The following is a 274,698-nucleotide window of genomic DNA, read 5'->3' on the forward strand; positions in this document are numbered from 1 at the left end:
GGATATTCACCAATATAGAGCGACAGTAATGTGAGATCATTTAGAATAACTTTCCTAAAATAAGGATACAATGAGAAAAGTAAAGAGTAAAGTATAGAAAATACACATTTAGCATAACTTGAAAAACTATGAGATTTTTGAAAACCGTAAAAAGAGAAAACTCCCTGTAGGTTAATCTTGCATCTTGAATTCAACTGGTTCTAAATGCACTCCTCTTCTCTTGCCACAAAACACAATTTAAGTGTAATATACAAAATATGGTAGAATCCCTTCTTTCTGGGCTGGGCCCTTTGTAAAAGAGAGGAAGAATTAGGCACAAAAGAAAAATGGAAATTAAACAATTAAAAACAATTTTATGGTTAGCTTGCAAAAGAGGGAAAGCAACACAGGGACAAATAGGAGAGAAGAAAGGAAGTTTGACATTCTGGATTTACTTTAATATATGTTTTCTATATCAAAAAAGAACTCCATGGTGGGTCGCACAGCTCTGCCAGGAACAAGCTGTGTGGTTCAAAATTTACAGCATGCGCATTTTGCTTTACCACGAGCCGCCCTTTTTCACACATGATGTGGTGGAGTAACATTTGCCATCCTGTCATTACCAAAATAATGTCATCAGAAGTGTTTCAAGGTTTATAGACAAAAACTGCTGGCGCAAGAAAAAGCAATTGAAAAAAATATAATAGACATTTTCACTTTTATTGGCAAGTAAACTCGCAAGAGGAAGGACTTTATCAATTGATATTATTCCACACAAGCCATTATAGTTACAGTGTAATAGCTTTAGAAATATGTATTGATTCACTGATGACTGCAAACTTCTTTGAATGTTAAAATGAGTGTCAGCCTCAGATATTTCCCTAAGACAGACACAGCAGTCAGACCAGACTACTCCGTCTCCACTCTGACCTTTTTGTCCAGACTCTGTCAGGAAGTTGTTGGACCTCACTGCAGTCCCTCCTCATTGTGTGAGGAGTCAGAAAGACGCTAAAAGTAAACAAGCGCGACCAACACAAAATGTCCAAAACTCTAATGTGCACACTATTTTGGTGTGGGCAGGAAGAAGTTGTGCTGTAACAGGAAGTAAGGCTTGTAACAAGCCCTGAATGCTCGCCATGATCATATTGACTGGAAATCACTCTTTGAAAAAGAGGCAAGAATGAATCTGTATGAAACCAAATCAGGAGGAGCATATTCTTTATTTGTGTATGTAGAGAGGTGATATTTGGTATGAGCTCCGGCCTCATCATTATGATTCACCAAGCTCAGCATGGCATCAACTGAGGATTGACCACAACTTCCTACCCCCCAAAAGAAAATTCATTGAACACAGTGTGGCCATCTTTTCATGTGGATCTATGTCTGGGCCAGTGGCAACAGTTGCTATTCAGCTTGAACAGGCACCCGTATTTCAAAGAGTATGTTCATCTGTTGCACTGAGCAGAATCCATTCCTTTATTATTTCCTTTTCACTCACCTCTAATAATACTGTAACTAAATTGCATTTTGCTGATTTTGTAAAGGAACTGCCTAGTGTGAATTTGATAATGATGATTGTGTGGAAAGGGTACAGTCGCTTGTGATTTCTCTCAGCACTGCACTGAAAATCAGTATCCAAAATTCCACAGGGTAAATTGATTACTAAACTGATGTGCATCAGTCCAAGATCCACTTTTCATATTGCCTTTACAAGAGTGGTTGTTGGTGTTTATTTACAGAGCTACAGTGTGTTCAATGTTGTTATTCATAACTACCTTTTAAAACTTTGTTTCATACTGTTTTTCTTTCCAAACAAAGATTCATCCTCTAATATCTACTCTACCATGCAACTACAAGGCAGCTACAGAGACCGAGGTGTTGGACTTTACACTACATACATTACATTACATTACCATATAGGTGTCAAATGGTATATGGTATGATGGACGCTATTTAGGTCAAATATACTCAAAAAATTGCTGGAGAATAGTTTCTCCAGATAAAATGTGACATCTTTGATCGCTATATTAATATCTCTGACCAGACTTTACTAGTGCATGGTACAATTCCATATATTATAGTCCATATAAATGTCTGTTACTGTTAAATGTACCGTATACTTAATTTTGATCTGTACACCATGAGTGAGTGCACACAAGAGTCTTGAGTCATTTCTTGTCTCCAACACATTTACAGACAGAGGTTGTTTTTTTTAATAGTTCATGCCAATGTCAGTATATTTCTATGAAAATGCTCTGTGGAAACGTCTGTCACCCTCATGTTCCCACAAACACAAAGCCTGAAGCCCACCTCATTGTTAAGAAGTGTGAAATAATGAAGCAGCCACCCTGCTTGCATGGAGAATTGGGACAGCGCATTCAACTTAAAGTGACCTTGTCACTTTGAGCTGGACACAAGAAAAGTTGCTGAAAATTTTACAATTTGTTTTGTTCCATTAGGTTGGTCTTGTAATCGCCTACAGCATTTTCTCACATTTTCAATTCTCAAGCCTTAAATAGCTCACACGGGTCTGTATATGTCAGGTCATGTGACGGGGGCGTATCAAACATCGAACGTGTGAATAACAGTGGAACATCATGTCCCTTCATATGTCACTCAGAGTTGCATTTCCTCTTACACAAATTGGATGCTTTTAACAGACACCTTCTGAAACTCAAAATAAAAAGTGATCAAGTTTGAAGCTTTTTTGTTTTGTTTTGTCTCGACCTGGAGCGATTTGCTCAATCTTGACTCAGTCTCAAGCTCAAGTGGACAAACAGTAGACCTTCCCTCACGGAATGGGGAAATACACAAATATATATATATATATATATATATATATATATATATATATATATATATATATATATATATACACACACTTCTTTCCAAATAAAGCTCGTAACTGTTTCCATTGTTACATTGTCTCAGACTGCTGCATTCAGAGGCAAAAGGCATATATATGTCATCGTCATAGTTAACAGAATTCGTGTTAACACCCTGCTTTTGGGAGGATATACCAGCCAGCTGGTCTCTGTAAAACAATGACTTTTCACGAAGTCTAAACTCCTCTTGACCCCCTCTCCATCCTCTTCTCACAGAGTCCAACATAGGGAAAAGAGACAGCCACATATGTGAAGATGGAGATCGAGACATAATATGCGTGTGTGACAAACACTGTTTAGTAATATCACTGTCATGAAAGGAGTTACTTATCACGAACTTCTCTTGGCTGTACCCCCTGACAAACATCTGTAACTGTGTCATCTCTGTGGGTGTTATTCAGAGAGAGTGTGAAACCCCTCCCCAGATCACAGCATGTCACCAAAAGATTCAAAGGGGAGAGGGAGGCAGACACAGAGACAGAAAGAAAGGAGAGGTCCTCGTCTAACGTAAGAGGCCGCTGAGCCCTTCAGTTTTCTATGTATATTTGCTTTATGTGTTTTGGCAACAGCATAAAGCCACTTTTTTTTTCTTTTTTCCTTTTGTTGAGTCACAGTCACTTTGGACAAAGTTGAGAAAGAAAAGAGAAGAGATTTGAACACTTTGACCTAAGAGAGTTCCTCCGTTCATGTTTTGGCTTTTTGAACTTTCCGTAGACTGATCTGGACAGCGATTCCCTTGTTGACCATGGTGGGCAGGTGGATCCTCCTGACGCTCGGTGAGTCAAATCTGTCATCCATTTGCACGTTGTCGTTGAAATGGAAAAGCATCTGCTTTTAAAAACTTCTAAAAATCAACTCAACCAACTGGCTGCAGTATCCTGCAATGTTATGTCTGTGTATCTCTCTGTATTTCATCTATCATGTTACATGACACTTTTAGTATTCAAATATTACATCTATTAACAATAAATAAATACATTTACTATACCTACTAATAGTTGGTCTATTTTAAAATTAAGAAACTCAACTTTCACAGGTCTCTATGTGAAGTTCTCTTAGAGCCTAGGGTGTGGGGAAGAGCCCAAATGAATTAGCAGAAAGGACGGGTAGTAATGCTGAGCACAGCAGCTTTTTGTCTTATAACCCTCCATTTGGGCCCCACTGCACAGAAAACCTCTGTTCCTCTGCCTGGGATTTTGATAGACCATGAGCTCAGCGCTCAGCACCCATATGACCTATTGCCCGATAGTAACCACAGTCACAAGTATCTGCCCTTCGAGGAAGAAACACTATGTGTTGCCAAGCGACAAAGTAACAACACTGCAATTCATTTTATCATGTCATGATTGCAATATTTAGAAGGTGTTTTTTTTTTTTTTAATGTTTTCCTGTCTTGATTTGAAATGGTAAAAGTTTCCACTAACCACAGAGATATTTTGTTCTACATTATGTAAATGTATGCCTTCTTACATTTTTTTAAGTAATGGCCATTTCCCCACAGTCACCAAAAGTGTGCTTTACTTTCCCACTTACCTCTAATATCAACTGTATCAAGTCCAAAAAAAATGTATAGGAAAAAAAAGCTATAGTTGAATAGTGAAAATGTGTTTTGCAAAAAGAGAAGAAAAAAAAACATTCCCATTGTACTAGGCAAGGCAACTTTATTTGTACAGGACATTTCATACACAAAGTGTTGAAAGCAGATGCTCAAGCAGCAAGTGTCTCAAAATATCAACAAACTTGATTAAACATGTAGAACGATGATGCTGAAAAATAATGTGACTGCATTTCCTGTTTTTACATACGTTCACCCATCTGGTGGCATTTAGGAAGCCACAGAGGACTGACTCTGAACTCGCACAGCAGAGGATGTAATGGTATTTTGAGCTTGCCCCAATTGCAGCTGACATTTCCTCACTCAAAGGAAGCAGAGTTCTCCAGATACCTTTTTGCAGTTCATTTTGAAATATGGTACAGATGCTGTTAAAACAATCTCAGGAAATGAGAGAAGAGAATGAGGGTATTTACCTTTTCTGCAGAACCTTTTTAAAACTCTGAACATTCCTGGTGTCATGTATGCTTTAGTTACACAGAAATATTTAAGAAGAAGGTGTAGATTAAGCATGGGTACTAGTGTAGCAGATGTTACATTAATGTTCAGAAGGTGATGAACTGTTGACTGACTGTTGCCTCCTTCCCTTTTCAGCTCTGTACCTCTCTGTTATCGTGGTCCTGTCAAAACCACCTTGTACCAATGGATTTTACCATGTGAAGCAAAACTGCATTGGTATGAAAAACAAACTATTCTTCTCATCATGGAAAAACACATGTGCGTGTAGTGTTCATGGCAATTGTCGCAGATTGCTCATCTTTCGATCAGAAATAAGAAACTTAAAATGTGGTAAATGATTTCTGTGGAAGATTATGTGATCTTTTAATTGAATTTTTTCAGGGACGATTGGAGTATGCTGTGATATTAAAACTGAAAAGCTCCTGACTTACATCTTAAGTGTTTTTATTTCAAACACTTATTTATGTGACACCCATCCTTTTCATGTGCCTGATTCTTTAATTAAGATAATAATGAATGTGCTGTTGACGAGGATTATCCTGATGACATTGGGCCATGTGGAGAAGATTCTCTCTGTATCAACACATTTGGCAGTTTCTACTGCCAATGTAAAGATGGTTTCAGATCATCAACGCATGCTGTGAATTTTTCAGCCGAAACATCTGCAACATGTAAAGGTTAGTCATCTTGCATCGTATTGAATTCAATAATAGTTTGGCTCCTGCAGTCATTATTTAATCATGAAAATTGTGTCCTTATATTTTGCTTGTAGATATCAATGAGTGTTTGGAAGACCCAGACATCTGTGGACGTAATGCCAACTGTTTTAACACAAGTCCATATTATTCCTGCATTTGTGGTGATGGATTCATCTCAACTACTGGAGTGGAAATGTTTCACAATGGCGACAACATTACATGTAGAGGTAGGATGCTCATCAGTTCCCTCACTGTAAAAAATACTGTGGTAATTGTGTATAGGAGGAAAACAGTATCTGTAATTGTTCTTCCTATGAGCTGCGATGACAGGATGTTAGTGTTTTCTGCTCTCAGCTTTTATTAAAAGTATTTTTCCTCCTCATTAGACATTGATGAATGCCAAGAGGACGATGTTTGTGGTCAGCATGCGACATGCGTCAACACACCAGGCAGTTATCATTGTGTCTGCAATGCTGGCTATAAAAAGAAATCCGGCAAATCAGACATCTCTGGGAATCAGGAGCAATGTGAAGGTAAGGGCTATAACATGATGCTGCGCAAAATGATGATGTTGAATAAAATAACTGAACAAGGGTCTTGATGCTTGCATGGTTGTGTGATCTATGTTGTTTCAAGAACATTGTCCCACCAAACTAGAAGTTTGAACTTGGTTTGAAGTTGAACCAAAAGTAAAAATTCTAATTTGATTTTAGTTCTGACTTCTAAGTTTGTTGATCCATAAGACTTAAACATTTAAAGTTCCCTTCAGTATAGTTTGGTTACAATGCAGGTTGGTTTAGTGACTGTTTTGGCTCTCTCGGTCTCCTTTATGCTTTTTATTTGGTAAATTATCTGTAAAAGACTAATAAGTACCATTTTTGATATGAACATTTTGGTGAACCAGGATATTTATTGTTCCATTAGCACTGACTTACACAGCACAACCATTTTCCTCTCCCCGATTTGTTTCCATTTTAGACATTTGTATGATTGATAAGACAATCTGTGGAAATGGAACCTGCCACCGTGGAGCCAGCGGCCATTACTGTGCATGCCACCCAGGGTTCACTAACTATGGCAACAATGGATCTCGCTGCTCTGGTAAGAAAACAGCCGCACTGGACTTTTTCCAACATCCATTTGTGTTTGTTCAGTAAATATATGAGCAGAACATTTTCACGAGAACAGGTATTCTAATAATAAGAATTCTGTGGTCATCAGCAAGCATATCTGATCAGTCAAAATTCCTGTTTCCTCAGCGTTAAACTGCGATGATTTCAATGAAGATATGAACAATCTGACTGAGGTAAGTTCACACGAGAAACAGTTTTATCAGTGTTCCACATACATTTAAACATATTTTCAAAAAGTCTCATACTTGTATCTCATTTTCCCCAAATCACTCTCCAAGAAATTTCCCGCTGCATATAACCTTGTGGTGGAGTTGAAAAAGAGTTTGCTAGAGTTTACAGAGAGTGAGAGTCCAACAGAATTTTATGGAGAAGACCTATTAAAGGTATGTCTGCATTTTATCATCATGTTAATCCAAATGCAATTCCATTAGGCAAAAGCTTCCAGAGCCTCATAACCAGCACAGAAACCGGAAGTTTTGGCTCCTTCAAACTCTGTCACATGGTGTTCATATGTCTGTGCACAACCATGTTTATGTTGACTAGAGGCGCTATGCAGCCTGAAAGTCTGACTCAGTCTCACTGTCTCCTGTTTCCCCCTGCCCATGCTTGTGTTTCTGTCTCTCTCTCTCCTCTCCTGTGGCTATAGAGGCTGTTGTCCTTGATTGACGAGCTCTTGTCCAGTGGACCCTTCAATGATAACAGGAAAGTCTCCACCTTTCTGGACATTGTGGAGAACGCCCTGAGGCTGATAGGACCCTTCATACAGACCCCAGGGACAAATATATCCTCCATTCACACAGGTTAAACTGAAATTCACTCATAGCTCTTTGCTCAGTTACAAAGAGAATGTGTTCCTTCAAGGGGTTTACACTTCTACAGATACAATGTTTGTCTACCTGCAGTACAATATTAACAGGCAAGCAATACATGTTCATAAAAAGTTCATTTTTATATCCTGTTCCAGAGCTGGAGCTGCGGGTACATAAGGGGGCTGACTTACCCCGAGGGGCTGTGACTGTATCATCTAAGCATGCTCGTGTGCACATGCAGTTGGAGACAGCTGCAGGAGAACCCTCCTATTACCCCGGTGATAATCATACCTAATTAACTTATTGGCAATCACTAACACTATCACACAAATTATTTCCTAATGTAATGAATGTCCACTTAGTCCAGTGTTATTCTTTTATCCGTGATTGTAACAGGCTTTACAACACTTTCCTTGCTGAGCTACGGAAACCTGGAAGACTCTGCAGACGGCTTCTTCGGTGAGATGAAACCACCAGAGAATCAAAACTTTAAAATCAACTCCAAAGTGGTGACTGCCACCGTCAGTAACAGAAACACAAGCCACCTCAGCGAGCCCATCAAGCTGACTTTCTACCACCTGACACAGGTAAAGAGGAAAAACGATTCCTCATTTTTAGCTGCTTTGTGATGTGAACCTGTTATTTACCTTTGCAGGATAAATATTACATCTTTAGCCCTGATGCCCTTTATCTCTAATTGAACTGGTGTGTTCATTTCTTTTACAGTTAAATAAAACTACCCACTGTGTGTTCTGGAATTCCTCGGAGGAAGGAGGTGCATGGTCTGCTCGTGGCTGCAGTGTGGTGGAGTCCAACGCTGAATACACTGTGTGTTCCTGCACCCATCTTAGCAGCTTTGCTGTGCTCATGGCACTCTATGAGATGGAGGTTAAAACTCTCAGTTACATACATGACGATACATAGAGTTGAAAGTTTGCAGTAGAAACACCAGTCCATTTCTGTGTAGTGTCAGGTAAAAGTTCTCTCTCTCCCTCCCAACAGGATAAGTTTGAGCTGCAGCTGATCACCTGGTTGGGTCTCTGCCTTTCACTAATCTGCCTGCTCTTCTGCATCCTGACGTTCTCATTTATCCGCTCCATCAAAAGCCCAAGAACCACCATCCACCTGCACTTGTGCATCAACCTCTTCATTGCCATACTTATCTTCCTCGCTGGCATCTCCCGTACGGAGAACCGGGTAAATACTCCAAATACAGCTTGCGTTGTCAAAATAAATAAATACTCAGCACACCACGACTACTGAATGATTTATGTGGGTGCTGAAGATTTACTGTATAAACAACAATCCAGCAAGTAGTTTCTTCCTAATTCTTTCTCCCCATTTCCCAGCATTCTTTGTCCTTTTTTCCCTGCTGTCATCCGCCTCTCTCTCCCTAATGCATTAGGTTGGCTGTGCAGTGGTCGCAGGGCTGCTGCATTTCTTCTACCTGGCAGCATTTTGCTGGATGTGTCTGGAGGGCATCCAACTCTTCAGGATGGTGGTCCTGGTCTTTAACACCAACTTCAGAACCTTGTACATGCTGGCAGGTGGCTATGGAGTCCCAGCTGTTATTGTCGCCATCTCTGCCTTAGCTAATCCCAAAGGATATGGCACTGAAAGATAGTAAGTTTCCTCCTCTGATGCTGATCGTGTCAGATTTTTAATTCAAGCTTATATGGTCTGCTCAATAAACTCTCATTATGCATTGCAGTTGTTGGTTAAACCTGAAATTCATCTGGAGTTTCCTGGGCCCCGCCTGTTTCATCATCATTGTAAGTACCTAAATGTTTATTGAGTCGAAAGAAAAACCCCAGTGCTTTTTAATAACTAATCTCTGTTTCCTTTCAGGTAAACATCTTCTTCTTTCTGATCACAGTCTGGAAATTGGCACAGAAGCTCTCGAGTTTAAACCCTGACCTGGACAATTTGCAGAAAATAAAGTAAGCCAGCAATTTCCCACGAGCCACTTCTTTATGTGTGTAGGGACGAGGGTGCATGCATCTAATAAGTGACTTGTGTATTTGCTATGTGGGAGTCCACATTTTCTATGCTATTGTCTCTCCCACCAAAGAAAAGGAAATTAAAACCCTAATTCTCAAAAAGCAGCTACTTTCCTGTGACTGAGTTATGATGTGCCTCAGATTTGACTATAGGATTTTCTTTATATGTATCTTTGTTGCCTCCTGCAGGACATTCACCATCACTGCAGTGGCTCAGATGTGTGTGTTGGGCACCATGTGGATCTTTGGATGTTTCCAGTTTGAGGAGCACACTATAGCCATGTCTTACCTATTCACCATCCTTGGCAGCCTTCAGGGGGTTCTGCTCTTCATCATGCACTGTTTGTTTTCCAAACAGGTTGGTTGTGCTCATCTCCAAAATAAAGAACAAATGCTCTGCAGTTCTTTTCTAGTGTCAAAACTAATGTTTCACTTTGTATTATACTTTCAGGTTAGGGAAGAATATGGAAACATCCTCTCTAGATGTTGCGCACCTCAGAAGAAAAGCTACTCAGAGTTCAGCTACTCCAACTCCAGCAAAGCACATGTAAGTAGTTATTTATATTTCACAGTAATGGGATAATGAGGATTATTATTCAATAACTGCAATGTGTGCTGAAATTAATGTGATAAAGTATAGAACTGTTACTAGTTTTCTATTTGGTTTTTAAATAACATTGTATTTTCTCATGGTGAGATATGAGAGGCCTCCGTTGCTAACCAAGCAACAATGAAGTTGGATTAACATTTAATATGCATTTGGACATATCTTCTATCATCCTCAGGCATCCAAGAGCACCCAGGACACAGGAGAGTCTCACATCTGAGGAGCAACACAATGACTCAGGAGCAAAGTCTGACTTTTTTTCTACACTGTCATTAGTGGCCGATGCACAAGTTCGCTTTACTGTCAAATGCTGTAAATAGTGTCCTTCTTTAACACGAGCTGGCCTTTGTATTTTTGACCTATGAAACAATTGATTGTTATCAGCTAAAACCTATGAAAGATTCCCTTTTAAAAAAGTACGTGTTGGTGTGTTTTACCACAGATTATTTGGTCATCAACTGAATATCTCCAAATGTTTAAATTTCTCATGGAGGGAAAAAATGATGATTTATCAGATACATTTTGTTGTGTCATCCATGTACTTTATTCAACCCACAGAGATAATCTTAAAGATATTTTAAGAGGCAAGCACTTTCTTTCATCCACATTATGTATTTAAAATTCTCACGTGACTGAAAAAGGACAATTATGATACAGAGATGGATTTTAAATGTATGTTTGTGTATATTGCTGGGTAAATCAATATGTATTAATATTTGACTGCATTACCTCTCCATTCAACATGCTGTATTGTACCTGAACATTTGATTTTAAAACTTTTTATTATTTACTATGCTCAAATAAGTTTCAAAACTTGAATTTTCTTATTGAAAAAAATACTTAATGTCGCAATCTCACAATTTATATTTGCTGTATTTTTATATTCTCTCTCTCTCTGTGCGTGTGTTCATATTTTTCAAAGTAAAAGCTTTAAACAAAAAAAAATATTCTGATGCTCCTCTTAAATTATTTTGGATTTTGAATTATTACTGTTGATCATGCTTTTCTTAAAAGATCATTGTGGCAGATCCCATATTAAGCAGGAATGGCACAATTTTTAAAAAAAAAGCACAAACAGAAAGTAACTGCCAAACAAAGCTATATTTTCTTCTTTACACCATCATATTGGTGGGACACTACTGGGACACATTAATTGCTGGGATTACTTCTGGGACACATTAAGCTGGTTTATATAAAAAAAACAGAAACTGTTAAACCTACTGAGGAAATGGACGTTTCTCCTCTTCCTTCCTGTTTATGGCAGATCACAAGCATGATGGCCTCAAAAAGCTAACAGACCTTAAGTAACTGTAAACAAATGTACTGTATATTATATCAGTGAAAATGAGTGCAATATTACCTCTTTACACATTTACAAACTTTGGGAGTGTTAGTGTTGATGCATTGTTTGGTTTATACCCATATGTTAAAACACAGGTGTTTTTTGTATCTAAAATATTCAGAAGAATATCTGTTAGGATGATGTTCAGTTAGCATGTGATCCAAGTGTGACATTCTTCTACACAGGATACCACAAGTACACAGGAAACCATTTAAACATATAATAATCTTCATGCTCTTCCAAATCCTCTGATGTATGTCTCTCTTCTGTTCTTATGTTTATGTGACTGACAGTCACACAAACACAAACATATCACGGCCCCTGTTGAATGACTCAGATCTCTGCCTGTATTGAGGGATGCATTATTAGTATTACTACTATTATTAAGCAATTGACAAAGTGAATTGCAAAATATTAGCTCACCCTTCATGTGGCATTCAGCTAACACGGAATCAGTGTTACAAAATGAAAATGACAGCTGGGATCACCTCTGGCTCAAAGTATCAGCAGAGGAGATGAATCGATAGGAGGAACTAAGAGAAGGCAGGAGGATGGAAAAGACAAGTCCAGCACACAGACATAGAATAGCTGCAAAGCCTGTGGACAGAAAGAGAGAGAGAGACTGACCTAGGAGAGGGAGAGACTGTCCGAGAGTCCTGGGGAAACAGAGGGAGGAGAACAAGAGTAAATGTGAATGTGGCAAATCAGGCAGCTCAGCAGACAGGAGAAACACATTTGTCTGTTTTCATTTCTTCTGAGGCCTCCCAAGCAATCCAGGGTTAATCCAGAGTCATCCGACGGTAAGTTTCATTTAAAATGAATTTATTATTCCTATAAAATATATGGCACATTCCTATCAGGTAGCACATTGGTCTAATTGAAGTTAAGATATATGCAAAAATATAAGAAATAGGATCTCTTGGAAAACTGGGATTTCTTATTTATGTCATCGATGTGATCCACTTTCATTATGAATAAGAAACGTGAGGAGAAAGAACGATAAGACATGGATAATGAAATGGGAGAGCTGCACCGGGATGAATAGGATGGTCCTTATTACATCTGAGTTATAGATGTGAGAAATATTTTTGATTTTGTTTTTTAAGAAACCCTTGATATTTGAGAAAAGATAGTGTGCCCAGCATCTGCCCGAAGAATTTCCATGTAGATGATGTTATTAAAGAAAACTTTGTTGCTGATCTTCTCAATTCTGAATAGGCAGTTCCTCTGTAATTTTCACACACTGTGACAGGGTAAGAGATACTGTAAATAAGCATGGTAGGTATATGACAAGTGAGAGTTCTTTTGAGTCAAAACAAATTTGTAAAAGAAAAAGAAGAACATTTTGTGAAACAGCTAACATACAATTTGTTCTCTGATCGTCTGTTGCCAAATAACACCAGAATAACTGACATATTTTCCCCACTATTCCATACAAAATTATCTGTAAAAGTTTGGTTATCCTCTCATCAGGACATCCACTTTTCTTAAAAGCCTCCACAGTTTTTTCTGGAGTTTGACAAATTTGTACTTAATGACACGGAGTATAGGCTCACGTATCTTTGACTTACTTTTCTTCTTCTACGCCATCCGTCCTCCACCAGAACATGAATATCAACTCCACTGAACAGCCAAGTCCGTGGCTGAACAGCAGCACCTGGCCATCGGTCAGATCTTCAGGCATCGGGATGTCCTGCTTCACTATGACATTTGGTGCTGTCTCCAACCTCACCGCTCTGGGCATCCTGGCTAAGTCCCACATCCGATTCCAGCGCCAATCAAAAGCACACTTTCTGCTACTAACAGTGGCTTTGCTACTCGCTGACCTGGGAGGTCATGTGATCCCAGGGGCCTTTGCTCTGTATTTGCACATGGATCCGGGGTATAAAATGCAAGCTGAGACGCCCACCATATTCTGTCAAATCTTTGGGGCGAGTATGGTCTTTTTTGGCCTATGCCCTTTGCTGTTTGGTTGTGTGATGGCAATGGAGCGCTGTGTGGCCGTCACACAGCCATTTTTCCATGCTGCTATGATTACAGTGACTCATGTGCGACGAGTTGTGTTATTTCTGTCTTCTCTTGCTTTCATGCTGGCGGTTCTACCTTTATTTGCCATGGGGACTTATACTACCCAGTTTCCCGGCACATGGTGTTTCTTGCCTATCCATAGATCACTGTCTACAGCTGACACCTATCTGGCCCTGGCCTTCTCATGCCTGGGCCTCACAGCGCTCACTCTTTCCCTGTTCTCCAATATCCTGACTGGTCTGGCATTGCTGCAGGCCAGAATGAAGCTCAAAAATGCTAAAACAAAATCAGCTACTCACTGCACACGTCGTCCATCTTCCGCATCAACTTCCTCCTTGTTTTGCTCATTGGATGTGGAGATGATGACGCAACTGGCAGTGATCACTGTGGTTTCCTGTGTGTGCTGGAGCCCCTTTCTGGTGAGTATTACTTATTTAGATCGCAGAATTTGTTCCAGAACCATCTTCACCTGTAGTAGTCAGGCATTTTTTTAAGTATTGTAGATCAACTTATAGCTGGATACACCTCATCATCAGAGTGATTCTGTGTTTATCCTACATTATAGATCCACATTCTTGTGATGCAGATCAACCAAAGCCTGAGATTTTCAAATGATGGGCAGGATGGGTTCACTCTGCTGAGCTTACGGATGGCGTCCTGGAATCAGATCTTGGACCCTTGGGTTTACATATTACTGAGGAGAGTAGTGCTTTTCCGAGTTTGCTGTTCTTTCAAAACACAGAGGCCATTAGTGACAACAAATAGTTCCTGTGCAGACACACAAAGGCAGATCTTCAGTCTGCAGTGACCACGTTGCTCTTCTCTTATGGACTAAAATAAATAATTTATATTATATATGTCTCGACAAATGAAAGAATGTAAACTCTGCTGTGTTATTTGCAGATGGGCTTGCTGAGGTCCTGATTCAGTTAGCCAAGAGTGTTCAATGCAGCAGTGTGAATAAGGGATGGAAACATTATGTTAAAAGTCCCCGTCCTCCTCCTCCTCCTCCTCCTCCTCCACTTGTTCTTGTTCTTCTTCTTTGGGTTTATTGTCTTCCGGGTGCTTTACCGCCACCCACTGATCTGGAGTGTGCACTAAAGATCTACTATCTCTAATAATTATACCAAACAAAGAATTACAATTAAAGCAGTAAACTGTCATAAATAATCAAAGAAGGAAGAAGTTGGCAGTCTGACCAGAGAGTCTGACTGGGCCGGTGTTAACTATGAATTGCAGCCACCAGCGAATCGGGTGGCTGGGCAATTGGGCGGGGTTAATATTGTCCAATCAGAATCGGGGGAAAAGGCCCGACGAGCGCCGAGTTTAACAAATGGCCGAGCCGCTGGAGGGGCGATGGGCGGTCCTTCTTCAGCAGGGGCTCTGTTCAATATGGAGTAGAGAAAATCGCCTGATTCACACTGCACTTGGCTGCTCGCCTCTCATTCGCATTCTCGGCCAGTTCTGCCACTCGAGCACAAATTATGAACTGTCCCCCACAAGTAGCAGCCTGTACGACTCTCCCGTGTAGGTACGACACATCTCTGAATATATCGTGTGTGTAAAACGGTGTGTACTACTACTACGACAACAACAGCCGGGGCTGATTAGCAGCGAACTGTTCGAACTGCTCTAACTCTTTAAACAACCACAACAACAACCACAACAACAACCACCACCGTGTGGCCTGGAGGCGTTTCATCACCGGGGCTGTTGCTCTCACGAGGCTCAGGAGCCGCGGGACCTTGTCGACACTCGGCGGTTTCGGCGAAAATAACCAGAAGTAACAAGTGGCGACGAGGTCAGTGGGTGAAGGGTGACATCGCCTCGGTCCGTCGACCCCGAGGTAAGTGGAGTGTTTTTGCGGTGGGATGGCGTCTGTCTGTGTGGGCACTGCTCAGTTCAATGATATGCAACAACTCTGCTGATAACTAACTAACTCGTGGATTTTGATATATAGTTGACTAACCACAATAGTACAAATAGTTCAAACTAAACATTACACAATAATGTGTATGTACATGCGTGTACCAGTCTGCACCACAGTAATTCAATGTCCTGACTCAGACTTATTATGCCTGTTCTTTCCCTAAAAGCGTTTCTCTCCCCCTTCTCCTTCATGACTAGAATGCACAATGCAGCGAGTGTCTCGGCCTCCCTGGGGTCCATAGGACTGCTGCGTCTCTTCGGGGTGTCCTGGACCTGGAGCCTGGCAGCAGGACTTGGGGTTTATCTGGGCACCAGAAGCTGGAAATACTTCTACGTCGCAGCGCGCACCGCCAGGAGAGACCTCAAGTAGGATGAATATGTCAGCGTAAGTTCTCTGACGCTTGTGATGCGTGCCCCACTCACCTTGTGTCTCCCCCCCGTCCTCTTCCTCTGACCCCAACCAGTGGCCTGTATGTGCTGCTGAGGGTGAAGCTGGCCCTCTGGCGATACATGCGAAGTGGAACCAACATTCCTTCCATCTTCGCACAGACCGCGAAACGTCACCCGAACAAACCGGCACTGATCTATGAGGCCACGGGGGAAACGTGGACCTTCGCCCAGCTGGATGAGCTGTCTAACGCCGTGGCCCACTGGGCAAGAGGTCAGGGGTGGGTCTCCGGGGACGTGGTGGCCGTCTTCATGGAAAGCCGGCCGTTGCAGGTGGCTCTTTGGCTGGGCCTGGCCAAGGTTGGGGTGGAAGCTGCACTCATCAACTTCAACCTCCGACACGACTCCCTCCTGCACTGTGTTGGGGTATCGGGGTCACGCGCGATCGTGTTTGGAGCCGAGCTTGCTGATGGTAAGAATGTGTTAATGCAGAAAAAGATGTTCAGTAGATTTGTATTTAGGTTTTAATTATTCAGTGGCAGGATTTGAAAAATGCTTAACTGGATGTAGAGTTTAAGATTTAAAGCGACTGTTTTTTTCTTAATCTCCACAAAGCTCACTGACTCCTCTTGTCACGAAAATGTAGCACACAAAAAGAATCAACATAAAATGCTGCCGTTTATATCGGTCAAAACATACACGGTCAGAAATCAAATCAAATTAATTTAAAAGACAGATGATTATACTGCTGTCACAAGCCAAAATAAAACATTGATTGGCCTCGGCAACTAATGTCATGTTTTGTCTGTGAGAGCATGTGAGCTTTTCAGCTTCTTTGTGTGGTGTCACACATACTCAGTCTCTGTGTGGACCATAAACTGTGATAATTACTGTCTCTTACAAGTCATGTGGTCAGAACATGCTATTAATGATCACATTGCTCATAACACTTTGTACCATTTTGCAAAGTTAGTTAATGTTGCTTCAACTTTGATGCTCTGTGACAACACAAACACTTTGCCTCTTTGTCTTTGTGATCTCTATATGAATAGGTGTTATGGTCTGGACTTCAGATATCAAAGGATAATTGGTTTACAGTGGGTTCTATTGCAAACTAGAGCACTTGAACTGACCTGGCCGATGTTCTTTCTCTCTCTCTCTCATCTCCCACTGTCAGCCATGTCGGAAGTCAGTTCCTCCATCACCCAGTCTATGGTTCGTTTTTGTACCGGAGACCTCAGTGCAGAACATATGGCCTCTCTGGCTGCTCTACCTCTGGACCCAATCTTAGCCTCTGCATCTAGACATCCTACTTCCCCTTGTGTTCCCCCCAAAGGCATGAACGGTGAGTACCTTATCTTCTTACTCTTTATGTTGATGAGGAGTTTCATTTTACATAACCCTCTTAAGACTATTTTCCTTACACAGTGTTTGGTTGATAACCTCTGGGGGGTTTTTTCCCGCTCCATTCCAAATTCCCAAATGATATGCTTCCCAGTAATTATTTAACTCAAACCTGGGAAGTTCAATGCTTGGCTGTGCAGAACTTTGAGAGATATGAGTCATTTTGAATTCAAGACTTCTCTGGATAGGCAAAAGGTGCCTGGAGGAGGATATGAAGGACTGGTTAAGATGTGTACTGTCAGAATAACAAACTGTAACAATGGTAAATCTGTCTTAGATCAATGAACATTGAAGGTGTGACTCTGAGGTATAGATTCAACATAAGAGTTTAGAGGCCTTAGTTGCCCAGGAAAACAAAAGGCTGAATGAACACAGGGACTTCAGTATTTTTTCTGTTTGGTGTTTCTTTGGATTTCATAATGGAATTCCAACAGTGAATGAAATGCTGTGAAGATACATGTTTGTTAATGTAATGCTCCATTGCATTTTTTTCTGCAGACCGTCTCTTCTATATTTACACCTCTGGCACTACAGGACTGCCGAAGGCTGCTATTGTTGTTCACAGTCGGTAAGCTTTCTTGAACGACGACTCACACAAAAAAAAGCATCAACCTCCAGAGTTGAAGCGACAGATGCTTGAGAATTTCCCCTTTGTTCTATTGACAGTTACTACAGAATCGCTGCCTTTGGGTATTTTGCCTTCCGCATGCGTTCCGATGACATCATCTATGACTGCCTGCCGCTCTATCACTCAGCAGGTACAGTATGTGACGACAGCCTTCACCTCTTGGTGAATACAGTTTTTCCCCTTTAGGTTTGCTTAACTGCAGTGTGAGCTTTCTCTTTTTTCCCAGGTAATATAATGGGAGTTGGGCAGTGTCTGATCCATGGCCTCACTGTGGTGGTGAAGAAGAAATTCTCTGCCAGTCGTTTCTGGGAAGACTGCATTAAGTACAACTGCACTGTAAGAGCTTCTGCTCAGAAAACATTGAGAATTGACAGATTTTATGAGATCAATTACCATAAAATGTAAATTTTTAACTTGTGCTGCCACAATAACAAGACTGCTTTGTAGGTGGTTCAGTATATCGGGGAAATCTGCCGCTATCTCCTGTCTCAGCCAGTGCGGCCATCAGAAAAGGGCCACAAAGTTAGGCTGGCAGTGGGAAATGGGCTGCGTCCCAGTGTGTGGGAGGCCTTCACAGAACGTTTTCGGGTGGCGCAGATTGGCGAGTTCTATGGAGCGACTGAGTGCAACTGCAGCATTGCCAACATGGATGGCAAGGTCAGCAGTCACAGCGTTTACTCGCATCTTCACTGATAAAATGTGCATTGGATCAGCGTTTAATAAATTCTGCTCTGCCAGGTGGGAGCTTGTGGATTCAACAGTCGCATTCTCCCTAATGTGTACCCCATCCGTCTGGTGAGGGTGGACGAGGACAGCATGGAGCTAATTCGCGACAGCCGGGGCCTTTGTGTGCCTTGCCGCCCTGGTAACTGATGCAACAACGACTTATCTCGATGTAGCATGTGATTGTTAGCCGAGAGTTCATCTCCTGAGAACACGTGGTCTTGTCTTGCAGGGGAGCCAGGGCTTCTGGTGGGTCGTATTAACCAGCAGGACCCATTGCGGCGATTTGACGGTTACGCCAATCAGGATGCTACAAGGAAGAAGATAGCACACAATGTCTTCAAGCAAAATGACTCTGCATATTTATCAGGTTGCCATTCCTTTGTATTCCTCAAAATGCACATTTATTTTCCAATTATATTTTGTACTGTATGTACACTTGGACTAAACATTAATGTTTTTCCAACTGTCCTCTTCAGGTGACGTACTGGTGATGGATGAACTGGGCTACATGTACTTCCGGGATCGTAGCGGAGACACATTCCGCTGGCGAGGAGAGAATGTCTCCACCACGGAGGTGGAAGGCACGCTCAGCAGTCTCCTGGGTCAGACTGATGTAGCAGTTTATGGTGTGGCAGTGCCAGGTGATTGTTAACTTTGTGCTTTTATTGTCATATTGGGAACACAATTTTTATTTCCCTTTTAATGTATATTGGTTTTGACTGTGTACATTTACTGATAAGCATTTGTCTCCATGTCTCTTCTCAGATGTGGAAGGTAAGGCAGGCATGGCTGCAATCGCAGACGCCACAGGGAGTTTTGATTGCAATGGTTTCTTGCAGAAAGTCCAGCGAGCTCTCCCTCCGTATGCTCGACCAGTGTTCCTGCGAATCTCTCCAAATGTAGACACCACAGGTAAACTGTCGCAACATCCCACCTTGGGAGTTCATAAAAATTTCAACCATCACTTGTGATTTCATATCGATGAATCATAACCTATTTTCTGTATCTCCACATTCCTGCATAGGTACATTTAAAATTCAAAAAACCAGGCTGCAGAGGGAGGGATACGACCCACGGCTCACAACAGACCAGATCTACTTTTTGAACACTAGATCTGCGCGTTATGAGGCGATAGATGAGGAGCTGTACAATGCTATAGCGGAGGGAAGAATGTCTCTATGACATGGAGGCCAATGCAAGGCGGTCAAGGTGCCTCAGTGAGACAGATCGGGTAGAGAGAGAGGATAACAGGCATATGCTGATGCTGGGATCAGTCTTGGTTCACCACCTGTCTGGATTTTAACTGTTCAAAGAACAGAGTTGAGAGAACTACTTATATAGAGAGTGCACTGTTACAGATGATATTTTAACACTGTATGAGTAACACACCAGGACACAATGTGAGGGCATTTATTTTCTTTAATATCTCCTTTTTATATATTAAAAGAACACCTCAAAATGTCCCACAACCCACTTGACATAGGAGCCTGTTACAATAATGTGGTAAGGACAGCACGGGTGGTATCAAGTCAAACTTTGTTACAGGGTATTTTACCCATAAATGAAATATGCTGCAAGATTTATTTTGTGTAGGTTTAGGCAATTCTTGAGTGTGAAGGTATGGAGTTGCTGCCATGTGTTTGGATGAAACTCCGGTTGAAGACCAGACGTCAACATGCTGTACACTCGGATACTACATTAAACGCTAACCATAGTGTTTTTACTGCAAAGGAAAACTAATCTCACATGTCATACTTGAGCCTCTGAAAAACACTGGCACGGGTTTGCAAAATACACATGCTGTATGTGCCTTATATGAAACATGACAAAAGTTTCATTTTTTTACTTTTATCTTGGAAAAGAGTTCGAAGGAAATTGGAAATCACAGCAGTGATTGTGTGCCATGCAAACCTGAGTCACACATAGTCACTGTTATTTTATGTAATAAATCTTATCAGTGTAGTAATATATGGGGTTTTAAAAGGTTGTGAAGTTGTTTGCAATTTCGAATCTTTCAGACTACATTTGTTTTAACGCAAATTAAATATTTAAATACATGTCTTTGTTTCAGTCATTCATTTAAAGAGAAATCATGCATGTGCTGTAATTTGGCCCTGCTTTCCCACAATCATCTTTTGCAATTTGTGTCACAGGTGAATTAATGGTCTGTTGACAAGGATATCCTTGTGGGTAGGATTCTCAGTGGGTGCTCTTTGCAGGCAGTGCAAAAGTAGGGAAAGGCTCTGGGTGTGATGACCTCCATGAAGGTGTAGAGAGGCGCTCTCTCGCCGGGGTCATAAAAGGTCACCTTGCCTCGGTCCATGTCTAAAACCACTCTCACCACTTCCGGCTTCTTAGTCATGTTCAGCGGCTCCCATGGAGCGGTGCAGGCCTTATGCTCTCCATTGCGAAACCGAATAGTCCAGAAGCCCTCTGCTGGTGTCAGCACGTGCTTCCCCTTCCTGTTGATGGAGTCGCTGGCTACTCCCACCACCCAGTAGGTGTTGTCCTTCACCTCCACATCCCAGCTGTTTCGTCCAGAGGTATAGCCCTCAGCAGCCAGCATCTCGGCACTGATGTCAAAGCGTTCAGGGTTGTCTGGCACCTTGAAAATCTGGGTTGAGTTCTGCACCACTGTGAGGTCCTCTGAGAGGATGAAGCAGCTCGCTGCTGTGTTGGGATCCATAATCACAGGATCTCAAGAAAGAGGAAAAGAAGGAAATGAAGTTAATATTATAGCAGGAGCTAACTAATAAAATGTGTCTATTTATGGTTTGAGGAACTCACTATATCTAACTATACTCTTCATCTTCTCCCACACTTTATATTTCAGTGAGCCCAAGTGCTTGGCCACATTAATCAGAGCGCCAGGAATCATTTGTGGATCAGGAGAAGTTCGCCAGGTTCTGAAAAAAAATTAAGAAGTTAGTTGTTGAGAATTGTGTATGTAAAGCTGAACTGAAAAATAAGTTTAACTTGATCCTAGATGTGATAATAACACTTACTTCCGTATTGTTTCCTTGTAATTCTGAAAACAAAATTGAGAACAACATTCACCAATTTTTAAATCACTACCTGGTTAAAAAAAATTATAATAAGCATATGTTTTATTTACCTTAAGAAATGGGATATCATGAGATTTCATCTCCTGCTCTACTAATTTAATGGTGTTGGAGAGAGATGTCATTTCAGTGTTCATCTCCTCAATTCTCTGGTTAATCATCAGATTCTTCTGATCCTCTTCAGCCTTTAAAGAGGAAAGTCTCGCAGCCTCCTGTTCTTTCAGGAAACGGTGAAGAGCCTCAAATTCTTCTTTGATGTGTGCTTCAGTATGTCCAGCTTGGTTCTGGAAAGAGACATGATTGAATCCTTGCCTCCACACCAAGGCGATTTGGGGTCCTCAAAGTAACATTTGGTACTGATGGGACGGACAATACCTTAACATGTTCTGCCATTTCCTCACAGACCACTTTCGCCTTCTCGTACAGCTGCAACTTCTCTTTCAAAGGCAGCAGTGCACTCTTCAGTTCCTCCTATAAAGTCAGTGACATGACATCAACACTTAAAAACAAGGTCAGTGTGGCAGGTGGCCAAGCTGTCAGCACAATGGGGGATTTTCAGCTGCTACATACTCTTCCATGACAGCATTCCGTGTAAATTCAAAGCTGTACAATACAGCAGCATCAAAGTTAAGGGACACATTTATGGATAATGTTCGAATGCCCAAATAAGATAAATTAAGCTCGTCCAGGAAGGGGCACAATATGGCAATGTTTACTCAAGGTTTCCTGATTTTGAGAGAAGGCAGAGGAAGGAAGGAGTAGAATGAATGTAGCATCACAGAAACCTTGTGGGAGTCGAGTTTCAGTCCTATCGAGACCCCAACAGCAACGGCAAACCAAAAATATGAATCTATTATTAGACTGTTAATGAACCCTGCCAAACACCTTCACACAGGTCAGCATATCAGGCTTGGAGAAACACAAAGGTAGTGAAAAACACCAAAAAAACACAATACCTTTAATAATATGGGCATTCTGTAAATTAACATATTGTCCGAGTACAACCTGACAGCTGTATTCATGCAATGATGAGTTGCCCCAAAGATTTTATTCATAAATTTGCATACAAAAAGAAAGTAAAAAAAAAAACAGTTTGGCAAATTAACCCTGCTATGTTTGAACCTATGTATTAATCTTTAAAGACATTTCAAATTCAGCAATATGACAGATATTTCTTTCATATTTTGTCATCATTCATTCCAGCAGCAATCATCAGTAGGAAAACAAAAGAATAAGGGTTAGGTAATGCAAGTTTCCCCAATGTGAAGTAGTGGGCTGACCAACCCTGTGACCTAAAATGCCTACCTTACAGTCATGGGCACCTTCCCCAATGGGATAAAGCCTGTGTCCAGTGTGTGCAGCTGCTTTCACACACACACCACAGATTGGTTCCAAGTCCTCCAAACAGAACATTGTGAGCTTTTCTCCATGTTCTTGACAAGCCTCTGGGTCATTCTTACTTCTGTCTTCCTTGAATGAATCGCAGGCCTTCTGCAGCACACTGCTCACCACTATTTGATCCATGGAGCAACGGCGCCAGCACAGAGGACAGTAGTGTGAATCCCTACCCCCTTGTGTGTCCCAGCTGTCTTTCAGACAGGCTTTACAGAATCTATGTCTGCAGTTGAGCACCACTGGCTGGCTGAGAATATGTCCACAAATCGGACAGGAAAGGTCATCCTCTAGATGAACACGTCTGGCAGCCATTCTTCTTCACAAGGCTTTGATGCCAAGGCAGGATCCCAGGCCCCTCCCATGGCTCTGGACGGCTACCTCGTCTTACCGTCAGAAATAAGTGTTAATGCCTAAGCTCCTAAAGGCATATCCCATGTTATGTTGTTGTGTTGAGCATGCACATTGCACAATTCTCAAATTAGCACTACAGCTCAGGATAAAACAAATTGGCTTCACATTTAATAGACTGTCTGTATCTCTGAATATCAGAGGAAATAGGAGCCTTAATAACCCAAACATGACAGAAGAGTATGGTGACAGTGGAATATTTGCACTCAGGAAGGCCTTTGGATTAGAGTTATACTGTGTATCCTCCAAGTTATTTGAGAAGACTGTTGAAACAACCTGTCAAAGTGTAATGAAAAGTTTACAGAGAAACGGTGTCCAAAATAAGAGTGAGGGTGGAGATATAAATAGACATATGCAACCAATTTGGATTGAAGTTATGTGGGTAAAGAAATATCTGCATGCTGACCAATGGAACATTGTTTTTCATGGTCAAGTTTAGCTTGAGCAATAGCTTTTTAAGAGCTGACACATGGTTATTTTTAAAATATCAGTCAAACTATCTAACTACAGCTCACATTACTCAACCAGCACACCATTGACGAACAGAGGGTTTTCAAACCAAGATGTGTAAACAGTAGCACCGTGAAGAATAATTGTTTTATTTCAAGTATTTAACAGTAAGCTGACCTTGTTTGTACTGTAATCCAATAGTTTGTTGTGGGAGTCAGATTACTAGAATCACTGCTGCGCCAGATATAGGCCACGAGCATAGATAGAGAAAATAACCCTGGGGAATAGAATCCTGCCACAAAAAAACACTATGTCAGTCCATGCTGCTTTAACTCTAGTGTATAGTGCACTGTATGTTTACTCTTATGTCTCACACATGCTATGTAAGGATTCACTGTCAGCTTTAAATCATGGAGTCAGGAGTGTTATTGCAGTGTGCTGTATCATACATAAATTAGCTACTTGAGGCTTCATCCCATATATTTATTTATATTACTTTGTAAATTATTATGCTGGAATGCTAAGTCCCTCTGAAATATATATAACATGCAATATGCCAAAATTATGGATATTACAGGTGAAGATAACTGTAAGGGTAATTTGGTCTTGAATGCATGCTTTGTAATCAACATATGCACACTTCAGCCATGCCAAGTTTGTGGTGGCTCTGCATCCAGTCACTGAAAAGATAACAAATATTTATTTTAATATGATTTTATTCAATCTAAAGACATGAATTGTAGTTTAAAAAAACATTGTTGTGGTTCAAGTGGATGAATGGCAGTTTTATTTTGATATTTATTTTTCATACATGATTTGTTGAAAAACAGATTAAATGAACTTGTTTACACGTGTGTGTGTGTGTGTGTGTGTGTGTGTGCATGCGTGCCTGCCTGCGTGGCACGGGCATCTGAGTGAGACACAGTGGTAAACTGAGGTAATGAGGAACTGACAATCAAATGTCTGCAGTGTATACATTACAGATCCCATGGGAAAGAGCAGAGAGACTTTGTGAAACAGAAGTTTTCTGTTCATTGCAAGTGTCTTATTTTCAATTTCCAACCATTTTTGTTCATAATGGCAGACTAAGAGTAATCATTGTCCATTTTAAAGTAATTCTTCATATTGAAAATTAATAATCCCACAGCTACTACTGTAAACATTAACCATATCCTTTGTTCTGATATTGTGAAATAAAAAGAGCCACATGCTATCATAAAATATGCTCCAGGCTTTTTCACAGTGAGAAAGAAAGAAAGATTAAACCTTATTATAGGTTTCATTCAGTTTAGTGAGAAAGAAAGAAAGATTAAACCTTATTAGTTTTCATTCAGCTTACCTTACAATCCAGAACACCTCCTCAATGGGATACAAGTTGTGATTCGCATCAGGAGAAGCAAAAAAAACCCCAAAAGCACATGGAAAGAAACAGTGTCTTTCCATGTGCTTCAGATTATTTATGTGGAAGTCCAAGGCTCTCTTCAAAGCAGACAGGACACTCTTCAGCACCATGTAACTCGTGTTATAAATGCTACAAAAGCCACCGATGCAGCAGAGGATCTCTGGACCTTGGGTCTCCACCCAAGACATATGTTGCCCATGCATGTACAGTATGTACTATGGGTGTTCATCTACTGTACATATAGGCCAGCAGCAGATGAGAGAGGGAGAGAGAGAGACCCAGCTCCTCTAGTTTCACCTCAGCTCCGGTTCAGACATACAGCTGGAGAAGACACACAAAACGTCTTGTCCAGGTATTGTAGAAAGAGATATGTGTTATACAGTAATAATGAGCTACTTTAATTTGCAGCAATTTACAACATTCATACATGTCAAGGTGGATAGTCTGTATGACTTTATGACGTTGCATAAAGAGTTCAGTTTTCAAAGGTCTAACAAAAATGTATTTTTGTTCTAAGGATTGGGAAGCATTTAAACAGATACTTATCAAGTACAAGCCATATTCTTAAATACCACTCCTTAAAAGTGATCATCAATCAAACACAAATTGATTGAACAGTCCACAATTCAAACCTGATGTATAATGAGCCAAATTATATTGAGAGCAAAATATTGATTAGACCATTTTCAAAAGGCTTCAGGAAATGCATTATGTTAGAGGAAAAACAGGTCATTAATAGTAGCATTACAGAGTCAGCTGTTTTTTTCTCCTCCTCCCCTCACATACTTAAAGTTAATTTGTAATTACATAGGTTTTGTGTAGATGGATATGAAAAAAGAAGTATGTTTTCAATCACGTGTTCCACTTTATTCATTTTTCACACAGGAATGACAAAATTGCAATTTTTTAGATTTTTTTTTTTGGAATGCAAACAGACACTGCACAAACACAGGAAGTAGAAATACAAATTCGCTGAATAATATATTAGAGTTTGGAAGTGTGTTAACTCAAGTTTATGACATGGTAAAGTGTAATATCTACCCTAGAATTTATGCCAGTGATCAGTCAACCACTGCTTACAGAGTTCACCTCAGATGAGCTGATGGATTTCTGGCTGTCATGAGATTAAGGCAACGAGGAGAGCATGCTGCTCAGAGGGATACACAACGTGATAATACTGTGGCTCACGTGAACATCAAATGACAAAAAGTGTGATATAACACTGAGATGCATGTCAGTTCCAGTTGAAATATTGTGATCATATCATCTAGCTGGAAATAACCACAACTGCTGACAGGGCTTGATTAAAACACCACCACTAGTTATGACGTAAGCGATTTTATATACATTCTTTAAATCATCACATTAAGTAAAATCTGAAATGTATTAATTCTGTTTCACGTTTAAAATTAATTTTCTCATGTTACATCAACTTTTCCCTCATTATTAGAAAAGAAATTTACCAGCAGAGTTGTTTATTAACAACTTCACTGAAAGGACAGGTTTTAAATCATACTCCCATAATACTTTTTGGCTTCGACAGCATCTTCATAACCTCTTCCAGTTATACACATATATATATTTATGTATCTTTAAACATCATTTCCTTCACCCTTCTCTTGCTGTTCTCAATGACCTGAGGTCACTATGGCACAATGACTTCACATCAGCTTCCTGTCGGGGTGATCAGAGGCACGTCCAGAGCGCTGGTGTCGGACCTCCAGATGTTTGCTCTGAACGCGGTCAAAATGCTGGAGCAGCTCGTTGTAATCCATCTGAGTGTGAGAAGCACGTTTGGAGGCCACTTGCTGTTTAGAGTCCATGTACCTGGACTCATCCACAGTCCTCATGAGCTCTGGGTTAGGGACACACCGCAAGCGGTGGGAGAGCAGCTGGAAGGCCTGGCTCTGTGGCAGCAGCATCAGCAGACCATACAGTGCCTTAATCAGGTAAGGGTTGTTCTCCACATCCAGGAGCTGCAGGCGCAGGTAGGTGAAAATGGGGCTTTCTATGAGCTGTACCAGTTTGTCTACCTCCATCAGGAAGTCTACTGTCACTTCTAGATCTCCAAACTTCTGGATGAGATCATAGGCGTGTTTATAGTTCTGCGTGAGAAAACAGAGCGACACGGTGGCCACAGGGTTGTGGCACCAGGAACGATACAGGCAGCAAAACAAATCACAGCTTTCCGGAGTACGTAGGTCTTTCAGCTGATTGCGTAGCTGGAAGAGCTCGGCAGAGGTGAGCAGGATGGTGTTGAGCGTCTGAACCATAGTGGAGGCAAACTTGAGGTCCTCCTCCTTCAACAAGATGTCAGCCATGGAGTGGAAGATGTTCTCTGCATGAAGCAACAAACACAGCTGCCTGATGATGAAAGCTCCTCTGTTCTCCAGCAGCTTCCTCTCCAGACTCAGGCGTTTCAGCAAGTTGATCATGAACTTGTAAAAATAGGAGTTCATACTGGGAGTGGAGGGGGATGAGTCCGCTGCCTTTGAGCCTGTGCTATGTTGCTGTCCCACCTTGGTACCTTCTGGGACCTTGAGCTCCAGTTTGTTGTCGGTGCCGTCGCAGGAGCCAGCTTGGTCTGTTTGACCAGCAGGAGATGATGCAATCTCAGCCAACACCTCCAGGTCTTTCAGTATAACCTCATCAGACTCATCAGACAGCGTTTTGAGCAGCATGGGAAACAAGCTGTCTGTGTGGCGGAACATTTTGCGAGGCGTCTTGATGTAGAGGTGGTAGAGCCATTTGAGCACAGCTATACGGGTCATCATGCCAGTGGAGGAGTCGTGGAGGTGACGGTCCAACACCTGAACAATACCATCCAGGTCCAGAGTTACCTGAGGCCTGTCTGCAATCGCTGGAGTAAAGAAGCTGATATTACTGAAACCAACAGATTCTTGTGATGCATTCAGCATATCATTGCCGTCTACCTCCGTCTTGGGCTGGCCGTCTTCCTTGGCCGGCGACACCTTGCTCCCACCTCTCTCCTCCTCTTCATCCTCATCATCCTCAGGAGTCACCAGCTTCATCAGACTGTGGTTGCAGGCACTTGCTGCTTCTTTGGTGTTTTTCTTTCTGTCGTCATAGGAAAGGCAAGGCAGCACTGCAGTGAGGATGCCAGAGGAGTAGGGGAGCACCACTCTGCCTGCCAGCTGGATAAACTCTCTCATCCAGGTCATAGACGTCAGCTGGATCAGGTCATTTGTGAGTTTGGTCTCATCTGCAACCTGGCAGTGGATGACCAAAATGTTGGCCATCTCAGCAAATTTCACGCTGGAGGGAGTCTTTTTGATTTCCTTCAGAAACTCTCCTAACACCACCTCGCAAGTCCTACGGATCTCCTTGCTGTTGTCTCCCAGGATCTGGAAGAGCCCATCCAAGATTTCAGGGAGGTAGTCTAACAGATTTATGTCTGGCACAGTCTCCAGAACGTGGATCCAAGATATGATGAACTGCCTGGCATACTGGTTATTGGAGTAGATCCTCTCCCTCAGCAAGGGGACAAATGCCACTAAGTCAAACTTGTTACTTTCGGTCACAATGTCCTTCAGCAGTCTGTCCAGGAGCTCAGATCCACTTTTAACATTGGGATCCGGATCTGCCGCAAGCTTGCTGAGACCATCAAAGAGCAGGTTGAAGTGGGGCAGCACAGCTCCCCTCGCCACTTTGACTATATTATAGAGGGCCTCACATGCATAGTAGCGCAAACGGCTGTCTGAGTCATTGAAACACGTGAGTACAGGCTCAATAAGCTCCTTCAGATACAGACCCGAGTCCTTGCCGAGGGCGATGGAGCAGGCTGCCAGTCCAATGAGACCCCCCTTGCGACTGTGGGGGTGCTGGGAGAGGGCAAACTCCGATGCTAGGATCTGGATGACGTGCCTGATCTGAGTGGAGTTGTTCTGAGCCACAAACTCCCGCACCAGTTTCTCGATCTCTAGAGCGGCGACTTTCCTCTTCTCGTACAGTTTGTCGTTCAGAGCCCGGACGATGTTGGGCGTCAGCGGCGAAAAGTCCTTCTCCGTGTTCATGTCGGCGGCTGCAGTAGTGCCGAGTCCCGTCTACTGAAACCTGCGTTGAAGCCTAAGAAAGATGTTCACGAGCATTCAATCGAGAAACGACATCTGCTTCTTTGGCGAAACCAGGAAGCCTTGTAATACAACACAGCTGACCGGTTACATCCGCCGGAAGTACGTCAAGGTTGCTACATGTATTTACGTCCCACTTGGTACCGTTAGCTCAGGCTAGCTTCGGTAGCAACCGATTCGACAAATGTGTCTTTACGTTTATATTGAAGTCGGTACGTTATTATTGTAATCATTAATTCTTACGCATTACCGTCAGCCAGTGAAGAGGGTCGTTGCAGCCAGAAGCAAAACAAAAATGGCGAGCCGCGTCTCTCTCCACTCGCAGCTCTCCTCCATCATGGACACGATGACCAAGTCCGCGCTGAGTCAGATCAGCGGCCTGGTGGATGAAGACTCGGCGGAGCTGCGACTCGAGTTGTCTCGGCTGTTGCTCGCCAATTCGGCCCTGGCGGACAAAGTGGAGAGTCTGGAGTGCGAGCTGACCATTGTGAGGAGCGACGTGCCTAACTTGTTAAAACGCTCTCGCACCGTGGGAGTTCAAACTGTCTGCTACAGAGGCGGGGATCCTCATGGTGCCTTGTCTTTCAGATTGACAGCAGCATTGGCGTTTCAAACTGGAGTCGTCGGCATTGCTTCTGATCAAACTGGTGTGTACTTCTTTGTCTTGTGTTTTTAGTGCCTGGCTCTCCCGCCATAGAAGGGATCTTTGGAAGAGACTGGTGTATGAATCTGTGGGAAGACGGGGACCCATATCCTCCGGAGAGAGTCCCAGTGCCACCACAGCCTTCTGATCAGGTGAGAGGAGCAGAGACATTCCGTGTTTACTAGCATTTATGGCTGAGATTAATAAACAATCTGTTTAAAAGAAATATACAGGCTCATGTATCTATGTTCTTCCCATGGGAAAGCAAGTGTATGTGAACAACACTGTATAGATGACCTGATACAACCAGCATATTTGAGGTTTGTTATCATATATTACAGTAATAGTCTAATTTGTCAGCTAAAAGCAACACACGTGTGAATAACAATGGAGGGTTGTTATACATCTCATCACAACACAAATGTCACATTGAGTACAGCATCTTCAGCAAATATGTTCATTTTTTTGTCCAGTTTTTTGGACTAATTAATTAAAAATTAGAAATCTACTTTTTTTATTCTATACAGTAAACAACAACATTTTCAAATTGTGTGTTTTGTTTTCCAACCAAAAAGATATTTAAAACGTTATCATAAAGAGACAGGCATCGCATCTGGGACCAGAACAGATTTGACATTTTTCCTTAACTATTTAGTTAAACAGTAAATAAATGTTGACTGACGAGTCATTTCAGCTCTTGTACCAGAACAGGATGGTGTATTGAACAATAGTTCAACATCTGGACTTTTTATTTTACAGTCTGTGACTACACTATCCGACTACATTACTGTGAATGAGATCAGAGAGGAGAGTGGCGACAGCTGCCAGGAGGAAACACTCCAAGGTGAGAGTGTGACGGAGAAAACCGACTGCAGATTTAGCAGCTTTTATATAATTTGTCAGTGGTTGTTTTGTGTATGTGTATGCAACAGAACATGAAGAAAGTGCATCTGTGGAGCCAGAGCAGGTGTCAGTCGGTTACTCGGCTAATGGCAGCACTTGCAGCCTGTCATTGGATCAGGAAGGAGAACTGGTTGAGTCTGCAGCTGCTACTGAAGAACCATCCGGTCAGCTGATATCCATCAATGACACAGAGGAAGCCTTCAGTACTCATATCATTCCCATCGAAGAGGAAGAGGAGGAGGAGGAGGAGGAGGATGATGATGTCCAGTTTGTGGAAGAAAGTCAGCAGGAGCCTCCTATGAATGCCGCAGGTGGGCCAAGCAATGAGCAGCAGACATCACTAGCTGACAACACTGACAACAGTACTGCTCTTGACAAAGATTCACAAAACTTTATTATGCTCAATATGGCAACTGTCAGAGATCTTAACAAAGACAAATTCACATGCCAAATATGTAGCAGGACATTTTACCACAAGGGCACGCTAACGCACCACATGAGGTCACACAAGTCAAACTTCTGTAACATTTGTAAGCAGCATTTCCCTCACAGGTACAAGTTAAACTCGCACACCTGCGTGTCCCCAGTTCCTTCTCAAAGAGTCAGTAGATCTTGTGAGCTGTGCGGGAAGACGTTTGCAAACCAATCGGCTCTGAGCATCCACTATGTGGTGCACACGGGAGAGAAGCCCTACAGGTGCAGCTTTTGTGGGAAAGGGTTCACCCAGAAAGGCAATCTGAAATGTCACCTACGCATCCATACTGGCGAGAGACCGTTCCACTGTGTTAAATGTGGGAAGACTTTCACGCAAAAGGTGAACCTCAACCATCATTTAATGGCACACAGAAATCGTGAGGCTGTGGGACACAAGCCTAATGATTAAACCTGTCAGCGAACAATTACAATGCAAGATGAGTAGCTTTATTAATCTGAATACCTAATACAGTACTGCTCAAATTGATGTAAGGGTAGTTAATGTCATGTTTGTAATGACTGTCTGTAGTAGCACAGGAAATCTGGAGTGTGGAGCAAAATGTCCTGTTAGTTTTTATTTAATCTTTTAGCAGTTCAGTGTCTTAATTGTTGTTTCTTAACAATAAAGAACAGTGATGACTTTTTACTTTGAGATTCAATTTTTTATTAATAGATAATTTAAAAGAGTTCTATTTTTTTTATATATATGTTGCCTTGAACATTACATTCAACTTTGGCAATCTTGAAGGCTTTGTAAGGGGCATGCAGGTTTGACTGAAAAACAAAACAACAGCACAAGTTTTCCCTCTTGGCTTTAAGAATTAGTTTAGTGACGTCAGCATTGTGTTACTCATACCCAAGTCCTTTGTACAGTTAATAGCGCTGTTGAGGGGTTGACAGTTCTGAAAAAAGATTTACTGACAAAGTACAGAATAAATATAATTTCTTAAACAAACGGTGAACAATTTGGAGGGGAAAAAAGTTTGGATTTTGGCTTGACTGCACATTAACACCACCACTTGCTTTTGTACAATAATGACACAGCCATACAAATACATTTTAGAACAGTAACACCATTCAGACCTGAACAATTTCTGTAAATCATTTGATTATTATGTGACCAACACACGTCAACATTTCTTTAAAACGATCATGTTATTCAAAGAGAGGCTTACCCACTGTCTCCACAGTTAAATGCCAGTAAAGGAAGCAATGCATGTGGTAAATACAAACCAGACGTGAGCAACATGGGAAATTAAGCAAACAGAGCGAGTTGATTTACTCCAACTTTGTTGTGAAGAGGTAGTTTTGAAGGTTTATGCTACGTGTGCACTCAACTATAGCACTTGCTCAGAGTCCTTTTGGTATTATTTGACACAGCCCTTTTTTCGGCCTGATATATAGTATAACACTGAGGTATATGAAACACATTTCCGCTAGCCATATGACAACATGCATGGATACAATGGGTATTAAGTATTTTTTGTCATAGTTTGGATAAGAAAATGTTTAATGTGAGCTATGATGCTTTCCTTAATAAACATAATGTGAAATTTACTTTAAAGGATTGATGAGGGAATCCTACAATTTGGAAAGGACCCCCTGACCGATCAAGTAAACCAAATCCCACCCAATCAAATAGAACAAATATTTTCTATAACATCATTTTGTTGCTGCAGCATTTCTCATATCGATACTAAAACTAAAAACACACCGAACAAGCTATGATTTTGCTGCAGCAACTGTATGGGCTTTTTCATTTAGATGGGGCATTTCAAGTCTCCTATATATAGTCCTATATACACATTGGCACATGCTGAACTACTGTGAGCTCAACCGAAAGCACTTCTCACCATAGTTACACTTCTGACCAATAATCAGGTTCTCCGTGTTGTGCTTTGACTGGTCAAGTGAAACATTGGTGATGATTTAAACCATACTTATATGCATAACACTTCCCACAATCAACACAACTATAAGGCTTTTCACCGGTGTGTGTCCGGAGATGTATGTTAAGAGAGCTTTTCTGAGAAAAACTTTTGCCACAGTTTGGACAGCTGTACGGCTTCTCCCCCGAGTGCACACGCTGGTGCAGTTTCAGGTACGTTTTCTGAGCAAATCGCTTCCCGCAAACCGAGCAGCTGAACGGCTTCTCACCGGAGTGTCGCCTGATGTGGACTTTTAAACTGCTTAAATAGTTGAACATTTTCCCACAGAATAAGCACTCGAACCGTTTTGTTGGCTTCCCAAGTTTCGGCTGAAAAGTGAGTTCTTTAGTTGCATTCATTTGGACATCATTCGTGTAGTCAGAGTATTCGCCGTTGGCTGTAGGAGGATGTGTGTGGTCAGCCAGAGTGCTCATTGTTGCATCATCTATTAACTTGTCCATAATTGTTGGCTGTGTTCGTTGTAGTGTCTGACTGTCAGCCGCCATGGGAAAGTTGTTTAATTCCCCTGAGTGAAGCTGCAGCTCATCAACAGATCTATGAAGCATGTTGTCCTCCTCAAAAATTCCAACAACTGTTAAATGAGAATAAATGTAGTTATATCACAGAGACTATAAGAATTACAATTATTATTATTTATTTATTTTTCATCCAAACTTACTTTTTCTGCTATCTGTGAAACCCATCTGCTGGCCAATAGGATGATCATCATATGCCTCCTCCTTGACAAAAATGGTATCAGGATCTCTCTCCGTCAAGTCTATTGCCTGCCAACAAGAGAGGTGACAAACAGCTTTGAACATAAAAGTAATTCTGTCATCACAGTTCTCCAAGGAAACGATTGCATTGAAAGAGCAAAACCAGTTGCAAAGTAAACTGACCTGTACTCCCATGCTTGACATAGCAGCGGCCTCCATTGTTTCTTTTCTGTGAGAGGGGACTTTCTCATCTCTCCAAAAGTCCATACACCAGTCCTTTCCGAAAACTCCATCGATGGCTGGAGCAGCTTGCTGCTGTTCTGAAAGAAGAAGCAGACATGAAAATGTGGGTTCCTATAGAAGGCAATCATGGTGGAAACATGTACAATACACATAAATCAAATGAAACTTCAGAACAGCGTTATTGTTTTTCAGAGACTGAAAGTGAACGTGGTTGCACACTCAGTTGGCAGTTTATTAGGAACACCAAGCTAATAATTTATTATTATTATTATTATGAATACATATCCAGTCTAATACATCAGCTCTACAGTAAATCCTTCCTTAGTACAGGTTTTAGAGAGGTTTGGATTCAACTCTGTGGTCATTTAGGAAGTCGCAGCTTGTGATGCTGTTAGTTTAACTGCATTGCATTTTGACCAATGATTTTTTTTTAAATATAAATTTGTCATCCATACCAGGGGAAGAAAGTCAACACGATGGCATCAGCAAACTTTAATTTTCCCTACATGAATCGTATTCGACTTCTTTGGCACCATGTTCCCCTGGTCATCCACGCCCCCCTGCAATGGCTCAATGCCCCACTCCCTATTTTGAGAACCACTGGCATGAAGCAATACAGCTCAACACACCGACGACATCGTACACAATGACCACACAGGACAATCAACAAACACTGACTATTATAATGGCTGTGAATGGAGGATTGGTAGGTCTGCTGCATTAGACTCCATTAGACTCAGCCACAGGACGATTGAGTCCACATTAGCTAGCTGGTCTCTGTTCTCCGACCATGCTGACCTGCGGGGAGCCTGCGGCCGACGCTGTTCACATGCACGGGGAAGCCCTGCGCCTCCCGCGCAGCTCTCAGCTGCACCTCGAGCGAATAACACCGTTTCTTCAGCGCCTCGTTCTCCGTCTTGTGCAGGGAGATCTCCGTGTGAAGGACGGAGGAGCACTCGTCAGCCAGGCTGCTTATTTCCACCAAGGCCGCCTTGGTCAGTTTGTCCAGGACGGCGGCCAACTGCGTCCGAAAACTCCGGTTTGTCGTGTCGCACATCATTTCGACGGAGAGGCTGGATATTTCGAAATTTTGGCGAAATTCCCAGCGTAGCAACGTCGTTCCCAGGTCGAATATGGGAGTGTGTCTGTGCCGCAAGGGATTGTGGGAAAATGTTACGCTTGCGTATCATTATTTACGAGGAGTATTTGAAGGCAGCACAGTGTGAAGACCGACCACAGACTGTACACGAGACACAATCGACACTATGAAACATAAAGATTTTTACACTGCTTATCATTTTATATGTATTTACATTATATAAAAAATATATATATATTCATTACTAATCACAATCTGTGAATCATTGAAATCCATGGCAAGAAAGGCGTGTAGCTTTTGATACCACCGGGGCAGTGCTTTCCCACATCATACTTTCACACTAAATATTGTTGGAGGATTAAATGCTTTTGATAATCAATCACTCTTCTGGCCTTTAGAATATTGCAGCTAAGATTGTTTTTTATATGTGCTGTACAAGAGTGATTTATTTATTTGTTCAACTCAGTTCACAAAAAGTGTTTTCAGACTGTAAAGTGTATGGTTGTATACTGTACAACAATATAAGGTTTGAATTAGCTTGAAAGGGGATGGGTTGAAAATTAGAGCTATAGGAAAGCAGAAAAAAACATGCACTTGAACATTTATTTCACAATAGAGCAGGTGATACATAAAACATAAAGATAACTTTATTATAAATATTTATTTCAATCACATTTGTTATATTTGACAGACCGTTTTAAGTGGTTCCATTAATCAATGTCGCACTGAATGTGGCTGCACCAGACGCACTTCCATACATGTTCAAACTAGGATCGAAATGCACTGCAAGGTGCTTTTTCAGGTTACAGTTCTTTGTAAAACCCTTGCCACATTTGATACAAACAAAAGGTTTTTCTCCCGTGTGTGTACGCTGATGCATATCAAGAGTGCATTTCTGAATGAAGCCCTTTCCGCAAATCGGACAGCGATATGGCTTCTCCCCAGTGTGTGTGCGCTGGTGTGTATACAGGTGCCCTTTTTGTGCGTATCTCTTTCCACACAGCGTGCACCTGAACGGTTTCTCTCCCGTGTGGCTCCTCTGGTGTATTTCAAGCTGACTGAAGCACCTAAAGCTCTTGCCGCACTGCAAGCAGCCGAACCTCTTCGCAGCCGAGTTCCTCAAATTGTGAATCTTCATGTTTCTGAGCACACTTAAGCTTTGAGAGGCAACATTTTGAGCTACGCCTTTCCCAGCCTCTGGATTTGTGTTTGCAGGTGCAAGTTGTTGACTCCACTGTGTTTCCCTCCTCCCTGGTCCTGCGATAGATGATTGGGTGCTCAGGGTCACAAAGTTTTCAGTGAAGATGGGCAGCTGCCGTTCTGCGACTGGTTTAGGACGCTGCATCACATTGGAAGTCCTCTGAGCGACTGTGACTGCTTCCCTTCCTGTTGAAATCATACGAGTATTATTAAAATGTATAACATGACTGACCTCAACCTGAATGCACTGGTATTATAATAAAGATATTCTTCATAATACAAGTGTTGGTGGAGTATTTTTGTGTTTGAAGGTAGCTTCAAAAATCTTAATCCACTTATGGTCTCTCATCATTTTATGATGCACAAATGTGTTCTCATGAGTCAGAATCTGCACATACTTCTTTAAAACATTGCTATGAAACCAAACTTTAATCCAATACTCACTGTTTTCACTTGTCCTATCTTGTTCAGTGTCTCGAGTGTCCACCTCTGTGGGCTCTTCCTTAACCACAATAAGATCAGGCTGCTCTTTCGGTGGATTTGGAAGCTATGCAGAAAAACATTGTGTGAATTGCGCCTGTTATAAATGAAGAACTCAGTATTGCAATGTGACGGCATTGCATCCTCTTTATGTCTGACTATAGAGTCGACTTGACTTGAGTTACCTCAGCTGCAGCTTGCTCTTCGCCGTGATGCAACCTGCTCATCTCAGTGGAGGAACCTATGCTTTCCCATGGGATCTCACTAGGATGCAACGAAACTTTGATTAATAAACCGGGCAGGTTGGAGTTGTCAGCAAAGGACATGATGGCAACAGACACTAGTTCGCCAGGCTACACACAGGAATCTGCCAACCCTACCTTTTTATGGCAGGTCTCATCCTGTCAGGCTCCAGTGTTATGTTTGCAGAGCAGGCTCCCGCTGCGTCCCGTCTGCCCCCCTGTGCGATGTACAGCAGTTTCTCCATCAGCTGCAGTTTCTCAGCGAGGGAGGCGATTTCGTTCCGCCCTCGAGTTATCTCTATTTTCAGCATCTTCGACTCAATCTCCACCAGTTTGCTTATTTCCATCACTGCTGTTTTGGACAAGGCGTCCATGATGGAGACGAGCTGTGTCTGGAACGAGAAGACTGTCGACATGGTTGTTAAGGTTTGTGTGGCACACGAGACTCGCGCGGACAAGATGTTTACGCCAGAAGGTGTTTAATATTCAATGTTAAAATGCAAGTTAGCACGAGAAGTGGCGGTTTCAATGCCCGCAAGGTACGAGTGACTGTGTCTACACAACTCAAGTAGTCGGTTCACTAATGCACTGTTTCCATCTGCCGGGCGGGAGGAACCATAGCAACCATTTACAAAAAACGAAAATATGTGTCTTTATTATTGAATCGACTTCTTTATTGGCTAAAGCATCAGTCTATGTTGTGTAACACCTCTTAAAAAATGTTGAGGTGTTTAGAAAATTGTAAATTTTATTAGCGCGTTAGTGGAAACGCCTTTTATTTAGAGTGTGTGTGTCGGAAAAGCTAACTTAGACTCAATTGACCAGAAGGCAGTGCGGTCAGAACACAGAAGGTGATTGGCTGCTGAAAACTCCTTTTCAGGAAGTGGTGCGTCGAATTACATTTGCCGACTGAAAATCCTCCTCATGACTAAAAGCTGCACCTGAGCTCCTCAGTAGGTAAGAAGACTTCTTCTGAATGAAAGAACTGTTGAGTTTGCGGTCACACGTCAGTTTTTTTTTTAACATGTAAAGAAATTAGCGTTTCTTCCTGCCGATAATAGATAGAGCAATATCCTGTTCGTTGCTTCATCTCCAGTCCCCAGTTTGCACAGCCCCAGCGGCAACAGAGTATAGATGGTGTAAAAGTAGGTGTTTAACATACCAACACAAGCAGTTTATGTAGTGCATTATCAAATTATGTACAGACAAATGGTGATGACTTGCAAAACTTGTTTGGTTAAACTTATATTGCTCAGGATCAGTTATTTTCCTCACCCTGTCTTCCTTCTTCTCAGTCATTTTCATTCAGACAGTGTTCTCATGGCCGGCAGAAGAATCGTGGTCTTCCCCTCCTCGGTGGAGCTTGGTCCGGTGCTGGCCCGTCTGGTGACATCTCGGGCTGAGAAGGCCATCGCCTCTCATGGCCGGTTCACCCTGGGGCTCTCTGGGGGAAGCCTCGTGTCCATGCTCGGCAAAGAGCTGCCTGCCCTACCAGAGCTGGACTGCAGCAAGTGGGTGGTTGGCTTCTGTGACGAGCGACTGGTTTCCTTCGACGATCCTGAGAGCACCTATGGGCTTTACAAGGTATCTCTTCTGGAATGAGTTTGCGTGCCTACGTGGTTACATTTATTCATGTTCTTTTACCACTTCAGAGTTTTTCTTCTTTGCTTCCAGAGTAAATTGTTTTCCAAGGTCAACATCCCCGACAGTGGGATCTTAACCATTGATTCCTCTCTGCCAGTGAGCGAGTGTGCTGAGGATTATACCCGTAAACTGAAGGAGGTACGCACATCTCTTATGGAGCACTGTGAAAAGGCTTTAGGCAATTATGGAATAAAAATGCTTTCCCTTTGAATCAGCACCAATTCACATAGAAATACTTGGGCAAATTTGGACATCTTGCCAGAGTTATATATTGTTTTATTCTTTGAATCGTATTGTCTTTCTGTCTATTGATGTAAACCCAGACAGACTTATTATTTAATAAATTAAAACTTGAATGAATAATAGATTATTCCCAGTGGGAAATTTGCCCTGACAATCACAGCATCTGTCTCTTTGTGACATTGTTTTGGGTTGTTGTCATGCAGCAGAATGATAGTACTTCTAGATTTTTTTTAAAACTATAGTGCCTAAAACTTTTGCAGAGTGCTGTATGGTTACATTTCAATAATCAGTTCTGGCTCCAAATTCTGACAGGCATGTTGTCTCAGGCTTTAATGATTTTGCAGTATTGTTTTGCTACTTTCAAACACAGGCCTTCCCAGATGACCACTTCCCTGTGTTTGACTTGTTGCTCCTGGGTATGGGGCCTGACGGACACACCTGCTCTCTCTTCCCGGACCACCCTCTCTTGGAGGTGAGGGCCGTACTTAAGTAAATCTGCCACATGTACATATAGTCATTGCAAGGTTTTGATTTAGGCGCTACTTGTAGTCCTCACTGTCATGCCTGGTTACATGTCTGTGAGGCAGCCAAGCTCATGTTACATCCATCTTGCATTTGACTGTTACAGTACAGTCTTGGGTTCTGGTTCTCGCAATGGCACTTTAAGTTGACTGTACACATTACACATGATGGATGATTGGGTTTGGGTGTACTTCATATTCAGGAAACCACGAAGATTGTGGCCCCCATCAGTGACTCTCCCAAACCACCGCCCCAGCGTGTAACTATGACTCTTCCAGTGGTGAACGCTGCACGCTGTGTGGCTTTTGTATCAACAGGAGGAAGCAAAGCACCCATTTTGAAGGTAACATTTAGAGACTTTTATTGAATACACATCTCAAATTCAGAATCTTAGAACCTGCTATTTCCACGACAAGACATATTATCTTAAACTAGCTTGAGACACAAGCTGTTAAATATGAGATGGAGATATGATACAACAAAGCAAAAAAAAGTAACCAGTTGCTGCTGGTTCAATTACAGGAATCACAAGTTACAGTTGAGATTGTATGGGACTAAGAGAAAAGAATGAGGAAAAATATGAATATGTAACGTATGTTTGGTTTCAACCGATGCCTACTAAAACTGCAAAAGAAATGAATGGATCAGCACTTTTATGGCCCACAGGCCCAGCAGAAACATTGTTCATACTATTGAATTAATTGCTGTTGCATTGTAACGCAGTGACCATCTTCTTGCAGGAAGTGCTGGAGGGCAGAGAGGGTCCAGAGTTTCCAGCAGCCCGTGTTGTCCTGACCAACGGCGAGCTGTTCTGGCTTGTTGATGACCCTGCAGCTGCCTCCCTAACTACCCAGGTAGAGAGGCTGAGCTCAGGGGCCAAACTGTAGAGCTTTTTTCAACACTGACACGAAAACCTGAATGAAGAGACTGGAAAATAGTTCAGAACATTTAACAGGAAAGCAAAACTGGTTTACGCAGTGGAGATAGTGACATAGGATGTGGAGATGAATAATAATTTCCATCTTAAGATTTAGCACTTACTGTGTGTGTGTGTGTGTGTGTGTGTGTGTGTGTGTGTGTGTGTGTGTGTGTGTGTGTGTGTGTGTGTGTGTGTGTGTGTGTGTGTGTGTGTGTGTGTGTGTGTGTGTGTGTGTGTGTGTGTGTGTGTGTGTGAGTGAGAGAGAGTCAGTCAGTCAGTCAGAGGGTTAGATATATTCTAACTTGCAGATATGCTTGCAGTGCACTTTCACTCAGAATTAACTTTTCAGCAAAGTGGGACACATCTTGCATCCAGCAATTAAACTTTTGAAATAAAATGACTGATGTGCAATCTGTGGGTAAAAAAATCACATCAAATAAAAGTATGCAGAGTATTTCTGGATCTTCATAATAGTAAACTGTACATATACAGTACTGTCAACACACACAAAAAAACTTGTTCTGCTCATTGGCTCTGAGTTGCATTCACACCCCTTCAAAATATAACTTTGCACCTTTGACACTGAAAATCAGCACTTATCTGCAGCTTTCGGCGCGCCTTGCAACTATCCATGGCATTTTCAGCAACATTTCAAATGAATAAAATGCCAATTAAACATTTGCCCTTTGTCTTCCCTGCGCATTCACGCTCAGTGGTCCATCCCCTTTAAGACCACAGCACATCCCACCCCCTTTAAAAGTCAACTTCGCAGCGCCGTCGCACCAGGAGCGGCTTCGCGCGGGTGTCTGCGTCTCTCTGTTATGACCACGAAACGTAAAGGGGCGAGTTTTAGCCAGAGTTCCATGCACCGAGCCGTAGCCGCCACCAACACACCTACATCGTCCTTATTCTTCACAATATCCCTGCGCCTGGTGTCGCGATGCGCGGCGCGAACTTCGCCCGCCTGTGCGCCGCGGTGCTCCTGCTGCTGCTGCTGACCGGCGACGCTCCGGTCCGGGGATATTTCGCGGAGGAGCGCTGGAGCCCCGAGTCTCCGCTTCTGGCCCCGCGGGTGCTGCTCGCCCTCATCTGCAGGAACTCGGAGCACTCGCTGCCCTACTTCCTCGGCACCGTCGAGCGCCTCAACTATCCCAAGGACCGAATGGCGCTGTGGTAAGTTTTATCCACGGACTTTTTCTTTTTTTTTTTTTTTTTTAACTTTTCAGCAGCGAAGAAGTAAACAGCAACAGTCCCCGTGTCCAAAGAAGTCTCAGAGTTTGGGCTTTTTTGTTTGTTTGTTCATCTTTAAAAATGACTTGTTGAAATGAATTCGTATGGCCGATTGAAGGGCTGAGGTTTGGAGAAGGGGTGGTCCCACTGTGGCCGAGTTGCGTTGAGTTGATGAAATAAAACAACAATATTTATTCCACGAATCTCAACAAGCGGGAGAACAGACGCTGCGACCAGTCGACGGATGTTCACCTTCAGAGAGCCACGGCGTGTCGGACAGAGGTGAACACATCTGTCCGACACGGGAGCCACGCACCGATGTGTAGACGTGGAGGGGAGGGGACCGGTGTGGCCACGAGGGGAGCTGTCGGATGTCACGTCACAAGTGGGATAGTGTTGTCTCGGCACTGTCCATTTGAACACAGGCGAACCTTTGAGGCCACTTCCCAGGCTCCCAGCACATGCATGGTCGTGGGGAGAGCCATGTGTCACAGCTGCAGCCTCAGGGAACCCCCCCCCCCCGAAGAACTTGGCATAACTGTTTGTGGAACTGGAATCTGTGGAGCATTTATAACTGAAATATGTTCTCCTTATATCAACTATAATGAGCAACTAAGTAACTACCTTAGCCACATTCTGCAGCACGTTGTGTGTAACTCATGTTCATCCGTCAAAATAGTTTGGAGGAAATGGGGGCACTGGACAAATTTGTTTGACTTTGACTTGGGACAGGAGTTTACCTGAAGTTGTGTTATGGCTAATTATGGAATTGAAAAGGTTTTTAATCAATCCATTTTTCCACATCTAACGCGACTGCACCCTCACCGCCATTTACATGTCGCATACGTTCAAAACTTAACTGTCTACGGCAATTGCTCAGTGGTTTGTGCCAATTGATGTGTTAAACCGTTTAATGTGTGTCTACCATGCTCGGGCCAAAAGCCGAGGCAAGTGAAAGGGAGGTGTTTCTCACATAATAACTAAACAACATGCTCCGACAGCCCGCCCATGCTTATACCCTCGGAGCTCTAAGCACTTTCCAGTGCTGCCTGGAGGGCTCAGTGAAGTATGCGTTTCACTCACCAACCCCATGAACACAGTTCACTCATTTAAGGGTGTTTAGGTGAAATTGTTTAATTTATCCTTTTTGGTTTAGTGGTGAGAATGACTCCTCTGTAAATATTTTGAAGGTAAGGGCAGTTGTGTTTTGACATGTTCCGCAAACACATGAAGCTACATCTGGAAAATGCAAACAGCGGTATGATGTTGATGAACACGTGCATGTTGCCTTCATTCACGCTGAAGCCTTTTGCAGCTGCTTGTAAACACGCCAAAGCCTCAGAAGCACAATTGGCCAGACTGTCATGTAAATCTTTGGGGTCTGCATTTAGCCCAGCATCTCCGCTTCACTAGAGCAACGATAGGGCGAATGTGAACCACCACATGCAGATGCATGTTAACACCAGTACGGTGCACGGTTCCAAAATATGCCTTGAACAAATATTTGAGTAGAACTTGAGATGGACGAGTTGGTGTAATTCAGAGTTTGAGGATTAGGAAGGGTGGACACCGGCAGTGAGGGAAGAAAATGTTTAGCATGGAGCTGATGTGTTCTCACAGATCCACGTGAAATCTTTCAAGAGAATCCCCCCCGGCTGTCACCCACATGGTCAAAATCCAAACTTGGCTGAGTTTAGTGCCGATGTTCTGTTTACTTACAATGCACTGCATGGCTAAAGAGAGGAACACCGTGGATAATGTGGCACAACTTCACATTCCTAATGGAGTGACTTGGGCAGATGGAATAACCCACTTTCGGTTTGATCCAATTCTTTGCAGAATTAGATTAGTTATGCACAGTGTCTGCCTCAAATTCATCTTCCCCACACGTTTCGTCGACCAATTCAAATTCTTCCTCATCTGTTCTAATTCTGTTTCCATAATATTTCCTTAATGAAATGTTCCTCAAAATGTATAATCTACTGTAAAATAATATCAACAAATATACAGTGTTTGTTTTTTGTGATGTCGTATCATTATCACTTGTGTCAGTTCCCACGGCTGCAGACAATGAGCTTACATAAAGTGAACACAGAGCTATTGTCACTTGTGTCTTCGTATCGTCTTTCAACTCTTGTCTCAGCTTGAATCCAGGTCTGCCCTGGTGCTACATTCAGCTGTAACTGTTTTACTTTTCCGGGCCTTCATTCATTCATTTACATTTGTTGTATATTTACAGGGTAGCAACTGATCATAACGAGGACAACACCACAGTCATCCTGCGTGACTGGCTCGTCAAGGTGCAGAACCTTTACCATAATGTGGAATGGAGGCCAAAAGAGGTGCCCAGGTTGGTCATTTTCTGTTGAGCGGTTGTGTTGCAGCAAAGGTTCACGTGGGCAATAATTTAAGTCTTAACTATCCAAATGTCACTTCCAGCCGTTACGCAGATGACAGCGGTCCAAAACAGTGGACAGACCTCCGCTATGAGCATGTTATGAAGCTTCGGCAAGTAGCACTGGAGTCAGCTCGTGAGATGTGGGCGGACTACTTTATGGTAGGCCAACAAAACTGCTCTTTACAGGCACAAAAAAAGCACAGTAACCAGTAATACTGAAATTTTCCCATTTTTAGAACCGAGCCCAGGCTTCTTCCCAGACTATCTTTATTGCTCAATAATAGCAGCAGCTGGATAAGTACAGAGTTAAGTCCAAGGCACCAAAACATTTGTAATTTAAGCTCTGGGAATAGTGTTGCAAATGTACCTGCTTGTTTTTTTCCGTCACTTGTGGTTAAAGATGAACCAGTCTGGTTCATCTGGATCCATACTCTGACACAAGGCTTGACTCAACATTTATTATATTTTTAAAATGTATTGCTGTGCACATTTCTATTTGTATTCCCCAGCCCAGCCCACTTTTTCTTCATTCGTTGTGTATAATTTTGAAACAAAATACATTCAGAATTGCAATGATTTTATGCTACACATTTTGGGAAACTCATCTCAAAGCATTCTCCCTTAGAATAGAAGTCTATGGTTTTTATTGCCTCATATAACCTTATTAACCTTCTTCTGATGTCTGAGGCAGAGTATGCCACACATACACTATTCACACACACATCTGACAGTTTATCTTCTCTTCCTTGTGTAGTTGGCGGACTGTGATAACCTCCTCACCAATCCAGATGTGCTCTGGAAGCTCATGAATGAAAATAAGACTATCATCGCGCCAATGCTTGAGTCCCGTGCAGCCTATTCAAACTTCTGGTGTGGAATGACTTCGCAGGTACTTTGGTGATGGTAATTTCCAAGAGCTTGGTTGCTGCAACGAATACTCTCAAATCCTCCCTGAACTTAACGGTTTATCAACTGTGCTTATTCAGGGTTACTATAAGCGCACCCCTGCCTACATGCCCATGAGGAAGCAGGTGCGTAAGGGCTGTTTTGCTGTACCTATGGTCCACTCCACCTTCCTGATAGACCTCAGGAAAGAGGCCACCAGGCAGCTGGCCTTTCACCCACCACACCCAGAATACAGCTGGTCATTTGATGATATCATTGTGTTTGCCTATTCTGCTCGGATGGCAGGTATTATAGCCTTCACTGCTTAAACCCAGAGATGTTACATATTCCTCTTCAACCTTTTCATTGAAATGTAGCTTTAGATTGAGAAAACCTTTTCATTTACTGCTCTCCACAGATGTTCAAATGTTTGTATGTAACAAAGAGAGCTATGGATACTTCCCTGTGCCCCTTCGGTCCCATAATACTTTGAAAGACGAAGTTGACAGCTTCTTGCACTCCCTACTGGAGGTTAATGGTGAGTAGTTTATATTCAGAATGAGAGTTTTTATTTTGATCCAGCTCCCCTTTTCTCTTCCACTTGCTTTAAATCTTAATTCTATTTTTCTGATGCTTCATCTCATTCATACCATTTCTGCATCCATCTTCCCTCTCGCAATGTAGTGAGAAATTCCCCAGTGAAGCCTTCCAAATACATACCTGTTCCTAGAAAACAGCCTGACAAACTGGGATTTGATGAGGTGAGTAAAGAGTGGTGTGAAGATGGAATCTGCAAAAAATGGCCCTCTATCCACTTCAGTGCTCAATGCCCCCCCTCCTGTTAGAAATCTGTAATTACATTGGCTGGTTCCACTGTTGCCCGGCATGTAGGTGTTCATGATAAACCTACAGAGGCGGACTGACCGCCGAGACCGAATGCTGAGGTCGTTGTACGAGCAGGGGATTGCTTGTAAGGTCATTGCAGCTGTAGATGGAAAGTAAGTTCATTCTGTTTAATGAATGTTTTACACTTATTCAATACCTGTTAATCAATCTTGCCTGTGCTTTCTCGTTATAATTTTGTGACATTTCTCACTCTCTCTTTTCAGGGCGATGAATATCAGTGAAATTCATACTATGGGCATCCATATGCTCCCTGGATACAGTGACCCCTATCACGGTCGCCCACTGACAAAAGGAGAGCTAGGATGCTTCCTTTCCCACTATAAAATCTGGAAAGAGGTAAACCCCAGAAGCCAAGCATTTGAACATTTGGGAAACCGACAGACAAGTGATTTATTGCTAAACCTTTTTCTGGCCTTAGGTTGTGGAGCGACGCCTTCCCACCTCTCTGGTGATTGAAGACGACCTGCGCTTTGAGGTCTTCTTCAAACGTCGCTTAATGAACTTGATGAGTGAAGTGCGGGATGAAGGACTGGACTGGGATCTCATGTGAGTTTGCGCTTCCTTCACAATCTTGTATTCTACTGACATTCCACTAAGTTTCCAGTTGTTTCTCACTTGTCTTTTCTATTTTTGTCTCACAGTTATATCGGTCGGAAGAGAATGCAAGTGGATCATCCAGAGAAAGCAGTGCCCAATATACACAACTTAGTGGAAGCAGACTACTCATATTGGACATTAGGTTATATGATATCATTACAAGGTGCTGAGAAGCTTTTGAAAGCAGAACCTCTAAAGAGGATTTTGCCAGTGGATGAGTTTCTTCCTATCATGTTCAATAAACACCCTGTGTAAGTACACACACATAACATGTACTTCTGCTTTGGAGATTTGCTTGATTTTGGTTTGCTTGACATTTGCCTTCATCTGTCTCCACAGATCTGACTATATGGAACAGTTTGAAACCAGGGACCTGAAGGCATTTTCCGCAGAGCCTCTTCTAGTGTATCCAACACACTACACGGGCGACCCAGGCTACATCAGTGACACTGAGACCTCCACAGTGTGGGACAACGATAAGGTCCGTACAGACTGGGACAGAGCACGCTCAGGGAAAACTGGGGAGCAAGCTGAGATCAGCTCTGAGGCCCAGAACTCGGATGTGCTACAGTCTCCTTTGGACAGTACAGCACGGGACGAGCTATGAGAGGAACTGAATGACACCCTTGGAAAAATGCATTCATTTTTTAAACATTTTTCATCTTTGATACTTTTGATTTTGCATCACAGCAGGGATGTGACATCAGAGTTTGTAAAAAGATTTAATTTATCCAGATGTGACAAGTTAACGATGGATGTTGTCCGTTGGTAGGTTTTTTTTAGTTTTCTTTATTAAGGCACTAGACTTGCCATTTGGAGTGGCATTTGCAGTACCCAGCTTCTGTCTGTCATACAGAAATTAAACTATATATTAGCAAATAATGTAATTGGACTGTTACATTTCAGTCAATGGGCAGTTAACTTTGACCCTAATTTGACATTATACTGTGAAATGCATTTACAAATTAAATAGGCATTAACCATACTGTGTGTCACTGAGCAAAGATTCATGGAAGCGTTCATGTCTACAATCAACCAGTATAATTCTAAATTCATTGGTTTATGCTGTCAAAAGTCCAAGATAAGAAACGTCTGCATGTCTTTTTTTTCATGTTTAGTATTTTCTCTTTACAGTATACATTTTATATTGCTGTGTTTTGTCATTAGCAAACACTCTAGATGTGTACATCAGATCTTTACCAAAGCAATGAAACACACAAGCAACGCTTGCTGTCAACTCAGAAGCAACTTCTGAATAGATTAACAGAACTACTTCTAACTATATGCCAATGCAAGTCATTGTGCCTGTGTCAACAATTTTTAGATCATTTCCAGACTTATGTCATCAACTAGCTGTTGACATATCGGTGGAACGAACCACTGTGCACTTTTCCGACTTGATGGTTTATGGTTCCCTCAGAAAGAACCCACCCAACCACATCCTAACACACGTCAGCTTTTCCACGTCTTTATCACTCTCTTTTAAATCTTTCTTTTACATACTGCCTTGCATGGCTACACTAGATATTTCTGTAAGGTATTTACGGGAGATGTCCACCCAATGATTTAGCACCGAAATGTTAGTGGCACTCCTATCAAAAATAAAATGTTCTATTTTTAAAAGAAAAGTTCAATTCGTCATTCTTGTTATATAGGGAATATTAAATCAGAGTAAGACATTTACATTTTTTGCAGTTTGGGATAAAGTGTCAAATGTCTAACATGAAGTTGAAATTCTATTTTGTGAATAAGGTCGAAATGTTGAGAATTTCCGTTTGCACCAATGCGGTCACCTCTTCCAGAGTGTGTGGTTTTTCCTTCTGAACAGATGCAGTTTAACACAATCTCTTCAAAGTCCTAATACTGATTACCACATTGTGTTTATGCGCAAAATGATAAATAATTTCCTTGTTATAAAAACTGGTTTTGAAGTACGATTATGGGGCCATTACACTTAATGAAAAGATCCATAGGATTTTCAAATGAAGCAAAAGGGGGGAAGCTTAATTTGACACATCAGTAATTCCTTTTGAAGTCACCTGAAGCCAAGTACAAAATTAAATAGGTGGGACAATGAGAAACGAACATAGTAGTTCACACTCTTTCTTAAAGAGTTTATTAAATTATGTAATTGGATGTTGTTTAGTATCAGCTGTCGTGTTACATCAATACCTGCCAATATAAAGGTGAAACATCTGCAGATGTCAAAATACATACCATCCAAAATGCGCTTGGACGTGACCTACAACAAGCCTTTGAGATCAGATATCTTTTTAACTGGGACAATAAGATCAAAAACACAGTGGCACCTTTACACTGTGTATAAAGTGATAGTGTAGGCGGGGTCACCAGTGACAAAAAGATACACTTCCTCTTCTCATGGTGGTGAAAATATTGGCCAACCTCCAAGCTACGAAAGGGGGAATCATTGTGAGAGCACAAACGGCTGCAAGCTCAGAGCTGCATGCTTATAATATATCATAAGTGTGTCGGTGGATGTACCAAGTGCAGTGCAGATTTCCTGCCACCTCACCCACACGGTTTCTCATTGTGTAGTGTAGTGTGTCGCAAAAGGGTAGATGATGTATGAGCGGTCTTGGTAGGGTGTTGCAGTTGTGGTAATAGTGTAGAAATGGAAGAAGATCAAGTGCCAAACCAGGTTTCCTCTCAAGCCACAGGTGAGCATGAACACTGTGATGTTTTAAAGTATTTTTTGATGATGTCTCTCTTCATGTATAGAATGTGTTGCCCCTCATGCACATTAAAACCCTTTAAAAGAGATGTACATTTCTTATCTTGTTAGATTGTTCTTTAATTGATGAATAGTAAGCTGTAGTGACTTATGACATGGATATGGCATGTGGTTGTGCTTGGATATTCTATGTTAATATGTCTATCGGGAGGTTTGTGGTGCGGTGTGCATCCTCAGAGTCAAAGGGGTGAATGGTAAACTTCCTGAACTATTTCTCCATTTTGAGACATTCTTGTTCTGTCTTTTTTTGTGTGACTTCTGTATTCTTATTTTACAGGAAATGCATGTCTGTAATCTTTACAAAAAGCAAAGAATATATGATTTGAATTCATGAATATAAAATAGTTTGTGGCCATTACAAATATTTCCATTGTACAACAAACAACATGACACGGGCTTGCCTCAGATTAAGGGCGATTTGTCTTTGTGTACGGTATCCTGTATCTACCGTTGCTCAAACATTGTACGTCGCAATTCTCATTCTTACACTGCTGGTGTGAAAAACAAGGACTTTATGTTCATCAAATGGGACGTCACACAAATTGTAAGCAGGATGTGGTTGACCAAAATGGAGACCTCTCTGACAGAGAGAGAGACATTGCTTTTTCTCATTTGTTGCATCTGTTGTAAATCATCAGGTTTGAAAGTTTGGTATATGCCCCGAGACATCCGAAACAGCCTTTGAATAGTGGGACAACAGTAGGTTGAGGTTTTGTTATCAAAATGTATCACGTTGTTCCTCGTATTTTAGTTCACATTCAATCAAAGCACAATTTGTCTCAGAAATGTAAAGGAAATGCTCTTAGATTTGACAGCAGGAGAGGAACTTAAATTTGATTTATTCATCAAATGTCAGTTTTTTAAAATCTTGAATCATATTTTTATGCTATTCCCTTAAAGTGTTTTTTATATTGTAGTGCAGTGATAAAATATTGTAATCTTCAATAATCACATCTCCAACATGTTAAGTGGCCTCTATAAAGCAGGACGTGTAAAGTAAGGGACCTGCAAACCTTTAACAGATACAATTTAATGCTGCTGTTCTTTCTTCACATCTTTTCAGACACTATGTTGACCTTGAATTTCATCCACTTGTTGCCAGGCATATCTGTGTGATCTGTGTTTGGTGGCGAGGATCATATTTCAGGATCTTAAATCTACAATTGTATTTCATCGGACATACTTTAAATGTTAAGAGTGTCTTATTATTTTATTCATCTTAGCTTTTCCTTTTCTTATTTCAGATGTGAAAAAGGTCCCATACAAATCTGAAACCAAGCGATACAGTGAGATCTTCAGAGATTTTGATAATCTTGATTTATCTTTAGTCTCGTCGTAAGTATTTTGCATTTCTCCATAGTGCTACCACGTGTTTGTCTCGTCTCCTGCATCACTCTGCTTGTTCATTTTGTTCTGAAAACACAGTGGTTTGTGAGGTGTCATTCAAATATGCTGTAAGCTTTGCTGATTATAGGAAACCGTACAGGATGAAACTGTTGAGATATATTTGTCAACTCAAAGCCATAATCCAGAAGCTGAACCCCGTCAGCTATGCATGATCTCAGTAAAGATTACTTGATGGGAGCAACCACTGAAGTAGAGGTGCAGTCTAGAAAATTGTCAAATGTGTATAAATGAATGTACTGCACCTTAAAACTTACTTAAGAAGTAATCAAGTGACACTGATTCGCCCAACAACATGTGCAATTAGTATGATTGTTCCCGGACAAACACAGCCTTGTTAGGTATTACTCTTTGACTGTACATGTTTTTTTCTTCTGTCTCCAGTGCAGAGGAGGATCTACTGGCAGACATTGAATCGCAGTCCATCTCAGAATCCATCACTCCAGAACATGCAGAGCTCAGAGACCAACATGACGTGTCTGTAAGGGTTCAATACCTAGTTTTTAAAATCCACATATAGAGAATTCCGTGTGTCTGTTGCTTATGTTGTTGTTCATCTCAGAACATGTTGCTAAAATTGCTGATCTCCATGACACCACAAAAGATTAGTTTCTCAGAAACTGCTTACTGAATGTTGTTGGTGTGTTAGAGAGGATTAGTGAGACTTTTATCAAGTAAGAGTCTGGTTTCTTTCCAACAGAGTGAAGATGCCTTTTGTCCGCAGAGTCGCTCCGAAGCCAGTGAACAAGATGGAAACCCATCAGGTATGATTTCTGTTTGAGAGAGCGAGATGGCGTGTATAGGTGTTCAGAGCCTGTCCTGTGTGTGTCAGTATTGGTCCAGTTGATTTAACATAGACTTGTTGGTATGATTGAAATCTCACGTGCTTAAGTAAACATTGACTATGCTGTGACTGACGCCCAAGCAGATCCACAGAAATGATGTGCAGGAAACGGTGTCAGTCTGTGACACTTCTTCAATCTTTACTTGTTTTCTTATAATTAGCCATGAGTTGTAATTGCCCGGGCTGTAACAAGATTAAGATAAAGGGTGAGGATTAAAGCAGGAGGCAGCTGCTCTCTGCTTTTACCTTAGACCCAGGGGGAAGACAGGGGGGTCTTAAGAAAGAGGGGGTATCAGTATTATGCAGGCTGAGGCAGTAAATATAGGGAAGTGGAGAAAGAGGCTAGAATTACTCAAAATACTTTGACCTCAGTGTAACTCAAACTATTGGTCACAGCACACGGTGGTTCGATTAGGAATTACTGACACCAGTGATTTTGAATATGGGTATCTACATTTTATGTCATTTTAATCCAACATGCTCTTTTGCGATCTGCTTGCATGTGCCCTCATTGGGTGGGTTTGGATACCAGCTTCCGAAACCCGCCCCTCCCTGCTCCGTCACACACCAGGAGGTAAACCTCACTCGCTGCTCCTCTAAAGCCTGTCACTCCACAATCTGGATCTGACTAGGATAATCCCCAATCCGTGTGCTTGCGGCCATGGCCATGAGGCAGTGCAGATTCTGCTTGGAGGCTGGTTTATGAAAGTGCTCAGAGCTCTCGCTATAACTGAGAGTGGAGGGGCTAAGAGAGGTCAACCTTGGCACACAATCTGGCCAAAAAACCATCATTCTTCTGGAATTGCCTGTTCTTTTTTGTGGATTTTTCGCTTGAACACCGAGAAGAAATCCTGTTTGGATTTTTTTTTACCACTCTAACTGCATTTGGCATCTGTGTAAAATGGACAGACCAGAATAACATCTGCATGTCTTGAGAGAGGAATTCGATAGAGAAGTTGATGGAATGTTTCTGACAAAGTGTGCTTGCTCAGTTAAAAACGTAGCTGAATACTCAGAACTGCACTGTGGCCCATTTGAAGAAGTGAAAGTACCTGAATTGAATCAGTGCTCTAACCTTTGGCTACATGTGTTTTGCTAGAGGTGTAATATGTATTCGCAAAATTGTGCTTGAAGGGGAGCAGGCGCAACATTTGAGAGACCATGTGATTGTCTGACATACGTCATCTGCCCTGAGTTGGTGTGAGTCACAGGGGAAGAACGAGAATGGTTGTCATATCAACACGCGGTCTGCCTCACCACAGCTGCGACATGGCGGCCTCTGATACGGCACACCGGCATTGAGCGGTGTTCGTAACTCTGCTTTCACAACACCGCTTGTCTCTTTGTAGCTGACTAGAAGTGAACAGGTGTGAGAGGGAGTGGCCAGGCGGAGAGAGGAAGAGGGGTTAGGAGGGAAGTTATTTAGCCAAAGCCGTTAGTCTTTGGGACATAGAAACCCTCCTCTCTCAGGTCACATCCCCATTTGGGTCATCTGGGAGACTTAGGACTGATAAATAGAGATTTTACTCTCACGCAAGAGATATGTACACGGTCCTGAGACCTACTGGAAACCACAAGACCTTAATTCCGAGGAGCAGCTATGACTTTCCATATTCAGTCATTGTTTCCTGTTTTGGGTTTGTGTAAACCTTTCTCTTTTTGTGACTTTTGATTATCGTCATCTTGTCTGGTAAAGTCTGGGAGCTGGGGGATGTCACTCTATCGAGGATAGATGTTTCCTTGAGGCTCTGGGCTGTTTGAATCCTCCAGGAGAGTTGGGTTTAGCCCAATCGCCATTGTGTGATTCCTGGGTACATCTCCAAGCGTGTGGAGCCTGCAGTGATGCTGATGTACTCCCTCTCAGCCCAGGACGCAGACCTGGCCCTCTGTCGCTGTGAGGATGGCGTGGAGACGGCCTTGCAGTACGCCAAGATGTGGTGCCGCTATGCCAAAGACATACTTGCTTGGATGGAGAAGAGAATCACTTTAGGTAAGTGCACATGCAGCTAAACAAAGGAAATAGTAGTGTAACATGCCGAAGCTGTGGCTCAGGATGTAGAGCAGGTTGTCCACGAATCAGAAGGTCAGTGGTTCGGTGTCCTAGTACGAGTAGACTTTAAGTTGAAGCAGTGAATTTATAAGACCAGTACATGCAAATTATTGTCATGACATGCCTGTTCTGTATCTAGAAACACATCCGTGCTTACCATGCTAGTGCATTGAAAATATAAACTGCACTCAAAAGCAGAGAAATATGGGCTGTTAATTGAGTCAGAAACATGTCACACATTTCTAGAAAAGTTATACTTAGCCATATGAGCACCATGTTGTATCCTGACATAACATGGCCTGTTTTATTTCACTCAGCGAGGATGTCTGTGGGTGGTGCAGTCACCCCAGTGAGCTACACACTGCACAAACACACAGAGGATGGATTAGAGGGCAGATTAGCCGTCTAGGGGAGGGAAATAAAGACGATGGGAGGCCTTCGGAGTATATGGACTATGGTTACCCTGGTATCAGCCTGTGCAGGTGACCAGTGTCCGGACTGGGATGCCAAGCGTGCAAGTCTACTGGCTCTAGTCAAAATATAGAGGAGGGTCCTGAGCTCAGCTGTGTAAGGAGCAGTGTGACTGTAGGTAACAGCGACAGATGAGTGGTGCTGGTTGGAGCTCAGCCCAAAACTACTGTGGCTAACATAGTGAAGCAGCAATGGGTAATGCCTAATAGTGAAAGTAGCCTGTCCATTCTGGATCAAGAACCATTGTCAGAGTGCTTGAATCAGGTTATGATCTAAAATCCTGAAGCACGGCCAGAAATGGAGCTCCAAGTATCATATTGAGGCTACACACTAATAGTAATAATCAGTATTGTGGTTTCAGTCGGTCCACTGTCCAATACTGCTTTTGTTTAAGTTGAAGAAAAACTCAACAAGGATTTTTCTTGACAGAACAAGAATTTGCAAAAAATGTCATAAAGACAGCCGAAGGAGCAAAAGCCAATGTGACACAGCAGGTAAGACTTTGTTTACTGAATGTGTTCCACAGGACATTGTAGTAATTATACTAGTACGTGTTACTGGAATTGATTCTTACAGAAGAGTTGTGTTTATGACTTTGATCTTCCTTGGCTGTAATTACCATGTAAAACCTGTCTAAAGTTGTTTTTGCCTGCGTAGGAGATGATGCCTTTGCAGTATATCTACACCATGGCGCTAGAGCAAGACGTCAAGAACAGTGTGAACTCGAAAAAGACTTCTGAACTGCTACATAACCGCTGTTACCAAGTATGTAAATCCACAAACATACATGTACTTGAGAGGCAAGAATGTTCCTATGACATTGTGTTTAATCCACTATCTCTGACCCAAAGGCCTTGGCTGCCAAGAAGAATGAGATCGACAAGTGGCGCAGAGAGTTTAAGGAGCAGTGGACAAAAGAACAGAGGAGGATGGTGAGTGAACTTAGATTCTTGTTTGTGACTGTAGTTAAGATCAGCATTTCTGAAAAAAGCATCTACAGTAAAATATCAACATCTGTGATATAAGGACCTGTTTGTAATGACCTTGTTAATATCTGTACTTTCAGAACGAAGCAGTGACGGCTTTTAAAAAGGCTCGGCTTCTGTACTTCCAACGCTGTGATGAGCTAGAAAAGGCTAAAGCTGTCAAGGCTAAAGCTGTGGACGACACTGTTGGAATCAAAACACTGGATAAGAGGAGGAAGTCTAAAGATGAAGCTCAGACTAAGGTGAATTTCTCCTTAGTGCACTGCATTAGTATAACCTGTAAAAATGCAGAATATCATATTGCATATAGGTTTTCCCGTTTTGTATTCATGATGTTTAGAAAAATAATACAATATTTTTTTTTATGAAGGATGCATATTTGAGATTGTAAAGTGTCTCACAGGTCTTTCCTCTTGTCTCCAGGTGTTTGAGGCAGAGCTTCTGTACAGACAGTGTGCAAGTGATGCCCAGATCCACCAAGATGAGTTGGTGAGGGTCAAAGAGAGAATCATTTCTCACATTCGCAAGCTCATCTGTCAGGGAGACACTGTGCTCAAGGAGGTTTGTATGACATCAAGGAAACTAAACATTTGATAGTCCTATATACTTTCCTATGTACTAAGCTAATGCAACCTTAACTTAACGACTGGTATATTAGATGACACATTCATGCATACCTGTGACTGGAAGAGAATAAAGCATGTCTTTATCTCGACTCATCTCCACAAATAAATGCACGTCTTTGTTTGAAAATACGAATTTACTTTAGCAGTGCTTGTAACTTTGCTTACGTAATGGGACAAAAAGAAACGGATTACTTTCCGAAAAATGTCAACACATCTGCCATGTTTTACTATATTAAAAAACAGCAAAATCCCTACATTGACTCCACATCTCCTCCCCTCTCTGCATCAGGCCACAGTCAACATGTTTTACTACCAGCGGCAGCAGACGGAGCCTGTTCCCCTCGGCTACCACAACCTGGAGCTCACCTGCAGGTCCCTGGAGCCTGGCGAGCCCTACATGCTCTACATCCTCAGCAAGCGCCGTCTCGAGCAACCTCTGCAAGTCTTTACCTTTCAGGAGTATGTTCCTCAGGGCAAAGGGTATGTTAATCTGTTCTCCTACTCTTAGTCAATTCAATCAGTTCAAATGGGATAAATGTAGGAAAGTAGTGTGATGCATTTTATGTACTTATGCTTAAACTTTATTCCTTAAAGGAACAAACGAAAAACCAGCAATCCTCTCAGTTCCCTGCTGGACTCTTCACCTGTGACAGATGACAGCTCTTACAGAAGATACAGTGATGGCAGTAAAGACTCCTCATGATTGTTTAAATGACTATATAAACAAACAAAAATCTCCACTTCGATTTAATTTGAGTTTTCTTATGTATTTTGGTGCACTTTAGGGAAATCGGGGTACAGTGACAGTGAGAGTTTTGGGGGTAGTTTGGAATCCCTGTCCAGCCCTGGTAAGCTTTCATTTGTTTCCATAACTTTTTATTCACATATGAAAACCTTGCATTTGTAAACATTTTTCATTTCCACTCTACTGTGTCTCTGCTCTACGGGAATGCAAAACGGAAGCTCACAGTAATAGGAGGCTACCGAAAACCGCATCCACCTTAACGGTGTCATCGGACGACCTGGACGAGCGGGATATGGCATCAGAATCAGGTCTGTTACAACCTGTTACTTTTATAGCTCTATAAATGAACTACTTCTCAAGAGTACTGAACCTAAAGAACTACACAGTGGCAATTAAACTGCAGGATTCAATCCCCTCTCTTTCCCTACAGAGTACATTGATGTGCAACAAGTCAAAGTGCGCACGCTTTCGCGAGCTGCACTGACACACCGACTCAGGAAGATGAAGAGCAAGATGGTCAAATGCAAGCAGTGTGACAACTACATTGTTGTCACTGGGGTTGAATGTGAGGAGGTAAGAGGCCAAATGTTGGAGATTTACAGAAACAGGCAATTTGGGGAAGAACGATGTTATGCAATGTAATGTAATCTTTCCTGTTCCTTCACTGCACCTTCAGTGCGGGGTGGCTTTGCACAGGAAGTGCATGGAGGTGTGCCAGCTAGAGTGTGAGCACAGGAAAGGGACTGTGTTCGGAGTGGACCTCTCTCTGCTGCCACGTGACAGGCCAGATGAGGTGCCCTTCGTGGTGCTGCACTGCACATCTGAGATCGAGAGCCGTGCTCTCACGGTCCAGGTAATTTGTTCTCCAGATACCACAGTTACTAACGTGTAGAGGCTATCAAGTGTTAGCTGCGGGTTAATAACTGTTTTCTGATTATTTACTTTTCCTCCAAGGGGGTGTACCGTGTGAGTGGATCCAAGCCTCGCATCCTGAAGCTCTGTCAAGCCTTTGAGACGCAAAAGGAGCAGGTGGACCTCTCTGACCTCTCACCTCATGACATCACCTCCATCCTTAAGCACTTCTTCAAGGAGGTATGAAGTAACTGCCACTTGGACTTCACTGACTTAGGAGTTAATGTTGACTAAAGATCAGAAAAACATCACTGAATATTCGCACTATTTTTCTTCCAGCTCCCGGAGCCCTTACTAACCTTTGACCTGTACAATGACTTCATTGCTGTGGGAAAGACAATTCAGCACCTGAGTGAAACGGAGCAGGCACCAGACACTAATGATATAAACAGCATCATTCACAACCTCCAGATGCTACTACAGAAACTTCCCCCATATTGTTACAGCACTTTGCAGCATGTGATGTCCCACCTTCATACGTGAGCTTGCAGCTGGGTTACAAAACTATAATTTTTCCAAGAGATTTGAATACATTTACTTAATTGTCATGCATGCATTGGCTTGAATATCAAATTGTCCCTTAGCTCTCATTGAATTTGTCTCTTCCATGTCTTCACAGAGTTTCAGAAAACTACGAGAACAAGATGTCGCCTGGCAATCTTGGTATTGTGTTCGGCCCAACACTATTGCGCCCTCTTGTGTCTACAGACGTGTCAATGATTGCCCTGCAGGAGACCAGTTACCAGGCGGTGCTTGTTGAGTTTCTCATCACACACCATGACACCATTTTTGGCCTTCAGCAGAGGCCCAGTACGCCCCCTCCCCCAGTCCCCACTGCGCCTCTTCCAGTCACCCCTCCAAGAGCTTCCTGTCCCCTGGTTGGAGACGTTTACAGCAGCCCAGAACATGAACATGAAAACTCCTCCAGAGAGCGGCCACACTCACTCGAAGTAAGTACAGAAGTAAGAAATCATGCAGGATTTTGTAGTAGCCATAGTAAGTTACTTCACATACGTGTAGGGCAGAGAGAGTTTGCACTTGAGGTACCTTTCCTGATTAATTTACCTGTTATTTTAAGAGCCTTAGCACCTGGCACCAAAGGTGCAACACCTCACGCTTATTCCGTCAGGATTAACGTCCTGGACAGCTGCTGCATTTTCTACTGCTCTGCCTGTTTGGACCTGCTTGAACTTTTTTCAAGCCCAACCATGTGGGCATTTCACTTCTATTGCTTATAAACAAAAAGAAAAATTTAAAAAATACAGTGGCTACACAGATGGCTTAGAGGCACAAAAGTAAAATGAGCTCTTCCTCAGACGGGGTTTAAAAAAGAGGGTTGATATTAAGAACTTTGTTATCTGACAGGTAGAAATATAAAAAAAACAAAATAGGTTAACATTTCAGGTCTAGATGTAGTGTGTTAATTTAGAAATATAGAAACCCACCACTCAATTTGTGTCATTCCAACAGAGTCGAACAATCAAGAGAGAGTCAAGCGAGGGTTATATATCTGACAAGTCTTCATCCAATGAGGCAGTGGACCAGCTCAGCGCTGAAGCCAATGAGAGAGCAGGTAGGCGGGGAGTAGCTGTAGAGCAGTAACTCCTGAGTAGAATAACTGAACAAAATAATGATGAATAGGATTTAAATTAATTGGTTGTGTGTAAGGTAGTTCTTAATGTGTATGATGGGGTTTTTAATTGCTTGTATAATGAGTTATGGATTATTATTTTGGCTTCAACCTTTGCTGCTTTAGGGAACGATTCCTGTTGGAGATCTGGACATTTCCTAAGTTGTTAACTTGTTATAGTTTACCTTTACTTGATATCTTCCTGGGGACCAGATACTTGTAGACGCAGAGTCTCAGGCAGTCAATTGCAGTTCCTTTTTCTTTTTTTAATATGTTTCCGTCGGCTATTTTTAGAAATGAGACTTCCTTCCATTTTTGTTTCACTGATGCCATCTAGTTGCATTCATCTGTAAAGTTATGTCTGTCAGATTGTTTTGATGTTGTCAGGGTTTTTATTAAATTAATTAGACAATTGATTTCAAATTAATTAAACTACCATTTTGATAATTTGATAATTTCCCTTTCATTAGAGACTATGGTGGTACCTTTGAGTCTTGGTTACATTTTGACAACAAACTTACAAAATACGGACAGTTTATTTTTGCTGCTCTCTGGGGTTTCATCTCTTCTCTTACTGCCTTTATTCCTGCTGTAGTTCTGAGGTGTTCTCTTCTTTGTGGCTACAACAGCATGCAGCTTCTAATCACAACAAAACCCATGAATATATCAACTTTGACGAGGAAGTAATAGAATTACTTTAAACTTCTTCAGACTCTCTGTAGACCTTCCAAAAGAACTCTTTTCATTTGAGCTACTGCTCAATATTTAGGTTCTGTATTTGCTTAATATACAGGTGAAGCCAGGTTTATTGAAATTGGTAACCTGTATTTCTACTACTTTTATGAATGAACCACTTGCTCTGCTCTTCTGCCCCAGTCCTGGCTATAAGAGGGGGCTCGACTTGTTATCAGAGTGAGCCGGTGGGAGAACCAGACTCTGATTTGGGGGCCCAGCAATGCTATCGCTTCACAAGGCAACCTGTGAAGTATTACCGGCACCATAACCCAGGAACACGACTCTCCAACCCTGGGGGTCGTGCAGCCAGACAACCTGCAGCCCCAGTGAGGAGTGATCCAGGAAGTGCTGACAGCAGCCCCAGCTCTTCTCCAGAGCATGCCCCACAGAGACTTCCCCGAAAGGTCCACTTTGAGAACACTCTCCTTCCCCTCCACTCCACCATGGACGCAGAGAGTAAAGTGGATGTCCCGCTAAGCCCCCGCGAGGTTGCGCAGTACATGTTGGGACTGGACTCAACATTTTCATCAACTGTAACGGTGACATCACTTGGTACAACACAGGCGGCCTCTCAGGAGGAAGCAGCAGAGTGTCAAGCTGATCTGAATACAAATCTGTCCAATAACAGACAGAGCGCTGCACAGAGTCAGGCTCGGTGTCACTCACCACCAAAGACACCTCTTACTGAGTACAACCTGACTGCACCAGCCCAGAAGATCCTGTCCGGTTTGAAGCTGAGACGCTGCCACTCGGGAAAAGATGAGCAGCTCTTTGTCTGAGGAAAAATAGAAAATCTACAGACAGTTCCCATGCATACTGGAGATCCGTAATATCACTGTTGTTGTGTGTAATGACTTTTACTCGCATCAAAATTCATGCATTTATCAAGAATAAATTGCTCCTACATTTAACGCACAAATATCTGAAGTTTAACTGTCTACAGAAAGTTACCAAACTCACATTTGGGTCACTGGAACCCAGTTGAAAAGTTCAGGTATGATGCTCACCGGGATGCCACAACCTTATTCCCATCAACCCTCTATAAGATTTTGATCTGTTGACCATCCAGCTGTCTAAAACCCACAAGGACACAAGATGCAAACTGGCACATATGTTTCTAGATCTTCCTGGTTTTGTCCCAAACACACAACAATGTAAATCTGCAAAATCCAAATACCATCAAGTGTTTGTGTTCTATTTTTTACGGTTATTTTTTTTTATCTACTTGAGCTTTTAAATGTTTTATGGGCTCCATATGAACATTTTTTATAGGGCGTAAACAAAGATATACTGAGTGTTTCATAATAGTCAAGTTATCTTTACATTTTTTTGTTTTGTTTTATGCACCTTTCCTGTTTCAGCACAAGGGGGCACACTTCTCCCAGTGTGAGGAGAAAATATGCCTAACACAAGAGCCGAGGAGCAATAAACCATTTATTTTTAATTACAAGCACAGTGTTTTGAGATGTCACGTCTCCCATCACATCCGCCTTCCTAGATCTTCCTCTTCATCCCTGGGTGAAGACCATCCCTGGATATAATGGTACAAAGCGAGTGAGAATTTTTCTGAAAGATTAAATTGTGGTTAACTAACTATTATCTTCAAATACCTTTGTTGTTCTTTTGATACTATTTCTCCAAAACCAGGCAGTTCGGGCATACAGTAAAATAAATAAGGGCCGTGACAGATTGTTTTCCATGTAGAAGCGGATCAAAAATATTCCTTAAAAGTGCACAAATGTGAAATCCTCCCCATCTGAGCAATCAATAGGCTGCCTCATCGCTCATCTTCCCCTCATCATCTCCCGCACCTTCTCCCTCCCACCATGTCTGTCCATCTCCTCCCTCTGCGCTTCTTTGCGCACAGAACAAGTCGGGAGCGCACACGACCGGCGGAGAGGGAAACAGCGGAGAGACAATAGGCTTTAGTCTGGGTCATCATGGTATTTGGATTTCTATCGTAGGCACCATGCGCGCCGGACTGTGAGGTACACAGGTGAACAGTCAGTGAACGCGTCTGTTCATTTACCGGTCGAAACTTTCTCCACGTTTTTTTAATGTTGCCAACCGAGATTTCGGCAGGAGTGTGTTTCACCTCAAGGTAGGACAGGTTGTCAGCGGAGGTGGACTTGTGATTTTCCACACAGTTGTTTTTGCTTGTTGATGATAATGTGGTTTTTTTTCCCCCTCATTACCGCAGCAGGTTTCAAACGCTATTCGGCATGTGTGTTTGTTTTTTTTCTTTCATTTTTAATGCTCATGTTAGAGGAACAATAAAAGGTGAAGTCACAGTGACCTTGCAGCCCGATAGATAAACCATGGTCTTTGATTTGGTCTGGTAACACAAGACACATAGCCCGAGATAACGTGGAACAGATCCAGTTCTATTACACGTTTGGGTTCGGTTGATGTGCACGTTACTTTTTGGAGATGGAGACTGTGCGACGCGGATCGTGTTGCTGATTATTTTACAGTCGTTTCATGGGCGCAGTGTTCATATTGATGGTGTCGGACCAAAGCGGCATGACAATTCAACCTCGGCAGGGGTTTTTCTTTCTAACTCTTAATTTTTAATTTTGATGGCACGAGGACAATCGTGTCTTTTGACAGCGTTTAACTTTTAAACAAACACATTTTTCTCTGCTCGTTGTAATATTAATTCCTGAGAACAAAACGATTGGTCATCACTGTCAAACCGAGAGAATCTTCTTACTTTTTCTCTGGATGTCAATCTTTACAGTGGACTTTGAAGTTATTGATCCTCATTTTTAATATGACGGTATATATCCTTTAGGCAGATTGCAGCTCTAGGTCCTGAAGGGAAATTGATTCCTTTTTTTCAACATTTTTATTCCGGTCATCATTGTCAGGGGTATCAGGATCGTTAGTCTCAACATCTAATTATCGTTGTATCACAATTGTGTCAGTAATGTATTCAACCCGCAATTAGGGAAAATGCCATATCAGATTAGTTGTATTTACATAATGTATTTGTTTTATTTGATTCATTCATTGTCTGTGTCAATGCAGCAGGCAATAAAATGAAATAAAAATAAAACTCAATAGCCCATTTTATATTTACTGGATTTTACAAGCTCACTCCACAGGCCTCCCAAATGTGTTAGTAAAAATCTGATGGAACTTCTATACCAAAACAAAATTAAAAAATTAAAAAATTAGGCTATAATTTATTTGGAAAATATAAATTATAAATATTGTGATATTAAGGTAGGTAGCCTTAAAAAAACAAAAAAAATGGTGGAGCCATCAAAAACAATCTTAAGTCGTAGTTCCTGTACTGTAGGAGAATCTGTTTTTCAAAAATGTTTTCTCAGTCCCAAAAAATTTTTTTTCTGGATTTTATGATTTTCATAAAAAACAAATCTAGCAGGATATACAATGCCGTGAGCGTCTATAATGCGCAAGTCGGTTTTTGCTAAAAGTCTGTTATGTTTGAATTAAACAGTTATGGAATAACTACAATGGATGCTCTATCATTCAATTATTTAGTACATTTTTAGAAGAAGCTTTGGAATGTTACAACCAACTTTCATAATAATTATAGGCTACATCAAAATGTGTAGAGTTATAGGCTTATTTTTAGATATAGATAAACCGTTTATTATTGTATTATATTTATAATAAGAAAATAGGCCTAATAATTTTTATATTGTGTTTTAATAACAGTTTTTTTCACCGATCTTTGACTAATTATGTCGAGTAATATTTTGTGATAACTGACAATTGCAAAATAACAGCTGACAGGTGACTTTATTAAGGGTTAGACCTTGATCCTCGTGTGTGTATGTGTGTGTGTGTGTGTGTGTGTGTGTGTGTGTGTATGTTTATCGATTTAAATGATATGAACTTCAACTGTTGCCCAAAACGTGATAGACTATATATTTTTATATATTATTATATATAATATATAATTTAGGCGTGCACCGTCCAAATCTTGTCCTACTAGTTGGTCATTCTGTTTTGAAAACTTTTCTGTTGTGTTTAGACTGAAATTAGGTCTTTTCTTGTCTTTCTGTAAAGCGATCACACTGAGGGAAGGAGAGAAGTGATGAAAACAGAGGAGACCCAGCAGTCCTGTCTGCAGCAGCCTCCGTCCTCAACGCCGTTTGGTGAGTGTGTGATCTGAACAATTTGTTGTATAAAGCCCAGACGAAATAAACTCACACGAGACATCAGACATAACCTCCATGACGCAAAATAAATCCCTGTAGGAATATTGTGTGTATATTTGGAGAAAATATTGCCGTAATAAGTATGACAAAACAAAACGCAAACCAATCATGGGAATAGTAGAGTGACACCATAAAAGATGTAAAAAAAAACAAAAGTCCCGTTTGCTGTGTTTGATATTAAAGAATTTAAAACAATAACAATGTAATCATAGAACATTTACCGAGTGCAATAGGAATGAAAAACAACACATTTAAAGGATGTAGCCTCTTGTAGAATTTTTCTTTTTAGAGAAATTTAGGAATGCCGTAAAGAAACATTCTAGGGTTTTTTAATATCTTGATTTTAGAAATTAGAATCCAATAATGGGGCCTAATAAGGATAACCGACACAAGGTGGGTGGTTGAGGTGATAACGATGCCGTCACTTTTCCTCCAGTCTGCGCACAGTTGTTGTTCTTTGCCAGGTAAAACACATTTGTGTCATATCATTAAAACAAGCGACACACGATGCTGATGTTGGTGGAGGGCAATCTGAAAGTCACAGTCTTAGTTCGGGGGCGGTGTTGTGTTTTGGTAGACCTGAAGTCTGAACATTCTGGTTTGGGCTCTGTCTGCCCGGTTCCCCCTGCAGGTCCGGAGTACAGGCGGGGGGGAGAGGTGTGCGCGGGCTGCGAGTCCCCCATCGCCGACCGCTTCCTGCTGCGCGTGAACGAGCGCTCCTGGCACGAGACTTGCGTCAAGTGCACCGTGTGTTTGAGCGCGCTCACCGGGACCTGTTACTGCAAGGACCGGCAGCTGTACTGCAAGCACGACTATGAAAAGTAAGAGCAAACACACATACACACACACACACACACACACACACACACACGCGCGCGCGCAGACACAGGGAATAAGGAGGGCTCGCGTCTGTCGTTTGGAGTCTATGGTGCAGCGGTGGAAGAAATACGCGCACGATCATCATAGAGCAGCGACGCGTTAAAAAGTAGAAGTACTCAGACGGGCTCTTAAAATACAACATGCTCATCTACAGGCTGAGAGAAGTTTACTGCATGTTCACAAATAACACACCTCTCCATCAGACCGCTCATTCATTTTGGAGAAGCATTTCCCCCTCAATTGTCTGGGTTTATCTCATGTTGAAAGTAAAATCTTAATCTGGAAAGAAACGTGAACTAGACTTTTTAAAAATCGTCCCACAGTTAAAGAAAAACTCTCAGTGTCTGAAAAATGTAGTACGTTTATTTCAAAAGTTGAAGTGATGTCAATCAACCTCCTTATATCCATGTTTGCCACGAAGCTCAATTAACACACTATAAATTGAACACAAACTTGTGTTTTCAAGGCATGGCTCTTTGTACAGCATTCTATTTTTTCTCTGTTTTTGCATAGCTGCAAATTTGAAATGAAATTGATAGAAATATGATCACTTTTTACAAGGTTATATGCTAATAAGGTCAGTTTGTACTTGTAATATTAGGAAATTGGACCCACTCCTTACTAAATAATGATTTCCCTTTATCAGTCAAGTAAAACGTAAAGTAAAGTAAATCTATCACTATATCACTGTAGAGAAATTTACAACGCCCCCATAGAACAAAAACTGCTTCATATTGGAAATTTCTGTTTGACCCCTCATACCGATCACTACAAACAAGGGAGGTGTGGACGAGAGCTTTGTTCAAACCTACTTCAGGATCCCCAAAGTTTGAAAATGAATAGTGTGTCTTGACAGTTGTTGTGTGGACAAACTTAGGAGACCCTTTTTCTCCCTGCAAAGATTTTTTGGAGACAAGAATTTGTAGCGTTTTTTCTGCTCATAGGTTTGTTTAAAACTCTATTTATGAATTTCAATTTATAGAACCACTTCCAGTGTGTGATTATTATCACAACCTCACTTGAATTAATACCACTTTATGCCACAGTTCCATGCCATATAGAAATGGAACATACAGCATGTGGACATAATGAGACATTATTAAAACATAGCGTGTATGTGTGTGTGTGTGTGTCGTGGTCAGAGGGTGTGCCTGTGATGGGAGCTCCAGGGGTGGACGGCTGAAGGACGAGCCTGCAGCTTGTTATCAGTGTTTTGAAAAGTGTCAGACGGCATCCAGCAGCACAGACTCTCCCACTGTACCTGACATCTGGAGGAGAGAGAGCAAGTAAAAGAGAGAGAGAGGAGGGGGGGGGGGGGGGGGGGGGGGGGGGTGATGAAAGTCCCATTGTGTGACGCTTTTGTGGAAAAATGAGTGGGAAACATGGAGACGATAGCTTATCATAAATGAAGCTCGGGGTTCATTTTCAGTGATGGAATGAAAAAGCTTATTTACTCTCCTCGTGTAATGGCTGTAATGTGGACCCAAATTAATAGTCAGCGCTTCATTCACTATGGTGTTGATTTAGTCCCCTATACATTGCATATGGATAGTTGCCTTGTTGTGTTGAGTCCGTGCCAGACTTGGCACAGAACACTGCCTGTGACCTTCAGCAGATCAGCAACAATGTCTCCTTGTTTTCCCTGCAGTCTGTCCATCAGCGTTTTACGCCGCACACTCCTCCCTCCCGCCCAGAGCAGGTGTGTGCACTGTGACAGATAACCATGTCCAAGAATTTGGAATGTGCGTAAGAATCTGTTCAATTATTAGGGGATAATTATTGGTCTATTAACCCTCTTCTTGAAGTTTGGCTTCATTTTAGTGGTTGGTTCAAAGAGGTAGGGACAGATCAAGTGGCTGCTGTCTGAATGCATTAATATGAGTTTTTTTGGATGTAAGGCATAAAAGTAATCAAATTACTGATGAGGATTGTGTTTACAAAATAGATATGTGGTAACATAGAAATTCTTCAGACTTTTGAGCTCATACTGGGCCATTTTCCATGTCTCCTTCATGGAGTGTCTCTGGCTTATCCAAATATTTTTTATTCATCCTTTGCTTTGAATTACATCACCCAGCACACAGACAGGGAGACTTCTCCTCCCTGACTCTTTCTCAGCATAGGCAGCGAGCCACGCTGCTGCTGCCCTGCTCAACTGTTCACATGCGCTCGTTTTTTGTTTTTAGCGATAAAAGAAAACGGTCAAATATAAATGAACGCAAATTGTGTTTTGGGGTGGTATCTGTGATTTTCTTTTTAATTAAACAATTCTAAGGAGGTGAAAAAATGCATGTAGATGTCTCTGAATTCAAATGAGCAAACAAATCTAATTTGAATTGTGACCCATCCCCCACCCTGATTCATCTGGGCTAAACTGCCTGCGAGGCAAAAGTTTTTTTTATTCAACATTTGCATTTTTAATGTTTTCAAAGGATACTTTGCTTCAAAATGATTCTAAACTTATTTGTCTGATGCCCAAGAAACCAATGTTAGGTTTCAACATATCAAGTGAATTTTTTAAAATTAAGAACATAATCCTAATCCAAATGTGCAACCAATCTGTTTAACTACGGTGAATATAGGTTTGGTTCTGAGTCACATTCAAGTTCATTCCCTGAAGCTTTGGGTTAGGAATAAGCAAACACCCTACTGCCAGTCATTATATTATGAAAAAAACAAAACAAAAAGAGGAGGTATGCGAGCAGGTTCAAGTTTTCCTCAAGTCTCAATCTTTTATGGAAATTAGTGGATTTTCACACGTTAAACTCAAGTGCATCATGTGGATTTTACTCGTGGATTCATTTTTGTTTTGAAACCTCGAAAAATTCTCTGGAACTCCATCCTGTTATTGAGCAGATGTTCAGAATAAGGCTTTGGAATCAATTTGAGGCAAGACTTTCCTCCACGTTCCCATCAGGGTATATTTAGGTATCACTTAAAAATGTGGATGGAAAATATTCACTTCAGTAGAAATAGGAAGTCTAAGTAGGAATTTGATTTGTTTTTTCGATATGGTAATGCAATATGGTAGAAATTACGGATTTTTAGAAAAAGAAAATCAAATTCTAACCTTAAGGCGGACATGCACAAATAATGTGCACCCTCAGTATCCTACACTTTACACACAGTAAATTTCTTGTTCTCGCAGGCTTGACATTATAGTTCCTTGCCAAGCTGAGAAGTATAGGGCCAGTGGTCCTGGTCCGCAGTGCTGAGCCCAGACAGAATGGAGGGTGGCCTGGCTGTGCAGAGCCTGCGAGCTCCCTTGTAAGCCTAAAGGCAGTTTCAGCCCTGTGAAAAGCAGGTCACCAGGGTGGATATTCACTAAACCTTGGGTTTAATACCTCCCTCTGTGGGGTGGAGGGCACCGAGACGACATCTAGGTTTACAGACCCTCTCGCTGCAGACAGGGAGAGGGAGCCCCCACCGACGCAGCTATGGAATCCCCCTCTGCTAACTGGGTAGCTGTGAGTCAAATGCTGATGGCCTGGCAGCGTATCCTCTAAGGTTACAGTGCATTGATGGTGATGAACCTCTTAGTCTTGTTGCTTTAAAATACTGTGACCAAGGATAAAAACTTTAACTTCTACCCGTCTTCTCCCTTCTACACCCCCAACCTAGCTACCATTTCTCTCCCTCTCTCTATCCGTCACCTCGTTCATCACTGTCTGCTTTGTAATAATATTTCTCTATTCCAAACCTCATTTCCTACTCGTTGAGATTGATAGCAGCGATGACACCAAACAGTTTATCTCCCCGTTTATTCCTTGTTTTCTCTTAATCGCCCCCCCTCGGCACCTCTTTGTGTCTCTGGATGGCAACGGGAGGAGGTGGTGGGGAGGTTGATTGGGTACAGTGCTAATTACCCAGCACACTGGGGCTGTCCTGTGATGACAGGTCTGACACTGGGCTGCAGGGAAATACTGTTAAAGAGAATTATGCAATGACATGTCAAAGAGACGATAAACCCTTACTCCAATCAACTAGCACTTTAACTCATAGTCATAAATCTCTGCCATATTAATTAATTACTTCTAATAGAATAACCTGAATACTGAAAGTATAACAATTCTAAAAGAGATGTGCAACCAAATTATAAAAAAATAAAAAAAATCCTCACTTAAACATAGTTTGGATTTTATTTGCTCAAGATCTGAGCTGTTCACCTCTGAGATTAGTGAGAAGATGGAGGATTTTGTTTGTGGTGCGCAGCTCACAGCAATTAGATGGCATACTGAAAAATGATCCTACGTTCAAAAGCACAGGATTTTGCCTTTAACAAACAGAATCATTGTTGCATTTGTGGAAATGGAACAAAACTATCTAAATGACTAGAAAGTAAAAAATGCGTGTTCTTTAAAAAAAACAAAAAAACATCTCCGCCTCAATAAAACATCTGTAAGTGAAGTAAAGTTTGTGGTCAGGTTTGGCATAGCATGACTCATGCCTTAACTGACATCTAATAACTGTATAGTGGTTCTGAAAATATTCAAACATTCCTCCCTTACCCAGAAGTCTTGTTAGCTAAACCTTCAGCTCAACAGATGATGGTTGGAGTTGTGCCAGAGAAAGTGGTGATGGAGATGTTTTTTTGTTATGAAGGTGCGCTGTTGAAGAATGATCAGATTTTATGGTATAAATGAAAGAACATCAGGGCGAAGTCTCAGTTATGGAAAAGGGAAATGGGATAAAGAAGGTAAATCTGAGGTGTTTTAGGAAGGGAACAGCAGCAGGGTGGGCTGATTTTTGTCTGGGTGCATGTATGTGTGTGTGTGTGGGGGGGCGGGGTGATATTGCCACTGTTTTTGCATAATGTGAGATGAGACCCCATCATCTTTCCTCCCCCACAACAATTTTATAACAGACAGCTAATAAATGTTTCATGGCAGAACAAGCTGCTCGCCTCGGCTTTATTAAATCTGAGATAATAAAAGCAGAGAGGGAGAAAAAAAAGAGAGAGAATAGGGGGTCACACCAGAGAGAGGGAGAGATGGGAAGATCGGTGTAGTCTTTTCTCAAATCGACTGGCTGTATCTCCTGTTTCTGGGGCAACGGGTCCCGCTGTCCCCCGCCACCCCCTCCCCACTGCTTCCCGCTCCGCCAGAGACAGACAGGAAATGAGAAACGGGCAGACAGGATATTGCGTTCTGGTGGCCTGGGGATTAACTGTGTTATCTAAACTAACACACACGCGCGCGCCCACTCACTCACGCACACAAACACACATCCATAGCCTCACACATAGCATTCATTCTTCGTAGCATCAGGTGTAGATCGCACACATCCCGAGACATATCTTGTGGACCATGCACGTCATGCAGGTTTTTATTTGTTACTTTACACAGGTACATTGCATTAAGACTTGAATATTACATGCTTCAGTGCTGCTCTCATGTAGAGCTGGTCTTATTACTAGTGTGAACAATTTACACTGAGAGTCATGACATGTTACTGTATAACTGTGAGACTAAGAGTGTTTGTGCAGAAATGGGAAGATTTCTGAAGATGTAATCCGTGCACTGCAGGCCCTCATGGTCATTACATAGCTGTTACACATTTTGGGGGGCATTTGATGAGCAAGAGACTGTTTATGTTTATGATGTTAGTGTATTGATGCATGGATGGATACGGTGCACAAATGACAGCATCTGTCAGTGTTTTATTGATGTACCAAGACGCCTTATCTGTGTTTACACAAACTGTGCATATTTGTGTATATATTTGTGCGTGCATGTGACTTTATATATACACGTGTGTGTGTGAGTGTGTATGTGTGTGTGTTTCCTATTATATATATATATATATATATATATATATATATATATATATTTGTGTGTGTGTGTGTGTGTGTGTGTGTGTGTGTGTGTGTGTGTGGTGGCAGGGGTAGCGAGTATTGTGGGGAATGCTGGGAGATTTTAATAACACAGAAGCAGTGCAGGGAGATTTAATAAAAGGAGATGATGTGATTACTGAACCCTGGCTCTGAGCCATTTTGCTTCACAGAGCAATATCCGCTGAAAGTGCACGCACACACATCCACACACACCCTTACACACACATCTAGGAAGTGGATACTGAACAGAATACAACTTTAAAGTAAGGTTGTTGCATATCATTTTTTCTTTTTGCATCTATCACATGAATCTTTGGGTGAACTTTTATTTTCAGGTGATGTGAACCACAACCAATACATGGATACCTCAACATGTTAAGAGACAAAAAATATATTTTAAAATCAAGAATCAAAATGAGTGATCTTAGATGAGCCACAGTACCAGAGTGAAGCCAAAATCTGTCCAAGTTTGGTTCTTCTTGCCTCTCTCACATTAAACTCTTCCAAACCTGGAGTTAGTGTAAGCAAACCGGTACCTGTATAAATATTCATCAATTATAGAAGCAAGCACAACAACTGTAATCACTCTGAGACACATACATATTTATGGAATGATTGTGTTGTGGTCCAGAAAATGTCGGGCTTGTCAGAGCTCACAGGCAAAAACAATGCCACATGACACAGCTTAGGGAGATGAGGAAGATTCTGTTATTCTGTTTGTATGCCTAGGATCTACAATAAAGCAAGCAAGCAAGAGCTGATTATACCCACCCAATACTTAGAAAACATTACCTTTCTCCGCCTCTCTACATTTGATCTCATAATCAGTGTGTTTGTAATTAGTTGTGGCCCCAACCCCTCCGAAATCCATGGCACTGAACATGAAGTTGAACGCAGCCAAGGATCCCGATGCTCTGTACATCACAAGCTCTCAAAGTTGAGTCTTCTGTCTGCACTTATATCTCTGATCTTTGTAATTCTTTATATATCTTGTACATTACATCACTACATTAATGGAAAGGAAAAGGAAATCCAAAGCAAAGTTCTCCTTACAAATTTTTTTTCATATACACAATGGTTTGTGATAAAAAGAAAAAAACCTGTAAGTCACTATGAAGAGAAACATGTTCTCTTTTTTTCTATATTAAAACAATTCTCAGAATTGAAGTTTCTCTAGGAAATCTTTCAAAAATTATGTGAAATAAAGAAATTATTATGTATGCAGATATGCTGTCAAAGATCCAAGAAAGCAAAACAGAAGTTGCGGGCATCATTGACAAGATTGTATAAATTTGGTGTAAAAGCAGAGGCTAAATTTATTTAATTCATGTTGCTGGTCTTTAACTACTATGTCCATAGTGATTTATTGGAAGCTACACTCTGGTCAGGGCCGGTGTGAATGATACTTCTATTAGAGGGATTAGACTGATCTACTTACAGACCCCCCTCTGTGGCAGTTGCCCCAAGTTGCCTTCATTTGCCATGTTGAGTAAATTCCTACCGTGCTGTGTACACCCCGATTAGAGAGTGTGGGACTTAACCAGCAATATCATCAGTCTTATGCAAGCAACCCTGTGAGAATTCTGTTGTGTTGTATTTTGTTCACAATAAAAAGAGGCATTCAAGTTGTTGAAGCTTGTGTTTGGATAGAGACTGAGGCTACACAGTCTGAGCAGAGTGGTGATTGTTCTCCTTTATGAAATTTGTATTAAGTGTCAGATATTATGATTAAAATGAAATTATTATTTATTTTTTTTACAGTAGAAGCATCACTCTAACGTTCAATGTAGGGTTTTTATAAGAAAATGGGCTGAGCAACATTTAGGTTCTGTCAGAACAGATTGGTGTAAGGCTGCTTTTGGGGACACTTGTGTTTGCATTATGATGTTACGTTAGCGATACTGTCATTTGGGGAATTTTGGGAGCGTTTGGCAGATGGATTGAGAAAGATTAGCCGTAGCAGCTGTGTTTGGGACAGAATCACAGATTAGGAGCACTAATGTGCAGACCTGGCTCCTTCTTTACACTCCAGATTTGGGCAGCAACACCTTCCTATCACTCAGTCAGGGAGCTCCAACACTTCTGCCTTCGTCCCTTCCTCCACCTGCCCCCCACTTCCCACCCCCCTCTCATCCTCCTATCTTCCTTATTCACCTTTGTGTTTTGTTCTGGTGCTGGTTCTGTTCTCTCCACTTTTTAGACCGGTGCTCTGGCTACCTGCTAGCTCTTCCTGTTGAAGTGATATTCTTGTGATCCAGTATTTGTATACTTTTTTCTTGATTTCAGCTGTGGTCGCACCACCAGTATGATGATGGGTTATAAATGGTGCAATGAATTTGGGTAACTAGCCAAATTTTAAACCAGGTAGACTGATACTATGAGTGGGTATGTGCATGCCTGCGCGTGCACATGTACGAGTCAATGTTTGTGTGTATATGTGTTTTAGTGTGCATAAGTGAGAGGAGAGAGATTAACCCCATGCTATCCCCAATCCCTGGTTATGAGTTTACAGCGTCTGTCTGGCCATCGCACTGTTTAAACAACAATCTAATTAATCCTGTCTTTATTAGTTTCAGTGAACTGGGGAGGCAGGCTGGGAGGGCACGAGGGAGAACTGGGAATGCTGGCAGAAAATACTCAGGAGGGAGGGGGAGGAAACCAAGTGCGAGAGCAGGGATTTGAGAGGAATTTAATGGCATAGACTTAGGCCTTGTGAATGGAAATAGGGACGTGAAGAGATGCCGAGGCAGGAAAGAAACCAAGGGGTTATAACATCTCGCAGGAGGAAAGATGAGGGGGGAAAAAAAGAAGGAAAGTTCTGATGGAGAAAAGCAATGAACCCGAGAAATAAGCTTTATTCATAATGTTAAATCAGCCCTGTAAGATTGTGGGTGGGATATTAAAAGACAGACGTTCACCCCATCAAACAGATCTCAACATTTAAAGAATTAAAAAGAGAAAAACTCACAACAGGCAGCTCTATTATCACAAGCTATCTACTGCCACCTACTGTCATGAGAGTGAAAAGAAAATACATTATAAAAATGCAGACTACTCTAATTCCTCTCAGCAGATGTTCACCTTGTTGCTCTGTGAATTGGGTAATGTTTATACGACCTTTAATTAAGAGACTATGTTAATCTCCAGAATCATTGGAGCAGAGTATAAATGTGTCAGAGCTCCTTGTCTGTGCCACCATCTTTAATTACCTTTCTATTTCTGCACTCCTTGACTCCCATAATAGCATGTTATACAGTTTATAGATTTATTTTTTTTCACATGTAACATCGCTCTGTGTGCCTCCAGGCTGTTCGTAAGGAAGTGCAGCGCCTGCCTGCAGGTGATTGGACGTTCAGAGTTGATAATGCGCGTGTTGGGCCAGGTGTACCACCTGGGCTGCTTTAGCTGCTGTGAGTGTGAACGCCGTCTGCAGAGAGGTGATGAGTTTGTGCTGAAAGAAGGCCAACTGCTCTGCCGCATGGACTATGAGAAGGAGAGGGAAATGTTGGCTGCTATCAGTCCCACACCAACAGAATCAGGTACAGTTGCTTTATTACAAGTTACTTTGTCTGAACAAAATTAAATTTCAACTCGAAAGCTGCCTGGTGTTTCTTCATACATCTCAGGGAAACATTTTACCTTTTTCTACTTTAATACATGCAACATATTTTTTGGCCAATCTAAGTCACATTCCACCATGGCAAACCAGTGAGCAGCCCCTGAGGGGCAATTAAGGGTTTTGGGAGTTAAGTCTCAAGCTGCTCCTTTGTTCAGGAGGTATGATATTCATATACAGTGAGTTGGTTACAGACTCAGAGACCACTGGGATACTGAGTCAGTGACGTACAACACAACTGCTTGACACAACAGCACATAATAACTGCAAAAAGTCTTGAAAAGTAAATTATACAATATGCATAACATATGTAGCCATTGTATTTTTTTTTATTTGTTATGTCGTATTTCATTGTAAATTTTTTTTACAAACACAAGTTTAAGTAGCAGAAGTCAGTTGTCTTCTGGTCACTGACAATAGTCTGACAATGGTGGTCACTGGTTTTATCTGAGCCTTCAGTGCACTGGAAGGAATTGGCATTGAACACTGAAGAAACTATGTTTTTCATTTAAGGGAGAGTGAAAATTTACCTTCTCACTGTTTGTTGTCTGCTTACCTTGCTCAGTGAAAAGTGAGGATGAGGACGGCGGAGGAGGCTCTGGTGGGGGGAAAGGTGGTGATGAAGGCAAAGAGCACAAGCGCTCAAAACGACCACGGACCATCTTGACCACACAACAGCGCCGTGCTTTCAAGGCCTCCTTTGAAGTGTCTGCTAAGCCTTGCCGCAAGGTGGGTGGACCAGCTTGTGTTATCAATGGAAATGAATGCCTTCTAAAGAAACAATACTCTCATTGTTCTTGAGTGTCTTTATCTGTGTGTATAGCATTAATCACAAGCTGCGTTTGACACCGTTAAGTTTGTGTTTTGAAAACAATTTTTTTTTTTAAATCCTCCCCTCCTCCTCTTCAGGTGAGAGAGACACTGGCTGCTGAGACTGGACTGACAGTGAGAGTTGTGCAGGTGTGGTTTCAAAACCAGAGAGCCAAGGTTGGATTTACTTTTTTGTTGAAGACATGTTCTATGTCACACATTAACACAAATGGAAAATTCATTACAACACCGTGTGATTTTGTGTCTCAGATGAAAAAGATTGCTCGTCGACAGCAGCAACAGCAGCAGCAGCAACAGGAACAAGAGCAGCTGGGAGGAACCAGGAGAGGACAAAGTAGAGGGGGCCGTCAGAGCAATGACGACAGTGAGGGTACAAGCTTTAAGTTTCAATGCAGCATTAATAAGCAAAGAAAAATAAATGACAAAAGAGCAGATATAAAAAAATACACTTACTGTATGACTAAGGGGATTTTCATCTTCTCACAGATGGATCCAGTACTCATGGCATGGATGGAATATTGGGATATCCATCTCTGCCACGTCAGCAACTACTTGCACTGGACCCCAACATCTATGGTGGAGAGCCCTTTCGACATGGGCTTACTCCGCCTCAGCTGAACAGCGAGCAGCTCCACGCTTATGGTAAGACAGGAGATGAAAGCTGCAAGTTTAAAAAGAGAGCCTCCCCTCAAAATCAACATTTGTCACCTACCACACCATTGTGATGGCCAAAACAGTAATTCAATGGCATGAGGTCATACAGCAAGTTAGACTTTGAAGGTACAGTACATATCTACCATCTTCCAAACTAATGATTTTAACGGATCATTTTAAACTACAGTCAATTAATTGTACTGCTGAATGTTTTTTTCTGTATGTCCTTAAAATATATGCAGCAGAAAAAAATGAGGCAAGAAATGAAGCACTTGTTTCATTTGCTGATTGGAGAATGTTGGAAGGACATTTTATGATCTTTTCCAATTGTAAAGGGAACAGGTGATAGGAAACTGCCTAAATAAAACTCTGCTTTTTAAAGTTTGGGTTTACAAATTGTTATGTTCTATGTTACTGGCTATAAAGACAGCTCCACTTCAGCTATGCACACTCTCACTCTTTTTCACTGCAGACTCAGAGACAGTGTTCCACGACCTGGACAGCGATGGAAGCCTCGGTCACCTTGGTGACTGCCTCTTAGCAACAGGGGACGGCAGTCTTCTGCCAGGGCGAGTGGGAAACCCCATTGATCGTCTCTACTCCATGCAGAACTCCTACTTCACCTCCTGACCTTTATAAACTCTCACCCTTTCCCCTCCCAGTCCACCTTTCACCTCAGAGATGCAGCTAATGGAGTCAGTCCATCAACATGCCTGTTGGACCATTCTCCATTAAATAGCCTTCACCCAAACACACTTCTGAGCTTTTATCACAGGCAAAGATTATCACAAGTCAGGCATAGTCATAATGTCACTTTGCAGCAGATTTGCATAAAGTTCCCACCATTGTTTCTAGATAAGAATCACATGCTGGAAATACAAACACTGTAAATGTCCAAAATATGTTAAAGGACCTCAATTTCTCTTGTTGTATTTATGTGTTCAATGAAATGCAATTTATTGCACTTCCAACGAAAAACTGAAAAACGAATGACACCTATCAAACATATTAATATGTATATCATGAATTACAGGCAAAAAGTTGGTTGTTGAGAGTGAATACATTGATCAAGTTACATGTATTTAGGAGTTTTGCAGGTCTTACGAGCAGCTAAGGGTCAAAATTAAATTAGCACATCGCATAACTTCTTTTTTTGACAGGACTAGTGATTAATTATTGTGCGTGAAAGACTGCAGCATATACAATACTGTATATGGATTGGCATACAATTATGCTCTCAGGTTAGTGTGTATGTTTATGTAACCTGAGCCATAACTCAGGATATTGTGTTTGATAGAATTACAATTTAAGTTGCCCAATGATTTCAAGAACATAGATTGTATAGAAGAAAATCTCAATGTAAAATAATCATTCAAACCATTCGTTTTTGATAATGCATGACCGGTATAATAGGGACCAAAAAAAAAATTCCAATTTTTTTTTAAGCATCTACAGGGTCACTTTAAGAGCCTTATGCGGAAACAGGGTGGTGCAAATTGTTGCTTTAGCTGTCCCCTTTATTTTATCATGTAATCAATAAGAAGCAGTGCAGCAAATGATAACCAATAGATCTATAATGCCCAAAACTTAGGACACTGGATACATGACATACATGTACTCCAAATGTAAATGTGAGTAATGTCATTGTTGTAGTCTTTTTCTGTTTAATTTCTTTCTCAAACAAAATTAGATGTTGCTAGGAAGATATTTTGTACATTTTTCTGTGATGATCGGCAAATATTTAAACTGTAGCATGATATGTTTGTGTCTCAAAGTAGGTCTAAAGAAATAGCTTCCAAACTTAAATTGAATAGCAGACTCACAACGAGGTACGGAATAAAATAGGATTAGGGTCGTGCCTGTTTCATTAAAGTGCTACAGCTTGTGACATTACTCTGATCACCGACTCATGGTATTTTTAAAGTGATATTTTTGTGAATGTAACTTATTTGTGCGGTATTAAGCAAGATGTTTTACATTTTTGTTCAGTGACTGCCAGGTGATGTGCTTTGAATGTAATGTTGCCGTATCTTCAATACAATATGCGGTTTCATCTTTGAAGTGCGCTTGCTTTATTTGTCCTCACTGTGATAAATGAAGATACACTGATCACTTGCTCATCCGATATGAGCCAAAGATGCTCATTACACTTGAAAAGAATGAATGTTTTCTCCCTCCACGACCCCCTTCAGTGCTTTAATAACTGAACCAGAAAAGGCCTGTTCTGCTTAGTGGTCACAGGGCTCTTAACTCAACATCCTCCCTCTGTCTCTCTCAGTAGTCCTGCTGATTAGAGGTGGACACCCTCCTCCTTCTCCTTTCTTCCCAGACTCCCTATTTCTCAGTCATTGAGTAGTCAGGAGAGTTTGTGTGGGAGTGATACATTCCAGTTTAATATTTGACTCTGACTCAGACCTGGAGAGGGCAAGGGTGGGAGGGACAGACATTAGCAACAGAAAACAACAGAGGATGACCACACCATATGAGTAATATAAGTCTGATGTCAATTTTAATGACATTTTTCAATAAAACCAACACACCAGACGTCCTCACTTATAGGAAAGTATAAATGTTATTTTCACATGAACACAACATTTACAAGCAGTAAAAGGATACAGTAATTAAATATACTCCAATACCCATCTAACTCACAGTGCTGTAGCAATCCCCAATTTGTAATTGTTGAGGACAAATACACACATTAACTCACACAGAGGGAAATGTACCAACAGTCAGTGCACATTCAATAACATGGCTGGGACATGTGATGCCAGCCCATATGTGTTACTGTGATGAGGTGTTATCTGAAGTTGGTCCAATGCTGGTGTCTCAGTGCTATGATGTCTGACCTGGTGGATTTGTAGCTGGAAAAGAAGATAAATGGAATTGTATGTTAACCAAAACAAGATACAGTATTAGTCCCCTTCCGCATTATAACAACATATTTGTGTTTATATTTCATCTAAATTCTCATGATGTCCCGGGCACCCTTACGCATGTGAAATATTCCAGCATTCACAAAACATGCAGTGTCATAAAATACACCCCTGCCTCTTGAAGAGACAAGTCAGGAGGAAACATAATGTGCCAACTATACACACACGTTTTAATCACTAGAATTCACAACTGTCCATATTTGTGACATGGAGTTGTGCGCGGTCAACTTCAAGGATATCAAGGACTTACCCACTTCACTGAGATCGACTTTCTCGGCACAGCCCAGAAAGCGAGCCACGTGTGGTGAGCAGGAGGTAAGTTGGTCCTGGTTTTCTCTCAGGCAGCGCTCAAACTCCACAAACTCCTTGGAACAGTCTTGTCTGATTTTCTGGATCACAGGGCTATCAAAACAAATGCAGGGTTTAGATGCAAATTTGCTTTCATAGTGTGTGTGTGTGTGTGTGTGTGTGTGTGTGTGTGTGTGTGTCTCACAGTCACATGAGTGGGATTACGTTTTGCCTTACTGTGATGATGTGCACTGTGCGACCTTCATCTTCAGTTCATGACACTTGTGCTGCCATGTTGATGGGTTGGAGGCCACACATGACCCATATTCCTCCATTTCTTTGTGGCAATACTTTGCCGTGATATCCATAGCAGCCTGCCTGAAAGGTGACAAATGAATGGAAGTGTGAAGCCATCAACCATTAACATATATAACAAGCATTTGGCAATAACGTCTTCGTGTGTAGGATTCAGCCTGGTTCACTGCAAGTCCTATGTATTTTCCTAACTAAACTATGGGCCATGATAAATGCAGAAATGAAATAAGCCGTATTAAAGATTCTTACATGTTGCTCTTTTAAGATTGTGTCCAACGAAGAGGCTGATCAATTAAGGTTACAGCATTCGGTCTATGGTCACAGCAGCGGCATTTCAGCATGTGGCGCCATGTCTGTTCGGCGACTTCACCGTACACACCTACTACTATTTGATTGGATATAAATACACATTTATGAAATGGTTCTGTTTTGTTATTGGTTAAAGTTTCTGTCAATCTTTCTACGTGACCACGCCCCTTTGATGACGACACATTTCTTAAAAGGGTAGCCGCTTAGAAGCACAATTAAAGCTTTCAATAAAAATTAAGTTAAGAGATTTTTTGACCTTTTGCTAAAGTAACTTCTTCATTTATCAGCTATAGGACGTTAAACCCCTAAACAACCTCGTTCAACTGTGTGGAAGACAATAGTTTTGCTTTTCGTGGTTCAATCACTCTGATTACGTGACTTTGCGTGTTTACGTATGCGGAAGCCACGGAAAGGGAACGAGCGATTCAGGAAAACGGTCAACGGAGGCTGGACCGAGCACCGTTCCGTGCACAATCGTATTTTTACCGGTTACAGCACGACGGGGTGGTGGTGGGTGATAGCGGGGGCCAGAGGAGTCAGCGAACTAGAGTGAACGACGGCGTGAAAGAGGGGGAGTATGGTTGCAGACGGGACCCGGAGACCGGGTGAGCAGCAAATGGCTCCCTCTGTGAACCACAACCAGCATGACAACGGCACCGGCGACGAGCTGGTGAGCTCGGTGACGCTGTACAAGCGAAGGCCCCGGCTGCTACACGGCACCGTCCTCCCGTTCCTGGCTGTTCTCTACCCGGGCTGGCTGTATGTGTGGTTGGGGGTGTACGGCGCTTCAGAGTATCCGGAGCCAGGCCTCCTGGCGCTGGCTGCTATCGGGATCGCGCACGTCCTCACAGCTCTCTCTGGCTATTGGTCCGTGCATGCGCATTGTTGGCTCACTTGCTCTAAGGTAAACATCAGTAACAACAACAACAGTACGTTTATTTATATAGTTTACCTATCCCCGTTTACATAGGGGTCAGGGACTGCATGAAGCCGGGAGCAGAGACGTATGATGATGATTCACAAGAACAGGGCAGGTGTTGTGCGTGAACTATGGTTGATGGCTTGTAGTGATGCCCTTTTAATTCAAAGCATTGACTTCAAACCCACAAATTATCAAACTTTCACTTTTCTTTCATTTAAAGGGCACAAATCTCTGGGACCTCTTATAGCCTTGATGTTTTGAATTAAAACACTCGCATGGATCATGGGAGATGTTTATCTATACTTTCAGCCAAGCAGAGTGTGAAAAGCTGTGTGACTTTGACATTACACTTTCTCCAAGTTAGAGTAAAGTTGATATAGAAACATAATATGTAATGTGCAAATCTAAATACCGATTACTAATTGATATAAACAGACGTGTGGAAAATTCCCTGCTCAGTGTATACCTGTGATTAATGTCATAGTGAAACAGAAACTTTCATTATCAACTTGCAGTATTTCATCAAAACCTTACTAGCAGTATTTGATTTGCACTGGCAATCTACCAAAGTTAAACAGAATTGTAAACATTACAAGTAAGTAGTAACAGTATGATTAGCATGTGTTCAACATATAGATCCCTCAAAAACATTATAATAGATTTGTATCAACAGTATATTCAGCCACAGGTACAATTTCTGCATTCACATGTAAAAGTTATGTGCCTAGACATCATAGTGATCAAGCGGCCATATGTCAGGCATGCCATATAGCTGCTTGATCACTATGATGATCTAATTTGAGAGGGACAAAGCAGCAGAGGCACATGGCTGTACCAAAAATAACAGTCACCTGCCACAGTGTGTGAAATTGTTTCTCCATATTGTTCATACAGGAACCAGACCCAAACAAGGCTACGCTGGCAAAGGTTGTACCGACCCCCAACAACGGCTCTGCTGAGCTTGTGGCACTACAGAGGGACCAGGTTAGTTCATAAATTCATTCTCAGGATGCTCCAAGTTTAAAATTATGTTCTGTTATCATTTGTGATTAGACTTGTCCAAAGAGGATATTATCTTCATGCATTCCTCTCTCAGCTACCATGAAACACACTTATATGTGTCACATCTTATATGAGGAAGTGGTTAGGTTAGGTTACTAACTGTATTATATTTTGATTTGTTCAAAGTATTAATGGTCTGTAAAAATAATAGTTTATTTTTCTTGAATTAATGAATTATTTTTATACTTTTTGTTGTGTTGACCAACAGGATGAGAATGGGGAGGAGACTCTATCTTTTGAGTTTCAAAAGATCCGCTACATGTTTGATCACCAAGAGAAGAAATGTTTCCTTCCCATTGCGTTTCCCCTCGACCACCCAATGGGCCACTTTCAGTCCTGTCGTGGCTACCAGGAGGAGGTTGAACTCAGAGCTGCGGAAAAGCGATATGGCACCAATCGTGCCGAGATGGTGGTGCCAGATTTCCTTGAGCTTTTTAGGGAGAGGGCCACAGCTCCCTTTTTTGTTTTCCAGGTATGTCAGTGTTTCTTTTACTGGTTTTATTATAAAAATTGTAAAACTGTTGGACCTGGTAATTGTGTCTCTATCCATGTAAAGTTATCTATCCTCTGATATCCATCAGGTGTTCTGCGTGGGGCTGTGGTGTCTGGACGAGTACTGGTACTACAGCGTTTTCACACTGTTCATGCTGGTGGCGTTCGAGGCGTCCCTGGTCCAGCAGCAAATGAGGAATATGTCTGAGATCCGCCGCATGGGAAACAAGCCCTACATGATTCAGGTAGGCTTTGTCAAATGTAAAATTTACTATTTTTAATGTTAAAGCTATAATCACACTTTTTGTCTTCCAAAACGTTCTCTTCACAGTATACAGTATGTCTTAAAAATCTCAAAATTTTACATTATGTATTTTGTGCCAGGTATATCGCAACAGGAAGTGGAGACCAATTTCAAGTGATGAGCTTGTTCCTGGTGACATCGTCTCAATAGGTACGTTTTATGTCAAAGTTTTTATTCTCACAAAAACATCGGATGCACACTGTTAAGGTGTGTTTCATATGTGTACTCTCTGCTGCATAGGACGTTCACCCCAGGACAACTTGGTACCTTGCGATGTGTTGCTACTCAGGGGTCGCTGCATTGTGGATGAGGCCATGTTGACTGGAGAGTCTGTGCCCCAGATGAAGGTTGGAGGCAAACTTATATATATAAACATGATATATATACACTTTACAGAGCGGTTTTTTGGAGTGTGATTGGATTGTTAGCTTAATGGCATGGGATTATTGTGGGGCACCGTAATAACTGCTGATAACATGGGTTGTGCAGGAGCCAGTCGAGGACTTGGACCCAGAGCGAGTCCTGGACCTTCAGACAGACTCTCGACTCCACATCATCTCTGGTGGGACAAAAGTGGTGCAACATAGCCCTCCTCTAAAGGCTAGTGCTGGACTCAAATGTAAGTGCTAATTCCTACCAAATATACTGGAATCCAGTTGCCAAGCTTTATCATCAAATCAAGGTGCAAGCTGTTAAACCTTTTCCTTTGTGTGCAGCTGTAGACAATGGTTGTGTGGCATATGTTCTGAGAACAGGATTCTACACCTCTCAGGTGAGGAAGTTGCTTAGTATGTCTATATTACTGCACTCCCTTTTTTTCTTTGCCTGTATTTAATTCTAGTTTTGACAACATTTGAGTGGAAGGCATGTTGAGTCAGCTGTGAAAATGTACTGACTGTATGTGCGAACTTTCCACCAGGGTAAACTATTACGAACCATCCTCTTTGGTGTGAAGAGAGTGACAGCAAACAACCTGGAGACTTTCATCTTCATCCTCTTCCTTCTTGTGTTCGCCATTGCTGCAGCTGTGTATGTGTGGGTAGAAGGTGAGATGCACATGAGATTTTAAGATGTAATTCTTATTCATCACTGACATTATGATAGTCAATGTGATAACTAAAAGTTGGAGTTGAGAGCGTAAATAATATCAAAATGCTACCTTTGCACTTTGTATTACTCTCTCAGGGACCAAAGATGCCAGCAGGAATCGCTACAAGCTGTTTCTGGAGTGCACGCTAATCCTCACTTCGGTGGTTCCACCAGAACTCCCTATAGAGCTTTCTCTGGCGGTCAACACATCTCTTATTGCTCTGGCTAAACTTTGTAAGCCTGTTTGTGCTCCTGTCGTGTGTGTATACAACAAGATACCTGGAAAAAGCAGCTTATAATGCTAAGCTTGTAACAGCTGTGGTTGAATTGTGTTTTCTTTTTCTGCTCTGCCAAGATGTATTCTGTACAGAGCCCTTCAGGATACCATTTGCCGGTAAAGTGGAGGTTTGCTGTTTTGACAAAACAGGAACACTGACCAGTGACAGTCTGGTGGTACGAGGAGTAGCGGGCCTTAGGTAAACTCTGCCCACCATTCTCAGTGTTTTACTTTAAACAAAATCATTTATACATCACAAACACAAAGCATACTATACTTTGGTTTAAGTGAGATAACACGTACATAATGAGTGATGTTTTTGTTCATGACAGGGAAGGAAAGGAGGTCATGCCTGTATCTGAGATCCCAGTTGAGACACATCGGGTGGTGGCCACCTGTCACTCACTGGTCACTCTGGATGATGGACAGCTGGTTGGCGACCCACTAGAGAAGGCCATGCTGACCGCTGCTGACTGGATCCTCACTAAAGGTACAGCGATTAGACCTCCTCACACCTCCCAAATGCACAGTGGGTGGTGGCAGGTGTGTGAGAGAACATGTCTACTCTCATGTTTTTGTTTGGCACATACAACAATGCTGCCCTCTCAAATTTAAGTAGTGTGGTCCTGATTTGGAGTACAAACCTTCCTGTTGCTTTTTTTATATAATGTAACCAGTCTGTCATTCAAATGCATTTACATTTTTGATCTTCTGTAGTAAATGTTGTGCTTCACTTAAAAATTTGGGATCATAATACATTTGGGTACCCTATGTTCCCTTTGTCTTCATTCTTAAAAGTTTGTCTTGTTGACTTGTGTTTTTGACCAGACGAAAAGGTGTTCCCACGAGGTATCAAAACCCAGGGACTTAAGATCCACCAACGTTTCCACTTTGCCAGTGCTCTAAAGAGGATGTCAGTCCTGGCCTCCTATGAGAAAATGGGCTCCACTGAACTCTGCTACATCTCAGCTGTGAAAGGAGCTCCGGAGACACTCAGACGAATGGTATGTACACCATCCTTTATACATACTGTTGTCTTCTTGCCTGATCAACAGGATTAACAGTGTTCTCATGTGTTTGTAGTTTTCAGCATGTCCGCCGAGTTATGACAAAGTCCACAGGGAAATGTCTCGGGAAGGGGCCAGAGTGCTGGCCTTGGGTTATAGAGAGATAGGACACCTCAGTCATCAGCAGGTTCATATATAATTTTTGTCAAAAATATCAGATATTGTGTGACATCTTTGAGTAGATTTTGAACTGAGCTTGGTATTTCTGGGTCACATAGGTCCGGGAGATGAGTCGCGATGCACTGGAGTGCGACTTGCATTTCGCTGGGTTCATGGTTGTGTCCTGCCCCCTCAAGAGTGACAGCAAAGCTGTCATCAGAGAGATCCAGGAAGCATCTCATCGTGTAAAGAAGCTGACAACGCTCAATTATGCACCAGTACACAAAAAGCATGGTTTTAAGATGCATGTTTTAAGATGGATCTCTGGATCTCTCTCTGTTTTCAGGTGGTGATGATCACAGGCGACAACCCTCTAACAGCGTGCCATGTAGCGAGAGAGCTTCACTTCATTCAGAGAGAACACACACTGATATTGCAGCCAAGTGCCGATCAGAGTAAGACAGGTTGTCACAGAATTACATGTAATTCTCAATTAGGCCAGTAAAAGACTCAATATTCTTGTAATAATCTTTTTTTTTTGGACTAGGGACAAAGACAAAGTGCGGAATCTGATGTTATTTTGTTTTACAGGTGAATGGCAGTGGGAATCTATTGATGGCAGCGTGCGTGTACCAGTGCCCCCTCCCTCTGTTTCTTCATTCGTGCAGCAGTTTGACTTGTGTGTAACAGGGGAGGGGCTGGCCAGACTGAGCTGTGACCCCCGGCTACTCCACGCCCTCTTGCCTCACGTACAAGTGTTTGCCCGTGTCAGTCCAAAACAGAAGGTAAGTCCTAAAAAAGCAGCAACTAGAAGTATTTTGTTCCCTTTAACAAAATGCCAGTTCTTTAACAGAGCTGAAAGATCCACGTTACATTTTAGATGGATGGTAATCTGTTTAAGTATGAAAAATTTACAATGCTAAATGTTACAATGTTAACGTCTCTAAGGCCAAGCTTAAAGGATGTTTTGGTTTAGGAAGTGATGGGGTATAAAGATGGTTGTCTGTTGTTTTTTCAGGAATTTGTCATCACCAGTCTTAAGGGGCTGGGTTATGTTACACTGATGTGTGGTGATGGCACAAATGATGTTGGAGCTCTCAAACACGCCCACATAGGTAAGGTTACCGTTATAGACCACAGAGACCCACAGCCTTTTTGTGTATGAATGACCCAAACTTTAAGCTGTGATGATAATTATTTTTCCTCAGGTGTTGCTCTGCTAGCCAATGCCCCAGAGCGCATGCCGGAAAAAAGGAAACGGGGGAGAGAGAAGGAGGCGCCCCCAGTAGAACCCAGACCCTTACCACCTATCAGTTCAGGAGGCAAACTGAGCTCCAGGGCAGCCAGGCAGAGGCTGATGGCACAGAGAGAAGAGCAGCTTGCAGCACAAAAGGTACTTGTCATCAGAAAGTTGTTGATTCTATCCTTCTTTTTTTTCTCCATTTGACAGCTGAAACTAATTTAAGTTCATAAGACCACTGAATGCAGCATGCCAGGCTGCATTCCCATTTTAGCCACTTACTTAACCAACATTGAGAAAACTATTTATTTATAGCTCAATATAACGAATAAATCTGCCTTTTATTGATAAACAGAATTGTAGTGTACTGGTCTTAACATTAGGGTTAATTCTGTAACAGGAGAGGATCAGTCAAGTCTTACGGGAACTTGAAGAGGATCAGATACAAGTAGTAAAGCTGGGTGATGCCTCCATCGCTGCCCCTTTCACTTCCAAGCTCTCGTCCATACAGTGCAGTAAGTGACACCTGTTTTTTCAACGTGCAGCTCTTAACATAGTTGGCAAAATTTCAAAAATTAAGTCACTACACATCTGAAACTCGTGACTTTGTCTTTGTCCCCAGTCTGCCATGTAATTAAGCAAGGCCGTTGCACTCTTGTGACAACTCTCCAGATGTTTAAAATCCTTGCCCTCAATGCCCTGGTACTGGCCTACAGCCAGTCTGTACTCTACCTCGAGGGGGTCAAGTTCAGTGATTTTCAGGCGACCCTGCAGGGCCTGTTGTTGGCCGGATGCTTCCTCTTCATCTCTAGATCAAAGGTGAAAATTTATGTCACATAAAACAGGCTCTGTATGTTCTGATTGAGGGCCATCCTAGAAAGATGATCTTTACTGAATGTTTTTCTTTTAACATGACATATGTCTACTGTTTTTGATAACAACAAAATTACAAATGTTTTTTTCTCTGATGTACACAGCCACTGAAGACATTGTCTCGAGAGCGGCCCTTACCAAACATCTTCAATCTTTATACCGTGTTGACTGTGCTGCTACAGTTTGCTGTTCACTTCTGTAGTCTGGTGTACCTTTACAAAGAGGCACAGAGCAGAAGTCCACCCAGGTAAATCAGAAAGAGCAAGAATGATAGTCTAAATGGAAATTCTGCTTTACATGTTAGATATTAATACATAATAATAATAATAATAATAATAATAATACACTTGTCGTTTCTCTCTTGCAGAGAGCAGCAGTTTGCAGATCTATACAAAGAATTTGAACCCAGTCTAATTAACAGCACTGTGTATATAATGTCCATGGCCATGCAGATGGCCACCTTCGCCATTAATTACAAGGTACTTTTTCCCTAATCCCATTTAAATGTGTTAACTCTGCATACATTATAATATAATAGATTCACAGCATTTCTTGTTGGGTCTCACAGGGTCACCCCTTCATGGAGTCTCTCAGCGAGAATCGACCACTACTATGGAGTATCGCTCTGTCAGGTTTAGCAATTGTGGGACTTCTCTCTGGTTCCTCACCAGAATTCAATGAACAGTTTGCTCTTGTAGATATTCCAACTGAGGTGAGCTGACGTTATTTTACCATGTACTGTTTTGTCCTAATGTACTTGTAGTAATTAATTACCCCATGAAGTAATGTACCTCCCGTCTACTTCCTTGCAGTTCAAAATGATCATTGCTCAGGTTCTGGTGGTGGACTTTGTTGCTGCTCTGCTGGTGGACCGTATCCTGCAGTTACTGCTGGGCAAAGGAACACTTAGGCTGCCTTCTTGAACTCTGTGCCAACAGTGGCCGCTGCCCTTACCAACCAAACTGTAAAGGGAGAGAAGACCTGGATGAAGAAGACAATTAAAGCTGTTGTGACATACACAAAACAGTTGAGACAGTCGTGGCGAGCAGTACACTCCACCTACCCATTCCTTCATCCTACTCTACTGTTTCTATCTGTTTCTGTATTTTCAGCTCTGTTTAAATTGTCTTTGTTTTATTCATAACTCCTTGTTTTCTCTCTCTCTCTCTCTCTCTCTCTCTCTCTCTCTCTCTCTCTCTCTCTCTCTCTCTCTCTCTCTCTCTCTCTCTTTCTTTCTTCACCTGTTCCTCCCTGCTGCTACAAAGGGCCATGAAGACAGCAGTATTGAGTGGAGTGCTAGACTGTGTGCCAGCCAGAGTGAAACACAGGCACACAAATGGGCATTCTCTAAGAGAATTGCAGAAGTGTTTTTGATTCCTCTCCTTGATTTTGTAAAAAGTGAAAAACATCTCTAACAGACTTATAAAGACATACTGATATAAATTATGACGTCAAAGTGTTTTTCAAGTACAACTGCTGGTGTGTCTGCACCAGTCTGCACATGGAAAGGATGGGCGTGTCCTGCTGGTCATGAACTATTCTAGTCCCTGAAATATGGTAAGTAAGGAATGATGAGCGTATAAGAATACAGTGTAACTGTACAAAGAAAGACATTCCCTAAAGTAAACCTTTTATCTCATGGGACACATGACACTGGATGGTTAGTGAGCAGTGAAGCTGATGGAAAAAAAGAGGAGCTTGGACAAATTGCCTTTCCCCGAAGAATCTAGTCCCTTTGCATTATAGACCGATTACTATACAGAGCATTCAACAAGTATGGAGCTGTTGAAGGGCCTTGACATCAAAAATGTTAATAATTCTGACTTCCTCTCAGTGTTGTAATCCCTCAGATTGTACCTCTTGACTCCAAGCATATATTCAATAGGCTACCATTGCTGAGCTTGGTTGAATGTATACTTCATAGTCTCTTAACCTATTTTCAAAAGATCATTTTAATTTTTAACTTTTTGAAGCCTGCTTTTGCTGCTACCACATACAATGTCTTACATTTCTACAACATTGGTGCACTAAGGCAACACTAGAATAAGCTTTATGGTGGTATGGCTATAAACACATTTCAATCAGGACACAATGACCAACATAAGTGACAAAGAGTGGCATGATTAATTGATTTTAAACAAGCTTTTTCCAGACACTTCAAAAAGGCACAACCATTCAGTTTTACCAGGACAAGAATACAAATATTTACTTTATATCTTGTATGTCAATTATAACATATCCTATTCAGAGGTAAGGACTTAACTATAACTCAGTTTAGGAAAGCACTAGTGTTGTTAATCAAGAGCCGTGCAAAGAGTAACCACGGCAACTGAAATGACAGAAACACAAGAAAAAATATGACATTGGTACCCAGAACATGTCATTGATATGGAGGTAGTACTGGACCGAGGGAGCTGTACTTTAGTGTTATTGTCGTTGGTAAAAAGAAATGGTTATAAAATTAAACAGTGGTGGTGAAATACCTTGAAGAAGCTCAAAGCTGTCATGCCATTAAATGCATAACATACAATTAAATTATCCAACATTTATGGTCTTCTATTTCTAATCTTTCAAATTATTTTTGTCTTCTATTCCTATTGTAAAAATTATGTAATTTAAAAAGTCACACAGGGCAAGAGCAGGTTACATAAGCAAATCTGTAGATATCAGGGAACATCTATCGATGACTGCCATATCTGTTGCCATAACTGCCATCTGCGTTTCTCAGAAACCATAAACATGATAAAAATGTTCCATTAATATCTTAAGCAAACTGCTGCTGCCCTGTTAGTAATACAGCAAGATATTTTCATTAAGACATAACATTTATTTTTGCCTAAAAACAGTCAATTCTTTTGTACTCATGCTGGGACTACATTTCCCATGGTTCTCAGCTTCGTAGAGGGGCGTGGCTTGTAGGGCGCGCGGTGCGGAGAAAACTATTTGAAAGAAAAATGGCGGAAAAACATTTGGAAGCAGAACAAGGCGGGTTTGTATCTTCCTATTTTTATTTTTTTTTAAACCGTTATGACAACCTGTTTCACACTTAACATTTGCGATGTATTGAGCCAAGTAAATAATCTGCGGCTAAATAGTTTTATACGTCTGAGGTTTTCCCAGAGCAAAGTGCAGCTCCTCCCGAACATAGATGCGTCAGCGAACGCCCACGGTGACCTAACAAATACTTGCTTTGTAAAAGTAATTTACTTATACTTTATAAATGTAACGTTGGATTGTCAATTCACGTGTTGTTGCAGTTGCGGAAGTGACACCGTTGCTGGAAATCAGAGCGAAGTAAGAGATCTTGTACTGACATTTAAGATAGCTAGCTAACCAACAACATCCGATTATCATATACGCTTGAGCCGATCCTTCAACTGGGGTTCACTTCGGCTTTGTTCTCTGTTCAGTCTCTGAAGACCGAGGTCAACTCGCCGACACCGTCATCGAAAAGATGCTCCTCCACAAGCCCCAGCAGCACAGCCCCCACGCACAAATCTCCCCGCCTCGACCCGCCGTCGCCCACCATACAGGCGACGGATGCTGGAGAAGCACAGCCAGAGACAGACAAACAACTAATGCAGATAGAAAACACGGAGGCGCCTTCAAGTTCCTCGGTCAGCCCCACTGCACGGAGGAAGTCCTGGAGGAGAGCCACCATTACCCGACGCTCCTTACCTGCACTGCCCAACCCGTACCAAGGTGAGGTGTCTGTCTGTGCCCCCCCCCCCCCCATGCAATCAGTACAGAATAGTCATAGTATTTTTGCTGTATTAATACATATCTTTCGTGTCCACTGTAGTTTTGTGCAGGAGCATAAGTACATCCTTGTCTCCGCAAGAGAGGCTCGAGAAATTGATGGAAGCTTCTATGAAGGTGAGTTTGGAAGGATTTAGGTGTAAAATATTTTTTCTTGAACTGTACTGAAGATATGTGATAACGATCTTGTTTCAAATGACTGATATATTTGGAAAGACAGTGGGTTGAATGAAGGGAACAAAGTTGTCTAACGAATAAACAAATAAATGGGCATTGGGTCAGGTACTGACAAAAATCAAACATTTAATTAGCTCACACTTTAGTAATAGCTAGATATTTTTTCATTGTATTGTTACAAGAACATCGTGTGAAATTTACTGAAATTTGAATTCAGAACTTTTGAGACCTCAAATGGTTTTAATTACTAACTACCCGCTGTACATAAGATATCTCAAAGACGTTGTCAAGGAGGGTACTTGTCTTAATGAGTAGACCGTGGGGGTCTTGTTTTGCATCAGGTTATCGGTACAGTTACTTTTTTAAACACAATCAAATCAAATCACTTTTGCTTTGTCTCTAGCTGGCAGTTGAACGAACTCAAAATTCGCTCCAGTCAGTGCCAAACACCTCACTGGAGTGTTTTCAAAAACAAGGTTAGTACTTGCACTGCTCCATTTGGTATGCCACATATTTCAGGGAAATAATATAAGTAATATCAAGCTCAAGATTTTTTTTGTCCATGTTCTGTGTTTTCTATGGTACAGTTGAGCACATTCAAAAAGAGTGGGGTTATCTGGCCAAAAGTCTTCACATTGAACCACAGGGACATCAAATCCCTGCCGGTTCAGCCAGGTATTCTAGCATTTTTTTTTTATTCACAGTGTTGCATGAATTTTATTCATTAATTTAATTCAACAGACTGATATTTTACATTGCTTTTATGCCTTATTTATTTTCTTACAGTTCTAGTGATCTCGCAGTTCAAAAAGCTATGGAAAAAGTCCAGAAAACCATCAACAGGCATGTACTTAATATCAATCTGACACACACACACAAGTATTCATAAAAACCAACCACACATTCAAATTTAATTGAAAAACATTGTCGGTGTGATTTGAGATTCCGTTTTTTTGTTTCACTGGTTTGTGTTCTGTTTAAGGCTCCAGGCTGAAAGTGAATCTTGGGAGGCCCTGTTGAACAAACACCGGAGTAAAGCCGAGGAATTGCAAAGGTGAGCATCTGTAGTGTCACTGAGTATAACAGTAGCAATGCTGTGATAGTGTGTAAGTATTGACTTTCTCAGTTTTGTGTCAATAACGCTGTTCTTATTTTGTTTTAGGAAAATGGAACATGGTCAGGAGAGAGGCGTATCATTAGACTCTACATGTGTGGCCCAGTCCTCTCAGTACCTTTTCATACAGAACAAACCCGATTACCACGGTCTTCTCTGCAGACAACAGCCCAAGCTTAACACTATAGCAATGATTGTACGTTTTTTTTCACTACTAAAAATACTAGGAATGGTTGATTAGCATTTTTTTTTAGCTTTTCAGTAAAAGCCAAATTCTGTAGTGTTTGAATTAAAACATTGTTATATACCATCTTTGTGGTGGCATATGCTGAAGTACTAAAGTTGGGATGAAAGAGATGGAGGAAGAGCTACTTGGCTGTGAGAGTGATGAAACACAAAGCAGATGCTACTATATGATCAGCTTGAGTGCTGAACACAAGTAGTCAGAAGCCATTCTCTTTCCTTTACATTTCAGAAATGTTTATAACGTTTTTGCTCTCAACTGTTGTGGATTACAGTGCCACTATAGAAAATAATAAATTCATATTAAGCTTGTCCGATCATATTCACTTAACTAGAGAAGTGAATCCGTCTTTTGCTATAAGTGATAGTATCCTACTTAAACAGTATTTTCTGCTAAAACAGCTTTATTTGCTTGCTAGAGATGTTTTTTCATATATATATATATATATATATATATATATATATATATATATATATATATATATAATTTACCCATGCTTTCATTGTTCCTTCTTTGGCATAAATATTTGTGTATAAGAGTTCAAAGTACACTGGCTATTATTACATGGAATATGAAGTCATCAGATCGTTAACATCGTTTTATTCCTTTCTTAAAATCTGTAGATGGACACTCAGTGTAAGATGGTTAGAGAGCTTCTGTCCATCAAGGAGCAGTCGCAGTTGCTGGTGAAGGAGACCAGTGGCCGATTGGGTAATGACTGCATTTGTCTTTCATCTTTTCCGTAGTATAATTTTGGTACTTTCATCAATGATCAATTTAACATTTAATCTGGTTACTTTTTCCCAACCAGCGGCTGGTGCAGGATTCCAGGATCTTTCTCCTGACCCAATCAGAAACCTTATGGGAGCACCTTTATCTTCTGCAACATAATAAGCACTCTGACAGGAGGCAAACAAAAGCTGTCATCAACGTACTATGGCTCTTTATGATTTGTGTATGAGCTTATAAGTGTGTAGTTTTGCTATTGGGGTTTGGGAACAACTTTTCTTTTGCTTAGTCTTTGTTTTGGGTTTTTTTTTGTAATAAAGTTAACTCTTCTTTTCTGTGTCAAAGAAAACCATTTCATTCAGCGGCATGACTGGTTATATAGATCATTCAGGTACTCCATGTGTTTGACCAGCAGGTGGCAGTGGTTGGCTTTATAAATTTATTATGACAAGCTTGGTCGGTGGCTAGTGATTTTTTTTCTTTTGTTTTTTGTTAAACCTGGCTTAACTGCATTTACACCCGTCAAACCTGATAGTAAGGCTAGACTGCCAGCAACATTATTATTGGTCTTTTTATCTTCATAAAATAAAGACTGATTCTTATATTTATTTCGCGGTTGTGGGACGAATAAAGGAATATCTTATAACCATTCCAAAGTGATATTTTTTTCTTGAAATATTCAAATATAATTACTAACAGAAACCAAAACTGATTTTGTATCTAAAAATTGATATTTAAAGAACTTTAAATTCATAAGGTGTGTTTAGAGGTGTCATTATGAGAGGGTGATTGCTACTATTACATAGATGTTTTATCAATATGCAAAGGGTATACATGATGTCATTTGCCAAAAAGTTACATTTATTGGGAAATTTGCCAATTTTTGAATTGGAATGTACAAAAGGAAAGCAAGAGAGTTTGATGAGGCTGCTCTGTAGTTTGCCTGCAGTCTTTCTGTTTTACATGCTCATCCTCAGTCACATTTACTCTCTTTTTGGTGCTGCATCTATTTCACTTCATCTGTGTCCCCTGACCATTCCTTAAGAGGCCCCTCCCCCACAGTGACTCACCCCCATCTCTTGCATTTGGCTCGGTCACTGATGCAGAACGAAGCTTTGACATTGTACCAGTCAGTCAAAGCTTTGTTCACTATCACTTTTATCTCTTAGACCCATTCACTCATTAATGTTCATACTTAATTCTTTTGTCTGGTGGTTGCAAAAGGAAGAAAATCCTCTTCTTGCACTGCCAACAGAGTCAATGGATGTGCTCTGCATTTATACTCTTCAATATGGAGCATTGGCGAATTTTTCCTTATGATTATATACATGGGAGTACTATAGAGCACAAGGAAAAGGAAAGAGAAGACAAGTGGGGTTGTGACCATGAGAGTTGTGAATAAGGGAGGTAGGATGGTGCACAGCAGGAGAGATCGATTCTTATTTAGATGAAAATGAGGCTTGATGCTTGTGGGGTGAGAGGAGGGCAGCTTTTGCATCCAAATGAATAGAGGTTTCACAGAAATGATTCTAAATGAATCACCAACAATAAAACGAAGAAGTTTACAAAGCCACTGACACACTTTTTACTTTCAAGGAAGGTCTCTCTTGACAATGATAGACACTGACTTTGAGGTTAGATGGTAATCCCTGCTGCTGCTCACTTAAATTTGTATGATTAAGTGTGGTTTCAATGGCCCCAGTAAATTGTGTGTTAGAAGTTATTCTTTAAGTGTTTAATTTGAATGCTAAGGATTATTGGGTGTGACATGTTTCTTCCTTGTTTGTAGACAATTAGAAAGAAAGGGAGATTTATTTTCCCCAATTATGTATGTGAATATTTAGTTTTTCTATTCGAGCCCTAAAGTTTTTAAGATTGGAGAGTTAGCTGTGGTGAAAACAACTTCAGAAGGGGTTAAAAACCACAGCTTGGCATAAAAACCAAAATGCCTGTAGTGTAGCTTGTACTATATGCACATTAAAAGAGCAATTACTGTTTAGGTTTACTGTATTCTCCATTCTTGTTGTCTGTAACTTTAGATTGATTAGCCACAGATTGTACTAGATGGATGTGTGGAGAGTCAGCATAAACCACTGCCAGTTTGGTCCTACTCCCTCATGCACACCCATCATCTCTCCTCGGTACAGCAAGACTGGCTGCAGCGTTCCTCTACATCCATTCAGCCAGTCATTCGTCTTGGAAAGCTGTCTCTCTGATCTGAGTGATAAACTACAGCAGAATTGCCCAGTTTGCAAAAAACAAGGACACTTGTTTTCAATCTGTGCTGTCAACATTTTCATACTGAAAACTGATGGGATGTTTCATTCATCAGGGTCGTAAGACAGAACGATATTCTGAGGTTGGACTGTTCTGCTTTGAGGTTGAATATTGCTCTTGGTATTGCCATAATGTGCCCACACTGATTGATATTCGTGCTTTTACTTACTAACCAGCAGAAATTGAGAAGCTTTGCAATTGCTCAAACAAATCTTCAAAATACATGTGCATAATATCTGGCAGAGGCTCGATCATATAGTATTTGTACACAATATTTTCCGATGTCAATCTTGTTATAATCTGCAATAGCGTACCATCCCGGTCCTTCAGATCTCTACATGCATTCACTTCAAAGTTTCCTTTACAAATGCGATCCCTCCTTATTATCATATTATATGTAAAAAACAAACAAACATAAAAACAACCTTTACCCAATAATAATAGGACAAGCAATGGTGATGACGTAAGGGGCTTTCCATTTGTAAAGGCCGTACACGAGGAGGATATTGTCACCTGGAGACGTGATGCAGCTACAGTGATTTAAAAAAAAAAAAACCCCAACAACAACCAGAACAACAACAACTCAATACGCTGTTGCCACCATTACACCCGCTAATGTGAGATTGCATGGAGCCGGGCAGATGTGTCCTCCCTGTCGTGCTGGTGGACCAACCCGCGCTCTCGCGCTGCGCTGTTGTGAGTTCGATGGTCATCGAGACGCAGCGCGCTCGCGCAGCCCCAGAACATCCCACATACTCGCGCGACAGCAACAACAATGGCAAACCGTACAGTGTTTCGGTAGGCGGGTTCTGATTGGAGCTGGAAGGCGATCGGGAAGCTGCGTCGCTGGCATCCGCGCATTATTTCTTTCCTTCCTTTTTTTTTAATTTAAAATTAGTATTCGCGAGCGATTGCGTCGAGTCAAGGGAGCTCGTCTATTGTTACAGTTTTCATTTTGACCTTTTTTTTTTCTCCCCTTTTTTCTTCTTCTTCTCGAAAATGTGCGAGGCGCTGTTGGCGAGCTCCCACCGTCTGTGCATGTGTGTCCCTGCTGCTCTTCTGCTGGGCTACAGCTACTGACCTAGCCGCGCTTCACTCGGTGGCGAGCTAACGAGTTAGCCTGGCCGCGGTTATTGACCGGAGCGGGGAACAAAACGCAGGCGAACGCAACGCGTGTCCGCGCGATCTGTTTTATGAGAAACGAGCCGTAGCCAGTCGCGAATCGTCGCCGTCGGGTAGGAGTGCGAATTGTTGTATGATTGGTCGCGGAAGATACTTTGCTGGCTAGCTAACAGGCTAGCTATTTGTGTGTGTGTGTGTGTGTGTGTGTGTGTTCTTCGACCGGGGAAAAACGGCGAGTTTTCTTTGAAAGTATGGATGATCAGACCAGGATGCTGACGGGTCTCGCCGGACTCGGTGGACTAGCACAAGCCGACGTCGGCGACCCGGACTCGGTCAGGAAACAGCAGTCGCTCGGTCAGCCTCAACAAGACATAGGGGATATCCTACAGCAGATAATGGCCATCACCGACGAGAGCCTGGACGAGGCGCAGGCCAGGTGAGACAGGCGAAGAGCCATTTTCCACTCGTGATAGCTAAGCTACACTGCGCGGCGTGTGTCGCCACTTTTTGCTCCGGGGCTCGGACGTTTAAATGTGATATTCAGATTCAAGGTAATTGCGACACGATGCGACTCAACGGCACATTCGCATTTGCTGCAAAGCCAATAACAATAAGGCGTGTATGTGCAGGAGAACTTGGAGCACACGCAGCACAGGGCTGTTGTGCCTCGAGAGGAGGTTCTTTGTTAATTCCAGCCTCGCTTCCTTTGCAAACCGTGATTGATGACATGCTCATTTGGCTGAAATACGGCGACAGCGTGGTTCTTAATTGGTTTATTAATGAATTGCCACGTTGAAAAGTTTAAACTCTCCTGCGGGTCTGTGGGAATGGCGGCCGTGTGAAATGCACAGAGCCACTTCGCCAACATTGAACGTTACCTGATGCTGGTTTGACCGAAGAGTTTCGTTAACCCCTGCATCAGGAAAAACAGACCTGGGGTATTCCGAGGCAGTTTGGGCTCATGGGACAATGTGAAGTTAGGGACGCCAGTTTCCCTTGTGCACTAATTATCAAAACTATCAAGAAGTATGTCAACAAGCTGAAAAAAAAAGGAGGAAAAAAAAGAAGCTTTGTGAAGGTAGTGCGTGTTATGCAAGTTGCCAGAGTCGCAACTATCTGAGTGGGATTAGCTCCTCTGGTCGCGTTGCCAAAGCTTTCTCATGTGACCAATCGGACAATGCCATATTAGATTTGCCTAATTATAACAGCATGCATGTGATGTGGCGCTCTACACCAATGAGTGTCGATAACATTAGTCATGGAAATGCAAATGAGTGGGTACATTAAGGTAAGGGTGAGGACTACTCAATTTGTCCAACGCATCTGCCCAGTGCTGGTTGTGATGACAAGCGATCGGTCATTCGTATGGCCCGTCACTTAATGTTCCTGTCCGAGGTGTTGGTACCAATGGTTATTATAGGGGTTATATGCACCGCAGTGAGCGAATGACTCGCACTCATTTGCCATGTGGCTCGAGGAGCATAAGGTCAGTTTCAGATGGAGCGTCAGTATTTTAACAATAGACAACCGTCCACTGCAAGACTGTGGCCACAGTGTGATGTGTCATTAGCTAGTGATTTTCCACCCAACATTTGACCACCTGGTTCTCTTAATTAATTCACTCCTCTTTCACTCCCTCCCTCCCTGGTGTTCATCCTTTTCATTGTGTGCTGGGTGCAATCAATTCTCCTATAATGTGTACGCGAGTGCAGCTGTCCGCAAATCGAGTTTCTATTAATGAGATGGTGGTGAGGGGGAGGGATGATGCTACACCAGCAGCCTATGAACACTGGAATATTACATTTTCCACACTACAAGTTTGAGGACTTAATCAGGCCTCGCTTCATGGAAAAATGCATATAGTTTTTCTTTTTAATATTTCATGTAGTCCATAATTAATTTTCTTCTTCCAGTCTTTTTACGTTGCCTTATGATTTGTGCTGACCATTTACAAAAAAATGGTTAATCAAACTATGTCGACGGAAACATTTGGATTTTAAAGGGACCGTTATGTTGTTGGAAATCAGATGTGTCATTAGTAGATGTTAACAGACTATTATGTAAAACGTATAATGTTTTTAAAGGTGTGGCTGCTTTGGAAGTGACAGAGATGTCCTTGCTTTATGCTATTATTGATCTAAACTCCCATCTCAGAGCATGTCCTCTTCATGCTATATGTATGTGTGCAAGTTTAATACCAAAACAAAAGCAGTCTACTGTAGGCCCCTGGACTTGTCTGGTATGCACAGTTTAAGTCCTTGATGGGGATGATCATACCATCAATAAAGGCATTTTATTAAAAAATCTTCATTTAGAATTTGCTTCTTAGGATTACTTCAGGTAAAAGGTTAAAACATAACTGGATTCATGACAACATTCAGTCTGTTGTTATAAATAGGTGTGCTAACACACAGCAGCTGGTATGACCTAAATTGTACAATCTCTATCGATATCATACTTAACTCTGATCAGGTTTGTCACCTACACATCAATCTTCCCCACCGTTCGTGAACTACAAATTAATGTGTGAGGTGGTTCACATGTGAGCATGACGCCCTTGTGATGTAGGGTGGCAGTGTGTTGGGATGGGGAGTGGTCAGGGCAGCGCAAGAACTCGGTGTTGCAGAGTACACTTCCTGCGCACCATCCGCCCTCATCCTCTCACCCTGTCGCCATATGTTCAGATGCTGGCCAGAGGATTCGCCGGCGCATTGGGGTGGATCAGACGACCCCACAGAGGGAGGGAGAGCAGGGGGGGGCATGGCAGGGGGTGGCCTGCCACTCAACTTCCAGCACAGGTCAGTACAGGACCGCATGAGCACCTCCTTCTCCCCCTCCTGCTCATACCCTCCATGCTGAAGGCAGCCCTCCCCCAACTCATATCCAGCAGTGACAGAATTAGTGGACAAAATTACATATTTAATGCTAGACACACATCTTTACAACATACTGCCTCAATTATCTGACAGAAAGGCTGTTATTTGTGGCATATACAGTAGGCGCACGATTTGCTAGTTCACCCTAGTCCCCTTATTAATACTCCAGAGGACATTCACAACTGGAATTGTTGTTGAGGTCAGGTGTAGCCAAATCATATTCATCTGTGGTTGTGTTGATGTGTTGTTGTTTGGAAAATAAATGCTTTAGTTCAGGGTGATCATCAGGTTTTTCCTTGTTTCATCTTTTCCATGTTCATCAGAAATGGGGGATTCATCCTGGTTTTGTTTTTCACCTAAACATTATCTGTGTTGCACTTTTACAATTTCTTATCAAGATTGTTGTATTTATGTGTTATCTGAAAAAGAAATGCTTTATTTCTGGCTGATCGTCTGGTTTTTCTTGTTTCGTCATTTTTAGTTTACGTTCATCATAATTTGAGGCGTCATTCTAGTTTTGGTTTTGTTTTTCACCTAAACTTTATCTGTGTTGTACTTTTCCAATTGCATATCGTTACATATTGTTTCCAGTGAAACAATTTTAACTATAAACAATATTTGTAGTGATTTGTAAAAGTATCAATAGAACACATCCAAACGCTTGTTTGGTTTATCTGTAGGTCTTTTCATTGAAATTACAGGGGTGTTCCAAATAACAAAAACCTTTTACAACATAATGCAATAATACAACAGCACTGCAAACTATAGATATAGTAACTATAGTGTTTCAAAGCACCTCTCTTTTAGAGCTACAGGGGGTAGTATAATGTTTTGCATGTTTAGTTAGATATTTTTGTTGTGTGCATTTCATTGTTTTTTAAATGTGGTAAAAAAAATGCAGACTTTTAAATTGCAATTCCATATGTACCCAGCTTCTTGTTCACTTCTCTCTGTGATGAAATGGGTTTGTATTGACAATACAGTTGTTAACATTAGAGACAACAGTGTTAAGTAATTTAGGGTCGTATTTCGGTTCAGGCTTTGCCACAGTATACCTCAGTCTTAAGTTTTAATAAACTGTAAGTTGTGCTGCTGTGTGTGGATGCATGGATTAGTGTTAGCAGTAAACTTTGTAGTGATTTGATTACGGTGAACTGTAGTTCAAGTTCTGTAGTTTTTCCTTTTCTCCTTTAATTGCTATTAGCCTGTTTGGCAATAAAGAGAATGCCTCTGATTAAATTAAAATTGCAACTTAATACTAATCCTCTCTATCAACTTACAGCCTGTTTTTATGGAACAAGTTTTCCTGTAAGAGGTAGAAATTAGATAATTGTATTAACTCTGGAATCTGGTGCTCAGAATTGATGACCTTGAGGTTTGGCATCATTACTTGTCCCACAGTGCAAAGCATCCAAATGACAAGATCACTCTTGCTGGTTCAGTATAAAGGATGTTTATGCACTTACAAAGGCATTTGGTTATTGAAAATGCCTTTAAACAACATAGCTCTGTCCTGCTGTGTTGCATTACACTCTTGAAATTCTCTGTATGCATAATACATTCAGCTCCACTACCTGTTTATAGGGGAGGGCATGGTATGACTTGAGATGGAGGTCTGTTTATCGTAATACTCCTTGCTCTCTCCCTCTCTTATTCCCTCTTCTCTCTTACAGGAAGCATGCCCTGAACTGTCACAGAATGAAGCCAGCCCTCTTCAGCGTTCTCTGTGAGATCAAAGAGAAGACGGGTGAGTTTCTACTTCACTCGTTCTTTGTGTTCTCCAGTCTGCACAGGTTGTAACTTACTGTTGACATATAGTGTGTCTTTGCGTCAGTTTTCCTGGCACCAAGATACTATTTATCGGCGTCTTGGAGAATGCTATAGATTGAATATTGATTGTATTTGTTGTAGAACTGATTTAGCTGAATGAAGGGTGTATGCATTGGTTCAAGATCATTCTAAATGTGTACTAGAGCTAGTTGTTTTTTTTCCCTTTAATTATATATTTTATAAATGCCTTTGGCTGCTGTCCAGACTTCCCACTGACCAGCTGAAACTTATCATCGTGGATCTGGCCCTTTGAAACTCGAGTCAGACAGCAGCATTTGCCTCAGAACCTTCTTACAACTCTTTCACATGAGAATATATAATAGTGTACAATTTGGTTTTCCTTTTTATCTGAAGAATCTGAATTGAGAAATATACTGGTTGTTTTAACATTGTTGAATTTTCTCATCAATTTACATCACAAATGAAGGACAGTAATTTTACAGAGTGTGAATGGTGTAAACAACAGCCTCTTACAGTTGGGTTGAATTTCACAGCAATATTAACTATATTGTGGCGGGGTAATAAAAAATTAACACTACAACTACTATTATTTCCAACCATGATATCCAAATTATTAGATTAAATAATCAAACATGATCCCAAAAGTTATGCAGAGTTAGTGTACAGCAGGGAGATATGAAAAACTCCAGAGGGGTTATTGCTTTACTGTCTCACTGTTATGCTATATAAAAATTTCAGCCACACCACATAAGGTAATTTGTTTATTGCAAATACATTTCTTTGCATATCAATACAATACCTTAATCTATGACAACATGCAAAAAAAAGAAAGTATTCTGACATTGTCTTAACAAATGATATTGGTTTTTCAGCAACATGTGACCTTATGGAAATGAATACCTATGTAAAAGCATCATCTCAGGTTTACTTTTATTTATGAAATTATTCAAAGTAAACATGCTGCTTATTGTAATCATGTTAGCTATTCAAGTCAGCTCTCTGACAGATTCTAGAGGGTTCAAAGGAGGAAGCCTGGGATGGATGGCAGATTGATGGTTATGTTATTGTGAATGGGGTGTTTTATTTTTTTAATTCTATCCCTCTGCCAGTCTCTCTGTGTTCTTGACTATCTGTGTGCTTTACTCTCTTTCATTTGCCCTGTGTATCTTCTTACATCAAATCTCTCTTGTTCAAATACAATTTGAAAATGCGGCACTGCTGCCTGTTGTGGCCCTCTGTCAATAATGTATTATTGCTCTCCAGTGATGGGAGAAAAGTAAAGGCTAGGCTTGAGTGAGTGGGGCAGGGTACACTGTTTCCCAGGCAACCAGTGGTCTTATTTACCCTAATGCCATTCACTTTGATTTTCACATTTAGTCTCCCAGCAAACTGGAGAGGGGGTCTGTGAGCTCTTGTACAGTAAGCTGAACAGAAAAAAAAAACAGTTGGTCGCATGGAGACACTGTAGGTTAGGAACAGATCCATGGTTGAGTTGAATATGCCAACCATGCGATATAGAGATCTTTGGCTTTGCCTGTATTCTGCTGGCCATCTGCCACACGTACCCTCCTAACTGCACTGTGTACCTGCTTTGGCATTTCGGCTCCTCCGTCAGACCCCCTGCAGGCCCCATTATGTGCCTCTGGAATGTGAATTGACTTCTCTTCAGTGCAGCTTGTGGAAGATCCAATCAGTAGTCCCCTAGTATCTCCACAGATTTTCTGCAGTATTTTTTTCTCGCTTACAAACATGCACTTGTGTTGGAACACCCACATACACACTCTATTTCTCTTGCACACATAGGCACACACACCAAACAGGGATGAAAGCACACTCGGTCTTGGGTCTACTCTTACTGCCTTGGTCTTGTCCTCTCCCCCTCCCTCCCTCTGCCTAGCTCCCTTTCTTGAAAGAGAAGACTTGCTCTGAACTCAGGGCTTTGATATGGTAATGTAATGGTGGTGGAGGAGGAGGAGGGGGAGGTGGGGTGTGGGGGATGGGAGGTGAATTCCTCTGAGTGCTGCAGTTGGTTAGATTGTTTTCATTGTAAAGGAAATGTTCTGCACAAATGCCAGTACTCCCACACCACCTCCACCACCACCACCACCACCAGCCCAAAACACCCCCTTTTTACACTAGGTCCTGTGTTGACCTGAGCTCTGACGTTAAACATGACATCTGTATGAAATGCTATAGCTTTTTAATACTTTATCAAAGATATTTAAAGAAACAAAAAGAAAAAAGAAATTAAAGCATTCAGAGGAGATAGGAAATGATCAAAGTTGAGAGCTAGTGGCTTTGCTTTAACTCGGTTCTGTTGTCCCTCTCATGGGTATTTGCTGTAAAAATAGCTCTTGGTGCAATGGGACAGCTTATGCCAAAATCTCTCACGAGCCAATGCAGTTACTCAGAAGTTTTTCATTTAGTTTGGCTATGTTTGAGGCATTTCTCCTTACTTTTAAGCATTCCTTGTGCTTCACAGGACAGTGAATCTGTCACTCACTCTGTTCTGTCACTCTGCTCAAGTCTCTCTTTTTCAAGCCTGAACATTCCCAGTTGCATATTGTTGGACAGGGTTTAAATGGTTTTTCAATTGGAATAAAATAATAAAAAAAATTTATGCTTTGAGACATCAAATTGAATGAAGAGTGCCCCCTCCCCCTGCCTATCTTGGACAAGTTCACACCCCAACTCTTGCCACTCATCTTGATTAGCTGTCTGATAAACAAGTCTGCGGGATAATGATAATGCCACTAGTTGGCTGTGTTGAAATGGTGGCAAACTGGCTAGCAGCCTACCAAACGTAGGGTGAAATGGCTGGCCCTGTGTCACCTCTCATACAACAATGGTGACAACGACAGTAACCACAAGGACACCCTGATGGCCTGTAGCCAGTGTGATCTTATCTTGAGGCAGATGATGGCTCTGTTAGGTGCCCATTTAAGCCAATGTCCTCACAATGTATCTGGACACTGGTTATTATTATTGCCGCCTGCCAATCTGGGTAGATAACGACCCACCCACAAAGATAAAATCACTTGGTTTTTAACTTGGGTAAATCATTATATTAGAACACCTTATTCCATGCCTTTAAAACAAATAATTTTTGGCCACACAACCGAGTTGAATGCACTGCAGTAACTGAGTGGGGACTAGAGGCCTCTCTTTCCACAACAACCTAGCCCTCACCACTAGCTGCCCTCAATTCCTACCGATAGCTTGCATGTGATACGTTTAGGGGAAGAAGAAGAGAAGATAACCCAGGTTACCCTTTCTCCATATAAACTGAATACTGTAAGTCTGCATGCACAGCAGGCATATGCCATGCCAACTTCCACCACAAGTACTTTTTTTTACACCACAAAAAAATCCTCAACTTGTTGGAAAAACTGCAAATACATTGCCTGATTCTTCAAATAATTATTTATTTATTTGTAATGTTTTGTTTTTTAATTTGACATATATTCCTCCGTTGGATGGAAGTTTATTATTTTTGTGACCACCTAAAAGCACAAAAATCTCACAGTTGATGCCCACCAACAGAGCCAGCAGCACTTAGCTACTATGCTGCATAGCATCTAGCTGACAACCCATCATCACATCCTATTAATGTTTTTAGAAGATGAATGAATGGTGAGATTTATTAAACTCACTTAACCCCCTCTCTGTTTTCTCCATGCTACTTCTCTCTACATTTAATGGAAAAGTTTCCCCCGTTTAGTCATTATGGCTTGTCAGTGAATACAAAATGTCCTGTTTCAACTGATTTTTTACAATTTTATTTTAAGTTCTAAATTTCACATATATTTAGATTGAATGTTTTCTTTGTTCTTCGATGGATTTGTTACTTTTTAATTATGCTATCTGTTAAAAGAAAAGTATGGCTTCTGTTTTTACTCCCCAAAAGCAGAATAAAACACCATTGGCATTTAATTAACCTTCAAAGTGGATTATATTTAATCTATTTTGTAACCTGTAGCAACATACCCACACCAGGCCTTTGTGTTTCTTTGTAGACTAACATATTTATGAATGGATCCTTATATTATCTTCTGTTAGCCTCTTGGCTCTTTCAGACGGTGACTAAATTCTCTATTCAAATGTATTCATTGCACTCAGGTTCCCATTACTATAACATTTCAGCAACCAAATGGCCCAAATTACATGTTAATTGAATTACAGCATGATTGTAGTTGTAAAAACATTTAAACAATGCAACACTATTAAAGGTCACACATAGTTGCCACATGTTTATTCACAGCCAGATAAACCCTTTTTTTGTCTTTAGCAATCTAATTTTAATTTGTATAACTTTGTTATTGAGGTCATGCATGGAGCTTAACAACAAAGCCAACCATTCATTTGGTGGCAATTAAAAGGAAAATCCCTTTCAACATTACATGATTGATTTAGATTGGTATTCCACCAACTTTGATAGACTACAGTACATGAAGTCTAGTGACTTACATGCTTCATTAAAGCAACTTAATTATTATTCATTTTCAAAGAGCCCAATTTGGAACAGAGCCATAAAATTTCATGACTTGGTAGGAACCTGTGGGGAGACTTTTATTATATCTTTATGATGGAAAGCATAAAGTGCATTTTAAGCTAAAGCCGTAACAAGATAAAATAGTTTGTGGCAGAAATACTACTCATGTGATGGTACCAAATCTGCATTTTTACTATCACTCTGGTCTAAAATGAGAATAGGACATCCACCTTGTCAAATCCCCATATTTTACATTTTAAATAGTCCATTTTTTTATTTACTCTCCCTATGCAGTGGTGCAGGATTGACTTTTCAGAAATCTCAGTTTTGTTTTGTGGTGTCCTGCCACTCAATCTGGTCCCCTTTTTTGTCTCTTTCTCTCTCTCCCTGCTTCTTTGCAGAAGAGAATGAAAAAAAGATAGTGTGTTGGGGGGTGCAGGAGCAATACAGGGAGATTGATGAGGCAGTAAGAGCAGGAGTAATTACTTGGTGTCCATTCCCCAAGCCAGATTGGCAGACGGCTAATATCACACAGACCCCTGGCCTTGACAGACACACCACCACCCACCCACCCCAACTCAAACTGGGGAGGCAGAGCAACCCAACCTTCAGCTTAGGCCAAATGGTGTGTGGGCCCACTGATTTCCCCATGTGGTATTATTCCTGTAGGAACTGGGCTTCTGTATATTGACAAGGGGAACTGCTGTGTGGAGTGTGTTGTAGGAAGGGAAAAGCTCAGTGGAATTGTTCACCTTTAAGACTGCTGTAGTATGATTTTGGCCACAAATCATGAAGGGCAGTGATTTGACTGTGCTGTCACTCAGTTGTTGTCCATATTCACCCACCTTACCTCACTAAAATACTGAGTTTTAATCGGCGATAAGCATCAACAAGGTTGATTGTGTAACTGAATTGCATAGTTGGATTAGATAATGTGATCAAATTTTGACAAACAGGTTTATTGGGAAGAGCTCAGAACATAGGGTAAAATATTACCAGATGAGGTTTGTCTATATGATAATGTATTATGTTCTGGTACTCAAACCTGTGTTACTCATCTAGAATTTAGTGACGGGATCTTAAAATAATGAACCAAAGGAGTCAAGTCAATTTAATTTATTAATTGCATTTGATTGAATGTACTTACTAAATCAAAGGGCAGCAAATAAAACTCAAAAGTGAGGAAGTGGGCATGCACTGGTGACACTGTTGAAAATGTATTCATCAGAGTGACATTATAGGCAAGGCACCATGTTTTTTACCTGCTTTGTCTTTGAATCCAACAAAAAGTAACAAGGAAATGCTGAGTGACCCACCAGTACTGATTGGTCGAGGATCCCTCTCTCAACACACACACACACCCCACCCCGCCTTTAACATTTATGCTTCTCACACTATTTTTAGGCTTTGCTCTTAAAGGGAGCTAGCATCTCTTTAATTAAAGATATGTAAATGTGGTCTCAGCTGGATTGCTTTAGTTTGGTGGCAGTGGGGTGGGAGTGTGTCAGGGCCTAGCTCCTAATCCTGACTAATTAAGGATTAATTACAATTGATGGGAGTCTTCCACCCCTTTGCAGTAGTACACATTGCTGTCCCATACGGTATGTTTGTATATTTCACACCATGTCATAAATGCAGGGGAGAGATGGAAACATCAGGGCTGATGGAGGGAGGGAGTTATACCACTCACCCTAAGATTAGCAGTATTTATTGGGTTATTACAGATACTGGGAAGGCCATGCTCCTTGTAAGCTTGCGGTGCTCTTTATAAATCTAAATGGATGCACTTAACTAGATTGAGGGCTTATTTTGGGAGGTTGATTAGTTTTTGTTTCAGTATCTTTTTAATGTGTGGTACATGTATTACAGAGTCGGTGTGTATCCTCCTGTAAAACCACTGGTAAATTGTAATCCTGACCAGCCATACATATTGTAGGCACCGTTATTTTTATTCCTCACTAAACTGGTACATCGGACCTGTGCAGACTAACCATGTACCCTCGGCTCTCTGTGGCACCATCTGACTGTGTCATAATGCTTGTTCACTTGTTATAAATGGGCACTGCTCTTCTGATCTATCGCTTAATTGCCACCTAATTTGCATAACAGTGCAAATTAACGACCTCTCAAATGAGTGTTCATTTTTCACAAAGTCTTTAGGAGCTCCTTAAGAGTCTGTGCTAATGAGCACAGGAGGCAGCTGGCCTGATGAGAGTTGACTGGGGGAAGATCCTAGCAGTGCTATAACAAGCCTCCTGCTTAGGTGCTCTTCGTCATCCTCCTTCCTCCTGTGACATTTCAAATTCTATTCTTCCATGTCTCCCTGTCTTTATATGTTGCAGAACTGTACGGGACTAGGGATATTATATTAGAGATTTAGTCACAGTTTAAACATCACTCATTTTAGCACGTATGCCATATTGAAGCATAAATATTTTCTTTACAAAATCGAACTATTGCTTGAAATAAAAAAAACATTAGTTTGTTGTCCGTTTCTAGTTAATATTTAGTTATACTGGTAGTATGTTCCAAAAAGAACCATGTTTTCTTAGATGACTGTTGAACACAAACTGCAATCAATTGCCTGCACATTCACTGCCCTTAGAGGTTCATTCACTGCCCCACAAGTTAAAGTGGGAACAGAGATTATAGGAAAGTAGGAAAGTACATATATCACATAACACAGTATATACTTTGTTGATGTTATGGTAGTAAACAAGGCTGATTAAAATTCCACCACATCAGGTGGTCAGTCTGCCAGCACTTCAGTGACTTGGGTTAAATGTTTTGGTCGTTATCGGTCATAAGTGCGTTGTTTTATCCATGCGAACACAAAGTGTGACATTAGTTTGCGTATACAGTTATATATTGTTAATTTTACTTTTTATTTTGACATTGTTAGAGTGACTTGGCTCACACGTGATTTCTATTTTCTAGAAGTCAATATTAAACTATTTTGTAAAGTTTTAAATTGAAATTGACTCAAAACTTATTTTATAACTTAATTATAATCACATGAGCAACAATTTGCTGCTTCTGATGGTGTCCATCTTGTGGTTTCATTTGAATTCTGTTGCTTCTATTATTGCAAACTATATATGGTTCGACAACTGATGGTACAACAGTCAAGGGCCAGGAAAAGTTTCAGGGAAGCTAAGAAGACCGCCGCTCGTCTTTAAAAACAGAGTGGACATATCACTAATGTGATATATGGAAGGTAAACTAAAGTTCACAACTACTGTAAATCTTCATTACTATACTATTATTACCTTTTCATGATAGTGTTTAAACCCAACTGTTGTTGAGGGTGTAATCTCATATAACAGTCTATCATAAGCCCTATTATTAGACACTTCACTGGTGTAATTGTGGCTAGCTAGCCATGTAGCTAGCTACAGTAAGCTAAACGGCTATGTAACTTCTGAGGCTGTTTAAAATTTACTGTCCTGTACATACCTTGATATAAATATCTGAAAATACTGACATGATCATACAATTACTTTTTCTCTCAACAAAAAAGACTAATATCTAAATTATAAATTGCTTATCTCCTGTTCTATTATCTTTTTCCCCTACACAGACGTATCTGGTTCAGCTCCTCATACTAACGCTAGCTATTGTGATTTTCTTTGAGCAAGCCATCGTTTCTTATGCAAGTAGATACAAAACAAGTTATAACATTACATAGTGTTGCGTTTTTTGGTCAGACATCACTAAGAGCAGTCTAAGTAAGTAATCTGATTGCTATCAGATGCCAGTGTTGTTGGCTACTTTGTAAACAAGCCCCTTTTACACAGAGTGTATCTGTAACGCTGAGTTCCGCATGCCTGTCGTGGGAACGCACGCAGCTAAAGCGTAAACTACCAGTGTTATGCTGAGTTGTGCCTTTTGGTGACTGTAAAACATATTTTTTTTGACGGTGCACCATGCCACCTTTATGGCAGGATTCCTCCCGGTACTTCTTATGGCAAGTCCGACTATGACAGATGGGTCTGTTGTTAGTGTGTTTATGAGAGAGAGAGAGAGCAACAGTGGGACAATGGGGGCTGGACATGTCAGAAGATGCTATTAACTAATTTTCATTCGTGATAATTGTATTTCCTCTGTGGAAGAAGAACATGTTACACTAGCTTTCAGAAACTCCTGCAGGTAAAACTGGAATAACCAAACACCTTTCAGTCTGCGTATCTCAAATACACTTGCTAGCCTAGCAGAATTAATGCTGCAATTCCCCCATAATGCACAGTGTGTGTAACAGGCCATAGTTACACTTGTACTTGTCCTATTCATAGAGAATATCTGTTGTAATGAATGAACACAATTGTTTAACCCTAAAAAAAGAAGTATTTTTAGATGAAAGATTCAGAAAAAATGTCTTCCATTGGGTGTTTACAGTATAATTTCTCTCCAGAGTAATAAAGATCATAGGATGTTTTCCCCCTGTTCATTCAGTATAGGTGCTGTGTAAAAAAAGGGTTTTACAATGTTAGGAAAAATCCTGTAGATATTTACCTAACGTAATGTGTTTTCCCATAAGTACTGCATTATTGGGCCACTATAATTATTACATTTTCATTTCTGCTGGGCCTGTTAAAAATATACTGGCAACACTGTTCCACTGGAAAATGGGGAAAATATAACATAAGATTTAAAAAATTTAGATTTCTACCTTTACTCTTGACCTTTAAAAAAAGTCTGGTATGGCCATCAGGGAAATGTCTTTAAAAAAAATTGCTGAACTCTTCATATAATTGATGGGCATAGGGAAAATACATTGTAGATTCTTTATTTGCTTCTATCTGTGAAGATTAAGTGACAACACAGATTGATCCCTTATTAGTGTTTGTGTGTGTGTGTTTGTATGACAGTGTGTTTGTGTGTGACCATTCAAGGGCGGTAAACGTAGTCATCGCTTGAGTGTCCAAGCCTCTCCCTTTAGTTAATTAAGGGCTGATTGATGATGTGTTGAACTGAAGTGTTGTGTTTGCCCAAGGTGTGAGTTCTCCAATTCACACCTTAATCAGACCACTCTGTGTTTACTCTGAAATACTTACCCCTATGTGTGTATGTGTGCGCGCGTGTGTGTGCGCATCAGACTGGGGGGCTGCGTGCAACAGGACTCTGGTGAACTCCCCAAACAGATGCTGATTAGCGTGAGCTGCTTAAAGTAGGTAAGGACATATGGATTGGGCTCATTAAGTTCGCTGTACTTTTCTAAAAAAAAATCCTTTTAGAAGAATGGGGTAGAAGAAATACACCTTTCCCAATATCCATTTGGCAAAAAGCCCTATCAGTGAAATTATTCAATTTTAATGCTGGTTCTTCAGTTTTAATGCCACATTCTACAACTTGCCTAAGGCAACATTTTATTCACCCAAGCCCTTTTTCTGAGCAACCCATATTCTACTGAAATGGCATGGTAAATCAAAACCCTATGCACAGAAGAAATTGTTTGTGAAATTTGATTTGATTAATCAACTGTTTAAAAAACGGAAAAAGGTGTGATTGGCATCAAGGCACTTATTCAAATTGCTGAAGAAAACTAGTTGTGAAATCAGATTCGTGAAATTGCATTTGCAGACCTTCCCGGGTGACTAAGTGTACATAATGACAGCGACGTTTGTATTTCACTGGATGGATTTAAAGGTCAAGGACTTTGAAGAAACCCCTTCTCTGGTCTCTATTTCCACTCATCTCTGTTTTCTGCATAGTGGATTTCAAACTGATCCATCATGAAAATTAGTGGAAAAATACACGTCAGGTCTGCTTTGGGTTTTGTCAAAGTTCTACTGAAGGAACATTTCTTTCTAAAAAATTGTCTTGACTATAGCCATGGTTCATGAAATATGGAAACCAAATTCAACCTGATTGGTTTTCAGCAACTGTTCAGGAAGAAGTTTGGTCGCCATCTGTTTTTCCAAGCTTTTTTTGTTTGCAACTGTGAAATGTCTCTGACAAAACAGTGCAGAGTCGTTTAATGTAGGCAGACTGGTCCCAGTTCTTATTTTCCCTAGCTGCATTTGCATTCCCCAGATGATAATTTATATGTGGCAAACAGTTTTAGTTCTTTTACGTACTTTATACGTTGCCTAGGTGCAGTTGAGATTTATTTTTGTTGTTTTTGTGAGGTAAATTTGCATATTCATGTAGTATAATTCTATTGTGAAAACCATCTTTCTGTGGCCTATTCTCAATCTGAATTCTTTGTCTGTAATGAAAGGGAAAACCGATGTTTTCACAGTCCTATCTTTTCTCTCTTTCTGGCTGTTTCGCTCTCTGGCACGTCTGTACTGTGGATTCTGTATATTCCTGTAGACTCTCTCTCCTCGCTCTCTCTCGCTCTCTCTCTCTCTCTGTCTCTTACTCTCTTGCACACGTATCTTCTCCTGTGACTCCTTTTTTCAATTCTCCTTGGTTCTCCTTCTACCCTCTCTCTTCTTACCTTTTTTTCCCCCTTTTTTCCTTCTCTATGCTTCTCTCTCTCCCGCTCCCTTGCTCTCTCCCAGTGAAAGGCTGAGAATACCCAAGGGAGCTGATGCAATTAAAATGCTAATCCTGTCTGTCTACAGAGAGAGGGAGAGGGGGGGCTGACAGCATGAGGGATTGCGGCTCACATGGAGAACTCGACTGAAATGGAGAACAGAGGGAGGGGGGCACTGGGGGAGGTGGGTGGGGGTGTGCTGAAAGGGAGAGGGGGGAGGGGATGTGTGTTGGGGGAGACAGAGTGAAAAGGGGGATGCTAGCGAGGGAAAAGACAGACAAGGATAAAGCTTGTGCTGTGAGCTGAGCAATGATATACTGACTGCGTTTAAGTCTTATCTATTTCAATGTGTGGAAGGCAATACAGTTAATGTACAGCACTACACTAGTGGTTAGGTTGTTCACCCTTACCTGCACCACCTCATATACTGCCTGTTGTGTCTGTACAGCACACCGTTTCTACATTGGCTGTGCAGAAATGAGAATGATTATGTATGCAGTGAAAGCCCAGCTGGATACCCTGAATATTTCATAGTATGTGTTGCTCGCTCGGTCTCTCAATGGCACACAGCTCAGCTAGGGTGGTAACGTGTGCATAATAGTGTGATTTCTAAGAGCTGTGGATGCAGGCTGCAGGCCTTAAGATGTCTTCCCTATTAAAAAAAGAGAGAGGAAAAGGAATTCATGTATTATTACTTGCAGAACTGTGAGTTTTAGTTGATCAGTGATTGAACCAGCTCAGTGGTAATGCCGGGAGCCAGTTGATCAAAATGAAACCATGCATTCTCAGAGCTCTATGTTCCATCTAATTGTTAGCTGTATTATTCTGGGGTCTCATTGAAGGTTTGTGAGGGGAAGACTCCTTTTTTCGTGCGTCCATGTCATATGGTCTTTTTCTGTGCAGTATTTTAACTCATCTCAACAGCTGCTATAATACCACTAGGCCACTAGACTGAGCATGAGTGCAACTGTGGGTAATCACAGCTTAATTGGAGTAATTAGGGGAATGTAGGGGCATTAGGCTACAGCTGGGGGCCATAATGAGGAGTGGGGGCAAAATGGAGGGGGAGAGGTGAGAAGCTTCAAGAGCCACAGTTGCCCTCTTCACTGTAGGTCAGTTGTACTTCTTGGTAAATGGACAGTAAAGATCAACCACACACTCACGACTACATACTGTCAGGACAAAACAAATACTTCTTTCCTTTATCGCTAAATTACCTATAGGTTATCTGGTGGAGGGATCATATGTGTATGGCTGTAAAGAAAGAAAAATTGGAGGGAAAGAGATGGGCGAATCAGGGTCATTAGTTCAGGCGGCTGGGTCTGCTGCATTCCTGAGCCCTGAGATGGGGGAGCAGCAGAGCTGGAATGTGCCTTGGAGAGAGAAGAGACCTAAGCAGAGGGAAAGAAACAGGCAAGAAGGAACAAGAAAAAAAGGGGCAAAGAGGGAAAGTTGGACACTTTGTTATGTGAGGCCTTAAATGGTGGAACAGACTCATTTATCAAATGAAGTTTGAAAAAGAAAAAAACTGCCTTCCCCTGTAGCACTTGGAAACTTTTAAGCAAAACTGTTTTTGTCCTCATTTCTTCCACATCTGTTAGCCCTACACTAAAGTCCTACTAATTTGTTAGCTCTGACTGCGCCATGGCTGAAACCTTTTTTCAGCGTGACTCTCTACAGGGAAACTTTGACTGCAACATAAAGACTACTTTTGAAAGTTTTGCCAACAAGAAAGGCTTTGAATTAACAAATCTGTGCACCCCGTAACCTTTGATGATGAGCTTTGATTAAGCGCCTAACGCAACCCAGTTTCCACTTGGATTAATCTTGTCAACCATATTGTTAGCGTCTGTCTCCTTCAGAATCCTGTCTGGTTTCACTGCTCTCTAAATTGGCTTTTACATTGTTGCTTTCGTCTCCAGTTTTAAAGATTAGCATAAATATGGACACAATATTGTATTTTATTGAACCATTATTTCACAATTGTAACACATTTGAACCTTTTTGCTCTGGTCTCCCTATTCATTTACACATTACAACGACAACTTCCTCACTTTCCTAATGCATATATACAGTAAAATGTATTAATTCTACAATTTTACACAAACTTCCTTGTTATATTTCTACCCTCCAAGCAGATGTGTTTTAGGGCACCAACTAAAAATTAACATAAATATCAAATTAGCTGACTATTTTCTAGAGTAATCAACAAACACTTCGAACTGAAACCAGTTCATATTATTTGTTCATTAATGTGTTGTTGTTGTTTTTTTGCTTGAGTTTTAGCTTGTTGCTAAATAAATGTTGCCTATTTTCTAGATCATAACAAAAATCAAATCAGTTTTGAATAAATAAAGTGTTGCTAAGCCACTTTACTGTGGATTTTTCCCTCTACAATTATTTTATTTTTATTTTACATGCAGGTGAATTGATATCATAATAGCCATGTATCATTCATTCTACTCTTTTGACTAACTAAATTGACTGTTGTCAAATAATGTGTCAAGTTTCTTGTCTCATGTTCTGAAGTAGAATGATCGAGAAGCAAAAGGGGCAAGAGAAAAAATAGTTGCGGGTTAAAAGCTTTAGGCTCTGAAGAAAAGATGGTTGTCTGTACTTAAAACTTTTCAGTAACAAAGTGGTGTGTGTGTGTGTGTGTGTGTGTGTGTGTGTGTGTGTGTGTGTGTGTGTGTGTGTGTGTGTGTGTGTGTGTGTGTGTGTGTGTGTGTGTGTGTGTGTGTGTGTGTGTGTGTGTGTGTGTGTGTGTGTGTGTGTGTGTGTGTGTGTGTGTGTGTGTGTGTGAGAGAGAGTAAGAAAGAGAGAGAGAGAGATGAGAGCATGGCTGCAGGCTGACAGAGGTCCTGGTATAATACAGTGGTGGAGAGCAGCGACTGATAACTATACTTATGGCCACTGGGGCTCATAGTGACAGCACATGCACTCCCATTACTGGTCCCATGCCTCATGCCCTTATCTCTGGCAGGTTGCCACTGAGGGGCCACACTGCCCTCTGCTGTTGATTTAGAAGAAGTTCAGGCTCATTGTGAATTCAGCCAGGCGCTTGTTGCAATGGCTCAGGGGAGAAACTTCACTGGTTTTGACAGGAATGCACTTCTTCTGAATTTTAGCAGTGATAAAATGTTGCCCTCTGCACCCCAGAACCCACACTATTAGCCTTTTTCCCCTTGAGATTAAATGTGTGGTCTCTCTGTTTTAAAAACAAACAAAACTTCTTAACCAACACGTTTTCTTAGACATAGAAACCTGTTGCTTGGGCAGACTAACAAAAACAGGTTTCCTTTTTTTCAAACTAACTTTGCCCGCCTAACTCCTACTCTTCCTCTCTTCTCCTGTCCAGTGCTGAGTATACGAGGTGTGCAGGAGGAGGACCCCCCAGATCCCCAGATCATGCGGTTGGACAACATGCTGTTAGCAGAAGGTGTGTCGGGACCAGAGAAGGGAGGCGGATCGGCTGCAGCAGCTGCAGCTGCAGCAGCAGCAGGGGGCTCACCAACCGACAGTAGCATAGAACACTCCGACTACAGAGCCAAACTCGCCCAGATCCGCCAGATATATCATTCTGAACTGGAGAAGTATGAGCAGGTGTGTGCTGAGCCGACCAAAAAGCTTGAACATATTCTGTTTTCCACAAATATTATAATTTCTCTGTACCTGGGTTCCCCTTGTCTGGAAACAATAATTATGTGCCAAATAAAAAACAAACAACTGTTATACTGTTAGAAAATGACCAGAATGGTTTCAATCCAACTAATCAACATCACAAGACTGACCTCTGTTTTTGTATTGTAATAATTATTAAGTTGATACACCTTTTATTCAACCTGATTTCAACCAGGGAGTCCTCGTAGTCTATTCTTCAGTACTCTAGGCGAGTGTGCTTTACTCTGATTTTAACGGCTTCATTCAGTGGATAAAGATGGTGGCTTCATATTTAGGAATGAAAATTATTTTTGACAACAGAACATTTTATAACACATAATACGCTCAAATTTGGCACGAACAGAAATTTAGATAATGTTTTGTCCAAGATCACATGGCTTTTGGTGTTTGGCTTTGCACATTCTTGGCTGTTTATGGCTCCGGTCCACCCATTCCTGGTGTTTCACTGATTTAAAAACCTGTTTGATGACCACAACTTTAGGCTCTTTTTATGGTTTAAATCCTACCGGTAACTCACAATGTATTTTAATATTAGTCTATTTTTCTTTAGAAAAGACAGCTTATCAACAAAGAAGTCATAAAGCCAAGGCCTACATGTTATTACCTTGTTATGGCACTGAATAGAATCTGTACGTGGACTATCTCTTTTCAAAAGCATTCATCTCCTCTCTCTCTCTCTCTCGGTCCAGGCTTGCAGTGAGTTCACCAACCATGTAATGAACCTGCTGAGAGAGCAGTCTCGCACACGGCCCATCTCTCCCAAGGAGATTGAGCGCATGGTGGCCATCATCCACCGCAAGTTCAGCTCCATTCAGATGCAGCTCAAACAGAGCACCTGCGAGGCCGTCATGATTCTGCGCTCACGTTTCCTGGACGCCAGGTCTGTGTTTGTGTTTATGGCTGTTATTTTCTGTGTGTCTGTCTGTGTGTCTGTTACCATGTTCAATCGAAAACAAAAAATGGTGCTTTTGGCCAAATAGTTAATGCATCTGCCTCCCATACCCGAGGCTGCGGGTTCAAGCCACAACCAGTGCAGTAAAATCATCAACAACAACAAAGAGAGAACCAAGCTAGGTTAGGTTTTTTCTTTGGTTTGGCTGTCGACTAATCAAACCATACCCCTAACCTTAAGTACGACATCAGAAATTATGTTTTGCCTCATTAGGACTGGGCTGGATGGCAGCCAATGCTATTTCTTAACAATAACTGTGTGCGTGCGTGCGTGCGTGCTAAATGGCTGGTTATTTCTCGAGGGCTGAAGTGATCCAAGTGCATTGACTTTGTTGTGACATGTACATTCCAAGCACTTGTGTCATTATTTCTTCTCTCTGTGTGTGTCAGACGTAAGAGGCGCAATTTCAACAAGCAAGCTACAGAGGTGCTGAACGAGTATTTCTACTCCCACCTTTCCAATCCTTACCCAAGTGAGGAAGCCAAGGAGGAACTGGCCAAAAAGTGTGGGATCACTGTGTCTCAGGTGAATTGATAACTGCTATTATTCAGGACAGCAAAAGGACATTTTAGCTGTTTAAATGTGATTTTTGTTACTTTCAGTACATACCTTACATACCCATAATCTACTTTTAAAAAGGCTGCAATCTTTTTTATTTGTTTTGTGCTATTATTGCAAGTAAAACAAAGTGATGGTTAAAGCTAACAATTCTTTTTCCTGATTTATTTTCCTTATTTAACATATCATTAGCTCAGTGTGGCTACAACAGTTCAATGAGTGCAAAGGAAACACTGCATTGGATTATGTGACATCCATCTGTCATTCAGGTCTCTAACTGGTTTGGCAACAAGAGAATACGCTACAAGAAGAACATTGGTAAGTTCCAGGAGGAAGCGAACCTCTACGCAGTTAAAACGGCGGTGGATGCTGCCAATGTGTCGGCGCAGGCTAGCCAGGCTAACTCTCCAGCAACGCCCAACTCAGGTACCGAAAATCCACAAGCCCTGCCACTTCTCATTTACAGAGTTCAGTTCCTCAACATCCAGTTGTTTTCAAACACAACCCGATTGAAGCACACAATGAGTGTCACTTGATTGTAAAAGCGTAACCTACACTGCACAGTAAATGTGCTTTTCAGATACCACACACACAATCTGCAGCCAACAAATAATATAATTTACCTGTATACAACCAGAAAGCTATAAAGAGTCATTTCTCACCTGGTACTGCTTCAGCAGCCCAACTCTTGGATGCCTACTTTTACATTCTGGCTACATACACTCACTAAGCACTTTATTAGGAACACCATACTAATACTGGGTAACTGTTTCTCAGCTCAGATGGTTTTCTGCTCACCACAGTTTTAAAGGGTGGTTATCTGGGTTAATGGAGACTTTTAGATCGTTTGAACCAGTGTGGCCATGCGCCTCTGACCTTTCATCAACAAGGCATTTCTGTCCACAGAGCTGTTGTTGTTTTGTGTTTTGTTGTTGATACAACCCTAGAGATTTTTGTGCACGAAAAAGTGATTGGCAGTTTCACAAATACTCAGACCCGCCTGTCTGGCACCAACAATAATGCCACAGTCAAACTCATATTTCTTCCCCATTATGATGTTTGATGTGAAGATAAACTGAATCTCCTGACCTGTATCTTCATCTTTATATTTCATTGCACTGCTGCCACATTATTGGCTGATTGAATAATTACATGAATAAGCAGGTCTGTACAAGTGTTCCAAACAAAGTTCTCTGTGAGTGTAAATTGGCCTTTCAAACATGACATCAAATAAAGGATTCTAAATCTAACAAGGAAACAATCAAAGACTGATCAAAATGAGGAGCTTATCTCCATTATTTTACTAGAAAGCAACTGACTATAGTATTTCCCCAGACATGTTTCACTTCAACTTCATCCCCATCAGTAAAAAGTCACTAATGTCTTTTAAAATGTTTAACTGCTAATTGCTCATTCATCATTTCTAACATCCCATGTTTTTATAACTATGAAGTGCAACCCGGAACCGTTGTGATTCTCTGACCTAATGTAAACTTCAAATACTCTTTGTCCATCTTTCATATTGTCTTTGTATCTATGTAGTTCTTATTAATGGAAAATTTGAACAATTGTGTAACACAGCGCATAGTAATAATATATAGTTTTCCCACTTAGATAAGGAAGCTGAAGGGTGCTTGTTCAGCTGTTTTTATTCCCCTCTTATGACTCAAGTGTTGTCAAAATAAATGGTGACAACTGTGGACGGCAGGGTTGTTCAAGCCTTTTAAAGGTAGCCAAAATTAAAAGCACAATATGTAATTTTTGGATGCCAGGGGTCTCTTAATCAAAACAATACAAAAAGACAGAGTTTGGTGATGTCCTAATGTAATATGGGATCATGGGAATTTCCTTCACCACCATTACCATTATTGCAAGCAGCTTCTCCCAGTTAGGAATCCTTCAGCGTTATTAAAATGTTGTGCTACTAGTCAATGTCCATGACCAGTGGTGACCTCTTGAACCCATGGCACTGTGGTGCAACTGATTGGATATTGGGTATATATATTGCCTACAGGGTCACCAGGGTCATACAGTTTCTCACACACAGGCGACGCCTACCTCGGCCTGCGTTCACTCAACGGGGAGGGTCTCAACATCGCCCCCTCTCTACAGCTGCAGGTATACACTGAGGACAGCTGCAGAGCTGACCTCAATGCCGTAAAACCCAGCCACCCAGAATCCTTGGATACCCACCTCTGCGTAGCTCCCGTAGACCTTGACCTCTCCCCAGATCCCAACCCCTACTTTACCTTTGACCCCATTAATCCTTTCCCCAACATAAGCACAAACAAAATGACCCTCTGCACAATGAGCACTGAAGAGCTTACAGCTTCCCTCAAGAGGAATAATGTCAGTTAGTTTAAGGCTCTAAATTTTTTTAAATGTTGCAAATCCTTCTATAGACACGTGTACATATGTAAATCTTAAGAGAGCACAGGTCCACAAATCGGGTTTGGCGATTGAGTCTGCAAACCCTCTACTTAATCATCAGTTTGTCAAGCTATAGGTTTTCATGCACCTTCCAACCCTTCTAAACATTCCTTTATCCCATATCTTTATACTTTCACCCTCTCACCTGTGTAGCCTGAGAAATTTCCTTGTGATTGAGATCTTGACATATGCTGTTTTAATGTTCTGGGGGATCCACAGATTTCTGCTGTTAAGTGCTTTATAATCTAGAAATTTAACAATTTAGTTAAGTACCTGCCTTTTGGCATCATTTGCTGTCTTTCATTTCATTTGACGCCTATGTGATTTAATGGAGAGTCATTAAGTTGATGGGTATAATGTTATACCTATATTGTTTGAATTAAGTGACTAAATGGGGGGTGGGGGGGGACTCGAGATAAAAAGCAATCATGAGTAATACAGACTGGTTCTGATGCATGCAGTAGAGGTTTGTGGATGCCGTGACTCCTCTGCTCAGCTTGTGGTTGTCTAGTTAAAAAAAAAACAGCAGCTGGTCGCATCAAGATTTCAGTCTTAGTGTTGAAGTTTGTGTTGAAACTTGTGGGTTTGTTTTGTCTCTGACAGGTGGATACCCTGCACCGTGCTACACACCTGACGGGCGGCTATGAGGAGCTGTCGGGTAGTGGCCTCTACACCCCTCATCGCCTGGATGTGAGTAACTTAAAGTCCATCTTGTGCACATTGAATTGCTGTTGATATAGTTACAGTTGTAACCTAGACATCCCAAAAAAACGTGGCTATAATTTTTAATAACAAATTTAAATACAAAATTTTAGGCCTTGACGTCATGAAAATCACCAAATGGATGCTCACTGGGATGTGAGATAAATCAATCGTGGCTTCTTGCTGGGGAATAAGTTGTTGGGAAAGAGTTCAACATCAGGAATTTATAACTTCAGACTAATGACAAGTTTGTTTGACATGAGCCAGGTCTCGCTCTGACGTCATGGAAATGTAGTTCACGATAAGCTCACGAGATCAAGGCGGCTGCAGTGTTTGGAGCCAGGCCCTGCGATACTTCTGAGCATGATTGGAAACCCCAAATCTTCCCGACCTTTGAGCTGATTCGTTTAGATGTCGTATCACAACATGACTTTCCTTTGACATATTTTGTTTATTTTTGCTTTTATTTGTCAGATTTTGCACTATATCAAAGTTTTCTCTTCTTCTGTTAACTGAATAAATGTTGCGGTTGATTGTCATTTTCATCCATCAGAGAGGCTCTGCTTATATTACATTTCAATCTGATGGTTTTTTAGTCTATGATGGGAATATTAGTTAACTCCTGAAATAACATCTGATTTTAAACCTAGACAGTCTAAATTAAGATTGCTAAGATTACCTCTATAGCATTTTAAAAGGCCGCCTGTCATGTTGACTGCTATTAAAACAATTATTGAAGACTGAATACAGGATGAATAGATCTTATATGCAGCCCTGACTGCAGCTTTTTGACACTGCCTCCTGCTGCCACCGCCTTCTCTCGTCCATTAACTAGGCGAGGCGCCGTTCATCTTGTACGAGTCAGTCAATCAGGAAGCTGCCAACTTGTCTTACTGTACAGGTAGTTCTCAGAATGAACACAGCATGTCTGCTTCCAGTAAGCTATGTTAAGGTGGCATCATTTGGCTTGTAAGCAGACATACTTGATTTAGACTGCTGATTGTTAAATGTCCTCTTTATGTGCAACACTCATATCCCTGTCTTTTTGCAGGCTAACAGCTGGCAGGACACCACCAACCCCCCCTCGGTCACCTCCCCTCCCGGTCCTCCTGGCAGCGTCCACTCCGACACCTCCAACTGATCCGGCGGCTCTCCCTGCCATCACTCCATTCCCACTGTGGTCTGCTCTGACTACCATCTTCTATCCCCATTCTTCAATATTCCCTTGTCTCTCAACTGAACAGCCGCACAGAGCTGTTTTTTGCATTTCATAAACACACACTGTGCTGGAACACAGGACAGCCGAACAGTAGTTGGGAGGAACTCTCCCTCCACCCCACAGCTCCACATCAACGCTCGAAGCTCCATAACTCTGAAGAATGAAAGAGGGATGGAGTTTTACCGATACCGAGACATAGAAATCATCTTTACTATTATGGACTTTTTGAAAACCACTGACCCAGCTGTGTAGATGATCATGATGTCTGTACATTATGTGTATATGCACGTTAACTTCACACAGTACTCACACAGCTTGTCCATGTGCTGTCGACCTCTGCACTTGATCCTTTGCTTTGGAAAACTGTGTGTGATTGCCTGTATCTCTTGAAGCCTTGGCATTTGCAGCCAAACTGTTGATACAGATCACCAGGGAGCTCTGCTCACCTTGCTCGTACCAAAGTGCTGCCCCAGTAGTTGTCAACACATCTGTTCCTCCAAGATCACCCTCTGCCAACTCGACACAAGACGCTGCATCTCCCAGTCCTTATAGGTTGATATTTCATTCTGTTGGAGATTTCAAAGTGAATAACCGAAACATGCGCAAAGGTGCATGCTACCCCCTCTTCATAAAACACACCCAACAACGTTTCAGTTGTTTTCAGAGTAAGCTGACATAAAAGATGTGTCAAGCGCAAAAGTTAGCATCCTTGTTATGAGTGTCTCTACCTGTAAAAAGGTAGTTAAGGGGATCACTGTTTCTAAACCAGGCAGGACAGGTGATAATAGGGCTGGCGAGAGGAGGATGAAAGGGCAGAGTGAGGAGAATATCTTTGGTTGAGTGGATGTAACTAATAGCCCTTTTTTGTTGCTAACCAATAGAGGGTGTTGGTAGATGGCTTGTAGACTTTACTTCTTGCTTTCTGTCCACTAGTTTATTTGATTGTAGGCTATTTTCTAATGCTGTTTCACCAAGAATGCACCAGCCACCACCAAAAATGAGCTCAATAAAGCATCTAAAAGACGTTAGGTGAAGGGGTGGAAAGATTGTGGGGCATTGATGTGTTATTGGGACAAACGTGACATGAATTTAGAAACGTGACTGTCTTCCATGCATGTAGGACTTCTAGGCGTGATATTATTTTCATTTAACCTTCCGAGTTTTTAGCTTCGTTTTTATTAACAAAAAAAAAATTTAAAGGGTATAATTATTACAGTCAGACCAAAAAGGAAAAAGTGCATCATGTATTGCTATGATGTGTGTGTCTCTGTGTGGGCGTGTGTACAGTCTTCTTGGGATGTTTTTGTCAAACTGGCTGGTGCCCTCTGACCTTTGTGAGCATTATAGAGACTGGGTGCTTCCACCAGCCAATGACAACACCAGGTGGGGCTCAACTGAGATCTCCTCCCCATCTCGAAACACGTGAGCTCTTGAGCCCGAGGCAACACGCTACGACCTTCTGTTGTACCAAAAACCAAAAATACCACGTTCAGCAATGTAATAATGCTACTCTGTCTCTCTCTAAAGTTGGTGCACAGCCACCTCTGCAGTTCGAGGCGAGGAGGGAATTATATTTGTATCTGTGTCTCTGTGTGGTGTTGTCATGCCTCAAGTTGATTTGATTTTGTTTTTTGGGGGGAGGGAGGGGGGGGGGGGGGGGGGGGGGGGGGTGGGTCATTGGAGTGAAAACTGTCATATCAGACCTGTAATTTGATTGTGAGCATAGGAGGCATCTTCTCCCCTTTACCCATCTTTTAATATCTTCTGGTAAAAAAAACAACTTTTCTGTTTTTTAGTTCTATGGCCAATTGGGCAAGGGCTTCTCTCTCCTCTGTTACCAAAAAAAGAGGCAGCACTGGGTGTAGTAAAACTCTTAACTGGTGTTTAAGACAAACCTGCAGCATTTTTGGGGGATTTTTCATTATTTGGAACTATTTTATACATTAAATGTTATGTGAATAACAAAGCATTTTGATAGTAAGGTAAAAGCCTTATGAATATTTAAGTGTCAGTCAAGACTTTGTTGAACTATATGTTACAGAACAAAACTTGAGCTTATAAGCTGGTCACACGTGATATCCCACATTTAATTACTTGTTTTGTTACTCATCGCAGTTCATACGACTGTATCTTATGAATAACGTTATCACCACACCAAATTGTCATGCCCCCTCCTCACCCTCCTTTTTCTACCTGTTGTAATGGATGTCACTGTACAGTTTGTGTAATGTTTCAGTATTTCTTTTCTTTTCTTTTATAAACTTTTGATGTTTGGTTGCGATGCCAGTTTTATTTGGCCTTTGTGTCACGGATTCACAATAACTCTGTATCAACTTTTGAATATTATTTAGGTCTTTTGTTACATAACCGAGTGGCAATGTAAGGTTTAGGTGTCACGTTTGGTGCTGTGGAAAGATTGTTGAGTCTGTTGAGGTTCTGCAATTGACATTGTCTAGTGTATTTTGCCCTTCTCATCCGATTCCACTGCCATTTCTTAACATTTTCCACACTCCCTCAGATATACAGTCACTTCCTTAAAGTTTTCCCCTACTTTGGTCTAATTTAGTCCTAAATCTTCTTTCAAAACCGCTCCAAAAATGACATCAAATCAGATATTTCTGTTTATGTAGTGATAAAAGGGAGTTTTTAAAACAAAGTTACACAGATACTGTTAAATTTGAGCTTTGGATCCTTTACATTTATAAGCCATTGATAACCAAATGTAGAAGGTGCAGATGTCTGTATTGTGGCAAGTGAATCAGATTAATTTTGACAACTAAACAGTTTATCTTAAATTGTTCAATTCATGTTACAACCTGAAACAAGAAAAAGAGGTAGACTTTCACAATAAGTGCATGGTTTGCACTTGGCTCCAGTCGTCATGCACCACTCCTGTACTCACTCTGCTTGAAAATAATGACTACAGCAAAAACACTTACATTAGTGTACACCGTATGTGCTCCCCTGTAGTTTTGCAAAAGATCTGCAATTCTAAAATACAGAACTTTGAGTTCACTTTCTATTGACCATTATGTTTAAATCTGCTTGGCTTCTGCAAGTGACTAAATGACTTCCACAGCATCAAACATCTTCTTAAACCTTTTTTGATTTCTGTTTTTATTAGTATATTTGTATCTCCCCTCTTTCCCTTGTATTTACCCCTCTCTCTACCTCTGTCTTTCCATTTCTCTTGTATATACCCCCACTGTTTTCAGACTTGTGAGTCTGTATGAACTCCTTTTATACCTCAACTTTAGAATTGTTCTAGAAAGAGTAAAACAAAAGGAAGAATATGACAAATTGTAGTGTTCTTATTAGAAAATTAATAAAAATGATTTAGTGTGATTTTTTTTCTCCCAGTATTTGTTTTCAGATTTTAAGAGTGTTTCATTTTATAATTTGTCACAAATGCTCTTGTGATAGTCAAATGTAATAAAAGGAGAGATGGCACCATCTGATGATGTGAATAAGTCAGTCCTCATGGAGACTCCGGACAACATCATCCTGAGAAATGACAGCATTGTGGATGTTATCCTTTTCAGGTTTTTAGCTGATGCATCTTTATACATTTTTAAATCCATTAACAATTGCAAAGCTTTACAAGAGGTAGTTTGGCAGAATCAAAACAATTTACACAACGTGTCCTGGTTCGATGACAGTAAAATCAAAGTCCATGCAGGCCTAGAGCTCATACCCGTGCATTGTCCAACTGTCTTCTTTATTGTTGGTGTCTTGATGCATACACAAAGCCGGGTCCTCTGGCTTCTGGGCACTGCCAACAGTTTCCTATGGACAAAACATAATTTACCGAGTGCAAAGGACAACTAGGGACAACAACAAAAAAATCAAGTTACAGTCGAACTAATTTAAAGCCCCCATTTTCTAAGACTAACTTTGAAAAATGTTTACATTTAATACCCCAATGCTCTGGGTTCCCTCCAGACACCAGTAGAGATTTTTGAGATTTTTACAAAATGAAAAGGAATCAAGAGGAGGAATCTTCTGGTTCCAACTTGCACAAGGTAGCAGGCAAAATGTTTTGCTTCCAGCCTGATATGTTAAATTGGAAACCAGCATGTGCAATTGTGCGCTAAGCGAAAAGCTGCATGAGTCACTGAGGGAGAATGTGATAAGACAAAAACCCTTTGTCCCGATCTGAATCTTTTCCAGTTGATCTAGATTACAGGTACTGATGCAGCGAATAAAACATGTTTTAAAGCGTGGGAGTTTAAATGTGCAGATTTCACATGTTGCATCTTGTGGTTTCCTGATAAATAACCATCTGTATCAATAGGAATTGCAATAAAGGTACCTCAGGTAAAGGTGAGTCAATCTCAACAGGTGAAGGCTCCCGCTGCTGAGCATCACCTGTCCGACACAGGCAACACAGGATCCGCCTGAACGTCTTCCGCATATCCTCGTCTCGCAGGGAATAGATGATTGGATTGACCAGAGAGTTGCACTCAGCTATCACCAAGCAGAACTTCTCATAGTCATTGGCGTGGCTGTTTTTACCCAGGAGCCCGTCCAGCAACAGAGTAATGAGGCCTGGTGTCCAGCAGATTACAAAGGCGCCTGCAGAGATGAGGGGCCGGAGGAGTCGGCAACAATAAACTCAAATTTTCCACAACATCAGCAGTGTAATATGACACCGGTCTCAAAGTGCAGCTGTAAGATATCCGCTTTGATTGCTTATTATTACGGTTAATTGGGCGCAGGAGATGAGTCACCAGAGAAATGTGATTTCAATTTTACTGTGACACACTGGAAATTCCTAAGAACCTCTGCAACTAGCATACCCACAGGAGGCAGACACGGTCAATAGAAACAAACAAGACTGAGCTGTGAAACTGGTTTGTGGGCGGGGGAAGTGGAAGCTGCAGGTCCACAGCGAACACCCACAGGTCTCTGAACTAGTGCACATCTTAAATGTTTCAGTTTCTCTCCACATGAAGTGGAGAGGTGAATTCAGGCAAATGGACTATATTTATATAGCTTATTGACCACTCAGAGTGCTTGACAGGGCAAGTCACAAAACTCATTCACATTCACACAGTGCTGCGATGTGGACCGGGGGAAGCTGGGATCGAATCGCCTACCTTCGGGTTAGAGTATGACCGACTACCTCCTGAGCCACTAAACATGACTTTCTGAGGAAAATGTAAAGGAGACATCTTTAACATTTAGTTACATGTTAAGAATTCATGCAAAAGTAGCTTCAAATTAAGGGTGGGCGGTATCGCGAATATATTCTATGTATCGCTGCTAGGTGTACATGAGATGTATGAAATGACAATATCACTAATAAATTTGTGGCATTTGTGTTCCCTCGCTCTCTCGCTCTCAGTCACACACACACAGACAAAAAGAGAGCGCCATGGACAAAGTGAAAGTGAACGTGAGTCGGTGCTGGACTTTCTCACCCAAAACCATGGAGATAGTTTTCATCAGATTGAAGACAGTCTGGTTTTGCTGCATCTCTGAGGTGTGCTGAGACACGTACCGGCTTTGGTATCTTACGTAGACGAAGATACGAGTGTATATGGCAGCCATGATGAAGAAGGTGAGCAGGTTCAGAGCTGCCCAGAAGATGAGGAAGCGGCGACTGTAAAGCGGAGCGACGGTGGAGCAGTCCTCCAGGTGGCACTCGCAGTTCCAGAGCATCGAGGGCACCAGGCCCATGATGATGCCCACGGCCCAGATGCAAACTATGAGCAGCACCACCCGCCGCTTGCTCATTTTGCTGTGCAGCTGCATGGTGAGAATGGTCTGGTGGCGCTCCACGGCGACGGCCAGCAGGTTGGCCACAGAGGCCGTCAGGCTGATGTCAATCAGGGCCCCGCGGATGTACCACTGCTCCTTGGTGAGCGTGCTGGTCCAGGGGCCCGTGTTCAACATCAGGTTGGCATAGGCGACGCCAGCAAACAGGTCAGCTGCCGCCATGTTGCCAAGGAGATAGTAGATGGGGAAGTGGAAGCGGCGGTTCATGAAGATCGCGACCATCACCATCAGATTAGCCAGAACTACAATGAGACACACCGTCAGGCCCAGTACGAGCACCACAAAGTCTCGCGTCGTCCACACCGTGCTGATCTTCTTGCCCACCCAGTCGTAGAAGAAAGTAACATTGTGGCTGTAGTTGCAGGAGTTCGACATACTGCTCTCCATGGCCCTGACTGCAGACACAAAACAGAAAGTCAATCATATTTACCTGCTTTACCCACAGGAGGTGCAACACGAAGCAATGTTCAACACTGTATCCATTCAGTAGAAGATTTCCATTCAGTTAATAATCAATATTCACCATGCGAGAGTGTTTCAGCCACATCAATCAAATATTATGATTAGAGCTGCAACAGTTAATCGATAAATCAATAAGTACTCGATTACTAAATTAATCGTCAGTAGTTTTTATGGAAAAATTCAAAGTTCTCTGATTTCTGCTTCTTAAATGTGAATTTTCTTGGTTTCTCTGCTCCTCTGTGACAGTGAACAAAATATATTGGTGTGTAGACAAAACAAAACATCATCTTGTGGTTTGGGGAAACACAATCATCATTTTTCACTATTTTATGACATTTTATGGCCCAAACAACAAATTGATTTATTGAGAAAATAATCAACAGATGAATCAATTATGAAGATAATCATCAGTTGCAGGCCTAATTATGATTTTACAAAGTGGATCTACTAAAAACTTAAGAATAGGAACAGAAGACAGCCACAGACTCGACTTGTACCCTTTTGTAATGACGACGCATTTGATTGTGACACTACAATATCATGCTGACCTCTGGATTCTGTGGGTCAGGACTACACATAACGGGCTAACTTCACCAGTGGGATCAAGGGGCTGCACAGATACTCCTGGATGGCAGAGAAGAAGATACATTCAATGGATGTGTTACTGTATGAATCACCACTGTACATGTGATGATATGACCAGAGAAGCATAAAGGGAAATAAACTTGTGTTCATCCCAATTTTCATTGACAAAAAGTCAGAGCACAAAGGTCCCTCAGTGTGTCACAGACATTGAAGCTGATGTCCTCACGTTGCTTGTTTTGTCCAATTTACAGTGATAGTTGGTTGGACACTAAAACAAGTTTGTTTTTCCGTCTGGGGCATAACTTTCAGAACACAAATCGTGTTTTGTTGCCTGATACCACGTTTCCGCTCTCGTCAGTTATAAGGAAACTCGCTGATTTAAATTGACTTTTTTTTTTTTTTTTTTGCAAAAGAAAAGAAACGACTGCACTTTGAAAACCTACTGTCGTTTCAGAGTCTCCTCCATCCAGACGGGTCCGACATGGAACCGTTGCTCCTCGCTGCCATCAGCGGAGACCGAGAGTCTTCGAGCTGCTCTGTGTCGTCAGGTGGAGCCTGTGAATCATTTTCACTCAGAGCAGCTGGACCCCGACGGACAGGTTACCGGTGGTGCCTCCACGCACAGCCTGGAATATCGGAAAAAACCAAACACGTTGTCCAGGTCTTGTCATGTCGCGCTTATGAGAGCAGATTTTTAGGTGATTTTTTAAATTATTTTTTAGCCAAAGTATTGGTATTGCTCAGACAACTTCAGCTCTAACCGTCTGTTTGTGTTTGTAACACTGTTAGTGCATTATCACCGAAGACTCGCAGCTACAAGTGAAGCAAACAGTTGACATGCCAATTGGTCGTGATGCCAAAAACTGTAAAAAAAAATAAAATAAATAAATAAATGAATTAATAAAATAAAAAATAATAAAAAAGTTATAAAAAAAATAATAAGACGAAGTAAAAAAAAGCCCTGAGAAGTTTAACAGACCTAGTTTAATCAGTGCAATTTAGGAGAAGAAATCATTATATACAGAACATATAAACCTACATTTCCAGGGGCAATAAAACTGACATTGACGGTAATAATAATAATACTTACTATTTCGAGGTATCAAAAAGGACACTCAGTTGCAGTATCATTTCAGATATACTACTACTGTTGGTAGGCTACTCGAAAACCAAATAAAAAGATACTTTTCGGAAGACCGACTATCGGTAGCTTCTGATTGTCTTATTTTGAAAGTATTCACCGGAAGATTTGGATCAGTCTTGATAACTTGACTATATTTGGAATCACGAGTGTTCACTGTCCTCCAGTGGCCAAAGTGAAAACTGTCACACTAAAATAAATTGTTTCACAAATGAAAGTATCGTCTGTATTTGAAATAACTGGACTGATTAATCTCGATTAAAACCTTATTTGATAACACATTTCTAGTATGATAACTTTAACCCACAGGTGATGTTCAACAAGACTTAAACCACAAAAAAACTTCAGAACTGAAGCAAGAACAGCAACGTATTAATCATTGTGGGTGGTACAGAACATAACAGTCATTATTCATATGTTAGTTGTGTATTTGACCAGGTGTTTGTATTACTAATGTAACAGTTGTCATCTAAATTTAAACAGAATAAATGTACGATGTAATTTACTGAATTTTATGAATGTTACCTATATGAGTTTTGTATGTGTGCTGCCCTCTGGTGGCCACAGCGGGGTACTGCAACATTAAATGTGTCAATGAATGACAATGCACACATAACACAACACGAGCACTTCCCGTGGTTGCTTTCGAAATAAAGTAACAACAACGACGACCAGAAACACACACACGTATCGTGAAATAACCTCCAACCCCCAATTGATTCAACTACTTATAACAATTATCGGGCCTCTTTTATTTATTTATCACATTTTACCGTGTTTGATGGCGGCAGCATGTAGTAATCACTGGCAGACGCCTCAGTGTAGCTAGTTAGCATGAAGAGCCAACAAGTCAGACGACTGGACGGCATCTTCCACATCGTTACTGTTAACCCACGCGTTTAAGGTGTCCACTGGGTTACATTGAAAATACATTAACACAGTTTTGTTTTTGTTTTTTTAACCTGGCTGTAAACACTACAGCGAGTTAAGGAGGGAAAATAAGTTACTAAAGAACTAAGCTCCACCTGTAAAAACCCATTATCACTGCCCTCCAGTGGCCACATAGAGGAACTATTCAAATCAATATTTAATTCGCGGCTGAAAGAGTGCCTGTATAATAATCAACAAAACTGATATTTCATGTTTATGCCATGAAATGAATGTCATGTCATACTAAAATGTCATGTCATAATAGAATTATTAGTATTATTAGTCATATGGGTATCTCTTTTACTAATGTAAACGTCATCATCAAAGTTCATACTGAATGGATGCACAGTTCATTCCCATTGTGAATTACCTCCGTGAATTTTGCTGTATTCAAACTGCAACAGGAAATGTGACAGTTTCTTGTCAAAGTACACATAATATTATAGCACCACTTCCGGTAAAAAAAAAGAGAAAAAAAAGAGAAAAAAAAGTAACAAATACCTTCCTTTTTTTGCCGGGTTAATTCCAAACCGCAATAATGCAAATATTTATAACATTTATTATTCTGATTTTATTTTTTGAGTAAAGATGACCGTGTTTGATGGTGCCAGGGAGCCTGGGTATAGATGGCTAACATGGAGAGCCGACAGACCTTTAATTTGTAATTTTTTTAGCGAATATTGCTAACCCAGCTTGACAGCTCGCTCTCGACAGTTTCAATGCATCTACCATACATGCCAGAATACAGGAGCACTTCAAATTTAGATTCGGCTGGTTTAACCACGGATGAAACAAAGACGGATGGTTTGACCGTCTGCAGTCAATGGTCACGGGGAGAAAAGAACGAAATGTAATTCTGGGCACGTTATCCGTATGGTTATGAACAAAACGGATGTTATCATCAATTATCACATGGTTTGAATGTGTTTTGATATTTTGCGCTTGGTTTTGTGACTAAGTTTGAACACATCATTTTGAAACTACTTACCGGAAGTCTTTGTATGCTGCATTACCGTACACTTGACTGATTTAATGTAGTGTAGTTTCTAATTGTGGCCGCAAGGGGGCAGTCATATCACCCCTTGATTGTAAAGAACACAGGTCACAGTTGAACTGTAATAAATTATCGCCAATATTGTTATTTCTGGTATTGACTATGTACTAGTGAATTGCTCGTACTAACAACTGAACGGGTAACACGTATCATACATATGCTGTCTGTAGTTTGTTCTTGTGCAGAAACCCCCCCAACACAGTTCACTTCGGTCTCTAAGCATCAAGTCAAACATAATACCAAAATAATAATAATAAAAACTTACGGCTACTGCCTTCAAAATAAAACTATCAAGAGGCAATATCATTTCTAAAATTCTTGTGTATTATGTACATAGAGGTTGACGAAACATTTATTGACTATTTACCGAACATAATTCCTGTCTTTCTTTTGCCGGTTGCCTCAATTTGGTCAGTTTATGCAAGGGAAACTATGCAACTAAATAGTGCATGTGTCGAAACTGCTCAAGTTGTTAGTTATTGAATTGTAGCGCCTGTTAATTTTCTTTAAGACAAGTTTTCATGTGTAAAAGAAATTCTATTTAATTTAAAAAAGAGCTTTAAAAAAGAGCTGCTCCCTCTTGAGACTAAGAGGGTTGCATCTCCAAGAGGCATCAAATTAAAAGGAGACAACATTTTGTTTATTTTTTATTTTCTATAAAAGAAATGAGTTTATTCAATGATCATAACAGACCTAATCAGAGACCTTGATAGACCACTCACATACCAAACAATAATCGAGGAAAATGTTTGAACAAAACCCCCAGAACAGAACACATGTAACACAAAATAAAATACCTGAATAAAGCAAACTCTGGGCTGAGCTGCGGGTCAGCACATTCTTGGTAGAACTTATGGCACATTACGTCCGACAGTTATTGTGAAAAGAAAAAAAAAAGGCTAAAAAGGAATGAAGTTTTTTTTTTTTTTTTTTACCTTTTCAAAAACCAGTCTAATAATAAAAATTATATATTCATATATGGTGGACTTCATGGAAATTAAAAAGGTGACATAAGCACAAAATCAAATTTTCCTTAAGTCCTGTTATCTGTTTTTTCTCCCCCTCAATAGAATGCTTATCTACATTGCAGTACATGCCTCCTTGAACCACACGCACGCGCACACACACAAAAATTAACAATCACACAGTCGTCCAAATTTACAGTCACACTCACAGACCGGACTCAAACGCTTGTGTGGCAATGCTGAAACATCTCTACCTAAAATCTGCTGATTGAACAAAATGATAAAGTAGTTGTCAGGTGTGTACACGCATAGAAGTCCAGCTAAAACTAAATTTAAAACCCGAATATTGACAACGGGTAAAATATAAAATGCTGTCTTTTTCCTTTTTTTTAAATTTAATTTTATTATTTTTTACACAAACTCTTTCAAAAATCTCCCTCCCCCTTTCAAATATTACACCACCCACTCCTGACTCGCCCCCTTCTAAACCCCCTCAAAGTGTAATATAAGCCAACGAGAATTGCAATACAATACAGGCACTGGAGAAAAAACACCATAAGAGACGAGTGGAGAGGATGAGATGCATTTGGATTTCAGCCCATCCGCGGTCCAAACAATGTCACCAAGAACAGAATTATAACTCACAATCCACTATTATCGAACAAGAACAAATATAGAAATCAAAAGTTTTTTCAGCGTTTTTCAGATTCGTGACTTTTGTTAATCGTTTGTCTCTTTATTTCGTATTGTTGACAATGTGCCCTCGGTGATGACTTGCATGCTAACACTAACCAGGAGCTCCTTCCAATCCCTTCAGCTAATTTTTTTACTAACCTGGTTCAAGTGACGGCTACAAAAAGGTGGCAAGCGTTTTGTTTTATTCCTCGATCGTCCCCTTCCTGCCCCCAACACTCTGCTTGTTGACGTTCGATCAAAAGCTCTTGGTACGACCGAAGCGCACAGAGGGAGCAGCAAGGGTTCTCCTCGTCTCCTCACTTCCCGACTGATCCAATAGTGACTGCTGCGAACAGGCCAATGATATGAAACATTTCCAACATTATATCTAAAAGTGTAATACAAAGGTGCAACACCGGTAGTGAAATTATATTCCAACTAAAGCTCAGAAACCGCCGGACCTTTCCATTCTCCGAACAATCTCCTGTTTCAGCTTTAAATGAAAAATACAAGGCAGGATAAAAACTTCAAAGGATTCTGTTTTTGATAAAATACTTGCTGGATCTATGATTAATGCATATATGTAGCCCCCCTCCCCCCGCCCCCACCACCAACTACCTTTCATGTTTTAGGACAAGTACTTGAGCATAAAAGAGAATGGGTTGTTTGGCATAGACGTAAGTCGCAGAGTGTGTTGGTGTGAAAATTCAAAGTTATAGAGAGAAAAAAAGAAAGAAAGATCCAAAATAAAGTTATTGTAGTATAAGAAAATACTTTTTTACAGTAGATCCTAGATGATGAAAAAGGTCTGCGCTGCTCCGACTCCTGGCTGTTACTGTTATTGGTTTTGTCTAAGTTTGCAGGTCACAGAACAGAATGGCCTGTTTAGGAAAGAGGTGTAAGGCAAAGTGTACCTTCTCTGCTGAGAAATATACATGATTTACAGTATGGAAGTTGTTGCCCCCCCGCCCCCCCGCCCAAACCCCCACCCCAACCATTTCATGTGTTCACTTACAACAAACAAAACAAAAAGAGAACGTAAAAGACCAGTCCTCTTCATCACCTCAGACATCTGGCAGTTTTCGAAACGCCGCTGCGCAGTCTGTCAGTACATTATCAGAGCATTTTCATAGTTACGGGGACGTCTTCACTCCCTTCGTTTTCCCGTTGTGAGATATCAGGCCGACGGTGCCAGATTCCTGTGAAATTACATCCAAAACAACAAGACTATCCTCATGTTTTGTGTGTGTTTGTTCAGTCCACAGGGGCAAAGCGGGCTGTGACCTTTTCCGTCCAGCGCCCGGGTGCCTGTCATGTCCACGTACAGTCCACGACCCTCCATGGTGCGCGCTCATTAAATCTCACTTTAGAGGAAGTGTATATCATCCGAGTATCTTTTTCTCTTTTCTTTTTAGGTGTTTTGTTCTCTCTTTTTTTGCAGTTACGTTTCAGTTGCTCCTGTCCTCAAAAAAGATTCTCCTCAAAGATAGCCATTAAGTCACTTTGGAAATTCATGTCAATAGTCGCTGCCATCTGCAGAGAAAGAAAGAACAACTTAGCATTTCCTTTATATTCATTACTTCTTAAGTGTTCTCCTACAGCTACCTATGTACATTTAAACATAAAACATAAACAAAAGAATGCTTAACATAATCATCTCACCGCTTCTCGTCGTCTCCTCTCCTGCTCCCGGCGGCGTGCTAGCTCCCTCTGTTGGTCTAGTGGGTTCTGTGTGGTCGGCTGAGGCGGTGTGGGGGGTTGAGGAGGCTGCTGAATGGCAGTCGGCTGCGGCTGCGGCTCCTGCTGCTGCTGCTGCTGCTGCTGCTGCTGCTGCTGTTGCTGTTGTTGTGAAGGGGCTTGGATGTGCTGCTGCTCCAGACGCCTGCGTGGCTCCTCGTGCACCCTCCTGGTCGGCTCCGTGACATCGTCTTCATCCCGACCTCTGGAAAACATTCAGGACCAATAATTTACACCAGGTGAAATCAGATACTTTTCACATAGCTGTCGGGGGGGAGATATCCTTAAAGCTACATCTGGTGCCGTGCTGGAGGAAAATATATAACTAACTGATTTACTCTTGTACTCAAAAAGAAAAAATCTAAAAACATTGCAGATTGCTATGTATCATGTCCCCAGTTTTCTTCTCGACATTCTTACCGTAGCTTGTCCTGCTCTCTGCGTAGCCTGTCTTTTTCTGCCTGCTCAGCTTGGGCCTTCAGGGCTTTCTCTCTCTCCTCTTTCTCCCGGGCTACGCGACGGAACTGCTCAAAGCTGTCGCTCGATGATTTTACTGCAGATAAGGGCGTAGATGTGGACTTTTGTGCCAGACTGGCCCACGATCCCATGTTCTTTACTTTCACATCCTGAGAAAGCGCACACACACACACACACACACAGAAAGGAAGGTCGGTCGCATTAATTATCATTCAAGTCAAACGTCGGGAAAGATGCAACCCCATGAAGTTTATAGAGAAAGAACTAAATAAGCAAAATTAAATATCTATGAAAAGTGTCTCTCACACCCACCTGTACTTTTTTAGGGGCAATGGGCACTTTGGACTCCTGCTTGAACTTGTCTTTATCTTGCAGAGGGGGGGGCGGCCCACTGGGCTCAGAGGAGCGGATGACAGGTCGCGAGCTGTCCATGGATTTCACATCTGCTTAACACAAGAATACACACAAGCGTGTCATCAATATCTTTGAGCAGCTTCATCATTCAACATGTTGAAATGCATCAAGTCAGAGGAGAGGAAGAGGTCCTGGTGCTCACTCTGTTGGACGTGGCCTAGTTGAGAGGGCTTATTATCGGGGTGTTTGTGATGGTCTGGTCTCATTGCAGGGTTAAAGGGCTCTGCTCTCATCACTGGTGATGGAGGAAGTTTCTCTTCCTTTAGCCCACCTTGGCTCCCAGGGCCCCTCTGCTGCATTGCAAGAAATGGAGACACAATATTAGTCCTGCATTAAACCTCCCCCCAAAAATACTCTGTCCCACCAGTGAAGGTTACTCACCTTTTTGGGCTGCATGTTGTGAGGTGGAGACTGGTGAGACACAGGAGGAAACTGGGGAAGTTGTGGGGAATGCATCATAAGTGGGGATGGGTTGTCCCTCATGTGACCTGTCAGCAGAAGGGAGGCACATCCTATTTTAAATACATACTTAATTTGTATCGCAAGTTTTTGCCCCTCTCGCCAGTTGAACAATAGATTTTTATTGTGTCTTCTCAGACTCACCTGTGTTGTATGGGTCAGCCTTGGTCGGGCGAGGGGAGGGTTGTTCTTGCTGCTGCTGGATGATCTGCTGTGCTTTGTTGGTGGGCATGGATACCTTGTGTTGTGATCCCAGGGACTGACCAGCTAGTCCAGGACCCTGCTGATAGTTCTGTTGCTGCTGCTGAGCGTGCTGCATGTGGCGGGCCTGGTGGAGAGGCAGCTGTTGGGCTGGGGCCTGATGTAATGGAGTTGGCTGAGCTTGGGACTGAACAGAGAGCTGAGGAGGAGGCAGCGTAGTCTGAGGTGGGAGTTGAGATTGTCCCTGAACAGACTGCAAGAGAGTCTGTCCTGGTTGTTGCTGCTGCTGCTGCTGACGAGCCTGCGCCTGGAGCGACTGCATGGACTGTTGGGGCTGACGAGGTTGCTGGAACTGCTGTAGATATAACTGTACTTGGTTCAGAGGCGTAGTAGAACCCGGTTCTTCATCGTCCTCCAGCAGCATCTGGGGAGGCTGGGAAGACAGCAAGCCCTGGGGTGTGAGTGTTGGGGGAGACATGGGCCTCTGGTGCAGAGGCTGAGGAGAGTGGAGGATCTGAGAGGACAGCTGATGCTGTGGTAGCACTGCTGCCTGCAGCTGCTGCTGCTGTTGTTGTTGTTGTTGTTGTTGTTGTTGTTGTTGTAGTTGCTGCTGCTGTTGCTGTTGCTGTAACTGCTGCTGCTGCTGCTGCTGCTGTTGCTGCTGTTGCTGCTGCTGCTGCTGCTGCTGCTGCTGCTGCTGCTGCTGCTGCTGCTGCTGCAGGGTTGACTGCTGCTGCTGCTGAGGAGGAGGAGGAGGTGCTGGTTGCTGCTGAGGAGGTTTGGGATGAAGAGGCGCTGCCTTGTGACTTGGTCGAGACGGCTGCTGAGGCATGGAACTGTGCAAGGCTAGGGTGACAGTGCAAAGGAAAGAAGAGGAAACACAATGGCTCATTCATATATTGTGATCCTTGACTTTAAAAAAAACCCACAACAGCATAGTTGGCAAAAATGTTAACGTTACTTTGCAGATTTTTGGGAACAAGTGTGAAAATGCACCAACTAAGACTAATTCCCTCAAGGCATTACTGGGATATCATGTTCACGAGAAGAGTAGAGACATATTCTTGCAAACAATTTTTGAAGCTGGCATGGTGGACTTTGTGGGAGCCAGAGGGACAGCAGTTACACATTCAGAAACAATGATTATCTAATATCTGCCCTTACTTGTGGACTTGTCAAAAGTGCAACAGCCTTACCTGGAGATGGGAGGATGGGATGCTGATTGAGGAATGGATGGGTCTCAGGGGACACAGGCCCAGCTGAATGAGCGTTGAGGTGCGGAGGTGGAGGCGAGGAGGAGTTGCCTGTGTGGTGAGACAGATGCATGAGGGGCTGGCCGAAAGGCGGCAGGGACTCAAAGCTGGTCTCCAGTAACTGGGAAGACTCCAGAGCAGCTACAGGGGGAGCCATGAAGCCTGCAGGAGATGGCTGATGCTGTGGCTGATGGGGCTTCATGTGAAGGCCTGCAGGTTGGGAATGAAGCACAGGCAGAGCAGGGCCACTCTGAACGTGAGGATGTAACTTCTTCCCCTCCTTCACAGAATGGCCCTTCTTTTTCTGCTGTTTTATTATTCCTGGAAAAAAAGCAAAATCAAGATTAAACACTACATTTTGTGTTTTTGATGAGGGTTGTTTGAGTGATAAAATTTGCAACAGGTTACCTGTTGCCTCAGGTTCGCTCTCTGAGCTGGAGCCACTGCTCTCTGAAGAAGATCCAGTCTTTTTGGAGGTGGCCATGGACTCCACAGTCTTCTCAACTGCAAAACAAGAACTACGTGTTCATACAGTTCTAAAATGAAGCACCACATTTCAAATGATTTACCCAAAGTAATTATATATACTTTAGTGTGACCAGCTCCCCTTGGTGATTTACTGTAGTGGCTCACCTGAAACCCTTTTCTTTTTGCGGAGGCAGGAAGAAACATATCTCTCCAGCTCACGCAGCGTGGAAGGCTTGAGTGTCTCAAAGTCAATCTCGATCTCGTCAGGGTTTGAGTTTTTAAGTGAAGGCTCTCTGGACTGGATAATATGCACTACACGTCCAAGCTTGTCACCAGGAAGCTTGTTGATGTCCAGGCTCAACTGCCTTTTCTCCTCATATGACATAGGCTTGCACTTTTCCCCTGTAGCTGATGACCCAGCAGCCCCAAGGTCATCTTCCAGGATGGGAACTGGCAGCAGGTTGGAGGGATGGTTGCTTTTCATCCCCTCCTTTTTACTACAGAGGCAAAACACAAATGTGTAACTTACAGCTAAATAGCACTTTTAGTTATCAGATAACTTTCTAAAAGCTCAAATTGCTATACAACAACAAAAAATAACCATCAGCTTTTTGGATTACGATGTCCTCAGATTACCAAACCTCCTGAATTTAATCTAAACTGTGGCCACAATAACACAGTCAGAGCATAAAGGCATTATAAGATAGCTAAATAAACGACTATCTCTCTAGCTCTAACTAACCGCCTAACATGGAGAAAGTTTAATGTTCACCTGAGTTTCTTCTTGGGAACAACCTCTTTGCTGTTATTGTTACTGGTCTTGGTTTTCTTAGAGATCTGTGGAACAGGTGTAGCATCCTGGATTTCATCCACAAGGGCAGACATGTTTCCTTTCTTCTTATGCTTCTCTTTTTTCTTCTCCTTTTCCTTTTCCTTTTCTTTTTCCTTCTCCTTCTCCTTCTCCTTCTTTTCCTTCTCTTTTCTCTTTGGTTTACTGGCTTGTGGTTGAGACAGGGCAGCCAGCTGCTCGTGGACAGCTTTCAACTGTATCAAGGGAAGAGACCGGCTCTCATCAAAAGGGTAACAAGGGGTGGACAACAAATGTGCAGCCACTCGGAACCTTCTCTAATTACTGACCTGTTCCTGGAGCTCTGCCAACCTCTGGGCTCTCTCCTCTTCAGAGTCATCTGTGGAAGACTCGGACTCAGAAGACGAGTCACTGGAACTGTCTGAGGATGAGGCGACGTGGGCCAAAGGAGGCGGGGGCTTAACGGGGGCAGGATGGTGAAGTGTCGGAGCTGGGACAGAAACCAGAGGCTTGCTCTCAGGTTCATCTGGCATCTTGGCAAAGCGCATCTCAAAGACATCCTGGAAAATGAAAATAAACAAATTACACAAAATGTATATGTATGTTTGAAGATATAGACTCAAAAAAACTAAATGTTTGACTTGTTTTCTTTTAAGATAAATCCGCCTTTGTGTAAGGACTTAGTTGGCCAGCTATGGACTAGTCCCAATTATAGATCCTTATGTATTGTAATTCGAATTACTTGTATTTCTGGATTGTTTTGTTATTAGGTGAATTGTCTGTGTGCTTTGTTAGTGGACATGCTGCCTCAAATTGCCCATTGAGGGAAAAATATAGTTTCTGGAATTGAATAACAATCATTAAGACAGAAATTGGAAGGATGTGACAGACCAGTGCTGTGAAAACAAAATGGAACAAACGTCTGGCTCAGCAGATAAATTCCTCAACAGAAAACTTAACAATAAAAAGATAAATAAATACATGTGTTTGTGTCGTAGAGTGAACAATTTTTGACATCAATGTTTTTTCGTTTTTTCTTAAACACGGTTAAGCACACAATTAATCCAGAATAGAATTTTTTTGAAACCACAATTTATACAGTAATGGAGACTGGCCAATCTTCTCTCCAAGTGAATGCTTTGAGATTAATAAAAACGTTCTGCCCTTTCTTGTTATTTTTGCAAAGTAACACTGTGTGCAGGTTGGACTATATTTACCTGTAGTTTGCGTGCCATAGCTACCACCTCATGGTCTGGTGGATTATATTTGTAACAGTTGGAAAACATTAATCGTACATCTGCAGCAAACTCCTGGGGTTCCCGGTATTGCCTGTTCTCCAGCTTGGCCTATTGAAACACATCAAGGATATGAAATACTTGCAATGCCACAAGTCCTCTTTAATATGTTAGGGTACACTTGACCAACTACGCTTTCTGCAACACACCTTGATGGTGCTGAGGTCCATGGGATGTTTGATGATATCGTGATAATCATGTAGTCCAAGTGCAGCCACATCAACAGGTTTGTAAAATGGCCAGGCGTAAGCAGCATGTTTCTTTGACAGCATATCCCGAACCAAACTTGCACAATATCCCAGCTGATCTTGTGGTTTGGGGCTATGACCGCCACTTGGCCCGCTAAGTCCGATACCCATGCCTATGTGATGCTGAGAGTCTGGGGCCTCCTTCTTTATCAGTTTTGTGGGTCTGGTACTCTCTCGCCTGGGTAGTGTCTTCCCAGATTTGGACTCGGCTGGTGAAGATTCACTGAGTTGGTCATTTGCCGTGGGCGTTGTAGTGTCTGCTTTCCTTTTCTGGCTCTTTCTTTGCTAGATATCAGGAAATATACAGAAAACACAGAAATGGGGGGATGGACATAAATGATTAGTGATGTCAAAACATGAACATACCTGTCTAATGATCCCAAGCATAATCAAAACAGTGTTGATTTTGTCATCGAAAACTATGACTAGCCATCTTTGTCAATGACCTTTTTTTCATTGAATAAAGACTGACTTAAAACAGTGGGTAGACTAAATATGAAAAAAGTAACACGGACTTTTATCTCAGGGGCTAAGTGTAAATCTAAAATTATCTAACGAAAAGAACACTAGTGAAATTTGAAACCCCTCCCCGAGCAAATTTTTTTATGTCAGTCATACTCACTTTGGTCATGGTTATAGGGTTCTGCAGCATGGTGGCAGTGCTCTGGATGGATGTTGGAGGAAGGGGGGTCTGAGCAAGGGGAGGCACAGAAGTCATTATGGGAACTTGAGGAGCACAGTCGGATTGGCCCAGGGAGTAGGGAGCTCCGAGCTGTGGAGCATGGCTAGGTAACGTTGGGGGCACGTGGGCCTGCATCAAAGGCTGGGGAGGTAGCAAAGGTGGGCCCTGCACAGGTCCTCTGGTCTGTGGTGCTGTTGATAGGTTTAACAGACCACGGGTTTGAGGAGTCGTGGACGAAGGGTCAATGATCGCCCCTGGTTTCAAGTTCAGGCCTTGATAAGAGAACAAACATTAATAGCCAATCTCACAACATGAGTTGACAAAATATGCTTGTATCAAGGGGTACATACTTCCTTCTCTTCGGCCCCGCCCACGTCCTTTCCCCATCATGACAACAATCTCAGTTTCTTCTTGTGGCATTTCTGTAACCTTCTGAAGGAACACCTTCTCTAGAGCCTCAGCCATTAAGACTATGTCATCTCCAGGCTGCAGGGGGAGACAAACACTCTTAGCAAAAGTGGAGGCAAACCAAAATCTTTAGCACTTTGACATAATAAAGGCTTGAGTGTACAACTATGTTACCTTGTTGTATATGTAGCAGTTGGTAAACATTGTGTTGAAGTCTTGGATACATTCTTGGGCATTCCAGTAGTAACTGTTCTCAAGCCTTTTCTTGATTGTTCCCATGTCCATAGGAATTTTGATTATTGTGTAGTAGTCCTGAAAAGGATGCATACTAGTATGTCAGAATACAATGTATTGTATGTCAAAATACAATAAAACAAAATACCTTACTTTTTATTCAATAATATGACATTTTGATGATGAGGCATGATGAAAGTGCTGCAATTGGATTTGAAGTTAGCTTAAAAAATTATATTAAAAGTAAAAAGGTGCCTCAGTGTGACCAATTTTTGCCTCGTTACATAGTTTTTCCTTATTCAAATTAGGATCTAAGGGTAGAGGGTGTTGTATGCTGTACAGATTGTTGTGTCTGACTTGTGTTATATACTTGTACATAAAAATAAAATTGTCTTGAATGACTAAGCAGAACACAAGATAATTACAATGCATGCCTGTGAAATTTGCACACCCTCTTACTGCCTAAATTTGATTTATCAATAAGCTTAGAATAAAATAAAAACCACAGGTATATCAGGACATGCTGAAATTAAAACACTCAGCAATAATGAATTAAAAGACACGTGTGTAAAAGTTTTTAGGCTTTTTTAATTGAACAAGAATCAATGTTACTATTTGACTAATTCTGAAAGGAGGAAAAATACGCCCTGATATCTTCAACAATTCAGGAGAGAGTTGTTCTGCACACAGCAATAAATACAAATCAACAAATATGAAAGATGTACAGCTGGAATGTGTAGATGCCGTGAACCTGGTGGCAATTTCTATCTGATCGCTACTGTGTTTTGAGGTATGAGGCATCATGCACGTAGGGACAAATCTAATACTCACAGGCAGGTTAAGTTTGACTGCATCCACTGGTGCATAAAAGGGCCAGGCAAACTGGTGCTTCCACAGGGACTTCACCACCACCTTAAGCAGAAACTGCAGCTGATTGGTCTGGCGTTTTGGCCTGTCGGGATTGATGCGATCTGGGACTGGGGGATTGCCCATTGACTGGGCCTGCCCCTGACTGCTGCTGCTGCCCGACATTTGCGCTGCGTCCAGGCCGTCCCCCATTCGAACAGGGTTGGGCATGGGCCCGGGCCCCAGAGTGGGAGCTGGAGCAGGGGCAGGGGTAGTGGTGTTGGCAGGACACCAGTTCAGTCTTGGCCCCGGCACAGACTCCACTGACAGAGCACCACTGATCCCATTGCACTCCTCGCTGGACTCTCTTAAGAGAGAAAATAAGACACAACGTTAGCAGGACTATAAACAGTCTTTAGTAAGATTTCACTTTATTATGTCAGTCACAGTCACAAACCAACTTGTATTGACATAAATAACCAAAGCATAGCTAAGTAGACCTGTGACTACTTAATTTGTTGCATAAAATTCATCAAACACCGATTGCCCGAAAATGTAGTGTTTCTTTTTCCATTTAAGCACCAATTGTAGCATCGTGTCCACGTTTCTCTATTTGGTGACCAGTATGCTCAAGTACGAGCGAGGGTCCCAAGATAGACCAAAAGCCACATTTCTATGATTGGTTAGGGGATTAGAAAAAATTTACAAAATCAGATTAACTGCTCTAGTTTATTTACATATCAGTTTAAATTAAACAATTCCAAAATGTGTCTTCAGTCACAAAAATCCCCATGACATCAGCATTTTGTTAACACTTTAATGTTTAATGGTTGGATTTAAGCATACAAGACATGTTGAAAACAGTTTATGCCTTGGCCATAATTTCTAATGGGCTGACAATCAATTTAAAATCTTAATAATGAACACTGAAAATTGATTTTTTAAATAAATGTACTGATTTACTATTGTAAATCATTAGACAAGGTATATTAAACTACATTTACAGTTGAAGCACATCTGCTCTCATTTGTCCCACAGAGCTAACCTTGCTTTGATTGCAGTTTCTCAGTTTGCCTATGCTAAATGGCCAGACATGCACTGACAGTGGAGCATGTCGGGAGGTCAAACGAAATCTTTCACATTGTTCACAACTACTTCACACGCTCAATGGTCAGATTTGCAGAGGTTCAAAATTATCCCTCAAGCTCTTTTTTTCATTATTTAACAGATGCAGCGAAAGCTCACAATCATAGGCAGTCAATAATGAAATAAAATACAAAGGTTGGTATCATCTTACTACTGATATTCATTAAAAATCTGCTGGGTATTCAAAAGAGGCCTGGGGTAGTTTAGGTTTAGGTCGAGCATGCTTGTGCTTTTCCTGGATCTTTGTCATCCCATTCTGTCTCAGGACCTGGGAGTGTTTAGGGATGTGGGCGGACAAGGGTGGAGAGGGGAACGAGGGGGGTTGGTTAGCGTCATCTGGCAGCTGAGGGACTGTGTTCCACTACGCAGCACTCAGTCCAACATTATGTCCTCTCCCAGGCAGTCAGGGACATCATATTCAAGATTCAGGCAAAGGCTGTTAAGACAACAACAAGGCCTAATAATAATCTAGAAATAATTGACTAAATAAGCGTAAGGAACAACAATGTAATGGAAAAAAATAATTGATAAGAGTTGTACGTTCAAGTCTCTATTAGAAACATAGTCCTCCAGTCTCACACACACTGAAATCCACCCCACAAAAGACCCTCAAAGAAAAATAACCTCCACTTTATAGATCTGTAATTAATCACATTGATGTTGAGTCACTTTCTGAGAGGAGGGAAGCAGTTTGTACACCACATGATTGTTGCCCCAAGGCACATAAATACAAATACAGAGGAAATTTTTACACTCATAATTTTTTCATAGGACTTCAGTGTACTTGTCTTGTCTGACAAACAGTCTGGAAACTCTAGATATATAACTTAGTGTCATATATGATGAAAGGGTTAGGGTTAAACTGCGACAGAATTAATGAAAAAAAGTAATCAATTATAAAAGGTAGTTGCCAAATTAAATTTTGTCCACTGAGTTCAATTAATCAACTAATCACTGTCACCAGCTTCAGTCTATTGACTTTCAGCCTAACCAGCCACTCCTATCGTATGTTAACCCACATGCATCGTGCCCACGTCACAGCTGTGATGCTGGGAAAAAGAACAAAACCTGTTTGGGATGTACCAGGCATAAGAGCAGTGCAAACACCATTTTAGAGAGATTTGCTTAACTGTAATTTGCTCTAACCACTTTCGTATGCCACTGCAGTTGATTCAATTGGGTGAAATGTGTTTACTCAGTAATGAACTAATGAAGTTTCCTTTTAATAAGGGCCATGAAGATTAAAGGTATAATGAAATGGAATGTTGCAGGTGCCTTATTCCCAAGCTATCACTCATTTGCACTAGGTGTTCATATTATTACGTCTACCCCCATTATTTTAGAGATCACATTAGTTCAGCAGGTGGTGTTTCTACCAGCCTTCATTGACAGGGCTAGGACAACTGATCACATGGTTGTAAAGTTTTTAAAACACTTGTAGAATGAAACACAAATGCTCTTTCCAACTCGCCACGTCATTTGCAGGAACGTTTGGCTCTTAAAAGCAAAGTGAGGGAACCATGGGATTAAACTGTACAAGCACCAGAGTGATGGACTTCCTAGAGAGGTTTGTACGCACTCTCTACTTGCTGTTTTTCCATCATGTGACAGACATGCACTACAAGAAACTGTCCTTGGTAAACAAAAATGAGACAAGACAGATTTTTTTAGGGTAAGGCAAAACAAAAATACTTGCCCTAGGCAAACTAGAATAACAACATAATGAGTTATAAGGAAGTCTGACATAAGACGAACTTCAATAACCTTCCCTCATTGCTAACATGACAAGCTTACAACCAGGAGCCTGAAATACTTTGAAAGAACTAATGCCTTTACTAAAAATAGGAGGTGGATACCTATCTGGCCATCTCTCAGAGCATACAGTTAAAATACCAAGGTAGCCGAATATGAGTACGTTGTTTTCCCGCCAAAGGTGTGGAGGATAAGACTGGGGTTGAATAATTTAATGATTACTAATAAAATCCACATCTCTACACATTAACATGAGTCAAAACATTTATGGCAATTCGAAGATCAAATGAATAACAATTATCTCGTAACAATGGAACACGTCATTGTCTGGGATTTATTAGATGATAGGTGAGCAGTTGGCTCTTGTAGTCAATTTGTTGGAATCAGGAGAATTTGGAAAGAGTGAGTGACTTTGACAGGGCCAAATCATGGAGCCCAGACGACTGGGTCGCAGAATCTCCGAAAGAGATTTGTGGGTTACTCACGAGCAGCAGCCGTTTTAGTCAGAAATAATTTATAGTCTTTCTTACATGTTGCTACTCCATGTGTATGAAAGGTAACAAGATATTGAAACTAATAAAGTACAGCCTCAAAAAACTGTGATCTGATTTAGCTCACATAATGCAAATACAGTAGGTGTAATACACAATATATGGTAGTCTCTATACTGGTTTCTTAGTATAGACTGCCATTATAAAAGTGTCCCTGTTTCAGTTATACAAATGAGGCAGCTACATTGGATCTTGTGTTAAATTTAATTGTGAATGAGAAGGATACTGCTGGGGGTCAAAATAATAATGATACACAAAGTATTTGTTCTGCTGAGACATTGGAGCAAGTAAATACAGGACCTCCAATTCTTCTATTCAGTAATATTTCTGAGCAGTTTTTGAATCAAATATGATGTCTCCAATGAGCAGTTTTAATCTGTACAAAAATCGTAAAAGGATGCTGGCACAGGCTGGAGGGGAGATGATGAGTCTAGAAGGGACGCCATTCTAACGTGAGACAGCATTCACACAAACACAGGCAGGTAGAGTCCAGATGGCTACGGGCACGAGACAGATGGCATCAACAGATCTGGAGCAAGCACTATAGGAAGTCTTCTACAAGGGCAAAGTCAAAAAATGTAGCCACAATATCAGCCTATTCCAGCTGGCGTCCAGGGCCGCGTGGAGCAAAGTCTCATAATGTATACGCACACAAATAGTGCCAGATGGTCTTCAGCAGCTCATTAACATCAGACAGACGGTGACATTGCAGCAATGCAACCACGACAAGTGTAAACAAACAGGTGCAATGAATCTGAAGTCAGACAACTATAGTTTAGGCATATATCTAAAATGTTGCCTATCTCGTGCTGCTGAAAGTAATTTGGCCTGTTGGTGCCTTTTGTTCCTCAATTCCGTCTTTCTCACGAACACATGAAAGCTCTGGTCCAACTCAAAGTTTGGGATTCATGTTGCACACATTTTTATGTTTCACTATAAATCTGATATTCTTGTGTCTCTGTATGACATGCCCAGAAAAGCCATTTGGGAAAAAAGACAATCCAACATTGCCTGTCATGAAACAGGAGATGTCTTCCAGCTATTAGATTACACACTTCAATCGGCTTGCAAAATATTAACTTCAAGGGCGTGTGTTACAACAATGATAAATTCTTAATGATGGCACTTGTTAATCCTGGGTCTGCTAGGTTCACTTGACATACCATTTTGTTGCTCAAACACAAAAAAAAGCCATCCATTATCTTTATTCAAAACCATAATAATGACGAACAAGACGTTTTCATTAATGTTGCATATTTAGCTATATCGACTACCATCTAAATTCCAATGAAAACACATGTATCGTTTTATACTGAAACAATATTGAAACACAAAACCTAAACCAAACATTCTTAGGAAGTTACAGGCGGTTTGATTATGAATGAGGATTCCAACGTAGTTTTTGGTTTGTAATAGGAAAACAAACAAGGACAAGATTGAAGTAATGATTGTTGGTCTTTTAAATTTCACTATGAACAATGAAAAGGGAACCCGCTGAGCCTTTCTAGTTCCCTTTAATGATGATAGACGTATCAAATAAAGCAGTGTCATTTTCATTTGTCCCCATCTCTCTTTTTGTAATGATAGTTGATTACACATCTGTCATCAAACATATGTACAAATATGGATCTTTATTTTTTTCAATTGATTCATTATTTCAGGAGCAACTGATGAGCAACTGATGCGGGTGTAGTCAAGACCCTTCTTAAATGTCACAATTTCAGTAGTATGTCAGCTTTAAGCTAAATAATCAAATGCATAGATCTCCAAATCAGTTAAGATTACACTCCAATGCTGTCTCTCTGCATTACTAGATGTTGACGTCAATAGTGACATCCCATTCAACCAGTCTATATGAGAAATTAGTATTAGCCAGTCTCAATGACCTGCTGTCCTGCTACAGGAGCAATGCTGGCATGTGAGACTAATCAAGTCAGAAGAAGCCCCCAACAGAGGTCAATCAAGAGGTCCACTTCCTGCTGCTGCATGTCCTACGTCGTTCTCAGATCTGGAATAACAGTTGACCTTTGACCTGGACATACATCACGGCAGACTGCTGTGGAATGTTTTCTCAGGAGGAAGTGGATCTGGTTACCAGGGTGGGGGATGCACTTCTCACACCGGGAAATCTATGCTGTGTCTCAAATCAGATACTTCAGTCAGAACACTGGCATGGTGCCTCAATTCCGACAAGGTAGTGCTGTCCCAAATCAAACAAGGCTTCTCACCGGAAATGATATTTGCAACACGTAACCAAGATTGCTACCTGCCTAAAATATTGTTCGGGTGGTTCCTTCACTTATGAACGTTTTATTGCGTGTGTACTTGGCGCTGACAACTTGTCCTCCTTCTTTAGCCACCGTTTTCTCAAATTTAAAGATATGTTTCTGCTACAAGGCCAAGATATTGAGGGTGAGAAGTGTCCATCATTTTAGACTCAACTTTTTGACAGTTTTGTGTTTACCATCTGTACTTACAGTGCATAGCATGTTTACATACTTGTATATAGCAAGTATGAGCATGGAAGTACGCAAATTGAGACACTGCAGCAGTCCTGTGTGCATCCTTCCAGTGACCATCTTATATTAGGAGGAAACAAAATAGCGAGATGTCTGCATCTCCATTAAAGTAAACTACTAATCATTCATGTATGTTGGGAGAAGGAGGGGGTCAATTTCGAGAAAAAATGTAGGCCTTCTGATTCCCTTGAGGCCCTTAGTAAGTGCCAGTGTGTTGTTTTTGCCTGAGAGCAAAGGAATAAATATTTATTGGACCACAATGACAAGGCCAAGAACAACACTGCTTACCTATTCACCAGTTTTCACCCCTCATAATACCGCCTTCAACCCTACACCAGAGAGCAGCTCCGCTCGATTGCTGACGTCTGCCATTACACCACAATGTATCGCTTACACTGATGCCCTTTTATTTGAGTTTTTTTTCTCTCCTGAGGAGTGCCATTGAGGTGAATACAGATGAAAGTCATATCTCCCACTGACTTAAACTTAGGTGTAAATGTATGTGATAATAAATTACATAAAACACAAAATAAAGTTCCCCTTAGATAAGGTTAAAAGATCATGGAAACATTCAATTCCGCACTGACAGTGTGCAAATTTGGTGCACAATAACAAGAGCTAGCTCCACTAAGCCACACCATAAACAACTGTGATCTGAACCTGTGATGAGGACACACTACCGCGTATTTTTCATGTGACTGGAACATCAAGTTATGTAGTGGTGTTTTGATATGATGTTGCAATGGCAGCCAGTGGCCTTCTAACTGTGAAAAAAAAAAGAATTGGCACAGGTGAGAAAATCACAAGACGCTGCACTGATCTATGAAGTCATAGATTTTCTTGGATTCAATCCAGTAAGAGAGTTGCCTCCACTGCTGATTCAACAAGCTAACTCTCATACAGCAGCCAATAGAGCTTAACTAGTTCTACCACCCACTATCAACACCACCAAAAATGATGGGCAATGATCAGGGACAGACTTTCAACTATAACCCAGTGGCATCTGAAGGCCAGATATCGACTGAAGTTAGCAAGAGCCTTGGGTGATAACGCTCGTAAACTCCCTAGAAATATACTTATTATTTTATTTTTAAATGGCAATGATTTCTAAAGATGCGTTCACATGGATATGTCTGTGAAAGGCTAACATTATCAAACAACTGACGTCAGCTGTATCAGTCAGTCTTTCCCTACCTATAAAACTTGGCTTCTAGATCAACCAAATGTTGCCATGGTTTTTATGGTAATACTCCCAACACTTCTTGGCCATTGCACTGAATTTCTATTCTTAATGGTAGTTTTAGATGCTTATCATGCATTGTTTACCTATGCTACTTCTCGTGTGTCTCTAGACATTGAAACATATCACACAACAGGGGTCTTTGTTAACTTTTGTGTTAAAGGTATCACTATAAACAATCATTTTACGAAAGGTTGCTAACCTAAATAAAGTTCTCCTTACAGATAACAAGCACTTATTATATGAGTCAGTGCATGAGCACACAAACTGACTCATATGGTCTAACCATGAGTCAGGGACATTATTACAGGAAAAGGCAAGACTCATGGCAGCTCTTTCAGGTTAAACTTCCAGCTGTGTAGGATAAGCAAGCCAAACCCTACCAGGAATAAGGAGACATTTCTACAACTGCCACACACAAAATCCCCTTCTTCCCCTTCCCCCACACCCCCCTCTATTATCACCAGGAGGTAGGTTCATGGCTTCTGGCTGAAATCTGGATAACAATACTATTTGCAACACTAAACAGAAGACATGCATCTAAACAGGATTGTTGAGCTGGGCGACGTAAAACTAGAGATAGTGCTAATCATAAGATAATCCTAAAAAACACAACTCCAATTGACAGTATTTTCTATATAGAAGTGATTGTAAAGATCATTTTAAAGATGTCAGTTACTCTGTTAAGTATTTGAAAACTTTGTAGGAAAGTCTACCACACGGATAACATTACCTTTTCACAGAGACTGAATGTGCAATTTTTTCCAGAAGGGCGTCCAGTTTTTGAAAATCCAGTAAATCGTTTGACTTGGCGTGCATCTTGTAATCCATTTATGAACTCCACTACACAGAAACAGAAACCAAAAAACAAAAACAAGGACTCGAAAGAATTACACAGGAGTTTGTTTTTCCTTCTCTCTCATCCAAAACACAGAAGAGATTTATTCTTCAGGCTCCAGTATGTATACTAAAATCCCACAGAACATGGTGAGTAATCCTTAGCGTAGTCCAAGCGGAGTTTGAGGGTGGCTGTTCCAGGAAAAAGGCCCCAGCCTGGAAACACTTGGTCCAGGAGGGGAGGAGAGGCTGTGGAAGCCTACAGCCAGCAGGCTGTTAGCTGTGTGAACCGGTCCTCTCTCTACCCCATCCCCCTCTCAGCAGTACAACGGCCCAGTTGCCACAGGCTCTTCTCTCCATTGTGTGTCCTCTCCAGGGCCTCCCCGACTTAAATGGACACAAGCAGCAAGCAGGCAGTGTACAAGGAGAGAGGAAGGCGAGAGAGGGGAGAACGCTCCGGTAAGATCCCGGAGGAGCACTTTGTTCCCCTTGCTCGTTCTCTCACCCTCTCTCTAGCACAAGCACACCAGCATGCAGTTACTCAACAGTAAAAATGGCTCTGCTGCTTCCTCATTCAGCAGAGCCTCAGCCCACACACACCCCTCCCTCCTCCGCGCTTGCTCATTCCACCCCTCCCCTCGTTACCCATCAATAGCTTGAGGTCCTTGCTCACTCCTCTTGCTCCCTCTGTTACACCTTTAACACCCCACCCCCTTCTTGTCTTTTCCTCCGTCCATTTCATCATGCCCATCCCCCACTCACTCTCTTGGAGTGATCTTGCACATGCCTTCCCCCACCAATTTAAGGGCTCCCATATCTGCACTGCACCTCTACTCATATATGACATTTCATATTGGGGTTGGATTAACCAAATACAAAAGATGTTTTTCATTCTTAAAACTATTGAGGAGAAATAATCTGATATTGGGACAGATCTGTTAAACAGAGTGATCCCAGAAGTGACCACTTCAGCAAATCTATTGGAAGACCAATGCATGTTACAGCACTGGTCAACAAATTCAAATGACTTTAGATATTTCTACAAGCTGTCCAATTTTGAAACAACCCTTTTTGTGAAACACACACCAGGTCAAATAATAATGGCGGGTTAAATCATGAATAATCTGGATATAAAGTAGGCCAGTGTAACGAAAACTGATGTGATCACAGAGTATGAGTGTGACAGAAAGATTTCAAAACAGTGAGACCACCCACTGTGCCTTCCTGTAGCAGAGCAGTCTCCAGTAATTACGTTCATGACAGTGCAGTGAACGCAGTTCCATTGGCGGCATAAAGTACAGAACTCTTTTAATCAGATGAACTGGTTTATTTCCAATTTCAATGTGTATTGCTTCACTGTCTAGACAAATTTAACATTGTATAGGACTTGGGCAATGAGTTTGGCTCAGTCAATTCCTATCAGGAAATATGAAAGATTAATTCACCAAACAAAAAATTAAGTTCCTGGTTGGCCAGTTAAACACAAGTTAAATGTTACACCAAAAGTGCCAAAATACAAATGTGCTGGTACATGCTGACTCATAATACAATGCATGCCTAATGCCTATCAAAAGGACCAAAGAAAAAGGATTTCTCTGTGTAGTTATGGTAGAATCAGGGAACATATGTTAGCATAGCTGCTAGCCAGAAATCACAACTCAAGCTACAACCTAAAGAGCCAGATGTCACATAAGCTGTATTCAGATATGAACCCAGGGGAAATGTTCGGGTCCAATTTTCCACAATATTCAGGCAAGCGGTGGCGTCTGGATAGAGCACCCACTCGCCCGCCATGAATCTTCCTGAGATTTTCCTGCTGTATTCTAACATGGGCTCACACATGGGCGCATGTGACTAAAGAGCTGGCAGGAAAAGTGATAGAAAAGTCTGGAGCAACATTTGCATTCTCACATACAGCCCCTCCGGAAAGGTTCAGCAAATGTCTCTAGACTTCAGTGGGTGTCTGAAAGCAGCTATACAGGAACCTTTTTTACTTGATACCAGTTCTCCAAGCTACCTGACGAAACTGCCTCTCAACGCTGCTAAAGTAACAACAACCACCCTGTTCTTCACTCTCTAAAATCATCGGGTAAGGGAGAGGCAAAAGTTGATGGTGAGTGGATATTGCTGACATTTTACAACTTAAGCTCCTTATAATATAATATATAGTATACAACGCTTGTCAGGTGGCAGGTGTTTGAAATTCACAATGTCTGTATTCCCAAATGAATGAAGCAGCAGCTACTCTGTGCTGCAGCCAGACACTGATGGTGTTCTCACAGACCCACTTCCCATATGCACCATTCCCAGAGACAATACAGCAGCTGCCAGAGTGACAAAGCTCTGACCTACAGCAATTCAAAGTCAACCAAACCGATGGCCCTGTCACTGGAAGGGTGGGGGGAGATGGTTTTCAGACACCGAGAAGGAGGGAGGAGGGATGATAGTGTGAGGAAGGGGGAAAGGGAAGGAGAAAGTTGGATTTAGACTGGGGGTTGGGTCAGAGGAAGTGGCACCAGTGCACATAGATGAGACTGCGAGAAAATCTGAGGGCGCTTCCATTAATCATCAGAGCAGCTGGAATCTACAGGGACCAGGAGTGGGGGAAATAGGTAACAGGCAATGCACTTCTGTATTTCCAGTTATGTTCTGCACAACAACAGAAAGGGCGGTTAAAGAGGTCCTTAGTTAAAATAATAACCAAAGCCTTTTATGTTAAAGAATGCTTCTGTAGTTACACTCAGAAAACCCCTTAACAATCAATTAGCTGGAAATCATAATTTGAGCACATCTCAAACCTTGCTTTAAGTACTGCAATAGTTATGTATTGACTGGACTTAATCAAGCACAAAATGCTAGTCTGCCTTCTTTTTCAATTAAGATGAAATCTGTAGCAGTTGTGCCTCGTCGCTAACAATCATAACGGCGACTGCAAAGAAAAGTAGATGTGGAATGTGGTGCCTTCTAAAAGAAATGGGACACTTATTTTTTCTTCATTGAAGAAGACAATCCAGTGTGTTTAGTTTGTGGAGTCACACTCTCAAAAATGGCAATCTCGAGCATCATTGTAGTTGCAAACATGCGGCTGAACTGGATGAGTATGCACTTGGATTAAGTACACGCTATTGGGCGGCTGGGGACTTAAGTGTCCAACAAGCAACTTTCACAACACTGCACTCTGACAGAGACAATGTAATGCAGGCAACTTTTGTGGTGAGTGGGCTAATAGCTACGAAGCTTAAACCTCACTCAGAAGGAGAATTTGTGAAGTAGTGACTTGTTTCTATTGTGAAGCTGCTATATCCAGACAAAGTAACATTGTGCATTGTGTGCAGCCTGCTATAAAATTTTAATATGCTAGTGAATGTACAACACCCCTGGAGTCATTTGGCGTGAGGTATCATACATAAAAAGTAAGCAAAAAGACCTAAATATATTTGTTAATCCATTAAATATGGAACCAGCTAATGGGCTGACAACCTAGAACATGAAATCATAGAGCTGCAAAGCAATGACAAGATGCAAACTAGATAACATACAACATAAATCCTCCCTCCATAAGATTTCCCATTCTAAAGTGACACACACTGAAGTTTGCAGATCTGTTTGGGACAGTGAGCAGTGCTTTTTCGTAACTGACACTTGAAAAGACTCAGTTTCACTCAAGACTGACCAAAACTTGCTAAAACAGGTGATAGTTGCATTATTCATCACCACCAATTGAAACCAGACACATCCCCAAAGATAAGCAGCTCCAGCCACCGCAAGAGAGGTTAGTGTCAGTGAAAAAAAAAATTAAGTGTGGCCTTCGAAAAATGTGCCTCTAGAGGGAGTTTTCTTAAGCCAGATAACATGAATCATCTAAAACTTGACTCTTAAAATTTTGAGCAGAAAGTATGATATAACCGAGAACCATATGACCTTTTCTGAGATAAATAAACAGCACCACAACAACCAAGTCTTCATATAAAGATATGGTTGTTGTTTTTAAATAGTCTATATTAGTGTTTGATTTTAGTTTTATGGACTAACTGTGATGTAGTTTTGGTTTTGGTTTACTCTTCAAACATGACATCCTCCTCCAAAATGAATCCATACATATTGAGCAGCCAACTCTTTTGGACCTTCTCTAGGGGATCCTATATGCTGGAATCTGCATTGCCACCCATTTCATCCAACTTAAGGCAAAAGATCGCTCATCTTTTTGCCCTCTTCAAAGTACTGCTTGGTGACTGCTAAAAAGGCTGTTGTATCAGTCACCAAGCACAATTGCAACAGAATAAATTGCCTCACTGTGCCTGTTGAAGCTATCACTGGCAGCTTTCAATAGGGTAATCAGCAACATATGCAACTAGTGCCCCCATCTGCTCAACAAAGCTTTGCATCATATAAAATGTCAGATTCCCTCTGGTTGCGACATCTTATTGAAGTCTTTTGATTGGCATCCTGAGCTCCTTCTGTACATCTTGTCAGCGACTGCATGAAATGCCTCACTAATCTCCTTCCGACAGCCGCAACATGTTCTGTGCATTGTTAGTAAATGAGCAACTGTTTGCCATATCAACTTAAAGGTAATACTCTCCAACAGACAGGATGAACAGCCGCAATTCTTCATGAAATGGATTCCAAAAGATGTAGGAAACATTCCTTTGAGATTCTGTTCCATGTTGACATAATTGCATCAGAATATTTCTGCAAATTTGACCATGCTGTCTTCTAGTTTTAAAACGGCATCTCTCAATAATTTTGGTCTCTACTCTCCTTTTGTAAAATTCTCCAACATTTTCAGATTGCTGTTTTCATATAAATTGTTACTATCAGAGATTCTCTTTAGTCTAGTTAATTGACTAACGGGTCGGCTACATTGGAAACTACATGCAGGAGTGCATTGTGATATGTAGATTTTGTGTACAGACAGTATGTCGACTACTGTAAAATGATGAAGAACGGGAACCAAAGATGGGCATTAGACTGGCGGCTTTTAATATCATTAAATTTAAAATGAAATTAAAATATACATTTAAACTAAAAAAGGCAATAGAAATGATTACCATGATCAAGAGGCATTGCCTGTATTGACTATTACATCCCTATATACCACTGTTTTACAACAATGCTGCTTTAATATGGATGAAGAGACACCAGAAATCCCATGCTCTACACATGTTTAGCAGTAGCAGCATTACAGTGTTTGTAGTGAGTCTCAACGTGACACTCCTGCCAATGATTCAAATGATAAATGAAGCACATAAACCCATACACACTATTACAGATTTTGCTTGCACAATCATTTGTTACCAGACCACACTATTCTTTTCATTCAGAGGTCATACACAAATAGGCCAAGGATGGTGTTACTATGGCAACGAAACCAGAGCGAACAGAACCAAAAGAGGAATTTTAAAAATAACAAGAAAAAAACAACAAGGGACAGAAAATCATCTCTCAGCACAGGCCATGACAATGACCAAAATCACAGCCAGGCGTGAACCCAGATCCAAAGCTTTCCATAAGCGCCGCCTGCCAGTCCAACAGCTGACTAATCATTGAAGTCAAGAGAGCTGCTATATCGTATTAATTTTCTATTCTAAATTCTATATTTAAAGAAAGGCCATGCATATATGTACACTCTGTTAGTGTTTCTATTTAGCAGTAAGTGTATTTGGAGAGTTGTTTTCTATCTATTTAAATGATGTGATTCAAAGCTGACTGCTAGCCTGTAATATTATGATTTGTGTTCTGCCATCTACAGTTATGTGCATGTTAAGTGTATTTTACTTACATTTCACTATTTGTGTTGTTTATGCCCATCTTGTATACCAAATTCTTGAAAATTGTTTATTAAAACTCTATCACACAATCCCTGTTGAGCCAATAATCAAAGGATCATAGGCACACCCACTCCTGTGATCTGTGATCTCATCACACATAACAGGCAGTGAATCCTCCCAGAATCCCATCTTTTAAATTATAGCAGACACAGAGGCAAGAAATCCCATTTGAAAATACAAAACCAGACTGATGCCACCACCTGGAAAGACAAGCACAATTTCTGAGAAACCACTTACAGATACCTAAAGGAATAATAAAGGAACTCTTCATCACAACAAGGCCTGGTTATTGGAAACATTCTCTGTAAAGGCAAATCCAGGTCTTACCGGACTCTCCACAGCGATTCAAACTATCCAACCAGATCACAACTCGTGCACTATTTTTCACTTAAATGTTATGGGTAGTTGATGAGTTTCAAATTGAAAAACTAAAATCAACATTTATTTTGAGGTTGACATAACTATGGTTCCATTTTCAACATTTCCAACCTACATTACATTTGGTATCTATGAGAACTCAAAAAGTATTTACAAACTCATGGAGTAGTTGTTCACTTTAACCTAGGAACATTAATTTGGAGTAGTGAGATTAAAGACGTTTGTAACCAGTAGCGGTATGCCCAGAGCTTTACATTGCTTCAGTCTTCTTATGTGACTACAGGTATGCTAGTGTCATTAGATAAGCGTATATGTTGTTGTGTATGGGGCGTCCAGCTGTTATAGCAATGGCCAAACACTATAATAATATTAAAAAAACATGTTTCACGATTGTAAAATTTTGTTTTTTTCTTTAAAGGAAAACAGCAGGGACAAAATGCTAAGTAACGGGCCGCTGCATGAGTAATCTGTTTAAACACACCAGTCGGCGGAATGCCACTGCTTTGTGTCTGTAATACCCAGCTACATTAGTCACACACACTCACAGACAAACACTCACACACCACCCAAAACACATCTGTCTGCGACAGGGATCATTACCAGATGTGATGAATAAAACGATGAATTGCAAAGTAACGACTGCTGGCGAGCGACCATCGTCGAGCAGCCAAGATCCTAACGTTAGGCCACAGGGCATAGATTATTGCCTTGGTTTCGTAATGGACGTCCGTGCTGTGCACAGAACTGGACGAGTGCGAAGGTAGAGGTCTTTTTGTTTCCAATATCGTGCTTGCTAGCTATGGAAAATGAACATTGGAATTCAATTTTCGTAATCTGCTCCATTGACTTGATTCTCAGATAATAGCCCCAGTCTGAGTGTGCGCCATCATCACCGTGACGGCGTCACCGTCTCCCACAACACAAGACAGTCGACGAGCAAACTAGCGATAGATGCCCAACACGGTGGTCGTAGCAGCATGTATTGGGCTACTTCTAACGTATTTGTGGCCAGCGGTGGGTGAGACAGACAAGGGGTGTCAGCCAGACACACAATGGAGGTGCGGTTATTGTGTCTTTGGATAGACAACTGCCAACTAGCTTTGGCTAGCAAGCTAGCTAGGCAGAACAGGCCGCCGTGCAAGTGAACGCTCTCTGTGGGCGCCGGACATCGGCGCTTTAAGCCTTGACGCCACTGTTACCGTGTTTCTTGCTGTCTACTCCTTCGGTTTACTGTGACAACGTGACGGGCAGAATAATGTTTGAAACAACGGCGTTTACCTGGGTTTATCAGGTTGCCAGGGCGCGCGGGATCTTTCTCTCCGAGGATCCTGAACACCTCTCGTTGTCCGTGACGTCACGCGTAGGTCTTTCGTTGGGGACGTAAAGACCGCGTCACGCCGTCGGCAACTTTAGCGGCAACCGAGAGGAGATATTTTTTATCTTTACAGTGAATGCACCGTAATAAATGTTGAAATACTCTGACTCACCACGCCAAGAAATTTACAGATGGAGTGACAGAAGAGGGTATATGTGAGCTTTTAAAAGTTTCCTCACTTAACTTTCTATTTGAGTCGAATCAATCTGCTTTTAGTACATCTTTACGTTAACAAATAAATCATAACTAATTCACACACACACACACACACACACACACACACACACATATATATATATATATATATATATATATATATATATATATACCGGCGAAATTTTAACGAAACCCATTTTCCCCTAGGGATCAATAATATATTATATTGATTCTCTGTGTGTGCATCATCCCAGGTGTTTTGGACCTGGATCTAAGGTGCCCAAGCCTCCATCCACGTCTGTCCTTCCCTATTGTGAGGTTGTTTCTTTCTGCTTAACACGTAAATGATGTGCTTGGTTTTGCCACTTGTATGCTGGTGTAGTCTTTTCTTCTTTCCAGTTCTCCGTGGTGGAGAGGAGGTCTAGATGCTCAGGTCCTTTCTGTTGGTGGCACCTGGAAATGTCCTCCCAGATCATATTCTTCGTTAATGTTTCAATCAATGTTGTTGTCCTGATTGTACACAATTTAAATGTACATTGTTGCTAAATTTTGTATAGACGACCTCTATTGTATATCTGCTTAGCATGATTTATTTACAAATGTAGTGGTTTGCGGCGCCCCTCAGTGGACAGTCACTGCTCCAAATGCTTTTATAAAACCGAAAGTCGATCCAAAATTAAGCTTCAGATTTTGAGATTTCCATTTTTTTGTTATACATGGGGGGGTTATCAAAATCATATGCCATTTGACTGTCAATTTTTTATGTCTGCTAAAAAATATTCATTTCTGACAACTCTGGCGCATGCGTCGTGGATTCCCAGGGATTGGACCTCGAAACCCGGAACTACTGTGTGAAGGTCTTCGGCAATGTTTGGGGCTTAGATAACAGTTTTTCGTTGTAGGTCCAAAGTTGGTGTGAAAATGGGTGTGAAAATAGAGATTTTCAGAGTAAGTAGCAAACGTTTTAGAACAACGTGTGTGGCCATTGATATAGTAAGGTTTAAAGTCGTACGAATGCGTTGATCAAGCTAGTCACTATCACGAGGCTAACCGTGGCCATGATGTAATGCTGTTTTACTGCGACTCCATTAGCTAGTCTGTTTGTTTTTGTTGTGAACAGATGATGCTGTATCTATCATTTCCTGTGACCATGTTCTGGATCTCTAATCAAGCAGAATACTTTGAGGAATACGTAGTAAAGAGAAAGGTCAGTAAAGCTCTTTCATTTTTATGCATACACTCAGACACCAGTCCACTCCTGCTTGGTGTCCATGTAGTAACAGATGTATCTTCTCTTTACTCCCATGGCACCTTGTGTGGTATCCAGAGGGAGATCTTCCCCCCTAACGAGGCACTGCATGTAAGTGTAATACACAGAGCTCATGTGCTTATAATGTTTGTTGTACTGACTGCACACTCATAGCTCCCCACCATGAGCTTTTTTGATTTAAAAACCATGTGGTCCATATTATTATTTTCCCGTTACATCATCAAGCTAAATGACACAGACACGGACACAATAATCCTTTTTCTCCAAATTTTCTATCACGATTTAACCCTGAAACATTGTGCTACATTTGTTTTCAGAGGAAAGAGTTGGAGGACTTTAAAGAGCGAATGCGCGTTCGCAAGGAGAAAAGATTATTAAAAAATATTTCTGCGGAATCTGAGAATTGAGGATTATATGTTGGAAAAATGAACGAGTTCCCAGCACCAATACAGGATTTTTCGGAACTGTCTTTTGAGCAAACGAAAACTGATTGGACTGGAGTAAGACCGCATCACATTGGAAGTCTCTGTGAAGTTAACAGTGCTGGAGGGTTTCCAGGAAGTAGTTATACCTACTAAGCTTAATGTTTTGTTTAATAAATGTTCAAGTGACAGAATTCTTGTATTTAAATGCCTGATCAGTTGAGTTGCTCCGATTGTGTCATAATAAAATACTTTTTTGAATAACATACCCAGGAGGATGCTAGCAATTGTCATGATTTATTTTGAGAGGTGTGGTGCCTATTAAACATGTTTTTTCAGTTAAGAGTTTTACAACATTTTATCATTGGATTACACCATTGGACACTGACCCACACACACTTTAATAGAGCTAAACGTAAAACCAATATTCCATAAACTGGTCTAAACCGAGCACCAACATAAAAACAAAGTAGCTGTTTGATTGTATTCAATTCAGAGGCAGTAAATGTTCCCACAAGTTCAGATACAGGATTGCAGCAGGTTTTTGCCTGATCAGTTTCTGATTGGATGGTTGTTGTTGTACTTGGCAACTCCAAGGTGTAAGTTGCCTTTATTTACCATGGCGTAAATAAAGAATTTGTTCAAAAGCAGTTACTTGTATTTCAAATTCAGGAATACAAACACAAAAATTGTAAGCTAATGCATGTTTAAAGAGGTGACACTGGTTTTGACATGCTTAAAAGTACCTGTTCACAAATCATTTTGAATATGACATTGGTATCCTCAAACCAGCACAACTATTTGTGATCCCCCAAGTATGAATACAGTATATGAGCAGACTGCTTGGCTTGTCCATACAATCTTAGGTGTTGGATGTTTCCTGACAACAATCATGCATAACAAATTAACTTGTCATCCATCTTGATAAAGAGATGACTTGACTTCCCCAAGGCCCATCAGATGATGCTATCAAATTTATTTGACAATTAAAAGTGGGCAGTTGGATGTTTTACAGTCTGTGAGACATTGCCAAGAGAGAGTATGTATTTCTGTCTTGCAGCTGTTTCTTTTCCACAGCCGCCACTCATTGTGAAAGTCACATTCAAAATATGGTATTATAATATTTGGATGATGATGATCATCCAAGTACTGATGATTTATTTACTCGTGGATGGATCAGCCCCGGGATGATGGGTCTAAGATGCCAGAACTCTTCAAGTCAAGCATGCAACTACAAACACACACAAAACTAAAACAAACAAACAAAATAGATGGACTCGTATGTATGACTCGACACAAAGTGATGAAAGGGAGATGCAAATTATTCAAAAAATGACTACAAGGGAGATGCAAAATCACAAACATAATGAGTTCATGCAAAACGTTCAACAAAGAGACATAGTGATTAAAAAGAGACAAAACAAATGAGAAAAGACACTCAAGAACACGAGAAACAAAATAAACAAGCACAAAGAGATTCAAAATGACCTGTGTCCTGTCTGTGCCATAAAAACTCTCTTAACTCATCCTGTATTCTATTGGATCCACCCCCTAAAACAACTATAATGGCACAGATTACAGTGAACCTTCAGAAAAAGGTCAGGGACTGTAGATGCTTTAAAAAAAGGTAGGGGGCAGTATTTCGCCGTCATAACCTGCGTGCACAGACCAAACAGGCTTTGACGAGGAAGTGACCGACCAACCTGCTGTCAAGATGGCACCGAGTGGACTGAAGGCGGTAGTGGGAGAAAGTAAGTGACACAGTTTTCGTACCGTGTCTGCTTTCGTTTATTACATCCGAATAGACACAGGCAGTTGACTAGAAACCGAACCCCGTAGCGGCTTGATTGACGGAAGTTTGACGTTGAACACAAAACATTGCAGGTGACGCGCGCCAACCAAAGGTTTTTCCTCTGCCAACATTGCCGAGATAAATGACGTGCGTCACGGATGAAAAGAGGAGAGTTGTTTTGTCGCGGGTGTTGTGAACGAGGTCCTCGGTCGGTAGACGGTGGCTTGTTGTTGTGACATTCGGCGGACGAAGGGGTCGACGAGCGTGGCGAGTGTTAATGTTGTGACAGTCCGAAGTTTTATGCTAACGCTAGCGAGCTAACCGAGAAGGAAGTTCCTTCACTGCGCCCATGATGGAGCCGGGACATTGGTGCTGTGAGCCACACATCGACAATGATCTCAATAAAGATGAAGGTCCAATATTTTAAGAGTGGAAATGAAGTTATTAACAGGTGCGTGGACTCACCCTCAGTCAGAACTGCCGAAATCTTTAGGTGTGTACTGGTTATACAAGTAGCTCAGGAAGCAGAGATCGAACCAATAACTTCAGTCACAAAACCTGTCATAATGTTGTGATTACAGTGATAGTAAAGAGAAGGTGAAGGGCAATAATGTGTATCTTCCACGATCAACCGCTGAGTTGAATTTGAACCACTATAACTAGCTAACTATCTTGTCAATAAGCAAAGAACTGGTGTGCATACTGCACACAATGAGTCATATGTTTTAGGAAGTCCCTGCTGTGTTAATGATGAGGTTGAACAAGGAAGTTGAGCGAAGACATATCACATCACTGTAGTTCTTCACCTTTATCTCTTTTTGTTCTTATGTGTAAGAAAGTCCCTTTGGAGATGGCATCTCTCTCGGCCCACGTCCCATCCTTCCACCAGATTTCGTCCAAATCCATTCAGTAGTTTTTGCGTAATCCTGCTGACAAACAAACAAAATGACGGGAAAATGTTACCTTCTTCGTCGTGTGTCTCGTGTAAACTGCAGGCAATCTTTGTTGTTGTTTTTTTAAACTCTTTAGCCAGTGATTCACAGTAGATTAAATTCCCCACTGTTACAATGAGGAGAGTTATTTGCACAAAATTTGAAATTGTTGTGTTTTGAGAATTTTGAGAATTATAGCTACCAAAAGACACCATTTGTATTGTCTGTTGGAGTCTACAAGTATTGGAGTTACAACTCTCAATACTTTCACCTGCTTTACATTTTTTTACATTTGTAATGTTTCCTGAGATTTTATTGTAATCTTATATGGATATTTTTCTTCTCTCCTACAGAAATCCTGAATGGTGTCATTAAGAGTGTGAGGAAGGATGGAGAATGGAAGGTAACAATTTCCCAATGAGAACAAAAAAAAAAAACAGCTTTTTTTTTAATGCTGAATTTACATGCCTTGTTCATCTCTTTTTTCTTCAGGTTCTTATTGTGGACCACATGAGCATGAGAATTTTGTCCTCTTGCTGCAAGATGTCAGATATTTTGGCAGAGGGGGTGACCAGTAAGTGTGCACAGGATAGCTTCCTATGGATTAGTTTGGATATACACAATATAAAACTTTACACAGCTAACAGATACACAAGTGTTGCTTTACTTTCACATTTGAGATGTGTTGTCCTGAACAGATATAAAAGGCTCAACCTCTTCCCTACAATGCATCTGGATAGAAGTAATCCTTTCTATTTAGAAAATGCCCAAGGGTAACATTTTCACTGACTGATTTGAATAAAATGAAAGCGATTCAGTTCATACCACTGCGTCCATACCACATTTGTGAAAGTACTTTCTGCCAGCTTTTTAAAAGCAGTTACCAGTTGGTTGAGTTTCCCATGGAATATTGGTCTTGTGCCCTTCTACATACACACACACACCATAAACTATTTCCAGCACTATCACTGAATGTGATATGGATCAAGTTAAACTATAAAACATTTAAGCATTATTCTTGTTTTTCCTGCTTTTCAGTTGTGGAAGACATCAACAAACGTAGAGAGCCCATCTCTAGTTTGGAGGCCATTTATTTGATTTCTCCAGTGGAGAAGGTTAGAGTTTGCCTATTTCCGTAGAGTTCCCTCTATGATGTTATTTTTCTCATATTCATAATCTGTTAAAAAAAAAATGTTTTTTTTCAATTACAGTCCGTTCGTGCTCTCATCAGTGACTTCAAAGATACTACCTTTACTTACAAAGCAGTACACATCTTCTTTACCGACAGTAAGATTCTCTCTGTTTGTATGTACAGTATACTGTGTATATTTGCATAATAATTTCATAGTTGAATTTCATGAATAACGGTGTTGAAACCTATAGGAAAGGTCTTTATAAGTTATTCTCAAAATGAACAGTTTTAAAATGTATTCTTCCACAGCTTGTCCAGATGGTCTCTTTGCTGAGATCGGGAGATCCAGAGTTGCCAAGGTTGTGAAGACATTAAAAGAGATCAATGTTGCTTTCCTGCCGTATGAGTCTCAGGTATGAAACAATCTGCCCCTTGACCAATTAGATTTTATTGGCCACACTGTTCCCATGCACTTTGATTGTACGTGTAATTTGGTTTACAACACCAGTTGAGAACATAATCTCTTAACTCTAGCTACTAAAATTCTCAACTATGTTCAACAGTTACTCACTAGGTTTGTCTGTGTGGCGTTGGGTGCTGGTCATGTAGTGGGTTTACCCAAAACAAATCACTGTAACCCATGCCTGCTGCATCTAGAAATAAAAATGATGAGAGCATAACGAGTGAAACACATCAGTAAAGGTTTTCTCTTTAAACCAAAACAGCCATCTGAAAGATGCTAAATGCTCCATTGAGCTGAGAGGAGTGGGATCATAGATCTCTTTGAATTTATGCCACACTATCACATTACACAGTCATTTTTTCGTTATCAGTGTACTATAAAAATATTGAATAGTGTAGTTTGGTTGTTGCAAAGCTAATATGAATAATTCCTCTCATACCTGCAGGTATTCTCCCTGGATGACCCAGCCTCCTTGCACTTTTTCTATAGTTCTAAGCCCAATGAAGAAAAAGATAAAATGATGGAAAATCTGGCCGAGCAGATTGCCACCCTATGTGACACACTTAAGGAGTACCCTGCAATCCGTTACCGCAAGTATGAAAGCCTTGCGTACACCGAAATGAGTTTGTTACTGAACTTATATGCTGATTCTGTGGTATTACATGCTTTTTCCTAGAGGATCAGAGGAGACTGCTAGGCTGGCTGATGAGGTTCACCAGCGCCTCATTGCTCACAAAGCTGACAACCCAAGCATGGGAGAGGTGAGGAACCAAGTCTAACCACCATCTACACCAATCCTTAACTGCCTTATTGTATTAATACAATTCTTTCTCAAAACTTGGTGAACTGAATTTTTAAGGTGTTTTCACACCTATAGTTCATCTGCTCCTTTCCAAGTCACTAAATTAATCTGTAAATTTGGAGTTTTCCCTTTGGGTCAGTGTCTTTTCACACAAAGACAAATCCATGCCAACCACATGAGAATGTTCACTTTGCCTAGTGGACAGATGTGCCTCGGGTGAGAGCCATAAAGTAAAATACAGTACTGTTTTTGGACTACTGTGTATTTCTGTGAGAGAAACATGGAATTTAACATGTAGCTGTAAGTAACAGAAAGGTGCTCAACAACAGACTACATCTGACTCCTACAGCAGTGTTCACACTGAAAATGAACCACAGTCTGATTTAACCAGACTTAAAAGGTGTGAAAACAGCCATGAACTGCTATTTTCCCCCTGCTTAATATTTTTTTCCGTATATGAGAATATACAATATTTTGGGATTCAGCTGCTCTTTACCTTCACACATTGTGGTTACCCCTTGTTTCTTTCTTTAATTTCATGTTGATTATTTTTTTCATGCTTTTCTGGATCTTTCCCTACTTCTTTTCTGTCTTTCCTAGCTGACCTTTCCTTGCTCCTGAGATGAGTCTTAACAGGCATGTATTACTGGTTCCATCCCCCCCTCACATCTGAGGTGCATCAATAAGCAGCACTGTTCAAGTATTTTCTCTATTATTATTTTTTAACTTAAGTTGAAATTTAAAGTTTCCTGAAGTGCTGCCTCATGCTGCATCAGGCAGTGATATCAAATTTGATAGATAAAAGCTAATAAGACTTTCTTGTCATGACAAATTAAGAATAAGAAAGAAATATATATGTATATAGACACCTTACTCCTTAATTATGCATTTGTGATGTAAATTTTATCTTTCAGTTGTATCAGATGATATTCCTTTTATTCTTTGCTTTTTAGGGTGCAGATAAGGCACGATCACAGCTACTGATTGTTGACCGTGGGTTTGATCCCATCTCACCTATTCTACATGAGCTGACCTTCCAGGCAATGGCCCATGACTTACTAGATATCAAACAGGACATCTATACGTGAGTGAACATCTTATCACACACCTGATTGGGATGGGGGGTAGGACAGTGTCAATAACACTTCTCCATACTAATATGTGTTGCATGAATGTGCTTGTTTCATTTCTTTCAGTTATCAGACAACCGGCATTGGGGATTCAAAAGAGCGAGAAGTGTTATTGGATGAAGACGATGACCTCTGGGTACAGCTCAGACATATGCACATCGCAGATGTCACTAAGTAAGTCTGTCACTACTACCTGAGGACATATCTGTCTTATCTCCCCATGGTTTGGTTTCACTGTCATCTTTCCCAACATGGTCATTGTTTTCACCTAGTTTCATGTTTAAAAATAAAAAATATTTTATGGTTACTTCGGTTTCTCAACTTGTATAACTCAGTTATATTATAAAGGTTACTAATCAATTGTGTTCCTGCATAAGATGACTAATCATTTTCCAAACCCACTGTTGCAGGAAAGTGACGGAGCTTCTTCGCACCTTTTGTGAGAGCAAGAGAATGTGCACTGATAATGTAAGGGGTGATGTGCAATACTCATTTTGGTTCAGTTATTCCAGGATGCTCATAATATAACACAAATACTTTTTTTAAAGTGATTGTGCAATTTTGATCAAATGTTTTGCATTTCAGGCCAACATCAAAGATCTGTCTCAGATGTTAAAGAAAATGCCTCAGTATCAGAAAGAGCTGAGCATGGTGAGTGGGATGAAGCATCAACATCACATGATTTAATTTCTTTATTGTAAAAGGAGTACTCTCCCAACTGTTTATGATGAGAACCAACAAATCAAACAAAAGAGATGTACAAATTCATAAAAAACGGTAATAATCTTGATGTATTTTCATTCACAGTACTCCACTCACTTGCACCTAGCTGAAGCTTGTATGAAGAAATTCCAGGCCTCTCTTGATAAGCTCTGTGAAGTGGAACAGGTCAGTACTCCATGTGCAAATGAAGTTAGTAACATTTTGACTCCAAGCAAGTAGGACACAAAGAGCATTGTCATCATAGCAACAAACAGTGCGGACAGTTGGAAAAAAACATATTTGCCCTTCTTTTAATTATACTGAGGAAATCCACTTAATTTAGTTTCACAGTTATACGGCCTTCTGTACATCTATAACCGGAGGTATAAAGAGTTATCCTATCCCTGAAGAGAAAGGTGCCCATAGAGGCCCACTGGGCCATTAAACTTAGTATTCTTGGAATTTGTCATCTCATACATTGTTTACAAAGCAGCCTGTCAGTCTGTGGTTTTTATATTACAAGAGATCAACATCATATAGATGCCCCACTGTGTTAATCACTGATAGCAAGTATCTTGGAGAGAAAATCTGTCATAGGAATTACTCATCCCACTCACTCCACACACTAAGTGACCTCAATGTGATGGCGTCTTTATTTATAGATTCTCTGGGGTATGTTCGAATGCCACTGGCACGCTCTAGTGATTTATTTATTTAAAAAAAAAAATTCTTTAATGGAGAATCATAATCGTAATATTGCATAAGAAGCTTGGGACCGGACATAAACATCACTATATCCACAGAAATGCAGAAGAAGCTGTTATGTCATATCTGAGTGTAAAGGCATTTATAAAAACGCATATATGTGCTACGTGGTAATGTAGAAATCCTTCCATCAACATGAGCCTGGGATAAATCCACGGCTCAGAATAGTGCCAAGTCCCAGTGTGTCATTTGGATGCGCCAGACATGCTTTGTATCCTTGACGGAATGTACGCTGCTCCATTTAGTCCCGTAACAGATGAGTCACAAGCACACAGGAAGTGATGCATGGTTGTGGCATTATCAAATGCAAGTGTTAATATTTTGTACGAGTGAATCACTTGACTGCACTAATGGATTGTCAACATGTCTGAAAGCTGCCTCTTTAATCCAGTAGACATTTTTTGGCTCTTAGATAAATGGTGTGATCCAAACAACAACAGCTCTCTGTCAGCTGTCATTTGTTTAAGTGTTCCACATTGTTTGGGCAACCTGATACAAATGTATGTGTGTAGCTTTATTGACAGAATGACGTGCTGTATTTTTAAGTGCCTCTCTTGCCACACTCTAGATTCAGCTGCTCACAAAAAACACTGTTGCTGATTGGCCCTAACAAGGCAAATTTATTATTAAGCTCAGCAAGAGTTTTTAGAGAGGTCACACGGTGCCCAGGGTTGCACTAAAGAGAAGTCCTAAAGCTAGATGTAAGTAGAAAAGCCCAAGTTATGGGGCCAACATTTTTCCATTATTTTTGATATAGTTAATAGATTACACAACCCAGGAAGTTTACTGTGCAATTAAGGATGTTTTTTTTTTGTCTGTTTAGCGAAAAAAAATAATACAGAGATTATTATAAAGAGCTGTTTACAGTGCATGTACTGCCTGTATTAACCTTTTAAGTAGTTCAGTGAAAGAGTAATACTACTATTGCTGTATCTTGTTGACAAAAGGGGAAGTGGAAGTGGTAAAAAATAGAATGCTGTTGAGAGGCAAATAATCCTGTGAGTTGGCAGTCAGCTGACTTGATTCTTAAGTGCTTTTTCCCATTCTAACAGCAGTTAATAGTTAACCATGGCTGTCTTTTACAGGACCTGGCAATGGGAGCAAATGCAGAGGGAGAACCACTGAAAGATGCCATGAAGAGCATTGTGCCTGTGCTTCTCAACAAAGAAATTGAGACATATGACAAAATCCGCATCATACTGCTGTACATATTCCACAAGAAAAAAGGTGTGCCCCTTGTCACCACCCTTTCTGTTTCAGCATCACATTGTTTTGTTCACAGAAGGATACTTGCTAATCAGAAAGGTTATCATGTTAGGAAGCTTTGATATGGAGTGAATAGCAGATAATCTAGTGTTATCGTTGCCTTCAACATTTCAGCTCGACCATGGCCCAGCCTGCCCAACAAACATAAATGTCCGTTACTGGTTGAGTGAGTGACAAAGTTACTGGCTGAGTGTTGGACTTTTTCCATTGGCTGTTGCATTTTCATAATGATTAAGCGAGTTACTATTACATTCTCGGCTCCAATGTCAGGTGTTTGCAGAGTTCTGCCTGCCGACCATTGCATGCCTGGTGGGAACCTGCACTGCTAAAACAGCAACTACCAGTATTATGCTTTGTTAAGACTGGCTGACAATGCTGTCAGCAACCTGGCAAGACAGACAGTCCATGGTGCGTTAGAATTTCATAACTGAGCTATCACCAAGATGCCAACATATATGTCTATATGGAAAAAAAGAAACAAACAGTTGAATCTTTGATTTCTCATGCCTGTACACAGTCAAGCCATACACTACATTTTTATGTAGTCTTGTTTAATAAAGAGTCTGGTTATCCATGTAGGCATTGGGGAGGAGAACCTTACAAAGCTCATCCAGCATGCTAACATACAGGCGGACAGCAACATCATCACCAATCTGCAGAACCTGGGCTGTAACATCATAGCTGGGGTAATTTTCCTGAGTACAGTTTGGCTACAATCTCAATTTGTTTCACTTTAAATTTAATTCCTTCAGTACTTTTTACATAAGTGTTGTCTATTAGGGTCGTAATGCTGGAAAAACGCTGCCAGATCGGAAGGAGCGCAAAGAAAGCACATACCAGCTCTCTCGATGGACACCCATCATTAAAGATGTCATGGAGGTATTAAAGCCAAAATTATGTTTCAGGTTCCAGTTTGCTTTCAACATTTGACAACATCTGTGTTTCTGTATTACAGAATGCCATAGATGACAAACTGGACAGAAAGCAATGGCCATTCATCTCTGATCCTGCTCCCATCAATACAACTCAGACAGCAGTCAGGTGAGTGCTGGAAACAGAAAAGAAAAAATATGATCACATATGAGCTTCACATTGTTAAGTTTATCAGAGTTCAAGATATATGAAGTAATAAATGGTTAACGGTTAATTAACAATGTTTAAAATGAAGAACATTAAAACCTAATCATTTTCTAATGTTTCAAGGAAATTGTTTTTTTTTATCAAAAAAAGTTATCTGGGGGCACAGACAGATAAATGTTGTCAAATCAAAGCTTTTATCCCAGTTATTTGAAACTAATTTTTTGGCAAAGCTGGTTGAAGGTGAAAAGTTGAAATTAAACCAGTTTTGCTTTAAATAGGGATATAATCCCTCAGGGAATACCCACCATGATTATGGTGCTTATGCACCACACTGATGGACCTGGGTTCAGTCATAATCTGCGTAATGCACAATGCTCGTCTCCTTGCTTTTAGCAAAGTGCAGAATTAAAGCTGAGTAGTCATTACTATTAACACTAGAATGTTGCCTAGCTACAGTATATATGACTGGCCATATAAAACCGGATATGGCCATCGGTTGTAAGTAAATCCTTACGTTTACCTCCAGGCTGGAAAAAGCCGTTGCTTTCTTTTGTTTTGGATGCATTTCACCAAAACTAATTATTGTAGGATTTTCAAATTCAGGTATATTCATCAGGGTCATTATTTAAAAAAATACTTTATCATTATAGCAGTTGCTGTAATTAGATCTGATTAATCATGGATCACAGACAGGCTTTAGTTTTAGTAATAGTTACTCGTTGCTTAATTATTGTTTTTATTCTTTTTACAGCAGTGCACGTTTCGGACACTGGCACAAAAATAAGTCTCCAACAGAATATCGCTCTGGCCCTCGGCTTATTATATTTGTGATTGGTGGGGTGTCACAGTCGGAGATGCGTTCCGCCTATGAAGTCACTCGAGCCACTGAAGGGAAATGGGAAGTGCTGATTGGTAAGCAATCATTGTTGAAAACACAAAGCTCCTTGCACCTGCTTCTCCAGGAAATGTTTTTTACTTTCTTTTCTTTTTCAAATATAATGATCCCTTCTCCTTGACAGGGTCGTCTCACATCCTGACTCCAACCAGCTTCCTTAATGACCTGAAGAGTCTGGACCAAGTTCCTAATCCTGATTGTTAGACAGTAAGACCCTGAACAGGGTGGGGCACACTGGAACATAGGGTGTAACGTCTTTTATATGCGATACCTCTGTCACAGAATCTCTGACAGCTGATGTGAGAATGAAGAGAATTTTTAAATCTAGCCATGGAGGGAAACATTTGTGATTCATAATTTTATTTTAGAGTGTTATTTTTATTGTTTTGTCATTTGGGATCTATATGCTGCTGTGATTTACATTATATTAAACTATTTAATAAGATATTGATGATATTTTGATTATTGTACTGTACTGTTCTGATTCATTTTCTTATTTTTGTTACTGTATTTTTGATTTGCCTAATTTTATATCCAAAAATTGCATAGTTTTCACAAAAGTGGATCATCTCACACCAAGAAATGTAGGTATATGGAAGATGTACATAGGTCAGTAGACATTTGCATTGTAAATGTAGTGTGTGAAATCTTTTCCCCCCTCCTCAAGGAAATTTAATCTCAGACAAAATGTCTCAACTGCTGTTTTATGATCTTGCACATTTATCATATATGCTAATATATTGCTGGGAGCAAGTGTGGTGGGTGTTTGTTTCTTTGTTGTTAATAAGGAGTAATTAAAGAAACATAAGTTACACATTAAACTCTGTCTTGTGTGTAGTATTCCATAGGACTTTGAATGGGAATAAAAAGTTGTTTTAAATGTGTAACAAAAAAAAATCAACTCATGGTTCATTTACAAGCTTTGGTACACATGCTGAGCCCAGGTCAAGAATTAACGTCCATGCTCAAAATTATTTTGAATTATTGTATATCTTTTGACTTTGATAGCCAACTTAACTACCTTTTAATATCTCTTAATATCCTTGCCTATTTTACACATTCATTGTTTTTTTTATAATTACCTTGCTTCATCATCTGCTATGAACCCACAGTACAAGTGTAAAAATATCGACCTGGGTATATTCCTTCTTTCAACATTTAATGAGAGCACGGTAGCTTCAAATAAAAAACAACTTTAAGTAAAATGTTGGGCCATAAGGCAGAACATGTTTACCTACCAGTGAAAAAGATGATCCCTCTCCATGCTGAGGATTATGTTTTCATCTGGGATTACACATGGTAATATTAACAGCCGGGCACTGGATGGGGTCTTAATGGCAATGGGTTAATACTCAGCACTTAGCTCTATTTAAAAGCCTCTCACCAAGCCATGTCCAGTCCACATTCGGACTAGCATCGATTGGGATCATCATTTCCAGTGTACAAACAGTAGTTCCTTTTCAAGACATATTGAATGGATTTTCCACTGATTACAGGAAGTACTTGTGTGTAACTTTCTGTACTGTTTTTCAGTTTATGTAGTTTTCAGTTTGGGACCTTCTCCCTTTTTTAGGGCCCGAACCAGCACTGCTGGTTTTTCATAATAGCAGCTGCTGAAATGGACTCAAAATCAGGAGCTACCGACTCTGTGCTGGTAGGTCTTCTCTAACATAACATACATTTTTAGCCTTGATGTGTGGTTCTTATTTTTGTATAGTTATAAGTTGTGTATTTTTGTAATGTTTTATACAGAATTGTATCAAAATTTTAAAAGAAAGTGCTCAATGATTTACTTTGTATTTATGCTTCTCCCTACTATATATTTCATCACAATTTGTTGACAATGTAATATATTGTAAATGCTTATATTTTGATGAACATTCATATTTTACACTGATACCCATATAGGTTCCACAAGTTCTGCTGTAATAGAGAAATTTTTGTCAAGATTTACATTGGGCGATAATGAATTGTGATAGATATACATATACAGTACATTATTTAAGTATGGCTAAATCTCTTGTCCAATGTTCAACAGGATTCTCCTGAACAGCAGCAGATCTTCAACATGATGAGTTTATCTCAGCGTGGACGAATGGATGAACAGCGTTGCACCTTGAGTCCTGCCAGAACTGCAAAAATCAAAGCTACACCTACTGGTTGGGACAGTAGACACATATACACCATCTGCCTTGTATGTTCTTCTGTAGAATGAGTGTTGACATTTTCACCCCTGTTCTCACAGGTTCAAACTGTGAGGAGTTCTCTCATACCCAGGACAGCAAGCAGGGACAAAGCCTTAATGACTTGAAGGTGTCATTGCCAGGATTGAACTACCAGGTACTAGGCTCTAGGTTAAAAAGTGCTGACTCCATACACCTGCACAGGTGGCGAGATGAATACATGACTGAACTCCAAAATATGACTTGTTTTCTCAGAAACCTATAAGTGATAACCATCACGGCTCTGCCCCTCACATCTCCGTGACGGAAAGCACTCCAGATCTAAACAGGAAACTCGTGTCACCAGCCAACCAATTACAGGTGCCCTCTCAGCGTGACCACTCCAATTCCATACATGTCTGTTATATCCTATTATGTCATTCATACTGCTTTAATCACTACTGATGTCTTCTTCTCAATTGGTTATGTTATGCCGTTCATCCACATTTTGTCTTATCGTTTTCTCACTGTTTTTGTCCATTAGTCAGAATCACCTGATGAACAACTTAACTTCATGAATATGATCAGCAATGGACAGCGTGGGCGCATGGATGACCAGTCCTGTTCCTTGGATCCTAGCAAGAGTGCTCCCTGCACACCCAAACCCACAGACAGAAAGCTTGCTGCAGGTTCAACAAACACAGCTAAATGATAACTAAAACATATTGTATTCAAAATCTCTGTCTCAGCAAAGAAGTGTGTTGAAATGTTTTGTAATTGCCTCTAACTAACCATTCTCCCCAACAGATCCAAGTAGCATTTGCATCTTTAAAGTTCATAATTTACATAGTTACTTAACTGTATTTCATCTTTCCATGTCTAGATCCTGAAATGTTCTTCAAACTCTTGTCCAACACCCAGAGCAAACGGCTTGATGACCAGCGAGCGACTCTTCCATCATTACCAGGGCCACAGAAAGAAAATGCCACATCGACTGCTGGAGGAGATTCAAGCTACTTGTGTTACATGGTTTCTAAAGTCCAGGTGAGAACAATTTTTTTTTTTTTCCAACAAAAAAAATATTTTACATTCTTAATAGCAAGTGATTAAGGCACCAAAATACTGAAGTGACATAACCTGTGACTTTAAATGTTACTCAAATCTGACACTGGAATCTGAACAAAAATATTTTTATTATAATTTGAAGGATGCTACAAAAAGCCACTACTTTAAACCGCCATAACTTTACAGTTTTATCGGTGTGGCTTCGATGTACATTGCTTCAAACTGCTTTTCATGGAAACATATTATTAAAACGTCATTATCTTAAGAACTGTTCACATGGGTATGTTTTTTTAAAGTTATGACCTTTGTATGAAACCATAATTTACTAATTGCTATTTTTTAAGTGCTTCCTTATCAAAAATGTAAACAAATGCTGATGTAATGCATTTTCTAGGGCTCCAGAATGGAGGACCAAAGGTGCTCACTACCTCAAATCAAGGATAAGTCTGTGTCTGGTTCAGGCCCCCCACGCTCAGCCTCTTTCAGCCCCGGCTCAGACATAGGTCGATCCAAGAGTAACGATAAAGAATCTCAAAAACAGGTATATGCTCAAGTCAATGCAATTTTTAAATTTAAATGAAATCATCCATGTTTTAAAACAATGATATTGAAGTTTTGCAGTCTGAATGTTCATTCGTCTTTTTTTGCTTCACGCTTCACATCTAGGTCTTGAGTGCAGCTGAACAGGAAGATTTTTTTTCCTTAATGAGTAATTCCCGGCGTGGTCGAATGGATGAGCAGCGATGTGTCTTAGGTGTTAGTCCACAGTCCACACCCAAACACAAGCCCAGTCAGAGCACCTTGCCCAAAGGTAAGAATACAAACATGTTTGCCTTCCAGTTTTTTTTTGTCTTGCATTTAATGTTGTTACAGTGATAATGTCATTGCACTTTCATGTTAAACTCTGTTAATTGTTCACATGTTTGGTCATGTAACCTTTTCACCTTCCCAGATCCAGATTCTGAAAAGTTTTTCACCCTGCTGTCCAACACTCAAGACCGACGGCTTGATGATCAGCGAGCATCTCTTCTTCCATTGCCAGGGATACAAAATGGCGGTGGCACATCAGCATCAGGTGCTGCAGGGATGGATACAAACCACTTGTGTTACATGGTCTCCAAAGTCCAGGTTGGCCCCATTCTTTATGGGATGTGAAAATGGGACATGTTCTTTATATGATATTGCAGCTATAGAATATGTTTAGAAATAAGTCCAACCACTTCGATTCATGTTGCAATTTACCGTCACAGGGATCAAGGATGGATGAACAGAGATGCTCTGCACCCCAAATCTTACAGAATCTCGGTTCCCCATCTGCTCAGCACAAAGAACATCCCAATTCAGACAACCGTGCCAAAACTGACCAACATCAGCAGGTGAGGTGTCATTCTGCTTGATACACGGCTTATAGTTTTGAATGCCTCTACTGTCATGATCCTGTGTTCTTTTAACAAACTTTTTTACCAACTTTTCTTTTGCTTCATTTGCACCTGGCATCCACACAACTCTGGAGTTTTTGAGCCCATAAAACAGAGACTTTTGAAAACCACTGCTGGCCCTGTTTTAGTTTTTAGACCTGGGTTGTGTGTTAGTATAGACGAGCAGTTAATGAGAGTTTAGGAAATTATGATGCAGATATCAACGTTCACTTCCTGACTATTATTATTTGGACTGGTAGCCTCTTTTGGGCAACATGTTTGTGAGTTGTCCCACTTCTAACTGCTTTTCTTTCTTCAAAATCTTCTAGGAGGCATCTCCAGCTGAGCAGGATAAGTTTCTCAAAATGATGAGTCATGCACAACGTGGACGTATGGACGAGCAACGTTGCTCTTTACAGCCGAGCAGAAGTACACCTGCCACACCCACACACAATGGAAGTGCTTTAAAAAATGTACCAACAGGTCAGAAAAACACATGAGGCGCATCGGTCAAATATGTCTTTTCTGCCACCAACACATCACAACAACTCTTGGCTCTGTGTAACAGGTGCAGATGCGGATGCATTCTTCAAAATCATTTCCTCCAGTCAGGGACGACGGCTAGATAATCAGCGTGTTTCACTTCCCACTCTGCCAGGGATAAGTGGGAAGTCTGAACGAAAAGAAAATACAAAGGCTCGACCCCCAGTAAGTTATACAAAGTTTAATTATTGTGGTGTGGAAGTAAAAAATATTGCCAGACGTTGCTAAATAGAGTTTTATTTTTATGTCACAGTCTTGGTATGCAGGTCATGATGTGTGTTGTGTCAGTGTGCAGGCACATTCTTTTGACTACAATAATCTAACTCATGGTGGAAACATCATACAGTACTTCGCCACAGATTACACCTATAGAATAGCTCAGCAGGAGATTGTTGTTTTTTTGCAGCACCTTTACTGCTCAAAATAACATATGGGTCTCAACTCTAGGACTATGGACACATTTGTACCATCTGTATTTTCTGTAGCGAACAAAAGTGTGTTAACATAATATTTGGCTAATAATCAGTCTCATACCCACAAAAGCTGTGATTTAATCAGTCATAGCTATCATGTTGCAATACTTGGCAACTCAAATGCTTTTTCTTCTGCAAGGCTTGTCCCCCACTTATCATTGTGGCTGAAAGTACACCAACAACACCCAGGAAGGACCATTCCAGACGTACCTCTCAACCCCAAATGGCCAATGCAGCATATGGCTCCCCCAGAGCCTTTCCCAAATCTGCTTCATTTACCCCTGAGACTGAATATCTGAAGAATCTGAATTCCCCAGGACAGGTAAGTTTTCACTTTGTACAACTTACTGATTTTGTGTGTGTGTGTGTGTGTGGGGGGGGGGGGGGACATCTTACTATGAATGTGAAACTGAACATTGCAAACAAATTTTTTGACAGGTAACAGTGAGGGTGTCTATGAATTTCACACCACAGCAGGTAAGCTGTACTGCAATGCTGTAAACTGTGCAGATATCAAGGTAATTGTTCAAAGTTATTTTCTTGATAAATGCTTGTCTGACCCTTTATCCATCAAAGGGACAGGAGAATGCTGAACCACTTACATTCCCAGAGGTCTTCCTCACTCTAGGAGCCCCCGGAGATAACTTTGTGATTCCTCTGAGCCCAGGACCTGGCAGACCCCTGTCTTTAAACTTAAACCTTGTCCCAAAAGATTATGTGAAGTCCGGGCACCGCTCTCCAAGTCGTGCAAGTCCCAGGAAAGCCCGCTCAAGACCGTCATCTCCTAACCCAGGTGCAACCAGCAAAGCTCATCCTGTGTGGCAATGTGAACGGGGGGAGCTTGTGACCTTCCCCATCAGCCCAGATGAAGACTGCTTCTCTCTGATTGAGAAGATTCACACGGCCCACCTGCAGAAGGGGATGGCTCAAGGAGGACAAAAATGTAAAGGAGATCCTGGAAAGGGACAGGGGGTTGGAAAGAGAGATAGAAAGGATGGCGGCAATAAACAATAATCGAAAGAAGATTCTTCTGCTTTATTTAGTTAAGTTATTTATTTGAGGCGTTTTTTCTCTGCCATTTGAAAGTTATTTGTGTATGTGTTTGTGTGTTTGTGTATGTATATGTACAAACTTTGTGTAGGTGAGAACTTGATGCTTTGCTTTTTTCAAATGTAAAAGCAATATATGCGGTTAAAGATTATTTTGCTTTGGCTGCTCATCCAAAGAGAGAAAGTGTAGAAATTTAACCAACAACCATAATTTGTGAAACTGAATGGGGGGAAAACTGAGTAACAGATACAGAAAAACCTTAATTAAACGTGATTACCTTTGAAAAGAAAACAGAACACTTGAAAAGTTATTAACACATATTGTAGATTTACAGAAGGAAATTCTTAAGTGCTCATATTGTTTGAACTTTGTTGAAAGGCCTCAGCTTAACCTTGCATCTTTTATTCGGCAGAATCACTTCCCTGAAAGTAAGAGAGAGACAATAAGTATTTGGAGGCAATGTTTGCAAGGATATTTTGTAGCAGGAATACAGTAACCTGCATTTTGTACTGGTGGAAAATGCATTTTATGGAATGACAAAATTAGAGGTAAAGCTATTTTCTGCAATGTGGCTTATGGAATAGCACAATGCACATGATTCACATTCGAGTCATTCGTTGCAATGTAAAAATGATGATTATATACTGTAGGTGATGTAAATCTGGTCAGTACATGATGCTGTCAACAAGAAAGAAAAAGTTACCTTTCCAACATCACGACTCTTGGCTCTCAGGTTGTTGACCTGGGTCTCAGAAATGTCAGCGCGCTCCTGAGCTTCTTCCAGTTCATGCTGAACCTTCCTGAGCCTGGACATGTGAGTGTTGGCCTGCTCCTCCTGTGAAGGATTTAGTTTTATTAATTTATTATTATTATTATCATTATTTATTAATGGTGGTATGATTATTAATTCAACTGATGTGAATGTTTGGTCATATAAATAAAGTTAACTTACAGCCTCCTCAGCCTGTCTCTTTTAAGCCTTGACTTTGAGCTGCAGCTTGTCCACCAGATCCTGAAGTCTGGTCACATTCTTCTTGTCTTCCTCAGTCTAAACCGATTAAGGATTGTAAGTGAAGGAGAATAGACACTTCAAAGTGCTGTGGGTTTTGAAAAAAAAAAAAAAAAAAGAGTCAATTTCCTTACCTGGTAGGTAAGCTCCTTCACTCTCCTTTCATATTTGTGAACTCCTTTAATGGCATCAGCTCCACGTCTCTGTTCAGCTTCAACTTCAGTCTCCAACTCGCGCACCTGTAACGAGAATATAAAAGAAATTCAAAGTTGTGTAAATGCAGATAAACAGAGGCAGAGTTTGTTTGATGCATTAGGCTTAGAAAAAATCTTAAACTAATGTAGTATTTATGAGTAGTGCATACCCTGGACTCCAGTTTCTGGAGTTGCTTCTTGCCACCCTTCATGGCGAGGTTCTCAGCCTCATCCAGACGGTGCTGCAGGTCCTTGACTGTGACCTCCATGTTCTTCTTCATCCTCTCCAGGTGAGCACTGGTGTCCTGCTCCTTCTTCAGCTCCTCCGCCATCATGGCAGCCTGAAATGGTAAATGGTCTCTAATTCATTCATAATCATTAGTAAACTTAAATCATGAGTGTGTGGAGTAGACCTAAAAAAAAATAATTAGAGATTAAAACTCACATCAGTGATAGCCTTTTTAGCTTTCTTTTCAGCATTTCGTGCTTCCTGAACAGCATCATCCGCCTCACCTTGAATCTGCGAAAAGTCCCCCTCCAGCTTCTTCTTGGTGTTCAGAAGACTGGTGTTCTAGATGTTTGAGAAAATTTGTTTTTAATATAATAAATACATAATGTATCTTCCAGATTCTACTTTCTTTTGAATGAATGTAAACCAACCTAGGAGTTAAGCAGGCCGACACGCTCACTAGCATCAACCAGCTCCTGCTCAGCCACTTTGCGTCCTCTCTCAGTCTCACATCGATCATGAGGTCCTCCACCTCACCCTGCAGCCTCTGCTTAGTCTTCTCCAAAGAGGCACATTTGGAGTTCACAGCCTCAATGCATTCTTCAGCGTCCTGCAGACGCTGGGCAAGCTTTTTCCTGTAGAAGAAGAATAAGTGTTTGTGTTTAATTGTGCTAAATAAAGGTATAAAAATGCGTTCATTTGTTAAGTAAATATGATTCATACTTGGCCTCCTCCAGCTCCTCAGTGCACTGGATAGCATCAGTCTCATACTTGGTTCTCCACTGAGCCACCTCACTGTTGGCCTTGGACATTCCCCGCTGCAGCTCGGCCTTGGCCTCCTGCTCCTCTTCAAACTGCTCTCTGAGCAGATCGCAGTCATGGCGGGATGACTGAATGGCGTGGGCCAGGGCATTCTTGGCCATAAGCGACATGAAAGTGTTAATTAATACTGTCAACATACTGTATGATACACAGTTACATTTACTGTTGTTACAATAACAAAGTCAGTTTGTCTGTACTTGTACAGGCACTTAACTTTTTTTTTTATCAGTCTCAGTCTTGAAGTATCAAATTCAGTTTACAATAAGTTAGTAGTAAGTTTTTAACATTGGTCTACATAGTATAGCTCGAAATGTAATCAAAGCTTGGTTAATATCTAATTAGCCATCCCTGAGATATCACTTGAGATATCATACCTGATGAACAGTCACGAAAGACAATACAAATATAAGATCTTGTACCTTTATTTCCTCCTCAATGTGTCTCTTAATCTCTTCAATCTGCCGAGTGTAAGCCTGTTTGCCTCTGGGGAGCTGGGAAATAAGAGCTTCCTTCTCCTCCATCTGGCGATTAAATTCACCTGAATGAACAAGTAAGAACAGGATTTAAGTGCCTTTTTTTTCACACTTGAAAAGTCCTTTTATTTCATTGTCATAAGGGCCAGACAGACATATAGGATGTTTCGCCTTAGCAGTGGTATGTGCTCCACAGACTGCCATTCCTGTCAATATAGAATATAAATATATGAATATTTTGCATCCTCGAAAACACACCGTTCTCTGTTTGCAGTCTTGCCCTCTGTGCGCTCAAGTCATTGAGCTGGCGAACGTTCTCGTCATTTTTTGATTTTATTTCACTTAATTGATCAAATCAGTGACAAATAAATAATCAAAAAAATGAATAGGTATACAACTTTGCATTATACACCCTTCAAAAGATCTCAGTTTGTTAACCCTGCATGTGTAAAGAATAATTAATCAAGGACATGTGATTAAATTTGCACTTATGTAAAATATTACATTTTTTCACAGAAATCTTTTGTCAGGGTAAATCTTTTATCATGGTAAGAACCCTAAAACCTGGCCCTGAGTTTTTCTGACCTTTATTGTGAGCCAGGATTCATTTGGGATAAGCACTGTGTCAGTCAGCACTGTGTTTATGAATGAGCTGTGTTGGCAACCGGTTCTCATCATAAATTTAGAGCACTGTTGGGCTTCCTATTAATTTATACTGACTGTCACCTCTCTGAACAATCAGAGAACCGGGCACACTAGCCAGTACAGTAAGTAGTGGCAGGGGAGTACTTGAATTCCTGCAATGGTTTTGAGCTTTCATTTAGCCAATTGTAATTCCATAACAGTGAGTGCCTCACTGTCACAAGTCTCTTGGACTCTCTGTTAAGTCCTAACACAATCCCAGACAGCTTTGTGTCAGTGGTGTTAGTTTTACATTCTTTTAAGTGATTTGTGTTAGCTTAATTTACGGGCAGGCTGTTTCAATCCATCCGGGCCTATTCTTACGTACGACCTATGCTAATGAGTAAAACAGCATAGCATTGTTTTGAGTAAATAAATGCCACCGAATCAAAATAAATATCATTTGAATGTACATTTATTTCTCAGATGCTTTAAAAATTGTAATATTGTTTCTGGAAAAAGCTGGACCTGTAATATATAAATATAAAAGATTTATTTAAAGATTGTATTTCAGTTGGCCCACTTTATGACAGGCAGCTGTGTCTGTTTCATTTTGATATCACAACCAGCACTGAGCTGGAGAAGTGTGAGAGTGTCACTGGTGTATAGTTGCAAGATACACATGTCTCAAATATACAGGTTTCAAACTGCACACTGCTTCCTGGAAATAAGAAGAGTTGCTCACTCAGATGAGACCACAAATAACAACCACACAAACTGGTTAGGTTAAGGTGGCTTTTTTTTTTTTTTTTTACCAATGAAGAATAGTTAGATTTTGGGGAGTTGCAGATGATATGATTACTTAGGTTAGTTAAAAGTGGTTCGTATGGTTAGTTTAAGTATGGGATCATTTACCACTATCCGTTTTGACAACATAATTGTCAACATAGTTGTCAAAACGTGGCTTTTTGTTAAAAATACTACCAACAGATTAGAAGGTATTTGGTCAAAAAAAAAAGGTTAATTGAGGGAGTAGAGATTCCAGTTTGGCAGAGGGAGTGAGGGAAATATTTATCAGACACATCCAGATATGTTGGCAACAGCAAAATTATATTTTTGTGAGTATATATTTCTATGTAGTGCATACAGAGGTGAATATTTCGGTCCAAAATAAAGCAAAAGGAAAACATTTCCAGTCACATAAAATTTGGGTTAGTGTTTAACCCCACCGAACCTAGATTAGATCTAAGTATAATGTATTATATTAGTAAATATAAAAGCAATACTATCTATATTATATCTCTAATACTATCTTTTTTACTGAATTTACTGATTAGAGTTGACATATATGGTGGTACAATGTAATATATGTTGTGTAATATATGAACAACTCAATTTGGTCAGGAATACTTGACACTTTGTTGCTTGATACTAATAGGTTGAGTTCATATAATATAATGTGTATGCATATAAGTTGTTAAGCATTTTTCTTAACTTTTTATATACATTTCATGATAATTTATTACCAATGTATGTCCTCAACATACTCAATCTAGACAGTGTGACAAATGATTTGAAGTTGAGACACTTTATAGAAAACATCTGTCACCTCATCATTTTGAAATTGCCACCAGTAATGAGTTTTAAAATTGGAGAAGCATTGAAATGCCACTGGTGTATAATTAAAGGACATTCATTTCTCAGATATCTTGAATAAAATTCAGGTTGATGGTCTTTCCATTACCACTGGCCAAGTGTTATATATCTCCTGGAAGCAAATTTTAAAAGGACTGCCAACTCAGATCATTTAACTCCATAAATATTTTCATAAAAAATACTGTTTTTGTTTTTTTTTGAATGAAGAATAAGGCAACTTTTGAGGAGTATATTTGTATAACTGACTGATTGACAAATTATTTAATGACGGGAAAGTCTGGGACCATATCCTGGGTCAACTTTCATTAACAAGTTTTGCACGGACTTGACTTATTATTTGCCATCTTACCAGCAGATCACAAGGTGTTACGATGATCAAAAATAAATCAGGCTAAGGGAGGAACCAGATTTCGTATTAGGCTTAGAGAGAAAGATATAATCATAGGACAGATTTAGATGTGTTGATAACACCATATCCCAAGTTTAAGGAGATGGATTTTATTTTATTTAACAGTCTACAGTATTTGTACTGTAATTAATTCTTATAAAAAAGTATAATGTCTGTGTAAGTAAGGTAAGGCAATTGGCAGGTATTTATTCAATATATGCAATATATCGTATCATTTTGTCTTTTTAAATATGAATGTATCATTCTACAGTCCCCGCAATCAGGTGGTTATTTTCAAGCTGCAACCTTTATCAATGGTCACTGATTGATCAGAGTGGACTGACAGAGCTCAGGTTTTCCTCACAGTGTGAAAGTGTTTAAATTGAACTGTCAAATGTACAATGCACAATATAGATTTCTTTATTCTAATTGAATTATAACATAATTACATTTTTGGTCTCGGCTTTACAAATTTCATCCAGATATATAGAAGATATTCTGTATATATATAAAAAAAAATATAATGTGTGTGTGTATATAAGAATATTTTCAGTTCTTTAGGTCAGAGATTCATTAAAGGCATTTTTTATCCATAAATTAATGAGATATTGTGGTATCTCTATTGAACAGTGTGCACTAAGGTGTGACTGCAATTGATAAAACATAACAGTAAATAATACAGGAATCAATTTATTGAATTAATACACTGACAATTCAACAGCTAGTTCATATTTTATGAACACCGTCAAATGGTTCCAAAGGGATGTTGTTTCTTACTCAGCAGTGTCAGACTGAAAAGAAGGAACAAAAAAAGGTACAATTATTAAATTATTACCAACATTTATGATCTCATGTCATTTTGCAATTTAATTGTATGTTATATGTGGTATTAATTAAATTAAAGAACATAAATTAGGTACCACATTGTAATCTTCTATTAAATATGATCACATGACATACCTTTCCAACATCACGGCTCCTGACTCGTAGCTTGTTGACCTGGGACTCAGCAATGTCAGCGCGCTCCTGAGACTCTTCCATCTCATTCTGAACCTTTCTGAGCCTGGACATGTGTGTGTTGGCCTGCTCCTCCTGTGAATGGATTGAAAATACATTTACTTGGTTATGAGATGGATAATGGTGGTATTGTTTATTCCAATTAAATGACTGGTCATATAGTTAACTTACAGCCTCCTCAGCCTGTCTCTTGTAAGACTTGACTTTGAGCTGGAGCTTGTCCACCAGATCCTGAAGTCTGTTCACATTCTTCTTGTCCTCCTCAGTCTACAGACCAATGATAATACAGTAAGTTATGAGGAAGAGAGAAATAAAGGAAAGTAAAGGTATTTTTTCAGTGTGAATTACCTGGTAGATCAACTCCTTCACTCTCCTCTCATACTTGCGGACGCCTTTAACAGCATCAGCTCCACGTCTCTGCTCAGTCTCAACTTCAGTTTCCAGCTCACGTACCTGTAAAGGTATGATACATTTATTTCACACATGGAAGTGTGATGTGCCTCCAAAAATCAGGTTTGAGTTTTTTTTAGTGCATACCCTGGACTCCAGTTTCTGGAGTTGCTTCTTGCCACCCTTCATGGCGAGGTTCTCAGCCTCATCCAGACGGTGCTGCAGGTCCTTGACTGTGACCTCCAGGTTCTTCTTCATCCTCTCCAGGTGAGCACTGGTGTCCTGCTCCTTCTTCAGCTCCTCCGCCATCATGGCAGCCTGAAATAATAAATGGTCTCCAATTCTTATTTCATTTAGAAAAAAAACCTTTACACAGTTAATAGAACACATCCAAGGAGAACACATTCATCCACCCTGCAGTCAAAACTCACATCAGTGATAGCCTTTTTGGCCTTATCCTCAGCATTCCTTGCTTCCTGAACAGCATCATCCACTTCACCCTGAACCTGAACAAGGTCAGACTCCAGCTTCTTCTTGGTGTTCAGAAGACTGGTGTTCTAAATTTTGGAGAGATGAACATTTTTAGTATATTTTATAGAAAATGTATTGTTCCCAAACACTACTTTCTTTTGAATGAATGTAAACCAACCTGGGAGTGAAGCAGGGCGACACGCTCACTAGCATCAACCAGCTCCTGCTCAGCCACTTTGCGTCCTCTCTCAGTCTGCTCCAGAGCGACTCTCAGCTCCTCAATCTCGGCCATCATCAGACCGTTTCTGCGCTCCACCATGGCAACCTGCTCCTTCATATCCTCCTGTCCTCTGAGAGCATCATCAAGGTGCAATTGTGCATCCTGAAAAAGAAAAGTGGAAAAAAGGGTTGAACATTCTTTCCTAATTACAATTCTTTTTTCATTGAACAATCAAACAAAACCCACCTTGAGCTGTCCCTGGACATTCCTCAGTTGTTTCTGGGCCTCAGCAGCCTGCCTGTTGGCATGGCTCAGCTGAATCTCCATCTCATTCAGGTCTCCCTCCATCTTCTTCTTGACTCTCAGGGCATCATTCCTGCTCCTGACCTCAGCATCAAGTGTGCTCTGCATGGATTCAATCACCCTCTGGCTGTTCCTCTTGATCTGCTCCATCTCCTCATCCTTCTCTGCCAGCTTCCTGTCAACCTCACTTTTGATCTGGTTGAGCTCAAGTTGAACACGGAGAATCTTGGCCTCCTCATGCTCCAGTGTGCCCTTTAAATGAGTAGAAACAAGTACTGTATGTTAATAAAAGTAGCTTGAATGACAACTGAAATACACAGGCATGATTGAAATGGACATATTCCATTTCATTCAAAAAAATTTAGAAAAATATATATATTACCTCAGCTTCCTCCAGCGCCGACTGAATCTCAGCCTTCTCAGTCTCCAGAGTCTTCTTGGATTTCTCCAACTCATGGATGCACTTTCCAGTCTCGCCAAGCTGTTCAGTCAGGTCGGAGATCTCCTCTGAAGAGCAACAGAAACAAAATAATTAGATAACGTCTATGCAATATACATTATATCTAGAAAATGGTCTGTGTCAAGGTTTTTACTATGCCAAAAGCTCAAACTACTACTGGAGGTCAAACTAAATATAGTGAGATTGACACACGCTGCAGGTTCTTGTTTTCTCTCTTCATGGTTTCCAGATGATCCAAAGCCTCTTCATAAGAGTTCTTCATCTTGAACAGTTCAGTGCTGAGAGAGCGAGCTTCCTTCTGGGCGCCTTCCAGCTCAGACTGGCATTCCTCATACTTTTGTTTCCATTCTGCCAGGACCTAGAAAAATGCAGTGGGTGAAAATGACATGTATCATTTGAATAAATCTTGGTTTGCTTTTTAAATTCATATCCTTTAAGTACCTTATCAAAGTTCCTCTGCTTCTTATCAAGGTTTGCGGCCAGAGCATTTGCCCTCTCCACATCGATCATGAGGTCCTCCACCTCACCCTGCAGCCTCTGCTTGGTCTTCTCCAAAGAGGCACATTTGGAGTTCACAGCCTCAATGGATTCTTCAGCATCCTGCAGACGCTGGGCAAGCTTTTTCCTATCATGAAGAATCATTTTTAACTGGTTCAAATCAAACAATTGAAATGAAAACAAAATGAAGAAAAATGTAAAAGTTAGTGTCTTACTTGGATTCCTCCAGCTCCTCAGTGCGCTGGATAGCATCAGTCTCATACTTGGTTCTCCACTGAGCCACCTCACTGTTGGCCTTGGACATTCCCCGCTGCAGCTCGGCCTTGGCCTCCTGCTCCTCCTCAAACTGCTCTCTGAGCAGATCGCAGTCATGGCGGGATGACTGAACGGCGTGGGCCAGGGCATTCTTGGCCTGTTGAACATGACAAAACATTTTAAATTCACCAATGAAACAAAACAAGACCTGAATATGTAAGAGATTCATCAAGGTGAAAAATGTTGACATTGGTTTTTGCTGCTTTGTGTACCAGCAATAAATGTTTCCTGCTGCTTTTTGCTGTTTGTTTCATCATTTTTAGATTCATGTTATTATGTATTTGGAGAGAAGGGTTTTTGAAATACCTTCACTTCCTCTTCAATGTGCCTCTTGAGCTCCTCAATCTGCTGAGTGAAGGCCTGCTTAGCCCTGCTCAGCTGGGAAACAAGAGCTTCTTTCTCCTCAAGCTGTCGTGAAAACTCACCTGACGGACAAAATATAAATGATTTTGTAAAAATTAATTAACCCCCCTTCATTTTTTTTTATAAAAGTGACCTACCATTCTCTGTCTGCAGTCTTGCCTTCTGTGTATTAATGTCATTCAACTGGCGAACATTCTCATCATTTTTGGATTTGAGTTCACCCAGCTGGTCCTCAAGAGTTCTGCACATTTTCTCCAAGTTGCCCTGTCAACAATACATGGGTTATATTTGAATAACATTTAGTTTGATGACAAAAATGTATTCATCATCAAAAGTAGCTTTTGTTACACAGCTATATTTTTTTATTATCCTTACCAAAATACCATACTAATCTAAAGATAGTATATAATACTGTGTATTAATATTATACAATTATAATGTAAAATATAACATTATAAAAACCAAAAACATGGAGAGGTAAAACCTTTACTTAAACACAAGCCACAAACCTTTGCTTTGGCAACTGACTCCATGTTGCTGGAGAGGTCATCAATCTCCATCTTGTACTCGCTCTTCTCCTTCTCCAGCTTCTGCTTGACACGCTGGAGGTTGTCGATCTGCTCGCCCAACTCGGCAACACTGTCCGCCTGCTTCTTGCGAAGAGCTGCAGCGGTAGATTCATGCTGCAGGGTTGACTCTTCAAGGTCACGACGCAGCTTCTGGAACTCAGCCTCTCGCTTCTTGTTCATCTCAATCTGAACGGCTGTTGCTCCACCAGCTTCCTCAAGCCTCTCACTGATCTCCTCAAGCTCCCTGGAGAGGTCAGCCCTCTGCTTCTCAACCTTCGACCGAGCAGCTCTCTCAGCTTCAATCTCTTCTTCCAGCTCCTCAATACGAGCCTAGATTTGATGATAGTGACATTAAAAAGACTTATCAAGAGAAATGCAGTATGTTTTTTTTAATGATTAACTGGGTCTAATATTTAAATAAAATGTGATACCTGAAGTTCCTTGATCTTCTTATGAAGTTGAGCACCAAGGGACTGTTCATCCTCAATCTTGCTGAGGTACTGGCTTATCTCAAAGTCCTTCCTGTAATAGGAAAGCAAAATCATATTTTGTGTTATGATTCTGATACCATCAGTTCTGGTACCATTAGTACTTGTGAATCATTAAGTCTTAATGAGAAGTGTAGGTCTGCTGTTTGATACAAAAATAATTTATGTATTTGTTGTTACTCAAAACGTTATTGTTCTGACTCTGATTGTGGTGCCTTGTCGTCAAAGTACAAAAATAAAGGCCATTAACCTAATGAGTGTACAGCCAGACTCACACAGTTTGTAATCCAGCACACATTTGCTGTTTAAGTTCAATATGTTAACTTACTATTTTGCTATTTTAGCAATCAAAAGTTTGGCAGGTATGTGGTCCTAAACCATACTATGACAAAAATTCTGAAAAATGACAATTTTTGGAAAGTTGATAGATCACCAAAGTTATTACAAATCATCCCTGAATGAACATGATTGTCAATGCCAAAGGTCATAGCAATCAGTCTGTATTGACTGATGAATCACAACTTCTGCTGTTCTTGGAGTGCAATTTGTGAGATATTGAAAAGATGGCTAACAAGCTAAAACAAACAAAAACCTACTTCTTAATTTTCTCATCTGACTGCTGTTTGTCATTCTCCAGATCCATTATGGATTCCTGGGCCAGTTTTAGATCTCCCTCAAGCTTCCTCTTGGCTCTCTCAAGATCCATGCGGAGCTTCTTCTCTTGCTCCAGTGAACCTTCAAGCTATGAAAGACAGAATATTAATATCAAGACTCTTATCATTACAAGGAAAAACCTCAAAGTCAAAGCAACTGTTTACTCACATCATCCACTTGCTGTTCCAGCTTGGTCTTGGCCTTGGTCAGAGAGTTGACTTTGTCTTCCTCTGCCTGGAGGTCATCCAGTGTTTGCTGGTGGGCCTCTTGGAGGGCTTTCTTCTCCTTTGTTAACTTCGCAATAGACTCATCTTGAGATGCCATTTCCTCTGTCAAGTTTTTTACCTGATGGTTTGAAAAAGTTTGACATTTCCCCCCAAAAGGTTGATAAATCAAAAAAGGCTTAACGTAACATGTCTAAGTTTTCTTATGTGAAAGACAGTCAAAGTAAATTGAACCTTGTTTTCTGTAGCATGTTTCTCTTTCTCCACTTTAGCCAAGGTGAGCTCCAAGTCGTCAATGTCCTTCTTCAGCTCAGAACATTCATCCTCCAGCTTCCTCTTCTTGGCAGTCAGCTCAGCATTGACTTCCTCTTCATCCTCCAGTCTCTCAGTCGTCTCTTTGAGTTTGGCCTCAAACTGGATCTTGCTCTTAATGAGCCCTTCACACCTTTCCTCTGCATCAGAGAGGTTCTCACCTTCCTATAGTATATTTTGAACATGCAATAGGATAATTTGCGTGTTATTTTAAATATTAAATTATTCACTGCTAATTATTCATGTAACATATATTACACTTACCGAAGCCACTTGCAGTTGCAGGTCATTCTTTTCCTGCAGCAGGGAAACCATCTTCTCCTCCAGTTCCTTTTTCTTGGCCAGGGCAGTAGACAGGTCTGATTGCATCTTCTCATAGTTCTCCTTCATCTGTTGAAGCTCCTTCTCAGTCTCAGCACTCTTCAGGAGAGGTTTGATCTTGAAGTACAGTTTCAGCCATGGCCAATTTTTCACGTTCATGAATGAACGAATGTTGTACTGGAGGGTGAAGATGGCATCTCTACGAAAATTACATTTATTGTATAATTATTGTTTTTGATTAACATCACACATTGGAAATTTTAAGGGAAATTCAGCATAGTCTAATCCTACCTCCTTTCCATCATCTTAACAAACTCCTTCCTCATGACATATCCTCTGCAGAGGCCCTGAGTCATGGTCACCAGCTTAGCCAGTTTGTCATCTCTCATCTCCTCCAGGGTACCCAGCAGACCAGCTTTGAAGAAGACCTATGTTGTCAAGTCAGCAAAATCAGTCATCAGTCCACATGGATACTGCTGGACATGTAAAATCTAATAGCTTTTAATACTGTCCATAGAATTGTACCTTCGTGTGCCCAAACTTGTACTGAGTGTGGTCCACATCAATAGAGCCCAGCAGCTTCTCTGAAGCTTTCTTGTTGTCAATGAACTGTCCCTCAGGGATTACACTGGCATTCAGTACTTTGTATCTACAAGAGATAGCTTTGTTTTTACTTAGCTGTATTTCTGTTTGCAGTGTGAGATTTTTTTAATGGCAATGTGTCAAGTAAAATCAACAAATTTTTTAAGCTTTAACTGAAGATTACCACCTCTGCTTGAAGTCACCGTAGAGGATTCTGCTGGGGAAGCCCTTTCTGCAGATTCTGATGCCCTCCAGCACACCGTTACACCTCAGCTGGTGGATGACCAAAAAGTTCTCCATAAGACCTGGAAAGTGGAAAAAGGTTTTGATTAAAATATTTACTTCTGTGACCACTACCTGAAAAAAGTTGAATCACAAAACGTCTTACCTGGGGTCTTTGTTTCATTCGGAATCAGGCAACGGACAAAATGAGGGTGAGTGCTTCTCAAATTGGACATCAGCTTACCCAAGTTCTCCTGTGGATCAGTAACACATTGGTCAACAATATTTCAATATTTGGTTTATTAAGGTAATATCTACTGTATCTTTTATACATACTCTGAAAAGAGCAGACACAGTCTGGAAGGAACCACCCTTCTTTTTTCCAGCCTTCTTGGCACCAGCAGAATCTGTTTTTCAAAAGAAGTTACAACAATACCACTTAATCATTGAATTGGTTTTATTGGCCCCAGGTTTATATCCACATGGAAACTATATTTTTAAACTAACAAACATAAATAAACAGATTATCAGTTTTGACTGGTCAGTTTCTCACCATCCGAAGAATGAGATGCATACAGATGAGCAAGCAGTTTGTTTGAAGATTTCTGGTAGAGAAGAACAACTGAGTCATTCAGGGGGTCCTTGTTCTTGTCCAGCCAGCCAGTGATGTTGTAGTCCACTGTACCGGCATAGTGAACCAGGGAGAAGTGAGCCTCTGCCTTGCCCTTTCCAGGCTTTGGCTTCTCAAATGCCTTAGTCTTGCCAAGATGCTGATCATGCAGTTTGTTCTTGAAAGTTGTGTCAGAGGCCTTGGGGAACATGCACTCCTCTTCAAGAATGGAGAAGATGCCCATTGGCTGAGAGGAATTTACATTTCATGTTAAAAATTAACCTACAGAAGCAATCATTTACACATTAAAAAGAAAGAATCATGTCTACCCAGGTGGCAACTTACCTTCTCAATTAGCTCAATGCAGGCAGCCAAGTCCATACCGAAATCAATGAACTCCCATTCAATGCCTTCTTTCTTGTACTCCTCTTGCTCCAGGACAAACATGTGGTGGTTGAAGAACTGTTGCAATTTCTCATTGGTAAAGTTGATGCAGAGTTGCTCCAAGCTGTTGTACTGTAATCATGGAAAGGTGCTCAATTTCATTGCAAGGATTGTGTAGAACTCTCAAAGTGATGAAATACATACAACTACTCACATCAAAGATCTCGAATCCAGCGATATCCAACACTCCAATATAGAAATTTCTCGCCTGCTTTGTGTCCAACATCTCATTGATACGGACAACCATCCACAAGAACATTTTCTCATAGACAGACTTGCACAAAGCTGAGACAGAATTGTTGACCTATAAATAGAGATTTTAGGTTTCAAATTTGACAGGGAAATATATTGATGTCAAAATGCCAAAATTCTTTCCAGATTTTCTATGCATTACCTGTGGAACAGTCTGACCTTTGGTGACCATCTCATTTCCGACCTTGACTCTTGGGTAGCACAGACATTTCAACATATCAGCTGAGTTCAGCCCCAGGAGGTAGGCGATTTTATCAGCCACTGATGGAAAGAGATAATGCGTGATAATGGTGTACATGCTATTTTCTCACCAGAGAACTTGCATGACAATGGTCTTCTTAAGGTAATTACCCTCATTGCCATCAGGTTCAGCCTGCTCCTCACGCTGCTTCTGCTTGAATTTCATGTTGCCATGATGTACAACAGCACCAGTGAGCTTGTAGATGCCTGCCTTCTCATCAGCAGTGAATCCCAAGATGTCAATTGCAGTCTGCGTTGTGAATGAAGGAAAGTTATCAGTAATTGCAACATTTCCGTGCGAATACTGTCCATTACGCTAAATTGTCATCTTACATCTGTTGCAATGAACTCCTCCACATCATCAATGCTTTTGACTGTTATTTCACCGTGACTGATCATTGGATAGTCATAGGGGTTGGTGGTGATCAGAAGAGCCTCTACAAGAACAGAAACCCAACTCTTGAGATTTCCTCCTGACAATCTTTTGTCATGCTGTCAAAGTTTTAGGTTAAAGATATATGTCAACATACCCAGGAGCTCTGGCTTGTGGCCAGTCATCAGCTGATAGAAAATATGGTAGCTCCTCTCAGCAGACAACTGGAAAGTGACACGTGACTTCTCCAGCAGATCTACAACACATTAAGTTTAGGCAATGCATTGCATAACATCACACAACAAATGGCAACATAACCAAGTGTAAATACAGACAATCGAAATATATAAGATGACTTGCATGTTTCAATGTCTGCTGAGCTGAGCTTGCCGCTGGTTCCAAAGTGAATTCTGATGAATTTACCCTAAACATATTAGACTTATGTTAGCATGATTCTTGATATGCAGCTCATATTTATTTAGCTTATTCATACTCACAAAACGAGAGGAGTTGTCATTCCTGATAGTCTTAGCATTACCATAAGCCTCCAGCAGAGGGTTGGCTGCAATGATTTGATCTTCCAGTGAACCCTACAAAAAGACATAGATTATTTAAAATCCATTAACTTTTCATTTTCTGATCATTATTTTCAGTAAAAGCAAACATTTTACCTTCATCTTGCTAGCTGATGCATCAGCCTTTTTGGATCCAGTCATTGCAATTATTGCAAAATACTGGATGACACGCTTGGTGTTGACAGTCTTTCCAGCACCAGATTCTCCGCTGGTGTAGAAGGGGCACATTGTCAAGATTTAGCTTCATTATTATAAAGTCTATTAGTTCTCAATAGACTTTATTATATATCAACATAAAGTCTATAGAGAATTAATATGTCAGTTTGTGTAATACTCACGTAATCAGGACAGACTGGTTCTCACGATCTGAAATACAAACATATATACTTAGCATGAGTTCCATTTTCATTACTCCTTCAGTAAGGGTATGTTTAAGATGAATTCTACTATACACACTTAAACAATTGTAACTTGATATTACCAGTGAGCATGGCCTGATAGGCATTGTCAGAGATGGAGAAGATGTGGGGTGGTGCCTCAATCCTCTTCTTGCCTCTGTATCCTTGTACAACTATAGTATCATACACAGGAAGCCACTTGTAGGGATTCACGACAACACAAAACAACCCAGAGTAGGTCTGTAAAAGCAAAGAGCAGTTACTGTTTTAACATTTAGGTACACACATATATATTCTATGTTTACATATGTTTAATTTTAAACTATGTCTATACCATGTGCTGTATTAGTTAGAATTATGGTTGAACCTGTTGATTATTGAATGCTGTTTGAGTTTGAAGTGCCCATCCTAAAATGGAAACTCACGTAGATCATCCATGATGCATAACGCTCTTTGAGATTATACAACACGCAAGGCTCATTGAGGTGGGTCATCATGGCCATGTCCTCAATCTTGTCAAACTTTGGAGGGTTCCTGGGATGGATGTCATCCTCTTTTACAGTAACTGTCTGAATAGGAAATACAGTAAAACATGTTTTTACTGATAAATGTTTACTGATTTTCAGTGTTAGTTTGAATTTAAAAGTGACAGACTGAATTAAAAAAAACGTTTTGTCAGTTAGATGAAATCAATTGATATGAAATGAAAAAGATGGACAAAAATATATTTACCTTTCCAGTATCTGTTTCAACTGTGGCTTTGCCACCTTCTTTCTTTACAAGTTTACCCTTCAGATACATCTCATCAGTATCCACCACAAAGTAAGCAGTTTTGGCATCAAAAGGAGTGTTTTGTGCCTCAATCCTGTCTCTCTCTGTTTTCCGGAGGTAGATGGCCGCCGGGCCATACTGCTCCATCTCCGCGTCTGTGCTCATGGTGGCACTTTAGATGAGACTAAAAAGGTGAGAGAATAGTGTTAGATGAATTTGGTAGTTTAAGTATTTCATTTTATTTCATTTTATGATAGATTGTGTTATGCAACATGGCTTACTTCAGTGTATCCCTACTGAGTGGCACAGATCTGTTGCTGTCCAAGGATGCCTTTAAAGAGAGTGAGATGGTCATTGAAGATCTTTTTGGGTACAAATAAAAATGTTTATACTGCCTTTTGCCTACAACAACTTAGATTTTTCACTTTTTTCCCCAACCCATCATGGTTCAACAAAACTTCACATTTAACTCAGATCTATGCAATTCAAAGTATTTTTTTTTCACAGATTCCCTGTAAAACTTATTTATATTAGCTATTACGAGTAGTTGCAAATTGTATTTTAACATTGTTATAAGTATTATCTTTAAATAATGATTAGCGAACGATTTTCCTGTTACTTCATTACATGACATTAAAAAACATGATATGTGACATTAGTGTAATTAGCAAAAAGAAAATTAAGTGAGCACAAACACACAAAGCACTAACCTGTGTGGGATGCCTGTCAGTTCTCAGAGGAGTCTGAAGCTGCTGCTTTTATAGCGGCTGGAACTGCCTGGTCAGCAACAGCCTGCCACTAGATTTGGTCAAGCATCCCTGTTATCTTAAGACCCATTTAGCTTTTTTGTGTCTAGGATATAACATTGGGTACAGTAGGAATAGTACTTATAGCACATATAAATATATATATTTATATACATTTTGTATGAAATATATTAAGAAAAAAAGAATTCTTATATGACAAAGAAATATTAAAATAATCTGTTAAGTGGGTTGTTATTGAACCCATAAACTCGTTTGCTCCTGTATAGACTTAAATGTCATTGGTATTGAGTGTAAGCATGTCAGCTTGCCCACATTTCCAACCTTTAAAATACAGTAAAACAGAATCATGGACTTTTTTTGTATATCACCAATATCAGTAAAATAACACTGAACGTTATAAGTTAATATCCCTCATGCACCAGACATTCATTTTGAAGAGAATATGTAGTATTGGTAATATCATGTAAAATATTTTACAGAGAAGTACTGGGCTTAACTTTCTTTCTGCTCATAAAACATACGATGGCAATGTCTAAAGTATATCCCAAAATAAACGTTGTGCAATACATACCAATGTTTTTGAATCAGTAATTTGCTCAGATAAACAATTAACTCATATTAATTTAGATTGTGACTTGCTTGAGAAGAATTTCATTACTTTATAATGAGAAATCTCTATTTACCCTTCCAATTAAACATGTCCATAGCCAGGAATGGAACTTCATTTTGGAGAAGCACCCAAGTGGCACTGGTATACAGTTGCAGGACATTGGCACATCTCATGTTCGTCTAATAAAATCGAATGTAAGGCCCTTTCCATAAAGTTCAAGTGATATTACACCTTGCCTTAAAAGGCCTAGAAATGTGTTTGCCAACAGGCTGAGATAAGACCTATATTAAGTCCCACTCAGATATCAAAGATCTTTATCCTCGGACTGCATTTCTAAGGATGTTGTTGCTGTTGTGGAAACGCAGTGTCCTTGAAAAACTATGCGATCTAGTTTTCAGACATTGCTGGCATTAGTTCCAAAATAAATTCACATACATAATCCTACTTAAACAGCTGTCAACCAGTCCTTGTGCCTATCAGAAGTATTAACATTTAATTAAACAAATATAGATTTCCATTCAACCTTATATCTGTAAACCTGACTGTAGTATTTATTTAAAATTTTCATATTCCTTTCACTCACACAAGTTTTGTTGTCTGTGTCTAGAAGCCACTATTAACCATACCAACATGTCAAGATTTTTTGAAGTGCATTGTCATTGTTAATGACGATTGAGTTGATATATTCAGTTTTATGGAAAAAAAAATAATAAAGTGAAAACTGGTGTGTCAAACACGAGGGACTAGGTTGTTGTGCTAAATTAAAAGTTTTGTTTAAAATATTGTGAGATAATTTATTAGAAAAAATGGGCCTCCAATATTCAATGCATGTTGTTCTCTGGTTTTGTGTTCATGCAGGCTTTGGAAAATGTACGGTCAAAATTATTGTTTCCAAGTGGTAATTACAAAGTGTATTTTGTTGTCCTTTCAAGTTCATGAAGTGTTATTGTGGCTCAAATACAGTGGCTGTCATTTGAGCCATAATTATTACTTGCATCTTAGTTTTACAATGTGCAACATTTCAGCCAACCTACTCTCCCTGAGTGACAGGTTAATCTTGCCTATTGCAAAGTGACAAACCTTGATTTGAATGAGACATTGTCAGACAAAGCACAAGCTAAACATTCGATACAAGATCCATATTTTGTGTGCACACGGCACCGTATTACAAAATTTCAGGCTATTCATACAGAGCTTCACTTTCGGACTACAAACGTTCTAGGATTTGTAGTTTTTGACTGGTATTACGAAGTCGCACACCCTATGACGACACCGGAAGTAGTCGTGTGAAATACACGCTTTGAAAGGTCCGCCACCGAGTGTTAGCTAAAGTTTGCATTACTTTCATTTCTGGAACGGGCGTTTTACTCTTCTCTTCACTCCATCGGAACGAAGACATGCCTTCGTTAAACGGAAATTCGGATGTTGTGTTTGTAAGTTTTAGCATAAATATACATTGCATTGCATCTGTTAGCGGTTGCCGAGAACGAGCGTTAGCTAGCTAACGTCTACTGGCTGCTCGTTTAGCTGTTGGAAGTTGTTGTAGTTCGTCAGCTAGGAACCAAAGAGATTTGTGGTTAGACTTGCATTGTGTTATGTGTACAGAAAATAACTAACGTTCGTTCTTAATGAAATGTGTAAACGTTATAGCAACGTTACGTCCTCGCGCTAATATTAGCTTTAGCACACGCCATGTTAACTCTTCATGCGTCTTGTGCTGTGACTTCTGGTTGTGTTAGGAGGACGATGACCTGCCCTACGAAGAGGAGATCATCAGGAACCCGTACTCGGTCAAGTGCTGGATGCGTTACATCGAATTCAAACAGAATGGACATAAATCCACCCTGAACATGATATATGAGCGGGCTCTTAAAGAGCTGCCTGGCAGGTATGTAACGCACACACACGGCAAATCCACGGGTTACTACAGCAACATCAGTACACGCAAGTGTTTTGGTGATGTGTCGGGCTTTCTCGCAGATTTGCATTGTTGAAGGAAGGAAATAAGTAATGACATATGATGAGGTGATAGTGTCGAAAACTATTTGCTTATGGTCTAACACGTTTGATAACAATTGTCCCCTTATTTACAGCTATAAGCTGTGGTACAGTTATCTGAGAGAGAGAAGGAAACAAGTCAAGGGGAAATGTATCACTGAACCGGCCTACGAAGAGGTCAACAATTGCCACGAAAGAGCACTGGTGTTCATGCATAAGGTAATACTTCCTATCAAAATTCCATGCTTAATATCTTGATAGTAAAAACAGCATTGTTGTATGGTCTGTGGAAGTTGTGTTTGAAACTGAATCATCTGTCTTTCCTTAACCTAGATGCCTAGAATATGGCTAGATTACTGCCAGTTCCTTGTATCTCAATGCAAGATCACAAGAAGCCGGCGATCATTTGACCGTGCACTCCGAGCTCTTCCTGTTACTCAGCATCCACGCATCTGGCCTCTGTATCTCCGCTTTGTCCGCAACCTGCCCCTGCCTGAGACTGCTATCCGGGTGTATCGCAGGTATCTCAAGGTGAGAGCATGGCAAAACATAATGACAAATTATGGAAATTCATGTGCTGTGGTATATCGTGGGGATGCTATGATAGGCCAGAATGTATGATTTAAATACTTTCTGGAAATATCTGAAGATTCTCAGCTGAGTGAAAGGCCACTGGGTTTCCTGTTTAATTCGGCCCACACCCCCCAAAAAAAAATACCTGGGATTCATCACCCCTTGGAAATTACTATTGAAAAGGAAAGCTGCTTATAAAGGTTTTCTCCTTAAATTACAATGTTCTCAAAAGGTGTTGTCTGCTCTATTTATTGTTTAGCTTTCTCCAGAGAATACAGAGGAATACATCGACTACTTACGGTCTGTTGACCGCTTGGATGAAGCGGCTGTGCGACTAGCAGCTGTTGTTAATGACGAAAGTTTTGTGTCCAAAGAGGGCAAGTCTAACTATCAAGTAAGATTTTACTCTCCTTCCCAAGCACCTCCCAAAATGCCTTTTTTTGCTTTTGATTCAAAACAAGAAACTTGATAATTATTTTTTTCCCACTTGGACAGCTTTGGCATGAGCTGTGCGACCTGATCTCCCAGAACCCCAATAAGGTGACCTCCCTGAATGTCGGAGCCATCATCCGAGGAGGCCTCACTCGCTTCACAGATCAACTTGGAAAACTTTGGTGCTCTTTAGCTGACTATTACATCAGGAGTGGCCACTTTGAGAAAGTATGTTACACCTGAACAACTTCTACTTCTATTCATATCATAAAGCATTTGATGATATGATATTGCCTTAATGTTGATGCAACTTTTTCAGTTGCATTAACATACATTGAATTTGTGCGGGTATGACTCACTGTCTGTGACTTTACTTTGTCAGGCCCGTGATGTGTATGAGGAGGCCATCCTGACAGTCGTAACAGTAAGAGATTTTACACAAGTGTTTGATAGCTACGCCCAGTTTGAGGAGAGCATGATTGCTGCCAAGATGGAGACCACTGCTGAGATTGGGCAGGATGAAGATGGTTTGTGTGGATTCATTATTATTAATATGTACAGTATGTGTACACTCCTCACTTTCACTTCTCTTCTCATGCATGCTGTTCTCTTTGTCCCTCTCCTCCTAGATGATGTAGACCTTGAGCTTAGACTGGCCCGCTTTGAGCAACTGATAGCCCGGCGACCCCTCCTCTTGAACAGTGTCCTACTGAGGCAGAACCCCCATAATGTGCATGAGTGGCACAAGCGGGTGAAATTGTATGAGGGCAATCCACGGCAGGTGAGTTTAGGGTCCTTAGCTACATAATGTTTGGACAGGGATGGTTCACACAGTTTATATTGGTAACACACACCACTGTTTCTGTGTCGTACGTTGCTGATGAATCCATGCCCACTGTGTTCTTTGCAGATTATCAACACGTATACTGAGGCAGTACAGACGGTGGATCCGATGAAGGCCACAGGGAAACCTCACTCTCTCTGGGTTTCCTTTGCTAAATTCTATGAGGAAAATGAGCAGCTGGATGATGTAAGTCATGGAGGTCTTTCCATGGCAATTTTTCAAACCATCTGGTGTTAAGATTAGATGTGTTTCTGTACTCTTGATAAGTTTCATATTGAACTCACTCTCACTCAGGCCAGAACAATCTTCGAGAAGGCTACCAAGGTGAACTACAAGCAGGTGGATGACCTTGCTGCAGTGTGGTGTGAATATGGAGAGATGGAGCTTCGTCACGAGAACTATGAACAGGCACTGCGCATACTAAGGGTGAGACATTTGTGACACATCTGCAGGCATTATTAAAGGTTCAGTCAGTAAAATGATAGCAGCATTTATCCTAGATGGTTAGTAACATCTAGTGGCAGGACTGAGAAACTACAACAACATCAGCCATTGTCTTTAAATGTTTTTTGAAAGCAAACATATCTGCAAAGTTAATACCAAGTTACTGTTAGAGTTGACCATAGATAATACTTGATCCTGTATATCATTATTTTCTTTGGTGTAAAAGTTTGCCAATAAGGCTGCTTGGCCTTTAGCACTCATATGTTTGTGTATAACTGCTTTGGGGATATAATTGTAAGACATTTGTTTCTTCATTATTTTGAATACAGAAAGCTACAGCCATTCCATCTAAGAAAGCAGAGTACTTTGATGTGTCTGAGCCAGTCCAAAACAGGGTGTACAAGTCCCTGAAGGTCTGGTCTATGCTGGCAGACTTGGAGGAGAGTCTTGGCACGTTCCAGGTATGTTTACTACATTTCATCGAGTCTCCAGTGTATTATACAAGCCAAGAAAATGCATTAGGTTTTAATTGTATGGCAGATAAACTCTGTGATATATAATGTTGGTCTTAAAACCTTTATATTTGTTAGTTGCAGATGTTAAATCTAACTCTTTCAATTTCCTTTTATTCCCTTCAGTCTACGAAAGCAGTGTATGACCGCATTATTGACCTCCGCATTGCAACGCCTCAGATCATCATTAATTATGCCATGTTTCTTGAAGAGCACAACTACTTCGAGGAAAGCTTCAAGGTAATAACATACCACTAATTAACTAAATGCACATTTATTTTCAGTTTTTCAGTGTTCAGTATTCGTGCCTAGCAACCCATTTTAAGATTTCTTAATTCTGTTTTTTCCACACCCATTTTAGGCATATGAGCGTGGTATCGCTCTCTTTAGGTGGCCAAATGTTTATGACATTTGGAACACTTACCTTACCAAGTTCATCGACCGTTATGGGGGCAAGAAGCTGGAGAGAGCTAGAGATTTATTTGAACAAGCCCTGGATGGCTGCCCCGCCAAGTTTGCCAAGAGTAAGTAGCTTTGTTAAAATGACATTGACCATTTAAAAAAAAACAACATTTTTTCAGAAATTAAACTGTACTACTATTCCTTGCTTTTTAGCCATTTACCTGTTGTATGCGAAGTTGGAGGAGGAGTATGGCTTGGCAAGACATGCTATGGCTGTATATGAAAGAGCAACACAGGCAGTAGATACTCAGGAGAGACATCACATGTTCAATATCTACATCAAGAGAGCAGCTGAAATCTACGGGGTTACCTATACCAGAGCAATTTATCAGAAAGCTATTGAGGTATGGACACATTTTCCTTGTTCTTAACGATTTAATTAAATACCTATTGTCTACTTTAAAGATCTTAATTTTCTGCTAAATTGACAAACATATGTTATGTTAAATTAATCTATTCATTACTGAAATAACAAAAATTAATTGTACTTTTTATATTTAACCAGGTTCTTCCTGATGAGCATGCAAGGGACATGTGTCAGCGATTTGCTGACATGGAGAGTAAACTGGGTGAGATTGATCGGGCCAGAGCAATCTATTCCTACTGCTCCCAGATCTGTGACCCAAGGGTGAGCTAAACCACTTCTACTTCTTCTGAATTATATATCCCATTTTGATCAATGATGATACAAATTTCATAATTCTTCTTTACTTACTTCTGAGCTTGATCTTTCAGGTGACCGCTAATTTCTGGCAGGCCTGGAAAGAATTTGAGATCCGCCATGGAAATGAGGACACCATAAGAGAAATGCTGAGGATCAAACGCAGTGTCCAGGCAACATACAACACTCAGGTCAACTTTATGTCCTCTCAGATGATGAAGGCCATAACAAGTGCCACAGGCACTGGTGAGTGACCTTGCAAGTTTCTGTTTATGAGCTGGTACCATGAATGCACTGTTACAACCCTAAAGCTGTCTAGGAGGAAGGGATGGGATATGGGAATGGGCTAGATGGGATAAAAGGGTAGCCACACATGCTGCATTTTTCCTCCAAAATTCTTAGGTCACCCCTAGGGTTGGGTATCGTTAGATTTGTTTCTGATACCGGTGCAGTGTTGAGCAGTAGCGAACGCGTGGGTTAGGGCGAGTTGGCGCCCGTCTCAGCCCTGTGCTCACCGAACTGCAGCTGGGCACGCGGAGTGGAAATGCTCCCTCCCTAGTATGCCTTTCTTCTCAAGAATAGTGTTCCATACACTCGTATCATATGCGCCTGCATGGTTTTTTATGTGCACAAATTTTGAGACTAAACGGCATACATCCCTCTGCTTCAAATGTATCCCGTATGTCGCCAGGTGCCTCGTTAAGCTTGACGTGTCCTCACTTTACACGCAATTGTTACCAAACAGTTGCTACACGTCCTGGTGTCGCAATCCTTTCAATCACCTTGTGATTTGGTATTTGCTGGACATGTAGGGGCAGATCCCCAACTACATCAAGAATTTATGGACTGGTAAATATTTTTTCTCATGTCTCTGTGTTTGTCCAACCACTTTGTGCTCATGTTTCCAGTGTCAGATCTTGCTCCTGGCCAGATGGGAATTGATGACATGAAGATGTTGGAGCAGAAGGCACAACAGATTGCTGCAGAAGCGGAGCAGGACAAACCCAAGCCCAAAGAGAAGATTCTCTTTGTCAGGTTTGTTACTCCCTTTGTTTAATGCTATTCAAAATGTGTGTGCCTTTCACAAGATCTTCCAAAGAAAAAAGAGACACCACAGTCATATTCTCCTCTTGTGCTTGTGCAGGAGTGACACGTCTCGGAGTGAGTTGGCTGAGCTTGCCAAACAAGCCAATCCTGATGAGATCGACATTGATGATGAGGATGAGGGCGACGATGAAGACCAAGGACCAGAGGGTGAGTGACGCACGCATCTCATAAGCAAACTTAAAAAAATCTGGTGCTTGTTTGATTGCGGACATGAAATGCATGTACTTAATGGCCTCTCCTCTTGTCCTTCACAGAGGTGCAGCTTGAACAAAAGACTGTCCCCACAGCTGTGTTTGGAGGACTTAAAGAGGATTGAAACATTCCTGTGCTCACTGAATTTTGCAATGATGCACTCTTCTGATTTCTCTTGTAGTCATTGAATAGGCTCAATTTTTAAATTGACTGTAAATGTTCAATTGTATTCACTTTATTTTGACAGACTGATGAGTGAAAGAGATCAGTATCGAAGAAAAAAACTGTTAGTTTTGGCCACAAGGTGTCAGTCTTTGTCGGGTATAGTGGCTCAAGATAATTGTGCAACTGAGTAGTTTTCTATCATGAAATACTTTTGCAGTTACATGTTAACTGTCATTGAACGCTGATGTTGTTTGACTTTGTTACAGAACAACATATGTAAAAGAATTTACAGTGAAAACTTTTGTATTCATAATAAATGCCGAGACCTTTCTCTGACAGGAAGCTCTGCCCTAGAAAACAGGGGAGGAGCATAGTTTCTTCAACAGGGAGCATTCATTTGAAAGTGGAGCTGAGCATTCAAGTTTCACATTGTTGGCTTGAGGATCTCTAGTAGGTGTGTCTTGCTATGCCCACTATTTCTGAAAAGATTTCTTAACTGGTATACCGATATCTCTATCCAAATATTGATTTCATGCCATTGTTGTAAACTTAGTATTGTACACTCGAACAGTTTGTACTGCTAATTGAATTATAGGAGGGCTGTATAAAAAAGTTATTCATAATTCACTAAACATGCAGGAAATAAAGTTTCAGGTGTACTTGGGTAATTACAGTGATACCATCATGGCCTTTGATAAACTTTTTTTGAACGTGTTCAAAATTTCCATTGTTTGTGAAGTATGCAGCAGCAATTATAGTTGTGTCAAGTCGGTCTCTCTGAGTCTCTAAAACTTTCTTTACAATGTCTTGAAAATCCAGCTCCAAATAAAATGGATTTATGTATGTAAGATACAGTAACTGGTATATGCCAGAGGAAAGTGTGCTTCAGAAGGTGTTGAAACATTTAAAGGAAACAGGTGCCAGTCTCACATTGTGGACGTCTTGCAAACTTTATTTAGACATGGCTATAGATTCAAATTGTGCACAAAACATGCTTCCTGGAAGCTGCAGATCTACTTAAGTGTTTGATGAGAAAGGCCTTCTGCATTTCATTTTTGCCACCCTATTATGAGAGATACGTTTTATGGAAGTGGAAAAAGCACCAGTTTTTTTTCATAATTAGATTAAAATAGCTGAGAGGTAATCCTCCTACAAAGTAACTGCAGTGAGGCGCCTGGGGAGTTCTTGGAACTTGGTGCAACATCATGTGATGAATTACTCCTGAGATTTCTGTTTTCCAGTGTGGGTGGTGCTACTTGAAACAACTCCAAAAACAATGGAAAGAAAATGTCTATATAAACAACTGCATATCTGCAGGTGTTTGATTTCACTGCTGTTTAAAACCGTAAGTAACTCAGTGAATATTTAATCAGGAATTAATTTTTATAGTTCAAGCTAATCATGATAGCTGTCACTAACATGGGTGTTGGAAATGTGAAAAATTAGTACAGGGTCTTTGAACTACCCAACAGTAAATAAAAGGGCATGATATTTCTCAAGCTAAGTATGTTAAAATACTGTTTGGATTTGTACAGATCCATAATAGTAATTCAGCTCTCGGAAGTGGGACACTTTGATTAATTAAAATATCAAAAACAATGTTCAATTTATTCTCTATTTGGGGTAGTATTTTTTTAAGTTGTGGTTACGGATCTGAATACTTCTTCCACTACTAGTCATTGTTTACACACAAAGGAGCACAACTTTAATATTTGCTCTGCGGTAACATTTCTATCACTTGGCCACCTTTAGCTGGTTGACCTTCCCAGTCTAAAAAAGCGCCCCTCCAGGCGTTCACCTGTGTGCCAGCGGAACTGTGCACCTGTAGCAGGAATCCTACCACACCTCTACTGCTGCCTGCGTTCACACACGATGGTCCCGCCCTCGTTGACCTAATCTCAATTTCTATTGGACGGCGGGACGGAGTGCGTGATGTCTGTGTGGAGCACCTGGTCGTCAGTCACCGGCGGGTCTCTCGGCGAAGCTCCGCACAGTGAGCTGGGCGCACACAGCAATGCGGACGAAGAAGGGCAAAAAGAAGAGGAATAGTCCGGCTTTCTGCGCTCACCCGGCGGGTCGGGGCTTTGCCTGGTCGTACGGCACAGTTTAACCGGGATTTATTTTCCCCCCAAAATCGCACAGAGGAGGACTTTAACTGGCCTGAAAGCAGCTGCCGGGACGGATATTTTCCCGACAAAACCCCGTCTCCACATCCGTAATCCAAGCCCCGGTCGTGTGGAGCACAGCGCTGAGAGAATGATTGCTTGAATATTTTTATACTGTCTTGTAGCCTGTTTTGTTCCCCCCCCCTTCTTTTTGCCAGCTCCGCTTCCCAATTTTTCGCCATGGTGGACTCTCCTACCATGAGGAAGACTTCTGCGGTCCCGGAGATAAAGCCCTTGGACTCGTACGATTGTACTAGAGCGAAAATCTGCGCAAGTGTCGGCTGGCTGCTGGCGAAGTCGTACGGCTCTGCAGGTAGGTTCGAGGTGGAGGCTACAGGCCCGGCGTCCCCTTCTCCTCCCCTGTGCTCCCGGTCTGTGTTTATATTCTGTTCAGCAGGGTAAAGCACATGCACGTAGGGGGAACTGCAGTGTGTGTGTGTGTGTGTGTGTGTGTGTGTGTGTGTATAGCTCAGCGATTTTCATCACAAAGAGCAGCATATGCCCATGAGCTGTGTGCGTTGTGTTTTTGTGACATGTCATTTGTTCTCTCACTCAATGGGTGGTCACATTTTATAGGTGTGTGTGTGTGTGTGTGTGTGTGTGTTGCAGAGGAACAGGCCTCCTCCCCGGGCCTTATCACGCATTACCCAGTTTGTCGTAGTTCTGTCCGCCGGGGGCTTCAGGCTGCTGGGGATGTTGTTCATCTTGTTGTTTCCGATACGCAACATGGGGCGTAGATGCTTTTCTTGTGGCGGAATTGACAGTCCCCGGTGTGAAGCACCGGTCCTCAGCAAATTCTCGATGGGGATCGAATGTGCACAGGGTGGCTCAAACGCGCGCACTGTTTTATGTGCCGTTGCAGTTTACCAGGGGTTCTCCTCCAATGTCCCCGGGCAGCACACCTCAAGAGGCGGGTGTGAGAAACCATTCGAGCCCCCCCCCCCCCCCCACCAGGGTCATTTGGTTGACTTGGGCACACCTATCACAGGACAGACGGAGCTGGTTGGTGTGTTGAGAGAAGTGCGAGTTGGAGAGCGTCAGCTCGGAGCCTGAGGTGATAACAAGTCTCTTTGCTTCAGAGCCCTAGATGAGATGTCACAAAGAAGACACCAGATCAGTCCTGTTCGAATTAGGCTCCATGACATGCTCCTTTTCCTTAAATGTTTGACTTTCAAAGGAGTTGTGCATGTAAATGAATGTCCACTGTCTTGTTAATGTTGTAAACACAGACTTCCCCCTGTTTGACTTAAACAAAATGACAAAAAAACAGGTTACACAATCCTCAGGCCCCAGGCTGCTGTCTGTGCTCTGTGAAGCACCTCAACCACGCCCTCTGGGCAAAGTCACACTCCACGCCAAGCTCCAGCAATATGAAGACCAAGGCTGTGTAGATGTGCAGTTTTTATCGTAATCAACTCAGTGGCCTTACTGATAGTTTCCTGCAAAGTCAAGATGACATCATCAAGTCCCTTCCCAGATACTCAGATGGACAACAGGAGCCAGACTAGGTCATCTGGTCCCCAGCTCTTCCAGGTCAATTAACCCAAGGATGACAAGAGGCACAGTTTTTACTCTCAGTCTTTGCAACACAAAATGGTCTTTCAAATGGTTCACATACTTTATACATCTCAGCTCTTTAGTCGAGGAATGTTAAAGGCAAGGGACTAAATTACATTATTAAAAAAGGCTCTAGGCTACACTCAAATTAACTTAAACTTGGCCTGATATACTATTGTTAATCTAAAAATATTGCAAAGCTTGTACAACAGAGAACAAAGACAGAAGCTGTTACCATCATCTTCAACACAGCCAAACCCATAATGTTAACTTAACCTTCTTTAATTGTTGCCCGAGTATAACAGTTGCAAACATAATGCTTTGACCATGACAGATTCTTTAAATGCTCAAGTATAAGACCTGCAACAATCATTCCAGCGTTTATCCAAGGAAACTCTGAACTATCCTTTTTGAACCATCCACACACCTGCTTGCTTTAGCACTACACTGCACACAAAGTAGGCGTCCCCTATAGACTCTGTTTCATCCGTCCATCCATCCAGTGACAGTATGCTTGGAGCTTCATCATAACAGTGTTAAGAAGCAGTATAAAATGTCCTAATTAAATATTCTCATTTACTAGAAATTAGCTTTACTGTTTTCCCTCCCTCTCACTCCTACATTTTTTGGATTTTGGCTACATGTGTTGTAAGACTTCCATTGTGAACATGTGGCTGCTCAGTATCAAAACGCCATCTAAAGATCTTTTTCTAATGCCATGACATATAATTGAAGTATAGTTTTTTCCACTCAGCGCAAAGAAAAAGTTGTTAGGCAAGTTGTAATTGATGATCTGCCCTTGTAGTTGCTGTGACAGATGACACATCATTTGAGGGTGGGTCAAACTAGTTTGTGCTTCTTCACCGGAATGAGACCAGAAACTCCTGATTTACCCGTTTGTAGGCTTGGAAGAAACATACTCTTATGAAATGACATGCTCATAAATAGGATTACTGCTAATTTAGTTTTTCAGTTTTCCCTTTTAGTCCACAATTCAGTTTGCGTGCCTCTGTGTCCATCTGTAAACAGCTTAATTACCACTTACAAATACAGCGTATGGCCCATCTAAAAAGTCCGTTTTGGTCATAGGTGTCTTCTGATTTTTTTCTTCTTCTCGCAATTAAACCAAACCACCTTGAACCTGCATGTTCCAAACACTGTGCTTCCTTAGCGTGTTAGCCCCATCTAGCTAGAAAGCTGCTTGGATTGTACTGAAATCCTATTGGAATGATTAGTCATCCACTCCCAATCATTTTAACCATGGTGAGTCAACAAGGGACAAGGACACAAGGAGGATGTTTTCTTGCAATTAGTGTTTACTCAAGAGGTAGGAAGTCATATTGATGTACTGTATGCTCCTCCAAGGTTAACCCCTTTTATACAGTAACTGAGTTGCAAAGTGTCTTTTAAGATAGTGACACCGTGAGAAGTCACTTTCCACATCACACATGGAGGTCAAAGTTCAGGGTAAGCTACAGAACATAAACAGATATGCTTGGAAGTTGGTGTCTACATTTAGGACAGTTCCGCAAGACGAATGCATACGTTGTTACTCTGTTATCCAGTGTTGTTCTGTTAGTCTATTAAAGCACCTATAATATAGTCATACTGTCCATAGGATGTGGTTGTGTGTACACTGACCCTGTAATGCAATTTATGTCTGCTGTGCTTAAATCATACTAGAGTGCTGGCTGTGGTGATGATTTACAGGGCACATACGTACGGCTGCTAGGGACGCTGCAAGTGGACCTGTTAATGTATAGGGAAATGGAGCAGCACAGTCTTGACATGTAGAGAGATCCAATGTCAATCTCTTCGGGTCTTGTCCATGTTGTCCAAAGCTGTAGTTTAGCATTTATGTTCGCATCAGCATTTTTCTCTGAACTTGTTGGTCACATGAAAGCTAGGGTGTTAGCATAGACCCTCTCACCAATGTTAGATTTTGGGGCAACAATATAGTGCCTGCTTTGTTCTTAAAAAGGGAGCGGATAATCATCTGTGTTTGATCCCTTCCACCGCATGTTGAGAATGTTTATACCTCAGTTTTCCTGTGAGAGAGATTTTGAAGTTACAGGCAATAGCAGAGTTATTTATTCTGCTAAATGTTCCCTTTAATTGACTTTTAAAAAATTGTCAAAAGACTAAATTTTTAATTGGGCAAGTATGAACCAATGCCTAAACACGACATGGGGGTGGAACCAGTTCAAATCCTGTCATTTGAACTTCCTGCTCATATATACTTTGAGCCCTTGTGAAATATTTGATATTAGCCAGGGTCCCAGTAAGCAGCCTGACAGGTAAGATTGTCAAATACTGAGAGATTTGCAAACTGCTGCGTCATGTTATTATAGAGAGCTACTTGATGCTCAGCGTTATTGTGACAAACCTTCTTGACATCAAATGATTACTGTTTCAGGGGGTGGATCCTGGGGTCTAATGATTTGCTCTCACAGGAGCCGGGTTGGTTTAAACTGTGGCTGTATTCAGCCAATCTTTGTTTGGATGTGTTTGTTCTGTTCCTTCTGATTACTGTCACACACACATGTAGTAATGTCTGTGACCCAACCAGCGTGCTAGCTCAATCAGTCAGTGACGTAGAAGGACACACATGGCTTCTATTTATCAGCAGGCTATCAAGCTATGCTGGTCAGTACAGACAGCAGCTAACACATCTGAACTCACTGCAGCCACGATTGGCAAGAGCAAAGCTAATTTATATAGAATATTGTGCATAATGGTCCATCATAACAATAATGTGGCACTGCTGTAGAAACAAAAGTCTGTTTGCTTACTGCTGACCTCTTACCACACAAGAAGATAAGAGGTCAGGGACGGCTTCAGCGCGGCACTCCCGCTGGTGGTTGGGATTAAATCTCTGGGTCACAATCTCCTTGGTAGACGGGAAATGCTTATTTTAACTTACTAGAAGAGGAATCAGCCTGCATAGCCAGTATAATAATGTGGTAGCGTTAATAATCTTTGCACACATTTGACTTTTACCTTTCTACTCAGCCCAGTAGATAAGCACTGACCCATGAACCGCAGAGGTGACAGAGAGGGTGTTGCTAGAGTTTATGCAAACACAAAAGCTTGTGTTTTCAATCTAAATATTCCCCTGGAGATGTAGTGATGACAGAATTATGGAGGCCTCACTCTACTTTTTGCTTGGGCTTAGTTCCACTTAAGGCCATCTTGACATTCTTTTTATTGCCTCTTGTTCTTTTTTTATTTATTCCTTTTTTTCTTAGTTGTGCCATCTAATCTTTTGGTGTCCAGGTGTATACTTTTGGAAAATTGTGTATAGATTTGCAGCTACAAATTTGTAGGTTTTTCCATGTGATATACTGTATATGACACACTAAGTCACTATTCATGGCCCGACTGTCCCTTAGGGAAATCATGCTCATATCGATCTCTCTCATTTCACTGAGTTGTAGCATTTGCATTCTCCTTTGCCTTTTTGCCTTTTCCTTTTTCGTTCTACAACGTAATCGTTGGAACCTGGAAGATTCGTTTTGTATCATGTAGCTTTATGAACCTAAGACATGTGGCATCAGTATAGTGTGCTTTTGTAGTCTTGGTACACAGTGATAAAGTGGACCATGGAGCGTGACTGACAATTTCTTTTAGTATCTAGAGAGACGGAAACAAGGCATTGTCTCACCTCTGAAGCTCTATGTTTTGCTGTCTGATGTCAGCAAATCTATTTCATCAGTTTCTAATAATGATGCAACAACATAGTGACACCTCCCTTGTAGTAACCCCTCCGTTTCTTTGTTGGAACAGTTTTAGACACTCATAAACACACAGTACCATTACATTTGTCCTTTCTCTTTTCAGGCAAACTGCTGGTATTTACTTTTTCCTGAAGGCCTTTAAAATAGTGAGAAGCTTATTCCATTACGTTTACACTGAGGCATAGGCTATTGTGCTCCTTCTGGTTTGATCTCTTTTGCAGACAAACCTGTTTCCTGGAGGGTGTGTCAAGTGTGTGTTTTTAGGATAATTTTTTAGGCTCTGTCTGCCATTCTCTAACAGATTATTTAGCAATCTTTTATCTACTTATTGTGTGACATAGCCTTACTACACTTTCTCAGAGTTGAAACAGACTTAGTTTTCTTATTTGATTTTTGAAAGTTTTGAGGTTATAGATTTTAATCAGGTTACTGATGTCTGATTCTGATGTTTACATATCTCTGTCAAGATCTGAAACTTTCACTGAAGCTTAAGTACAAAAATGAGAGAAGAAGTAAGTGGCAGATAATCTTGTAATCTGCAGGTGTTGGCATCTGATCTGATAACATGACCCACTGACCTTACTGCTACTTCTCAATCATATGATTATACACTGAGGTTATATACCATCTGTCTTCATCCCGCATTGAACCTGGCATTCTGAACTTAACCTTATTCATACATCTCGCTCAACAAATGGGTAAATTCTGCACCAGTTTCTCTAGTAGCACCACTGCTCTGGAAATATTTCAAACACTGTGTGTATGTTTTGTTTTTTTCTCTTGGTAGAGAATGTCCCCGCAGAGCTGCGTGAACCCTTCTACTGTGACCAGTATGAGCAGGAGCACCTTAAACCGCCAGTCACCCGCCTTCTGCAGTCCTCCGAACTCTACTGCCGCACCTACAGCCTATTACTGGGGGGCACCGGAGCTGAGGCGCAGCCCAAAGACAACATTGCCCTGCTGGAGCTCCTCACTCAGAAAGGCATAGTCTCCAAAGACAAGGACACACTAGTGACTGATGCAGACCTCCGTCATAAACCCATCAAAATGGTAATATCATGGTGCCTATGTAGTGACTAACCAATTTTCATAGGTAATGTGAACAGTGAACACAACGGTGATGATGCTGCACTGGCCTGGCAAGAAGTTTTGTGGCCCGTGGCCTGCATGAATGGATTCAAGACCATGTCAGAAACTGCTTCAAATTTGTCTATCATGCTAGGAAGTGAATGTCACCTCCCAGTGAAACCAGATGCTCTACTATCCAGGAGCCTGCCTGAGAATTAGTTCTGTGGGTTTGGTTGCTTTGCTTTGATTCGAGGGATTAAAGAACATCAAAAAGACCCCCACTCATTCAGCCCCACCCCCATCCTCCTTTGCTGCCCCAGCTGATCTGAGAGGATGAGTGGATCCAGCTGCTGGTACTAGGGCAGTAATGGTGACACAAGGGAGGGAGAATTTAGATACAATAGATGGTCCAGACCAGAACAATGGCTAAACAGTTCTGGCGGAACATTAGATACTGGTTTGAGAGAATACTGTGAGCTGGCTTAGTGAGTAAAGTCAAGAGAAACCGGTTTGTCCTCTTAGCACTTCACAAAGGATCTCTCTCTCTCTCGCTCTCTCGCTCTCTCGCTCTCGCTCTCGCTCTCTCTCTCTCTCTCTCTCTCTCTCTCTCTCTCTCTCTCTCTCTCTCTCTCTCTCTCTCTCTCTCTCTCTCTCTCTCTCTCTCTCACTCTCTCACTCTCTCACTCAAGTTAGTTTTCTAGGGAATCGTAGTAGTCTAAATTAGGGGGAATTCTATCTTCATCACAAAATGGCATAACAACTGCATTTCCCCAGCCATCTCTGAACATGCGTATACAAGGTGTTTTTGTGGTGTGACACTATTAAAGTAAAGTAAGGATGTCACATGCACCCTCCTCTTGCACTAAATGCGGAGTGATACTGTCCTTTGGTCCAAACTGTTTTTTTTCCAAACCACAAACCTGCTTGCTCATGTAGGATTTCTGAGAGTTAACCACCTGCACTGACAGATGTTCCACTTCACACCCAAACACCAACAATGACAAAACATAATTTTTTTAAAAGCACAAGAATAAAAGGTAAAAGTCAACGTAACAAAGACCACAATTTCATTATGATCATCATCGCTACAGCGTCTGTAGAAACAGCCCAATGACACTGTATGTCTGTGTGTTTCTGTGTGCGTGTGTGGGTGTGCTAGTCTGCTAGTGTGCACCTAAGCTGCAGATGTTGCTTCCAGGGCAGACTATGGACCATCATGAAAATCTTAATTTGGTTACTGTTACTGTTGCATTTGCCATTTGCTGTCTTGGTATATGAGTCTTCCGGTTGTTGCTTGGCCCTGGGCTGCTGTCTTGAGTTGTTCTGCCTCTGACTGGCACTGTACCTACAGTGTGGCAAGCGAGGAAAGTGGGTCATGCTGCAGCAGTATTAAAGGATGGAGCATCAATGTGGGTCTTCGCCAGTAAACGGCTTTGGAGCAGCAGCAATCTGCTGCAGCACTGCTGTATAATACAGCCTCGCATATCTGTGTCAAACGACAGGATAACATTTGCGTAAAAGTATAGCGAGTCATGTTTGTTGCTGACAGGTAAACACTTCTGCCTGTCAGTCTGTCCAAACATGCGCTGTTTTGACTTTTGATTTGTTATTGGTCGATCATGCGACTTGCAACCAATGTTGTTTATTGCAAATAATTATGAAATTTGGCTCATGTATAAATCCAGGGATGTGGGCTTATCCTAACCCATAAAGATGTCCCTGATGGCTTGGGTTGCAGCACCAGTGTCTGTACAGCGTGCCAGTGACCTGCTCTCTATAAAACTACACGTTTGGTGCTATGATCAAAGTAGGGCAAAAGCAGACACAATAATATCAGTCTCTAAGCTGCTGCTACAGGAGGAAGAAGCATTTCTTGTTTGTCCCTTGCTCTAGACCTTGAAATTCCTTGGGTTAATAGTTAGATTCAAAAATATTCAGGGAAAGAAACTAATGTTGTGAGCTGCACAATCTAGGACAAGTGGAAAGTGAGCCCCCTTTTCCTCTGAATTGTATGTAATGAGATAGGTCAAGTCTTAATACAATCAATTTTTTATCATAAATAAACAGGCTTTGAAGCAAAGACAAGATGTGTTTGGATTTCATCTTGTTCTTAGTATTTTGTTGTTGTAATTTAATACATTTTTAAAGACACCTTAATATATTTATTATTAAGAATTTTGTTGGATTTCTAGCAATTGTGGATTTAGTTTATATACATTTGTGGTGTCTTGTGAAACATCCATGTTGGGCATGCTTGTGTACATGGTACTGACAGTAATATTAAAAACTATGTATAATGTATTAATCATGATGTTATCTTGCAATTGTATGAAAAAGAAAAAAGAATGTAGGTACTTTAATTCGATAATCCAACTACTAAATAATTATTGACGAAAATGTGTTTGACACACTTCTAGACGGTATGAAATTCTTGAAACAGAATATCAGTGAACCTGCTCTTTCAACCCAAACTAGCACCAGAGTCTTTACAGGCTCGGGTTATGCTGGAAAGAAAGCTCTGTAAATGGTCCATCCTTGGGCCTCTTTGGAGTGGGCATCAGCAATGGAGCCTTCAGCTGCCTCCACCCTATTCCCCTGTAGCCCAGCCCCCATCACTCCTGAGATTGAGGATAAAGATCTGTGAAGATTAGAGATAATCTGCGATCCAGACTGAACGTCATCATCCACGACTAGATGACACGCCAGAGATGACCACTGACTCACCATGCACCGAACATCTCTCACAACATCACACTTGAAACTAATTTGCTACATCTACTGTTGGTTGAGACAGTCGGATAGTTCATGCCAAATTTCAAACATGCCGAAATTTGTTCGCACTGGATAAATTAAGCATTTTTGTTCCCATAGTGACAAAGTAAATTATGTAGCCATAATGCAGCTAACCCTCTTCGTGTCCTCTGTTGTCTTTGGATATGCACTGACATTTAAATCATACTGCTGTGTTGGCAGCTTTCTGCTCATGTGAGCATCAGGAGCTTAGTTGAATCAACATCAGAATGTGAGGAACCATCATTTTACACAAATTGTTCTTCTTTGGGAGCTGATGTGGAGTAGTAATTAAATACTTACTCCCTATGTTTAACAAATGTGGTTTAAAGCTGTTCTTGACTGGTTTTACTTGCTTATGCTTACAGTCCATGTTCATATGAGCATTCATACAATCATATAACTTCCTGTGCAAAATCCCTGTGCTGGGCCCCAGACCTGCCAGATCCCTGTTTGTCTCCCCCTCAGTAGGCACCAGGCAGGGTAGGGGGATGGGGTTAAGTCATATTTCAGACATAATCAGGTTTTGCCCTTGCTGTAATCTCACTTACTGATCCATAAAATAACTGTAGTCTTTGTTTGGCAAAATGTGTTGACACGATTATATAAGCAGATTTGCCAAATAGAGCCATAACGATTTAATGTTGACAGGATTAATTGATTCGGTATTCGTTTTTCCTCTTTGTCACATTGGTTTGCAGATTGCTAAATGTTTGCCGGCTGGATGTTTCCGAGCAGAGAGCCGGTGCTAAGCCAGAAGCACGGAGCAGTGCTGCGGTCAGGCTTGTGTTGAGATGCATTGTGGGTCAGCTAGTTGGTTGTTATGGTGATCTGGCAGTCTCTGTGCTGTGTGTTGCTCCTCTCTCCCCTCTCATTAGGGAGACTTGTGATTTAGCTTAGCAAGCTCTCCTGGATCTGCAAGGGGAAATCCACTAGCAGCCCCCCCCTTCTCCCCCTTTCATTCTGCTCTTTTTTGTCTCCTCTGATTAATTACTGTACAGTATGACAACAGGGTCAGCCACTTTCACCCATCTGTCTGTCATTCTCTCGTTCTTTCTCTCTCAGCCATCCTGTCTCATTTCACACTTTGACAATAGGTCCAACCTATGATTACACTTAGTGGCTAAATGCAAGTATGTACCAGGCAGAATTTAGCTAAATATCAGTGTCCCATGTTGTGGGGCTCAGATGTCGTAGAGACTTCATTTAATTAGTAACTCTCATTGAGGTCAAGATCTTTTTTGTTTTGTTTAAGAGACTAAGATAGAATTTTTCAAGGTGATATTACGATATATATTCACTGTGTAGAAGTTGATATATGATACAATTTAAGTTACATCCAGCCTGACCATGTTTCAGATCACTGCTATGTAATGGTCAGACTGGGAACACCCTATATCAGATAGATACGTACAGTATACGCAGCAGCTCCAGTCCTGGCAGCACAGTCGGGAGGACAGGCCAGCCAGAGCTACACAGCTCCCAGTGACTGGCTGCTGCACATTCAGAGAGCTTCACCCAATGCTATCTGACAAGCCTTTGCTGGCATATAGCCTGCCCTGCTCGACCCATCACCGGCTCTGTCCAGCTCAGCACTTTACATCAGGGTTGACAAGGCAGACATGCAGACATGGCTTGTGCGTGCAGCTGGACTGCCACCAGCCCTGATCAGGGGCAACCTAAGAGGTTAGGGTAAGAATGTCTGGCCTCTAAAGTGGAATTTCTAAGTAGTAAAAGGGAACAGGCACTGATTTGCACAGATTAGGCTCAAAACTGAAGATTGGAGTTTGTAGGAGTGGCCCCTTGACAGGAATGTGTTGTTTGTGACTTGCCCGTCTCTTCTGTTGGCCAGAATTAATTATTATAACAAGGGGCTTGTTGCAATTAGCTGGTAGTGAGGCGAGTGGCGCCCCAGTTCTGCTATTTGATGGCAACTTAAAGTTATACAGTTAGACTGTTAGAGGAGAAAGATTGAAAATATAGACTGGAGTAGGATAAAAAGGTCAAAAAACAGAAGAGCTATCATGAATAAACCCAAGAATGAATGTTATTTGCAAGTTGTCTCTGTCAATACAATGCACATTCAAATGATTGAAACATTTGAATCATTTTGGAACACTGTGGAGGTTAGACATATAAACAACTGTTGGTTTCAGCTCCATGGCACAAATAACGCACAACCTCTAATGAGCTAACAGGTTTATAGAGTTTAGCTCTTCTCTCTTGACTGAGCTGATAATGTTGGTGGTGCATTTTAATAAGGCTCTGGCAGTGAAGACAGTAAAGGTCTCAAGTATGAGGACAAGTCTACTCCATACAAATGCTTGCTAATGGGAAATATAAATATAAACAGTGTTTTGTTTGATTGTTGCACGTGTGTGCAAGTATGTCAGTAAAGAAACACCCTCATAGAAAAGATGTGGAACACATGCTGTACTTTGTTGTGCTTCCTGGTGATCTAATTACCCCACCTCATTTTATCCTGCAGTCTCATCCATATGAGTCATAAAGCAATAGTTCACTGAGCTGAGATGGCTCACTAAGGGAAAGCAGCTGAGGAACGTCAGTCTGGGAACATGCGTGTTATCGTATTACAGGTCCATTGGCTCTTTTAATGATTTAATGATTGGACAAACATAGGTCCAGAGTTCACCCACATCTACGTGTGTGTGTGTGTGTGTGTGTGTGTGTGTGTGTGTGTGTGTGTGTGTGTGTGTGTGTGTGTGTGTGTGTGTGTGTGTGTGTGTGTGTGTGTGTGTGTGTGTGTGTGTGTGTGTGTGTGTGTGTGTGTGTGTGTGTGTGTGTGTGTGTGTGTGTGTGTGTGTGTGTGTGTGTGTGTGTGTTGCAAGCTCTTGTTAGTGTTTCTGCTGACTCACAGCTGGCTTCTGGTGACCTCTAGAGGATGCTGCTTGTAAATCTTAGGAGCGCTGCAACAGATGAGGTGATCTGTGTTGTTCTGCTAGAGCAGTAGGAATGTCACTGTCCACCATTATTGTGTTAGCTGTAATTGATTTATGTTGTTGGGCTCCCTGGCGTCTACTGTGACTGGTCCCACCACTGACACTTCCTCTTCTTTCTTCCATGTGATTGGTGCAGGGTGCTCACCTATCAGTCATCGATGCCCTGATGGCAGTGGGAGCCATGGAGACGGTGACTGCGGTGAAGACATGTGGTTCTGCCGAGCTGCTGGGTGGAGCTCCCAGCTGGGAAGATGCTCTACTTCATTGGGTTAACGGGGTAAAGTGCAAGCCAGAGAGAGACAAGCACACATCTTTATTGTGCCCTGTCAGAAATGTCTCCATCTTCCTAACATGTCTTTTGTAGATTACCCAGTGTGTTTTTAGCCTCAGCCATTAGGATGCTGTAATTCTATAATTCAATATGTATACACATGTGTATTAACTGTATTGTCTTTTTGCCATACTCTCAGTTAAACCAGAAGCTGAGAGTACTTACTGAAGGATCCCAGAATGAATCGTCTGAGGCTACAGAGCCCCAACCTCTTCAACCCTCTGTGAGTTTTACTTTACACACCCAGTGTATTTCTATCACTTGTCACACATCATTATATCCAAACACGCATGATCATCTCTCTGAGATTATGTATTCAGTGCTATAAAAAGCATCTGTCTATTAAGCTCATATTGTTGGTTTTGTCGCACTTGCAGGCCCACGCCCACTCTTACTCTGCTCTCTAGCATAACAAGAATGGTTGACACAATAAATTTAGGGCAGCGTCACTGCTTTGTCAACGAGGTTGTCTTGTCTTGTAGAAATTACCATCATCTCAACCCTTTCTCTTTGTCTAGTTGTTCCACTGTAGGCTTAATACCTCTTGTTGTGTACCTGTTCTCCACTTTCCCGTCTTCCTTTATTTCCTATTCCTCCTCCTCTGACAGTGTCCTACTCGCTGGTACTGGAAGCTTGTTCCTGTAAGTTCCCTCCTTTCCTCTGCTCCTTCCCCCTGTCCCTCCATTCCTCCAGTGTCTTCATCAAATTTATCAGCAAATACCTGATGGTCAGGTGTGTTTTTTTTCTCTCCGTATGCTGGTGTGAGCATGCTGGTGTGCATCACATTCTACGATGAATTGAATTGCACGTCACAGCATAAATGTCATAGGGCGGGGCATGACATGGGCGTGAACGGCGTTGTTTGTCGAAACATGAGTGGAGCATGAATCACAAATGGTACTCAAGAAGGCCTTGAAAGTGTAAAATGTCTAACTGGTTCCTCTGGTTGGATGTGTGGGGTTAGGGTTGTGACCCGAGGTGTGTGTTTGTGTGTGAAAAGTTCGTGGGGGGGGGGGGGGGTTGTTAACAGAGACAGGCTTCCAGTCAGCTGGTCCCTGCTGACAGTGTGTTGTTTTTACTTTAGTTGTATCTGAGACATCTTTTTTGTTTCTCTCGTCTCCTGAGACCCTTACCCGTCCTAGTTTATCCTGACAAAGCGGTCCCTCTTTCTGCTCTGAACGTCACTCCCTTTAATTCTTTCATTTGTTCATCCAACCCGTCTCTTGTACATATTCAGCATGACCTTTATTTTTCTTCTTCCTCACATTCAGCAGTTGTTTTGTTTTTTTCAAAATGCATTTTGACTTAGTGACGGCCTTTGTTTGGAAATCACTGACTTTGATGGTGGTTTTCAACATGAACTAACATGCCTAATATTTCACAAAATCATTTTAAATGTAACTTCTGCAGTATTTGATGGATTGATTGTTGTTGATTTGCTGTGCCCTCTTTTTGTTTGTTTTTCTAGCCCCGCTACAGGAAGGATAAAATTCTCTCCAAACAAATGGCAATCTTTCCAGTGGTGAATGAAGTCAGCGACTTGTCGAGTGGTTGTGCTGTTGCTGCTGTTATACATTACTATTGTCCTGGCTTGCTTAGACTTGAAGGTACCAACAAACACACTTACAATTAACTCTGTGGAGTGAAAATGAAGATGTACTGTACTTTCTGATTATTTTAACACTTTACTAGTACTTTACCGTAGCACTTTAGTTTTTATAATGTTTTTTTTTCTTCTCTCTCTAAGATGTTTGTATGAAGGATTGCCTGTCTGTAGCAGACAGCCTATACAACTTGCAGTTCATCCGTGAATTCTGTGACAACTGTCTGAAGGGCTGCTGTCACTTGGCACTGGAGGACATGCTATATACACCACAGGAGCTTCAGGTACTTACATTCTATTTCCCAACATCAGTCAACTGAATGACACATTAACAAAAAATACTGAGTAAGTACTGTATTTTCCCCTTGATTTATTTTGTGTGATTTATTTTAGAGCAACTTGCTGAGTTTCCTAGCAGAACTACTCAGCTGGTTTGAAGTACAAAGGCCAGAATTTGTTCAGCCAATAAACACGTTGGGTAAGTGTCACAAATTTTGTGTTGCTTAGCAAATACTTTGACATCCTACAAGTAAGGTCATGACATTGAATATATCTCATTGGAAGATTTCTTTTTGTTAGATGGATCCACACCCGTAACGCCAATTAGCTTGAGTGGCAACAGGTACTGAAGCTCCCTCAATATTTTTTGCTTTTGTAGTAGTCTGATATATTCTTTGGATACACTTGTTTGAACAGTTTTTCTCTGGCTTACAGTACTTCCCCTTCTATCTTCAAGAGGCCTTTCCTCCCCATCTCTTCCCCAGCATCAGGTGAGATTAAAAATGCCTTTTCATCTTTACATCAAGCTACAGTGTTTTGCACGTGTTTATAATTTTCCAGTCTGATTCACCTATTTCCCCTGATGCTTGTTTGTGTTTTTGTTGTATCAACATTTGAAACTTTTTGTACATATATATTTTTTCCTTTTATTGTGCTGTTTGGTTGATATTTTTGCATCCCTGTGTGCTATGTATCCCTGTGTGTTGTGCATGCCTTCACATGTCTGTGTGTGTGTGTGCCCCATTGTACTCAGGATCTTTGACTCAGTCTACCTCAATGTCTCATATAGAAGGAGTTGGAAAGACATGGAGCAAGAAACCCCTCAGGTAAGATTAATGTATTCAGCAACGCTGTCTTTGGACTTTTCTTACTGTACTTATACTCCCTTTTTATTCTTTCTTAGCCGCCCCTTGTCAGCAGTGTCCTTCAGCATTCCTTTTGGCCTGGACAGTGATGTGGACATAGTGATGGGCAACCCTGTGATAACCCGCTCTGTAAGCTCAGACCAACTCAACCAAGCAGCCCAAAACATAACTCGGGTACCCCACACCCCTCCTGAAGACCTCAGCCATTTGCTTAACAAACCATCTGGCACCAATGGCCCACAGAGAGCCTCCTGGACCACCCAGACTCCAAGTATACTGGGGTTGGCAGAGCAGAATGACATTGTAGGGAGTGAAACTGGAGAGCTGCCTACAATTGAAGAGGCTCTCCAAATTATCCACAATGAGAGCAAGATGGAGCCTCGTTTACACCCGGATGGTGCTCCCGATGGGTTCTACCTCCACTCTCCTGATGACCCTGCTAGTTCGAGACATAGCAGCAACTTACCAGCCATGAGCTGCTCGGCCCCTACACGCTCAGGAATGATGTATCGGCCGACAGGAGAGTCTAGGGAGACCCCCCGCACAAGGAACACTTCTGAGTGTTCACGAGATGATGACTCAGTCTTGAGAGATGGTAGTGTGGACTCCGATGCATCAGAAGACATGCCTAAGGCCCAGTCTACTCCAACCACACCGGCTGCTGGAGCTCACTCTGCAAGGTGCCATAGCAAAGAGGAGTCTGACAGCGGTGTGAAGTTGACCAGCTTTGCAGAGCGCAAAAAGAAGCAGCTCATGGATTCTCCCAAAGCCAGGGAGTCCTCTTCTTCTCAGATGACCACATGGGCACAAAAGTCTGAAGAAAGCCCCAACAAGAGCCCTCAACTCACTAATGAGATGTCTGAGCTGGGAACTCGGCTTGAAGAGAAGCGCAAAGCTATCGAAGCCCAGAAGAAACGCATTGAGGCCATTTTTGCAAAGCACCGGCAAAGACTGGGGAAGAGTGCCTTTCTGCAGTTAAAGAAGGAGCAAGGAGAGGATAAGGGTGAAGGGAAAGGAGGGGATGGCAAGGTCAGCACCTCATCCACAGAAGAAGAACTCTCTCACTTGACACTGGAAGAAAGGCTAGCTCGCATGGAGGATGAAGACCAGCAGGAACAAGATGAACAGCGCCCCTTAGTGAAGAATGAAGGTAATGTCGAAGGGGGGCTTCAGTTGAACAAAGAGTTCAGTCACTCCAAAGAAAATGTGGGTACACCAGGAGAGAAGGGCTCTGGGACCCCGGGTGAAAAAATGGTAGCTCCACTAGGGGACTATAACAATGCCGTATCAAAGTTGACTGCAGCTCTTAGCTCCTTGCAAAGTGACATGCAGCGGCTGACTGAGCAGCAGAATCATCTTATCAAGAAAAAACCTACAGCTTCCAACAAATCCTGGGTTATTCCAGCCAGTCCTAAAACCTCCACCCCTGCCCCTACACGCATGTCTCGAGAATCCAACCGGGATTTAAATTCAGCCTCCTCCTCTCCTTCTCCATCGCGCAAAATTGCAAACTACACCACTCCTCCTAAATCTCCTCATGTCCATCGTAGAGCCCAATCTGTGCCCCCTAAAAGCCCTAGACACCACCAAAACAGTCGTCCCTTGGACATTAAGGCCCCATCCCTGTCTAGGGTACTCAACACACCTCGGAACGTGGACCGCATCCCCCACCTTCGTCGAGTAAATCCCTTGCAGTCTCAAGTCCAAACTTCGTCCTCATTCTCTATCGGTGACTCTGGCAGCCTAGATGACCTGCGTTCATCTGGACCAACTCCTATTCCCTCACCGGCACTGACTCCTATACCAACTCCTACCCCTACTCGCCGTCCTGCCGCAGATGACACCCTGTCAGAGGTCGGCTCCAATGACGACCATAGCATATTTAGCTTGGACCTGGATGCAGGGTCTTCACATGGTCATGCAGCTAAGAAGGAGGGGTTTGCAGATGGGGGCTGCAGCTCTGGTGCCCCATCAGAGTGCTCCTTCGAGAGTGATGCCCCTGCAGGGATGTTGAATGGCAAACGCAGTAGCCTGATTGAAATCTCGCTATCTGCTCTGCAAGACGGGGAGGAAGATGACCACATACCTGATGCTTTCTGTGACTCGATGAGTGACAGGACAGAACCAGAGACTAAAGGAGGGGTTGGTTTCTTTTTCAAGGTGACTAAAGATTGTTTCTGTGTGTCATTCTAACAATCCAGCTTTTGTAAGGTCACAGCATTAATCCCTTTTTATTTTGGTCTGTTATTAGGATGACATGGAGCGAGCAGAGGATGAGATGGCCCAGCGAAGAGCAGCTTTGCTGGAGAAACAGCAGAAGAGAGCGGATGAGATGAAAAGGCGCAAACTTGAGCAGGAAAAGGAAAAAGAAGCAAAGTGAGATCATTTTTATTCTGCATCCATGACCAACTGTAGCTTTTTTTTGTCTAATGCTAAATTTAATTATTGGTTAGTTGTGTAAAGTTGGAACATTTCTGTAGTCATTGTTTTTGCCGTATATAACTGATGATGATTTGATTTACATTTAAAAAAATTTCATGCTTAGTAAATTAAACAAATGATCAAATTCAGTCCTCTTGTGCTTTAGATTATTGGAAATTTAACACATGGTCTTTATTGACTTACAGCAAGCCACAGTGGATGATCATAGAGGGCTGGGCGAACAAGAGTGAGGACAGACCCCAGACCCCAGGAACCCCTCCAGCATCACGAACACCACCACCAGACGGGACTCCCCAGCGGAGAGGAGACTTCACTCGGCAGGAGTATGAACGGAGACATCAGCTGAAGATCATGGAAGACTTGGGCAAGGTGCTGAGGCAGAAACCCACCACGGTCCGCGGTGTCAAGAAGCAGAGACCTAAGACAGTGTTCAGAGATGACTCTGTACTTTCGCATAGCCCTGTCAGGGGTTTCATGGGTAAATAGTTCTAATATTTACAAACATTTGTCTGGGTTTTTATATGCCCTCTTCCTACACTCACACAAATTTGGTTTGTCAATGTAATTTTTTCTTTTCCTTCATCTAGGCACCAAGCTGAACAAAGTGTACTCCCACTCAACCATGAACCTGTCCTCCATGGCTAATGACTCTGGAGGCCTGTCTATTAGGAAGTCTCCCAGGTAACCTGCACATTGACAATGGCTTGGAAAATGAGAGGCACATAAAGTAATGCAGGGAAAACAATGTCAGAATTATTATAAATCTCAACAAAGTAAAAAATGTCTTTTCCACGAAATTATTACATTAAAGTAGGGCTACGTGATCATAATATTATGAGACTAAAGTATTATATGAGACTAAAGTATTATTCAGTGGTGTACAGTGAATGAAAAACTGTTTAATTGATAACTTTCCTCTTCTAATTATTTTGACTTCCTCTAGCCGTTCACACTCTCCCTCCCGGCTACTGTCACCAGGACGAACGATTGCTCTGAACGGAGAGAAAGACTGGGAGAACGGCTCCACTATTTCCTCCCCTGCCTCAATCCCAGAATACACAGGTCAGTCATATGTTCCAAAGCACAAGACTCTTGTTTTAAATCCAAACCCTATCTGTTGGGTATATGACATTTGGAAATGCTGTTATTTTGCAGGACCTAAGCTGTACAAGGAGCCTAGCTTTAAGTCCAACAAGTTCATCATCCATAATGCTATCACTCGCTGCTGCCTGGCCGGCAAGGTCAATGAACCACAGAAAAACAAGATTGTAGAGGTAAGCCAACAAAGAGGTCGTCCCCAACTAGGCTGGGAGTCACTGAGTTCTGTTTTCAGATGCAGATAACTTGTGTTTTTTTTTTCTTTCCCTGACTTTCTTCAGGATATGGAGAAGTGCGCTGCCAATCATTTCCTCATCCTCTTCAGAGATACCAGCTGTCAATTCAGAGCAGTTTACACCATGAACCCTGAAACAGAGGAGATGGTACGGCTCACTGGCATTGGCCCACGCATAATCTCACCTGAGATGGTAGAGTCCATTTACAAGTACAGCTCTGACCGCAAGCAGTTCACGGCCATCCCGTCCAAAACCATGTCCATGAGTGTTGACGCCTTCACCATCCCTGGTCACTTTTGGCAAAAGCGCCCAGGAACTCCCAAAAAGCTTGGCACCCCTAAATAAGGACACACAAAAGATGGGTAGGGATGATATCATTCAGGGAACCGACTCCCAACTTGACTCCCATTGTCCTGCATTTTGGCCAGTGAGGCACTTATTACAGTTAGTCCAACAGTGGACAGCATGACTGAGATATCAACCTGGACCCCAGGAACTATCCATCTAACTCTCCATGCCAATACAAAGGGCCAATCATGCACTCATTCAGCCATTGTAATTTAAATTAGTTTCAAGAGCTTCTGATTGGCCCTAGATTGTAAAATGTAATGCGTTTGATTCTGCTCGGGATGAAGAATTCACGTTTCCTTGCACCCTGCCTCCCTATGCCTTGCCCTGCCCAGAGTCCTTTTTTGTGACTCTTAGGTAAGAAAAAGAGGAGACGACCATACTGCCTTTGCCCACAGAACAGTATTTTGGGCCAGAGTAGTTCTTCCCCCTTTCAATTCTGCTTGCTTTTCCTTTTGCTGCCTTTACTTGACTCTCCAGTCTCTCTCAATTCTGATCTCAGCTGAAAAATGAACAGCAGGCAACGCTGCTCTCATATGAATGTAGGGCACACACTAACCACTTGTTCCATTCAGGGGTACTTTTGCTGATTGGTCAGGACGAGAAAATACCATTGTGGGTGGTTCCTCTGTGGGTTGCACTGGTGGTGGCTACTGTGGTTGTCAGTGGAACTGCCTGTGCCCCCACAGTTTGTGCACTCCACTTTGACTCTCCTTCAGCTGTAGACATCTGGATGTTTTTTTTATACTATTTTGACATGTTTTTGCTGGACAAATTGCTTCAGCCTTTGAGAGCTGAAAGAAGAATGAAATTCACGTGACCTTTTCCTCTTAAATTGCTTTCTCACTTTCAACATTTGAACATTATGAATTAAAATGTTATCTGAGTTTATCTTGAAAAAGAATTAATACTGGAAACATGAAGGAGGGCTTTATCATGTTTACCATTCCTTGGATACAGCTCTGTGTGAAAATGATAATCAGTTCTTATTTAATATATACTAAATGCCGATTACGTTGATTTTTTTTGACAATGATTTGTAAAAAGTAAGTTGACCTTTGTAAGATATGTATAAGCTAGCCTGCTGCTTGAGCAATAGTGAGATGTATGTTTGAGACGAGAATGAGTGAATGAGAATGAATAGCAATTGTCAAACATAATTGTCAAACATGAAAATTCCTGAAACCTTTTGTCTAGGGATTAATAAATCCTTTAGGTCACTATGAGTCTGTTTCCTATTATATGATTCGCTGTCACGCATATAATCTGTAGGTTTCTTTATGAAGGACTATTCTGGACTGTAACAGCCCTCATCATCCCCACGATCTTTAGAGACTCCTTCATGTATGACTGGGGGAATGTAAATGCCAAACAGTTTTTCTGTCAGTCCATGCTCTGCATTTGCTTGTGATCGGGTCAAAATCAACACAAGATCTGTGGGAAATTTGCCTTCTTCTCTTCCTTTTCAGTCTTCAGCAGCTGCGACAGCATCTGCCGTGGTGCAGCTGTTCTGACTGTCCCTTAACAGTTCTGTGTTTGAGTGAGAAGTGAACAATGTGTCGAGCAGCACTTAAAGAATTAAAGTAGATGATTGATTTAAAGTGTGTGTGGAGGAGTGCATATGAAATAAATGGATGCTTGTATTTATGTGTTTGTAAAGAGTAGTACATCGTAGTTAACACTATATTTTGATTCTGTGCAATTTTCCCCTACAAGTCCCCACATCACCCAGAGGTGTATTTATTTGGTTTGCATTAGTTGTTGCATTTGATGTTTAGTTTCATGTCTTTTTTGGTTAAGTTGTTGAGTCACTCATTCAATGCATTGGGGTTGTCATAACGTTTTTCTCTCTCTCTCTTTTGTTATCAAATTTGTGCCAGCACATTGTGTGTTCATTTCATAAACTTGACTATCCTTGCAACTGGACCAGAAAAGAATTAAACTCCTTTTTGAATCATCGTCATTATGCTTTTTCATTCCCATGTTTTTAATCCCCCCATGATTTGCATAATCATTGTTTGAACACATAGGAAACACACATCCAAAACCAAAATCCTTTATTCAAAAATGCATTCTTCTTTCTTCATTGAACAGCTTGACTCTTCCGGTTTACTATAAACACCATGATTGTCCTTTGATCTGCGATCTCACAACAATACTGGCCAAAAATGTTTTTTATTAGACTGTGTGGCGTGACTGCTAATACTGTTGATAATTGGAACTTGGACAAAGCAAGGCAAAGTAAATATTACCCCCGATTGCTGATCCTGGATCACATATCACTTCTTTGACTGTAGCCAAAAGGGCTGTTAAAGAGATCGTCCCTGTTTCCTGTTGCAACATTCATCAAATTTTCACATTTTTTTTGCAGCAACACCTTAGTTGTGCTTGGTGTGAAGCATCTCAGTGAGTAGAGAGTTGCAGGGCAAATCACCCAGAAGATGGCGCTGGTACAAATACTCCTCAACCTGCAGGCTAATGCTGCGTACCTCAGGCAGGCGAAGCAGCAGTTGGCCAAACTTATCTGAGTGTCCTGGGTGACTTCGCTGGGTGTGTTCCATCAGGGCCCTGTTCACCTCCTCTTGAGTCTGCTCCACCTGCCTGCGACTCTGGACATTTTTCACATCTGGAGCACAAATGACATGCATTTACATTCATCATAAACACAAAATACCTTCATGCCTACACAGTCAGTGCTAACAGAAGCTGCATGCATGGCAAAGAAAATCTCAACTAAAAGGTCTAAAATTTGATCAAATATGTATTATAGATTTTTCATATAGGTTCTCTTCACTCGACTTCTAAAAGGAAAAGCTCACCAGGGTTGAATAGCACCAAGTATTTGAGACAGACAAAATCATGTCTGTCTAGCTGGAGTGTCTTCAGTTTGGACACAAGGTCTTGGGTCCTCGCTACCAGGCTACTCAGTGTCAATCCTGCTTGAGAGACGATGGTCGACACCTCAATCTGTATGAGAATTTGAGAAGGGCCATGGTTATGTGTGTTTGCAATCAATTGTTCACACAACTACAATCCAGATATGTTTGATTATTATAAACATGCAGTTTCTTGAAACTTACCTGTTGTCCTGTGACCAGATATATGCACCCCTCTTTGCCGTAGGCCACCTGTCTACAGAGGTGGTCCAGGACCAGCAACTCGCTCCAACAGCTCTGCAGCAGCACCATCTGGTCCTCCACCTATGTGAAGTATAACAAGTTGATCTGAAGTAGATTCAAATTGAAAGCTACAACCTTTGACCTAAATGCCATAAGACTGCTCAAACAGTTAATTTGATATTTTTTACTACTGCATAAAGGTTTACATCATAAGACCAAATGATTTGTCACCTTGAGCTCCTTGAAGAGCGCAGTGTTCCTGGCCCACTCCACAACACCAAACAGAGTCTGGTCAGCCATTTTACACATGATACTGAATGTATTCAGGCGGTCGTGTTTGCCTCGATTGGCCTGTTCTCTTTGCAGGCTGGCCAGGACCTTGGCACACAACTGACTCTCATCCTGCTCACCCTCCAGGATTTGGCTTAAGAAATTGCTTGTAAGAGTGGCTGGTGGGGGAGTGTCTGGGGTTTGGATAAGTGCTTGGGAGAGAGGTGTGGTTGAGCATGGTGTTGAGCAGGGGGATGATGCTGGCGTGCCTGTTAGTGTGAATGAACTGTTGGGAGTTGGGTGAATTGGATAACTTGCAGGACCCGCGCTGCAGCCAAAAGCGATTTCTCCTTTCTCCTGGACAAATCCCGGGAGTGTGTGGAAGTACAGTCCAGAGCAGGGCAAGGATGGAGGCGTGAGCACCCTGTCTGTTTTCATTGTGCACTCAAGAGGTATGGACACTCCCGACTGCCCCATGCCAGAGGGATACACATGGGATTGATGAAAAGCATCAGAGGGCAACAAAGTGCTTGTGTGACTGCTCATTGGGTGAAGGTCATTTGCAGCTGAGGGCCAGTGTATTTGTGTAGTTTCCATTTTAATCCTGTAGGGAGCAGTGTTAGCCTGGGAATCTCCCCTTTGCTGTTTCATCTGCCTGTCCCGTCGATACAGAGGGCCAAATTTATTCCGGCCACCTCTCATACGATCTGCTCTTACAGCTGTTGGCCGGACATCCGTGAAACAAATGGAAAACAATTTAAAACAAGTTAAAAACGATTTTTTACAACAAATGATCAGTCACTGCCAAAAGAGATTTAATTTATAAAGCTTAAAATATGTCCAATCTACTTTGAGAGATTAGAGTAGCTCCACAACGTCATCATATTTAATCTGGGTCATTAGTGGCACTACTTTTTTATGACTTCTTAGATAAGTCATATGGGAGAAAGGACCATGCATGTCAGTGGAACAGAAGGCGTGTTGCAATGAAGCAGAACAAGAATATTTGTGTATGTTTCTGTGTGGGGGTGTTTGTGTGTGTAAGGGGGGTTACCTTCTCTTTTCATGCCCACAGCCAAACACTTCTGGAAGCGGCAGAAAGGGCATCGTTTCCTCTGGGAAAGGTTCATAGGGCAGCTCTGTTGTTCTGCACAGGTGTAATGCTTGTTGTTCTGCACTGAGCGTTTAAAGAATCCCTGCAGAGAGAGAAAGTTAAGAGTCATTCCCGGGTGACAATATAAAATATGTATAATTATAGTTACCAGATTAATACGTCATAATTCTACAGTGGTTGATTATGGCTACCAGATGTGTTATGGTGCTGATAGAGAAAAAAAAATGTTTTCATGGACTATCCAAACCCGGTCTCTTACCTTGCAGCTTTCGCAAGTGAGCAGTCCATAGTGGTATCCTGACACTTTGTCTCCACAGATGGGACAGTTCCCCTCTGACTCTGACCTGCTGTTCGGCTCTGTCTTGATCTCCTGAGCTGAAGAATGACGTTTTTCATTAAATCAAATGTGCATTATGTCACAAGCTCCTGCTACTGAGGGTGGCCAACATGGCACAAGATATGATATAACACCCTGAGTAAGTCAGCCATGAAACAGATTGATAACTGATACAGATTTTTGTCAATGCATTGTAAAATGCCAGCTGTTTCAAGAAAGAGGTCTGCTATGCCACTGACATGTGAATGTGTCATCTACTGCTGTTTATTGCTCAGATGTTGAGAGCACAAAGAACAGTACAGGATCATCCGTCTGTTGCAGACGGTACCTTATCACTCTGCTTGATATCATTGGCTATAATCATAGATATGACCCTTACATAATTCCGAGATATCCCTATCCCTGATAGGAACCTGTCCTCAAAATGAAAAACTAGCACAACGGTAAACAACTTCAATTTCTTTTCTTTTTCTTAGATTTTCACATTAGGGGTGATAAATGTCTTTTATGTATCACTGCATGACATACGTGTCCAGACACTCTTACACTCCAACTTTCAAAACAAGACATTTAAATGATTGATACCTTTATAACCCCAGACAAGTTCAAACACTAGCCTCTTACACCTAAAAGGCCACTATTTACTCACAGTGAACTTCCATCTCACACTCACATGTTGATGATCCCTCCGAATTTATCCGATTGTCCGGACAGTTGCCAGGGTGGTGGACGAGAGGCTGGGGCAGCTGTGGGTGATAATCTGCCAGGTCCATTATGGCAGGTGGGTCTTGAACTCCACAGTCAGTCCAGCCTGACCGTCATTGTCGCAGAGATCAGGAGACCAGACAGACGCCGCTGGCAAGACAGAGAAAGGCCAACAGGCAGGCCAATCAGCCCTGGTGGACTGATGGTTGTTTGAGGCCCACAGGTGGACTTCGATCCGTAGTGAGGGCCATAAAACCTCTCCTGACTGGCACTCCTATACAGATTTGTCAGTCAGTCAGCAAGCCAGCTAACCATCCAGCCCCTCCATGGGACACCGTCAGATAGCCACCTGCTGGATTCTTACTGTAATAAAATCCCCCTTTAGTGTAACTGCTCACAACTGAATTGAGATCAGAGATAAGGGGCCCAAACACATTTGTCTTTTTAATGAACGGCCACCGGCCAAAATATTTGTGAGCCACTGGTTTAATCCCACCCAATGTATTGTATTTTGTAAACTAATTGTGTTTTTTTGTGTTTAAAATGTTAGGGGAAATTAACTGATAACTATGTATGACAGATGTGGTGGAGTAAAAAGCACAATATTTCCCTCTGACATTCATAGAACTAGAATTATATAGTGAAGCAGTTGCAGACAATTATCTCAAAACGTTACTCAATTACAGTAACATTGTACATTCGTGCATGAAGTAAGCAGAAATCATGAAGGGCAATTTATCCACCTTTGCTTCAGTCAGTCTTATACAGTATGATTATACTGTTCAACATTGCCAGCGCTGGAGGTGATAAGAAGCCATTCAACAACCCAAATGGAACAGACATCTATGATGAAGATCACAATGACGTCAGAGGGATAGGGAGGGCAGTTCAAGGGTGGATAGTTATGACACCGGCACATTCCCTTGGAGTCCTCCTACTATTGTCACCAGTTGTGTTGCTTGAAAAGTCTTTCAAAAGTAAACTCGTCATGAAATGACACATATTCAACAGCCCCTGATGGACATTACATGGAAGCCTGAAATGCTGCAGTATGAACATAGCTGTGTTATCCTGGATGTGATGAAATCAATAGTGCCATCTAGTGGTATTGTCAAATAGTACTGTTCTAAACTGGGGTGAGGATGTATTGTCTTCATCTCTTACTAAACCAGCTGATCTAGACGTAGTTTAGGATTGGATGAGTTGAATGGAGGAGGTGGATCAATCAGGAACAACCACAAGGTATAAGACAGAAAGTTTAATCATCAAACCAGCTTGTGTGAAACCTTCATTTCGTATAAAACAAAAATCTAGGCTTTCACCACAAGCTTCTTTATATGAGTATGACTTTCAGCAATAGTGAAGCAAAAGTTCAGATGCAACACCGCTGTACTGTATTTAAGCTGTTAATAGACACAGCTCACAGAATTTAACAGCCAGAAGAATTAACAGTTTCTTCGCTGCTGGAACTACTGGAACCACTGGAACCACTGGAACCACTGGAACTTGACGGCTCATAGTCAGCAACAAACCACATCTCACTGTAGCTGTCAGTCATCTCCATTGAACTGCAGGAAACAAAGACATGAAATACTTTTCTTAGATTTTTGTCTTCTGACAATGAATAAGAAAATAATGGGGATTTGTTTACCTGTTATATAGAGCAGCATAGTAGAATTCTCCTAAGTATCTTGCACCAACTAGGTCAAGGACATTGGACAGACTGTTTGTTAGGTTGCTGTCAGCCATGCCAGTCATCGGTCCAAAAAAGCTCCGTACAAACACCCTCATGTCTGGTGTGGTATCGATGTTCACCTGCAAGTCAACTTTTATTATTTGCCAGAGCTCATGGTAGATGTCACAGAATCAGTTCAAACTTGATCAAGAAAATGATGGCTAAATGAAGGTTACCATAATATCAAGGGGATTGGGGGTCTCTATCTGATATTCATCAGGCAGCAAGAAACTGAGTGTGAAGACATCCATTGCAGATATGTTGAAAGGGATTCTCAAAATAATAGGAAATGCCATTTGAAATATTGTTCCTAAAGGAAGAAAAACACCACTGATTTTTGTCATGAATTGGAATTACATCCCAAACTTCCTACACACAAAAAACCACAAGAAAACATGTAAAATATTTGTAGCTGTTAGATATCCATTTAAACCAAAGTATATAAAGTATATGTGATCTTAGCTAAAACTTACTAAATGTTACTCAAAGTTTTGCATATAAACACTATTTTTCCTTTTGGAGATTTTAAACAATTATATCTATGTATTTTGAATGTTACTTGTAATTATTAGTGGGGAATCAATATTTGCTTTGTGTAAAAGCATTTTGTTGATGAATTTTCCGTGTTTGTCTAAGCTTCCACTGTATATGTTCATCCTTGTTCATGTTCATACCTGTTTTGTTGAATATTAAAATATAAAATCATATAGATAAGTGGATGGATGCACACACGCAAACACTCATACGCACCATTGTCATTGGAACCACTGAAATAGTCATATAATCTTTTAAATCCAATATTCAAGGTGTCCAATGATGTCTCGTTGGTTGTAACCCATTTCACAGAGCCAAAGTCATGGACCTGAGGCACATCACCAAACATGGAGTGAGTTTCTTCAAAAAAAATTGTAGCACCTGAACTGTTAAAATGGTTTCTCTCTTGCTCAGAGACACTCACCTCATAATCCTCAGTCGTACAAATGCAATCAAACAGCAAACATTGCTCTGTCTCAGTACAGAAAGAGGAATTTCTGTGAAATTATAGAGGAAATTATTTTGAAAAAATTAAAAATGGCACTGATGCAGACATTAAGAGGTTCATAAGATGATATCATTTATCACGTGCCAGACTCTGAGTAAAAATGTGATTCCAATCTTCAATTCCTCATTTATCCATCAATCTACTTAATTTGCTGATCAACAATTTCCAAGTTTAAGTTGTGGGGGCAACAGTACCTCCAATTCTAATAATCAACACTTACTTACTCAACTTTAGATGACTGAAGCAATCTGCAAAAAAGTGGATTCATTTCAGGTTACTTACCCAACTCTGGCGTCAACTGTCAGCACCAGCAGAAGGCCAACAAGTCCTGAGAGATACATCCTGTGACAAACACATGGGTGACTGAGTGTTGCATTCTGTGCATTTGAAAACAGGATCTTTGCCGTCTGGTCTAAAGCGACTATATTTATTTCAATTCTGATATGGAAAACTTGCCACTCCCTGAACCAATAACACAAACCACACTCTGAACTTTCAAGACCAGTCAGGGATCCAACGCATTACCAAGATGAAGAAGGAAAAGATTATTTAATCAAACAGAAAGACATGTAATTTGCATGGAATTAAAAATCTTTAATATTACTATTTCTGTTATGTAGATGAGCTAAGAGATTGGTGTTATGGATAAATGTACGAGGTAAATCTTTCATATATGTTGTGCTCCATCTTCATATACTGTGACCCAGTAACATCTATACCCAATTTGACACCTCTGCTGACACAAGTGTTACCTTCATTTAGATACCAAGTTTTTTCATATGGACCTTGTGTTTGCAGAGATATACTCATCCCGTGGAAAGAGGAGAGTCATCGCACAACAATTAAGTTTAGTTCAAACAGTGAAAAATTGTTATTCACTGATTCTTTTATGTAAGACAATCTGGAAAATAAAACTGTACTTACATCGTGACAGTGTTGAGTTCTGTGCAGTCCGAAAACTGGATCTGTGCTGTCTTGTCCAAAGCAACTATTTATTACATTTCTGGTAATGTATGGAAATCTGGCCACTCCCCGCAGAAACACTGTAAAGACCAATGGGAAGCCAAGGCCGAAACGAGAATAGCTGGAAAGAAAACAAACATAGAGACTAATTTGACTGTTTGAGTACATGATGTTATATTTTCACTTTTGTGACTCATCACATCTCTGTTCTGCAAATGATCTTAGGGAGCTTGAAGAGCTAGTTTGGACAATTCTGTGCCAATTTTCAGGGAACCTGTCCAGTTAAACACCGCACAATACCAGCACAATACCAAATACAACACTTGTTCACTGTTAGTCACTCATTCAATACCCTGTTACTTAAAGAATCAACAGACAACTTTCAAGGCGGTATTATGGTTTGGTATTAAGTATAATATATTCTTCACATTTCATGTGTTATTCACACCCAGACGAGGAAGCTTTGATGGGGAATCAGGCAACTTGGAAAACAATTTCATTCACTATAATATTGTTGTAGTAGTAAGTAGTATCACAACTACTACTAACGAGTGACAAAGATAGCAAAATGCTGTTGTTTTGTATTCCTGCAGACACTTGTATTTGGAACATTTTCTTATCAATTTGACAAGTACATTTGGAGAGATAAATAACTTAAGTATTTCTGCTTTTCCGGTGTAAAAGATATTTTGACAGTGGTGATTGTTTTTCTCTTCTCTTCTTAAATTTTAACCTATAAGATAACTTGTTTTATTGATGAATAATTCATACAAATAATTTAGAACGACCATATAATTTCCTGTCAAATAGCCTGGAGATATTTAGGAGATAAATTCTGTGCATGCAGCTGGGGAACGTCCGACATGCCTACAGCAGTTGAGCTGTAAGTGAGGTTAAACATCCTGGACTGGGACGCTCACGGCTCAGGCTGATGCAAATTGTGTTTTAACTTCTCTGTTTTTCTCTCAACAGTGCTAACCTCTTCCAGTTTCTTTATTTTGAGTTTTACCGGATAATTCATATATCATCATTGATATTGATATATCTTCATAATTTGCATATTGATTTTGATGATGGGTCATCAAAATCTCATCTTGAGAAAGTTGATTCTTTTCAATATCTTGGTCTTTGGATCAACCCTGAACTCTCCTTTAAGCCCCATATTGATTTTATTATAAAAAAAAAACAACATATTGCTGTCACTTTATGGTTCAATATATTTTTTACATTTCAAGTAAGGCAAAGAATAATTTCTCAGTTGATACTACACATTAATGATTATGCTGACATCATCACTGTGTATTTTCACAGCTGAGGGCTGGGGGTGGGAAGGGTGGGAGAGGATGAGCAAGCTGTCTCTGTCTTATGATTGTTTTTTGTTTGTATGTATGTGTTTTATAATTTTGTTGTGTGTCTATGGGACCCCCTCGAAAATATGATGGTGAATCTCAAGGGGCTATGCTTACAATAAATTCAAATCAATATCTTTAACAATATCAAGCCATTATTAGTGACACTATCAGAAATAACAAAAAAAAGCATGTTTGTCTGTTATAGTTCTTTATATTTTAATTGCTATTTAGTTTTCTAATCAACAACTCAACAACAGGATTGGTGATGCTACATGCTGGATTTTCCATGTAATATATAAAACAATGATGTAATAAAGTCCAATAAATAGCTCAGATTTTTCAATAATTTTCCGCCTTTGTATACACACTTGGTGAACATCTGAAACACTGCTTTATCTTTACAGGTTTATCAATTGCCTGTGCAAAATTTGAAGAATTTGTTTTTACTGTCCTCCCATGTTCCCAAATGAGAAACTGCAACACATTTAAGTCCTTTAAGCCGATGTCAGTTCTCTAGCATTCTACTGGGAATATGGAAAGGAATTTGACACTGTCAGAAAAATTAAGTAGAGCAATCATGTCAACTGAGAGTTGAATTGAGAGCAACTGGACTACATTTTTATTTTCATATTTACACACTATAAAACATACACAGAAATATACAGTGCGGGTTAAATGAGTCATCCAAGGGCTTGAATAACAATTAAATAATAAATACTAAAAAAATGCAAGGAAAGATGAAATCAGCAACGGGACCTGCTAGGACAGACTGTCACTATAGCAGAAGACCTCTGCCCGAGGATTTTAAGCTAGATTTTAAGCAGAGGTTCGCACAAGATTTTTTTAAAATGCGAGTCAGAGCTGGGCTGGAGCTTTTCAGATAATGACATAGGGTCACAGTCCTGAGTCCTTTTAGCCCAATCCAACTCTGTTTCCAAATGAACCAGTTGTAGTTTTTCAAGAAATAGTTTTCTCATCTTTTCTTCCCGTTTACTCTTTGATATCATCTACAACAATATCTAGAATATCCGGGTGTCTCGTTAGCCCCTCATATACATTCATATATGTATAATATCCATTTATTTCTGTCTGCGATTCAAAACCAAGCTTTTGCAAATTGTGTCCAAATCAATCAAAGTTTTTTAAAGATTTAAAAAATTGTCTAAAATTGACAATTTTCCTGTTATTCAAGCAAAGTTCTGGCAAAATATTTTAACTGGTCCAATATTTTGCACACTTTGTCATTTGACAGATTATTCATTGGTAATGTGAAAAGCTTCATTTTTTTTACTTTTCTATAATAAGATTTGCTTTTTACCTCTGCCAAGGAGATTATGTTTCCATTGCCTTTTGTTTGTTTGTCAGTCAACAGAATGACTCAAAACCTACAAACCGATTTTGATTTATTTTTGTGGAGGGATAGGGCATGACTCAAGGAAGAACGCTTTAGATTTCAAAGTTGATGCGGATAAATAGGCTAATCCATGAATTTTTTTCAATGTCTTAAACATAGGGAGATAGGGTGTTTTAAATTTCAACAGATGTTTGTTTAACTCATGTGGGATCTGATCTCAATACATGCAACATGGTGATAAAGTGGCCAATCCAAAATGTTTTGGACCTTCAACAATAATTTGGATAAAACTATATGAAATGTTTCGAGGATCGTCACTCTTTTACTTAAATGAGATAAGGGGGCCAACAACAACATGCTTGTGTTTAATGAAGGGTCAAAGGTCAAAAATGTTTGACAGTCACTCTTTTAATTTTGAACAATGTGGTGTGTTTTATATACTGGTCATTTTTTGTGTCAAATGTTAATCTTCCATTGCTGTAGTCTGAGGACCTTGAATGCAGGCAAATATCTGTGCATAGCTATGTAATCTTGGAAGTAATAGTCTTGTTGGACATAATTCATTGTTGAGTTTGCTGCATCAGACACATTTTAGGATTGATCCAAAGAGTTGGATAAACCAAGAGCAAGAACAAGAACTCAATGCAAACAGGTAACTTTATTCAATTTAAGAGAAAACCACAGAACAAGCTGTTCCACAAAGGTCATCATAATTGTGCATTCTTTTCATATACATTTTTCAATGTGGGCCAGATTATGAGTTATGCAGTCATTGCACAGGGCTCACTGATTCAGTTCTTCACTGGTACACACGGGCTCACCCACAGCAACAATCATCACTTCAGTGTACGCTCTGGAGGTCGAAGTTGGACTGCAAGAAACAAATTTCACACGCACACACGCACACACACACACACACACCAAATTAACAAGTTTTCCTTTGGGCTTATCTCATCATTATTCTTTCTGTCTATGAAGTTGATGTGTTTACCCGACATATAAAGCCAAAAGATGGAAGTCCTTTACGTAGGTTGCATGAATGGAGTCAAGGTCACGGGAAAGACTGCGTGTTGCGAGTCTGTCAAACAAGCCTGTCAGCTCTTCATCAAAGCTCTGTACATAAACTGTCATGGCTGCCGTGGTATAGATGTACACCTGCAGGTCAACTTTCATTATCCACCAGCGCTCATGGTACACATCACAAGATTTATGTTTTTTGTGCAATATAATCTTACCATAGGATCAGTGGGATTGGGGGGATTTGATTGATATTCAGCTGGCAGCAAGAAATTCATTACGAAGAAACCCTGTTTTCCATAACTCTTGATAATAACTGGGGTTACCATTTCCAATTTGATTCCTATAGGAAGACATTAATGACATGTTGTTTCATGTATGTTTTTTAAAAAAAAAACCTAAATGTCACAATCTGGAATTTCTTAACAAATATCAAATGCACACAAAAAGCATTAGAAAATATATAACATTATGTGTAGTTGTTATGACTTGAATATTCACTTTAAAAAATGTCAAAGAAAGTTTTCTCTCTCATCACAAATAAGTGCAGTAATTGTCATGTCAAATCAAATTGGAATATTAACAGTACGACAAGGTCAAACAGAGGTTGGAAATACTACTATTAAATGCAACTCTGTAAATGGAAAGCTTTTGTAAGTAAATTCTTTCAAATTACACTCCAGCATTTTGATTGTTACTTTTGATTATTTTATTTATTAGGGAATAAATGGATGTTTTCTATAGAATATATTTTGTTCGAAGCTTGTGCATGTTTGTTCTTGTGCACAGATCTCTCTTGAAAAAGACATTTTGATCTCAATAAAACTACCAGTTTCAAAAAAGTATCAGATAAAACATAAATAAATGGATGGATGAACACACTCAGAAACATACTCACCAATGTCATTGGTACCATTGATGTAATCGTATAAACGACTGAATCCATTATTTACTGCAATGTCGAAGGAAGAGGATGTCTCGTTGGTTGAAACCCATTTCACAGAGTCATAGTGACGGACCTGAGGGACATGACCAAACATGGAGTGAGTTTTAAAAGTTTCTGGCACCTGAAATGTGAAAAGGTTTCCCTCTTGCTCAGAGACACTCACCTCAAAATCCTCAGTCTTACAAATCACATCAAACAGCAAACATTGCTCTGTCTCAATACAGGAAGAGGAGTTTCTGTGAAATTAAAGAGGAAATTATTTTTGAAAAAAAGAAAAATGGCACTGATGCAGACATTAAGAGGTTCATAAGATGATAACAGTTATCACATGTGCCATACTGAGTAAAAATGTGATTCAAATCTTCAATTCCTCATTTATCCATCAATCTACTTAATTCGCTGATCAAATATTTCCAAGTTTAAGTTGTGGGGGCAACAGTGCCTCCAATTTTCTAACAATCAACACTTACTTACTCAACTTTAGATGACTGAAGCAATCTGCTAAAAGTGGATTAATTTCAGGTTACTTACCCAACTCTGGCGTCAACTGTCAGCACCAGCAGAAGGCCAACAAGTCCTGAGAGATACATCCTGTGACAATCACATGCGTTTTCATTCAACACAAATACTTAGCAAGCCGATTTAGTCCTCACACAATATTTAAGCTTAATTCATACAGACAGAAATGTCTTTTCATTGATTTCTAGACAATCTGGAAAATAAAACTGTACTTACATCGTGACAGTGTTGAGTTCTGTGCAGTCCAAAAACTGGATCTGTGCTGTCTTGTCCAAAGCAACTATTTATTACATTTCTGGTAATGTATGGAAATCTGGCCACTCCCCGCAGAAACACTGTAAAGACCAATGGGAAGCCAAGGCCGAAACGAGAATAGCTGGAGAGAAAACAAACATAGAGACTAATTTTACTCTTTGAGTACATGTTGTTATATTTTCACTTTTGTGACTCATCATATCTCTGTTATGCAAATGATCTTAGGGAGCTTGAAGAGCTAGTTTGGACAATTCTGTGCCAATTTTCAGGGAACCTGTCCAGTTAAACACCGCACAGTTCAACAGCACAATACCAAATACAACACTTGTTCACTGTTAGTCACTCATTCAATACCCTGTTTCTTAACGGGTCAACAGACAACTTTCAAGGCGGTATTATGGTTTGGTATTAAGTATAATATATTCTTCACATTTCATGTGTTATTCACACCCAGACGAGGAAGCTTTGATGGGGAATCAGGCAACTTGGAAAACAATTTCATTCACTATAATATTGTTGTAGTAGTAAGTAGTATCACAACTACTACTAACGAGTGACAAAGATAGCAAAATGCTGTTGTTTTGTATTCCTGCAGACACTTGTATTTGGAACATTTTCTTATCAATTTGACAAGTACATTTGGAGAGATAAATAACTTAAGTATTTCTGCTTGTCCGGTGTAAAAGATATTTTGACAGTGGTGATTGTTTTTCTCTTCTCTTCTTAAATTTTAACCTATAAGATAACTTGTTTTATTGATGAATAATTCATACAAATAATTTAGAACGACCATATAATTTCCTGTCAAATAGCCTGGAGATATTTAGGAGATAAATTCTGTGTATGCAGCTGGGGAACGTCCGACATGCCTACAGCAGTTGAGCTGTAAGTGAGGTTAAACATCCTGGACTGGGACGCTCAAGGCTCAGGCTGATGCAAATTGTATTTTAACTTCTCTGTTTGTCTCTCAACAGTGCTAACCTCTTCCAGTTTCTTTATTTTGAGTTTTACCGGATAATTCATATATCATAATTGATATTGATATATCTTCATAATTTGCATATTGATTTTGATGATGGGTCATCAAAATCTCATCTTGAGAAAGTTGATTCTTTTCAATATCTTGGTCTTTGGATCGACCCTGAACTCTCCTTTAAGCCCCATATTGATTTTATTATAAAAAAAACAACATATTGCTGTCTGGGTTCACTTTATCGTTCAATATATTTATATATTGGTATTATATACTAACTATAAACATAGCCAATGCTACATGCTGGATTTTCCATATAATATATAAAACAATGAAGACAATAAAGTCCAATAAATAGCTCAGATTTTTCAATAATTTTCCACCTTTGTATACACATTTGGTGAACATCTGAAACACTGCTTTTGATATAGGTCACTTTAATAGGATTATGGTTTTCCTTGAATATTTCTGCTTTTTTGTTGATGGTCAGAGTAAATTCTTGAGATGAGGGAGAAGATTCGTTTCAATAATGTGTATGAACATTTATGGGTACCTCTTTAAAGTTAAACCCCTATGAACTTAATTAGCAAATAAATCTTACATTAAAATTTCAATGAATTCATATGAGCCACACCTCAACGTTTAATATTTAACATTTTAAGAAAGTGTATGATATGGGTTCTGCACACAACAAACATTTAATCGTTACAAACATAAAAGTCAAAGGATATACCTAGAGGGATGTTCATTCTGCTCCCTCCAGCAGTTCCATAAATGACTTTATCATCAATGTTTTGTTAACCAAAATTTTTTCCACAGTACAACAGTACAGTGTGTTGGAGCGTTGTTTTTCCTTAACTTTCCTCATGCCTACAGCGTTTGAGCTAATGATGTTCAAACATCCTAGAATGGGTTGCTCCAAACCCCAAACCATATTGTAGCTTGTTATTGAGGTTGTAGGAACTCACAAAAAATGTGATCGTTGTTGTTTTGACAGTTTTAATGGTTACATAAGCATGGTAGTGTGTCTGTGTGTGTGTGTGTGTGTGTGTGTGTGTGTGTGTGTGTGTGTGTATGATGACGTTAGGTGGACATGACATTTGACATGAACGTTCACCAATGATCACAGCGAGGAACTGCAACACTAAATGAAAATTTGAGTTACACATTGTAATATTGATATAATATAAGGATGGTTAATCCACCAAGCTCAGATCTCTGAAAGTTTTTCCACCTTTGGATATGCATTTGATGGTGAACAGAATATTGGAAACATTACTTTATCTTTCTGATAAAAATCGGTGTACTAGAGAATAAGTGTTTACTGCCCTCTCTTGTTCATAGTCAGAAACTGCAACACAATAAATTTGTCAAGCCGTTGTCAGTGCTACCGTAAATATCAAAATAAATTGGACTTTGTCAGAAACACTTTGTCACATAAAAGACTTTAATTCATTGATTTATTTAATTTGCATTGCTTCATAACGTGATTCATTTTATATTGTAACGTGATATGTTTCACATAATAACAATGATATTTTCACATTATAACATCATGTTTTCATCTTACTACGACATACAAACTTCTCATGTTACAATGTGAAGCACAGGCATATGCACAGATAGAGCCTAGGTGGTTTTCAAGCACCTTCCCTTTTTCACTTCAGCACCTGTCCCCCAAAATGTCTGTGCATGGCCTTTGTCAAACACAACATGTTATAGTGTAAAAAGCAGCACGCATGAAATGATAAACTACTGTAGTGTTATGACATTAAACGTTTCATGTTAGAATGAGCAAAGTTTGTAGGTTGTAATTACGTGAAAACATCATGTTATGACGTGTAAAACATATCACATTATAATGTGATACTAGTCTGTTTTACTTTTCTGGTGTGCCTCTTTAATATTTACACAATTAGTCATAATTTATCATTACTAAATCTATCCTAAAGGTGACATATTGTGCCCATATTCAGGTTCATACTTTTAATTTTGATTGAAGACAAACAACGGATGAATTTGTTATAATTTTTGGAAAGACTTCTTATAGTCAGATGAAAAAGTTTGAATAAATTAGGAGGCATATAAAGACATTCACATTGACAAGTCATTAAAATTTGTTTTAATGTAAAAATGTAACAGAAATGAATTACGACATACATCAACACAATAACCCCCCTATTGTTTTCACCAGTGTGATTACCATCTAATACTTGACACCATTCTCTTCTTTCAGATGGTTAATCTTCATGAAATGTACACAGATTACTGAAAAGTACTGGGCAGTAAGTGTATGGCTTAATAGTGCCATCTGTTGGTATCGTCTTATAGCACTGGTCTAAACTGGAGTGTCTGTCGTCCTAATTTTGCCAAGTGGCTGTTGTCCTGAGACCTACATTTGTTGAGTGTTGCTTTCAGTGATGACATCACAAATGTTGATAGGCAAATTGTTGGTTTCAGGTCAACAGCCACTTGGCAAAATCCAGGCGTGAGTTGTCCGATCAAAACATATTTTAGGATCAGTTCAAAGACTTGGCTCTACCATAAGAAACTCAGAAAGGTTAACAGAAAAGCATCAAGCAAGCTGGTTAAAACTATCATTTAGTTCAGATACATTTAAAAAAAAAAAAAAAATCCTGGCTGTCACCAGAAGGTTAATTTCATGCAAAAAGGAATGGTGAAGCAAAAGTCCATCTTCAACATCTGAGTTCAATCACTGGTGGAACACACTGGCTCACCTTCAGCAACCAACCACACCTCATTGTGTCTGTTAAACAGTGTCTTTGGACTGCAGAAAACAAAATGACAAACACACACACACACACACACACACACACACAGAGAGAGAGAGAGAAGTTATTGCAGAATATAAAATCACTTCACTTAATTTTCAAGTTTTCTTTTGGCCTTTTCTTGTCATTATTCTTTCTGAATGCCACTGAGAAAATATATATTTTTTTACCTGTTGTATCCAGCACCATAGTGGAAGTCTTTTTTGTAGTTTGCACCTATTGAGTCAAGGTCAGTGGACAGTCTGCCCTTGGTGTATTTGTCAGATAGGCATGTCATCCATCCACTGTAGCTCCGCACATATACATTCATGTCTGGCGTGTCATGGATGTACACCTGCAAGTCAACTTTCATTAACTACTAGAGCCTACAATCAAATGAATGTGCTTGTCCTGCCATTTTGAGTTTTCTGAAACTCACCAGATTATTAGTAGGATTTGGGGGAATATCTGTCTGATACTCAGCTGGCAGCAAGAAACTCAATGTGAAGACGCCATATTCAAAAAAGTCCGTCTGAGGTATTCTCATAACAACGGGAGATGTCATTTCAATTTTCTTTCCTAAAGGGAGACGTATAGACAACACAACCCATGTTAAGAAATGTCACAAATTGGACTTACATTAAAAATATGAAATGCACACAGAAAGTAAGAGAAAATATATGTGTGTAGATGTTTTGCCTTGAATATCCATTCAAAACTCAACTCAACAATTAAGTACAGCAATTAAAATGATGTGTCAAAAAAGAGAGGGTTTTAAAAGCAACACATTTGACCAGAAAACCGAGTAAAAGTGAAATATTGTACTCTCCATATTTAATACTGCCCTCCCTGCAATTGGAAACAGTTATGGGGGCCTTTTTGAATGCAACCTGTTATTATTTTTCTTAGATGTGGAACCACTTGGTATTGAAAACATTATGTCATTGTATTTTCTGTGTTTGTCCTGTACATGTTTATTCTTGTACACAGGTCTCCCCTGTGAGATGTGGATCTCAAAAAGACTACCTGTATAACAAAAGTATTCAATAAAACATAAATAAATAAATGGATGCTCACACTTAGACACAGATATACAAACCTTTGTCGTTGTTACCGCTGATGTAGTCAAATAGTCGCCAGAATGCTTTCATTGCTGCGATGTCCATTAAGAGGGAAGTCTCATTAGTGGAAACCCATTTCACAGAGTCATAGTGACGGACCTGAGGGACATGAGCAAATATGGGGGAGTGGGATTTTTAAAAGTTCCTGGCACCTGAAATGTGAAAAGGTTTCCCTCTTGCTCAGAGACACTCACCTCAAAGTCCCCAGTCGTACAAATCACATCAAACAGAAGACATTCCTCTGTCTCAATACAGGAAGAGGAGTTTCTGTGAATTAAAGAGGAAATTATTTTTGAAAAAAAGAAAAATGGCACTGATGCAGACATTAAGAGCTTCATAAGATGATAACAGTACAAAAATTTACCAGTGAGGAGTTTCTGTGAAATTATAGAGGACATTATTAAAAAAATAAATAAATAAATAAATAAATAAATAAATATATATAGGTGATAGTAACAATCACCTGTCAGACTCAGAGTAAACATTTTATTAATTTCTTCAACTCCTCATTCATCCATCAATTAATTTGCTAATCAGTAATATAGAAGTTTGAGTAGTTGAGGCAACAGTGCCTCCAATTGTGTAATAATTTAACTTACACTTTTCAAAACAACCTTTTTTAAAAACTCTGTAACTTTGGTTGACTGCAACAATCTGCTGAAAGGGGATTCAATTCAGGTTTCTTACCCAACTGTGGCCTCAGTCGTCAGCACCAACAGAAGGCCAACAAGTCCTGAAAGACACATCCTGCGAAACACACAGTACGTTTAGAGTGTTTCTATTCAGCAGAGGTACTGAACAAGCCAATTGTGTTCAAAGAGGTCCTCACACAACATTTAAGATTAGTTCATAAGATAAGACATTTTTATTCATTAATCTTTTTGTAAGACAATTTGGGAAAATAAAATTCTACTTACATCCTGTTTCAGCTGTGTTGAGTTCTGTGCAGTGGAGAACTGGATCTTTGCTGTCTGGTCCAAAGCAACTATTTATTCCAGCTGTGGTTATGAGAGGACATCTGGCCACTCCCCGAACCCCTAACACAAAACACACTTTGGACTGTAAAGACCAATGGGAATCCAAAATGTTAACAAGAAAAACTGGCAAGAATGAAGGGCGCTTGAAAGCTGATCTCTGAAATCAGAGAATATGAAGCAATAATTCCTTTGATAAATGTCAGCTGTTGTTGATGTTGATTTTTATTGTTGATATCTATGTATAGTGTTGCCCACTGTTTCAGTCCGTTACTAATGTCCCCTGTAAATGCAACACAAGGCTACTTCAGATGATGTCAGATAGAATTAAAGACAAAATACTCCAAACGGCACCTTTTGTTTTCTGTAAACTAAACGACAAAGTAGGTTTTATTCATGAAATTCATGAATAAACAATCCAGATTATTCAACACTATAACCACATCAGGTAGCACAAATTGTGACAGAACATTGTGTTACGTTGGGCATATTCTTTTACTCTCGAAATGTGAGTGAAACATCTAGTTCCCATGCCATATTGATGACCACACATTGTACGGGAAGTCTTATAAGTGACCTTTGGTCTCGTATACACAGTCACACGAATACAAACAAGGGGCTCAGACAGCGGCTTCATGTTACAAGAGAAGTACATTGTACCTTTTGTTGGCACAGGCCACATGACACTCTGTTTTTGTCTTCGTCCTTTCCCATCTCAAGAAAGTGCATTCAGCCACGAGAACAAAAGCTAACAAAATGCTTATTTAGTAGTGAAAAACAAATCTCACTTTTCATAAATTTAAAACAAGAGCATATAAAACAGAAAACCTCTAGAACCCCTCTTCTTCATTCTAGCAAGTTTACCAAGTGCCATGATATAAGACCCCAGAGTTTAAAAGTAATCAAATAAAATAATCTGCCTTAGCTCCCTAAAGGACTTCATTATCACTCCTTTGTGAATGAACACTGAAAGGAGGCTTATGTAACCTGAGTACAAGAGCATTAGAGCATTTTTGTTAGCTGTTATTGGTGACAACAAATAGAAAGAGACAATGCAGAAAGAAATGTGAAGACTCAGGCCACCTCTTTCTCAGGTGTTACAAAACACAGAACATTTTGTCCATTTATTTTATGTGTATTTATCCAAATAATGACCCTCTGGACTATTGGAAATAGATATAAACATTTCAGTCATAAACAGCTTTGCGCAATGTATGCAGACATGTACAAAGTACAGACTGTTTATATATGTACTATGCAGAACATGGGTATGCAGTTGCTGAAAATGAGCAGAATAAAATGAGTCTGTTGCTGACTGTCAACAATGATAGTTTTTTGTTCACTGCCTCCCAGTGGTCTAGGAGAGAAACTCCAACACTACATGAAATTCCTGGCTAATGCAGTTATCGGTTTAGCCCGAATAATTATTTACAACAACAACAACATTGTAATAATAATTTTATTAGTAATATTTTTATTTTTATTTTTATTTTTATTTTTATTTTTATTTTTATTTTTATTTTTATTTTTATTTTTATTTTTATTTTTATTTTTATTATTTTTATTTTTATTTTTATTTTTATTTTTTTCATAATACTTTTTTTGGTCTGTTCTGAGACTTATCTACTCGCATGTCAGGAGCAGGAGGAGCACTTGCTGTGGTTAGAAGTTTCTTTTGGCTTAAAGAACTACAACTCCCACATACTGAGTCAGTGTGACCTATTTAGATAATCGCTGGATTATGTAGCCGCATGAGCCACTGTAAATGTAGTCTCCCCCTTCTCTGACTGCTGCTGTAACCTCAGTTTATTTGTAAACGGGTTGTTTTCGGTGTTGTTTTACAGTCACTGATTCCCAGTCACTGATAGTTGCTGTGGAGGACGCCCCGCTCACGCTGCAGGTTGGTAGACTACAGCACCACCTATACCACCAGAGCTATAGCCTCTATGGACTGTAATGTGGTCAACTTGACCTGTGGAGATTTGGGCAACAGTGTCTGCAGTACTCTTGGTTTATAGGACTCTTTTTACATTTACATTTTGCTTTATTGATTGACTCTTTCATTTCATTACATTGCATTCATTTGGTTGACGCTTTTGTCCAAAGTGACGTACAATAGGTACATTAATCCATGAATGTAAAGCAAAAACAGCTTCAAGTGCTCAATTTTAGATCCCCCCCTTTTGTAATCAAAATCAACTTACAACACTATTTTTCTTAAATAACTATCTGACATACATTTTCATCAAAGGTTTATGGGGATTTTTCTGATAGCAATCAAGGCAGAGTAAGATATCATTGACCAAAAGCAAATGTCCACATGGCACATTTGGGGGAAAGGGTTTTTGAAGTGAATCATAACACAAGATGATGTAATTCTTGCAAAGAATGATTAACGATGACATAATATTGTTGGGGAAATATTCCTTTGTATACATTTCCACGTTAACAGCATTTATTGACTGAGCATTCGGGATCCTGCTGAGCCTTGAGGTCAGAGGTCAAAGAGCCATGGGAACCAGGAGGGTGCTGGTGACTGGATGCTCCTCTGGCATTGGCTTGGCTGTGGCTACACGGCTGGCCAAAGATGAGCTTAGACGATTCAAAGGTCAGAAATTCTTTCTCCTCAACTAAATAAATGTCATACAGTAGATAATTGAAATGGCCTCAACTGCTGACAGCCTGTGTGTTCATTGTTTATCTCTGGCAGTGGTTGCCACAATGAGAGATCTTGGAAAACGGGCGCCCTTGGAAAAAGCAGCGGGTGATTCCTTAAACAAAACCTTGGAAATCCAACAGTTAAACGCCTGTTGTGAAGAATCCATCAGAGAGTGTGTCAACAGTCTCCCAGATAGAAGGGTGGATGTTCTTGGTCTGTCCCTTTTCACTCTCAAAGATACTTTTTGAAGTGAATTTAAGCTGTCTCCACAAGCATACCGTGTAATAATGAAGAATATCCTGCTTTTATAGTAAATAATGCTGGCGTTGGCATGATTGGGCCGCTGGAGTGCCAAAGTATAGCTGCCATGAAGGAGCTGTTTGACACAAACTTCTTTGGGCTAGCACGTCTGGTGAAAGAGGTGCTGCCTGACATGAAGCGACGGCAGAGCGGCCATATTGTGGTGATGAGCAGCGTCATGGGAATACAGGGTGCGTTTGTTTGTGCGAGTACATTTACAGGAGCAGGAAACAGTTAAAAGAGAGGTTGCTTAAATGTTTCTTTATATTTTCTACCCAGGGCTTCTGTTCAATGATGTCTACTCTGCCTCCAAATTTGCTGTGGAAGGATTTTGTGAAAGTCTGGCAATTCAAGCAATGAAGTTTAACATCAAGTAATTACATGTTGTCAAAAATACAAAGCCCTAACAACCTAATATCAGTAATGGAGCACTGGTCCAATATGTCTTCTTTTTTTTTTTACATCTCTTTTACAAGAACAACTCTATTGGAACCTGGCCCTGTTGTGACAGAGTTTGAAAGCAAAGTGTACGAAGATGCTGAGAAGATGAATCTATCAGGGACAGACGAGGAGACAGCCAAAATCTTCAAAGAACTTTACCTGCCATACTCCAAAAAGATCTTTTCCTCATTAGGCCAGACACCAGAGGAAGTGGCCGAGGCAAGTAATGCGGTGATGTTTCAACTTGATTTTGAAAGGTCACTGAAAATGACTTGTTTTGCCAGTTACAGGAAATCTTTCCTGCCACAAGCCATAAGACTTTAACACCTTACCTCTGGCTGACAGATAGACACTTTTTTAAGCTAAACAGTAAACATAAATCCCGGCACATTTGCTCGATTGTACTTCTGCACTATTAATACTTCACGTAAATACTTTAAATTGTATTAGTCTTATTCACTATATTTTTTGCAATTCGTATATTTTAAATTTATTGTAGATATTGTATATATTTTTTATTTTTTATTTGTGCTGTGTGAAACGTGCTGCTGCTACACCGGAATAAAGTATCTATCTATCTATCTAGAAAATGCATTTCGAGAAACCCCCCTACTGTGTTGAAATATTTTTATTTTCATTATCCAGCAAACAGTTAAAGTTATCACAGCCAAGGAGCCTCCTCTCCGCCACCAGACCAACCGCCTGTACATGCCCATGACTGCACTGAAACACGCAGATCCGACAGGTCGCCTGCCTCTGGACACCTTTTATAAGATGATCTTTAAACATGACAGAGTGTTCAATGCCACGCTTGCTTTGTGTAGCATGCTGCAGAGAAGGGTTGGGAAAAAATAAAGATTTGACTGTTTCACTGTTTTTTGATGTCCAGCTGTAAGGTGAACATGCATCAGGGTTTTGCTAAATAATTGTAAGTAAATAATGTGTAATAACAGACATGTGCAATATAAGCACCCTTTGATTTTCTATTCTCATTTACTAACAAGATTATATGTTGGACTGAAAAAAACTTGTTGATTAAAGAATCATTTTAACAATTGTAATAATGGTACGGTACTGCATTTGATCTATTCTATTCGCAGACCGGCTGGCAAACAGGGAAGTTCAATGCGCAACACCCGATGAAAAATAAATGAGCCATAATTAAACATGACAAAAGAGTCATTATTTAATTATTACAATCACTCTTTGGGTCTTATCTTCATTGCAATGGCTTTCAAAGAATATTCATATCCTTTCCAAGACACCCAGTTCATTCCAATCCCATATTTTGAGCTGCCCCACAAGTAAAGACCATTGATATTAACAGTATGACATTCTCCATACCACCATCCGCCCAGGTAGGTCTGAGCACAGTTTGAAGAATAAGTGTCCTGATCTTTGTCAAATGTAGAAAACTTCTGACCATCATGTCCCGCTAGTGAATTTCCTGGAGTAAAGAAAAAGAAAAAGAAAATTCACTGATGGTCTTAGGGATGTTGCACACAGTCTCTGGCACTGAGCCCTGGAATTCTGAGTTACTTGTAGATTTCACAATCTCTTAAAACTCACCAGCTCCTCCGTCTTTGAAGCCACTTAAACTAAGCCTGTAGCCCTCGTGCTCTGGACCCACTGTGAAGGAGGAATAATGGACGTAAGCCTTTGCCCCCTCAAAGTCTTCCAGATCTATCCTCAGTTCATAGCTCTTCCTTAGAGTGAGGAGATGAATGTTCTCTAGACCTGAAAGAAGGAACAAAGGCAAACAAAGGCACTCTGGAGAAAAAACAAACCACTACTAAAAAGCTTCTTTTTTTTCCCCTTGTTTGAATCAAAGTTTTTTTTTCAGAATCAATCGCCTTTCTTTTAGCAGTGCTACGGAGCAAAAACAAACACAGTGGCTGAACAATCATTTTCTGTTTATAATATTATTTGTATTTACCAGGTAGTAAGTTCAAGCGATAAAATCAAAATAAAAAACATCAGTCTCAACTCTTACCCAACCAATATTCTCCAGATGCTTGTCCAAATCCAGCTCTGTACTGGTCCCATCCACGATAAAAGTTAATGGTGCCATCCTTTCTTCTCTGGAGGACCTGGAGTGGAATCTGTTGTTAGGGCCAGTGCGTCAATATAACCTCTCACCTGTTGTGCTTTTAACTGGTCCTCCAAACATCCTGCTTTAAAGAAATACTCCCCCCAAAGCCAATTCAAAAAAATATAAATTCACCACAAGTTAATGCATCTGCTTCAAATCATAGCGATCTATCAAACTGTTGCAATTAAATGAGAGATTTTAGCAACAAAATACTTCATTTTCAGCATTAGAAACCAAATATCTTATACTTACTGTCCATTTAGCACCATCAGGTTCATCCTCACAGCCCATGTCACAGTAGACCTGGGTAGGGGAGACTGGTCCTCCTGGGTAGATGCTGTACACCCCACTGTGACCAAAACCTCTGACGTACAAGTCATTACAGTCAACTGGAATCAACACTGGCGAGCAGACTGCCGCTGGGATAAGAAGAAGTAAAAAAATGAAGCCCTGTAATCGAAACAAAAAACCTGCTCTGAGCACAAGAAATGCAGTATTTTGCTCTCATAATATTTTGATAAAAATACAGTAATTGCATCCATCACACCAAACGCACCATTATTGTTCTAATGTAGTAAATTCTGTGGTAATCCTTAGGGGAATCTCCTAGCAGACACCGTAATCCCGTTGATAAATCCATGGAGCAATGTAAACATCAGGTTAATAATCAAGTCAGTCTAGACTGTGTGCAAATGCCCATAGACACTGAAGCCTTTTTGGTTTTCATGGTATTGAGAAATGACTAACGTCAGCAGCTGGTCAAGCTAAAAATACGATGAGAGATCATATTCAGTTGTGACGGTAGAGATGTTGTTGTGATGAAGAGAAGGTCATTCTTAGGTCTCTTTGTATCTCCCTTTTGATTCTATAATATAAAAGTACATTTAATGGACATGGCCACAGTATCCCGATCAAATATTCAACATGATCCTATATATATAATAACCCTGAACCTAAAACTCACATTGTGAAGCTTATGATGTTCATTATGTTGATGCAGACCGATCAGAGAGATGTCGTATTGTGGCAGTAACAATAGGCAACGTCACTCCATCTGAAGACCTGAACATCCTCTGTTAAAATACGAAACAATCACCGTACACAAGGACACAAATATGTAGTTTCCTACAGTTTTTTTTATTATAAGTAACTTATTTTACATCTTTTGACTGTAGAAAGAAAAACTGTGGAAAAGTTTTATGTACAATGATTTTGAACTACTTTTAAACAAGTATTGAAATTAATAATGATGGAAAATATCTATGACTGTTCTAACAAAACAAGACCAATAAAATATCAGTCACAGCCTCAGCTTCAAATAATGCTAAATGAAGTACACTTTATTTTTGTCCTTTTTAGTACATAACAATCATTTTAGAAACATAAGACTTCTCAAGCAAAGATCTACCCAGAACAAACATATTTACAGTCAGAAGTTGGGAGTTTGAAATGTTCAAAACACTATGTGCGACCTGGCAGGGAAATCGAAAAGACCAGATAGATACAAAAATAAAAAAAAAAACAATCAGTTTTTTCTTGTGAGTAAAAATTGAACGAGGCAGAATGACAACAAGTTTCCCGGGTCTGACAGAACAGAGGCAGAGTCTATGGTGAACAGAATCAAACAATGAATGCAATTTAACACAATCAAGAGCTGCATTAGATCACCATAAAAGTAGAAACTAAGAGTGGTGGTCTGGTCATTTCTGTTCATGGTGTTACAAGATTAAAAAAAAGAAAAAAAGAATGGCTACTATCTCAAAATTCTACTATTATCAAATGACTTTATTCTCAACTGTCCATAGTATGTAAAGTTATGTGAGGATAAAGAGTTGGTCAGACATTACACAAGGTGTTGGTTGGATGACTGGGAGTGCCATCTCAGAATTTTGTAAAAGGTTAAAGGGCGCAGCACTACATAGTAGTGTTTTTAACTTCAAGACTCTTCTAACAATCATCTTAAGATGCAACTCCGTGCCCCTGGACCAGAAGCTACTGGAGATGCAGGGGAACTGTCCCACTGCATGCAATAAAACATCTCCCTGGGGAGTGACAGGGCATCAGCAGTCACAGCCCAGCAGCCACACCCTCACACTGACCACGTTTGCACCACAGACAACACCAGAGACATGGTGAGAGTGTTGACAAGACCTCATCTGCCACAGACAGTCCAGGAATGTTTGCGTGGAACATTGGAAGTGCATGTCGTTTGTTACCTCAACTAATTTGACTCCTATCCGCGTGTCATCTGGTTCTGTTCTGTGATGGGTTCTGTTGCAATGCACGGCGTCCACACTCAACAAGACAGGCAATATGTAGGAATGTTTGTAAGAAAGAGTGATATATAATAGCAGCTGATAAGCATAACTTAGTACATCCAAAGTGATGCACTAAAAAAGGTATCCATGGTTTCCACAAATATACAGAGTATAAAACAATTAGGGGAAAAAAACAAAACAAAAAATAATACACAAACTAAAAAGGGCAGTGAAAGGCTGATATTTAGGCAAACAGTAATTTGTCTGAAACAGCTTCTTACAGTCAACAAACAAGCTTAAAAACTGAAGGTATCAGGGATGGCACGAGACCTGACGGTAAGAGTCCTATCAAGTCAGTGAGAGAAATGGGAAGTATTAAACATAAAATTTGACTCTGCTCATTTTTTTTTTTGAAAGACCATAAGTAAAATCAACATTGATTAAAAGTTGCCAATTCTTTATAAATATCCATTGTACTTAATTCTTGAATTTCACCCACACTTGCCCTACGAAGCTGTTCAACTTGAAGTGCTTCAAAAGACACTCATCTACATTCTTATTCATAATACTCATATGGAAAATAATCAAATACCACAATTCAATCAAATCGGAACATATCACTACTGCTGAGCAACTCTCAATATACATATATATATATATATCAATATATATATATTTATTTGCTAGAACCAGTTTATAATTTTTACCAGCTGTTGTTGGTCTGAATAAATATAAGTCAAGAGATGAACAGTCCTCTCTCTGTCTGTGAACTGGTCTAAATAAGGAACCTGCCACACTGGCTAAATAGAAATGTAGCTGGTCTGTATAGAACAAGAAGGGGTGGCACATTATTTGAGACGCTGGGACAGAAAGAGGGCGACAAAAACCTAAGAAAAATCTGTTCAAAGAGATAAAAACAATAAATAAAAATAAATCAATTCCCTTCAACATTTTACTTTTTTTTCCTCTTATCTACTTTTTAAACGTTTGTTAGTTTTCAGGAGCGCATCCCTAAGTCTTTGAAATGAAAGACTTGGTTTTCTTCATATACTTTTTTTATAATAAAAAACAAGTCCATCTGTGACAGAATTACTTCATTAAATTGTCTGCTGTTTTTTTCAGACAACACACATTTCCCTTTACTTTTTTTTCTCTGCAAAAATCACTAGCAGACGGTCCTCATCATAAACACAGTCATCCAAATCCAATGAAAATCTTGGAAACAGGCTGACATATAAACACAGACGGGCCCTAGAGCCAGTCGACAATTTCTTTTACCCCTGGTCCCTTTACAAGCAGAGGCCATAAGACCTTCATGCGAACACCTGCATCTTGCCATTGGCCTCCGGGATTTGAGTAATTTGGGTCTGGGCAGGGCCAGCAACGGCTGGGCTGGGTGTTGAATCTGACCAATCGGAAACGCATTGAGGAGAGGGGCTGGACCAGGGTTCGGGAGACTCTGGGGAGGGGGTCAGATACGGATGCTCACTTGGCAAACGCAGGTAATGCTTGGGCGTGGCATCTAATGTGGATGAATAGCTGTGCTGAGAGGGAGGGGTTGGGTAATCCTCCGTTCCTGCAGTGCTGCTACTAGGCTGAGGGGGCAGAGCCTGAGTGGGCTGGGCTGCTGGCGTGACTGCCTGTGGAGGCTGAGCAGGAGGCTGGGGCTGAGAAGATTGCTGAGGCATCTGCTGCTGTTGAAAGAAAGATGGTGGAGGTTGTGAGGTCAGGGGTGTCGGTGGGGTGGAGGTGCCCATGCGGGCCATGCTCTGCTGGTTGGTTATGGCGTGGTTGATGAGCTGCTGCTGCTGTTGTTGTTGCTGCTGCTGCTCAGCGATGGAGGGCAGCTTGACTGGGCTGATAGTGGGTGTGGAGGAAACAGGCGTGGGCTGCAGCATTGAGTTACGGAACATCTGCTGTTGGTGCATCAGCATGCTCTGCTGCTGCATGGCTGGGCTCTGGGGGTGCATGCCTGCCTGGCTACTCTGCACAAGATTCACCACCTGCTGACCACACTGGGAGGAGGGCATCCGGCTGTGCCAGTCAAAGGGCACACTGACAGGACTGACAATGCCCATGTTGAGCCCCATCTGGCCTGAACTCAGCACATAGCCATGATTGACATCAGAAGCCATGGAGACGCGTCCCTGCAAGGACATTCCTCCAGCTCCCAGGTCATTGAGCTGTGCTAGAGACACAGCAAAGGGGCTACTTCCGTCCAACATGCTGCTATGTACCATCGGGGTGTTTGGAACAGACATGGAGGAGTGGAAGAGCCCTGGTGACTGCATGGCCACAGGGGAAGTGGGGTTGGTGATGTAGCCAGCATTGCTAGTTCCCCCATGGGGTGAGTCCAGTGAGTCAACTGGGGACAGGGTAACTGAGCTCTCTAGTAAGGCACTCTGCATGTCCAAGGTCAGCTTCTTATTGCGGGCCTTGACTGACTCCTTCAGACTGGCAGCATGTTGGCCTCCCAGGTTAGAACCCTTGGCTCCAGGCCGACGATTCTTCTTGCCCTGTGGCGTGTTCTTCAGACTTGGCAGGAAGGCACTTGGAGGGCACATGAGTGGAGACAGCGTGTGTCCGCCAGTGAGGTGGTGTCCAGGCACTCCATGGCTCTGGGGGCTTCTTACTGTGTTGTACTCATCAAGAAGTTGAACAATGTCGTGGTGCATACGCTCCTGAGCAATGTCCCTTGGCAACCTGTCCATATGGTCTGTGATCTCTCTGTTTGCAAAGTGAGCTAGCAGCACTTTCACAGCCTCACAGCTGCCCTCACGAGCTGCAAGGAACAGAGGTGTCTCCTCCTGAAGAGAAAAACAGAACAGAGGCTATGTTAGACACATCTATGTCTATTTAACGTAATTCTGAAAGCGAGGTCACATCATAAGGAGATGTCATACCTTGAGATCTTGCATATCTTTGTTTGCACCATTTTTTAGCAGGGCAATAGTGGCCTCCACATTATTAACTGCAGCAGCCCAGTGTAAAGCAGATTTACCTAAAAGAGATGACAAGCAATGAGATTACACATCTATGGTACAGTACAACTGCCTCAGGACATTTGCTTTCCACACAAATTCCACACACTTACCCAATTCATCAACAGCATTGACATCAGCATGACATGTGATGAGTTCCTCTACCATGCCCTCTACTGCCAGCCGAGCAGCCAGGATCAGTGCAGTGGAGCCATCATACATACGGGAGTCAAGATCTGTAGCTCGGTTTCGGATCAGAATCTAGGAGGATGGTAAAGATTGGGTTTGAAATTAGCATTTTCACAATTTATAGGCATTCTGAACCTCTGATGTGGCAAATGAAGAGCATGTGTTTGTTTACCTGGAAGACGCCCTGAGCGTCTGCAGCCACTGCAGCGTGTAGTGGGGAACGTCCTGTGTTGTCCTGAGCATTGGCATCTGCCCCGGCATCCAGCAACCTCTTTGCAGCATCAGCACGGGCGTAACGTGCAGCCAGGTGGAGCGCCGTCTCACCAGTCCGGTCTGTTTGGGCAGCAAGGGATGCCCCCTGGTAGATAAGGTCAGAAATGATGTTGGCTGAACACTCCTCGTTCTCCTCCTCCTCTGCTACTTCAGGCTCTAAGCCGCCTCCGCAGAATGATGCCAGCATCAGAGGTGTAAAACCATCTGGTAGGAGATAAAAGAAAAACAGACATTGGTGAGCTTATGTCTGCTCAACATAACAAATCATAAGAAGAAAGTATAACAAAAATATAAATGCGTAATCACAGTTGCATTTTTAAAAACTTTATCTCAATACCAACCTGGGCCTCTGACATTGACGTCCATACAGTCGCTTTCAAACTCTCCTTGAGGTGGGGTGAGGGCCATCGTGGGAGGCACACGGATGTCTGCGGCTGCGAGGTGATGCTGTGTCCACTGCCTGCTGTCCACTGCATCTTCACTGTCTGAGAGGATGCTTTGCTCCTCAACCTGAATTGCACGAAGAGAAAACCCAGTTTCATTCCTGACTTTGCACACAGGCTGACATGTTATTGTACATTTTATAGACACATTCTTCTGCTCCCATGTATGTAAATCTATCAGCACTAAATGTGAAGAGGTTGTGTGACTGACCTTGATCCTTTTGGCCTCTGGGCAGTCTGAGTCCATCCACTGGTCACTGTGATCTCCAAGGAGAGATTCCTCCACAGTTTTTGCCATGTGTCTGTTTACAGATGAATGTGTTATACAATGTTAGCCCAAGGAAACAAATTCAATTTCGAAAAAACTAAGCCAAATCGCATTTTGCTAAAGAAGTACAATCCCCAACAACACCAGGAGAATGAACATTTGAAGACCAATAACTTACTTCATTCCCAGAGCATCCTGGCCAACCGGTTCCCTGCGGTTCTTGTTGCTGCTGGGTTCTTTTTTGGGGAAGAAGCCCTCGGGGAACCAAAGGGTGCTGTGTTCTCTCTTCCTACGACTGATCAGCATTCCTATCACAAGGATGACTAAGAGGAAAAGAGAAGCTATTCCCACCAGCATCAGCTTTGCCCATTGAGGTATGGGGTCAGCTTCAATTGGGATTTCACCTGTAGAGAAGAGCAGTAGCATATTTAATAACATATTTGTGCCTCATTGGTCGTCTAAGTGCTTTTTTGTGTTCTTTGAGTATCCCAACTCACCGCGGGCTTCTTTGATGGGATAGGGTAAGCGGAGCATTTCTACAGCGGACAGGGCTCCCAGGTACTCTGCAGCACTGTCAGCTGTAGGGAAACAGTTCTCAGAGTCCTGAGAGCAAAGACGGTTGTCTATTTCCAAGTACACTTTGGAGCTATAGGGATACCAGAGAGGCAGATGTTTAGTGCAATGTACAATCTCGAGAAAAGACTTCAGGTTTTATGTTTTCTGACTGACTGACTGACCCGATGACTTCATGCTGAGACTGCAGCTCCCTCTTGAGGCGTGCCTCTTGGCGGGTGTAGGGGCGGATCATGGCTTCTCCATTGTGGTCCAAACGGAAACGCAGTGTAGTGTGTAGGATAGTGCTTAGTTTCTGCAGAAAGGCTCTGCTGGTGCGGAGGAGCTCCTCTGGAGGCAACAGGACTACCAAAACCAAGACACCATCAGCGAGGTTTTCTGGAACGCTACCAGCGCAGTCCAAGCCATCCCAGCCACATTCCTCTGAGTTGCACCCCTGGTCACACAGTCCATCGGCATAGTGGTCGATACAGTAGGTTTCGTATATTGGACTGGAAACAACACAAATACAAGGATCAGCTGAAGTTTTCTTTTTTTTAAACAGTGCTAAAAAAAATCCTGTTACCAGTCAACTCACTTGCAGACTTTCTCCTTTTTTTTGCAGTCAAAGTTGTCATACAGACACTCCGCGTTATTGCAGGATTCATCGCACTGGCTGTTGTTGAAGACGCGCCAGCAGTGAGGGTCTGCACAACTAGTCCAGGGCTTTGCAGCTAGCGAGCAGTCGCCTCCGTCCCAGTGACAAGGGAATGTGTTGCACTCCTTGTCACAAACACCATCATTGGCTTTGCCATGACAGTCTGCTCGAGGGCATGAGACTGCTGGGAGCTCGGGGGATCTGCTACTCTGCTCACACCGTTTACCTGTCCAGCCACTGGGACACTGGCAGTGAAAGAACGGGAAGCTGGTCTCTTCAGTGCACAGCCCTCCATTACGACAGGGTTGGGAGGAGCAACCGTCCTTACTACGATGCTGACACTGGGTCCCGCCAAAACCTGGAAGGCAGGCGCAACGTGCCCCCCTTGTGGTATGTGCACAGCTACCTCCATTGTAGCAGGACAGCTCCCGGCAGGACATGCTTCTTTCACAATTGGGCCCAGTATAACCCTAAAGGGGGCGGACATCATTTATGTGTTTAAATTGTGATCTCTCAATATATACAAACTAAAGAAATGTAATGCACAAACTACAAAATATGAATGTACACTTACAAGCTGACATGTGCAGGTATATCCCAGTGAAGAGCTGCTGGATAAAGAACAGGCTCCGCCATTCTGACAAGGATGAGACTCGCATGCACTGAACCTGCTCTGACACCTCCGACCTAGAAACAACACATTGATGGTAATGCTCTACCATTGGAAGACAGTGGTGTACACAAAAGCAATGCATAGTGAGAGGCAAGGGGGAGTTGCTGGAAATTGTCTCACCTGTGAAGCCAGGGTTGCAGATACACAGGTAGTCATTGGGCAACTGGATGCAGTCAAGACTGTTGGAGGGACTGCAGGGGTTAGAGAGACACTCATTTATGTCTCCCTCACATCTTTCCCCGGTGAATCCAGGAGGACAATTGCAGCGGTATCCACCCACTCTGTCCACACAGGTGCCATTGTTCAGGCACTTAGGTGGGGCACTGCGCATCCTCATAGGTGGAGCACAGTCATCTTCATTGATCTCACAGAGAACACCTTTTTAAAAAAGAGGATTGCATATATATTATGAATTAGCCACATATAATCTCTTCAGTAATAAACATAGGTTTCTGTTGAATGCATGCTTGCATACCCAGTGTGCCGGGGGGGCAGGAGCATATGTAATGCCCCACCAGATCAATGCAAGTGCCTCCATTCTGGCAAGGATGAGACTGGCATTCATTGATCTCTATCTCGCAGTTCTGTCCAGTATATCCTGGCATACACTGTAATGACATGCAGATGACAATTGCATTATCTCCACAACTGTGACGACGCACTGCGTGAATACTGACTTTGCTAAAAATCTGACAAAGAAGCAAACAACACTGACAAAGCAATTAACTCACATCACACTGGTACCCTCCAACATATCCTCTGCAGGTGGCGCCATTGCGGCAGGGTTTGTCTTCACAGTGGTCCACTTGGCTTTCACAATAGCTACCAGTGTAGTCAGCAGGACATTTACAATAGTGGGCATTCCCAGTGTTGACACAGTGACCACCATGGTGACATAGATCATCTGTCTGGAGCCCTGATTACAAAAATTTGAGGGAAAATTTAACAATTACAACATTACCCAGGCCCATCACAAACGGTCAAATGTCATCATGCACTGAAGTTCAAAATTCCCAGGACGTAAAAATACCTCTCTGGCGAGCAGCTGTCTCACAGGAGACCCTAGAGATGTCACAGTAACGTCCAGACCAGCCATTAGCACATTCACAGACGAAGGAAGCATCCTTTTGGCGACAGCGTCCTCCATTTTGGCAGGGAGATGAGCGTCTGCACCAGTCGACAGGTGTCTGGGTAGGCAAGGGAAGGTGAAAAAATTACTAACATGTATGGGTCTGTAAACTATATATAGACTTAAGGTTTGAACATGGTCTTTCAAGAGTGTCCACGAGTGTGTTTGTGTGTGTGTGTACCTGGCAGCGGTTGCCAGTATAGCCCTTGGGGCAGGAGCAACGGAAGGACTCAAGGGCATCTTGACAGACGCCTGCGTTTAGGCATGGCTGGGAGTCACACTCATTGACCTCGTACTGACAATGGGAGCCAGTGAAACCTGAGCGGCAGGTACAGGAATAGCCGTTGATTTTATCTGTGCATGTCCCTCCATTGAAGCAAGAGCTGCGGACATGAGAAAAATTGTGTTCAAAACTTGTATTTTTTTTATGTCATATTCAGTCGTTATACACGTGTCTATAAGCAGGTTGGTAAAATACATAATGATAATTATCCATGACTGAAACAGAGAGACACACTCACCTTTCAGTACAATCAGGGATGTTGGTTTCACAGTGAATGCCAGTAAAGCCAGGCCTACAGGTGCAGGTGTAGGAGTCAACATAGTCTGTGCATGTGGCTCCATTTTTGCAGGGGGAACTCTGGCACTCGTTGATCTCTAACGCACACCGGGGCCCAGTGAAGCCTGGTAGACAGCTACAGTGGAAGGAGTTCATACCATCTGTGCAGGAACCTCCATTTAGGCATGGATCTGTTGGAAGACAAGGAGAGGAAGACCTTGGTTAAGAACAGCAGATCTACATGTTCGTGGTACGGTATATGACAACAACTGACAATGTCAGTAATGAGGCACGTGTAGATTACGTGGCCACTCACTAGGAGCGCAATCATTGATGTCCGTTTCACAGGTAAGCCCAGTATATCCGCCTCTGCAGGAGCACAAAAAGCCACCGACTGTGTTCGTGCAAGTCCCACGGTTCTTGCAGGGGTTTGAGATGCATTCGTTCACATCTAAATTACACAGCTGACCTGTAAAGACAGGAAGGTCAAGATTATTAGCGTATATGCTCTAAGATTGTCTGTAAGCTTCCTGACAGATTACCTCACAATATATGAGCAGTTACTGAGATGCTAAGTACAAAATTTGCTAACCTTGCCACCCTGGCTGGCAGTTACATTGATATCCCATGTAGTCTGCTGTGTGGGTGCAGACAGCGTGATTGGCACAGGGGTTAGGGGAACAAGGGGTGAGGACCTCAGCACAAGTGGGTCCACTGTACGGAAGCTCACACACACAAGTGAAACTTGCCACACCGTCCATACAAGTGCCCTTGTTCAGACAGGGACTGGAGGCACACTCGTTGATGTTCACCTGGCACAGGTTACCTGTTGGAGGAGCAGGAGGAAGACATATTTAAGAACTGACTTCACCTAACACAAGTGAGTATTTCTGCACACTTGCTATCTTGAGGCAGTGCAAAGCGAATGCGCTTTTGACGAAAAAAAAAGCTGCTCTGAAGTCAGTGGCACAGTATTTCACAGTTATCTTAGGGGCACATTACGAAATCATGTATTCCTCTCTTTGTGCTGTACTTTTTGATGTGAATGGCTACAGCAGTTACTGTGTGCTATGCTCCTTTGCCGCCCTCTTACCCCTGAAGCCTTGACGACACTTGCACGTAAAGCCATTGAGCTGATCGATGCATGTGCCAGCATTCTGACAGGGACTTGGCAAACAGTCGTTCCTGTCCAGGTCACAGTTCTTTCCGACCCATCCTGGCTCACAGTCGCAACGGTAACTGGAAATACAGGAACAGTCAATAATCCAAGAGATGCCATGTTGTAAAAGAGAAATAACAATGAACTCATGCACAAGTTGAAACCTATTGGATTAGCAACACGTTTGTAAGATAGTCATGCTCAAGTTTCTCCTTGTAATCACATAACCACTTGGGACTGTGACAAAGGCTGTGAGCTTACCCATTGATGTCATCCCTGCATGAGCCATGGACACATGGGCTGCTGCCACATTCATCTACCTGAGAGTAACAGTATGGGGGCTTAAAGCCCGCAGGACACTGGCAGTGAAATCCATTCTCTTCATCCACACATGTCCCCCCATTCCTACAGGGGCTAGACGCACACTCGTCTATCTCCACATTACACTTGGAACCTGTAAGAAGAGATGTTAGACATATTTAAAAGGTGTTTGTTGACATTTCCAATGATGTTTTTATTCTTTCTTTTTCAGAGGGCCTTACCAGTGAAGCCAGGTTTGCAAACACAGTCATAGCGGTTGATGCCATCTTTGCAGATGCCATAGTCACATGGGTTACTGGCACAGTCGTCAAAGTTTATCTCACAGTTTGTGCCTGTGTAGACAAAGAGGGGGTCACAACTTTAGACTTGAAGAAATCTTCTAAACATTTAACAATGGCAGAAAATATGATTCAGTTCTAAAAAGTGTATATAGTTATGTGTTTATGGAGTTCTCCTTGTTACCTGAGGTTCCATGTTGGCACTGGCAGATGTACTTGTTGACAAGGTCCACACACTTGCCTCCATTCTGACAAGGGTTGCTGTGGCACTCATTGAGCTGGTTCTCACAGCGATAGCCCGTGTAGCCAGCATCACAGTTACAGGTGTAGCTGGCAATGCCATCTATGCATGTACCATGGTGGCATGGGTCGGGCTGACAGTTATTGATATTACTCTCACAGAGGGTTCCTTCATAACCTGCAAGAGCAAAAAAGCATAAAGGGTGAGAAAATGTATCTAAAATACATATAATCCAAGATTACTCTCGCAAAATCGATTTCTTGATCTTGTTATATGTATACTTTGGTCTCGTTACCCTGGCAAACTTTTTTGGCAGAACAGAATGTAATAGCCTGCCAGGGTCTACCATACAATTTCCTGCCTATTCCATACTTTGTACTGCAGAGGGCGCAATTGCCTTTAAGAAAAGAACTGTATTCTATAGATAGAAAATAATTTTCTATCCATTTCCACAAAACAGTGAGCAAGATTAAGATATAACTAAAGTAATTTACAACGGTTCTACAGCCATTTTCTGTCGTCAAAAGAAAATGCTTAGGAAAAGTTGCTACTAGCACTAGAGCTGAAATACAGTACCAAGTACAGTACTCTGACTACTCAGAGCTGTGGTATATCCCACTAACAGTGCTCATTATGAGAGGGAGTTGGGAGATGGCTGGCTACATCTTGCATGCTCGCCCTCTGTTTGAATGGCACAGGGGTGTGAACGTTGCAGAATTCCTTAAACTGTCTGTAGTAGAATGAGAGCTGGACAGGCCCTTTCACAACACTGCTGTGGTGAAAGACAATGCCAGAAATATGGATGATTGCCAGTTGTACGATAACGATAACTTCTTTTGAAGTGAGCTAATGTTCAAGCGTTCAGCCCAGTCATTTTGTTGATCCTGCACTGGGTCAGTTTGCATATGCATTAGTATCTGGCAGCTATATCTGAAAGTATAGTTTTGGGTTTCTATTCTAAATACAGATTACAATTAATCTCTATACTTCTAGTATTATTTGCAGTTTGTTGCATAAACATTTGCTTCTTACATATTAAATCAAACCAGTATCCGAAAAGGGAAAAAGAGGATATTTTCAGTCTAATCCCCAATAATTTTACCATTTTTCTTTGAATTCCAAATGTTCCTCTTTGCCCGGAGCTAAAATTGTTTTGTTTTTTTACTTCCCTTTTCGGTTTCCTATTTTTGTTAATAAAACCTTCCACAGTTTCTGGGTCTGATCAGTGTGGATTTCATGGTGACTGTGTCTATGTGTTAGGCAAAGTAAGTGTGGGTTTGTGTGGTATGTGTGCAGTCCAGTGCTGAGTTGGGCAGAGCTGTAAAGAAGGGCCTCCCAGTCCTGCTTTTGTTCTCAGTGGTTGAGGTAACAATGGACTGCGCCACGTCAAACAGGGCCACTTCACTCAACACAAGGGGCCCACAAACACAGGGAATACCAAGCAGCTGGCCACTGAAACAATGAAGCAGGCTCCTCCGTAGGCACAGGCCCAAACAAACATTTAAAATATCAATATATGTATGTATATATATATATATATATATATATATATATATATATATATATATATATATATATATATATATATATATATATATATACACATATAAATATACTTATACAAAGGCAGCTCATACATGGAGACTGTTTGACAAACTTTACGATAGCTCACTTTTTCTGTGCTCGTTGTCAAACTTGGACATAAATAGATGTAAAGGAATGAAAGTTAAAATGCAGCATAAGGTGGTGTGTGGGGGTTTAACAGATGAGCAGATGTCGCGGTGATGACCAAGGCTCCTTTCTGCTGGTCCTCAGTGACCCCATGATCCTCAGAGCCGATGAGGGAAAGTGGGGGATTAGGGGCCTCAAGTCAGTCTGCTTCGCCAGCAGACAGCCAGAGAAATAGCTCCCCCCCACCCCCCCAAAACACTGAACACTTAACAAAGACCAAACACAGCCCAACAAGTGGTTAAGACGCATCTGCCCATCTGCCGCTGGAGAAAACGTCTTGGGCTGTGTTCTGTCTCACAAATCTTGAGTGACAACAATTAGGCACAGAAGCCCTTACCTTCAGCACAGCGGCACTCAAATCCATTGGGCCGGTCGTAGCATTTTGCTCCATTCTGGCAGGGTGTGCTGGCGCACTCATCTATGTCGATCTGACACATGGTACCAGTAAACCCTGGGACATGCAAACACATAGGTGAAGGGTCAGAAAGAGGGTCCAGTGGAAGGGCCCATGCTCAGGTCAGAGGGCAGTTCTATCTCTTCTTAGGAGGGCAGGGGTCTTTGGCAAGGTTAGTGACGTCTGGCTAAGGTTGGGATTGAGCGTCTCGACTGGTTAAGGACATGTCATCTGTGCACTTGGACCAGTGCGTGGATGACCACTACAAAATGCAATAGAAAACCTGTGACCTTGATAAAGTACATGTTATGTAGATCTGGAAATAAATGAAAAAATGTCAATGTCAACTGTCAGGTGGTAACAAATGACTGGACAGCAAAATGCAACTCATGCAGCTTCAGCTGATATCAGCTTATGTGGTATATTGTGTCTGCACAATTCCTCCTTTGCACTTGATTGGCACAACTCTGTGGTATATCAAATTATATGGAATGTGTGGAGAAACATTATGATTGCTATTGTTATTAATATGTCAAATCTCCTAGCTTGAAAAGCTTGAGAAACTGAGCAGGCTTTAAAATCCGTGGGCACGGTGCCCAGACATGGGTGAATTGGTGCATTGGTAGCACACCGCTCAGTTGATTAACAGTGTCAGGATGGTCTGTGTGTTGGTGCTTGGGGTGCTAAGGGGGGGTTAGAGGAGACAGTGGGATTGTTTTCTCTTTTGGGGAACCCCCCCTCCTTCCTGCATCAGCTCCACTGGCTCAATAGCTAGATGGGGGGTGGAGGGGGGACGTCTGTCCCAGATGTAAATTGCGGACCTGGAAAAGAATCTCATTAGCAGGACTGCTGTTCCCCCTCCACCACCAGGGTAGGATGAGGGAGACTGCTGTCCCTTCCACATTCCACAGAAGAGGGGAGCGGCGGTCACAATGGTGTCTTTGTTCAGGCAAGAGGATAGGCAGCCTTTTGGGTCTGCCTTTTTATAAGAGTGGTGGCTCTAAACACCAGAAGGCAAAAGTAACAAGGCTGACCCTCCCTCCTCTGTGTCTGCGGACATTTAAACTTTAATTTGCGGTTCTCACAACTATGGCTGACACTGAGTTGGAGTTGTTCGCAGGGATAGACATCAACACATGGAATAGGAAAACAAGTCAGAAAAAGTCTCACCTGGTTGGCAGGTGCAGGTGAAGCCATTGACCATGTCCCGACATATGCCATCATTCACACACGGGTTGCTCTCACAGTCATCTACGTCAACCTCGCAGTAAGTTCCCATGTAGCCTGGAAGAGAGAAGTTCAAATTGTATTCACAAACATGCTTAAAGCTGAAACAGATTCACTATGGTCAGCTCTGTACAGTATGTCAATAAAAACCAGGATGGTGTGTGTGCGACTGTGTATACACTTTGCGACGTGGAAAAGATCGCATCCCCACTGTTCCCACTCATTTGACCTGAAGTCACCACACCCTACTGTCCATAGAGCATAACCCCTCCCTGGGTCAGTGTCCCATTCACCAGATGCATGTTATACATTCTTTGTCAGCAAACTATGGAGGGCTCCTTCATTGAGGTTAAGCAGAGTGTGGATCAGAGTGCTGCCCCTGGGGAGAGGCTAGCGTGGAATCAGAAATAATCAGCCGCTCCACATGAGCTTTGCCAGGCTGGTTGATGAAGAGGAGGGTGAAGAGGAAGGGCTTGTCTCTGGAAATGAAGGGGGAGGGGGAGAGGCTCTGGGAAAAGGCCTCTTTCCCTCTCTGGGTGTATGAGGGGTGCAAAGTGGAGCACAGAGGGGCCCTATTGTTCCACTCCATTCCCACCACTCTACCACTCATTAGTATTCACAGCACACTCCTCCCCCTAACTGCTCGCCCTCTCTCACATCCAGTCCTATAGACCCAACTCCCAGCTCTAATTTGTATAGTTCCCAAAACCCCAGGATGCATGTAGGACTGTGCGTGAGAGTTTCACTGTGTTTTTGTTACCGAGTGTCCAAACCATCACTTAGCCCAAGCTAATACCCTGTCTGGCTGTACAGTGTATTGACTGTTGAGAAGTGCCTCCATACCCCAAATGGTAATGAGAATGTATTACTTAACAGTCTACACTGGCAGTCGGTTTGGCAGCACTGTAGATAATGCTTCTTTAGAAGATCAGGTTTCAATCATTTGTTCTACTCTGCTATAGGGTGAGTTTAGGTGTTCTGTATTATTATTTTTTGTCTGTTTACCTGGCATGCAGATACAGGTGAACTCTCCGATGCGGTCTAGGCAAGTGGCATCATTCTGACAGGGCATGGACAGGCATTCGTTGATGTCGATCTCACAACGTGGACCAGCATATCCCCGACCACACTGACACTGGAAGGAGCCCTCTGTGTTCACACATTTCCCAAAATGCTCACACGGGTTGGCACCTGTGGGTAGAAGGCTGGGGATCAGTATATGGAACACACTCAAAAAAAAAAAAAAAAAAGATAAAGCAAGAGTATATGGCCATGACACTGACAAATGCCTTACCAATCGAACACTCATCCATGTCCTGGTTGCAGGCCCCTCCCACGAAGCCAGCCGGACAGGTGCAAATGGCGCGGCCATTGAGGGGGTTTGTGTCACACACTGCCCCCTCATTGCATGGGTTACTCACACATGCATCATCAAGATGACACAGCAAACCTGTGGCGAAAGCACAGAAACAAAACCCATGCCGGTTATCAACTATTTAATAGCCAGGACTAAAGAGGGGCATTTTGACAAACCCACTCACCCGTCTTTCCAACTGGGCACTCGCAGAAGAAGGATGCTACACGGTCGTGGCAGGTGGCACCATTGAAGCAAACAGCGATGGCGCAGTCATCAATGTTCTCGCTGCAGTCGTCTCCGGTCCAACCATTAACGCAGACACAAGTGTGACCACCAATGGTGTTGAAGCAAGTACCCCCATTATGACAGGCGTTTGGTTGCATTAAACACTCGTTGACGTCTTCAGCACAGTATTGCCCTGGTGTGGTAACGACACAAATATGGGGTCACACAGACTTACTATCATACATACACTGTATATATAGTATATGTAGTTAATTTCTAAATATTATAAAAAGATCTCTACCTGTCCATTCAGGTGGGCACTGGCAATTGTACGTATTGACTCCGTCCACACATATCCCTCCATTCATACACTTGTGACCTGGACAGTCATCCACATTATTCTCACAGTTGTGTCCCTCAAACCCTGAGATGAGAGATGGAAAGAGAAAAAGAATTATGATAGACACAGTAGGAGACATTTTTGTAAACATCATTGGCCCTTGTCCAGACACTAAACATTTCTACTGATAACCTTGAGTCATAGTTCCCACAGTACGTGAAGTGAGGGGCAATGTAAAAGGCAGTAAAAGGTTCAGGGGTGTCTGATTGTTTACATCTTCACATGATGGTTCCCATACGATGCCAGCAACAGCCGGCACTCCTGCCTGCTTCAGAGGTGTACACTCCCCGCAGTGTTTGCTTGTTTTATAATCTCTCACAGTTTCAATGACTTCCTCTCTGGCAAGAGACATTTCCTGCCAGCTCCCCAGTGGGAAACCAGGAGGCCCATAAAGTAAATTCCTTCAGTTGTGAACAGAGCAGAGCAGAGTAGAGTAGAGTAGGGAAGAGTGTAGGCGGGCTGCCTCTTCAACTCTCCCACCATCCCATCAGCAGCTATTAATAGCAGACAGGAAGCTGACCTGTGACAGAAGCGTAAATCCCAGCAACAGCACCAAAATCTACGTCATCAGGCTGAGAAAATCTGTATGCCTTTTACGCTGAGGGCCTGGGAAAACACTGGGGTCTGCAGACTTACTTTTTTTTTGGTACGTGTGTGTGTGTGTGTGTGTGTGTATTTAACATGTTCCATTATGCTGATAGAGAGCTATTCTACCTGGTAGGCAAGCACACTCATAAGAGTGGTCGCTGGTTTGTCGACAGGTGCCCCCGTTAAGGCACTGAGATGGGGCACAGGGCAGGGTGGACACCTCACACGTGCGCCCACTGTATCCAGGTTGGCACTGACAGCGGAACGACCCTTGGGTATTGATGCAGAGGCCACCGTTGAGGCACACGCCAGGCTTGCGGCACTCATCAATGTCATTGCGGCAGTTCTTTCCCTGGAAGCCAGGTGGGCAGGAACAGTTGTAGTGGTTATTCCAGTTGGCACAACGGGCCCCGTTGGCACAGGGGCTCGTGGCACAGGCATCGATGTTGCCGCAGTCTTGGCCTGGAGATTAAATATTCAGTTAACGTAGGTACTTTCGTAATTTTTATTATCAGATATGATAAAAATCTTTATAATTAAAACAAATTCTGAAAGATGTACTGTACCTCTGAACCCTCTCTGGCACACACAGGAGTACTGTGGGAGACCGTTGACCACCTGGCTCTTGCAAGCTGCTCCATTCAGACACGGCGATCGATGACAGGGATCCAGGAACTGACAGAGAGGACCAATGAAGCCGGGACGACATCTAGACAAACACATTCACACACACAAATATAAGAATGTCTTTGGGCTGCTGGTCCTCACAGGTCACAAGATGACAGGTTTAAGCTATTTATACAACTGCAACACTCCCAAACTCCACTACAGCCATCATTTTCAATCAAGGCCCAATAACTCCTTGGCAAGGCCTGCGACCTGACTCATTCCTTGGCATGAATAAAGCTTCTGGGCCCTGGGATGAATTTGTATTAACATAGCTAACCATGCAATGCTTTTTCATGGAATGAGACACACACACACGGTACACTCACAAACAAACTTTCAAATACAAAGATGAAGGGGGACATCTTTCGTCGTCTTAAAAAGGAAACACTTTCCAGCTGTAAAGCTTCAGTTTTCTCCATGATGCCTAACATTCCTCCATTATTACAGTTTTTTCCGCATCTCAGCGCTTCTTTCTGCTCTTGTAAGAACACACCCAGAAACAGCAGTCTGGAAACTTAATAATTGCCAACAAATATGTACATGACAAGAACAAGGACTACACACAGCATTCGTAAAGTGAACAGGGGAAGCAGCTATTGTATCTGAATGAAACAACAACTCCTCTTCCCAGTGACTATATTATAATTCAACATCAGATTATCTGCATTATTTTGAAAGTCCACACACAAGGTGGTTTAGTGTTTTTCAGTTTCTGATTAACGGACCAGATATGCTTCTAGTTTAATCCATACATACGTGACCTACCGGATGAGTGCGTATAGCAGTGAATGACGTCTGAGCACTGCCAAAACCCAGGTGACTTGCACTCACACACTGTGCCTGAACACATCCTGTGTAGACACAGGTTGAGGCCTGGGGCTGATGCTGCTCAGCTAACATGCTGCTTTTGCTACTTGGGCTGCGGAGACATTGTGCACGCCTGACCCAAAACCTGCTCCAATGAGAGGTAGAAATAAACATATAAACAGGGCTTCCTATAGCTCTCTTCAGAGGTCTTATGGGAGATCATTCAAGGTTTGGACTTACTAAGGAGGTCAGTGTGAGCTGGTAACTCTACACCCACAGAGGAGCCCCTGGCTGGGGACAAGCCCTTTCTTCAAACAGACTGTTTGATGCTGATGACAGGGCAGTGACGGCTGGGTTTTTGGCCCGCCCTTGGGCTCCGTCTTCTCTTTCTGTTAGAGAGGAACCCCTGGGCAGGATCAACAATGGGTTCTCATGTGTTCTCCTTTGCGGGAGCGGTACCACTACACTGGTGTCAGTTCATCTTTCACTTTTTTGATTAGCCCTCCTCTTTCAAAAAAAAAAAAAAAAAAAACTAAAACAAAAGGTTAAAATAGTTTTCTGGCTGTCGCCCCTGGCTAGCTCACTGAAACGACTTCAGGTCGGCTAAAGAGGATGAACTCATCCAGATCTAGATTTTCACAGAAATAGTCTGTTTTCTTTCTGACTAGTCTGCTCTGGCTCAGGAAAACTGGAGGCTACTCAGTTTTATTTGGCTTTTTTTCCCAGCTTTGCAAAGACAATAATGAAATGGAGGAGCCACAAGGCTAAGCATGAAGGAGCCAGGCACACAGGCATATCCACAAGAATGTGCATATGCACACAAAAAGGGAAGAAAAAAAGTAAAATGGCTCCAAAGTAATGGTTTGTTGGTATGTAATAATTAATCAAGCATAAAAACTATAACTGTCATAGGGAAAGAAGATTTTCCCATGACAGTGGTTATAGCACAAGGACAGCACTAAGGCGCTGAGACTTGGTTTGGAAGCTATAGTAAAGCAACACTACAGCTGGCATGTTGGGAGAGAGTTTGCACAGTTACTTCAGCTACTCCTCCATCTTCTAAAACCCCCCTGAACGCCAGCTTGCCTTTCCCCCCAACAACCCCCTCCTCTCACGCGCTGAGGGGTCAAATGTCAGAGGTCCCCCGTCTGATTGTGATGATAATGTCATGGCTGCAGGGAGTGGGGTGGGGCTGCTCCGCTGGAGGGAATCTCTTTAGAGGGTGGAATTGGTGGAGAGGGCGACAAAGAGGAGGAGAGAGTGGTCTGGTCCAGCAAGAATGTCATGTCATATTTCCTGTAATCCCTCGTCCCTTGCTCTAAAAACACCGCACTCACTCCTAATGCACGATCCCTGTTGCCCTAGCAACCTCACAGACGAACAAGCAAGCCTGACACCCAACCAATCACCCCCACCCCTCACCACCCACCCCTTGTCCCCATGGCTATTTGTCATGGCTTGGCTGGGTTTATTTAGAGGCAAATTAACTATGTCTGGAATCTAGGGTATCACTAAAAAATGTAACACAAATGTGGCACAAAGAGGGCTTTGAAAGGATCGAGGAAAGTTGCTTTCAGAGAAAATACAACATAGACTGACAGTCAAATTCTTCTGAGGCTGCTCTGTACTGAGGGCATTTGACAGCTGATGAAAGCCGTAGAGCAAACAGTTTTTCTACACTCTGGCTGTTGTGACTCCAAATGGAAAGAGAGTAACTTACAACTCATTCCAGAAAACACTGTGCATCGAAGTGCGTGTTGATGTGGCACTACAGAAACTAAAATACTAGATATTTGGAGTCAATGTGTGCTCAGCTATGAGAATTAATAGAGTCGGTAAATATCTGTGTGTTAGTGTATGAGTGTGTGTAAGAATGACGATAGTAATGTCCGATAAATTATTTGTCCACCCTTACAAATTCACAGTGAACTGAGAAGCCAAAACACTCATTCCATTGTCTAGACCTGACTCATTGCCAACATGCTACTCCCATAACACACAAATCAGAGTGCTATCAGTGCAGAGACTGTGAGAGACGCGCAACTTTGTCCTGGTGCACATGAGTCTCCTTATCAGACTCTTTACAACCTTGTGGAGTCTGCTCCCTCTGGGAACAGCAAGGCAGGAACTGTGCCTTCGTCTGGGCCCAGCCTTAGTTGTGGCGGATGTACAAAGCAGGTGCAGTCTGCTGTTGTGCAATGGGCCCCTGAGTCATATTTAGTGAGTGTTGACCTCTGACCTTTGAGGAAGAGAGTGCAGCAGATGAGGGGGAGGTCTTTGGGTGCAGTGGAGGGATGGCGAGAGAGGGTAATCTCTCCATGTCAACACATATGAGGGTTTTTGCCAGCTGCTGCCTCGGCACCAAGCATCTGTCCACATCTGTCAGTACACCTCTGGATGTCTAGCATTTACCTCTCCTGCCAGACTATAAGCCAAAACAACTGTACTGTGTTGCCCATGGGACTAGTCCAGCAACCAGCACACCCACACTCTCACCCAAGGGCCATTTCACACCATTCAAGAGATGCGGTCATCCTTCACAAACACATGCAATAACAGTTCCTCTTAACACACTTTAAAGACTGTTAGGCAAAGGCACCACTGCAACAAAGCAAACACATGCAACAATATCACTTCACAACCTCACTACACACCCACACACAAAGAAAAGAAACTTACAACCAGCCTCAGCATCTGAGGAAGGGTAGCGCTGTGAACGCATGAAAGAGAAGAACCATTGAGGAAATTATAAAAGGATAAAAGAGATGGCAATTTTGACAGACATTTAATGAAGCAGAGTATAAGAGCAAATCATTTTGACCAAACATTTTTGTTTTTTGAAATATGACATCCCAGCAGCGTGCTGTGATTCCTCAGTTTCTGTCAAGTATGGGGATCTTGTGACTAAAACCATTTGATTTATGTGAGTGAGGTCTGTCACCTGTACTTGTGTAACCCAATGCCAGTTTTCCTGCTTTCCGGGTCACCGAAGCAGGGAAACCTGAGCTCATCCTCTCCCATACAATAGCCAATACCCTGCCAGAGGTCAAAGGGTGACTCACCTGTGAACAAAGAGGCTGTAATCTCTGACATGGTTCATACACACAGTCATGCTCCAAAAAGCAACAAGTATAAAGGAGTCTTCCTATCTCAGAAGGGCATATAGAGAGGAGGAGAAACTACAGAATTACCAACATTGCACAATTTAAACTTATGTTTTGCATAAGAGCAAGTTGAACTTTTTACAAATTTTGCTAAACCTGAAGTTTGTGAGACAGAAATATTGGAATCTTTAGGGAAATCCTTTCATCGGTGTCTCTTTCTCTCAACACAACACTATTTCCCTAACCCTCCTCCCCTTCCAAAAGCAAGCAAGAATCAGCTCTACTGCTTTATGAGAGTCCATACTGACAGCACACTGCCAACAGAAGCCCATCCACCCCCACCCCCCTCCAACAGCCTCTTCTGCTCTGCTCTCCTCAGCTTGGCTCTCCCTCTCTCAGCAAAGAGCCAGGTTGGGGGGTGGGGAGTGTTTTGTGGCCCAAATAAAAGAGCTAAAGTAGTCAGAACTCCTTTGTATAAAAGTGTTTGGGGGTGGGGGGTGGGGGGGGCAGTGACCCAAACAGCCAGTCTTTCAGGCTTGGGCTTACACGGACCAACAGGCCTGGGCTGTAGCCTGGCAACAGTAACCCATGGTGAGAGAGCGAGCCAGGGTGAGAGAAAAGGAGGGATGAGAGACAGGGTTTCGTAAGGACAGGTGGCGCACATTAGAGGACGGATCCCCTAAAAATGCAGGTAGCAGTGAGCGCTGTGCGTGGCCAATTCAGTCTGATAATTAAGTACGATCATGTCTAAAAGGATGTGTGTTTCACAGTTTAAAGTGCAAAATTTGTTTCAACAATTGTGCTAGGACACACAATGGAGGTATTGAAATCTCCAGAAGGAGGTTTCCAGAGCACCCCCTGAGCATGAATATTAAACATGTGAATGCAAGGACATTTAACTTTCTCTCCAGGAAAAGCAGTAATGAATCTGACTAAAAGGCAAGGAAGGCTGTCAGTGCATCCCTCTCACCTCTGATAGCCGCTCAATGCTCAGATCTACATGTACAAGGACATAAATTAAGAATGGAAATGTGGAGCATTTCCTTGGCAGTGTGAACGTCACAGGTCTGCTGCAGGAAGATAATAAAACTTGTTGCTAAGTGCTGAGTTACACTGCTAAAAAAAAAAGGGCTAGACAAAGGCTTGCCATTTTTACACTTGTACTTTAGTTCATATACTATCTGAACAAATCCGCCTCAAGTGTCAACACATTTTTGAAAGATTCCTCCCTGACATTTTTCAAATAGTAATGCATTTGCCCATAACCACATTGCATGAATCCCAGGGTCGAGGTCTTTCAAAGCATTCATTCTCCACTGAACTCAACCACGAAAACCACACCCAACAACCTAAACTGAACCAGATTTCTGTAAAACTTTGAAATTTAAAAGACCCTATCCCAAACCTAGCATGTAAGATCAATTACAATT

At 41.2% G+C, this 274,698-nt stretch overlaps 31 protein-coding genes and 1 long non-coding RNA gene across 54 annotated transcripts in view; 17 read left to right on the top strand and 15 right to left on the bottom strand.

Annotated features, from left to right (window-relative positions):
- Nucleotides 1–3,258: 3,258 nt before the first annotated feature.
- On the top strand, nt 3,259–11,072 carry LOC118288794 (adhesion G protein-coupled receptor E1). The gene is made up of 20 exons (XM_035615284.2): nt 3,259–3,371; nt 3,579–3,640; nt 5,071–5,151; nt 5,442–5,612; nt 5,708–5,860; nt 6,020–6,166; nt 6,612–6,734; nt 6,893–6,939; nt 7,045–7,149; nt 7,413–7,566; nt 7,731–7,853; nt 7,972–8,162; nt 8,302–8,463; nt 8,578–8,772; nt 8,981–9,198; nt 9,287–9,347; nt 9,424–9,515; nt 9,765–9,933; nt 10,027–10,122; nt 10,361–11,072. The coding sequence occupies exons 1-20, from the start codon at nt 3,298–3,300 to the stop codon at nt 10,400–10,402; spliced, it is 2,466 nt and encodes an 821-aa protein (XP_035471177.1). The 5' UTR covers nt 3,259–3,297; the 3' UTR covers nt 10,403–11,072.
- Nucleotides 11,073–11,413: 341 nt separating this feature from the next.
- Nucleotides 11,414–13,503, bottom strand: LOC118288799. The gene is made up of 2 exons (XR_004785923.2): nt 13,096–13,503; nt 11,414–12,180 (listed from the first exon to the last, which is right to left on the bottom strand). It is a non-coding gene; the product is annotated as an uncharacterized LOC118288799 (long non-coding RNA).
- On the top strand, nt 12,174–14,704 carry ptger1c (prostaglandin E receptor 1c (subtype EP1)). Its single transcript, XM_035615287.2, has 3 exons — nt 12,174–12,324; nt 13,129–13,971; nt 14,118–14,704. The coding sequence occupies exons 2-3, from the start codon at nt 13,132–13,134 to the stop codon at nt 14,358–14,360; spliced, it is 1,083 nt and encodes a 360-aa protein (XP_035471180.2). The 5' UTR covers nt 12,174–12,324; nt 13,129–13,131; the 3' UTR covers nt 14,361–14,704.
- A 209-nt stretch (nt 14,705–14,913) lies between these two features.
- Nucleotides 14,914–20,683, top strand: slc27a1a (solute carrier family 27 member 1a). The gene is made up of 13 exons (XM_035615285.2): nt 14,914–15,398; nt 15,680–15,847; nt 15,946–16,340; nt 17,046–17,213; nt 17,771–17,840; nt 17,939–18,030; nt 18,127–18,236; nt 18,348–18,557; nt 18,639–18,765; nt 18,856–18,993; nt 19,103–19,267; nt 19,392–19,538; nt 19,651–20,683. Exons 2-13 carry the CDS (start codon nt 15,681–15,683, stop codon nt 19,806–19,808), a joined length of 1,947 nt encoding a protein of 648 aa, XP_035471178.1. The 5' UTR covers nt 14,914–15,398; nt 15,680; the 3' UTR covers nt 19,809–20,683.
- On the bottom strand, nt 20,028–24,741 carry trim35-13 (tripartite motif containing 35-13). Its single transcript, XM_035615286.2, has 6 exons — nt 22,994–24,741; nt 22,064–22,159; nt 21,742–21,972; nt 21,632–21,654; nt 21,414–21,532; nt 20,028–21,323 (listed from the first exon to the last, which is right to left on the bottom strand). The coding sequence occupies exons 1-6, from the start codon at nt 23,393–23,395 to the stop codon at nt 20,785–20,787; spliced, it is 1,410 nt and encodes a 469-aa protein (XP_035471179.1). The 5' UTR covers nt 23,396–24,741; the 3' UTR covers nt 20,028–20,784.
- Nucleotides 24,742–26,188: 1,447 nt separating this feature from the next.
- On the bottom strand, nt 26,189–29,543 carry vac14 (vac14 homolog (S. cerevisiae)). Its single transcript, XM_035615515.2, has one exon. It carries the CDS (start codon nt 29,375–29,377, stop codon nt 27,005–27,007), a length of 2,373 nt encoding a protein of 790 aa, XP_035471408.1. The 5' UTR covers nt 29,378–29,543; the 3' UTR covers nt 26,189–27,004.
- A 13-nt stretch (nt 29,544–29,556) lies between these two features.
- Nucleotides 29,557–32,100, top strand: LOC118288922 (gastrula zinc finger protein xFG20-1). The gene is made up of 4 exons (XM_035615517.2): nt 29,557–30,006; nt 30,111–30,229; nt 30,837–30,921; nt 31,010–32,100. Exons 1-4 carry the CDS (start codon nt 29,730–29,732, stop codon nt 31,861–31,863), a joined length of 1,335 nt encoding a protein of 444 aa, XP_035471410.2. The 5' UTR covers nt 29,557–29,729; the 3' UTR covers nt 31,864–32,100.
- A 162-nt stretch (nt 32,101–32,262) lies between these two features.
- On the bottom strand, nt 32,263–38,101 carry LOC118288925 (zinc finger protein 60). Its single transcript, XM_035615521.2, has 8 exons — nt 37,501–38,101; nt 37,306–37,384; nt 37,085–37,187; nt 36,139–36,826; nt 35,140–35,519; nt 34,282–34,418; nt 34,062–34,167; nt 32,263–33,974 (listed from the first exon to the last, which is right to left on the bottom strand). The coding sequence occupies exons 1-8, from the start codon at nt 37,776–37,778 to the stop codon at nt 33,361–33,363; spliced, it is 2,385 nt and encodes a 794-aa protein (XP_035471414.2). The 5' UTR covers nt 37,779–38,101; the 3' UTR covers nt 32,263–33,360.
- Nucleotides 37,770–41,370, top strand: pgls (6-phosphogluconolactonase). 3 transcript variants are annotated; one of them, XM_035615523.2, is made up of 7 exons: nt 37,770–37,788; nt 38,243–38,319; nt 38,658–38,946; nt 39,037–39,144; nt 39,620–39,721; nt 39,974–40,114; nt 40,512–41,370. In XM_035615523.2, the coding sequence occupies exons 3-7, from the start codon at nt 38,683–38,685 to the stop codon at nt 40,656–40,658; spliced, it is 762 nt and encodes a 253-aa protein (XP_035471416.2). In that variant the 5' UTR covers nt 37,770–37,788; nt 38,243–38,319; nt 38,658–38,682; the 3' UTR covers nt 40,659–41,370. The 3 variants fall into 3 exon arrangements, with proteins under 3 accessions (XP_035471416.2, XP_035471417.2, XP_035471418.2); XM_035615524.2 differs by lacking the exon at nt 37,770–37,788 and adding an exon at nt 38,424–38,507 and having other exon boundaries at nt 38,246–38,319; XM_035615525.2 differs by lacking the exon at nt 37,770–37,788 and having other exon boundaries at nt 38,256–38,315.
- A 97-nt stretch (nt 41,371–41,467) lies between these two features.
- Nucleotides 41,468–48,334, top strand: colgalt1a (collagen beta(1-O)galactosyltransferase 1a). The gene is made up of 12 exons (XM_035615516.2): nt 41,468–41,863; nt 44,160–44,270; nt 44,360–44,477; nt 45,073–45,207; nt 45,305–45,509; nt 45,622–45,741; nt 45,888–45,964; nt 46,095–46,201; nt 46,313–46,445; nt 46,528–46,655; nt 46,751–46,957; nt 47,046–48,334. The coding sequence occupies exons 1-12, from the start codon at nt 41,631–41,633 to the stop codon at nt 47,311–47,313; spliced, it is 1,842 nt and encodes a 613-aa protein (XP_035471409.1). The 5' UTR covers nt 41,468–41,630; the 3' UTR covers nt 47,314–48,334.
- Nucleotides 48,335–49,115: 781 nt separating this feature from the next.
- On the top strand, nt 49,116–61,311 carry LOC118288918 (GEM interacting protein). 2 transcript variants are annotated; one of them, XM_035615513.2, is made up of 21 exons: nt 49,116–49,384; nt 50,703–50,793; nt 51,247–51,343; nt 51,563–51,626; nt 53,571–53,696; nt 54,657–54,721; nt 54,885–54,992; nt 55,079–55,159; nt 55,294–55,455; nt 55,637–55,774; nt 56,129–56,319; nt 56,434–56,525; nt 56,625–56,687; nt 56,803–56,892; nt 57,015–57,157; nt 57,261–57,437; nt 57,539–57,676; nt 57,776–57,975; nt 58,116–58,446; nt 58,967–59,069; nt 60,003–61,311. In XM_035615513.2, the coding sequence occupies exons 1-21, from the start codon at nt 49,339–49,341 to the stop codon at nt 60,638–60,640; spliced, it is 3,144 nt and encodes a 1,047-aa protein (XP_035471406.2). In that variant the 5' UTR covers nt 49,116–49,338; the 3' UTR covers nt 60,641–61,311. The 2 variants fall into 2 exon arrangements, with proteins under 2 accessions (XP_035471406.2, XP_047184021.1); XM_047328065.1 differs by having other exon boundaries at nt 56,434–56,522.
- A 200-nt stretch (nt 61,312–61,511) lies between these two features.
- lmx1al (LIM homeobox transcription factor 1, alpha-like) lies at nt 61,512–77,928 on the top strand. Of its 2 annotated transcripts, none has more exons than XM_035615518.2 (9): nt 61,512–61,962; nt 63,903–63,991; nt 64,686–64,875; nt 74,073–74,305; nt 74,948–75,111; nt 75,292–75,369; nt 75,463–75,583; nt 75,700–75,855; nt 76,340–77,928. In XM_035615518.2, exons 1-9 carry the CDS (start codon nt 61,919–61,921, stop codon nt 76,495–76,497), a joined length of 1,233 nt encoding a protein of 410 aa, XP_035471411.1. In that variant the 5' UTR covers nt 61,512–61,918; the 3' UTR covers nt 76,498–77,928. The 2 variants fall into 2 exon arrangements, with proteins under 2 accessions (XP_035471411.1, XP_035471412.1); XM_035615519.2 differs by having other exon boundaries at nt 61,512–61,849.
- A 426-nt stretch (nt 77,929–78,354) lies between these two features.
- On the bottom strand, nt 78,355–80,340 carry LOC118288929 (coiled-coil-helix-coiled-coil-helix domain-containing protein 5). 2 transcript variants are annotated; one of them, XM_035615528.2, is made up of 4 exons: nt 80,202–80,340; nt 79,329–79,469; nt 79,054–79,205; nt 78,355–78,731 (listed from the first exon to the last, which is right to left on the bottom strand). In XM_035615528.2, the coding sequence occupies exons 2-4, from the start codon at nt 79,457–79,459 to the stop codon at nt 78,703–78,705; spliced, it is 312 nt and encodes a 103-aa protein (XP_035471421.1). In that variant the 5' UTR covers nt 79,460–79,469; nt 80,202–80,340; the 3' UTR covers nt 78,355–78,702. The 2 variants fall into 2 exon arrangements, with proteins under 2 accessions (XP_035471421.1, XP_035471420.1); XM_035615527.2 differs by lacking the exon at nt 80,202–80,340 and adding an exon at nt 79,656–79,811.
- On the top strand, nt 80,123–88,583 carry atp13a1 (ATPase 13A1). Of its 2 annotated transcripts, none has more exons than XM_047328064.1 (25): nt 80,123–80,619; nt 81,532–81,621; nt 81,908–82,171; nt 82,281–82,436; nt 82,576–82,645; nt 82,736–82,842; nt 82,985–83,114; nt 83,212–83,267; nt 83,415–83,541; nt 83,681–83,818; nt 83,940–84,060; nt 84,194–84,351; nt 84,690–84,865; nt 84,945–85,055; nt 85,147–85,272; nt 85,374–85,491; nt 85,619–85,812; nt 86,046–86,142; nt 86,236–86,420; nt 86,668–86,782; nt 86,890–87,086; nt 87,245–87,387; nt 87,508–87,619; nt 87,709–87,852; nt 87,953–88,583. In XM_047328064.1, the coding sequence occupies exons 1-25, from the start codon at nt 80,293–80,295 to the stop codon at nt 88,061–88,063; spliced, it is 3,573 nt and encodes a 1,190-aa protein (XP_047184020.1). In that variant the 5' UTR covers nt 80,123–80,292; the 3' UTR covers nt 88,064–88,583. The 2 variants fall into 2 exon arrangements, with proteins under 2 accessions (XP_047184020.1, XP_035471405.2); XM_035615512.2 differs by having other exon boundaries at nt 80,125–80,619; nt 85,374–85,482.
- A 1,441-nt stretch (nt 88,584–90,024) lies between these two features.
- LOC118288926 (kinetochore-associated protein DSN1 homolog) lies at nt 90,025–93,814 on the top strand. The gene is made up of 11 exons (XM_035615522.2): nt 90,025–90,129; nt 90,398–90,434; nt 90,551–90,842; nt 90,943–91,016; nt 91,480–91,552; nt 91,664–91,751; nt 91,863–91,919; nt 92,059–92,130; nt 92,239–92,386; nt 93,058–93,145; nt 93,246–93,814. The coding sequence occupies exons 1-11, from the start codon at nt 90,095–90,097 to the stop codon at nt 93,323–93,325; spliced, it is 1,044 nt and encodes a 347-aa protein (XP_035471415.1). The 5' UTR covers nt 90,025–90,094; the 3' UTR covers nt 93,326–93,814.
- Nucleotides 93,815–96,118: 2,304 nt separating this feature from the next.
- Nucleotides 96,119–123,337, top strand: pbx4 (pre-B-cell leukemia transcription factor 4). 3 transcript variants are annotated; one of them, XM_047328055.1, is made up of 10 exons: nt 96,119–96,998; nt 101,112–101,185; nt 115,561–115,805; nt 116,573–116,763; nt 117,225–117,360; nt 117,663–117,819; nt 118,555–118,557; nt 119,408–119,511; nt 120,427–120,513; nt 121,577–123,337. In XM_047328055.1, the coding sequence occupies exons 1-10, from the start codon at nt 96,814–96,816 to the stop codon at nt 121,664–121,666; spliced, it is 1,272 nt and encodes a 423-aa protein (XP_047184011.1). In that variant the 5' UTR covers nt 96,119–96,813; the 3' UTR covers nt 121,667–123,337. The 3 variants fall into 3 exon arrangements, with proteins under 3 accessions (XP_047184011.1, XP_047184009.1, XP_047184010.1); XM_047328053.1 differs by lacking the exons at nt 118,555–118,557; nt 119,408–119,511 and adding an exon at nt 99,247–99,360 and having other exon boundaries at nt 96,125–96,998; XM_047328054.1 differs by lacking the exons at nt 118,555–118,557; nt 119,408–119,511 and having other exon boundaries at nt 96,130–96,998.
- Nucleotides 123,338–124,084: 747 nt separating this feature from the next.
- Nucleotides 124,085–129,332, bottom strand: lpar2a (lysophosphatidic acid receptor 2a). 2 transcript variants are annotated; one of them, XM_035614845.2, is made up of 6 exons: nt 129,016–129,332; nt 128,536–128,611; nt 127,168–127,920; nt 126,057–126,319; nt 125,439–125,530; nt 124,085–125,248 (listed from the first exon to the last, which is right to left on the bottom strand). In XM_035614845.2, exons 3-6 carry the CDS (start codon nt 127,910–127,912, stop codon nt 125,137–125,139), a joined length of 1,212 nt encoding a protein of 403 aa, XP_035470738.2. In that variant the 5' UTR covers nt 127,913–127,920; nt 128,536–128,611; nt 129,016–129,332; the 3' UTR covers nt 124,085–125,136. The 2 variants fall into 2 exon arrangements, with proteins under 2 accessions (XP_035470738.2, XP_035470737.2); XM_035614844.2 differs by lacking the exon at nt 128,536–128,611 and having other exon boundaries at nt 129,016–129,322.
- Nucleotides 129,333–132,331: 2,999 nt separating this feature from the next.
- Nucleotides 132,332–158,486, bottom strand: brd4 (bromodomain containing 4). 8 transcript variants are annotated; one of them, XM_047328297.1, is made up of 20 exons: nt 156,695–156,735; nt 150,809–151,299; nt 142,853–143,234; nt 141,962–142,099; nt 141,730–141,865; nt 141,320–141,651; nt 140,599–140,982; nt 140,372–140,500; nt 139,484–139,714; nt 139,119–139,390; nt 138,512–138,843; nt 138,287–138,382; nt 137,822–138,199; nt 136,569–137,471; nt 136,347–136,453; nt 136,108–136,258; nt 135,864–135,997; nt 135,495–135,700; nt 135,000–135,279; nt 132,332–134,870 (listed from the first exon to the last, which is right to left on the bottom strand). In XM_047328297.1, exons 2-20 carry the CDS (start codon nt 150,904–150,906, stop codon nt 134,802–134,804), a joined length of 4,758 nt encoding a protein of 1,585 aa, XP_047184253.1. In that variant the 5' UTR covers nt 150,907–151,299; nt 156,695–156,735; the 3' UTR covers nt 132,332–134,801. The 8 variants fall into 8 exon arrangements, with proteins under 8 accessions (XP_047184253.1, XP_047184252.1, XP_047184257.1 ...); XM_047328296.1 differs by having other exon boundaries at nt 150,809–151,424; nt 156,695–156,711; XM_047328301.1 differs by lacking the exons at nt 150,809–151,299; nt 156,695–156,735 and adding an exon at nt 158,400–158,486 and having other exon boundaries at nt 135,864–135,994.
- Nucleotides 158,487–158,947: 461 nt separating this feature from the next.
- Nucleotides 158,948–160,612, top strand: LOC118289443 (protein PET100 homolog, mitochondrial). The gene is made up of 4 exons (XM_035616464.2): nt 158,948–159,600; nt 159,773–159,859; nt 159,980–160,012; nt 160,240–160,612. Exons 1-4 carry the CDS (start codon nt 159,574–159,576, stop codon nt 160,327–160,329), a joined length of 237 nt encoding a protein of 78 aa, XP_035472357.1. The 5' UTR covers nt 158,948–159,573; the 3' UTR covers nt 160,330–160,612.
- Nucleotides 160,613–161,986: 1,374 nt separating this feature from the next.
- Nucleotides 161,987–172,124, top strand: stxbp2 (syntaxin binding protein 2). Of its 2 annotated transcripts, none has more exons than XM_035616462.2 (19): nt 161,987–162,095; nt 163,422–163,471; nt 163,561–163,642; nt 164,107–164,183; nt 164,280–164,355; nt 164,510–164,613; nt 165,109–165,257; nt 165,340–165,424; nt 166,419–166,549; nt 166,662–166,769; nt 167,006–167,063; nt 167,181–167,246; nt 167,403–167,483; nt 169,148–169,289; nt 169,908–170,014; nt 170,109–170,207; nt 170,284–170,369; nt 171,160–171,320; nt 171,428–172,124. In XM_035616462.2, the coding sequence occupies exons 1-19, from the start codon at nt 162,059–162,061 to the stop codon at nt 171,505–171,507; spliced, it is 1,779 nt and encodes a 592-aa protein (XP_035472355.1). In that variant the 5' UTR covers nt 161,987–162,058; the 3' UTR covers nt 171,508–172,124. The 2 variants fall into 2 exon arrangements, with proteins under 2 accessions (XP_035472355.1, XP_035472356.1); XM_035616463.2 differs by lacking the exon at nt 161,987–162,095 and adding an exon at nt 162,347–162,587.
- Nucleotides 172,125–172,243: 119 nt separating this feature from the next.
- On the top strand, nt 172,244–178,976 carry LOC118289441. The gene is made up of 15 exons (XM_035616460.2): nt 172,244–172,957; nt 173,342–173,462; nt 173,549–173,643; nt 173,742–173,846; nt 174,010–174,154; nt 174,349–174,509; nt 174,925–175,071; nt 175,197–175,341; nt 175,483–175,658; nt 175,781–175,906; nt 176,278–176,431; nt 176,517–176,656; nt 177,104–177,286; nt 177,403–177,441; nt 177,541–178,976. Exons 1-15 carry the CDS (start codon nt 172,922–172,924, stop codon nt 177,976–177,978), a joined length of 2,211 nt encoding a protein of 736 aa, XP_035472353.1. The 5' UTR covers nt 172,244–172,921; the 3' UTR covers nt 177,979–178,976.
- LOC118288958 (myosin-7-like) lies at nt 178,274–181,087 on the bottom strand (the record flags this gene model as incomplete). Its single annotated transcript, XM_035615555.2, is given in 11 exon segments — nt 178,274–178,291; nt 178,718–178,849; nt 178,967–179,062; nt 179,158–179,262; nt 179,388–179,558; nt 179,663–179,788; nt 179,878–179,951; nt 179,954–180,081; nt 180,170–180,367; nt 180,689–180,806; nt 181,000–181,087. Coding segments are annotated over 11 exon segments (1,254 nt in total), but the record flags the coding sequence as incomplete, so codon positions are not given.
- Nucleotides 181,088–184,080: 2,993 nt separating this feature from the next.
- Nucleotides 184,081–195,242, bottom strand: LOC118289440 (myosin heavy chain, fast skeletal muscle). Its single transcript, XM_047328294.1, has 41 exons — nt 195,189–195,242; nt 194,760–194,809; nt 194,440–194,662; nt 194,133–194,276; nt 193,791–193,947; nt 193,648–193,675; nt 193,406–193,517; nt 193,232–193,324; nt 193,095–193,158; nt 192,892–192,990; nt 192,695–192,798; nt 192,473–192,611; nt 192,264–192,382; nt 192,024–192,173; nt 191,771–191,941; nt 191,369–191,672; nt 191,152–191,222; nt 190,982–191,069; nt 190,781–190,898; nt 190,537–190,660; nt 190,303–190,439; nt 189,955–190,210; nt 189,613–189,855; nt 189,323–189,499; nt 189,097–189,242; nt 188,444–188,534; nt 187,953–188,342; nt 187,581–187,707; nt 187,387–187,505; nt 186,981–187,177; nt 186,709–186,892; nt 186,460–186,625; nt 186,190–186,314; nt 185,751–186,059; nt 185,463–185,666; nt 185,245–185,370; nt 184,961–185,131; nt 184,772–184,876; nt 184,595–184,690; nt 184,367–184,498; nt 184,081–184,197 (listed from the first exon to the last, which is right to left on the bottom strand). Exons 3-41 carry the CDS (start codon nt 194,641–194,643, stop codon nt 184,180–184,182), a joined length of 5,808 nt encoding a protein of 1,935 aa, XP_047184250.1. The 5' UTR covers nt 194,644–194,662; nt 194,760–194,809; nt 195,189–195,242; the 3' UTR covers nt 184,081–184,179.
- Nucleotides 195,243–197,122: 1,880 nt separating this feature from the next.
- On the top strand, nt 197,123–204,017 carry xab2 (XPA binding protein 2). The gene is made up of 19 exons (XM_035614732.1): nt 197,123–197,288; nt 197,595–197,743; nt 197,949–198,072; nt 198,187–198,384; nt 198,686–198,820; nt 198,922–199,086; nt 199,241–199,385; nt 199,488–199,639; nt 199,769–199,888; nt 199,997–200,128; nt 200,476–200,607; nt 200,785–200,898; nt 201,020–201,182; nt 201,274–201,464; nt 201,626–201,748; nt 201,856–202,027; nt 202,690–202,816; nt 202,926–203,035; nt 203,143–204,017. The coding sequence occupies exons 1-19, from the start codon at nt 197,253–197,255 to the stop codon at nt 203,202–203,204; spliced, it is 2,550 nt and encodes an 849-aa protein (XP_035470625.1). The 5' UTR covers nt 197,123–197,252; the 3' UTR covers nt 203,205–204,017.
- Nucleotides 204,018–205,193: 1,176 nt separating this feature from the next.
- On the top strand, nt 205,194–226,688 carry camsap3 (calmodulin regulated spectrin-associated protein family, member 3). Of its 3 annotated transcripts, none has more exons than XM_035614729.2 (18): nt 205,194–205,723; nt 211,492–211,754; nt 217,659–217,799; nt 217,993–218,076; nt 218,462–218,494; nt 219,322–219,460; nt 219,601–219,740; nt 219,850–219,934; nt 220,036–220,078; nt 220,171–220,226; nt 220,490–220,562; nt 220,640–222,761; nt 222,853–222,977; nt 223,229–223,521; nt 223,631–223,724; nt 223,987–224,105; nt 224,199–224,317; nt 224,423–226,688. In XM_035614729.2, the coding sequence occupies exons 1-18, from the start codon at nt 205,591–205,593 to the stop codon at nt 224,720–224,722; spliced, it is 4,362 nt and encodes a 1,453-aa protein (XP_035470622.1). In that variant the 5' UTR covers nt 205,194–205,590; the 3' UTR covers nt 224,723–226,688. The 3 variants fall into 3 exon arrangements, with proteins under 3 accessions (XP_035470622.1, XP_035470624.1, XP_035470623.1); XM_035614731.2 differs by having other exon boundaries at nt 220,526–220,562; XM_035614730.2 differs by lacking the exon at nt 218,462–218,494 and having other exon boundaries at nt 205,195–205,723.
- Nucleotides 226,689–226,765: 77 nt separating this feature from the next.
- Nucleotides 226,766–230,504, bottom strand: nr5a5 (nuclear receptor subfamily 5, group A, member 5). 2 transcript variants are annotated; one of them, XM_035614733.2, is made up of 7 exons: nt 230,215–230,504; nt 229,488–229,603; nt 229,169–229,310; nt 228,076–228,833; nt 227,806–227,925; nt 227,545–227,692; nt 226,766–227,351 (listed from the first exon to the last, which is right to left on the bottom strand). In XM_035614733.2, the coding sequence occupies exons 1-7, from the start codon at nt 230,336–230,338 to the stop codon at nt 227,104–227,106; spliced, it is 1,656 nt and encodes a 551-aa protein (XP_035470626.1). In that variant the 5' UTR covers nt 230,339–230,504; the 3' UTR covers nt 226,766–227,103. The 2 variants fall into 2 exon arrangements, with proteins under 2 accessions (XP_035470626.1, XP_035470627.1); XM_035614734.2 differs by having other exon boundaries at nt 230,239–230,499.
- Nucleotides 230,505–231,513: 1,009 nt separating this feature from the next.
- LOC118288960 (heme-binding protein 2) lies at nt 231,514–234,065 on the bottom strand. Its single transcript, XM_035615558.2, has 7 exons — nt 233,972–234,065; nt 233,330–233,389; nt 232,964–233,036; nt 232,756–232,867; nt 232,182–232,315; nt 231,922–232,085; nt 231,514–231,838 (listed from the first exon to the last, which is right to left on the bottom strand). Coding segments are annotated over exons 1-7 (684 nt in total). The 5' UTR covers nt 233,974–234,065; the 3' UTR covers nt 231,514–231,699.
- A 3,290-nt stretch (nt 234,066–237,355) lies between these two features.
- On the bottom strand, nt 237,356–239,517 carry LOC124849447 (heme-binding protein 2-like). Of its 2 annotated transcripts, XM_047328154.1 has the most exons (7): nt 239,415–239,517; nt 239,211–239,270; nt 238,843–238,915; nt 238,632–238,752; nt 237,952–238,076; nt 237,708–237,871; nt 237,356–237,587 (listed from the first exon to the last, which is right to left on the bottom strand). In XM_047328154.1, coding segments are annotated over exons 1-7 (633 nt in total). In that variant the 5' UTR covers nt 239,417–239,517; the 3' UTR covers nt 237,356–237,499. The 2 variants fall into 2 exon arrangements, with proteins under 2 accessions (XP_047184110.1, XP_047184111.1); XM_047328155.1 differs by lacking the exons at nt 237,708–237,871; nt 237,952–238,076.
- Nucleotides 239,518–242,533: 3,016 nt separating this feature from the next.
- LOC118289383 (heme-binding protein 2) lies at nt 242,534–245,341 on the bottom strand. Its single transcript, XM_035616349.2, has 7 exons — nt 245,236–245,341; nt 245,006–245,065; nt 244,513–244,585; nt 244,297–244,417; nt 243,637–243,776; nt 243,389–243,552; nt 242,534–243,214 (listed from the first exon to the last, which is right to left on the bottom strand). Coding segments are annotated over exons 1-7 (639 nt in total). The 5' UTR covers nt 245,238–245,341; the 3' UTR covers nt 242,534–243,135.
- Nucleotides 245,342–246,688: 1,347 nt separating this feature from the next.
- On the top strand, nt 246,689–249,547 carry zmp:0000001048 (retinol dehydrogenase 8). Its single transcript, XM_035616346.2, has 7 exons — nt 246,689–247,192; nt 247,745–247,900; nt 248,003–248,164; nt 248,263–248,442; nt 248,531–248,624; nt 248,728–248,911; nt 249,338–249,547. Exons 2-7 carry the CDS (start codon nt 247,804–247,806, stop codon nt 249,545–249,547), a joined length of 927 nt encoding a protein of 308 aa, XP_035472239.2. The 5' UTR covers nt 246,689–247,192; nt 247,745–247,803.
- LOC118289382 (microfibril-associated glycoprotein 4-like) lies at nt 249,305–251,509 on the bottom strand. Of its 2 annotated transcripts, none has more exons than XM_035616347.2 (5): nt 251,341–251,509; nt 251,037–251,234; nt 250,686–250,782; nt 250,262–250,429; nt 249,305–250,139 (listed from the first exon to the last, which is right to left on the bottom strand). In XM_035616347.2, the coding sequence occupies exons 1-5, from the start codon at nt 251,422–251,424 to the stop codon at nt 249,892–249,894; spliced, it is 795 nt and encodes a 264-aa protein (XP_035472240.1). In that variant the 5' UTR covers nt 251,425–251,509; the 3' UTR covers nt 249,305–249,891. The 2 variants fall into 2 exon arrangements, with proteins under 2 accessions (XP_035472240.1, XP_035472241.1); XM_035616348.2 differs by having other exon boundaries at nt 251,037–251,203; nt 251,341–251,469.
- Nucleotides 251,510–251,900: 391 nt separating this feature from the next.
- notch3 (notch receptor 3) overlaps nt 251,901–274,698 on the bottom strand; it is a 29,629-nt gene continuing 6,831 nt past the window's right edge. Inside the window, exons 3-33 of the mRNA XM_035615224.2 lie at nt 269,255–269,397; nt 268,815–269,150; nt 268,002–268,124; nt 267,660–267,893; nt 267,413–267,568; nt 267,124–267,309; nt 266,062–266,175; nt 264,835–264,948; nt 262,710–262,943; nt 262,469–262,579; nt 262,188–262,380; nt 261,861–262,006; nt 261,360–261,593; nt 261,084–261,236; nt 260,730–260,958; nt 260,390–260,591; nt 260,110–260,266; nt 259,811–259,995; nt 259,555–259,687; nt 259,200–259,457; nt 258,981–259,093; nt 258,347–258,876; nt 257,934–258,260; nt 257,694–257,842; nt 257,375–257,600; nt 257,140–257,230; nt 256,827–256,995; nt 256,385–256,689; nt 256,137–256,284; nt 255,946–256,043; nt 251,901–255,849 (exon numbers count right to left, since the gene is read on the bottom strand). Coding sequence (XP_035471117.2) covers nt 254,356–255,849; nt 255,946–256,043; nt 256,137–256,284; nt 256,385–256,689; nt 256,827–256,995; nt 257,140–257,230; nt 257,375–257,600; nt 257,694–257,842; nt 257,934–258,260; nt 258,347–258,876; nt 258,981–259,093; nt 259,200–259,457; nt 259,555–259,687; nt 259,811–259,995; nt 260,110–260,266; nt 260,390–260,591; nt 260,730–260,958; nt 261,084–261,236; nt 261,360–261,593; nt 261,861–262,006; nt 262,188–262,380; nt 262,469–262,579; nt 262,710–262,943; nt 264,835–264,948; nt 266,062–266,175; nt 267,124–267,309; nt 267,413–267,568; nt 267,660–267,893; nt 268,002–268,124; nt 268,815–269,150; nt 269,255–269,397 — 7,291 coding nt within the window. The 3' untranslated portion in view covers nt 251,901–254,355. The remainder of the gene's footprint in view (nt 255,850–255,945; nt 256,044–256,136; nt 256,285–256,384; nt 256,690–256,826; nt 256,996–257,139; nt 257,231–257,374; nt 257,601–257,693; nt 257,843–257,933; nt 258,261–258,346; nt 258,877–258,980; nt 259,094–259,199; nt 259,458–259,554; nt 259,688–259,810; nt 259,996–260,109; nt 260,267–260,389; nt 260,592–260,729; nt 260,959–261,083; nt 261,237–261,359; nt 261,594–261,860; nt 262,007–262,187; nt 262,381–262,468; nt 262,580–262,709; nt 262,944–264,834; nt 264,949–266,061; nt 266,176–267,123; nt 267,310–267,412; nt 267,569–267,659; nt 267,894–268,001; nt 268,125–268,814; nt 269,151–269,254; nt 269,398–274,698) is intronic.

Source organism: Scophthalmus maximus, chromosome 17 (assembly GCF_022379125.1).
Source record: "Scophthalmus maximus strain ysfricsl-2021 chromosome 17, ASM2237912v1, whole genome shotgun sequence".
NCBI classification, from domain to species: Eukaryota; Metazoa; Chordata; class Actinopteri; order Pleuronectiformes; family Scophthalmidae; genus Scophthalmus; species Scophthalmus maximus.

Bases quoted from the DNA above. Each gene is read 5' to 3' on its own strand.
- LOC118288794 (XM_035615284.2), top strand. From the start codon at position 3,298: ATGTCACCAAAAGATTCAAAGGGGAGAGGGAGGCAGACACAGAGACAG. The intron at 8,464-8,577 runs GTTAAAACTCTC...CCCTCCCAACAG, and splicing joins TGGCACTCTATGAGATGGAG to GATAAGTTTGAGCTGCAGCT. The intron at 9,199-9,286 runs GTAAGTTTCCTC...TATGCATTGCAG, and splicing joins GGATATGGCACTGAAAGATA to TTGTTGGTTAAACCTGAAAT.
- ptger1c (XM_035615287.2), top strand. From the start codon at position 13,132: ATGAATATCAACTCCACTGAACAGCCAAGTCCGTGGCTGAACAGCAGC. The intron at 13,972-14,117 runs GTGAGTATTACT...CCTACATTATAG, and splicing joins TGTGCTGGAGCCCCTTTCTG to ATCCACATTCTTGTGATGCA.
- slc27a1a (XM_035615285.2), top strand. From the start codon at position 15,681: ATGCACAATGCAGCGAGTGTCTCGGCCTCCCTGGGGTCCATAGGACTG. The intron at 15,848-15,945 runs GTAGGATGAATA...GACCCCAACCAG, and splicing joins ACCGCCAGGAGAGACCTCAA to TGGCCTGTATGTGCTGCTGA. The intron at 18,558-18,638 runs GTCAGCAGTCAC...CTGCTCTGCCAG, and splicing joins TTGCCAACATGGATGGCAAG to GTGGGAGCTTGTGGATTCAA.
- trim35-13 (XM_035615286.2), bottom strand. From the start codon at position 23,395: ATGGCTGCCAGACGTGTTCATCTAGAGGATGACCTTTCCTGTCCGATT. The intron at 22,160-22,993 runs GTAGGCATTTTA...CTGACTTTATAG, and splicing joins AAGGTGCCCATGACTGTAAG to GAGGAACTGAAGAGTGCACT. The intron at 21,655-21,741 runs GTAAATAAAACA...TTTTGTTTTCAG, and splicing joins ATGATATCCCATTTCTTAAG to AATTACAAGGAAACAATACG.
- vac14 (XM_035615515.2), bottom strand. From the start codon at position 29,377: ATGAACACGGAGAAGGACTTTTCGCCGCTGACGCCCAACATCGTCCGG.
- LOC118288922 (XM_035615517.2), top strand. From the start codon at position 29,730: ATGGCGAGCCGCGTCTCTCTCCACTCGCAGCTCTCCTCCATCATGGAC. The intron at 30,007-30,110 runs GTGCCTTGTCTT...TTGTGTTTTTAG, and splicing joins CAGAGGCGGGGATCCTCATG to TGCCTGGCTCTCCCGCCATA. The intron at 30,922-31,009 runs GTGAGAGTGTGA...TGTATGCAACAG, and splicing joins CCAGGAGGAAACACTCCAAG to AACATGAAGAAAGTGCATCT.
- LOC118288925 (XM_035615521.2), bottom strand. From the start codon at position 37,778: ATGTCGACAGTCTTCTCGTTCCAGACACAGCTCGTCTCCATCATGGAC. The intron at 35,520-36,138 runs AAACGGTCTGTC...ATGATACGCAAG, and splicing joins TTGATTAATGGAACCACTTA to CGTAACATTTTCCCACAATC. The intron at 34,419-35,139 runs GTCAGCATGGTC...TTCTTCTTTCAG, and splicing joins CGGCCGCAGGCTCCCCGCAG to AACAGCAGCAAGCTGCTCCA.
- pgls (XM_035615523.2), top strand. From the start codon at position 38,683: ATGGCCGGCAGAAGAATCGTGGTCTTCCCCTCCTCGGTGGAGCTTGGT. The intron at 39,722-39,973 runs GTGAGGGCCGTA...CTTCATATTCAG, and splicing joins CGGACCACCCTCTCTTGGAG to GAAACCACGAAGATTGTGGC. The intron at 40,115-40,511 runs GTAACATTTAGA...ATCTTCTTGCAG, and splicing joins GCAAAGCACCCATTTTGAAG to GAAGTGCTGGAGGGCAGAGA.
- colgalt1a (XM_035615516.2), top strand. From the start codon at position 41,631: ATGCGCGGCGCGAACTTCGCCCGCCTGTGCGCCGCGGTGCTCCTGCTG. The intron at 45,510-45,621 runs GTATTATAGCCT...TGCTCTCCACAG, and splicing joins CTATTCTGCTCGGATGGCAG to ATGTTCAAATGTTTGTATGT. The intron at 46,446-46,527 runs GTAAACCCCAGA...TTCTGGCCTTAG, and splicing joins ACTATAAAATCTGGAAAGAG to GTTGTGGAGCGACGCCTTCC.
- LOC118288918 (XM_035615513.2), top strand. From the start codon at position 49,339: ATGGAAGAAGATCAAGTGCCAAACCAGGTTTCCTCTCAAGCCACAG. The intron at 56,688-56,802 runs GTAAGCTTTCAT...GCAAAACGGAAG, and splicing joins GGAATCCCTGTCCAGCCCTG to CTCACAGTAATAGGAGGCTA. The intron at 57,438-57,538 runs GTAATTTGTTCT...TTTTCCTCCAAG, and splicing joins GCCGTGCTCTCACGGTCCAG to GGGGTGTACCGTGTGAGTGG.
- lmx1al (XM_035615518.2), top strand. From the start codon at position 61,919: ATGTTGCCAACCGAGATTTCGGCAGGAGTGTGTTTCACCTCAAG. The intron at 74,306-74,947 runs GTACAGTTGCTT...TACCTTGCTCAG, and splicing joins TCCCACACCAACAGAATCAG to TGAAAAGTGAGGATGAGGAC. The intron at 75,584-75,699 runs GTACAAGCTTTA...ATCTTCTCACAG, and splicing joins GAGCAATGACGACAGTGAGG to ATGGATCCAGTACTCATGGC.
- LOC118288929 (XM_035615527.2), bottom strand. The intron at 79,206-79,328 runs GTAAGGCAAAAC...TTGTTTTGATAG, and splicing joins GCACAGTGCACATCATCACA to CCCTGTGATCCAGAAAATCA. The intron at 78,732-79,053 runs GTAAGTCCTTGA...CTTCTTTTCCAG, and splicing joins AGTCGATCTCAGTGAAGTGG to CTACAAATCCACCAGGTCAG.
- atp13a1 (XM_047328064.1), top strand. From the start codon at position 80,293: ATGGTTGCAGACGGGACCCGGAGACCGGGTGAGCAGCAAATGGCTCCC. The intron at 85,273-85,373 runs GTAAAGAAGCTG...CTCTGTTTTCAG, and splicing joins TCCAGGAAGCATCTCATCGT to GTGGTGATGATCACAGGCGA. The intron at 87,388-87,507 runs GTAAATCAGAAA...TCTCTCTTGCAG, and splicing joins CAGAGCAGAAGTCCACCCAG to AGAGCAGCAGTTTGCAGATC.
- LOC118288926 (XM_035615522.2), top strand. From the start codon at position 90,095: ATGGCGGAAAAACATTTGGAAGCAGAACAAGGCGG. The intron at 90,435-90,550 runs GTAAGAGATCTT...TTCTCTGTTCAG, and splicing joins TTGCTGGAAATCAGAGCGAA to TCTCTGAAGACCGAGGTCAA. The intron at 93,146-93,245 runs GTAATGACTGCA...TTTCCCAACCAG, and splicing joins GGAGACCAGTGGCCGATTGG to CGGCTGGTGCAGGATTCCAG.
- pbx4 (XM_047328055.1), top strand. From the start codon at position 96,814: ATGGATGATCAGACCAGGATGCTGACGGGTCTCGCCGGACTCGGTGGA. The intron at 96,999-101,111 runs GTGAGACAGGCG...TCTCTCTTACAG, and splicing joins CTGGACGAGGCGCAGGCCAG to GAAGCATGCCCTGAACTGTC. The intron at 101,186-115,560 runs GTGAGTTTCTAC...TCTCCTGTCCAG, and splicing joins TGAGATCAAAGAGAAGACGG to TGCTGAGTATACGAGGTGTG.
- lpar2a (XM_035614845.2), bottom strand. From the start codon at position 127,912: ATGGAGAGCAGTATGTCGAACTCCTGCAACTACAGCCACAATGTTACT. The intron at 125,531-126,056 runs GTACCTTTATTG...TTTTGTCCATAG, and splicing joins TTGACTCACCTTTACCTGAG to GAAACTGTTGGCAGTGCCCA. The intron at 125,249-125,438 runs GTATGAGCTCTA...GTCATTTCTCAG, and splicing joins GACAGTTGGACAATGCACGG to GATGATGTTGTCCGGAGTCT.
- brd4 (XM_047328297.1), bottom strand. From the start codon at position 150,906: ATGGATTACAAGATGCACGCCAAGTCAAACGATTTACTGGATTTTCAA. The intron at 138,383-138,511 runs GTGAGCCACTAC...CTTGTTTTGCAG, and splicing joins CAAAAAGAAAAGGGTTTCAG to TTGAGAAGACTGTGGAGTCC. The intron at 136,454-136,568 runs GTGAGTCTGAGA...TTCTGCTGACAG, and splicing joins GGCTGACCCATACAACACAG to GTCACATGAGGGACAACCCA.
- LOC118289443 (XM_035616464.2), top strand. From the start codon at position 159,574: ATGGGTGTGAAAATAGAGATTTTCAGA. The intron at 159,860-159,979 runs GTCAGTAAAGCT...TGTGGTATCCAG, and splicing joins AATACGTAGTAAAGAGAAAG to AGGGAGATCTTCCCCCCTAA. The intron at 160,013-160,239 runs GTAAGTGTAATA...ATTTGTTTTCAG, and splicing joins CCCCTAACGAGGCACTGCAT to AGGAAAGAGTTGGAGGACTT.
- stxbp2 (XM_035616462.2), top strand. From the start codon at position 162,059: ATGGCACCGAGTGGACTGAAGGCGGTAGTGGGAGAAA. The intron at 166,770-167,005 runs GTAAGTCTGTCA...CCACTGTTGCAG, and splicing joins CACATCGCAGATGTCACTAA to GAAAGTGACGGAGCTTCTTC. The intron at 169,290-169,907 runs GTGTGCCCCTTG...TTATCCATGTAG, and splicing joins CATATTCCACAAGAAAAAAG to GCATTGGGGAGGAGAACCTT.
- LOC118289441 (XM_035616460.2), top strand. From the start codon at position 172,922: ATGGACTCAAAATCAGGAGCTACCGACTCTGTGCTG. The intron at 175,342-175,482 runs GTAAGAATACAA...TCACCTTCCCAG, and splicing joins TCAGAGCACCTTGCCCAAAG to ATCCAGATTCTGAAAAGTTT. The intron at 176,657-177,103 runs GTAAGTTATACA...TTCTTCTGCAAG, and splicing joins ATACAAAGGCTCGACCCCCA to GCTTGTCCCCCACTTATCAT.
- LOC118289440 (XM_047328294.1), bottom strand. From the start codon at position 194,643: ATGAGCACAGACGCGGAGATGGAGCAGTATGGCCCGGCGGCCATCTAC. The intron at 191,223-191,368 runs GTGAGAAACTGA...TTTGAAAAACAG, and splicing joins TGCATCTCATTCTTCGGATG to ATTCTGCTGGTGCCAAGAAG. The intron at 187,506-187,580 runs GTAGGTCACTTT...TTTGTCCGTCAG, and splicing joins AAGACTGCAGACAGAGAATG to GTGAGTTTTCACGACAGCTT.
- xab2 (XM_035614732.1), top strand. From the start codon at position 197,253: ATGCCTTCGTTAAACGGAAATTCGGATGTTGTGTTT. The intron at 198,821-198,921 runs GTAAGATTTTAC...CCACTTGGACAG, and splicing joins AGGGCAAGTCTAACTATCAA to CTTTGGCATGAGCTGTGCGA. The intron at 202,817-202,925 runs GTTTGTTACTCC...GTGCTTGTGCAG, and splicing joins GAGAAGATTCTCTTTGTCAG to GAGTGACACGTCTCGGAGTG.
- camsap3 (XM_035614729.2), top strand. From the start codon at position 205,591: ATGGTGGACTCTCCTACCATGAGGAAGACTTCTGCGGTCCCGGAGATA. The intron at 217,800-217,992 runs GTAAAGTGCAAG...CCATACTCTCAG, and splicing joins TACTTCATTGGGTTAACGGG to TTAAACCAGAAGCTGAGAGT. The intron at 224,106-224,198 runs GTCAGTCATATG...GTTATTTTGCAG, and splicing joins CTCAATCCCAGAATACACAG to GACCTAAGCTGTACAAGGAG.
- nr5a5 (XM_035614733.2), bottom strand. From the start codon at position 230,338: ATGGACCTGGCAGATTATCACCCACAGCTGCCCCAGCCTCTCGTCCAC. The intron at 229,604-230,214 runs GTGAGTAAATAG...GTCATTCTTCAG, and splicing joins GTGTGAGATGGAAGTTCACT to CTCAGGAGATCAAGACAGAG. The intron at 227,693-227,805 runs GTAAGTTTCAAG...ATTCTCATACAG, and splicing joins ATCTGGTCACAGGACAACAG to ATTGAGGTGTCGACCATCGT.
- LOC118288960 (XM_035615558.2), bottom strand. The intron at 233,037-233,329 runs GTAAGTAACCTG...ATAATTTCACAG, and splicing joins ACAGTTGACGCCAGAGTTGG to AAATTCCTCTTTCTGTACTG. The intron at 231,839-231,921 runs GTAAACAAATCC...TGTTTCCTGCAG, and splicing joins TATGCTGCTCTATATAACAG to TTCAATGGAGATGACTGACA.
- LOC124849447 (XM_047328154.1), bottom strand. The intron at 238,916-239,210 runs GTAAGTAACCTG...TTAATTTCACAG, and splicing joins ACAGTTGACGCCAGAGTTGG to AAACTCCTCTTCCTGTATTG. The intron at 237,588-237,707 runs GTAAACACATCA...TGTTTCTTGCAG, and splicing joins CTTTTGGCTTTATATGTCGG to TCCAACTTCGACCTCCAGAG.
- LOC118289383 (XM_035616349.2), bottom strand. The intron at 244,418-244,512 runs GTGAGTGTCTCT...CATGTCCCTCAG, and splicing joins GTACGACTGGGGACTTTGAG to GTCCGTCACTATGACTCTGT. The intron at 243,553-243,636 runs GTGAGTTTCAGA...GTTGACTTGCAG, and splicing joins CAAATCCTACTAATAATCTG to GTGTACATCCATGACACGCC.
- zmp:0000001048 (XM_035616346.2), top strand. From the start codon at position 247,804: ATGGGAACCAGGAGGGTGCTGGTGACTGGATGCTCCTCTGGCATTGGC. The intron at 248,443-248,530 runs GTGCGTTTGTTT...TTTTCTACCCAG, and splicing joins CAGCGTCATGGGAATACAGG to GGCTTCTGTTCAATGATGTC. The intron at 248,625-248,727 runs GTAATTACATGT...CTCTTTTACAAG, and splicing joins GCAATGAAGTTTAACATCAA to AACAACTCTATTGGAACCTG.
- LOC118289382 (XM_035616347.2), bottom strand. From the start codon at position 251,424: ATGGATTTATCAACGGGATTACGGTGTCTGCTAGGAGATTCCCCTAAG. The intron at 250,783-251,036 runs GTAAGTATAAGA...ATTCCACTCCAG, and splicing joins CTGATGGTGCTAAATGGACA to GTCCTCCAGAGAAGAAAGGA. The intron at 250,430-250,685 runs GTAAGAGTTGAG...TCCTTCTTTCAG, and splicing joins ATCTGGAGAATATTGGTTGG to GTCTAGAGAACATTCATCTC.